This window comes from Akebia trifoliata, chromosome 10, assembly GCF_017979445.1.
Source record: "Akebia trifoliata isolate Shusen 1 chromosome 10, ASM1797944v1, whole genome shotgun sequence".
Classification (NCBI taxonomy): domain Eukaryota; kingdom Viridiplantae; phylum Streptophyta; class Magnoliopsida; order Ranunculales; family Lardizabalaceae; genus Akebia; species Akebia trifoliata.
Genome location: NC_141384.1, coordinates 31,189,784 through 31,475,085, shown reverse-complemented (window position 1 = coordinate 31,475,085; position 285,302 = coordinate 31,189,784). Strand labels below are relative to the sequence as shown.

The 285,302-nt window shown below is 35.2% G+C and overlaps 25 protein-coding genes, 4 long non-coding RNA genes and 2 pseudogenes across 43 annotated transcripts; 20 read left to right on the top strand and 11 right to left on the bottom strand.

The window, feature by feature from the left end:
• Positions 1–3,852: 3,852 nt before the first annotated feature.
• LOC147393905 (auxin-responsive protein SAUR32 pseudogene) lies at positions 3,853–4,693 on the bottom strand (annotated as a pseudogene).
• A 7,924-nt stretch (positions 4,694–12,617) lies between these two features.
• Positions 12,618–13,586, bottom strand: LOC147393904 (uncharacterized). Its single transcript, XM_086455147.1, has one exon. It carries the CDS (start codon positions 13,584–13,586, stop codon positions 12,618–12,620), a length of 969 nt encoding a protein of 322 aa, XP_086311273.1.
• Positions 13,587–15,591: 2,005 nt separating this feature from the next.
• LOC147393903 (EIN3-binding F-box protein 1-like) lies at positions 15,592–20,849 on the top strand. The gene is made up of 2 exons (XM_086456984.1): positions 15,592–15,833; positions 17,814–20,849. Exons 1-2 carry the CDS (start codon positions 15,821–15,823, stop codon positions 19,706–19,708), a joined length of 1,908 nt encoding a protein of 635 aa, XP_086313110.1. The 5' UTR covers positions 15,592–15,820; the 3' UTR covers positions 19,709–20,849.
• A 2,351-nt stretch (positions 20,850–23,200) lies between these two features.
• LOC147393902 (uncharacterized) lies at positions 23,201–25,390 on the bottom strand. The gene is made up of 2 exons (XR_015181931.1): positions 25,038–25,390; positions 23,201–24,642 (listed from the first exon to the last, which is right to left on the bottom strand). It is a non-coding gene; the product is annotated as an uncharacterized LOC147393902 (long non-coding RNA).
• Positions 25,391–39,852: 14,462 nt separating this feature from the next.
• LOC147393901 (cytochrome P450 78A9-like) lies at positions 39,853–41,819 on the top strand. The gene is made up of 2 exons (XM_086455057.1): positions 39,853–40,865; positions 40,956–41,819. Exons 1-2 carry the CDS (start codon positions 39,894–39,896, stop codon positions 41,571–41,573), a joined length of 1,590 nt encoding a protein of 529 aa, XP_086311183.1. The 5' UTR covers positions 39,853–39,893; the 3' UTR covers positions 41,574–41,819.
• Positions 41,820–45,599: 3,780 nt separating this feature from the next.
• LOC147393900 (Tetratricopeptide repeat (TPR)-like superfamily protein) lies at positions 45,600–55,074 on the top strand. Its single transcript, XM_086455058.1, has 14 exons — positions 45,600–46,032; positions 47,778–47,903; positions 49,475–49,544; positions 49,957–50,070; positions 50,505–50,588; positions 51,269–51,319; positions 51,558–51,587; positions 51,731–51,793; positions 51,925–51,990; positions 52,177–52,305; positions 52,802–52,837; positions 53,297–53,416; positions 54,308–54,496; positions 54,811–55,074. The coding sequence occupies exons 1-14, from the start codon at positions 45,704–45,706 to the stop codon at positions 54,919–54,921; spliced, it is 1,518 nt and encodes a 505-aa protein (XP_086311184.1). The 5' UTR covers positions 45,600–45,703; the 3' UTR covers positions 54,922–55,074.
• Positions 55,075–56,481: 1,407 nt separating this feature from the next.
• Positions 56,482–57,660, top strand: LOC147393899 (uncharacterized). Its single transcript, XM_086455059.1, has one exon. The coding sequence runs from the start codon at positions 56,884–56,886 to the stop codon at positions 57,544–57,546; it is 663 nt and encodes a 220-aa protein (XP_086311185.1). The 5' UTR covers positions 56,482–56,883; the 3' UTR covers positions 57,547–57,660.
• Positions 57,661–61,408: 3,748 nt separating this feature from the next.
• Positions 61,409–64,917, bottom strand: LOC147393898 (plant/protein). Its single transcript, XM_086456858.1, has 4 exons — positions 64,579–64,917; positions 64,188–64,457; positions 62,307–62,466; positions 61,409–61,782 (listed from the first exon to the last, which is right to left on the bottom strand). The coding sequence occupies exons 1-4, from the start codon at positions 64,798–64,800 to the stop codon at positions 61,604–61,606; spliced, it is 831 nt and encodes a 276-aa protein (XP_086312984.1). The 5' UTR covers positions 64,801–64,917; the 3' UTR covers positions 61,409–61,603.
• A 3,528-nt stretch (positions 64,918–68,445) lies between these two features.
• LOC147393897 (NADP-specific glutamate dehydrogenase) lies at positions 68,446–69,431 on the top strand. Its single transcript, XM_086456848.1, has one exon. It carries the CDS (start codon positions 68,524–68,526, stop codon positions 69,310–69,312), a length of 789 nt encoding a protein of 262 aa, XP_086312974.1. The 5' UTR covers positions 68,446–68,523; the 3' UTR covers positions 69,313–69,431.
• Positions 69,432–76,617: 7,186 nt separating this feature from the next.
• On the top strand, positions 76,618–94,319 carry LOC147393896 (uncharacterized). Of its 4 annotated transcripts, none has more exons than XM_086455167.1 (23): positions 76,618–77,043; positions 77,697–77,951; positions 78,067–78,191; positions 78,310–78,354; positions 81,168–81,249; positions 81,403–81,471; positions 81,716–81,886; positions 81,976–82,041; positions 84,272–84,340; positions 84,478–84,549; positions 84,700–84,761; positions 84,983–85,267; positions 86,415–86,542; positions 86,703–86,797; positions 86,868–86,906; positions 86,996–87,055; positions 89,839–89,940; positions 90,063–90,114; positions 90,209–90,264; positions 91,113–91,177; positions 91,317–91,368; positions 91,720–91,840; positions 93,875–94,319. In XM_086455167.1, the coding sequence occupies exons 1-22, from the start codon at positions 76,870–76,872 to the stop codon at positions 91,810–91,812; spliced, it is 2,217 nt and encodes a 738-aa protein (XP_086311293.1). In that variant the 5' UTR covers positions 76,618–76,869; the 3' UTR covers positions 91,813–91,840; positions 93,875–94,319. The 4 variants fall into 4 exon arrangements, 2 of the variants coding, with proteins under 2 accessions (XP_086311293.1, XP_086311292.1); XM_086455166.1 differs by lacking the exon at positions 93,875–94,319 and adding an exon at positions 92,017–92,348; XR_015181958.1 differs by having other exon boundaries at positions 76,623–77,043; positions 91,720–92,486.
• Positions 94,320–100,378: 6,059 nt separating this feature from the next.
• Positions 100,379–105,043, top strand: LOC147393895 (uncharacterized). The gene is made up of 5 exons (XM_086456368.1): positions 100,379–100,968; positions 101,844–102,147; positions 102,695–102,853; positions 103,543–103,817; positions 104,251–105,043. Exons 1-5 carry the CDS (start codon positions 100,816–100,818, stop codon positions 104,323–104,325), a joined length of 966 nt encoding a protein of 321 aa, XP_086312494.1. The 5' UTR covers positions 100,379–100,815; the 3' UTR covers positions 104,326–105,043.
• A 4,115-nt stretch (positions 105,044–109,158) lies between these two features.
• Positions 109,159–117,566, top strand: LOC147393894 (uncharacterized). The gene is made up of 6 exons (XM_086456366.1): positions 109,159–109,416; positions 110,153–110,456; positions 111,069–111,227; positions 116,386–116,681; positions 117,208–117,321; positions 117,384–117,566. The coding sequence occupies exons 1-6, from the start codon at positions 109,276–109,278 to the stop codon at positions 117,459–117,461; spliced, it is 1,092 nt and encodes a 363-aa protein (XP_086312492.1). The 5' UTR covers positions 109,159–109,275; the 3' UTR covers positions 117,462–117,566.
• On the bottom strand, positions 116,351–119,283 carry LOC147393893 (uncharacterized). The gene is made up of 3 exons (XR_015182214.1): positions 118,671–119,283; positions 118,483–118,578; positions 116,351–116,655 (listed from the first exon to the last, which is right to left on the bottom strand). It is a non-coding gene; the product is annotated as an uncharacterized LOC147393893 (long non-coding RNA).
• A 4,956-nt stretch (positions 119,284–124,239) lies between these two features.
• On the top strand, positions 124,240–128,298 carry LOC147393892 (uncharacterized). The gene is made up of 5 exons (XM_086456027.1): positions 124,240–124,507; positions 125,419–125,722; positions 126,295–126,453; positions 127,144–127,439; positions 127,948–128,298. The coding sequence occupies exons 1-5, from the start codon at positions 124,358–124,360 to the stop codon at positions 128,197–128,199; spliced, it is 1,161 nt and encodes a 386-aa protein (XP_086312153.1). The 5' UTR covers positions 124,240–124,357; the 3' UTR covers positions 128,200–128,298.
• Positions 128,299–135,606: 7,308 nt separating this feature from the next.
• LOC147393891 (uncharacterized) lies at positions 135,607–139,359 on the top strand. 2 transcript variants are annotated; one of them, XM_086455894.1, is made up of 8 exons: positions 135,607–135,838; positions 136,363–136,507; positions 136,606–136,774; positions 136,934–137,204; positions 137,771–138,036; positions 138,146–138,361; positions 138,545–138,653; positions 138,937–139,359. In XM_086455894.1, exons 1-8 carry the CDS (start codon positions 135,688–135,690, stop codon positions 138,996–138,998), a joined length of 1,389 nt encoding a protein of 462 aa, XP_086312020.1. In that variant the 5' UTR covers positions 135,607–135,687; the 3' UTR covers positions 138,999–139,359. The 2 variants fall into 2 exon arrangements, with proteins under 2 accessions (XP_086312020.1, XP_086312021.1); XM_086455895.1 differs by having other exon boundaries at positions 135,705–135,838; positions 136,406–136,507.
• Positions 139,360–139,575: 216 nt separating this feature from the next.
• Positions 139,576–141,484, top strand: LOC147393890 (uncharacterized). The gene is made up of 3 exons (XR_015182104.1): positions 139,576–139,855; positions 139,988–140,090; positions 141,054–141,484. It is a non-coding gene; the product is annotated as an uncharacterized LOC147393890 (long non-coding RNA).
• A 5,024-nt stretch (positions 141,485–146,508) lies between these two features.
• Positions 146,509–150,141, top strand: LOC147393889 (serine/arginine-rich splicing factor RS31-like). 4 transcript variants are annotated; one of them, XM_086455646.1, is made up of 6 exons: positions 146,509–146,632; positions 146,745–146,861; positions 148,871–148,983; positions 149,200–149,432; positions 149,526–149,786; positions 149,903–150,141. In XM_086455646.1, the coding sequence occupies exons 2-6, from the start codon at positions 146,756–146,758 to the stop codon at positions 149,922–149,924; spliced, it is 735 nt and encodes a 244-aa protein (XP_086311772.1). In that variant the 5' UTR covers positions 146,509–146,632; positions 146,745–146,755; the 3' UTR covers positions 149,925–150,141. The 4 variants fall into 4 exon arrangements, with proteins under 4 accessions (XP_086311772.1, XP_086311774.1, XP_086311770.1 ...); XM_086455648.1 differs by having other exon boundaries at positions 149,200–149,436; positions 149,530–149,786; XM_086455644.1 differs by having other exon boundaries at positions 149,197–149,432.
• Positions 150,142–151,852: 1,711 nt separating this feature from the next.
• LOC147393888 (aluminum-activated malate transporter 10-like) lies at positions 151,853–154,747 on the bottom strand. Its single transcript, XM_086455643.1, has 6 exons — positions 154,408–154,747; positions 154,067–154,207; positions 153,710–153,982; positions 152,806–152,924; positions 152,559–152,702; positions 151,853–152,346 (listed from the first exon to the last, which is right to left on the bottom strand). The coding sequence occupies exons 1-6, from the start codon at positions 154,745–154,747 to the stop codon at positions 151,855–151,857; spliced, it is 1,509 nt and encodes a 502-aa protein (XP_086311769.1). The 3' UTR covers positions 151,853–151,854.
• Positions 154,748–164,575: 9,828 nt separating this feature from the next.
• On the top strand, positions 164,576–168,626 carry LOC147393887 (BTB/POZ domain-containing protein At3g05675 pseudogene; annotated as a pseudogene). Of its 3 annotated transcripts, none has more exons than XR_015181968.1 (3): positions 164,576–164,880; positions 166,476–166,591; positions 167,144–168,626. The product of XR_015181968.1 is annotated as a BTB/POZ domain-containing protein At3g05675 pseudogene, transcript variant X2 (transcript). The 3 variants fall into 3 exon arrangements; XR_015181969.1 differs by lacking the exon at positions 166,476–166,591 and adding an exon at positions 165,519–165,612; XR_015181967.1 differs by lacking the exon at positions 166,476–166,591 and having other exon boundaries at positions 164,577–164,880.
• A 2,070-nt stretch (positions 168,627–170,696) lies between these two features.
• LOC147393886 (uncharacterized) lies at positions 170,697–174,526 on the top strand. The gene is made up of 3 exons (XM_086455233.1): positions 170,697–171,100; positions 172,456–172,604; positions 174,119–174,526. Exons 1-3 carry the CDS (start codon positions 170,915–170,917, stop codon positions 174,255–174,257), a joined length of 474 nt encoding a protein of 157 aa, XP_086311359.1. The 5' UTR covers positions 170,697–170,914; the 3' UTR covers positions 174,258–174,526.
• An 8,033-nt stretch (positions 174,527–182,559) lies between these two features.
• On the bottom strand, positions 182,560–184,761 carry LOC147393885 (dof zinc finger protein 1-like). The gene is made up of 2 exons (XM_086456488.1): positions 184,603–184,761; positions 182,560–184,019 (listed from the first exon to the last, which is right to left on the bottom strand). The coding sequence occupies exons 1-2, from the start codon at positions 184,630–184,632 to the stop codon at positions 183,192–183,194; spliced, it is 858 nt and encodes a 285-aa protein (XP_086312614.1). The 5' UTR covers positions 184,633–184,761; the 3' UTR covers positions 182,560–183,191.
• Positions 184,762–191,241: 6,480 nt separating this feature from the next.
• LOC147393884 (histone-lysine N-methyltransferase ATXR6-like) lies at positions 191,242–193,869 on the top strand. The gene is made up of 6 exons (XM_086456197.1): positions 191,242–191,562; positions 191,657–191,737; positions 191,840–192,060; positions 192,907–193,007; positions 193,098–193,310; positions 193,469–193,869. The coding sequence occupies exons 1-6, from the start codon at positions 191,295–191,297 to the stop codon at positions 193,626–193,628; spliced, it is 1,044 nt and encodes a 347-aa protein (XP_086312323.1). The 5' UTR covers positions 191,242–191,294; the 3' UTR covers positions 193,629–193,869.
• A 5,847-nt stretch (positions 193,870–199,716) lies between these two features.
• LOC147393883 (uncharacterized) lies at positions 199,717–205,004 on the top strand. Of its 3 annotated transcripts, none has more exons than XM_086455931.1 (8): positions 199,717–199,976; positions 200,334–201,572; positions 201,655–201,745; positions 201,917–202,074; positions 202,171–202,222; positions 203,286–203,365; positions 203,464–203,557; positions 203,784–205,004. In XM_086455931.1, the coding sequence occupies exons 2-8, from the start codon at positions 200,409–200,411 to the stop codon at positions 204,383–204,385; spliced, it is 2,241 nt and encodes a 746-aa protein (XP_086312057.1). In that variant the 5' UTR covers positions 199,717–199,976; positions 200,334–200,408; the 3' UTR covers positions 204,386–205,004. The 3 variants fall into 3 exon arrangements, with proteins under 3 accessions (XP_086312057.1, XP_086312056.1, XP_086312055.1); XM_086455930.1 differs by having other exon boundaries at positions 199,720–199,976; positions 200,341–201,572; positions 202,171–202,231; XM_086455929.1 differs by having other exon boundaries at positions 199,720–199,976; positions 202,171–202,231.
• A 4,101-nt stretch (positions 205,005–209,105) lies between these two features.
• LOC147393882 (short-chain dehydrogenase TIC 32, chloroplastic-like) lies at positions 209,106–211,216 on the bottom strand. The gene is made up of 8 exons (XM_086456002.1): positions 210,850–211,216; positions 210,529–210,760; positions 210,364–210,443; positions 210,119–210,275; positions 209,933–210,014; positions 209,747–209,834; positions 209,596–209,642; positions 209,106–209,489 (listed from the first exon to the last, which is right to left on the bottom strand). Exons 1-8 carry the CDS (start codon positions 210,971–210,973, stop codon positions 209,310–209,312), a joined length of 990 nt encoding a protein of 329 aa, XP_086312128.1. The 5' UTR covers positions 210,974–211,216; the 3' UTR covers positions 209,106–209,309.
• Positions 211,217–227,586: 16,370 nt separating this feature from the next.
• Positions 227,587–232,724, bottom strand: LOC147393881 (putative alkaline/neutral invertase F). The gene is made up of 4 exons (XM_086456950.1): positions 232,169–232,724; positions 229,360–229,797; positions 228,686–229,244; positions 227,587–228,175 (listed from the first exon to the last, which is right to left on the bottom strand). The coding sequence occupies exons 1-4, from the start codon at positions 232,652–232,654 to the stop codon at positions 227,877–227,879; spliced, it is 1,782 nt and encodes a 593-aa protein (XP_086313076.1). The 5' UTR covers positions 232,655–232,724; the 3' UTR covers positions 227,587–227,876.
• Positions 232,725–236,630: 3,906 nt separating this feature from the next.
• On the bottom strand, positions 236,631–241,181 carry LOC147393880 (luminal-binding protein 5-like). The gene is made up of 8 exons (XM_086456142.1): positions 240,974–241,181; positions 239,662–239,929; positions 239,358–239,572; positions 239,001–239,246; positions 237,945–238,424; positions 237,694–237,848; positions 237,511–237,593; positions 236,631–237,414 (listed from the first exon to the last, which is right to left on the bottom strand). The coding sequence occupies exons 1-8, from the start codon at positions 241,029–241,031 to the stop codon at positions 236,913–236,915; spliced, it is 2,007 nt and encodes a 668-aa protein (XP_086312268.1). The 5' UTR covers positions 241,032–241,181; the 3' UTR covers positions 236,631–236,912.
• A 1,464-nt stretch (positions 241,182–242,645) lies between these two features.
• LOC147393879 (krueppel-like factor) lies at positions 242,646–253,101 on the bottom strand. Of its 3 annotated transcripts, none has more exons than XM_086456143.1 (4): positions 252,888–253,092; positions 252,653–252,752; positions 244,439–244,715; positions 242,646–243,544 (listed from the first exon to the last, which is right to left on the bottom strand). In XM_086456143.1, the coding sequence occupies exons 3-4, from the start codon at positions 244,692–244,694 to the stop codon at positions 243,510–243,512; spliced, it is 291 nt and encodes a 96-aa protein (XP_086312269.1). In that variant the 5' UTR covers positions 244,695–244,715; positions 252,653–252,752; positions 252,888–253,092; the 3' UTR covers positions 242,646–243,509. The 3 variants fall into 3 exon arrangements, 2 of the variants coding, with proteins under 2 accessions (XP_086312269.1, XP_086312270.1); XM_086456144.1 differs by having other exon boundaries at positions 252,653–252,718; XR_015182175.1 differs by lacking the exons at positions 242,646–243,544; positions 244,439–244,715 and adding an exon at positions 244,722–247,829 and having other exon boundaries at positions 252,888–253,101.
• Positions 253,102–258,042: 4,941 nt separating this feature from the next.
• On the top strand, positions 258,043–262,489 carry LOC147393878 (importin subunit beta-1-like). The gene is made up of 3 exons (XM_086455846.1): positions 258,043–258,221; positions 259,000–261,426; positions 261,512–262,489. The coding sequence occupies exons 2-3, from the start codon at positions 259,007–259,009 to the stop codon at positions 261,708–261,710; spliced, it is 2,619 nt and encodes an 872-aa protein (XP_086311972.1). The 5' UTR covers positions 258,043–258,221; positions 259,000–259,006; the 3' UTR covers positions 261,711–262,489.
• A 138-nt stretch (positions 262,490–262,627) lies between these two features.
• On the top strand, positions 262,628–265,649 carry LOC147393877 (uncharacterized). Its single transcript, XR_015182091.1, has 3 exons — positions 262,628–264,832; positions 264,914–264,966; positions 265,390–265,649. It is a non-coding gene; the product is annotated as an uncharacterized LOC147393877 (long non-coding RNA).
• A 3,409-nt stretch (positions 265,650–269,058) lies between these two features.
• Positions 269,059–273,739, top strand: KLCR1 (Tetratricopeptide repeat (TPR)-like superfamily protein). Its single transcript, XM_086455847.1, has 3 exons — positions 269,059–270,078; positions 271,882–272,790; positions 273,259–273,739. Exons 1-3 carry the CDS (start codon positions 269,417–269,419, stop codon positions 273,491–273,493), a joined length of 1,806 nt encoding a protein of 601 aa, XP_086311973.1. The 5' UTR covers positions 269,059–269,416; the 3' UTR covers positions 273,494–273,739.
• A 2,077-nt stretch (positions 273,740–275,816) lies between these two features.
• Positions 275,817–281,025, top strand: LOC147393875 (RNA-binding KH domain-containing protein RCF3-like). Its single transcript, XM_086456098.1, has 8 exons — positions 275,817–276,775; positions 278,598–279,071; positions 279,338–279,586; positions 279,754–279,963; positions 280,167–280,234; positions 280,331–280,430; positions 280,528–280,654; positions 280,741–281,025. The coding sequence occupies exons 1-8, from the start codon at positions 276,122–276,124 to the stop codon at positions 280,758–280,760; spliced, it is 1,902 nt and encodes a 633-aa protein (XP_086312224.1). The 5' UTR covers positions 275,817–276,121; the 3' UTR covers positions 280,761–281,025.
• Positions 281,026–285,302: the final 4,277 nt, after the last annotated feature.

The window sequence follows — 285,302 nt, the reverse complement described above, 5'->3', positions numbered from 1 at the left end:
TCCAAATTACTTTCCTAAACCCAATCCAACATAAACCCAACCCAACCTAAGCCCAATTCACTACCCAAAGCCAATCTAATCCATCATCCACATCAAACCAATCATCAAGTCAACACCTAAAGATGACACATGTCATCATCCCCTTCCACCTCCCTCATCTAATCACCTATCTTCATCACATTTTTCTAAAAAAATCAACCAACTCCATCACTTCCCTCCAAAAATCAACTCAACCCATAACCCTACCCTAACCTAACCTATTCCCCATCCTCTATCATCATCAACCACCAACATCACAACCCATACCCTACATACCCTAACCTATTCCCCATTTCCTAACACCATCAACCACCCACATCACAACTCATATCTCCCACACCTCAATCCATCACTTTCCTTTAAAACACTCCCACAAAATCACCTCAACCCATACCTCCCACCATCACCTCCATACCCTTCTCTCTAATCAACCAACCACCATCACCAATCAACTAATCTCTTCATCTCTCAATTTACCACATGTCATCATCCCTTCAATTCTCCCAAAATCCAACCAATCAACCTTTTACACCACCCATCCCCCCAAATCAAACACCTTACCTCTTCAACCATCTCAACACTCATTCTCCAAACAACTCCCTTACACCCCCATTCCTCTCATCAATCATCACTCATCTCACCTAACCAAACACTCTACCCAAATGGATTTGGGTAAGATCCAAACCATTTGGGTTAAAACACAACCCATTTCCCTTATTACAAAATTACCCTCATTTCCATCTCAAATTTCACACTCTTTTTCTCTAAAACCCATGCCATTATCCACCATTCTCATCATTCACCCCATTATACCCTTAAGATACCCCAACCTCTATAAAAACCCCTCCATTCTCCCCTCACAACACGTAATGAAAAATTAATAAACACACCTCTAAAAAATCACAACTCACCTCAACTCTCTACTCCTACTCTACTCCCTAACCACTATCAACTCTTAACTCATCTCAACCTTCAATCCTCAACTTCAATCTTCTATATCCTCAAGCAAGTCAAGATCAACTCAAAAGGGGTACATCCTTGAAGATCAAGATTGGGACAAGGTGGGTTTGAACAAAAGGCACAGCCCCCAACTTCCCTCTTCTACTCTCCCTTTCTCTACACATGTACACACACCACTATGGTCTAAATCACAAAAGGGCTCCTTCTTCATAAGGGTGCCCTCAATGATTTGAACCGATATCGAAAGCCCCTCACACTCGAGGGCACATATCAAATTGTTTTTTGATTTCATTTTCTTCTTTATTTTAAAAAATCGAATCCGAGATTATCACATTACGTGGATGGAGTAGGGTGCCTAAAACCTACCTTACTCCATAAATGGACCCCCTTACCTTGAATCAAAGGTTGGACCACGTGCATTATCCTACGAGAGTCATCACATAAAAAATGATATAATTTTCAAAAAATGAGACATCGGGTGACCATTCACACCCTTTTACCAATTTGAATGGTGGCGACTTCAAAATACCCCAAAGTAGAGGGATGTTTCAAAAATGTTGAAAATCCCGTGTCCACAAAAAAATTACTTATTTTTTATTAGTGAATTCATTGATTATAAAAGTGAAGAATTCATTGGAAAAACATGTTTTGTGAATTAAAATGAACAATGTACCAGACTTAGAATTTTGTTATATTCAATGCACAAAATGGAGATTCATCCCTAATTGTATGGTGATTTACATATGAATTGAGATGTTGTTAGCAAAATTTGGTGTGGCAATAAAAATTTTCTTAAAATTTTATAAGCATTTCTACTTCTTTCCGACGAAAAAAAAATGGATGAAGGAAAACGGTCGCATTGTTTTATATCTTTAAAAAGATTCTACATGATTTTTATATGACTTGGGATATTGTTAGCAAAATTTGGTGTGGCGATAGAATATTTTTACTTTTTTACAATAATAATAATAAAAATAAAAAATGGAGGAAGGAAACGGTCACATTGTTTTATATCTTTAAAAAGATTCTACATGATTTTTATATGACTTGGGATATTGTTAGCAAAATTTGGTGTGGCGATAGAATATTTCTACTTTTTTACAATAATAATAATAATAATAAAAAATGGAGGAAGGAAACGGTCACATTGTTTTATATCTTTAAAAAGATTCTACATGATTTTTATATGTAGTTGACAATATCCTAATGATACTCTAGGGAATTTTCTAAGTCCAGTTTACTTGGAATAACTTGCAATATATTTTTATTTTTTTTGGAGTCTTGCTGGGAAGACATTTTTAGGAGTGAGAAATATGACATTTTGGCGTGATGGCAAATATAACCGTAAATGATTTTTTTTGAGATATGAGTAAAAAGCATCTATGATTAAAGTGCTCGCCATCTTATCAAAATGTCATTTTTATCACTTCAAAGATGCCACTCCAGCATTAGTATTTTTTTTTTTTTCTTTTATTTTAATTTAAAATTTTTTTTTTTTTTTTTAAAGGAAAGATGTTGTCATCCCACCTTCTTTGGAAGTAGGATTAATCCCCGTGCTTCCATACGAATAGATGAATCGAATAAAGTGATGGACTTTGGGAGTCTCCACCTCGCAACTGGAAAACACACTTAACTTTGGGAATTTTCTTGTCGGTAAGATACCAATTGGGTTAACAAAGGCCATACATTTATACCAAGGGTATACTTGGATTTGTCATAAGAGCCACTTCTTTGCCTTCAATGCCAGCGTGACCATATGACGACATCCGTGACGTGATGACAAGTGGGGTTTATAGTTGGCAAAATTATATGAAGGACCCTAGTGGAGGATTTATTCTTAAATAATCCTTAAGATTTGAACACCTAGCTTGATGGGACATTTTGTAAGTTTTTTAGTTTTTAACGAGTTCACCTCTTTTTATTTATGGCTGAATTTTATGCTTGGCTTTTTAGTTGGTGTCAATTTTACAATTTTACTTTCGAATTCACCACTATTTGCTATCAAGTTCTTCGCTTTTCATTTTTTTTTTCAAATTTGGCATTGATAAAATATACAATTTTTTTTAATTTTTAATTTTTAAATTTTTTTGACTAAAATACATGAAAAGATCGACTAAAAATTTGAGATAACGATTTGTTTAAATGATTTCAATTTAGAATAATCATTTTTAATTAATTTTTATTTAAAAATAAAAAAAATAAAAAAGACCTCTTAAAAATGAGTTCTTCTTCATTCTTACAACCTTTCGGACATAATGGAGTCTCCAAAATTTGATTGAAATGTTAAAAATCTAATTTTTATTTTATATAAACGATGAGTTGGAATGGTTAATATAATTAATTGTGAGAAATGTGGGAGATGAGGTTCAAGGACTGTTAAGAAAAAGGAAAAAATAAAATCACTAAATAAACTAATAAGACTTAGGAAGTATTTAAAAAATGTCCTTTCATCAAAGTTGTTTAAGTAATTTTTCCTTAATTGTTCGGTTTTGAGAGCTTGAGGCTCTCTCCATCAACGATCGTAAATTTTGAAAATTGTAGGACTTCTCTGGCTTGGATTATTGGTGTTAATTATCTCCGTCAAATAAGGGGTTGAGATGAGATGCATTTTTTTCGTTATTCAATTTTTATTTTTTGCAATCCCTACCATGAAAATGATCCCTGGGTTGAGGCAATTATATTTTCCAAAATTCTAGTGTCAATTGTAGTACCAACGGTTAGGATAGGAAGTTAGGAATATCTTCAACACTGATCCCTAGGATCCCACAATTCTCTTCTCACCACAATCTCAGCCATTTCAACTTGGACAAGTCGTTAAACGTGGCGTAATATAACTTGCTTCTCACATTAACAGAAATAACAAAATTATTAAATATTTCATTAACTTATCGTCATCGTCGTCGTCGTCATCATCATCATCGTCAAATAAAGGGAGAAATTAATCCCTAAATCTCCAAATATACATACAGAAATACTGGTAATAAATTAAAAATCAAATACACAAATACATCCATCATCTTCAAGCTCTAAAACAACCAACGTTATGGTGATGATGTTGGACGGATCTCTCCTTATCAATCAGACCCTGAACGTGACGGAATTCCTCCACGTGGCAAGGAATGGTGATAGTGCCCTTTTGATCGAATCCATACTCTTCCTCAGCTTCCTTCAACAACTGCATGAAGAGTGGGTGATTGAAATATATAACAGGGATCACGAACCTTTTCTGCTCTTCATAACCTTTACCGACCATGATTGCAAGATACCCTTTAGGGATATCTCTCATCTCCCTCTTCACATGATGATGATGATGATGATGATGAAGGTTAAGATGAAGATGGAGAGGAGATGAATCAAGAAGAATGCCCATCTCACAACACAAGACAAAGGGGCACCAGCTATTATTTTTCTCTTTCAGAACTGTTATAAGAAAACAAAACAGAAAGACCAAGGATCAGAGCCAGAGAAATAATCTAGCTTGAAAAGGGTACTTAGAGAATAATCTCTTAAGGGTTTATGAACGTTGGACATGATAGATGATTCAACACATGCGAACCCTTAATGATGAAGAGGTTTTGATGTGAGAGAGATGGATAGAAGGGAAGATGGGTTTTTATAAGATGTTGAAGTCTTGAACAGGGTGGGTGGGTTACTTGTTTTGTACACAAAGTAGGGTATCTACTGTGGAAACCGTCATAAATTTAGTCATAATAGCCATCTAGACGAAAGTTCGAGAGTTTAGACTATTAATTTCTTATATTTATGAGAGTCAGTTCAAATTTCGGTTCTTCAATTAAAGAGTCCTGATTTTCTATGGTATCCTTGTGGAGAATGTATATCCCGAAGAAAAAATCTATGATTTCATCGGCCAAGTATTGACCGAGTGAAACTTTCTAATTAGAAAATCTTTATTCTTAATTAAATTAGCTGTCTTGACAATTGACACCCGCGGCTTGGGAAAATGCCAGGAGCGGAGTTGTAACATGGAAAATAGATTCGGACGTAAGATAGGCTCTTCCTATCCTTCCTTATCCCACAAACGGCCTTTACGCTATTAGAAAATTTTGACCTCATCTCTCTGTTGGAAAATGCTGGAATTACACAACCGACCCATAAGACTGATGAAAATGACATGGCGGGCGACCATGTCACAGAAAAGCATCTCTGCTTTTGTTCATGCCACCACATCATTGTACAAGGGATCCCTTGTGTCACTCCAGAACAACTCTTTTGTTGTTTATTTAACATTCGCTTTTGCAAAACCTATTTCTCCACCTCAAGAAAATTCTCTAATATTGATATATTTTTTAATATACTTAGGGAGTACAACTTGGGCGAGTTGGATGATGAATCGAGACTTAACCCAAGTGGTAGAGCCCTTAACCCAAGCTCGCTCAACCTGATTATCAAACCTGACCTCATTAATCCAAACTTTAGCTTCTAAAATCAGGTTGAGGTCCAATTAATCTACATATATTAGGTGATTTTTGGCAGATTGTATGAGTGGGACAAGTTGGACTTGTCAAACAATCCCAATTTCATTTTGATCAATAAAAAAATTTTATGTGAAAAAAAAAAAAAAAAATTCAACGTTAGAAAAAAATAACCGCTAGTACATAAAATTGCATACAATCTCTAAATCAACCATTGAAAAAAGATTTAGACAAACCAAACAAAGTGAAAGCTCACATTAATAGTATCCAATTATTAAAAAGCCACGATAATAAAATGGAAACAAAATGCTAAATTTAACAGTAAAAAAAAATAATAATAATTCTCAATGATGTTTCACTTCAATCCTTAGATCCTAATGTCAATATTATTCTTAGAGAAAATAAAAATATAAGTAAAATAATTAGTTATCAAAAATATATGGAGGAAAAAATGATTAAAAAAATATTATAAATAAATAAAAATATATAACTTGTATTTAAGAAAAAAAAAAAATGTATAGATTAGCATATAACATCGAGTTCAGGTTGAGTTGGGTTGCCTGAATCCTCAACCTAGTTCAACCTGAATTAAGGTCAAGCTGAATATTCTAGTGTAAGCTAAACTCATTTTCTACATAATTCAACCCAAGCTCACCCATCAAATGGGTTGATCTCGACACAAGTTTCATTAGAGAGAAAAGAAAGGATGATTTATTTGATTAGAATCCCTAATTTGGATAAGATTCCTAATGGAAAGGAATTTTATTTGGTAATTACTATTTCAAAGAAAGGATGATTATTTTTAGCAATATTCTTAATTCTATAAAAAGTGGAGAAACCCATGTAAAGAGTTTTTTTTTTTTTTTTTTTTTTCAGTAGAGAAAAGAAATTGTAAATGGACAGAGAGAAAGAAAAATTGTAATTTGTAAGAATGTAGATCACAAAAATTTAAAAATTTTGAATTTTTTTTTTTGAAAGATAATTTTTCAATGTTGGATTTTAATTGAAATTTGAGAGTTTTGTTCACAGTCAACCTAAAATAAATTCTTTTTTGATTTTTCTTTCTTTGATTTAGACCATGAACTCTGGCTGTGGTGCTATTATGTGAACATGGCAATCCATATTGGCCAACAACCCTTAAAAAGAATTGACATCTTAAAGTTAGTCATGTTTACCTAATTCATTTTTGCCACGCAGATAATGGGATTACTTGTTTTTTTTTTAAACAGTAAATAAATAAATAAATGTTTTAGAGTAAATTAATATAATATAAGAAAACGTGAATCTAGATGGTTAACCCCATAAGAAACTTCATCGTGGGGACACGAAATTGGCCACCATTCTCCATGAGACCGTAATCGACATAACCGCTAACATAGGAATTGTTTGACTAATAAAGCCCAAACCCGTTCAAACGTTCCATCCAAAATTCAAGGAAATTAGACCCACCAGGGTTTGGGAAGAGATGCTAAGTGAAGGAAAGTGGGCATGACAACTGTATGAGCCCTTCAAAGTGGGTTTGCTTTTGAATAAAGTAAAAGTAAGGTCCTGCTTCGTTGCTTCCTTCATTTTGAAAGTTTCTTCTATGAGAAATTAATTGAAAATGATGTAAATGCCCCCATTTTCAACCTCTTGAGTAGAGTTCTTGATTTTTCTCCCAAAATTCAATTGTGATCAATCTATAAAAGTTAAAATATATATATATATATATATATATGGTCCCGTTCAGCAACAAACATTTGGCAAAACATTTTCAAAACATGGGTTAGAGGTCTTGGAATGAGCTGATTTTTGGTGAGGATGATCTCTACGGTGAGGAGATCATCCTCACCAAAAATCAGCCCATTCCAAAACTTCTAGACCCAGTTTACAAGTTGAAAAATCGTGGACCGTCCATTTTTGTAAACCGTTTTTGATGGGGTTAGAAGTTTTGGAATGGGCTGGTTTTTGTGAGGATGATCTCCTCACCGTTGAGATCATCCTCACCAAAAATCAGCCCATTCCAAAACCTCTAACCCATGTTTTGAAAAATGTTTTGCCAAAAGTTGTTGCTGAACATTTCCCTTTTATATATATATATATAATATATATATATATATAATATATATATATATATATATATATATATATAAAACTAGTCTTCAACCTCAAGATTTTCTCTCCATCAATCTTCTAAACCTCAAAAACAAAATAGGTTTTTGAGGAATGAAAATTAGAAAGTCTTTTGGCAAGAAGTTGAAGATAATGGATTAAAAATTAATGAAGCATAAATAAGGTAAAATATTTCACTTTAAAGGTTGAAAGGTGGGTTTTTATTTTGAAGAAAATGATTTTTTACCTAGAGATTGAAACTGAGGTAATTTTATGTAATTCTCATCGAAGACTAAGTAAAGGTTATCATCCGGTACAATTATATCAAGTACTCACTAAGGTATATCCTTAAGGTGATTTAGAGACACCCCTTCATGTCATAACGTTTTTTAACTGATGATGTCGTATCCTTTGTCCTCTTTATGTCGTGAAAGACTAATTAAAAGTAGCCTAAATAATGTCATCTTTAACCTCTAAACCAAAAGCCTTGATTTTTCTTTTCAAAAATGGTAATGTTAAGTCTCTAGGGTAAGTTTTTTTTTTTTTTGTCCCGTTCTCATCTTCAATCTTAAAACTCTAGCTTCATTGATTGTGAAACGGATGCAAAATGATGAAAGAAAAAAAGTCCACCTAGCCTTACTAAGTTAGTAAGGATTGCACTCTTACCAAGAGCCTTTGCGCTCATCTCTTGGCAACCAAAAACATGTACGATGCTTTGGGTTGTTGGGGATGAAATTCTATGACTATTGAAAAAATAAAAAATTATTTTCACAGTTGTATTTTATTTTTAAGTTTGGGAGTTATGTCGAAGTTCAGTAGTTGTACATTTTCAATACCTTAGATCTAGTTCAAAAGAAAAATTTTATTCTTTCTTATAAGATTTAAGTAATTCGATAAAGCTTAAAGGAATGTGTTGTTGGATTTCTCGTGGTAATCCACTTGAGCAAAACAATCCTTAGTAGCGCTCAAAATCTTACTATGATCTTAGAGTCGTGCTAATCTAGCTACCCCACGTGGCATGTTCAATTGACTCTCTTGATGTGACTAGTTCGGTATTCATAGATCTATATGCCTCAGGATACACATTTTTATGGGGAATTGCAAAGAAAAATGTTATTAAGGAAAGGGTTTCACAAAGAAACATGGACTTCTAAGCAGATATTGAAGATAGGGTCATTTAGGTCATATTATATTGGTATAAAAAATAAAATAAAAAAAAGTGAAAGAGATTTAAAAACAAAAGTGTATCCCACATAATAAGCAACGGATACATCAATGTAAAGTTCGTTCTTGGAATAAAATAACTATAAGTAGTAAAGCACAAGGTATCATCGCCCACTCAGCTCCCATTTTCGGTCATCTTTTAATAGTCAGAGACAGCCTACCACGCGCCCAAGAGCCAATGTTGATCTTTCAACTCCATTTTGAAATCAAAAAACCAGATCATTATTTTTGTCAACAAAAGTCGCTTAAATTGCGGAGAAGAGATGGTGACCTTAATTATTATATATCTATATGGGTCAGGTTTCATGTACACATATATCTACAACATGTTTTATTCTATATGACTAAAAATTTCGGATTGAACTAATTTTTAATGAGGATGATTTTTATGACGAGGAGATCATCCTCACCAAAAATCAGCTTAATCCGAAACTTTCAACCTCATCAAAAGTTATTTATAAAAAATGAACAGTCCACGATTCTCCAACTCATAAATACGAGATTAAAAGTTTTGGATTAAGCTGATTTTTGGTGAGGATGATCTCCTCATCATAGAGATCATCCTCACCAAAAATCAGTTCAATCTGGACAAAACACGTTGTAGATATATGAGTAGATATGTGTGTACACTGATCATGATAAAAAAGTTAATGTACACAAGAAGAAAGAAATGTTGATCCTACTGCACAGATGGCCCACTTAATAATAGTGGCAGGACCTGGGCTAGAGATCAACCACAAATTTGTGACTGGCACTGCATATCTGACTTCTAATTGTATGAAATGGATTATTTGTCTAGGGGTCGTGATAATACGCGGCTGATGTGGCAAGGGCATAGAATCATAGATTTTTTTCATCGGGATACACAGGAAAAAGATTTATGATTCTGTACTCTTGCCGTGTCAACTACATATCCAACCCCGTGGATTCATCATTGTTCTATAACTAATTCTTCTTCATCCTGACCTAATGTCAACTAAATAAAGTTGGCAACATGAATTATGATGCACTATTCCACTCTCTTGGGTGTGAAGCCTGCAACACCTTGTCATCAACTTTAAGCCATCAATTTTTTTTTTTTTTTTCAAAAGAAGAGCACTTAAAAGAGGTTTTTTTTTTTTTTTTTTCTTAAAAAAATAGATAATAGTATTCTTGGGTGACTCACTGTGTGAGTGGTAGATAGATGTATATTATATCATTTTTTTTTTTTTTGTGGTATAATAATAGAATAATGATTTTCCAATGGTTCCCTCTAACATAAGCTCCAATGCACCCCCTGACGTGTCATATGCTAGAACAATTGATATTTTTCTCAGGATACACAATTGCACATATTTATGGGGATGTGCAATTGTACATCCTGAGGAAAAAGATTTGTGGTTCTAGCCCATGTCACATATGGGGGCGTATGTCAAATGTGGCGTCAAAAAATCACGATTCATAATAATAATAAGGGGAAGGAGAGAAAGATGAAATGATATAAGGTTTTGTATGATTGAGCATTTTATCTTCAAAAATAATTTTCCACCTTTGAGTGACTTTTCTTATTGGGTAGGAAATGATCTCTCAGGTAAATGATTTTCTCGTCTTCTAATATTATTATCTCAGTGTTTCCTTTACCCCTTAAGTTTAAACTCAACTTCCTTGTTAACATTTTCTTGGATGCAATCAAACAATGGAATACATTTTTTCAAGAAATATATTTTCATTTGACCATTTTCAAAGGAATTCATATTCCTTAAGGAATTATCTACAATCATACAGAACCTAAAGAAACAAAATTTCCTCATTATTTACAAATTTTTCAATAAAGAAATCATCCTCAAATCAAGTCATTGGTTTATTTGCTTAAAATCTTTATTATTGTAATGAAAGAACAGTGAGTATTGTTGATACAAATCACATTGATTTCTCTTTAAATAACAAAAATGACCTTTAATTATATTAAATGGCAGAACACATTATAGAGCTGACTAGATTATTATTTGAAATTTCTAAAACATTATCCTCTTATAATAATGAATTAATTTTCAAATGAATTCCTTAAAGTTTTGTAGACACACCCTCCATGTTTTGGAGAATATTTTAGATACCACCCCCTATGTTTTCATATCGATCACATGTTCCCCTTGAACTCAGCCTTCTCTAATAGACTAATAGAAAATGACAAGGATGCCCTCATCTTCAACCTATAACATTAAAAATCTTGATTGTTTTACTAATAGATCCTTGATTTTTCATCTTCAAAATCAATTATCTTCCACCTTAAAATTCTGTCTGCTTTAATTTAAGAATGGAAAAAAAAAAATCCCATGGACTGAAAACCCATCCCAATGTTAGATCCAAGCCCAATCCTAGTCTAGACCCAGCCCGAATTAAGCCCAACACTACATGAAAACTGGAAATTTTGACAAGAAAATTAGATGGCCAAGGCTCACAAATTTTACAAACCGAATTTTGACAGACCAAGGCTGTTGAAACTTTTAATGTTCCTCGATTCGATGCCTTGGAGCCAACAAATTTCTCACATCCTCCATTAATTTGACGGTTTCAACTCGTTGAAAAAAATAATTCTACAATGAAAATTTCCACGTCTTGGTCAGTCAAATTTTATGAAATTCAAGGACCTTGGGTCGTCGAATATCGGCATTTTTCACATCGTGCAAGCCCAATCATTCATAGAGTGTAATTTGAACATATTTTGATCAATGACTTATCAAAAATTATAACTGATAAGTAGACAATCTGAATTTTAAGTTGCTCAACATACTATCACTTTGGCTTGAAGTTTTTATTTAAAGTCGTGCAACAATTGAATCAACTCTGCAACTTTACGAGATAACGATCCGACTTTTCAAAAATGCCGTGAAAGATTTTTAAAACTTTAATTTGAATACAGCTAATAATAGACAACCACATATCTTTTTTGAATATTACATGCTAAAGAATTCATTTAAACAAAAATGATTAACAGATTCCGCGAAGCAGCAGTGTGTGCTACAACATCAGATGCAAATGTTATCTGATTGTAGCGTGCTTCAGCTATATATAGCTCACCATATGGCATTATCACTTGCGATAGTTGATCTGACTACCATTGTTTGTGTTCCAAAGCTTAGCTATGGCTTTGTAGAAAGGAAAGCAAGTAATTCACAGGCAAATCTTTTCTATGGATCCATGAAAAGGACCCCCCAATAGGATGCAACTTGATTTCGTAAAGCTATGGCCATTGTTTTACTTTTAGTGTACAAGATGTTTCTAAATTCATAATCTCAACTATACAAATTTCCTATATTAGAAAAAGGGCCATAGTAGGATGAGCCTGAAGCCCACTTTTTATTATGGTCAGAGGTTGGGCGTAATCTTGGACCTTAGATAGAAGCCCAGCACAATTAATTTTAGGCCCTAAAGTCGAAACGCACGAATTCATTTATGGGAAAATACCTCATTATTCTAAAATAATAAATTCATATATTCATAAGTAATGCAACTGTAAGACATGATGATCAAGAAGTTTATAAGGCATATCGATTGCTAAAATTGAAAAAGAAAATGGGACAAAATATTAACACGATATACCATTCGATAACCTAACATACCAACAAATTAATCTCAAATTTTATAAACCAAACAAAAGGTTTCCGTTTTTTTTTCTCCCCATTTTTGAAGATTGAAATAGGAAATTGATTCAGTCATCGGCACAAAGATCTCATCCGAACGATCAAAATACCCTTTGGAGTTGGACCCATTCAAGATCGGAAATTTCTAACCTCAATAGCAAACAAAGGTTGAAATGGGTTCAACTCTAATAATTAAGTAGGAATCCTGAATTAAATAACATCCTCATATCTCAGCCATTGGTTTGATGTCCTAACAGTCACTCACTGCCACCGGTTTCCCTCCCAACACAACCGGTAACCGGTCTTCCCTCCTCCACTGGCAGCTCGTTCCTCCGACGGCCAATGCATCTGCAATTGGCCTAATTACCAGAATACCCTCCCCAACAATAGCGCATGATAGCACTGTGAGGAACACAACAAGACCGAGCCCATCGAAGGTTGCTTCATATGGTTCCCACATAGTCGATACAGCAAGAAACACAATTTGTGTGGGAAGAGATAATAGAATCACAGATGCAAGCACGTGGATTCGAACCCTCAACCCTTTATTAATTACAAGAGACACCACTTTCCAACAAGCCAACAAGAAACACAACACGTAAATAGTTGCAAATGTGCCAAAGATAATCGTACTGAACAAAGGATACGTGCAATACACCATGTCACCACCAGAGCCGAAACCCTTCAAGATCACAAAACTTCTAGAGAAGACCTCAGGCAAGTTGTTGCTTGTCGACGTAAAGAAAACGAAGAATACTTGTAACAAGATAATGGGGAGGCAAAAAAGGAATATAATTGCTATAGCTCTCCGGAACGTATCGTCTGGATTCTTTCTCTTTATGGAGAAGTTAACGAAGAAGAGAAGGATGACCAAGAAGCCAGGCTCGAAGAGTCCTTGGGACAAAACAACGTGAATCTTGCATAAGTTGGTTTGTTGGGTTAGAGTTAGAGATGAGAAATAAGGAAAGACGTGGCGTCGTATAAAAGGGAGACGGAGGAGATCGGTGAGAGCCCAGAGACAGATAAAGGAGACAAGAAGAATTCTAACGGACCAGAGAGAGTTGAAATCTTTTAGATGATGAGATTGTTGTGTCTTGAGACGAAAATATAGGATGAATGTGAGGCAAAAGAAGGAAAATAGGAGGATAGCAGAGATAAAGGAGAGGGTGATTAGATCCGAAAACGAGTCGAAAAGTAGGAGTAATGGTAGTGGGACCATCGCCCGTTTGATTCTTCTTCTGAGTATGAAATTGGTTCAATATCGTTGTTGTTGTTGTTGTTGATGATAATGGTGATGATGACGATGATGGGAGAGAGATGAAGATGATGTTATTCTTCATTAATTTTTTGCGTGAGAAGACGTGAAGAAGAAGATGTTTGGTGGTGCATTTGGTGCTTGGGAGGAGAAGGGGGGTATTGCCCCCTTTCCCAAAGGTCGAAACCAGGCTGGTACAGTGCTATCGATTGACGTAGTTAGCTGCGGAGAGAGAGGAGAGGGTGGTGATGTTATGAATAGGGTCCTCCAATTTCGGGATTCTATGGTTAGAAATTTACATCCATTGGTACAAACTAAGATAACCCACACAACTTTGCTTCCATCTTCAACCAGTGTTTTATAAACCGGACCGGGTCCAGTCCGGACGGATTATTCGATAGTGTCTTACCCTCTTTGTTTATAAATTGAATTCTATACTTCAATTAGTAATCCTACGATCTTTACAAAAAAAAATTATATGGTAACCGTGGGTTCACGAAGACCCGCTAAATCTATGGAATTAAGTCTTATATATGTTGAGAAATCGATCCAAACTTATAAAGAAGAAAATGCCAACACGCATAAAACAAATAGATTTTTAAGTGGCTCCCTCAAGATTAAGATGCATCCACAAATCAATAATAATCATTTTTGTATCTGGCATTGAATATCCTTAAGTACTTCTAAAGAGCCCTACAATCTGTCATGTTGTCCGTGGCACGCCCAAGAAAACAAAGAATGAGACAAACATCAATTATCTTTGATCATCTCTTACAATGCATCCACCGTTGAAGGATCCGTCTCACCAATTTTATCAACCAATGACATTTATTTTTTCTTATCAAAGCTACAGTAAACTTTTTTCCTATAGGAGTCCTAGTAGATTAACCCAAGAAATTAAACTAACTTCTCAAATTAATGCAAAGAATGTGAAAGCTTGGGAGGTGTTCCAATTCTTTTACCCATCTTGAAATTTTAACTTTAGTAGAGGGTAACTCAGCTTTGAAAAAGGAAAAGAATCCTATATTTAATCTTCCTTTATAAAATATATAAGTAAAATGAACATGCATTTCAAATGAATCATATGTTCAAATTACCTAAATACATTCATATGTTTTCCTTTTATTTTTATACTTTATATCTTACAATTTCTTAGATTATTAAGCTTGTTACATGCATATTTATTTATCTTGATTTTATTTTAGCTTTGTGTGTAGCATTTGCATTTTTAATTTTCTTTTCTTCGGAATATTTATTTTATTTAACTCTTAAGTATACTTTTATATTTAAAATTTATTTTTGTTTGACATAATTTGTATATTTTAATTTTCTTTTATATTAAAAATAGTAAAAATTGAAGAGTTTGAAGATGATTGGTTTTAAGAAGAAATTTTTTGAATTTTTTATTATAGGTCAAAGAAGAATGTATTAGTCTAAAACAAAAGACTGGGGTCAAGGAACATTTGTAGTTTTCCTCTTTCTAAGACTAAGACTCGTAATCAAATCATTTTAATTTTCTAATAACCGATCAAAACAAACATAAAAATGTAATAAATTCTTATCAGGCGGTTGAGTATATTTAGGTCACAATACTGTCGGCCATGCAAAATAGTACCAGGTGGCATGTCTGCGTGCGTTGGGGGCATGTTTAAAACGTACACTTAATTGTTAGAAACTTCGGTTAAGGGGAACGAATCTCTCGCTAAGTCCTCACAGAGGCAAGACTTTGGGTTTGGCTTACTTCACTTAGTCAAACGTGACACTTACCGCTAAAAATAGGGGGATGCATGTTTTCCTATATATGATACGTTGAACCATCAACATCTTCCATACAGACAGAAGATCCCAGTCATAATTACTATTAGAAAGAGAGGGACATTGCATAGGTGAATGAACTTGGAAGAGTAGACAACTCTGATTTTGAATTTACTCCCACTTTTTTATTTTTTTTTATTCATGGAGTTTCTTTTTCGTGTTTTCCGCTCTTTTCAGTTATGAGATGAGACACTTGTCCTAACTAAAACATGCATTGGGGCTTAGAGAGGAATCTATTGCATGGTTGCTTTTGAAAGAAGGGCCTTTTTTTTTTCTTCCTTTCTGTGCAGATTTATCTTCTGTATTTATTCATGTTGAGCAGCTGAGAATTTTGCTAACTTGGTCTTCTACTTCGTCTCATTGTTCTTGAGTTGGAGGAATCAATGTATCTTGAAGGTTTGCTTCTCTCATTCTTTTCTTTTTAGTTTTGATTTAGTTTGAGTTACTGATGGTTAGTCAAACTATTTCTTTAGAATTCTTTTGTTTTTATAAGTGAGTTCGTGATTTGTATTGTGTTGGTGATGAGGGACTTTTAATTCTATCTTCATTAATCTGAGAAACCCTAATGTAGAATTGATATTCCCATGTCCCTGGGTCTCAACTTCAGTCTTCCATATGATACTAATGTAAAATAACTGAAATGCTCTCTCCCCTTCAACCTTTTTCAAGAATCTTGATTTTTCTCCAAAAACCCATCCTTCAACCATCTAAGCTGAAGAACAAGATTGGCTTTTGGGGGAGGTTGAAGACAAGCTTGAATAGGTTTTTGTATAATAAAAAAAAAAATTGTCTTTGAATGTGTTTTTGGAAAAGAAAATCAAAGGTTTTGTCAAGAAGTTGAAAATGATGGTACTTTGACCATTTTTTGCATTACTTTCTTATGCAAGACTAAAGTCAAGGGTTATGTCATGATTTTGAACTTTTAAACCGCATGGAGGCATCTCTAATTTTCATGATCAAATCAAGAGGGTACTCTTTACGAAAATGCTAGTCTCACCGACAACCGTCGGTTGTGATGGTATGATTCCCAAGAAAAATGTCTTTCTCTAGGAAAAGAGATTTTTCCAAGGGTGTTTTGGAAACTGTATTTTTCTAGCCTGACCGAGTGAAATCTTATTAAGAGTGCTTTGCCACATGCCACCAAAAACGTCTTGATTTAAAGGTAAAACTCGTAACTAAAAAAAACAAACAGCTTGATTCAGGGTTTTCAAAAGTGTAATGATTTTCTAATTCCCCCACCCCATAATCGTAGACCATTTCCTAGGGATACATAAATCATAAATCTTTTGCTTGTGTATCCCTAGGCAAATGATCTACGATTTTGTGATGGGGGTGGGTGTCATATTATCCCACTCTTTTGGAAAAAACACAACCACCAAACTCCCAAATATAAAAGAAAAATGTTGAACTAACTTACTTCTCACTTGCTCAACACTGTGTTAACGAGGCAGTGTGTAGAGAACCATAGATTTTTAACCACGTCTAAGTGTGTTGAGTGCAGTGTCGAAGGAAGTCACTTTAACTTGTAAAACAACTCAATTTAAGGAACAATGACGAACTACCTTCGTTGGACACCGTGTTCAACACTGCATTGACGTGACAGTGCATAGAGAACCATTTATTTTTTTTAACATGTATCTCGAAGAAATAAATCTATGATTATTTGTACAGTATCACATCAATGCAATTTCCAATCAAGAACTAATGGTTTGCCTTCATTGGACATTGTGTTCAACACTGCGCTGACATGGAAGTGCACAGAGAACTGTTGATTATTTAACTTGCATTTCGAGGAAATAAATCTATGGTTATCTATGCACTATCATGTCGGTGTTGATTTGAATGTAGTGTCCAATGAAGGGAGTTTATAATGACTCTTTAAGAAAAATGATGGACCACCTTCGTTGGCCATTGTTTTTCACACTTCGCTGCATGATAGTGCGAAGAGAACCGTTGATTTTTTAACTTGTATCTTAGAAGAAATAAATCTATGGTTTTCTGTGGACTACAACTTCAATGCAAGGCCCAACAAAGGTAGTTTAATTACCACAACTTTTTAGGAAAAATGATGGATTGCCTTCGTTGGACCCTATGTTCACCACTGCACTGATGCGGCAGTGCATAGATAACTGTTAATTTTTTAACTTGCATCGCGAGGAAATAAATCTATGGTTATCTATGCACTGCTATGTCAGTGCAGTGTTGAACAGTGTCCAATGAATTGTATCACCGCTCTTCATTTTAGTTATTTTAAAACAATAATAAAAAGTGAACTAGTTTCATTCCTGTGACATCATAATACATGGTTTTGGATGCCACGTGAATGCAATTTAACAATTACATACAATTGAGCTAAATGAGTTGCTCTTATTCTAGGGTTTGCAAATGGAGAAGGAGAAGGAAGTGATGAAAAAACTCTATTCAATCAAAAAGAAATCTACAAACCTCACACGAAACGAGTTCACAACAACACTGGTTCACCTAGAAAGAAATCTAAACTTCTAAATCTCCCCCATAATGAAAATACGAACACCCCCCAAGATCTCATCAATAACCTACCTGACAACTGCATCGTCAAGATCTTCAGTTTTCTTCCATCCACTAGAGACCGATGCTCTTGTGCCGCTGTGTCAAAGAAGTGGCTCATCTTACAAACATACATGCAAAGTTCCGAATTCAACTACATTGAAATGCATAGCAGTCCCTTTGGCATGCGAGAGTCAAAAAATATTGAAATTTCAAGATGCTTAGAAGGAATGAAAGCAAATGATACAAGCCTAGCTGAAGTCACCGGCGGAATCTTCCCTGAAGGAGAATTAAGTGAGCTTAGTATTAGAGGAAGCTTCCCCAACAAAGGAATCACTGATTTTGGTCTTAGCATCACTGCCCAAGCCTCTCCAAGCTTGAAGTCTCTCGCACTCTGGGATTGTACTAGGATCACTGGTAAGGGAATTGAATTGATTGCAAAAGGTTGCAGTTCATTGGAGAAGCTTGATTTAATTAACTTGCCATTGCTCGACGACAGTGGCCTCATCACCATTGCTAAACATTGCCCTAATTTATCAAACTTAACTCTAGAATCATGCCCTCTTATTGGAGATTCATCATTCGTTTCTTTCACAAGATACTCTGTAAAACTTGAGAGGGTCTCTCTGGTGAAGTGTCCACTTGTGGGGGACATGGGAATTATTTCAATTATTTCGGGTTTACCCAAGTTGGAGAAGCTTAAGCTTGTCTCAATGAGTATAGGTGATTGTGTTCTTCACGCTATCGATTGTCATGGAAGAAATCTGAGTTACTTGTATCTGGAAGACGTTTTCGTCGTTATTCAATTAGGGTTTTCCTTATTACAAGTCCACAAGAAGCTGAAGCTACTTTCTTTGAAATCTTGCTCTGGTTTAAACAATATGAGCTTCAAGGGAATCGGAGAAGGGTTCATTGGATTGAAGCAGGTATCCATCCAAAACTGCAAGACGCTCACTGATAGGGATCTAAACGTGCTAACCAAATCAACTACTTTGCTCGAGAGTCTCAAACTAGAGGAATGTAGTAATGTTACATGGAATGGGTTGATCGAAGTTTTCATGAATTGCGGAGATAATTTAAAGGCGTTATCACTGGTGAGATGTCAAAATATAACAGACGACCCACCCTCTTGCAGACCAAGTACACCAATCATAAAATTTCCTTGTTTGCATTCTTTGACACTGAAGAAATGCTATGGAATTGGAGACTCTTTCTTGTCATGGATTGCCCATGCTTGTGCACAGGTTAAGCACCTCAGCCTTATAGGACAGAAATCTATCACAGATAGAGGTATTATAACACTTGAAGAAACAATCAGGACCGAGCCGACGAGCTTGATTAGTGTGGATTTAAGTGGGTGCACTCGAATTACAGATCTGGGTATATTTTCCATAACTAGCTCATTTGGAAAAAGGCTTCGAAAATTGATGTTAGATGGATGTGAGAAGGTAAGTGATCAAAGCTTGAAGATGATCGCAGAGCTTTGCCCGTGTTTGCTAGACTTGGATCTCTCCAAATGTGGGATTCGTGACCAGGGTGTGTTTACCTTGGCAACATGTCGGAGGCAACATTTAGAGGTGCTCTCTCTAGCTGGTTGTATGGAGATCACAGATCGTAGCTTGCAATATCTTGAGATGATGGGTGGAAGTTTGATTGGGTTGAATGTCAAGCATACTTATGGATTAACAAAGGAGGCCATCGATTCAGTGAGAGCAACTCTTTGGTGGTGTGATGTTTTGTATTAGTTTCCTTGCTTTTTGCAACTTCGTTTGCATGTTTTATTATCACATAGGCTTCCCCTTCATGAGGTTAAAAATTAATGCACTTTGGACTCTAATATAGGAACCTTATTGTTTTTTCTTCCCTCATAACGTATGAGACATGTAAATTCTTCCATAGTAACTGTTGCCAAGAGGCAGCAGACTTGGGCCTAATAACTTATAACTTCATGGGCTCTCGCAGTCTGTTTAGACTTGGACCTAGACAAACTTAAAGGCCAGTTTGGAGCTCGTAATGGCCTTAATTAATGAAGACTTTTAATTACTGAAGACATTTGGTTGAGAGCTCTCTCATTCAAGGTAGAGTGACATTCACTAATAATCTTTGGAATGTTTGTTATAACCAACATTTGGATATTGGTTAAAAGTCCTCAACATTTTTGTGGACTTTTCTAGCATCAACCTACGTACCATTGAGGCTCAACTTGACCATTAAGATTTGAGGAAAAAATAGATTTTCTAGAGATCAATTCCAATCTTTTAGGGATTAATACAATTTTTTTTTCCTAGGAATACACCTCTCTTGGGAATACCTAACATCCCAACGGTTATGTTGATGGAGCACCTGAGAACTGAATTATGATCCTAGAATGCGGAATTAAAAGTAAATGAGAATCGAAAATGAAAAAAGCCAAGAAAACTAACCTCCGGCCATTGATGCACAAACACTCCCTTTCACTGTTTCACTCTCTCTTTGGCACTTCCAAGCTCCATTCACCGTATTTAGATGGTGTATATATACTAATAGGAATCAGATCAGTGAACTTGGGGACCAAAAATGGAGCTATTTATGACTGAGGCTCTCCATCAAAGCTACAGTACACGTTGCTGTCGTGCCACATTCCGAGGTGGTCGTTGGTGACATTCCTCAGCCTTAGGAAACATGGAGACGAGTTATCAAGTCGTGGGCCACATTCTAGTCACTCCCGAGAGTATAGGAGATTGACCAAGTCGACGGTTGCTCAAGGCACGTGCACGTGCATGGCCAATATTGACAGCACCCACAGGGTAGCATCCATACACAATGAGCTTATCGCAGCATGTTCAGGTTGATTGCAGATTTACAAGCTCTCAATTGTATAAATTACAAAGCAAAGATAGATCAGAAATAATAGATTGGATTTGTGTAAGTTTCCAGGGCATGTGTGTATGTGTGTGTTTGTGGTTTTAACCAAGACACTCCACTGGAAGTTTGTTAAGGCTATCAATGAAGCTTTGGCAACACCACATCCATGATTTCCCTCAAAAGGGGGTAATAGAAATATGAATAATGATGAATGAACGCGCTCAAAAGGGGGTAATAGAAATATGAATAATGATGAATGAACGCGTTCTTGGTATGTGGCTGACGTGGCAAGGGCACAGAACCCCATCATAAATCTTTTTCCTGTGTATCCTGGTGAAAACGATTGATGGTTCTGTGCCCTTGCCACATCAGCCACGTACCCAAGACCGTGTGCATATAAATGACAGTATGAATAAAAAGATGTCATCCATGACAAAACTTGGGCGAAGCTTTGACTCAAATCTTCCATATCTAAACTTCATTATATAGTTGTGATCTCAAAATTCTTCTTTAACTTTCCTACCAAATGCTCAGTAAACAGTATGAAAGGAATGAACGACAAACAGTGAAAAAGTGCTATAAGAAGATCAATTAATGTACGAAATAAACAATCCTGCTCACTCGGCTAACTTGGCTAGGCCTGTCCGAAATATTCAGCGTTTGGGCCTTGATCTTGAGTCCATAAAGATAGGATCGGGCTCAAAAATTTATTACCCGTTAAATCTCGGCCATGTTAGGCCTATCAATATATTTATGGCGTAATACTATTGGCCTTTAAAAGTTATTGGGCATAGATTCATTTTAGTAGTTTATTGAATTATAAAATTCTATGAAAGGTTTTGCTAGTATAAAATTCTATGAAAAATTTAGGGGGATCTTCTTTGAAGATTTTATCTTCAATTGGGATGGGATTCGATGTATTTCTAGTGAGTAGCGTCATATCTGTAAGGTTTTGCTAGGTTGGTCACCTCGACTGGCCTAGTGTTGTTTTTAATGAAATGCTATTTATCAAAAAAAAAAAAAAAATTCTATGAAAAATAGGATTTATTTCAAAATAGCCCTTAAGTTTTGCACAGTAACTTAACAGTCCATTTAGTGAATTTTTTATTTCTTAATGGTCCCTCATTATTGTCGAGGTCATCATTTTTATTGTCGAGCTCATTACTTATTATTTATTCTCTAGCTCACCACTTGATCGACTTACATCTAAAAACGAAGTAAAAGAATTCTAGTCTTTTACATACATCAACAAAATGCTTGAAAAATCCCTTGAAAATAGTTTATCCTTCCTTCTCAAGTCCTTTATGTTGGAAAAGAGTCTCTGAAACTCAATTAGTATGTCGAAAGTCCTTCTCTTTTTTTTTCGGATGAAAAGGATGAGTTCAAATGGTTAGGGCACATTCGGCATTTCAATTGTTAGAAATGTGGGGAGTGAGGTTGAGGGACTGATTAGAAAGAAAATTTTTCCTAAATGAACTATCAAGAGAAGCCTTAAAACTTAGGGATTAATTAGAAAGAAATCCCTCTACCAAGTACTTTGAAGAAATTTTCCCAAAATTCTAACAACTTTTCAAAATTGGAACTGTTTCGCATACAACCATGGAAGAGGGTTAAAATCTACGTCCCACAATTCAGATATTACCACATAGAGCTTCGTTAAATGTATACAAAAAAAGATTCTTTGATATTCATGTGAAGGATCGGATTCAATAAGGTTTTATCCATATCCTAATTAAAAAGGGACTAATCAAACGGGAAGATTTAAACACCACTTCCACACCTCAAATCTTAACACAACTTGGAAAGAGATCTATATGAAAAGATTTGAGGTGAGGAAGTGGGGTTTAAACTATACAATGGACTGCCCTAGCTTTCTACCTTAATTTGTAAGATCAAAGATGAAAACATAAAGCTGATGACCACTTAAATAAGTTGATAATGTTTTAGGAGAGTTGATCCCATTACCTAGGTTAAAGTCACATCGAACCCACTTTCACCTTTGTTAACTACAAATCCCTTACTTTCCCACCACAAAAATAAAAAATCAAACTTTGTTTTGTAAGACAAATAACAAACCCAATTAATCCCTAACTACAATCTTTTTATCTATGCTTCAACAACTCAAATCAACTAACAAAAACTGAGTTGACCATGACCAATTGAATTTTCAACGGCCTATCATTTCAGTCATGATATTAATTCTTTTTTTTTTTTTCGTCAGTATGAAATTTAACTTCACCTATGGTATTTTCTAACCCTCAAATTACCAGTTCCAAACATGAATTAAAGAGAGAGTTTCTATTAGGTTGGTCACCAGTGAAAAATTCTATCACTCTAAAACATGAATTATTATTTGTTGACAACAAATTTCACAATCTACCTCTAAATACGTAAAAGAAAATCGTAAATAATTTTATTAATTTTGATAAAATGAAAGATATAAATCTCAGTATGATCCTCTAATTAACAATCAAGTACAATAAAAATGATGTGTGTAATTTTTCTTATCTCCAAACTTAACACTTAATCGACTAAAAAAAGATCTTTGGATTTGTGTACGATTGCTTGGACTGCTTAATCTTCCGTAGTGGCTTTTTTTTATTTTACTTCGTTGTTGATTATCCTCGAGCTCTGTCAAAAAGAATAGAACTCATCTTACATGTCAGCATCAAAGCTACAAATAGTCAAATAAAGTTCATTAATATAGAAATATTAGGTTTCGAACAAAAAAAATCAAATGGATAAGTGAGTTACCTGTACAATGCAACTCGTTAAGCGTGATAAACCCACTTACCTCTCAGCTCGAAATTTCATGTACTAATAAGGCCACAACCCCCAATAAAACTCTTGTCTCTTCTCAATCGTCATCTACACGTTATATCTCTTAGACACGTCAGCTACCTTTACAATGCAACTTGTTTACTTGTTGAGAGACCCAATTTTTTGTCTCACCTTAAAACTGTAAAAATCTCCAATAAGAACACAGATAAAGAATGGGTAGCATCTGAACTACAACTTCATATGATGTATGTGACCCTTTAAAGGACAGATAAAAAAAATTACTTAACTTTATCTTTCGAAGAAAATCATAAAATGTTCAGGAGAAACTTGTAGATGAAGAAATTTAGGGTTTCAGACTTGGTATAAAATGGTGCTAGTGGGCTGCGTCTGAAAAAAAAAAAAAACTTGTTCATGTATCTATAACTCTTGAAGGAAATATTCTTTCACCTTTTTTCAAGCAATAAAAACATTTTCAAGAGACACTTCTAAACAGCTAAAAGTATCTCGAAATGATATCTAAAGATAGATCACAATTCTATGTAAAAGGCATATCTTGAAAAGATAATAGAAAGATAGATCTTTGCTTAAAGAAACAAATCAGAATATGGATTCTCTACTGCAAAGTTATTATTCGAACTTAACTTCTTCTTTAAATTCTCAATGCAACTCTCTCCCTGTTCAGCCATGCAAGAATATAAACACCCCTAATATTCTTTCGAATCAACAAGTGGTCATAATTAGATATAAATGTATAATAAGGACGAAAATTGCAGAGCTCTACAACAACACCCACTACATCTAGTAGCAAGTGTAGAATAAAATAAGTAGAGAGGTTGAAGATTTACTAACCAATGGAAGGAAAAAAAGAAATCAGGAAAAAAAACCATTGATAAGTTCAATTGTCGATCAATCTTGGATCAATAATCAAAAGACATCTAAAATTTTACATGGAAAAAAAATAAAAATCAGGTTGGCAGTAGAAGAATAATTCGGAACCAGAGCTTGAAGAAGAATTGCATGGGTATCTTACTTTAGAGATCTCCACCATTAAACCCTAAAAAAGAAAGACAGAGAGAGAAAACATGAGAATTAAGCACGGATCTGAACATATCTCATCAGATCCTTGAAATTATCATGAAAATCGATAAACCCAATTATATAATACACACGAGTGTTAAAGCCTGACAGGAAGCTCACACACACCCCACGTTGAACGACAAAAATTAAAAAATAAAAATCAAAGAGCAATGATGAAAACATTTCTCCGTTCTCGTCAGAAAAGGAAGAACAAAAATACAGTCAAAATCCTTCATCATTACCACAATCTGCTCATACCTACCAACCATTATTTCTAAAAAACAAAAAATCCATATAGAAAATGCAAACAAAGTTCAGAACTTTTTTCTTTTCTTTTGTGAGAATTAAAAATAAAAATTAAAGAAAGCCCACCTTCAGATCTGCTCCCATGATCTAAGTAGGAAATAAGGGGAAGCTGTAATTGGGAGGAATGAAGCCTGGTCCGACAACACAAACTACAGATCAAGTGACCTAGATAGATAGATCAATGGCTGAAGAACTATAAAATTTGTGTCCTCGAGCCAGACAACATACCCCTCAACGGGGAAGCTTCCTCATCACAAAGTCCACTGCTTTTCCAACCCCCAAGAGTCTCGCCTTCGTTTAAAGAGAATGATTTGGTATTATAAGAAAGCAAAGCCCTACCCTTGAAGGAAGGAAGAGAGAGAGAAATAAAAAGCTACGAGAGCAAAAACGATGTTAAAAAGACAAAAGTGTGCAGTAGACCTTACCCTACAGCTGTTCCAGAAATGACCACAGCTCTCTCTCTCTCTCTCTTCTCACTTTCATCATCGAAATATAGACTACGATATTAAAATCCTAACATCGACCCTTGATTTAAATTGTGATCTCAACAAAAAAGTAGCACTAACAAAGCCTTAACTAAAACATTCGAGATTTGTTGAATGAATCTTTTTTTTTTTTTCAATCCAATTTGTTAAGAGCTAAGTCTTATGTTATTGAAAATATGTTGTAGATGCTTTGATTATTATGTCACTTTGAACTTGAATATTTGTCTTACCAGTTTTTAAAGAATTTTAAAGGATGCAAAGAAATAAGATATATCAAGATGCATCAAATCATTTCTATGAAGAAAATTTGTAATGTGAAAAATGTTTAAATTTGACAGTCTTGGACTATCAAATTTCATAAAATTCGACGGATCAAGAGGTTAAATTGATATTGAATTTTTCATTATCAAAAGAAAATTTCAACAAGTCAACATTATGAAATTAATGAAGGATGGGAGAAATTTGATAATTCTAAATCATCAATTTTGGAACATCAAGAATTTCAACGGTCCTAAACCAGTAAAATTAAATTTCTAAAATTCGTGGGCCTTATAGCCTACCAATTTTTTCTGTCAAATTTTTTAGTTTTCACGTAATAATTATAATAGATTTGATGAGTTCAAATTAGATTATGATCCCATTTGATTAGGATAAGATTTAGTTTTTATTAGAATCGTGCTAGAGTAACATTGACATGTACAGCGATTCTTACATTTTAATATGGTGGTGCACACATAACCATAGATACTTCTCGCTCATGATATACATTTTAATGTTACCTCAACAATATCTTTTTTATTATCCAAATGGGATCATAATCTAATTTGATCTTATCAAATTTATCATAATCTTCTTCGTAGAAATAATTTGATGCATCTTGGTATTCTTTTTTTCATTGCATTCTATCAAATACTTTAAATACTGATTAGAAAAATATTCAAGTTCAAAGTGACAAAATAATCATAAAATACACTCAAATTGGTAATTTAAAAAATCAAAAACATTGGACACCCACTCAACAACCAAGGTGAAAAAGTATCAAATGGGTACATTGGAAATTTTTTTAATCGGGGGTGTGTAAGGATCAAGGAGTCTGAACCACAATCGAATCACTGATCCTAAAAGTCAAGCGATACAATTTGGTATGTTATTTGTTCATCTCGTCACTCCACCCACACTGCACATTTGGGTGAAGATAATGTGTGGTACTTTGTCTGCGATGAATAGCCCTCGTTTGACACATCTTTTACACTGTCGTGGATTTCGAGACGAAGACCCCACACGTAGGTCAGAGTCTATTTAACGCCTCATTCACTCTTATCGCTCTCATTGGCCATTTATTGGGCTTTGATTTATGAGTCCAGATCGTATGCTACCAGAAGGAGGACTGAAACTTTCCTCACACATCTCCACTACACATCACGTAAGTCATAATCCAAGTAATTAGTGTTTAAATTTGTTTTTTTTTTTTTTAAACAACCTTGAATTACAATTTACGTGGCGTGTATTGGGTTGTGAGAGGACTTCAATCCTCAGCCTTGAGTGCATACGATCTGCATACTTGATTTATTTATTAAGCGTTTTAAATTTATGGTCCCACACTCACGTACAAATTACTTTTTTCACTAAATCCCTACAAATCATTTGCATCTGCCAATGATTTGTAATAAAAAATTTATTTTTACTTGATACGCATAGGTTGGAGTTAAATACTCTTGTAAATGATTTGTTCTACTTTTTTGTTTTGCAAATAATTTGTTGAAATTTCTTTAAATTTTGGTTATATATTTATCATTGACAATCTTTTTTCTTTTATTAGATTAACGTGCTAATCGACATAAAAGCCCATAAGATTTGTCAAAGTTCATTAAATAATTTCAGTTGTCCGCTCTAAAAAAAGAAGACAATGAAACTTTTCAATAATTATCATTGGTTATGGTCTTTCGATAGAGAACTATTAAGAATTTGGCATGAATGGTACGGGGGTTTAGTAGACAATTAGACCGTTCCAAATTCTAGAAAGTAAAGGAAAATCCCAATTGACTATACATTTTAATTTAAAAGATATTAATTTATATTTAATGGATATTCTACTAATCCAAACTTGAAGGACAATATTATGGTCATAAATTTCTATTCAATTGTGATGATATATAACAATTTATATACACAACGCTACATCCCACTCTCTTTATCCCCCCATATAAAGAGTGGTTGGAATTTAATCTTCTTATGAATCTTGAGGAAATTTTTTCACTTTATTGTTATTTTTTTTTATTTCATTTTGAAAAATACTTTTTCAACTTTTTTATATTTCTTATTTTATCATATTTTCTAAGAATATCCCTCTAACTTTCTTGTCTTTTCTCTAATACTCATTTTTAATAATACACTAATAATTTTATTATCTTTCATTTTTTACCCATCAACCTTAAAAAGGATGTTCATGCCATAGGCACTAACAAATTTTTGTAATATAATATGATATATAATAGTCACTTGAATAAAATATATCTCGATATTCTAAAAACATTAAAACAATTGATTATGAAAGAATCTCCCAATATGAAAATCATATTGCCTTTCTCAAAATCATGTTCTTCTAGTAGTCCAATTCTATTTGACACCAAATAGACATACTTACATTCATCCAATGGCACCATGAAATCAATCTAACTTACAATAATATACAAATTACATTTCAACCTAAAATTTTAAGAATGACGAAATGAATCATGCTCGACCATCCAAAGTCGAAATCTTGTGATTCATTTTATAGTGATACTTATTGTAAGAGTCATTTTGGAGTGACCTCAAGATTGTACCTCATAGATTCTTTTAGACTTGTATCTCAATAAAAAGCATATATGATTTTATCACACTTTCACGTTAGAATGTGCGATATCGATTGAATCTTAAGGTCAATTTAGAATTATTTTAATTTATAACAATGTTGTTTGTTTGTTTTATTAGTCATTTAAAAAAAATAATAAAACAAATATAATTGAAGAATTTGATAGTCGGTGCCCGTGAGATATGCTGTCACACTGCAACAACATCAGGCCCAAACCTTCTGTCTACTCGAACGCCACGTGGTCCAGTCAGAAACACCTTTACAGAGTTCTCGATACTTGTGACAAAGAGTAGAAAGTTCAACGCAATTTGTCGAAATTTTTAAATAAATAAGCTGTGTCGCAGTCATCTCATCCCAAGGAAATCTAACGATCTTGATCGTAGGAAAGAAAGTCGTTCTAAGGTTGACAAGGTCAAACGAAGACTTTCTCACCAATTCTATATCGTCTATGTAAAATATAACGAAAGTCGCTCCGATGTTAACAAGGTCAAAACAAAGGGAGATTTTTTATTTAATCAATTATTATTCAAACTCTTGGATATTTGAGATACTCCTATCCTTTTAACCCTATCACCCTTTGACGTCACCCTTTTCATGGAATACTAGGCAAATGACTTAAATGCCCCCGTCTTCAACCATCTAGATCCTACTCAAACCCTTATTATTCTTTTTCAAAATCAATCATTTTCAAGCTCTTTAATATTATTTATAAGTGATATTTATGAAAAAATGATAAACTTTTGACGAATTTACAATTCTAACTCACTATTCATTTTAATTACCAAAATGTGAATGATAACGAATTCAAAGGTTTTAAAAGAATTACTTCGCATGTTTAAAGTGACTAATTGGAAATAGTCACTTTCAACCTGTGAATTCGTTATCATTCATATTTTGGTAATTAAAATGGACCGTGAGCCAAAATTGTAAATTCTTCAAATTTAGTTCATGAAATGGTAAGTCACCATATTTATAAATTCTTTTAACAACTTCAACCTGATTTTCAATCTCATCCTAATATCAAGCCGAAAACCCTTGATTTTGCTTCTCAAATTGCATTGTATTCTATTTCTCCAAAAAACTTAAAATGTTCTAGTGGTTTGAACTTAAAAATTAAAAACAAGGGTCGTCTCGCAAAAAAGAGCTATATCATTAGTTCGAAAAGATGGGGATATCTTAAATATTCACAAAAACACGGAGCACATATCTAAATCATATAAATAACTAACCTTAAGGCTTTGTTTCGATTGAGAGAAATGGAGAGAAAAGAAAATAAATGAGTTTCTCTACATTTCTCCTATTTCGATTGTTAAGTGGGGGAGAGAAGAAAAAATAATTGGAGAGAAAAAGAGAGAAATGGAGAGAAACCCTTTTAAAACATTTTATAATGCCAACTCTGCCCCCTAGATCTCTTTTAAGATATTTTAAAATTTCAAAGTTGTCCAAAATTCTCTCTTGTCAATCTAAGCATGGTGGAGAGAAATTGAGTTTCTCTTCTCTCCATTTCTCTCAATCGAAACACAGCCTAAAGAAAAGGTATTGTAGTAGTTGAAAATGGCAAAAACTACAGAGAAAGAAAAAGGAAGCTTACGTAGGTCAACATTTTTTAACTAACAAACATCATGCTTTGTCTTTCATTTTCAATCACATTATTATTACCAAGGAAATGAACGTTTGATGCAGGTATTGCTCAATTAGTGATTCAATTGGGCTCGTCGATGCACTGATCCAGCCCATAGCTGCTTTGGAGCCCACGAAGGTATGGTTGGGTTAAAACTTTTTCAGCCCTTTTAATCCGAGACAAACTACGGCCTAACAGAGCTGCCCCGCTTGTCCATGCCTATGTATATAATAGATATATTATTTCGTAAGAAAATAAATAAATAAAATAATAAGTTTACTCTCATTCCTAACTATTTTCAAGATGATAGAATCTACATCCATAAAAATTTCAATAAATAGCTCTAAACTATTTCAAAGGCTGAATTTATGTTTTTATAAAGTTCGAAAATGAATCCAAAACCAATCTAAACCTACAAAAGTGAAATTTGGGCTTAGTCAACTTAGGCCTAATCGGGTCAAGTTCTGCACTAAGATACAGCCCACCCCTTCATCAGGGAATGTTTGGGGTTATCCAAGCCCACCCGAATCCACCCATTAAGAGTCCCATGCTTAAGCAATTGCAATTAATAATTTTTTATTTTTAATGAGATATTGGCTTTTATAATAAAAGAAAAATAAGAAATTATTAAAAAGTAGATAGGAAAGTAGGTAAAGTAATTGCATATATATTTACATTAGAAAATAAAACTTTTAAGAACATGGGGATTTGTTTTTGGTTATATAAATTATAATCTTACATTTAAATGAAGGGAGATGCTAACATCCAAGACTTCATGACAATCTCCAAAACTATAGATTCTAGAAAATTATCCAAAAAAATTATTTGATATTTTGTATTTTAATCAAAAAATATGGCTGATTAAAAGTAGTCATGTAACTATCACTATGAAGTGAAAATGTAGAATCAGTGAGAATGGCTTGAAAGTCATTGGGGCACCGCATGAAAACTGTTAATTGAACAGGCCAAGGCCCACGAGGTTTAGAAATCGAATTTCGACCCCCTAGGACCGTTGAAAATTTGTATGTTCCCCAGATCGAACGACTTAGAGCCATTGAATTTCTCCCATCCTCAATTAATTACAAACATTCCAGCCCGTCAAAATAAAAAAAGAAAGATTCAACAATGAAAAATTTTCGATGCCTTGGTCCATTGAATTTTACGAAATCTGTGGCCTTGGGCCGTCGAACAAGGGCTTTTTCATGTTGTGAGGTTGGTGTTAATGGGGTGACATTGTAGTTTGTAAAACTAGGCCATGTATATGGATTTGTTTGATTTGGGTCCTTTCATTTCTCTCTTCCCCGTATTTTCGAAATAAAAAATTGCACAACAATTGAAACAATAAAAGACAACCTTCCAATGAAATTAGATAAATGTGGAGTGACTTTTTAATGAATTTTAGATATCTTGATGTTGCCAAAAATTACATCCAAACTAGATGACGATGATAATTGGTATAGTCCTTGTCAAAGATTCTTTGATGCTTAAATGTTTTGACTTAAGTTGCAAGAATGATTGAGTCCTTCTAACCATCACGTTTTTCTTATATGTAGGATTCATTACCTAAAATCCCACTAGACAGTGCAGTTTCCTTCTGTTATTTTCCTCCTATGATCTCAAGGATCCTCGATTATCCAATTATTGAATCCTCGACAACCATACACTTTTGAACCATCATCCTATTCAACCTATAATGGATTCTTTCTATCCCTTTCTATTATGGGAGCCTCTTGCAGGAGGATGTGAATCATCAACCCCAGCTTATCGATAAATAAAGAAAACGAAGTTTGTAGTTAACTCAAGTGCAAAGCTATGTCGACTCTTCACAAGTAAACAAAATTGAAGCAAACGAGAAATTATTGTGAGAGAATACAAGCAAATTAAAGCATCTTTACCTTTCAAAAAAATAAAATTAAAGCATCTTTTAGACCCTTATAATTATAAAATGGGCCTTGACCTAAATTGTACAGCGGGAAGGGCAAGGATCTTATCAATGGGCTAAAGGCTCAATATCTCTTTTAAGCATTTGGGAAGAACATCAAACGTAATCTTGAGATAGGGAGGAAAAGTCACATATTTCCTGAGAATCAGTATGGATTTTCTAGGGATTGATTTCTTTAGGGGCTCTTTAGGAATCAATTGAGCCCGAAAACAATGCTGCCCTCTCTCAAAACATTCCTTCATTATCTAATTCGCAAAAACAGCTGTGTGTGTGTGTGTGAGAGAGAGAGAGATTGGATTTATTGTCTTAAGGAATGGTGGAGTTGCAACTTGGCCTAGTTGAAGCATATTGAAAACAAAGTAGAAGATTGCCCGTCGTCTTCTTGATGATAAATCTTGAATCTACTAGGTAAAATATGATATTCTTATCGAAAGAGTTAATTTTAATTGACAATCTAATTGCTGATTGAAATATGGTCTTCACAATGCATTTAATATTAGACCGTAACGATATGTTTGGATTGAGAGAAAAGAAAAGAAAAAAAGTGAGTTTCTTTCAATTTCTCTTGTTTGGATTGTTAAGTGATGAGAGAAAAGAAAAATCATGAGGAGAGATGGAGAGAAAAATGGGTCAATTTTTTCTCTCCAAACTGGAGTGTATTGGAGATAAGAGAAGTGTTCCTAACTAATAACAGCACTAAAAATTACATCTTTATACTTTTTTGTTTTTCCAAACTTAAGTTTTTCTACTGTTATACTTAGCCAAACAGGATGGAAAGAACTTGAATTTCTTCTCTCTTTGTTTTCTTTTCTTTAACTGAATTTCTTTTCTCTTCATAATTATATTATATATTCTGTTTAAATATTTGAAATATGCATTAAAAAAAATATTTTGTATGCAAAATCAATTTGTATCCTATCATTATGGGATCAGTCCCACATCAATCAGATCCTAACCCCGACCCGAACCGATCCATTGGAAGCCTAGGCACCACCTAAGTATTGATAATTATTAAATTATTAGCAACTTTTGCTTCATACTTTCACTTTTTTAGCATCATTCACGTGGAAGTTACTTACCCACTTGCCTAACACAAATGGAATTTACTTTCAGCCAAATAAGTTATAATTAATTAATTCTTTCTGGATTGAACACTTCTCTTTTCTAATTGACTTCTCAGTCAACAAGGAGACATTTCCACTTGATTAGAAGAAAATAATCAACTTGATTTATATTGATATATATATTGTGGGAAGGTAAACCTGAGTGGAAGACCCACTAAATATTATAGAATAATATCTCAAATTAGAATATAGTTATCAATCACTATCACTGAATCTTCATCGAAACAACAATAAGGTTCAAGTAAAAACCAGAAAAGAAAAAAAAAATGACTAGAGAAGGTAAAATCATCCAAATAGAAGGAAATAATTTAAAGGTTATAATTCAAAAGGAAAAAAAGGAAAAGAAAATAATACATTCAAGCAAAAAAGAGTTGAAGTAATAACATTCGATAATTTTTAAATTTAACATCTGTTGGAAGATTTGTAAACTGAACATTGATACGATAAACCACTCATTTTAAGGTCATTATGGATATTTTTAAAGTGGGGTTGAATTATCTATTGGTTGTTTCTGAAAATGTAGCATATATATATAAGCATCAATTATTGTAATTAGTCAATGTTAAGATATGGCTTCTGTGTAGAGTAGAATGTTAGAATCTTTACCGACTACAAAATCCATTCAACACTAATTTTTTTCTTCTTTCTTTTTTTTGCAACGGTGGTATCATCATTGGCAGCATATACATATGGGCGGCGTTCGGAAGCCCTAAAAGAGCCAAACATTGTGTCAAACATTTTTTCAATGTATGGGTTAAAAATTTCGGAATGGACTGATTTTTTTGTGAGGATGGTCTCTATGATGAGGAGATAATCCTCACCAAAAATCAGCACATTCTGAAACTTTTAACCTCATCAAAAGTGATTTACAAAAATTGGACAATCCACGATTCTTCAACTTGTAAATTAAGGTTAGAAATTTTGGAATGAACTAGTTTTTGGTGAGGATGATCTCTTCATCATAGAGATCATCCTCACAAAAAATCAGCCCATTCCAAAGTTTCCAACCCATGTTTTAAAAAATATTTGACACAATGTTTGGCTCTCTTTAGGGCCTCCCAACGCTCTCCTATCTATCTATATATATATTATTAAACTCGCTTCCACTTTTCTCTTTATTTTGTTTGCATCAGCTAGGTTCATTGTTCTTGATGGATTAAGACCAAAATTACTAGAATGAGTGATCTAACGATTTTGATCGATCACCATAATTTCACATAGTGGGATACCAGTTCATTCTTATATAAATAAGAATAGAAGACCTAGAGGTCCTCTTTTATCTGGATTCCTCTTCATCAAGGTTTTCTAATAAAACTCTTATGAAGATTCTGTATTTAATTCCAACATATTAGTTGGATTTCTCAAAATATTGTCATTCTTTAATTAGAATCCAATTACAATTAAAATATTTAAAAACCTGTAGGCCGTGTGGACCACACAAAAACAGTCTTTCCACTATTTCTCACAAATCAAGATGATCAAGATTATTGCAAAACTGCAACATGTACCATGCATGTACCATGATAAGTAAGACAAATAAAAAAGTCGACATTTTTTAATGGGTGATGCCCTGAATCTTCCTCATTTCAGACTTGTAAGATAAGGGCTTGCCCTTCGTTGTCCTTTTTTCATCAATATACTTCTTTGTTACTTAACAAAAAAATAAATAAAAAGTTGACATTTTTTAGGGAATTTTACCAAAACTTTTTCCACTAATAGTTAATTAACTTTTATGCTATTTCTATTCATGATATTTTTTCACATTATTCCACTTCAAATGGCCACTCTATTCCAAAATATAGTATATAATTGCTGGTGATCAAATTGAGATTGTAACAGTTGGTATTCGAACTGATCCACGAAAAAAAAGTTGCATTCAAGTTTCATGATTAATTAAAATGCTCGAGCATGATAATAACATTAAAAACATTTTTATCAATAATTTTCTTTTAATTTCAAGACACCGATGGAGACAATGGACCAAGTGTTTCATTGGGTATAATCTTTTCCTCGAAGGTCCGTACCCAAACCGATTTTAATATTAAAACTTTTCCATCCATATATGTTTCTTATCATGAGCTTTTCTTTCACCCAATAAATAAAAAAAGTTAATCAAGTTGCAACATGATCTAGAGTGAGGCCCAGTAATATAAATCTTGGAAAGCTTCCAAATCAAGATCTGATTCGATCTACTTCCCTTACAATCATTCACCATGACTTTGATTCCTAGTGTCCCTACTGTACATGATGGGGTACTGGTGTAATTGCATGCATGCATGAGTACCTCAACCAAAAAACTAAAACCATAAACAAAACAAATGTCTCTAAGGCCATTCTTTTTAGGTAATTTCCTGGTACTCCTATGGGTTTTGGCAAACTGATGACGTACCCCTTATCCATAGTCTTCCAAGGGAAACTACCACAAAAATGACCAAATGACCATGGACTTCACTTTGGTCATGCAAAGGCATTTTAAAAGGTAAGTGATCAACCGCTAGTGCTTCTTTAAGGTTTGCCACCCCCTTTTGATTTTATAGTAATTTAGTACTTTTTAAAAATAAATCTTTTGACAAAGTAAGCTCTCCCCCGTCTCTTTGGGGTTAAGATTAGTTTTTGTAATGGCATGTCATGCTCCCATGAAAATTTTTCGATGTACAATAGAATAAGTCAAGAGTTCATTCAATTTCAAACACACATCTTGAAGAAGCAAATCATTCTCGACAGTTTTATCGACGAATGAATCAATCAAAATAATAGTTCAATTGGACTTGACGTTCTAAAGGATTTGAAATTTTAATTTTTCATAAATATATAATTTAATTCGTCCTCCATTTCTTTGATGCATGAATGACAAATTTTTATATAATCACAGTAAATTAAGTATGTTAAGATTTGACAATGATATACGTGACGTGCCATACATACATATTGAGTAAGTTTGAGGAAATTTATAAATTAAATTGGAAAAAGACATAAATCTTTTAACCCAATCTGGAGAGGAATTTCATTTCCCACCAATCTATCTTGTCCCCTATGATGTCCCTTTCTTCTCAGGACCTCCTGTCACGCTTCGTGAGTTGCATCTAGCTGTCAACAAGAACCGATGTGAGATGGATAGCCAACTTGGAAGTACAGAAACAACCCTAAGACAACTTCTTCTCAAAGGATGACGGGTCTAAAAGACAACTTCTTCTCATTAAAAAAAGAAAAAAATAAAAAGAAGTCAAGAATCTTTTGACCTCTCCACTCTACCCAGCCCAGTCAGAAAATTAATTTCTTATCTAAATTATTTGACGGGCTCAAAAGATACGTGTTGAAAGATCTAATATTAACACCTGTATGTAGATAACACTAACAAATATGAAATATTAAGTAATAAAGTGAAGTTTCTTACAACTTCTAGTGTAAGATGACTCAAAGAGTGAGGCCGCAAATATATTTGTTTTGAAAAAGTTGATGGTTCAGATCAATGTGAGTTTTATGAAACAGTAATATGATCTAAATATGATAGATGGGAGTAGGTGAAGAGATTGTCTTTCTATAGGGTATTACTTATTTTGATGGAATTTATTGTTATATTTCACAATTGTTCAATTAAGTTAGAAGTTTGTTGAAGAATAGCTCATAACTTTATTAGGTCTGGTTCAAGTGTGTTTGTTTTTTTGACTGGTTCAAGATAGTTTGGGTTGGATTTGTAACACTTGTAAGTGATCCACTTATGTGGTACTTCTAAAAATAGGTTTGTTTTTATTTTGTTGTCTATGTCTAAGTCTTTTCTAGTGGAGAGAGGGTAGAAAAGAGAGTAAACAAGAGAGGAGATTCCTTGTATCGATTTGCCCTTTTTTTATAGTGATGTTGAGCTTTAACGTTTATTACCTCTATAGATGTAGTCTTCGAATAAATCACGTAAATTTCTTGTCTTGTGGATTATGATTTTACTTTTTTCTTTATATGATTTTAATTTTTCTTTACATTTGTTGTTTTTACTTGGATTTATCCTTCAATACCATTATCAATCAACATCTTGAAAGTGTGTGATAAAACATGGTTAGTGAAATATCTAAGAGACGTATAATAAAATTACTAAGTCTGCTTCACAAAGGTGTTCACATATACAATGAGGTCCATATTTTGAAGATTATTATTATGTTATGTTTCTTAAATTCCAAAACTTTTAATTAGCAAAAAGAAAAATTCTCAAATTTGTATTTGTAGGAATATGCCATTGAATCTCCATAGTTCACTATCCTCATTTACTTAATCCTTTGATCGTTAACTTAAAAATAAATAAATAATAGATTTTGTATTTCTTTGTGTGATTGCATCTTGTGTTTCTTTTTTCGATTCGTTTTCTTATTATGATTGCAACTGTTTTCTTAACACTTGATTTATTAAGGGGTCACTTTTATCATTAATATTTAAATGACAAGTTGCATTGGAATAGATCTTACCTTTGGGTTGTCGAGGAATGGATAAGATATTTGCCTATGAAATTTATGATTTGTGATAAAATGATCAAATCAAAATTCAAATAAATTTGATAGTTTCTTTCTTGCTATGGAAATACAAGAAAATAATTAGATAAAACTAAGATACACACACTAATGAGGAAACTTCATTCAACAATGAATTTTTTTGAAAAATAATACTTAAAACGAAGAAAAGCTACAAAATATTTCAACATTGCATGTAATAGTTTGTTTAATCTTTTTATACAAAAACAAAACTAAAGGAAAAAAAATCAAATATGTAAATAACAATTATAAATACATTTTTTATAGTTACAACCACAAACACATTTTCACAATAGGAGGAGAGGCAAATTTTTTTGGTACTCCTCCAAAACCCTAATTTTTTATTTTTTATGATATCCTAAAATATAAAAAAACCCAAAACTATTGGTGAGGAAAACACAAAATTTGTGTGGTTCGAGTAAGTCTACATCCATAGATGAGAAAATATCAATAATTGAAACCTTCAATGTCTAAAGCAAATCTTTATCTGTTTTGAACTTTTCTATCTATAGCATGTTCAATTTATGACATATTAGACTTGGACACACTTCTAAAAATGTTTTGAGTAAGTATATAATTATGGAGGCATCAAACTCTTGCAATCTCTTAAATTGAATAATTCAATGTCAATCAACTCTTATTGTCAAATAAGAAAAAAGTCACATTGATTTTGGTGGCCATCACCTACCATGTCATTGTTTAGTTCCAAATGTTAGTTTTCATCAGTGAACTGAATATCATGTATGGTTTTACCTAATGAAATTACAATTTGATTTCTCTTCTATGTTCTATTAGTTTAAAAAGTTGAGTGACAAATCAATTTAATTATGTAATGAATTATGCCAACTTAAAATATGTGGAGTTATACCTTTAAATAATCATTAAAAAAAATGGTTGTGTCATTAGGCATAATTATCATTTATATTTGAAATTTATTTATTTATTTATTTATTTATTTTGATGATGGGATTTGTACGAATTTACATTTGACTAGAGGAATTAGAAAAGTCAAAGCATATGGGTCCCTCTTTTGAGCACGTGCAACATCCGTACATTATAGACATTAAGTGATCCTGAATAAATACTACTCATACTGGATATCGAAAATTTATTACCCTCACATCTCAATCATCTTATTAAAACTAGTGTGGTGACTAAATAAAACATGTCACAAGTTTTCATGGGAGCATGTCACATGGTCTAAAATTATAATAAAAAGTGGGGATCATTGGATTCAATGTACCTATGAGGTTTAAATTATGAGATACGATCTAAATTAAGATTAGATTGTTGTAACGAAAAAGGAAAGTTAAAACCTAATAGAATAGAAAAGAAAAGAAAATTAAAATTGCTTGAACTATGATGGAAATAAGAATAAGATGTGTCACCATCAATGTTGTTGTAGTTGCAGAGATTTAACTTCCTTGCCACTTGCCAGAAGCTTTGTTTCGCGGGAAAGAAGATCTGTCAAAATCAGTACAAAGCATGCAAATAAAAGGATACGTGTCAGTCACCGAAGGATTGGCCACGTGAGATGTTACAATTGTCCATTGCACCAAACCTAAAACAGAGCTTCACTGTGCATGGGTTTCATGTGCACCTCCGACAGCATCACACCACTCAATCCCTACGTGTTCACATTATAACGGCAATTTACTGCTCCACACGATTTTTTTGGCGGTTATGCGCCTCTGGCGGCGCACCCAAAGCACGTAATAGTCGCCAATTGGCATTGCTTGTCGTCAGCCTTAATTGTACACTGACCTAAGGCCCAACCAATGGATTTTTTTCGAGATACGAGTTGTTAAATTCTCACAATTTATTCAATTGTCGGAACCATCGGATGATGGTCAGCCAGGACATACAGCATCACTGCCCTTTCTTCCGTTACTTAGTAAAGCTAGGCTGACTAACTTAATAAGATTTCAAATCTTACTAAGGATTATCACATTGGCAATCCGAGCCACAGTCCTCTAGATTTTATTCAAAAAATAGTTTTTTTTACTTGATCCAAGGTTTCAACTACCGGATTCATAAATTTAAAATTAAAATTCTAAAACATGTTTCTAAGTAAATTTTTTTCCTCTACTCCCGTGACATAGGATAAATTTTTTTTGTTTTGTTATTAAGTCCAAGAATTATTATTTCTTGAATCTAACTTTTTAATGAAATGTACAGCACTGTTGGTGTCGGATTGCCAATTTGGTGATCCATGTAGGCCCTACGACCCATAAGTAAGATTTGAAATCTTAAAAAGTTAGTCAAATTAGCCTGACTCTTTCCGTTATATGAGAACCCTATTTAACGGTCTCCCTCGACTCTATATATACCAAGCTTCGCTCCTTACGTTATTTAAACCAAAACAAGCATAATCCTCTTTGTATGGTCTTCAACATGGATACAAAGATAGATAGCTTTTGGGTTTTTGCTCTTGCTTCGAAATGCAGAGCTTTCTCCTCTGAAAATCTCCTCTCCTCTCTATTTCTTCTGGGTTTAATTTGGTTAGCTTTCGTTCTTCTCTGTTGGGCTTACCCAGGTGGCCCGGCTTGGGGGAAATACTGCTGGACAAATGGGTCCAATTCGAAACCAATACCGGGTCCTAGAGGGTTCCCTTTTCTGGGAAGCTTGAACTTGATGGTTAGTCTCGCACATCGTCGCCTCGCAGCCGAAGCGGAGCGATGCCAAGCTAAGCGTCTCATGGCATTAAGTCTGGGTGAAACACGTGTCATTATAACAAGCAACCCAGACGTAGCGAAAGAGATCTTAAACAGCTCTGTTTTCGCGGATCGTCCAATAAAGGAGTCTGCTTACAGTCTCTTGTTCCATAGAGCGATTGGGTTTGCTCCTTATGGAGTTTATTGGAAAACCCTTCGTAGAATTGCAGCCACTCATCTCTTCTGTCCCAAACAAATATACTGCGCGGAATCTCAGCGTTTCCAAATCGCTTCTCAGATGGTATCCATGTTCGAGTATTTTAAAGGAGAAATTCGTGTTCGCGAAACACTAAAACGAGCTTCGTTGATCAACATGATGTGTTCTGTATTTGGACGAAACTACGAACTGAATTCATCTGATAATGAAACAGAGGAACTAAGAGAGTTGGTTGAAGATGGGTACGAGCTTTTAGGAAAGCTCAACTGGTCCGACCACCTTCCTTGGTTGACTGGGTTCGACCCTCAGAAAATCCGGTTCAGGTGCTCCAAACTCGTTCCGAAAGTGAACCGGTTTGTGAACCGGATTATTGCAGAACACAAAGCTCAAAAGGGTGAGAAAACCCGGGATTTCGTTGATGTTCTGTTATCGCTTCAAGGTTCCGATAAGTTATCCGACACTGATATGGTTGCAGTACTTTGGGTAAGAACACAATATAACTTTTCTAAATTACTATTAAATAATGTGTTATTTCTTCGTTTTAATTTATTTAATTTTATTTTATGAATATAGGAGATGATATTTAGAGGAACGGATACGGTAGCGGTTTTGATCGAGTGGATACTAGCGAGGATAGTACTCCATCCAGATATCCAATCAAAGGTCCATCAAGAACTTGATCAGATCGTTGGAAGATCACGCCGGGTGGAGGAATCTGACATTTCAGCTATGGTGTATTTACCGGCAGTCGTGAAGGAAGTTCTCAGGTTACACCCACCAGGCCCACTTCTCTCGTGGGCTCGTTTGGCGATTACGGATACAATGGTTGATGGACAACACGTGCCTGCGAAGACCACAGCTATGGTAAACATGTGGGCTATCACGCGAGACCCACAAGTTTGGCCCGACCCACTTGCGTTCAAACCAGAGAGGTTTGTGGCTACAAAGGCTGATGCAGAGTTTTCAGTTTTTGGTTCGGACCTTAGGCTTGCGCCCTTTGGAGCGGGCAGGCGAAGCTGCCCAGGAAAGACCTTGGGATTGACCACGGTCAGCTTTTGGGTTGCATCACTATTACACGAATTCGAGTGGATAGCACCAGATCAAAACCCTGTTGACCTAACTGAGGTGTTAAAGCTCTCGTGCGAGATGGCGAATCCGCTCACAGTTATAGTGAGGAGCAAGCGTAGTTAAGTTCGTTGTCGTACCGTACAAAAAGATATTATAACTCTAGTGTGCAAGTGAGGTGTTCTGATTTCCATCCGCCGCCTTTGTCACCTTTCCCTTGGTAGCTAAGATCTTGTTGGATTTTGTTGTCTTTTTTTTGTTTTTTTCTGAGGAATATATAGTTTTTGTACTTTTATTTTAATACTACTTCTGTATTTATGAACCAGAGCTTTAAATGGAAATAGTAGTCGCTATGTCGTTTTTTATATATAACGATGTGATGATGGACGACCACTGATTTCCCAGTACTTCACTACAAAGCATCATAAACTACCCTTGTAGAGCCTCCATGATTCTTCTTTGCTTTAGTTTTTATTTTATTATATGATGGGATATTCAAACTTACGTCCCACTGTCCAGGGGAATCCGAAGAACAAGGCACATATGGGTCCCTCCCCGTTAGCATGTGCAAATGCCTACACATCACATGCAATAGGTTATTGAGGGTGCACCCTCACGGGTGATCCTAAGAAAATATTATTTATATTCAATATTAAATTTACAATTTACATACTCTCATCGTTTATTGGATCTAAAATTTTCATTGAACTACTCCTTCAAATTATGATTCTTCTTTTTTCAAAGAATGAAATTAGAATAATGAATTTTTTTTTCCCACTACTTAGTGGCCCTACAGATGAGAAATTTTGAACAATTATTTTAAACAAATGGGACTAGTTCATTTCTCACAAATGACCTCAATTTGCACAATCAAATTGACTTCACTAGACGGCACATACATTTAGTAACTAATACAAACTCAATATAAAAATAATGAAATTAAATTTGAAAAACGAAAGTTGTTTTTAGAGGACTTACCAAATTTAGAGAAAAAATTGAAAATTCTGAAAATTTTAGACTATTTATTTTATTACAATTTTTTTTCTTTTTTGAAATATCATATTATCAAACAATAGATATAACTCAACCGTTGTGAAATCTGATTTTGCAACGAATCATGATATTCTAATTATCTCACGTGACACACTCAATCGACTATTTTGACATGATAAGTTTGGGAATTGTAGATCTGTATGTCTCAGGATAGAAAACTGCACTTCTCCATAAAAATGTGTATCCTAAAGGAAGCATGTATCCCGAAACGTATAGATCTATGGTTTAAGAGTCGATTGAATGTGTCATGTGCAGTAGTCAGATCATCACTATTCTTTTGCAATAGGATCACTCTATCGAGGCATGAATTTGTCTCTTTCAACTTTCAAGACTTAAAAGGCCACATTGACTTCCTAGAACACTGCCCCCACTAACGTGGTGGTGTGCATAAAATCATAGATGCTTCTCCTTGATATATGATATTGTAAATTTGAGAAAAATGAATGGGTCCTCTACAAACACACAAACAGTATTGTAGAAAAGGTTGTGGATGTCAATGTAACACGGCTCTTTCAACTATTCAACAAAGAATAATGCTGAAATGACCTTAAGATTGTACCTCACATCACGGTACCATGGTTCCCGTACACTTTCACATCAGGATGTACTATATGAGGTACAATCTTGAGTCACTCCAACACGATTCTTTAACAAAACTCCTACCACGACACTATTATACGGGTAGGACTATGATATCTCATCATCTAGATAGATAATTAAGTTAGTTTTATTAATTAATTATGATTCACGAAAATTGGTTCGTGGCCTGTAAAATATATGGTGACATCTGTGAACATTCTAGTCACGTTCAATCGCTCTCACACAGGTCCAGTGGTACAAATTAAAAAGGTCTTTGAACACCTTTTTGTTATCAAGAACAGGGTTAATTAGACCAAGTTCACCAAATTAACCAGTTTGATTTGACAAGTTGGGTGGATAAGCTTGGCCATTTCTCGATTGATTTCGATTTTCAACCAATATATGTAGCAATTATTGCAACATGGGTTAAACAAGATCAGGTAGGTGTTGAACAAACTTATTAGACCAAGTAGGTCTTGACCATCTTACCCACTTACGTAATCGATGGACAGTTTTGTGGCCAATTGCCAATGATTTTATTGCTAATCTAATTGCTACAAAAGTGGTTTGAAATGCTATTTGTTTAATACAATTCTACTTTTAAAAGATCAATTTCTACTTAAAACACTTTCACAAGAATCGCTCCAAGGATAGTAAGATGTGAGATGATTATCCCGATATCTAAAAGAGCAAATCCTCTGCTGTAACTCACTCTTCATGTAGTTCTTGTTCTACTGTCTATACAATATCACATTGAGGAAGAACAACGGGTTAGTCCTCTTTCACTCATGGTTTAGATCAGATTCCGAAATTAAAATATATATAAAAAATAAATAAAAAAATTCCTGATCTAATCAAGTATTTTAAAATAAACGGTCACTGAACTTTCAAATTTAAACGATTGGATTTAACAGTGTTGATGGTGTGACACACCCTCAACCTTTGATAATAACTACAAGAAATCCAGGCTAAAGAAGATTTGTTCCCGATATTTGCACACCTCACCCAAAATAGTTGGACTTGCGTCTTGGATTAGGGTGTGATACATGCCAAATGCATGCTTAAGTTGACTAGAAAGATCTACGTAAAATTGATCTAGAAGAAGATTTAGTGAAAGAGGCATTGTGTTTCTTTAATCTTATTTGTGGTGTATGATGTGTAATTTCATCAATTGGGTATGTTATAAGTAAAATTTGGTATGAAACATAGCTAATTTTAATATGACTCCATCCAACAATTCCATTTACAATACCAAACCAAGAGTTGGGGCTTGGGATTTGAAAACCATGAGGTGGTTTGATCAGTCATGCTCGTCTTAATTATGTAGATAATTGGAGCGAGAAACAACGATATAAAAAATCAAAAAAATCAAAATGAGCAGATTGCAATATGTATAGGATGTATGTCCTTCAACAAAATTACTTCCATCCATGGGCATTCCTTTGAAAAATAGGATATAACAATCTCACTTTCTCTCGATAAATTTGTAATTCTCCCCCTTTTGAAATTCTAAAATATAGTTTGAATTTATAGTTCATACAAAAAATTGTCTCTAAGGAAAAAGTTACAAATTTTTGAGTAAATTCAACCCAAAAATTGCTAATGTTGGACCCCCCATTGAATTACTCCCGATTTACAGTCCGTTGTACCCCATATAATACTACTAACATAACACATGACACAAACATAATACCCAGAGAAATTTCATAAAAAGAAAATATAGCAAGGAAGAGCAATAGGAACTGATCGAATATATACAAGTCGTGTTCAGCAGCAAATGTTGGGAGCCAAAATTGACAATGTACCACATATTGCCATGATTTGTGATCCCTACAAAAGTGGAGAGTGGGTTTTGCGACGTTTCCCATTTTCAGTTGCTCTTGAGCTTCTAAGTATTTTAGGTTGGTTCCATTTTGATACCTGAAGGAATCAGAACTCTAACCGTTAAATTTTATCAATCCAAATCGAATTTGCAAATTAATGGAACCAAAACATGGGAACCTAATTTCTAATTAATCGTAAAAAAATATAAGAAAATAAACTTCAATTATAATCAAGCAACTTGATGTCTACATAAGAACTAAATGCGATTTGATTTGATCATTTTTTAAGGTCAAACAGTTTGTGGTTAAGATCGAGCCTTGGCTTTTACAACACAATCCGCAAAAGATCCCAGGAGGACAATTTATATATATGGGTATTTAGAAATACCCCCACTGTTAAATGGATGATATTAGGTTTACCCCCTTGCAGAATGTGAGATTAAAGTTTAGTTACAGTTAAGGGGGTAAATTTAATCTTGCATTTTGCAAGGAGGCAAACCTAATATCACTAATTTAACAATTCTAAAATGCCTTATATATATTTGATGCAAGGAGGTAAATCTAATATCACTAATTTAACAAGGGGTATTTCTAAAATGCCTTATATATATTTGATGTCATGTGCTATGCACGTGACATCGGAATCTCTGATTAACTCCCCGGTTATGTGGATTTTCATCTCCCTTGTTGTGCCCAACCTAACGTCACAGATCTCTCTCTCTCTCTCTCTCTCTCTGCCTCTGTCTCTCTCTCTCTCTCTCTCTCACACGCACACACACAGAGAAGCCCTAATTTTTGAAGATGTCCTCAGAAATCGAAGAACCTGAGCTACAGAACGAAGAAAAGTCGAAATTGGAGAACATAAGCGAATCAGAAGCAGTTACAGATGCAGATCCAAAGCTCGATGAAGCTAAAGAGACAGAGATCGGATCAAATGAGATGGACAAAGCTTCCATTGTTGAAGAAAAGGAGCGTTCTGAGCTGCTAAAGAACGAAGGAAGCCGAACCTTTACGATGAGGGAGTTGTTGAATGAATTGAAAGAAGAAGGTAACGAGGCTTCCGATGGACAGCTTCGGAGAAGCACGAATGATTCTGAGGCAGAAAGACGGGATACGGGCTCTCCGTACAGGTGGATTTTCGAATCTCTTTCAATTATGATAGAATTCGTAGCAGAAAGTTGTCGAATTTATACTCCTTTTTTAGAATTTTAGGGACAATTGTGAATTGTGATTGAGTTTCTATAACCAGATCAGTACTAGATAGTAGTAGTTCTCTAATATTTTGTTTAGATGGAGTAGATCTATGCGAATAAGTGTATTTATTAGTAATCTAATCAGCAACAACAATTATCTAATCTAAAATCATTCAATACTGTTTAAGTAATATCTAGAAGAATATGAAGAGTTTCAATGATCCTATGAAATTGGTTGTGCTCTTTAGTTTTTGATCTCGTGACATCTCCAACACCTATTTCCTTGTTTTTTGTGAAATTGTCTCGTCTTTGCTTGAACATTCTAGTAATATCTCACATCTGATCTTGAATTTGAATGTGTCGTCTACTTCTCTTTGGAGTTATTGTTGATTGAGACAATGAGCTCGAACACCAACACCAAACAATACCAACTATGGCTTTCACACTGAATAAAGAGAAGCAGAGAGAGAGAGAGAGAGAGAGAGAGAGCAACACTTTTTTTCTCAGTTTTCTACCAAAGGCTGAGAAAGTCTGGAAGAAAAACTCTAGCAAATGAACACTCCACAACAGAACTGTAATCAATTTCAAGAGCACCATGGCCTTTGAAGTGAATCTCTTCAGACAATTTTGAACTTATAAAAATTAAAAGCACATAATATAGTCTTAAAATGTATTAAGTTCATTGCTGATCTGATAATCACATTTTCTAGTTAAGCTCAACAAAACAATGACATCATGCTGATCTTACCGTCAAATTTCAGTGGGCCCACCCTGCTTCTTTTGGTTTGAATCAAACCTCATGGCTTATAGTTTTGAAAGAAATCAGGAATTCCTTGGTTCAAATGGAATATAACCAAGTCGTTTTAGCTTATAAAAGCCTATTAATTATGACTTATGAATTATCTGATGAGGACATGATTTATCCTATAGATTTGAACGCTGACCAACGCGTTCTCTCTTCTACAGAATTTTTTATATTACTTCACCACTAAGTTTATTCTGAACTCATATGCCCATTGTTTTCATCTGAATACTAGTGCATTTGTAGGTATTCTTTGTGATGTGAATCCATTCTGGTCTGGGGTGGTCCTTTTGTGCACTTATGCTGATTTATTAAGAAAGGAGATGCTTTGTTGGTGGTGATAAATAGTAAATACTAACTGCAGTTTTCATTTAGGATTTGATGCTTTTGTAATGTAAAATTGATTTATTTTTTATGACACATTTATACTAGTTTGGGAATATGCTCTATTTCTTTTATAAACATTTTTTACTAAATAGTAAGTACTAACTAAGTTTTCATTTAAGACTGATGCTTTTGTAATGTAAAATTGATATAATTTTTATGACACAATTTTTACTAGTTTGGGAATATGCTCTATTTCTTCTATAAACATTTTTGACTAAATAGTAAGTACTAACTAAGTTTTCATTTAAGACTGATGCTTTTGTAATGTAAAATTGATTTAATTTTTATGACACAATTTTTACTAGTTTGGGAATATGCTCTATTTCTTCTGTAAATTTTTTTTTTTTTAAATCATGTTTATTAAGTGCTTAGTTGCTTTAGGAGGTGTTTGCCACTCTACTCGTAGGGAGTTGACGTTCTTCTTCCTTTTCCTCTTTAGAACGATTAAATGTTATTTTTCCTGTTAAACTTATGCTTTCCAATATTGCTTCAGTCAAGACGGCATTCGGCAACAGTATATAGGCCAAAGCAATGTTGCCATGGACTTGATTAACAGTGTTACAGGTGTGGATGAGGAGGGTCGCTCCCGCCAACGGATTCTTACTTTCGCTGCTAAAAGGTATAGTCATGTGATTTTAGTTCAATTTTTTTCTTGTTGGAATGTAGAGCTTTTACTGGGAATCTAATCACTTTACTATTAATTTGTGTTATTATGTGCTAATGTAGTTCTTTTAATTGCTATCATCAAACGATGTTTTTTCTGTACGAACATTAGCAAGTGATAATGGTTGTTTCCGCTATTTCTTAGCATTTTTCCTTATACTATCAATTTCTCGCACCATTTACTTGGTTAGTATTCTTATAATTCTTTCGTTGCTTGGTTTGAGGGTTAATTCAATGTATCTATTGTTTTCTGTAGACATTACTTCCTTATGTTACTTAAACATTTCACAATCATCGAAGTCTTATCCCAAGGGTTTGGTGTCATCTAAATGAATTTTATTCCTCCATTCAATTTTATCTAGAGCCACGTTATTTTGTTTTCCAAATTTTTTGATATCCGCTTTCACTACCTAATCCATGTTCTTTTGGGTCCTCCTCTTACTCTTTTAGAACCTTTAATTTGCTCATTCCTTCCAATTGTTGTTGTAATTGACCTTCGTTGAACATGCCCAACCCATCTCAATCAGCTTTCTTTTAGATTATCTGCTATTGAAGCTTCTCCTACATTTTCTCAAATGTGTTCATTTTCAATTATATTGTTCTTAATCTTTTTACTCATCCTTCTCTGCTATGTGCAATCTATTAACATGATGCTTCTTAACCGCTTAACATGTAGCTCCATACCGCATCGTTGGTTTTAGTGTTGTCTTTTAAAATTCTTCTTTTAATTTGATTGGTATGTGCAAGTTACGTAGCAGTCTAGAAAGCATTTCCACTTTAACCATATGGTTTTATGGGAAACATCTTCCTCAATCTCTCTATCGTTATATGTATTACACTTGGGATAATGAAAATGGTCGCTTAGGGGCATTTTTTAGTCCATCAATTTTTATAGGACACCCTTTTCATGGGTGCCAATGCTAAAGTTGCACTCCACATATTTGGTCTTGGTTCTACTTAATCTAAAGCCCTTTGATCCCAACACCTCTCTCCATAATTGAAGGTAGCATTCCTAGCATCTAATAAGGTGGGTTGGCTTTGAAATATAAATTATTGTTACTTCCTAAGCTATGAACCAACTTTTGTGTTTGTAGCCATATCTTTTTTCCAGCATATGCCTATTAGAACTGTACCCATGTCATTGATAAGGTTCTTTGTTTGCTCCTTGTTTTAGGCGACTATAATTTTTTGTTTGAATAATGATTTTCTGAAGCCCCCTTTGACACACACCCCTTGACATGGCATGTGCTAGAACCATAGATTCTTTCTCTTAGGACACACAACTGTACATATTTATGGGGATGTACAGTTGTGTATCCCAAGGGAAAAAATCTATGGTTCTCGCTCATGCCACGTCAGGGGGTGTGTGTCAGAGGGGGCGTCAGAAAATCACGACTCTTTTGTTTTCACTGAGCCTGGAACTCCAAGTATTATCAATGTTTATGGTAGATAATGTTGGGGAAACTCATAGTTTGAAAATTGCATGTGTGTTTTAGAGTGTGTTGATACTTTGGTTCTTTAGTGTAGGTATGCTAGTGCAATAGAGAGGAATCCGGAAGATTATGATGCACTTTACAATTGGGCTCTGGTTCTTCAGGTTTGATTTGAATGGCTTGTTTTATTATTTGGTAGAACTTTTTTTAATGATTAACATGTTTTTATATTATGAGCTGGCAAAGTTAAGCAGAGGATGAAAAATCATTTGCTCTACTACTCACAAGGCACAAATGGCCGTGCTTTGTACATCTCTTTGCACCTAAAGTTTCATCTGCATGGTTTTGATATTTTTCTTCAGTCCAATTAATTATCTACATCATTTTATGTTTCTGATTTACTTTATGACAGACCTTACTCATTTGCTGCTTCAGCCAATAAATTTTGAATGAGTATAGGAACTAGTTCCCCCAAACCTTGATATGTTTAGTTCTTTATATTTTATTTACGGAACAATGTTAATATGTCGCTAAGATTTTACGCACTATTTCCATCTGACATTAATTCTGCAACAGGAAAGCGCAGATAACGTTGGTCCTGATTCTAGCTCACCATCAAAAGATGCTTTGCTTGAGGAGGCTTGTAAAAAGTATGACGAGGCCACTAGTATTTGTCCTACCCTTCATGATGTATGTATGCATGTCTCTTGCATGTGTTTTCCTTGTAATATGGCATGTCGAAAATTATGATTACTTCAATCCACATATTTGTCCACCTTTGCTTTATAGTGATTGAAATCTTAATTCAAGTGCACAAGTTTTGGCCCAGTTTATGAGACTTTTGCTTGCTTTCTGTCAATAATAGTTGTATTGCGGCAACAAACCCGCTAATATACAATGTAAAATCTTTCTTGTATTAATTTGCTCCATTGTGCCTTAACTGGAATTTTGATGCAGTTATATATATTTAATTGCATATTTTTTTCATGTGAATATGTACCTTTTCATTTTTATATGGCTGTGAATTATATCTACTATATTACATCTTTGCAAGATCATGATTGAATCATCAAATGAAACTATCTCATTTTAATTCATTGATAAAATATTGTCTTTATATACAGGCCTTCTATAATTGGGCAATTGCCATCTCGGACCGGGCAAAAATGCGTGGTCGTACTAAAGAGGCAGAAGAACTATGGAAACAGGTCTGGCTTTTATATTGGCCTTGTATTTTCTATTCCTGATGTTGTTAATACACTGATATTTCAATGATTTGGGTACTAACCATTAGTAACATTCCGACATGGGTCATTTGGTTTTCAGTAACAATGAAATGTTGCTATATAGGTCATGCTATGTACCTTTTTGTCTATATGTTAGAATTCAAAGTTATTTTCAGTATTCTTCTTGCGCAACTATTCGACACAAGTTCGCTTTAGTGCCTCTACATTGCCTGTGTGTTTCCTCTCTCTTATTTTATTTTTATTAATATGTTTTGCCTGTATGTTTCCATGTAAGTTCTTTTTTTTTTTTTTAAATACTTTTTTGTTTTGTTTCTTAAACTGCATCGTTGTTTATTGTGCATAATCAGTTTTCATGAGGGGTTTTGTTTTTGAGGACTTTTTTATTAAATATTGTTAACTCAAATCTTCAGATGATTATATACCTAAACAGCTGTTATGGATATAGCTTTAGTATGGTGTTGACTTCAGAGCTGCACTGCTTGATGTTATTTTTCTCATTGACCTGGGATGTCGTCAAATCTGTTTAAAGAATTTCAAATGGAACTCTTTCTTAAAATTGTACATAAATAATACAATTAGTTTATATCATAAGAACAATGGAAATCTTAAGTGTTCCTTTTTTATTTTTTGTTATTTTTCAGGCAACAAAGAACTATGCAAAAGCTGTCCAATTGAATTGGAACAGTCCCCAGGTATTTCTTAAGAAGTTATTATACTATTTTTTATGTTTATATGCAGCGTTGCATTCTTTTATTGCCATGTTCTCTTAATGTATCACTCTTTAACTCCTTAAGAAATTATGCATCCTGTCTGCATTTTGCTCCTTGAAGCTGTTGCCACTAAGTTCATATTATGTCGTCTTATATGTTTGTTGTTTTATGGTTACTTCCCATATCATATTTTCTTATTCCATCTCATTGGTGATCGCAGGCTCTTAACAACTGGGGACTTGCTCTGCAGGTATCTTCTATTACAAAGAATGTGTCAAACAAACTAACTTATTTTTAGTTCATTTTGATAGTACTCCTCAATGTTCTTTTGCATATATCTTGTGCGGATGCTGATCAACTTGACTCAATTGCATGTAACAATGTGCTATTTAGGAACTCAGTGCAATTGTTCCTGTACGGGAAAAGCAGACTATTGTGAGAACCGCGATTAGTAAGGTACAGAAACTATACGTACACCCATGACTAATAAAATATGTGGAGTAAGATAGTACCTCTTATGAGTAGGAATGTGCTGTTTTATATGTTCTATGTTCATCTGATCCCAGACATTTGTATTATTTTGGCAGTTCCGTGCAGCAATACAATTACAATTTGATTTTCATCGAGCAATATACAACCTTGGCACTGTTCTGGTGGGTTTCCTATTAATCTTACCTTTCCAAATTTAGTATTGCAATGTGAAATCCTTTTTTAAGTCAATTTTGTTTTCGTATGTACTTATTGGGTTACATGAAATAATGCATGTTTTTTGTCTTCCTGTATCATACAAGTCAAATGAAAACATAAACCTGATCATGTTTGATTTTATTATTTCACAGTATGGGCTGGCAGAGGACACATTAAGAACTGGGAGGCCAGTCAATGCAAAAGAAGTGTCCCCTAATGAGCTTTATAGTCAGTCTGCTATCTATATTGCAGCTGCTCATGCCTTAAAACCAAATTACTCTGTAAGTTCCATCATATTGTATATCTCATTTCTCTGTTCTTAACTGTGGGCTAATAGCTACATCTATCTCTATGGCCTTGGACATATTCCCTGAATAGGAACTCCACTTCAACTTTATTGACTACAGCTATGCCTTGGTATCATTTTGTTTAACTGGATTATGAACACCTTTTAGCTTGGTTTAAAATATCGATCTCCCTGTGCATCCCCCTCACACACTTTTTTTCGGACGAATGTTGGTAGAGTTCATAAAATAGTGAAAGGAAAAAAAAAAGGTTAGATAGCTGAAAATAGAAAATTTAAGAGAAAATGCTGGTAAACTGTCATGGGTTTATGCATCTAGACTATCTCAAACGAATGTGTTTCAGCAGATAAAGTTTGAATGAGTTTTGGAAGCATATTATGATGGAATTTGTGCTCTTAATTTTAGATATTCTATTGATTTGCTAAATGCTCATGTTGTTATGCTGAAATAGAGGAATGTTTCTGATATGCAGGTTTACCGTAGTGCTCTGAGACTTGTCCGTTCCATGGTTAGTACTGATTTCCTAATACTATTTTGACCATTTTTAGATCTTCCATCCTTAAAATATTCACTTCTTTATCTGAGATATGCAACTCTTGGTGCATTTATATCGATTTTGAGGAAACATTTCCTCACCCGTGTTGAGGGGAAGTAAATGCCAAAATCAAACTTCATTTACACCTGTGCTAGCTTGAATATATTCCTACTTGAATGAGGACATCACTAACCTTATTTATCTTCCTTCTACATGAGTACAGATTATTTCCTTTTGCAACTTATAAATTTTTTTCTAACTCCTTAGATAGCTTATAATTGAAACTTCTTACCCAATGAAAAGCTGGCCAAGTCTAACATAATATTAGAACAAAATAATTGTGTGTCTTTTTCAGTTATTATGTCAAGAATTGCCATGTTGAAGGTGGGGTATATCTATTTCTGACTGAAGTTATTTCTTGGCACTTGACAGTTGCCTTTGCCCTATCTTAAGGTGGGATATCTGACTGCAGCCCCTGCAGGGAACCCAGTTGCACCTCATAGTGATTGGAAACGATCTCAGTTTGTTTTAAATCATGAAGGACTCCTACAGGCAGGTTTTATCTTCTTTTGACTATGTAGTGAACTTCTCATTTTAGAAATAATAATATTACTAATAAAGATATAATAAATTTATGTTGATTGCAGTCATTTAAAAAAAAAAATTCACTCTCTTGCCTTTGAACCATTCATTTCAAATTTATCTATATAATTAACTGTTTTGTACCTAACTGGCCTTGCTCAAATAAAAAATTAGCTTGAAGAAATGCTAGCAAAATCAGGCCAGTTATCACACATGGAGGTACCTTGCTTCATTGGTTGCCACATCAACACTAGGGACTAATCGAAAGCCTCTGGCCTGGTTTCAATAGGTTATTCTATATCTAATATTTTCCTTAATGGTTGGATCTTTTCGAAGTCACTCGGTCATCTCGTGAAAAGTTTGATTTCATGAACCTTAAATATATGAAAGGTATTCATATGTGAGATAAGAGAATTTGAAAACCATTCATTGATGAAAATGCGTCTATTTTTGTTCCCAAATTTTGATGGAATGTACTCACAACTTGGCATTGTAATATATTTTGTGGGAAGTAACCATTAATCAAATTTAATGATATTAGAAGTTGGATACTATCATATAGTTGTATTTTCTTTTCTTTTAGAAACTAATCGTATTGACCTTTTATTGTTTCTTTCCTGAATACTTAAAATGAATGTTCATCTTCTAAGTCATTTTTTTTTTGTTAAGAGCAATAGGTGCTTTTCAAAGTAAAATGTAAATAGATTGTTTTTATTTCCTTCTCAATTTCTTCTAAATACTGTACGATCTCTTCTAAAATACTAGCAATGTAACCGACAAGCATAGAATTTTGCTTATGCTAGTTAGAAGTTAGTTGAAGCTTTGCTTCTAGTGCTGAACCGTCAAAATTCTGTTCTGTAGCTTAACAATGTTGAGCAAAAACAGTTGTCACAAAGCCCTTCTGGAAGCATGTTAGGTGCCACAAACATCAGTAAAACAACTGTTAAAGTTGATGTTCCGGATATTGTCTCTGTATCAGCATGCGCAGATCTTACGTTACCACCCGGTGCAGGTCTCTGTATCGATACAATTCATGGACCAATTTATTTGGTAAGCATCTACTTCCCCAAATTGGAAAGAAATTTATTTCTGTATACAAGAGAACTGATCCTTAATTGTCTCCTAAATTAAAATTATATACTAATCTTAGTTATGTAAGTACCAATTGCAGAAAGTCTCAATATTTCTGTAGTATGCTAACATTCTAGTTGTCTATTTACAATGTTGAAAATCCTTTAACCTATTCATAGAATTTCCTTTTATATACTTTAGTCTTGGCTTTTTATGATATTTCATTGATAAAGTATTTAGCTGCTTCAATCAACATCATATTATTCTTTGATTCAATTTTTTGATCGTCACAGGTTGCTGATACATGGGAGTCCTTGGATGGGTGGCTCGATGCCATTCGTCTGGTTTACACAATCTTTGCACGAGGAAAGAGTGATGTTCTTGCTGGCATCATAACTGGTTGATTCTATCATTTGTCAATCATTGATGACAGTTTCTATATGCGATTATTCTACCCTATATATATTAAGATTTTTGATTGTTCAAATAAGATTATCATAAAAAAATTTGATGATGACAATGGGTTCAAATTTTCAACCCATGGGCTCTTTACTCAATTGGCTACCTTGTGTTCTCCTGCACGAGCAGAGGATTGACATGCCTTGGCAAAGGATATGAAAGTCATATGGTGCTACTTGCATTGCATGGATTTACCTGTTAACATATGAAAGTGTCATATGTCAAATACCAATGGGGCATCCATATTTTGAAGTACATGTCATCACATTGTGTTCATAAGTAAAATGGTGTGGTAACAGACCGGATCTCACTCTTCTTTTTTTTTTTTTCCGTTTTTGGTCTTCTGGTCTCTTCCCTCACCTCCACCGGGTTGTCTGGTCAAACTGTTTTTTTTTTTTTAATAAATCTTGAATATTGGCTATCTTCATGTGAAGGAGGATTCAAATTGGCTATCTCGCTTAACTGCCTTCAAAGACAGTGAGTACTCGCCCAAGTCATCTTGGTTTTGGACAAGTTTGTATGGCATGTGGCAAGCCAAAAGGTTGTGCTTGATGAATGATTGATTCTAAACTGGTCTACCCTTTTTTTAGGTTCCCAACATATCTATGCTAAAGCATATCCTTAGAACTGGTTATTCGGGCATTTTAAGACTCAAGGCAGACTGTGTCGGAAAATTCCAGTGTTTTTTTTCTCTTTTCTTTTCTTTTAGAGTGAGCTGCATTGCTATGTGTCAAACAAACTGAGGTATGGGTCTAACCAACAGCCCACCAAGTTTAGAAAGAAAATGTCAAAAAGACAGCTATAAATATCTGAAATTGATTAAGATAGCTGGATATGGTTCTTCTATTACAATACGCATAAAATTGTAGATGAGGCATATAATGTTCCACCAACAGCCTCTACAGTCTCCCCTACAAGAAGACATAACCTATACCGTTATTTATATATACGAGGTCCTACTGACAGAGATACCTTCATTGAAACTGGGACCCTTTTTCAAGGTTGCCACAGATGAGCGCATCCAAGCTATTTTGATGGATTACCTACTCCAGTATTGGACAAAAGCATCAAATATTATATGGCTAAAATCAGCAGGACGTGTCAATTTCAAGGCATATGGGGTGGGGGATGGTTCATCACCTCCATACAAATAGGCTAAAAAGGGGAAAAAGGAAAAAAAAAAGCAATATACTCTCTTTGATATCGTAAGAGAGTTTCATGTAAAGCTATAGATCTTTCTAGATATTGTGTTATTACAAAAACTCAAAAGATATTTAATTAAATATAGAGTCCGAAAGGTGAAGAATAATTGTCACTGGTTGTCATGTTCAACTTGAATGTAAAAAAACACAACTGTAACTTTCTCTCTCTCTCTCTCCCGAAACGCTATAGTTAGGATAATATTTTATAAGTTTTTATTAACAAAACAAGAAACAAATGGTCTTCCCTTCCTAACAATGTTTTAAAAATCGAAACCAATAATTGGAACAACTATTTATTTGTATGGGTGTATGGTTCATTATTTTCCTCCTTAACTTAACAAACGGACTCGGGGGTTGCGTTGGGATTCCAAATTCTGAGTCCAGAAAAACAGGTGCGTATTGCGCACTGCGGATGTTATAGAATTTGAGCATCTTAGTTAATTACAAGACACCACTATCTCGATTTTTGCTAGAATCGTCGTCTATCCACCACCCATCTGCCCTCGTACGTCACACTCCACACCCGCTAAAAATTAGCTGGTGCTGACGAGGAGTTTTGGCTTGCAGACCGTTAAGGGACCACTTAGACTCACTCACTCATCTCGAGTTTTAGAGGGAGAAAGATCACCATCTCCATCGTCTCTCTCTCTCTCTCTCTCTCTGCAAGAAAAGCAAAATTTTCGACCAAAAACCCTAATTTCAGCTATGGAAAAAGAGTTGCAGTTTCTCCGCAAGAACAGCAAGTCTTCATCGACTGTCCGATTCCTTCTCCTCCTAAAACAACAAGATTCCGATTCTTCCAACTCGTTCGAATTGGAGGAGAGCGACGTGGTTTGGTCATCCGAATCTCCAAACACCGATTCCATCGATACGAACTCTCCCGCCTTTTCAACAGTACCGAATTCTCCAACCAATTATAGTCATCCTTTCCGTCCTGATAAATTCGGTCTCTCCGCTGCTCTGTCCAACGACAACCACCCTCTCGTCCAGAGAAAACCAGCTCTAGATCCATCTTTATCCGCCGCAAGTGCAGCTCGAACGATTCCCCCAATTACGATCCCACGGTCCTTGGGTTCGAACTCAGACGATTTCTCTGGCTCGTCTTCGGGAAAATTTCTCCAATCAGCTCCTGTAAATGTGCCAGTATGGCCTAAGGGAAAAGTTGCAAATGGATCAGCGAAATTGGGTTTCTACGATGAGGAAGATGATGAGGAGGATGAGGAGGAAATGCTTCCACCGCACGAGATCGTAGCGAGATCACATCTCACTACGTTTTCAGTGTTCGAAGGGGTTGGACGAACCCTCAAAGGGAGGGATCTGCGTAGCGTTCGAAACGCTATATGGCAGAAAACAGGTTTTCTGGATTAAACCCACCCCACTTTATTTAAATTTTTGCCGTGAGATTGTACTATAATTTTGGGAGCTTTCGGATTTTGTAGACTATATTTTAATAATTGGGAGTATAATCTTATTTTTAAATAATGGTGGTGGTCATCTTTAGCTTTTATGTCAAATAATTTGCCCAATTTTCTCATGTTGAAAATTCTTCGACCATTTTAGTTTTAAGTCACCCAAACTATACAGCTTTCTGAATTGTCCACTAATCTATACTAATTGTCCACTAATCTCTACTAGTTTATAGTTTCTTCAACTACATGTAAAGATGATTGGAGTATAGTATTGCTTCAAGGACTAGCTTTTCAATTTTAATTCAACTAAGCAGAAAAGCATTTACATTGGCCCAAAGTTCCCCACATTTGACTATAAAAAAATATTATAATAAAAAAAGATCCCATTGTTTCTTTCTGATTTGTGATCATCGTAAGATATGAAGTTAGCTTCAAGAATCCCATTCCTTACATTCCATCCTATCTAAACTCATGTCTTTTGTCGAAGCATTTCTCTTCAGATTCTCTTTCAGTGCCTCAATCCAACTCTTTTTGGTCTTTATCCCATCGTGTTTTAAAATCAACCTCACACTCCTTTTCAGCGGTGTTGTATCAATATTCATTGCAGACGGCCAACTGAATTTCCTTTGATTTTATTATTACTAGGATTGCTTCATTTTTTATTTGGTAGTCTTTATATTCACCAATCTCAATATTCCCATCTAATTTATGATTTGAACACGATTCTTGATTACCCTTGCGTAAATACTCTTATTGTAACCTTTTAAATATTTCTTTTACTTTTGATTTTTGTATGTATCATTGATCACGTATGGCATTTTGTTCATTCAATTTGACTTTTTTGGGCAACAAAAAAAGATCATGGTGTTGTATCTCATAAATTTCAATCTCACCTAATTCATGTCCTTTGTATGCATCTTTACAAAAGTTGCTCTTCACATGATACTTATTGAATTTCATCAATTAACTACCATCATCTGTAAATGACATACATCAAGGGATCCCGTCTACACATGAGCAGTTGACCCTCGACTCAACCAGTTGCACGTAGGACTTTCCGAGGGGGTGGTACGTGTGTGACCGTGGGATTAATCTCACCCAAAGGGTTGGGATGCCCTCAATAAGCCTTAAAAAAAAAAAAAAAAAAACAGAACAAAAACACTCAAAGGTGATCCTTGGAGTAAACCTATTATAATTGAAAGTCATTTGTCTCACCACCACTTGTTTTCACGAGCATGGTACCCTCATTCATGTCCTAGTGATGTAAACATACCCATTTGGGACTTATTTATTTCTCAACACCCACCAAATTAACTATGTAGGAACTTTGATTTATGCTTTCTCTAATTCAATGAAAATCTTATCGAGATCCATCTCTATATCTCTAATCTTCTCCGGCGATTATTCGAGTAAGAAGATTACTTTAATGAGTGGGGTGGCATCCTTTGTAAAATTAAATTTATTTTCTGATAATCTTTATTTTTGTACGGATCGCTGTTCATTCTTGCTTTTGTATATTCTCGAAGTGGGACCCATCAACTCAATGCAATGGCAAGTGGTGCAACCCTACATGTCTCCTTTGTTTTGAAATATATGCACCAATTGCGATGGTAAGACAAAGAGCTAGTTGTGCCACTTGGTATCATTGGTGGTCCCTTGGTGTGATAGATGTTGACTTGGCTGGAAGTCTGAAATGATACATTTAGGATGGGTATTCAGCACCACAATGTTGGACGAAACGTGGAAAGATCTCCTCATGGAGGTTAGCCAGCCATGGAGTTGGTGGGGTCCTTGGAACTACTGTTAGGATCGGTTCAAATTGCTTGCACTAGGAAAAGTCAGAAGTCTTTGTGCTGACATCTTGGTGTGCCTGGACCTTTGAATGTTTCTCATTAAGTCTTATTCAAAAAATAAATAAATAACAGACTTGAATTTACTTAAGTAGGTAAAAGAAATATGCAGTGAACAAGACAACTTTCTTAGAAAATAGCAAGTAGGGCTTGGAGAAAGTTAGCTAATAGGGGTGAGGGACTTTCTTAGAGAAAGTTTGAAAATTTTCGTACCAGGGCTTTGCTCAACACATCTTCCATCAGGTGTATTCTAAAGCACAACACTTCATAGATCTAGAAAAGAGTTTGTCTAGGGAACATTGTTTTTTTCTTTTTCTTTTTTTTGAGACCATGGGACCCTAAGATCTTCATTGAAAAAGGAAGTTTAACTTGAAGGGGCTCTCCACCGCATACCTTCACCAAAAGGTCATGTTCTGTTTTTAAACATTTGTGATTTCAAAACTGCTTAAATTTTAAATGATTTAAAACAAAAATGTGTGTGTAAGTATCAAGTGGTTTGACTGCATACGAGAGCGCTTTTGCTCCCCAGTGCCCAGGGTCAAAGTGAGTATTGAGGCCTTGAGATGTTCTGGATCAGAATAGAAAATTCTCTTTTTAGTTGGAAAAATTGAGTTTTTAATGGAAAATGGGAATAAGATTTGGATGTCATGATCGAAGGTGCCAACTCGGCAAATTGGTTTAAAGTCTATGAGTGGGAATACCACATACCTAAGATAATAAAAAAAAACCCCATCTCCACCACCCGACCAACCTATCAGGAAAAAGAAGAAATTAAGGGTATGTTTGATTGCATGGAAAGTGACTTTCCATGGAATTTGAAATCCATGGAAAAATAGTGTGATGGAAAATAGGTAGGGTTGGAAAATGAAATTCTATTGTTTGATCATACTTGGATAAAATCATGGGAAAATTATATGGGGGAAAAAAAAAAGGAGAGAAAGAGGAGGAGGAGGAGGAGAAAAAAGATGAGAGGAGTGGAAGAGGAAGAGGAAGAAGATGAGGAGGAGGAAGAGGGAGGGGGGTGGATGTCGTGGTGGTGGTGGTGACGACGATGGCGGCAGAGGTAAGTGTGGAAGAAGATGAGGGGAGAGCGTGGTGACGGAGGAGATGAGGGATGGAGCAGGAGAGAGAGAGAGAGAGAATGGCCGGAGATGGCAATGACGGTGACGGCAACGACGATGATGACAGTGACGAAGATGGTGACGACGACGAGGTTATTGTGATGGTGGTGGTGGTGGTGGTAGAGAAAAAAAAAAATATAAGTGTGGAAAAATTGGGGATGGAAAATTTGGGTGGATTGCACTTTTCCACCCATATGGGTAAAAAAGTGAAATCCATGTTTTGGTGAATTTTTTGGTTGGGGTGGAAAATGAATTTCCATTTTCATGTGCAATCAAACACTTGAAAATGTTATTTTCCATGAAAATTAATTTTCCACCCTATTTTCCATGTGCAATCAAACATACCCTAAAGAGAAACGGATGTCACACTACACTATCATAGCACCCAAGCCATTTTAATTGGGTGGATATCACAGGAAGAAGTTAAGGTGAAATTCGCTCATACTTATGGCTAAGAAGAATGAGAAACATGGTTGAAAAAAAAAGGGTAAGGTGAGAATGTGCGAATTAATGGAAATTTGTCTTCTGTTTCTGTTCGATTGACACCACTTCATAAAACCATGATAAACCAATGAACCCTTTTCATTAATGAATGTAGCATTCTTAATTAGAAGAAAAATAAGCTCTTCTCAATTTTGGAAGAAAAGATGAGATTAGCGATCTTTTTTTCGTTGAGGATTTCACCTCGTATGGTCCTTCAAATTTTATTGGGAATAATCCCTACAATTATAAGGTTAGAGAGTAACTTGAAAATTTAAAAAATAAATAAAAGTAAAGAAAAAAGAAATTAATCAGAAATTATTAACATAAGCAAAAGAAAAATTACTACCATGTTCCACACACAAAAAAAAATAATAATAATAATAATAAAATTAAAATTGAGAATCATCCACCAATTGCACAACGCAAATTCATCTTGCTGGACAAATTGTTAACTTTATTTCAACCAGTAATGTGAATCCCATATATGTTTGTGCTTGTCGGTGTTAGACTAAGAAAATGAGAGAGAGAGAGAGAGAGAGATGACACCGACTTTATATGACAATCAAGGAAATTTTGTGAACTCAAAAACTTTGAAGACAATATCGATCCCAGTGGGGATCTGCCAGACAAAGAGTAGGACGTTGAGTGTATTCAAGGCAATATGAAGATTCCTAGCAGTTTCACTCCCTTTCTGCATGGAAGGTACAAGAGCTGCTGCTGCTGCCCATAATACTGTAATTGCTGTTCCATAAAAACATTCCAATAATTTATATGAGAAGAGAGAATTTAAAACCTTGGCTTCTGGCTTCTAACAACTTGAATTTGAAAACTCATGCTGCAAATATACAATGATCTCCTCGGGTCTATTGTAACACAAGGAATGGAGAAAAAGATCTTTCTTTTTCTCTTGTTTAGTAGGTAAGCGGTTGAAGGAGAGTTTTGAACCAAAGTTTGTGGTACTAACACTCGCAAACTTTACCAACTTAATGGGCTGACAGCTTCGAAATGTTTGGTGGTGAAACCAGTAAGTCTGCGTTAATGAGATAAGTAACTTGGGTTAAGGTCAGTTTTGAATCTAGCTATGTTGTTTCAATACCCACAAGTTCTACCAAATTAGAAAGCTATCTCCTTCAAAAGCCAAAGAGATTCTAAACCTAACAAAAAATAAGTTAAAATTCACAGATGGTCATATGAATATATGGGATCGAATTAAAGACACCCAATCTATAAAACACCTCGACATACATTGTGAAGCTGCCCCTTACCTGCTCCTGCAAATAAATGGGGTCCTGGGAATAGCTTGCCAGTCCGAAACCATGTGTTGACTCCTCCACCAACTGCTTCGAATACTCCAAATCCCAACAGTATCGAACCAGCATTGAAATGTCGATCCCTGTATGACCCTTTCAGCAACTCCTTCCTTTCCTGTACTTTTAAAACTAATGGCTCAGATGCTATTCAAGTCAGCATACATATATATATATATATATATATATATCACATAGATCACCATCAATGGTGTCTCAACCTGCCAAGCTACTTTAATATAGTATTCAAGTTATTCAAAGTTTCCCTACTTTTAATACAGAGACCCATTCCTCTTCTAAGTCTTGCACAAAATAGATTTTTAGCCTCAGAAACTTGGGATCATCGTGATATTAGGATCCTAAGAGACCCACAATCAAATCTACCCGATAGGAAGATTGCAAATTTGCAGCAACATTGTAGGTAGCAAAATGGTCTATGAAATAGGATGTCTGTGAATTCACATAAATGGCTATGACGTTTACAGTAGCGATATGGGATTCACCATTCTAACATGTCCCACCAAAAAATAGGAAAAAATTCAACTGTTACAATCCCACAATTGTGTCCCATGTAGGGGGACATATTGAGGTGGTGGATCTCACATTTTCCCTTTTCTTGTACACAAACTCAGCAAAAATCCCAGAAAATTTGAAGCTAAAATCACGACTCCTTTTTTTTTGGAGATGAAGACAGTTTTTTGGATAACGCTAGCCTGAATCCTTGAGGCTCTCCATCAAACATATGGTTGAGGTGCTAGGAATTCCCAATAAAAATCCCTAGAAAAACTGTACTAATCCCTACAAGTCCAGTGCCGATATCTAGGAAATCCGTATTCTTTTCCTCTTATCGCAATTGTCTATTTGATTAAGAGCCTCAAACTAGAAAAGTCCAAGATTTTTATATCTTATACATTACAACATGTGGGAGCAATGAAAACTCGCAATCGAGTCTGAGTGCTTATACAGGCAAGCACATTGCTCTCGGTTTGGATTCAGGCTCTCAAGACTAAGGCCTTGCCATTGACCCCAATGCCAAGAGGGAGACTAATGGAGGGGACAAGTTCATCCCAAGAAATTACCAAGAGATTCTCCATAGGTGATGACATCATTATCTTGATGTGGGGTGGTTGAATTCCCAATCACAAGCACTGATGTGCTGACAAACAACAAATCTTGACATTGAATGGTTGACCCGGGTAATTAACTTTCCTATTGTTAAGAAAATAGGTGCAATCAAAACAAGAAAACGAATCGAAAAACAATCACAAGACAAGGTGCAATCACACAAAGAAACACAGATTTTACGTGGTTCCCTCAAGATTGAGGTTCGTCCACGGATCACACTAATTCCACTAAGAAGAGAAAACTCGCAATTACAGATTACACCATTTCACCAAAAACGAGAAATATAAATACCTCGGGAAACCTAACTAGGGTTTTACATAATATTAGTGAAATTACTCATCGGCTCAACCGGCGTGGCTTGAGTTACAGTACCTCCTTGTTGACTAGTACTATCAGGCTCTACAACACCCATGATAAGTGATCAGGCGTATTGACGAGCAGTCATGTCTCTCTTTGGCATTGGGTGGTTGTTCTCGGTATAATTTTGGCGCATTGGGGGTGGACATGTGTCAATGTTCCCGAATGTGATATCTACTGAAATGTTGTGATAAATTTAGGTATTTTGAACGTTATAAAGAGAACTAAGGTAAAGCAACACAAATTTCTCTTATACAAATGAGACAGGACCAATATTTTGTACCGAAACAGGAATCGGTGTAGAATTTCCCCAAAACAGAAATTGAACAAAATTAAAGAAAAAAACTCATGGTATACCTCAGTGAGCTGCTGAATCTTGGTCTCTATGGGTGACACCGATGTGGAGGCTTCCGCTGATGGAGCACCTTCTAGTGCAGGGACGGCAGTCTTCACTTGCTTCTTGAGCTCATTAACTTCATTCTGGATGGTCCGGATACGTCGCCATTGCCAACCCAGATAACCAGCCCACAATGTATAAAAGAAGAGACTACCCAGTACGATGGGATGGATGAGTGCAAAAGTCCTACCCTCCAACAACCCAAATTCCCCATCAACAGCAAGCGCATCCTGTTGAACTCAAATTACCCCCAAAAAATAAATAAAAGAATCAAACCAACAGAAGCAAAAAAAAAAGTGAAATTGTTGAGAGAATGAGATATATATATATATATATATAAATAATACTTGCCTGTAGGTCTAACAAGAAGGGCAATGTGAATACTGTGAGGGGAAGAGAATGTGATTTCAGTTGATGAATAGTTTGTTGGAATAGTTTTGGTGAAGTGTTGGAGTGTTGTTTGGGAAGATGATGAGTTCTGTTGGGTTTGGAGAGATTGGGAATTTCTGAAACAATTTTATGAGATTTATTTGGGAGAGCGTGGAGGTTGAAAAGGCCGAGTGTGTTTGCCATGTTCTCCTCTGCTGCTTTGGCAATTGGCAGACAGAGAGAGGAAGATATTTTTATCAGAGTCAAATGAAAAAGATAAGAGGAGCTGATATCTTAATGACAGGATTGGTCGGCACTCACCGCTTTTGCTTGCGTGGGTGTACCTTCTTTTTAATGCGTTTTGTTATCGTGTGCCCTAATAGCACATGTTAAAGTGCAATAAATACACCTTGGGCTTAAGCACATTTGATCACAAAAAAAAAAAAAAAAAAAAAATTAAGGGGCATTTTTAGTACAAAATCTAATTTTCAAAATGTATTTAGTACATTTAATGTGCCCTTAACAACACCCGATCGAGATGGGTAGATAATTATTCCATTTGTTTCTCCTAGGAAGCCTTTTTCAAATTTTTTCATTAATGATTTGCCATGACCGTCCTCTTCTCTAAGAAATTAAAAAGTACCACCGATTCTCAAATTACTAATGTGGAGCTGCACACATATCCATAGATGCTTTTCACTTGGATCTCGATGACAAGCATCTATGATTTGGTACATACATTCACATCCGCGATGTGAGAATTTATGAACACCAATCAATCTCTTGCTAAAAACTCTTTAAAAGCTTATCTTATTGGGTAAATTTTTTTTTACCGTAGTTCTCCATTTCAAGATAATTGTCTGTTTCAGCCATGAAGCTCCAAAAACAAGATATGAATTTTGAGAAAGTTGAAGATAATTGCCCTCTTTGAGTAAAAAAAATTTGGAAAGCTAATGTTGAAAAATATGAATTTGAATTGATCTGTACATATAAATTATTTTATCTTATTAATTGAAAACTATAAATAAAAGTTTATAAATTTAAATTCATTGAGAACAAATATTAGGAAGAATTAAGGAGGTAAAATGTACCCAAGATCAACCTGTTTGAAGTGCTTACAATAATAAAATATAATTGTTATGAAAAGGTAGTTATGGATAAAAGTTTAAAATTTTAAATTTGTAGAGAAGAAATCAATTAAGAGGTTTCTCCCCTACCCCTTGAAGGAGGGCTAGATATATAAAGATGAGGCCATGTTAAGGGACTAAATAAACCCCATGGGATTGGCCAAGTGGCAAGTCAAGCCTGATAAGCTCCTCCAGAAAGATAGGTCGAGTGTTCAAAATCCCAGAAGATAATGAATTCCTTGGTTCACCATTTAGATTCTGATTGACACCTGACTCAACCAATTGAATGTAAGAATTTTCGAGGGGATAATTCGTGTGACTGTGGGATTAGTCTCACCCGAAGGATGGGGAAACCCAACATAAGCACAAATAAATAAATAAAAGTAGTAAGGGATTAAATATATCAACTAGAATAATTTTATTTTTTATATTTTAAAAATTAAAACAAAAGAATTCACTAATCAAAAAAACAAAATCATAACAAAATATCAAGAATTTTCACAAAAGATTCAATATGATCAGGTTAAAGTTAGCGTTTAAAAAATCTGAAGAAAATGAATTTTAGAGGTTTTTGTCAAGAGGTGCACTCTGGTAATTTCTTGTCAAGCTACCAAGAAGAAGACAGTCATAAGAGGTAATTTTTTTTTTTTTGGTCAAGAAGAAGAATGTCTTGTTCACAACAAATCTCTACTCTTAAAGAAGTCAATTTGAAAATTGGGGGAGACACGTAACTGTCAAAATGTCTTAGAAAAGTTAAAATTTTCTTTTTCGCTCTCTTTGATTTCACAATCACACCCAACCCCATTCACCGTCCAAACCCACATACATAAAACTAAAACTAAAACCAATTTTAGGAATAAAAAAACGTAAACACAAGTTATATATTTTTCTTGTTAATCATTGTAATATACTACACAAAACGATATTAGTGGAAAAAATCTTAAAATTTTTTTTTTCCCAAAAATCATAATCATTTATCATCAAGCAAATTTCATTGTTTAATTAAGCATTGTGTAAAAATAAAAGTAGAAAGGGATTATAAGTGGAAAGTATAATAACGATAGAATTCATTAACTTGATTTCAAGAATTTGATCAATGTCATCATTCCTAAGTCAAGTACCAAATTCATATGTAAAGCACCAAAGAATTAGAACACATCTTAGGGTGATAATAGTAAAAGTTGGTGTGGCAATAGAAACTCTTTTTTTTTTTTGGATGTGTGTATGTGTGTAGGGAGGAGGTAATTTCAATGAATTATATTATTGTAAATCTAACTTAAACAGCAATCTCTTTAACATTACCACACTAGTTCTTTAAATAATAGAATCTATGAGAGATTGTCCTCGTTATACATCTAGAGGTGCAGGGATAAGGGAAATACCTATGACAAAAGAATAATGAATTTTTGACGCCCCTCACTGCCACACGTCTCTTAATGTGGTATAAGCTTGAACCATAGATTCATTTTCTTAGGATACACAATTGCACATATTTATGGGGATGTACATTTATGTATCTTAAGGAAAAAAAAAATCTATAATTTTAATTTATGCCACATTAGGAGGCATGTGTTAGAGGAGGCGTCAAAAAATCACTACTCATCTTAAAATCATGGGAAAAAATCATCTCAATTTATATATAAGATTAGAGTCGTGAAGAGTGCACCTAATATTAGTACAGGATTGGATACACAGTTGACATGATAAGAATACAGAATCATAGATCTTTTTCATCGAGATATATGAAAAATCACCTACAAGAATCAAGTGCATTTATCATTATTCATAAGATTAATGATGTGGCATGTGCATAGATAGATTCATAAATCTTTTTTCTTGTGTGTGAACTGAAGAAAAATCTATGGTTTAATGCACTGTCACATCAAAGCGTCAATTTATAGCAAGAGCCAAGACAAGTGCAGAATGGTCCACCAACGGTATTTGCCTTGACCAACATATGCACGCCTACGCCTACGCCTACGCCTACGCCTATGGTGGGTTTCCAAACATAACCATCTACTTAATGCTTCTTAGAAATTCAACTTCAGATCATTTACCCCCCCACATACACGTCAGTGATAAGGATCGTAGTAGTTTGGCTTTGAGAACAGCTGCACCTGCTTACTGATTGTTTGGATGTAAGTTTTCTCGTGTCCCTCCCACCTTAATTCAGCAATCGAAACCGTTTCTCATTTCAACCTAAATCGTGCATCCAAACACAACCAAAATCGTTTCTCATTTCCCGGAATAAATATCATTAACCAAAGTTGCCAGAAACGCCCAACTAGCAAGCAATGTGCAATGATATGACGCGTGGTTGGCATTTACCACCTTTCAACGTTGAACCAAAAGCCGCCTTCAGACAAGAAATTATTCCAATCCACTACATCGCAAGCTACCAAATTAATCTGTATCGTACTCTACACCACTACCACTTCGACAAATCGTTATATTTTAGTTTGGTTATAGTAGAAAAAACAAAAAAAACACGAGGTAGTATACACTAGGATAAATTTGAATGAGCATCACTGCATCAACAAATGAAGTTTCCTCACACGCGACACGCGACACGCGGCACGCGGCAGATCTACAATTTGTTTCGCCACATTCCAAAACTTTTTTGTCGTTCTGTTTTTTACACGTCAGCGGCAAAACTGTGTGCTCTCGACCATCGATTTCACACAAAACTGGTTACTCAAAGCCAACAGTTTCCCATGAACGTCTCTCCTTAAAGACTCTACAAAGTTCACAACTCTATAGGTAAAACTATCTAAGAACAAGAAACGAAGAAGCAAAAGAGATGTGTAGATCAACAGATAATCTCGGATTTTACCAGAACGAACGAGATCGATTGAAGATCAGTGCGTTTTATCTTCGATTACCGATGATCTCGAACTCTGATAAACCGATCCCTGAATCAATCACCCTTATGTATCCTCCTCGCATCAGTGGAAGCCCTTTAGAGATCAATGGTTCCAAGATTCGACCTGATTTAGTCGCATTTGTTACTCTTCATCGAGTTAGATCTGCGGAGAAGGAGAGTAGAAATATTGATCGAGTCAGAGAAGCGTTTTTCGCTAGTAGAGAAAGAGTTCGAGCTAGCGAGGGAGTACGATTCGAGGTGTATGTGAAGGAGGAAAAGGTCTTAAAGGGAATTTTCAGGAAAGATGAGGTGGAGGAGTGGAAATTAGAGTGTAAGTGTGCGTTGGAGAGTGAGTCCATCGGTTTTGGGATTTCAGAGGCGGAGGTTTGTATTGTTGTTGAGGGGCACGTGGGGATTAATGAGAAGGTAAAGATGGTGGTTAGGAGGAGGAAGTGTAGGGGATTTGAAGGACTTGACGAAATACCAGAGGAGAGAGAAGTAGATGTTGAATCGGACGATTGTGATTGTGATTGTTGTTGTTGTGGGGTAGGGGATGGTGGAGATTTAGAGGAGAAGATGGGAAGAGATATGGAGATGGAGATGGAAATGGAGGGAGTGAGATGGGCCGTTGACGTGGGGATTTGGGTGATGTGTTTGGGAGTTGGGTATTTGGTTTCAAAGGCTTCGTCCAAGAGTTTAAGAAAAAGAAGGATTTCGTTTTTATGAGGGATTTTTCTTAACTTTTTAATGTTTATTTGAATTTTGTAACACATAATTCAAAATTTCAATTTTGTATTTTTTTTTATATAGATTTTGATTCCAAAAGAATTCATTTCTTTCGTTTTTCTTCTAGAGTTTTTTATTTATTTTTTAATGATCCTCTCTAAACACTTCGAGGAGAAGTCCAATCTCTCTGTGCAAGAGCAAAAAATCTTTTTGTACAAGAGCAAAGACCTATCCAAATGTTTGCTAGTTCTTCGTAGGAGCAGAAGGAAGCTTTTAAAAGAATCGTGATAATATGATTATCCCACGTGGCAAACTCAATCGACTACCTTGACATGACTAGCTCAGAAACCGTTGATCTCTACTCCTCGATATACACAATTGCACTTTCCCATAAAAAAAATGTATCTCGAGAGAATCGTGTATACTAAAAAGCACAAATCAACAATTCTCGAGCTTGTCATGTCATGTAGCCGATTGAGTTTGCTACTTGGGGTAGTCAAATTATCACGACTCCCCTTTTTAAAAAGAGTCATGATAATCTAACTATCCCACATGGCAGACTCAAAACTATCTTGACGTGACAAGTTCAAGAATTATAGATTTGCGCTCCTCGAGATACATGGCTGCAATTCCCCATTTTTAAAAAAAAGTATATGTCGAGAAATGTTGTATCTCGAGGAGCATAAATCTATGGTTCTCGAACTTGTCACGTTAGGATAATCGATTGAGTTTGTCACATGGGGTAGTCAGATTATCACAATTCAAAGAATAATGTTACAGTGACCTCAAGATTGTACCTCACATCGAACATCCTATATGGGGAATCATTAATGCTTTTTATTGAGATATGAGTAGAAAAGCATGTATGACTCTTTTCAAGTCAAGAGATAGGCTTGAGGTACAAGAACTCCATCATGACTCTTTTAAAAATAAAAAATAAAAGAGTCATGATAATTTGACTCCCCCACATGTCATATTCAAAATACTGTGGTAGAATCATAGATTTTTACCTCATGGTACACATCTATGCATCCCCATAAATATGTGCAGTCATATATCCCGAGGCAAAAAGATCTATGGTTCTAACACACGTCATGTCGGTGAGTCAGAAAATCATTCCTCAAATAAAAATCACGAAATAGAAAAAGTTGAAAAGATCGAGTTGGATCATGAGTCACCTACTCAATTAGGTAAACAATGAAATGATATGAAAGATTCAAAAGTTAATTCTAAATTCAAATTTTTGACTAATCAATCGCAAGACGTAATGTATATTAAGAACATCCCAATTTACAAAAGTACCTATATTAAAAAATCTTCGACACTCACAACATCCTAAAATTGTTCAGTCAAAATCCTTGTAAGTACCCATATTAGGGAAGCCCTCAATACCCACATGGTCTTAAGATGGTTAATCTCGGATTTTGTGACATTTTGGATTAACTTTTCTTTGCTAACAAACTTCTTGTTATTGGACTCTAGACATAATTTTAAAATCTAAGTTCATAGTTTCAAATGTTCTCATGTAATACCTTAAGTTTTGGACTCTAGATTTATTTTTTCACTTTTCATGAACTGGTTTAATTCGGTGATGCGAACCGGTTCACACTAATTTCAACTTCAATAATAAAATATAAAATAAAAAAAAGGTATAAGACTTTTTTGGTGTCACCTCCCCATCCATGTACAATAATGTATGAGATTACGTCGTTTGTTAGGATTGTTTTCTTATATTTTTCTTTGTTCTGTTTTTGTGTTTTGGGATGGTCTTCCCTGTTCTTTATCTATTAAAAATAATTGACTTATAGATTCAAATTGTAACTTAAGTGAGATCATGTGCATAACTAATAATGTTAGAATGGATTATTTCTTTGATGTTGTAATTATTTTGAAAATATTTCATCATATTTTTTCCACGTAGTACTGTTTGGGGTCTATTCACCCTTAGGGTATGTTTGATTGCATGGAAAGTCACTTTCCATGGAATTTGAAATCCATGAAAAATTAGTTGTGGAAAATAGGTAGGGTTGGAAAATCAAATTCCATTGTTTGATTTCGCATGGATAAAATCATGGAAAAATATAAGAAAAAAGAAAAAGAGGAGAATGAGGAAGAAGATGATAGGAGGGGGAGAGGAAGAAGAAGATGACGAGGAAGAGGGAGGGGGGAGGATGTGGCGACGAAGGTGGCGGCGACGGTGGCGGCCATGACGACGGCGACGGTGGCGGCCACGACGGCGACGAGTACAGTGGTGGCGGCCATGACGGCGACGGCGGCGGTGGCGGCCACGACGGCAACGACGGTGGCGGCGGTGACGGTGGCGACGAAGGTAAGTGAGGAAGATGGGAGGGAGAACATGGTGGTAGTGGTGGCGGATGAGGTGAGGGATGGAGAAGAATGAGAAGAAGAAAGATAGTAGGTGGTCGGAGACGGAGCCGATGGCGACGGCGATGGTGATGACGACGATGACGAGGTTAGTATAATGGTGATGGTGATGGTGGTGGTGATGGTGGTGGTGGTGGTGGTGGTGATTGTGGTGGTGGTGGTGGTAGTGGTGGTGGTGGTGATTGTGGTGGTGGTGGTAGTGGTGGTGGTGGTGGTGGTAGGGAAGAATTGGTGATGGAAAATATGGGTGGATTTCATTTTCCCACCCATATGGGTGGGAAAGTGAAATCCATGATTTAGTGGACTTTTTGAATGGGGTGGAAAATGAATTCCATTTCCATGTGCAATCAAACACTTGAAAAATATCATTTTCCATGGAAATTGATTTTCCACCCTATTTTCCATGTGCAATCAAACATACCCTTAATGTCTTTTGTCGCACCCACACACACCAAATTGACACCCACGTAGTACAGTGTTTACTTCATGTTACATCTATAATTCAGTCTATAGATTTGATTTTTTTTTTACTCCATTGTAAATAGGAGTAAACACTTTTTTGTCCAAAATAGTATGCCGCATGATAAGTGAAGAGTTCGTTGCAACCGTGGGTCTTTCCTTAGGTCTTAATGGTATAGAATTATGTTTCTTGATTCCTAGATTTGTTCAATTTGAATTTGGGTTTGCAATTTATGATTTGCCAATTGAAAACGAATTTGGTTCATATGAGTAGATGGAGATGAGGTCTAACATCCTGAGCTCACAATAATGCAATATTGATCGTTTTGTGTTTGGAGCATTACAAAATGGTATTGAAGTCGATAACGACTCTTTGTATTTTATGTGGAAGTTGTCATGACTTTGTCGGTGCGTTACTAGTTGGACACGAAAAGGACTGCAAAGACCAACGAGTTGACATTCAAAACTTGGATTATAAAAACAAATTAAACCCTACATAATACAACGCGTTTAAAAACTATGTGAACTTCAACCTAAAATAGATAATATTGTATTGTTGTAGGCTTTAGGTATTACATGAGAACATTTGAAGGTTGAAGTGATAAATAGGATAAAAAATGATGAATGTATTTAATCATTTTATAAATAAAAACCGAGGTCAAAGGGGTATTCTGTAAATTTAAAAATTTAGGAAGATATCTTAATATATCAACGTGTGGAGGGGTGTGAAGAAACAAGGCAAAATAAAGTAATATGTTTGGTTCAGTTAGATTTCACATGCCCAGATTGAATTGTATTACAAACGGATTCGGATTGAAACAGTTCATGGTTTGATACCTCTTTAACGAATTGGGTAACCTTAATATGAAATGTCCTAATTTAGTAAGAATAATCCTAAAGTGACTTCGCAAGACATTATGTTCAACATTAGGTTGATGTGGAGCTGTGTTCAAAACTATAGATGCTTTTCCTCAAGATATGAGTGAAAACTTCTATGGCTCTGCTCACAACTCAACAACAAAAGCAACCAGCAACGTCACTCTAGCATGGCTTATTTGCTAATATCCTCATAAGTAATATGACCCAAAATTTTACATGTAATACAAATGTTTCGGTTAAAATTGGAAGAATTGGAGCTTACAACCATGTGGATTCCATTTTGCTGGTAATCTTGCAAGTTGGAGTAATTAAAAAAATTTAAATGGTCAAAGGGGCAAAATTTCTGATAGATGATATGTCAATCTAATTCAACACACTTAGTCTTTCTATGATAGAGAAAATAGGAAGCAATGTGAAGAAAAATTTTTGTTTCCACAATATAAGATTGTAAGATCGTGATGAGAAACATTGAAAACAGTAATTATTAATTACATAACAGTCAAATAACTCCACAAAAGTCAATAATCACTGATCGGTATTCAACTTCAACGAATTACTGCTCTGTGATTTATTGCTTCTTAGTCTTCATGAAAGAAGACTGTCTCCCAATGTAGTACATCGACGTAACGTCGACGATAATAATGAAACTTTGTATAATGCATGTAAATTAGGTAGGGTAATACAACAATGATTAATTAGTTTGTGCTTGTCATTGTTGAAGTAAAATTCATTTCTTGTTTTTTCATTTTAAACTGTGTGTCGTAATCGTAGTTGGTGTGTTATATAATTTTATGAATTAAAGTAAAAAAAATAAATAAAAAATCATGAGAGACACTCTTGAGTTGTAGCGTTTGTACAATCCCCAAGAGGTGGCTGGCACAGGCACAAACTATCATTTGCCTTCCTCGTTGAAAAATAATAGAAAGCTTCTATTAACACACAAGCTTTTATTTTTAACCCACCAATGGATTGGTGTGTTGTAAGTAAAAGTTAGTGTGCCAATAAAATCCCTCAGAAACATTTACAGCAGATTTCACTCTCGTGACTTCAACTTCCAACAACCTATGCAATTAAAAACTTGATGGACCGCAGTGGATACAAACCCTTTATAGAAATAGAACCCTAAAATATTATTTAAGCCTACTTTTTTGGATCTGCTGATTCTACGACCTTTTGGCCCAAAAATATTTTTCCACCTCAGCATCCTCCATGTGTTGTTGTTTAACTGAAAAATAAATAGAGAATCAAATAATCATTTAATTTTATTAAAAATTTTAGTGAGGTAAAAGTAAGTATAATTTCATTTTACTAAAATAAATAAATTTTATAGAGGAAAATGTTATCCTCAACCCACAGTTGAAGCTACATCAAGTTGATGTTTGGGACTCTGAAGCGGATTTAGAGTGGGGGCTGTGGAGGCACTTGCTCCCACAAGAATTTTCGAATTCTATGGGCTAGTGAACTATTGTGATAGATTTTAGTGACGGATAAAAAAATCTGCCACCCAAAACAGCTAGTCGGGGATGCACATAAGAAAAACAAAAAATGCTTGGAGAGATTGGCTAAGTTGATTGTCTAAGGCATCCACAGGAAGGACGTTGGGATGTGGTGTTGAATTGTGGCGCATGAGTAGGATGGAGACCATTTAATTGAGAATAAAAAGGTGCAACTCTTTAAGTTGATCGGTTGCTCATTGGGAAGGGGTGCAACCTTTTCACTTGAATATCGATTGTTGGTGTTCGCTTCAACGGGATGTTATTCTCCATCTATATTGTTAGATCTTGATAATCATTAATCAGATCAATCATATCCTTCGATTATAAAATTTAAGTGGCATGCCCCTGAAAGAATGTATTGAAGTCTAAAGAATAATGGACTTTGACTAGGTCAAGACACCTTGAAATTCCAAATTTCTAAGCATTTGAAGTGTGCTCTATTTTATTCAAATCCGGATCTTTGCGTATCCAGATTTTGTGCATTATGTCTATCCATTTTGTACATCTTCTATAATTGTGGAAGGTCACCATATTATTCAAATTTTAACCAGACTACATTATATGTTGCAATTGAGTTTACTACCAATATGTTATCCGATAAACATAAACATTACCTTAAAGATAGTGATATTCATCATGATTCAAAGCAATTATCGAAAGAATCATATTGATTACAATATATAATCATTACGTTTGAATATTTTTTAAAGTGATTTACAACCATTGAGTATTTTTTGACATATGGATATACGATCGAGTAATGCTGGGGTGACACTGGGATTTACTACGATTCTCACATTTTTTGACGTGGAGGTGCGCACATAACTGTAGATGCTTTTTTATCTGTATCTCGGAAAAACACATCTATGGCTGTCTTGTCAATTCAATGAGAATCACAATGAAAAAAAAAATCCCCCAAGAATTTTAATGGGTTTTCCATTTTTTGTAGAGGTACATCTGTGCTATACCTATAAAAAAAAAAAATCCTTTAATGAGTTAGTCCCAATATAATTTTGAAGGTACATAACTCTTCCTTCACTTTCTAGTAGTCCTCTCCCTAATGACTCCCACTTCTGTTTATTGTAGACCTCCTTTTATAATCGCCCACCTCCCTCGATCTTTTCCCCTTATTTTAGGGATATGGGAATATCCTATCCCCAAATATTAGGATTAGTTAAAGAGTCATGATTTGATTCCCCTCGATGTTGTATGTGTTAGAATCATAAATTTTTTTTTTTTTGGGATACAAAATTGTACATCCCCATAAATATGTGCAATTGTGTTTTCCAAGATAAAGAATCAATAACACATGCATACTTGACAATAACAAAGGGTACTGCAGTTATGAACAAATTATGACACGTGGAAACATTAAGGTTATTAGGTACATATTGGACATTTCTCTTTTATCATAGTTGGGACAGTAACCTCGTTAGGAGTCAAAGCTGATTAAGATGCTAGATCTTCGATCTGGTCCATTTTTATTTTTTTTCCTATTACGGAGTTTCAGCTCCTAATGCAAGAACCACTGTACTGTTTTGTGATCACCGACATGTGTCAAGATCATAGTACAATTGTACATCCAGTTTGATGTACAACTCGTACGGTATCTTATAAATGAAATATCAAGTGAAATTTCTCTTTTTAGTCTTTTTCTGATTACGGAAATTTTCTTTAGAAATTTTATTTCCACTGTGTGTTAGATCTACTAAGGAATCTACACTATGGTTCTCAAATCCAGTTACAGGAACGATTCCTAGTCAACTGTTTAATTTTCAAGAAAATAATTATTTATAAGAAAAAAATAATCAAAATCGATGTATTAGTGAGAGTTTACTTTTAGTTGCTGAAATAGACTTGCCAGGTGGCATCGCAATATGATATCAACATCCATTGATTCTGTGCTTCCTATCGTATGTTAGGAAATTTCTTCGATACTGTATAACTATCTATATACATATACCTTAGAAAGTTGTCTTTTTTGTTTTTTGTTTTTTTTAATGAACGAAATTCCAAAATTACCTGAAAAAATTATCGCCAACACACGACCGAAAAGAGAAAAATTTCTGAACAAAGCAATATGGGTTCGTGACAATTGGGCCCAGTCGTCCCTTATTGTACGGTTCCACGTGTCAATAATCCAATCACAGACCTCCGCTTTGCAACTTCAGTAATCGGCATCTCCCAAGTCAGGAAACCCCTTTTTTATTTCTCTGTCTCTCGCTCGTTCGCGCCGTTTCTAATGGTGGTCAACGGAAGGCTGTAGCAGAGTTATTTTTTGGGGGCGGTGTCGAGATTTTTGGTGGTTTTCCGATTGGTTTGAAGCGGTTTTCAGGGTATGGGAAGGATGGGAAACGGACGGAGAAGCTACTCTGCGAATGCGGCCGATTACAAGCTCCTTGAAGAGGTCGGCTATGGCGCCAGCGCTACTGTTTATAGGGCGATCTATCTTCCATCCAACGAAGTAATTGCTGTTAAGTGCTTAGATTTCGATCGATGCAACAGCAATCTGGTTTGTATTCTTGTTACTCTATTTTTATTGAATTTGTCGTCCCGATTTTCGTCTTTTTTACTGAAATCTGAGCTGGTTACTGTGAATTTAAGCGAGATTTGGTTTTGATCTTAGTTTTTTTTTTTAAAAAGTGATTTGGACCTTTGATTCAATTGTTCTAGTTTAATCATCGAGTTGGATTCGATAGTTTATATTTTAGGCTAGGGCTTGATTTTGGAAAATTAAAGTGGGGTTATTGGGAGTGGACCGCAAGAGGGAGGAGTCGAGTTTCTGAATTTGAATTCAAATAGGAACTAATGTTGATGGACTGAGTTTTCTACTACTTTTGCTTTATCTGGTTCTCTACATGTATTAAAGGAATTCTTCATGTACAAAAAAGACTTATCAGTAGAATTTCATTGTCAAGATGTAATTTTTTGTGGTTTGAAGTATCAACTATCAAGAGTCTTTACTGGGTGGTGTAATTTAGTGGCATAAAGAAGCATATTTAAAAAAAAAAAAAAAGTTGTTATTCAATTTAGGAAGGTTGAGAACTGCTTGGAATGTTTCAGTCTGTTATAATTCTAACGATCATTTTAAAGACAGGCTTTGGTGTACCGTGAAGAAATCCTCTCTTCAATGTCTAATGCATCTTCGGATTTTTCTTTTTGAAGGATGATATACGAAAGGAAGCCCAAACAATGAGTTTAATTGATCACCCAAATGTAATAAGGGCATATTGTTCATTTGTTGTTGAACGATGTCTCTGGGTGATAATGCCGTTCATGGCAGAGGGATCTTGCCTCCATCTCATGAAGATAGCGTATCAAGATGGATTTGAAGAGTCAGTAATTTGTTCAATCCTTAAAGAAACTCTTAAGGCTTTGGACTATCTCCATCGACACGGGCACATCCATCGTGATGTCAAGGTCAGTATGAAATTAAATCGCATCACTTCAAGTAGTGGATACTTGGATTTGTTCCATTTATAATCTATTTATAAAAATACAACACTAGTTTGATTAACATCATATGGTTTTGCAGGCTGGAAATATTCTTCTTGATAGCAATGGGGAGGTGAAGCTTGGTGACTTTGGTGTTTCGGCATGTATGTTTGACAAGGGTGATAGGCAACGTTCAAGGAATACTTTTGTAGGGACTCCATGCTGGTGAGACATCACCTTTTTCCTCAGCAGTGTTTTATTTTCTAATATGTGAAACTTTGTTTATTTCATAATCAAATATGATATACACCACTTGTATTCCATTTTTTTTTCTGCTCCAAAGGATGGCTCCAGAGGTGTTGCAGCCAGGAAGCGGATATGATTTCAAGTGAGTGTTGATCTATCTATAGAACCTAAAGCATGGCTAGGGAAAGAGTTGTGTCTTAGATTCTTACTTTCATTGAAAGCCACAGTTCACTATACAAAATTTCTCACTATTTGCTGTACTTAAGAATAATTATCAACCAAAAAATATCAGGGTAATTGTGAAATACCTTGGGTTTTGGTGGATATCCTCCCCCCCCCCCCCCCCCCTGTATGCATTTTCAAACTGTTGACATATGACCTTGGCTGTTGGTCTTCTGTAGTGACTAATGCAAGTTTCTGAAATGACCAAATATTCTTGTCTACAATGTCTTTCCCATAGCCCATTGTCTTCAACCTTGGGTAGATCCACCTTATTTCACCTACAAACCACACTTCACAACCTCTCAAAAACCTTATCTTCCCTTGCATTTTTTTTGTATTTTGCACAAGCACAAGCACAAGCACACGCACTCTCTCTCTCTCTTGCTAGTCCTTATTTTTCAAGCTCTTTGTTTCTTGGGTATCCATATTTTTGGCTCCGATTTACACACGAGATTGATTGGATAAGTATATTTTCTATTCCACATTCTGGTTTTCTGAGAAATTTCTTTGGTTGATTTTTGTTCGGTTTGTATGCTTACTTGATTTTTGGGAAGGGTTGAGTGTACATATCAAAAGCTAGTTGGAGTCAGGTGTGTCTTTCCTCGTGGAATCTTAGTTTTTGAGGAACCTCAATGATTGGAAAATTGAGTTGGCAACAAGATTACTAGCAAATATTAGTGAGACTCCCAGTTCTAATTCAATGTTGAAATGGCTGGTCTGGTCAGTTTGTTGTGTAGGGAATTTCTCTCTTAGATCTTTCTACTAAATCTTAGTAGATCCTATCGTCGTCCAATGTTTCTTCTAAATTTCCCCCTCGGGTGTTTTTAGGGCACAAGGTTCCTTCCAAAGTGTCTTTCTTTATGTGTTATATTTCCCTTGGCATGGTACTATCCAAAGATCACCTTTCTTTATGTTCCCTTGGGTGTTGTGACGCATAAGGTTCCTTTTAAAGTGTCTTTAAGTGGTATGTTTCCCCTGGCATGGTCCTATCCAAAGATTAGTAATAAGATTATACTTGTTGCTTTTTGTCAGATGTGTAAATCTCATGGGGATTCTGTTATCACTTGTTTCTACATTATTCTCTTGCTCTTGACATTTGAACTTTTTCCTATCTTCATTTGAAGTGTGTTGAACCTTCCCTTTCTCAGTTTCAGAATTATTGAGGGGATGGTCTACTCATGCTTTCTCTTTTAGGGTTCGTATGATATGGAATCTTCTTCCATTGGCATTATGTTGTGGCATTGTTGAAGGAGCACAATAGTTGTGCGTTTGAAGGCAAGAAGAAAAACATTCATAATATCATTCTAGACGTTAAGTCACTTCTTTATTGGTGGTCTAAAATCATGTAAGGAGTGCAAGAGCCTGTTCTTTGAAGATTTCGTGTTTAGACGGAACATTATTGTGGGAGAGGGAACAAATAGTTTTTTCTTTGCTGCTTACTCTGTTATTTGTGATTTTGTTTTTCTTTTGTTTTAGATTGGTCTCCTTGACCAATTTTTACTGTAGTTTCATTGGAGCGAAACACAACTCTTGTTTGTGCGAACTAACGTTCGGAGCGAAACACAACTTTCGCTTGTGCTAACTGACTTTTGGAGCATAACACAACTTTCGTTTATGTGATCTAATGTTCAGAGCGAAATGCAACTCTCATTTGTACGAATTAACTTTTGGAGTGTAACGCTACTTTCACACGAGCTTTCTAATCCAATTCATCCTTTTTCCGATTAAAAAAATTTGTGATCTTGTAAAGGAAATGTTCAAAAAGAAGAAATAAACAGAAAATCAGGATGGGTTTTTCAGAATATCAAAATGATTTAATCTGTTTTGAGATTTGATTTGTTGATTTGTGATGATTTAATCGGGTTTGAGAATTGGGTATGCTTGTTTTGTGATGGTTTAAACGGTTTTGAGGATGATGATGGGAATTTGGGGAGAAATCAGTGGGTTTTGGCAAGAGGTTGAAGATGGGCGTATTTCAGTCATTTTAAAATATTTTCGTTAGCATCTCAAGGAAGACTGAAGTCTATGGGGTATGTCATCAGTTTGAAAATCCAGAGGGGTATCTCAAATTACCCAAAAGATTATCATTGTGAAACTTAGTTTTGACTTTCTGCAATTGAGTAGCATACACAGAATTGAGCAGTGTTTGCTTCTATCATATTCTTTACTTGCACATTATTTTTCTATCAATTTTGGGCTGGCAAATAAAAGGATTTTTCTTCTATGTGTAAATACTTTATTAGATGTCATTTGCATCTAAAACACCGTAGGATGTGACAATAGTCATTATTGAAATTAATGAACCTTGTTGCCTCAATTTCTGTTTGTTTGTATCTCACATTTATTTCTTCTTCTTTTTTTCTCACTTGTTTTGCATTGGTTGGTCATGCTGCCTTGTTGGATAAAAGTCTCTATTTTCTTCGTTCATTCACTCTTCCATCCTTCAGTGATTACCTTACTCCATGTCTTGGTTCTTTCAAGAAAATAGTTGGAGATTTACCTTTTACTCAGTTTTTTACGATACAAAGGTTGTTCATTAACAATTCTGAGCTTGTCCTGAAGAGAAAGGAAAAAAAAAAAACTCCTGTTTGGTGATTTGTCTGAGTCCACCATATGTCTTGATAAGTAAAACAGGACAACATGTATCAGAATTATGAAGGATGTTCATAAAGAGTGCTTACATGTTGCATCAATGTTTTTTTGGGATAAGTAATAGCATCAATTTTTTTGCAGAGCTGATATCTGGTCATTTGGAATAACTGCACTGGAGTTGGCTCATGGTCACGCTCCCTTTTCAAAGTACCCTCCAATGAAGGTATACACTACTACTTTGAAGAAATGCACACAAAGTCGCACACAGAGAGCACGTAGTTGCTTTTACTTATCAAAAAAAGAAAAAGAAAAAGAAAACTTTCATGCTACTAATGTGTCAAAGCTTTTGACTTGTCACCACTCTCTCTGGAAGTAGGTTCTCCTGATGACTATCCAGAATGCCCCTCCTGGACTAGATTACGATCGAGATAAAAGGTTTTCCAAGGTATTACTTATCTTTTTGGCTAGTGAACTGTTTAGAGGGTCAACCATATATATGCCATTGACGTATAATTTCATCTCATTTTTTCCATTGCCTCATATACGATATATGGCATACATCAAGATATTCATCAGACCTTTATCTGGCCTGTAAATAGGCTTAGTGTTACCAAGTATATGTTACAACGTTAAATGGTATTATTATTGTTGAATATTGTTCTAATTGGAGCATTTCCAGTTGTAATCAGTCTTTTAAAGAAATGGTTGCCATGTGCTTGGTGAAAGATCAAACAAAGAGGCCAACAGCGGAAAAATTGTTAAAACACTCTTTTTTCAAACATGCAAAACCTCCAGAGCTTTCTGTGAAGAGCCTTCTGACTGACTTGCCACCTCTTTGGGAACGTGTAAAAGCCCTCCAGGTTGTCTACCTTACCTATGTTATATAGAGTTCTAACTTTGTTTTGCACTGATGTTCAGTTAAGAATTTAAATCACTTATTTTCTCGTAGCTCAAGGATGCTGCACAACTAGCTTTAAAGAAAATGCCCTCAGCAGAACAAGAAGCAATATCACAGGTTAGAAGTACTTCTCAAAATTACTTATGTGTTTGTTCTGAATTTGATTATAATATTCTCGGGGGATTTTTTTTCCCCACCAATATCCTTTGTTCCCAAAGTGCCGTTCCCATAATTGTTGCATTGAACTTTCTTGTGAAGATGGAAGTAGCAACAAAGCCACTAAGAATATCTGCCTCTAAGAAATAAGGATTTTACAGTCAATAACGGTTATGACAGGGATTATGAAATTGCTGAGTTTTAATTATTAACATTGCTTAATATTTATTACTGGATAATCTTTTCTTTCAGTCCCTACTTTAAGGTTTTCCATTTTTTTATTGTTATTTATCCAGAAGTCTTAGAATATTGGTGTTGTGCTATCTGGCACATTCAATGAAGATTTAGTAAATAATACTGCTATTCTTCTCTTTGACCAGGACGTGTTTCCTATATGGATGAATTATTTGGTAGATATATAATCTTTTTTATGAAATGGACCTATTTTACTTGTTCTGAAGAAGTTATTGAAGAAATCTCAATGGTCACTTGAACATAAAAACTGTGAATTGAACCAGTCAAAGACTTACAGTTCTGGGTACACAGCATCATTTAAAAACTCGGATCTGAATTATTATTCTTTTACTAGAACTTATTTATCTGAATTCCAGCTCTTGGAGATCGCTTTCAAACATTCTTTAAAAACGCGTTTTTATCATCGGATAAAAGTTTTTCAAGTTATATATTACAAATCCAAGCAAATTTTAATTTGATAAGGTCATAGATTCCAGTGCAAAAACCATTTGAAAATTTTGGAAATCCTACTCAAACTTGATTTAAGTTACCTAAAAAGGTCCAGAGACCTCCAAGCTTTTTGGACTTTGTGAATGTGGTATATTTGGAGGCCAGAAGTTGTGGTATGAAAATAGTAATGAAGAATTATCTGGTTGCAAAAGATTGGGTAATTACTGAATTGCCACGCGGAAAAATGAATCTTTTTTTTTTGGATAAGTGAATCTGCTAATCTTGTAAATTTATATGGGAGTCTTCCTGTTTCCTAATCCTTATTGATTACAATATGAACCCAATTTTAAGTTTTGAAGGTGTGGATGGTGCATCATGGGGTGAGGTGCCATGGCCCCACCAAGCAAACTTGCCACTCTGGTGTCCTAAGTTGTTCAGTCCCAGGGGACCTTGCCTCGATGCGTGAATGCAGTGCCTTTCCTCAAGTCTCAAGGCACCCTAATGTGTTTCATTCTGTCTTTTTCCTTCTTTTTTGGGGGTGGAGGCCACAAGACTGTCATGCACTATTAAGTGCCTTCCTGTTTAGCACCGTCCCCTACAAGCTTCTAACATGGACATACAGTGATGTCAGACGAAGCATCGGATTGATTTTGGAATTGTGCCGCCACACTGAGCTACCTATCAAACTGGAAAGGATGGCATTTTATCGCCACTATTAGTGTACAACGAATCTCTGTCAGTGTCTTGGCGAGTCCTTACAACCCCAAACAGTGGTATGGCTAGGTTAACAGAAGCTTGAAGACATCAATACAGTTTCAAGTCAAGTTAGCTTGGTCAATGGCATGGCCACATATAATGCAGGGTATTCCAGACATTTCAATCCCGCTACTAAAAATATGGGGTCCGAGAGGATGAATCATAATGAGAAAATATGCTTTACTCTCCACTATCTTCTCTGGATTACCCCCCTCACCTTCTCTCACAGCCTTCTCTTATTTCCTTTATGCAATGGAGATAGGAAGTTGGGGTCCCTTCACCTACCTACCAAAAGCATTCATCTTTTACTTGGTTGTCTACATCAGCAAAGTCCTTATCCTCATCTTACTAAATAATTTCCTTTACTTGTCTATTTTGATAGCTTCGCGTACTTGTCATGTTTACAACTTTAGCATGGCTTATGTATGATTTCAGTCCAATCATTTCTTTGTAGAATCGTTATGTTGGAACAGAGAAATGAGTGAGATATTAATATCCACATGGATATGGACTTTAGTGAGAATGACACGGATATCTAGTAATCCTATTGTAAAATCGATTGGTATCAAATCTTTTTTTGTGTGTGTGTGGATGGTGTTACTTTATTTTCTAAATATATTTTGGGTAATATCTACAATGCCATACCATGACTCTCTCGATTAAATAAATCATAGAGAGTTTTGTCATGTTTAGTGGTGACTGGTCTTGTAGTCTTTATTTATTTTGCATTTTGTTATGCTTCATCTCTCAGAATGAGTACAAACGAGGTGTTAGTGCATGGAACTTCGATGTTGAGGACTTGAAATCCCAGGCATCACTGGTATGTCAGACTTATTCTTTTCAAACGCCTAAAATTTCTTCATTTTTGAGTTGATCTTCATGAGGTATTCTAATTGTAAAATTCTGAACCAAGTGTCTTGGTTAGGAATGATTACTGATGTCATCGGTTTCACGTAGGTCCAAGATGACGATGATAGTCCAGGAATGAAGGAAGAAGAGGAAAGCATGAGATTATTTGTTTATGATAAGGTTAACCTAATCCTTTGTCCTCCTTACTCTTTAAACTGTTCTTATGCTCTCCCAGTATACCAGATCTAAGTGCAGGTCTCATTTCTTTATATGTTGATTAACTTTTACCATGCAGAAAAGCTTGTGAAACTCTTGGTTTAACTTTTGCAGGATGCATCTACTTCCAAATCTAGTACGGGGAAATTTATTTCTACAAATGACATTTATAGCAGGTATTACTTTTAAGGGCCTAATTCTATCAAAATTCCTAAATATCTATCTTGTCTGCTTAGTTTAACTTGTCTGATGGGCACTTCTCATTGTATATTTATTGTGCTTCAAGTTGTGTAACATGTCACAATGACATCTTCTGATACTGAATGTTATAGATGCACTTTGCTGTCATATTTACAACAAATTACATGCTATTTTCTAACATATACTTTGCTTACAGAGGAAGTACAAGTGGTGCTGAAATATCACAGGCTGAGTGCTTGAATGCAAAGGGGGAAGTTGCAGAAGCTGATGTGCTTGATTCTGGCAATGATGAGAAATTTGATGGGTTTGAGAAAGATGGATCAAGTAATCAGCCAGTAGTGTCGATATCAGACAACAAGGACATGGTGCAAGGCCATCCTAAAAGTCAAACAGGCAAAAGCCGCCAGACTCAGAGTGGACCACTCATGCCTAATATTGTGCTTACTCATTCATTATCGGAAAGAGGGCGCATCTCTGAAAGGTATGCCATGGTTCTTTATTTGTTAAATTTTCTCTTTTCCACCATGTTAGTACTGTTTGAAATGGGATTAGTAACAAATTAGAAAATTTTAATATTAACGTTCTCTATAGTTGAGATCCAACATTCACCTTTTGACCAACATGGTTGGGATTGAGAGAGATTAAAACGCTTCAGCATTGTTGTGAGAATCATATGGTCTTAAGAAATCTTTATGGGGAAGTATAAGGATCATTTCAGAGACTGATATTTCATGTAATTATGGATACCCATAATAATTTTACAAACGTTTACCAATTAAAAAGAAAATAATACAAGTGACTACAAGGTATGGTTGGGTTCGTCGTGAGCATGCTTATATTAATTGCATTATTGGGATATCGGGTAGAGTTGGATTTTGGTTGGACTTTTGGCGGAATGACCACCCGCTCTTTTAAGGAGCTTGTACACCTTTATCATTCTCTTTCAACGGGCATCTTAAATTTGGCCTATAGTATCCTACTGGTCCCTCATGGAATGTTGGAATTTGTAGGGACCTTGGAATTTGGGATTGTTGCCTTGCTCAATGCTCATCTAAGATCAAAGCCCTTGTTTTGACAGTTGTTTTTAGAAAGAGTTATACTTTCGGTGTCCTTCAAAAGAGGACTACAACCACTTCTCGCATTTGGGTTGTGTGCTAGTTGATATGTTCGGACAACCCCCAATTAAGGGTTTGATGATGATGCCTAGTTGCTTAGTTCTGATACAATGGAAATCAGGACAAACAAGATTAGTATTTAAATTTTAAATGCATGATACAAAATTTTAATAGGTTAAAAGTTTTCTATAATTTTTATGTTATAAAGTATCCTTTTATGTGTATGTATGTAATATAGTTTTTTACGTACCCTGTATTTAAACAAGACATGAGTCACATGTATATTGCCCAGTAAGAGGTTGATACCTGCTTAACTCTTTGCGAGCAAGATTTCATTTTGTAAGCTATGTTTTTGGTTCATCTGAATTTTTCTTTCTCTTTGTAAGTTTAATACTTTTAGCATGTTGTTGTTATATTTAAATGACTCTTCATGTTAGGCATCTTAGTTTTTGTATCTCTTATAAGGTTCAAAGTGAATCTCACCATGTTTGCTGAGATTATTATTGTTATTAGGTATGAGAATGCAGCAATTGAAAAGGGTAAGCGTGATGTACGAAGAGCACCAAGCTTTAGTGGACCATTGATGCTTCCCAATCGAGCTTCTGCAAACAGTTTATCAGCTCCCATAAGATCTTCTGGAGGTAATAGATTTTGTGGAATTTATTGAAGAACTATACATCTAACATGTTATTAAGCATTTGGCTACTGTTGTGATGAAGAACTTTCTAATACACCCTGCTTTGATAAAAACAGCTCATATGTTAAGGAAACCTCAAAATAGTCATCCTTTTCGTTTCTCAGGATTTAGAGATTCTTTGGAGGATAAGTCCAAGGCCAATGTGGTACAAATAAAAGGCCGGTTTTCAGTAACATCTGAAAATGTGGACCTTTCAAAGGTACACCTCGATTCGTTTGATGTCTTGCATTAAATTATACTATGGCCACTAATCAAAATATGTATTCCAGGAAATTCCATCATGTGCAGTTCCACGAAAATCTTCACAAGTTAGTACCAATCAGTGAAAGCTTTTTCGTGAATAACTGTAGTGACTTTTTTTATTTCTCTTTTTCGTATTTTCGTATTGTGGTTGCAGGGATCACCTCTAAGAAAATCTGCCAGTGTTGGTGATTGGGTTCTTGATTCTAAACTAGTGGTTTGTCTACTTGTCTCTCTAGTATATTCTGTTTAGTTTTTTAACAAAAAAAATTCTACATTATCTGACGTTAACCAAAAAAGAAAGACAAATAAGAAAATGTTCCTTTCAAATATAGGGTTCCCCCCCTCACTTTCTCCTAGTTGCTGTGCACTTAGAAAGGGGGAGCTTTGGATGTAAAAAAGGCTCATTTTCCTTATTATTTATTTTTTCTTGTCAGAAATTTAAAAAAGAGAGTATTTGATAGAAACTGTTAAAAAAATTGTGTGTTCCTCACTTCTTTCTTTTAAACATTTTTGTGTACTTGAGTATTTTTTTTTTTTTTTTCTCTTGAAAGAAAACATAAAATGTTTTTTTTTTGTCAGATACTGTTTTCTGTATTCTTTTGAGAAGTAGGTAAAATGGGTGTCTGGGGGAAAATACATGTTTTTCTATCCAAGGCATACTTAATCTTAAAAGGGTTATTAATTCCTTTTTTTCTTGTTAAAATCCCTATTTTTTCAAGCCAGCAGATATATTCTCTCAGAAAAAGAAAAAAGACACACACATATATATATATATATACACACACAACAGAATGTCTGAGCTATCTCCCTTGTTAATTTCGAAAATTGGTCACACTTCCTAGGTTAAGATTATGCTTCATTTTTTTTCCTAGGCAGGCAAAGATTATGCCATTCCTAGACCATTGGCTTGTTATCATGTCTCAAAAAATTGACGAAACTGCTCGTCTATGTGAGTTGAAGTTGTTGGAAGATACAAATACGAGGAAGCACTCCTGTCATTTCAAATTAAAAGTCCGTCAAAAACAAATTGTCGAGGATGCAAGACTAAATTCTGTAAATCCAGGCAGGAATATATAATTTATCTAGTTAACGAGGGAGATATATAAAAAAGAAAGGAAAGGGCATGCATATGTCAACATAAAAAAAAAATATTAATAAAAGTTGAATAGAGCCTAGAATGAAGATGGGGAAAAAAAGAAAGAAATGAAGATGAGACTTAAGAGGAGAGGAGTTGAGTGTAGACATTCTGACCATAGTCACCCCGTTGCAGTAGGGGTTTAAAATAGCAAGAGAAACTTTGGGGAAAAAATGGGAAAACGAAAATATATATAATTTTTTTTTTAAATTATTAAAAAAAAATAATAGATATATGTTTTCATTATATTTTTTAGCAAAAAATACACTATTGAACAGCGGATCAATGCCCCAACACAAAAATCAAACAGGTTTAATTGCTGATCAAACCTGTAGCACAAACTTGGATAATAATTTAAACTAGCCAATCCTCAGTTAAAAGAGAATGAGAAAACGGAAGAACAAAAATTAAATTTTCCAAAGATTTTAGTCCTGATTTCTTCTTGTGTTAAGGATAGCTACTTGAAACATGATACTAAAAGTGAATGCTAATGCTAATGCTTTGAAGTAAGATACTAACTGATTACTGGTGCTAAAATAACCATTATCTTCAACCTCCCTAAAAACACTACCTTGTTTTTGAGATTTTAAGAGTAAAATTTTTTACCCTAGAGGTTTTACGGAAAAATTAATGTTCAGTTGAATAAGTTGAAGGCAATGGGGTTTTATGGAACATTAAGAAGATGAAATGCCTCACCGGATTTAGGACCGCTCTTTACCGGATTTAAGATCTCTGCTTTCCGGGTTTCAAATCAAAGGTTTTGAATAGTAAAAAAAAAAAACACACACACACACACAGTTTATACTATTGGGTAGGGACTAAATAGCAAAAATTGTCAATTTTTCATTTGAGAGGATGAAATGACATTTTTAAAAAACATGTTTTTGCGTTGAAAATGTGTAAAAATTCACTTTTTTTTTAATAATAATTTTAATCATTAGAGGTTCAAAATGCATTTTAAACTAACTTTTTTTTTTTTCCTTCAAAAAACACGTTTTTTTGTGACTAGGCTCCTCACTTATATATTTGAAAGAACTTTTGTAAATAGCAATGACACATTTATAACTTCCCAAGTTACATAAAAGACCATTCCTCCAAATAACTTAACGCCCCCTCTCAAGCTGAGCATAGATATTTATCCTGCCAACACTAAGAACGTATTCCCATTTTTTCTTAATGACATCTTTAGTAAGAATGTTAGCTAGCTAATTCTCACTCATTACAAAAGGTAAACAAAGATCTTGATCAACTTGCTCACAAATGAAGTGTCTTTCAATTTTAATGTGCTCAATACAATCATGTTGAACTGGATTTTATGATATGATAATGGTCACCTTGTTAACCATTGAAGTTTTTCTTTTTCATTGCTTTTTAATCAGAACCTCTTTTCGATCCTCTGTAACTTTGTTACCAAGTTGAACAAAACCGAAGAAGGAAGATTAGAGGAAAAGAGAAAGAAGAAGAAAGAAGAGAAAATCCAGAGGAAATCAAAGGACCTTCTAAAAATAACAACCATGCCCTTATAACTCCCCAAATTAGATAAAAGAATGTGCAACCATATAATTCTATACATGCATGCATTCCAAGAAATATTTTCACATGTACCCACAACATGAATATTTGCCTCCATTATAATTGATTTTCTCTTCCAATTGTTTTTAGTTTGTTTTTTGTTTAACAAATACTCTTCCAAATTATCTTATATGTGATGTCCATTTTCATAGGTTTGTTATTTTCCCTGGAAAAGATGTACTATGCTTCATTTACGAATATATGATTTGTCTTTTTTTTTATTATATATTTTAGAATCTGAATCCCTTCCTATAATCTGAAGAGGTTCATATTTTTCACTGTTTTATCAGCCTGTAAGTCAGCCACCCAAGGAAATGAGCAACAATGCTGTACCTGCATCACTTCTCATGCCTCATCTTCAGAATCTTTTTCATCAGACGTCATTACAACAAGTAAAGATAAAAACTTGATTCTCTCAAAAGATTTTGTAATTTTTTTGGTGCCAATTGAAAAGTTATCTTAAGTAACTATAGCTTGTGAAACTGTTCTTAGACGTTGTTGGGTTAACTTCCAGGATCTTATTGTGAATTTGTTGAATAGCTTGCAACAAGCTGAGGTTGTGGATGGTGAGTGGAAGATTTCTTGCATCATATGTTCATTATAATAATTAGCAGAAAAGTTTTGTACAAGTTTGATTGACGTACGGCAATTGTGTTTCAGCTTTTCAAAGTGGAAAGTTGCCCCCACTACCTCGCAATTCTGAGAATGATTCAAATGTAAGTCTATCATTTATATTTTACATTTTTGGTTTATTCTGTCTGCAGTACTGAAATGTGGCCAGCCTTCTCATGTCTCATGTTTTCTGTGAAATATGATACCGGTTTGCATTTAATTTCCTATAACAAAATATTAAGTCAATAATTATTAGTGTGGAAAGGCATTATGAGAACTTCTGTTGTATCGCCAGAAGGTCAAGTTTAAAGTTGGGAAGGGCGACAAGGTGAGGTTTTGGAAGGATTGGTAGTGCAGGGACCAGGTGCTGAACCTTTTATTCCTGGACTTGTACAAGCTCTCATTAAGGAAAGGGGAAATGATTTCTTCTTTTATGCATTGAGAGGTGGAGGGGGTTGGTTGGAATTATGGCTTCAGACGTGCTTTCAACGATTGGGAATTGGAAAGTTTGGCGACATTTACAGAATGCGTAGAGGCAGTGCAGATTGATCTTAATACGGAGAACATATTAGTATCAGATCAGACAACAATAATTATGTTCTCTGTATTTTTTATTATCAGTTTCTGCTATTCATGCTGGTGTCATATAAAATTTAGATGCTCTTTCAAGTGTAGGACACAGTACCCTGAATAGAAAGTAGTCTTCCATTGGGTTTTCTCTGTCGGACCAAAGCTAAATAGAACTGTTGGCTGCCTCCTGATTTTCACTTCCTGTTTTCAATGGTTTTTACATGCATTGGTAAATGTGTTTCTTGTCAATTCTTTCTTGTAAAATTTGTTGTCTCTTAAAGAAGAGAGAAAAAATGTTATCTAAGTTCTTCTTGCCATGTCTTAATAGACTTTGTATTGGAGATGCTTTATTTACAAAAAGATGTGTCCATTGTTTTGACAGGTTGAAACAGCATCCTCTGAAAGAGAGCATTTATTGCTTCTCAAGATTTCAGAATTACAAACCAGGTGGGTCATTATAATGTAAAACAAATAGCTGCTTTGAACTTATCCTTGCAACTTTTTTTGGCCCCCAAATAAAGAAGTATGAAACATATTCAAATGTTTTTCACCTTCTCTTATCTTTTGTTCTCCCCCTTTCTTCCAGGATGGTTAATCTAACCGATGAGCTTACTGCTGAAAAGTTGAAACACATGCAGGTAAGTTACAGAGGATGGGCATATCTAGTTATACTTATCCTTTTGGGTTTTATTAAGTTAGCTAAATATCAGAGGCTTTTCTAAATGATATAATATTACATTTGAAATAATTTGAGTGGATGGTTACACCTATGGTTTGGTTTAGGAGATAACCTAGGTGGAACCCACGAGTGGTGTGAATCCTTCCACCACATTGATGTTGATGTGATTCGATTTAACATTTTGAAGATGGTAGGCCGTCCTTAGTGTATACCAAATGTGTCCTTTTGGTATTTTCCATTATCTGAACTGCATCATGAGTAACTTTTTAGTTTTGCTACTTGCACGAATTTATTTGGTTTCTATTTCCAGTTACAACAGCAACTAAATGCTGCACATGGTCTGGAAGACGACGATGGGAGAAGAGAAACCGGACAATTGAAAAATGATAGTCCGAATCTGTAAAAAAGATCCAAGCATCATATAGATTCAGGTTACTTTTTGTAACTCTCACAGGTAATGTATGTGCCCTATTCTTCTCTCATTCGTCTAGCTCGTTGCTATTGTTCCTCATCAGCACCTATAGAAAGAAGCAGAGGTGCACACCTCATTACCTTGGGATTGTGCTTATTTGCTATTTATTGAAGGAATTTATGTGAAATATTACAGCCTTCTCAGGTGAAAAAATAGCAGAAATCAATTCCTTGGGATGCATTGCCTTTCATTCATTTGAGCAGAAAAGAAATGACCTCTAACCCCTGAGAATTGAGTGTCATTTGTAATAATCATTTGGCGATTATTTTTTAATTGATCGTCTGTCATGGAATGCGGATGCTGTGGTGGTGATTAGGGTATTGTATTTTATATAGATTTTTCATGTTTGAGGTTAAGGCTATAATAGAAGACTTGACTTTTGACAGAATGGATGGGCAAACAGGATTTGTTTAGCCAATCCCGAATCTTTGGTATAAAGCTTTCTTTTTTGCTGTTATAATGTTTAACCACATTACTAGTGTTGCTAAAACAATACATTTTGAGCTGAAAATGCTAGGAGGATTATGGCTAGGTACTGTGATTCAGAGGTGGTGGTCTCTTGCTGAACCACAACTGGTTCTGCCTTGTTCTGGTCACAACCCAAGGTACCACTATCACCTACTTCGTTGACTATATTTCCTTGATGAGACGTGATAAGGCAACACGCTAAATAGTACGTGGCTGACATGGAAAGGGCACAAAAGTATAGATCTTTCTCTTCGGGAAACACAAGGAAAAAGATCTACGGTTCCCTGCACTTACCACGTCAGCCGCATACTATTTAGAGCTATATTATTAGTCTTTCTTGATTTATAAATTTTTATTTATAACTTCATTAATTAAGAGGCGTAGATTTCTTCATATTTTTTATTGTGTTACTGTTGGGTATATCTTGTTTTGTTTTCCTTGTAAGCTCAAGGGCGGAAAAAAGGGAACTTTATTGCCACACCACTCTGTTTTTGTTTTTATAAGATTCCAATTTTATGGTATCCCAAGAAATGATAAATCAGTATCTTTCTTTAGTCCTCTTCTAAGATTTTAAAAAATTCATATAGAGAAAAAAGAAAGGGAATCTTGGTGGGGTGTAAGTATTAATATTGTGCACATAATCAATAATGTGAAAGTCCAAAAATTGACAATCATCACCCTTGAGTTAACCAGTTGCACATAGAAATGCTCTATTCAATACTTTTATGTTTTTTTTCCATTTAATATTGCCATTCTGAACTGAAAGATGGCAGAACTGTGTAAATGTGGATTGTACCTCTCTCTCTCTTCATCTCTAGAGAATTGTCTTAGAGCATATTTGACTATTTCTAGAACTCTCTTTCTTGTTTTTATACAAGGAATCCGGATATCTCTGGTTTCTAGATATTGTCTATATGTGGTTAATTGGTCAATGTATTCTTGACTGGTTGGTACTTTTATTTATCAGGAAAATTATTTCTTTTATGTCTTTGGTCATATCGGCGTAGGAAAAGCTGGGTCTTGATACTTTGGTTGTTTATTTAGGGCCTGTATCTGTCCTCTGTATTGTCACATTGCTTGGAGCATGGCAAAGATGCCTTGGCTGAATTCAATATTGCTCATTGTTTTGGGCTGCATTCCAAACTGTGTCTGCTGCTGCTAGTTCTCCTTTTGAGAAATGGTCTCGGATACCGTTAGTGATAGGGAATCGTTCCCTAGTGTTGTGCTGTCTGAGGTATACCTGTCCAAAGATCCGGTATTTGTCTTTAGTATACTCGTTAAGGCTTGGTGGATAGAGTATATGGTTGATGTCTTTAAGTTGAAATACATCTGGTCTTGCTTGCCCAGTCTTTTACTTTCTTTGTCTTCAAGAAGTCATCTAGATCCTTCTTCTGCAGTTGTCTTTTCTTTCTGCTTACTATCTTTGGAAGTTCAGCTTCTGTCTTAGTGACTGAAGAAGATTGTTTGAGGTCTTTGATGAGTTGTCTTAGCTTGTCTGCTTCTTCTTTGGATATTGATCTTGCAGAATTTCTTTGAGGTGGCTTGGAACGAATGCATGTTCATAGACGCTGATGAATATGACTTAGATATAATACATCCATCAAAAGTCAATACATTCTTAGAAGAAGAAGATGAAAGTATATATTCGGCAGAAGAAACTTCTAGTCAATCTGAAGAAGAAGAGACAACTGAGTCCGAAGATATTATAGAATCTGATTACTCCATAGAAGTCAACATGTTCCAAATAGGAGAATCAAGTAAGAGAAAATAAATTGAAGTATTTGAAAATTTAGAAGAAGAGATCGAGATTGACCTCCATAACTTCGAAGACCAAACATCGAATCTGTCTTAATAACAAATTCACTGGGTCTTAGAAACATCTCATATTTCTTTAGAGCTTGTATGATTGCATATAACTCTTTTTCGTGAATATGGTAAATTCATGATTGCTTGGCCAAAAGTTCCTGACTTATAGCAATAAAGTCTTCGTTTTCTTTCTTTGTCGAATTTATTAATGGCTAAATAAGCGGTTCCCCATTGTTTTTCTAATGCATCGGTTTATACAACAAATTCATCACTATTCGTGAATAGTATCTAACAAAATACTATTAATGAACAGTGTCGGTGGCTTTTGGTGCATAGTGCTTTCTTTTGACAGTTGTCCCTATTTGAGAACATGTTCGAATTAAATTAGTTTGTAATATGTTTGGAGTCCGAATTTTATATAACAACACTCCCCTCACTTGTTTGAGACAGAGAATTTCCTTAGAAAATTCTCATATATTTCCATCTCTTAAGTTTATAGTTTTTTATTCTTTTAAGGAAACCAGAGCCTCTCAAACTCAGAGATTGAAGTAGACAATGTATGACAGGCTAAACCTAGGGAATAGCCCTGAGGTAATGCTTTAATAATGTGTTTGTGTAATTCTCATGTATATATAAATGCAATATTTTAATGTTGATTTTGATTCATAATGTTTCTTTGTCTACAAAATCGAAAGAGTAAATGATCTATCTCTTAGAGAATTAGTTAAGATTATTATGATCCATGACTTTATTCGGTCAAAATTTGTAAACACAGGTACTTGCTATCACATGGGGGCAAAGTTGATTTTCTTTCGACTATTTAATAGTTTGACATAGCCTCATGACTTTACAGTTTAGAGTTTACAAGTATCATAAATCATGATGACTTTCAGTTAATAGTCATAACATATATAGAGAAAGAATGTTGGACATGTGGCAAATGACACTTCGCTCCTTAATGCCCTGATAAAAGAAAAAAAATACTAACATGATTGAATGCATGTTAATATACGTTGATAAATATGACTTAGATATAATATATCCATCAGAAGTCAATACTTTCTTAAAAGAAGAAGAGGAAAGTGTATATTTGACGGAAGAAACTTCTAGTCAATTTGAAGAAGAAAAGACAACTGATACCAAATTGGATGGTTGGATAAAGCACCGGTTTGCTTTTGGGTTCGAATTTGAAGAAGAGACAACTGATACCAAATTGGATGGTTGGATAAAGCACCGGTTTGCTTTTGGGATTCGAACCCTTTACCTCATAAGTTTGTGCTTAGAGACGCACCAGCTGCATGAATGGGCAGCATCGGGCAAGGATCCGTTATGGTACCTACCAAAGTCTGCATGTAGTGTTTGGGGCGGAGAGTCACTCTTACCTATTTATAGGTTATAGAGTTCCACCGAAATAAAGACTTTATTTCTCTTATGCTCTGATACCAAATTTTGGTTAGTTCCAAAAATAAGTTCACGAGATAAAATGTCTGGAATGATGTTTGTCTTTTTCGAAATATGTTTGACTGTGAATTTAAAATCGACTAAATAGGTTTGTCAAGTTATACGTCTCATTTGAGTGGTATTCTTGATGTTTTTATTGAAAGTTTTAACAAATATTGAATCCGTCTCATGATTTATGATACTTGTAGACTCTAAACTGTAAAGTCAGGAGGCTATGTTAAACTATTAAATAGTCAGAAGAAAATTAGTTTTGTCCTATGTGATAGTGAGTGCCTATGTTTACAAATTTTGACCGAATAAGGTCATGGATCATAATAATCTTAGCTAATCTTCTAAGAGAGAAATCATTTACTCTTTTGATTTTGTAGACAGAGAAACATTATGAACCAAAATTAACATTATAATATCGCATCTATATATACATAAGAATTACACAAACATATTATTAAGGCATCATCTTAGGGTTATTTTCTGGGTTTAACCTGTTATACCTTGTCTACTTTAGTCTTTGAACTTGGGAGGTTCTAGTCTCTTTACAAGATTAAAAAATTAAAAACTTAAGAGAGAGAGAGATGTGAGAATTTTAATTCGAATCCTTATATAGAGTCCAGACTCCAAACACATTACAAATTAATTTAATTCGAGCATGTCCTTGAATAGGGACGAGTGTCAAAAGAAGGTAAGACAAGACGAGTCAATTAATCTCAATAAAGATTGATAACAAAATCCAACATCTAGACCCTTTAGGATTCCAAGTTGGATTTAGCTCAGCCACTTGATTAATTATAGCCAACCTTTGAAGCAAAGAAATAGTTGCCCTAATTGACACATGTGCCATAATGTGACTCTGTGGAGAAGACTTAGTAAGTCCTAGTTTAATCTCACTCGCTGTAGATGAATTAACTGGAGGCATAGCTAAGGCGGGACGTTGCCAGAGTCAACTAGTTATCAAAACTCTGTTCCTCGAAACAGATCATTGCCCAATTCTATTTGAACAAAAGTTCTGGATTATAGAGCCATTTGCATGGAAGCATGATGTTATCTTAGGAATGGATTTTATATCTAAATACTTTCCTATCAGGTTAGACCTAATAAGCATAGGCTTAAGTATAAAAAGGGACTTAAGACCTTAGAATACCATTAGACCTTCCTTACAAGATTACTAAGAATCCCCTTCCGTTCTTCTTTGTCCTTTTCTGTCTCTAGTAACAGACAGTATCTGTGATATAAGATAATTTGGAGTATTGTTCTGTCATGAAACAGTCATGAATATGACTCTGTCCTGTATTAATGCCTTGGCATCTATTACATTACATTGGACAAGTTAGCTGGCCCATTTTAATTCAAATTTCCATTTTGGTCTTTTGGAAGAAAAAAAGACAAACAATTAGGACTGGTTACTCATGGAGACAAGAAGTGCTCTTTTTCTTTGTTCTTTCTTGTATTTTTTTTCATGTTTCTCCTAGGGGTGGCAAATGGTCGCGTCAAATTGTTGGTATTCTGAAAATATACCTGACCCATTCTCATGTCAAGATGGGTAAGAAAAAAAATATTTCCATATCCTAAAATTCTGAATTTTAATAAAGGGGTACTGCAAGGAAATTTCTATATGGTAATTAAAGAAGAATTTAAATTTTACATATAATAGGCATCCAACAAGGGGAACAACTTTGAAGCCATCCTCTCCATTGGATTACACATGGCATTTCTAATGGGGTATTTCAAATTTTAGGGGAAATGTAGGGGGGTGAAATAAATACAAAACACCACTTATCTTGTAATGAGGTATGTTCCTTCAAATTTGATGCTAAAAAGAAAAGGTTATGGTGACTCAAATAAAGTGCAAACAGGGCAGTATTCAGTGTGGGCACACGAACGTGGCTGTCGTTATTGATTGATTAGTAGTTTAATTACGCACTTTCTCACTTTTGGAAAGAGTGCGAGTCATATGTACCGTACACTTGTGTCAAGTTTCCATGGGCTTTGATGCTATAAAACGAAAAACATTTCTTAATGCACTCTGTGGGAGGGACTTTTTTCTCAATGCACCCAACTTTTGGGTGGCAACTTAATGAACAAGTTATTATATTTTTTTTTAATGCACGCGGTGTTTGATACGCTGATGACGTGGTAAGGGTCCAGAATCATAGATCTTTTTCATTGGGATACACAGGAAAATGATGTAGGGTTCTGTGCTCATGTCAGCCACGTACCCAAATGCTTACCAACATCGCGTGCATTCATCATTATTCTATTTTTTTATATCTTAACACCCATTCAACTTTATAAAAAATTTAAAATATCAAAAATATCCTTCTCACATCGTTTAATATACCTTAGTTTTGCAAAGGTGATTAGGATCTATTTTGGTGATTTATTATGGGGAATGATGGATGTAGAATCATGGTTTAAAATTTTACTACGTTCCAAAATAATATTTATGAAACGTTTTTTATTATAAATCTTCAGAGACGAAATAAGTACTGAATCATAATTGGAAGTTTCGTTTGATTTTTCTTGAAAATGGTGGGAGATCCAAAAGAAATACAGATAGAGATGGTGAAGAGAGAAAATAGAGAGAAGTGTTTGAATTGTCGGAGTCGCACAAATTCAATTTAGATCCTTCCATTCATCTTCTCTATTTGTTTTCTAGTTTCCTTTTCGTATTTGAGATTTGAGAAATTTGTGCTCTCAAAGGGAGAATATGATCTTTCAAAGATTGACTTAAAGGGAGATACCCATATGTTTTTAAAAAATGATATGCCCCATCTAAAAGAATTTATGTTTATATTAATGTATTGGAATGTCTCGTTTGTCTCAGAATTTTTCGATAATGTTTTGGTCTCGTTTCAATTTTTTTTAAAATAGAAACAATATACACAGAAGTTTGAAGATTCAAGTTTCAATTTATTTCGGTGATTTGTAACAACAAAAAACAAACGAAGATTGTCATATTCATAATTGTGAACATTTAATTGTCACATTTGATTCAAGTCTTCGTTTCATGATTATGATATATGTATTTTAGATATTTTGAGAAGATATATTTAGTGTTGACTTTGAAATATCAAAATCATCGAGGTCAATGATTCAATTGCTAGAGTCAATGTTTAAATCGTTGATCTTGACAATTTTAATATTTTGTTTCTCCGAATTGGAAACTTGATAGAACTTTTCAAAATATTCAAAATACATATTTTCTATCACAATGAGATATGTGGAGTAGAAGTGGTTCCATACCAAAATCCCTTTAGATTTAAACTTAATACAATAAAGGTCATTTTGAAAAGAAGAAAAAACAACAATAAAATTAAAAGCATCATCCTTATTACTATCAATCTTTTAAAACCCTTTAATTAATATTTTAAATTACAAAAAAGCCCATTTGATATATGTGTGTTTGCACATGCCACCATCTAATTTATAATTGTTGTACTACAGTGACTTCAGCGAGGGACACATAGGAGACACCTTTACGTGGTGGCTTGCACATGTTAATAGATTCATTTTACTCCTATCTTGGAGAAAATGCATTTACATGCATGCACACTCCACCATGTCAAGATGTCCCCCACTGAGATCACTGCAGCATTAATCTTTATAATAATAACAAAACAAACATAGAGATCAAACATTAAATTTTAGGATATTTCGTGAAGTTCTATCCATTGGCAAATCAATTTGATGCTCTACAAATTAGTAGCGTCGAACTACTTTGCAAATAAACAAAATATTCATGAAATACTTCAAATGCATATAAAATATAACCAAACAAACACTTGAATAAAAAAACACCATTACATTTTCTAATGAACATTGGTAGTCATGGTAGTTTTCATTTTTAATTTAGAGTAAGGTTCCGTTGACCCATGCATGATTGGGATTTATACATAGCATGAAGAGACTAATCTTGAAGATATCTTCTACTATTGGATTTTATTTATTTATTATTATATTTTATTTTATTAAGAACACCCTTTTTATGCAATCTAAAGAAGATTCTTCAACTTTATTAACTTTATCTTTGATTTCATTTTGCTTTTCACCACCTGAAGTAGAACCTTTGTATGAACCCAACTCTTTACACTTCCAACAATTATTCTTTACATGCCCTGTCTTACTATAAAACCAATACATATTTTTATCATTTGACTCTTTTGACTTTGATCGAAACTTCGACTTGTTCCTTGTATGGTTCTTTGATGAATTATCTCGCTCGTTCGATCTACCTCTTGCTACAAGCACTTTCGTTTTTGAATCAATTGAACTACTCAAAGACGTCTTCTTTTCTCATTCATTGACAATAATAGCATAAAAAATCGAGTCAAAATCAAGAGAATCTTCTTTGCTACAACTCAATGTAATCACAAGATTATTATAAAATTTTAACAACGTGCAAAGACATATAACCATCTTATCCCTATCCTTCATCTTCACTCCAATGGTTTCAAGTTGATAAATGAGATTGTTAAATTTATTTAAATGCTCTGAGACCTTTGTGTTTTCTTTTATTATTAAAGAGTGCAATTTTCTTTTCAAGAAAATCTAATTGGTAAGAGACTTCATATGGTATAAACTTTCTAATTTCTCTTATAAATCTTTTGTTATCTTTTCCCCAACAATGCTAAATAATACCTCATTCGCTTTAAGTACAAACGAATGGTAATCCTTTGTCTTCAAGTCAAATTCTCCCCAATCATCATCAATCATCCACGTTAGGGTTAGGGTGTGTAACGTGAGATTCAATCTTGAGCTCACTTCAGCTTTATTCTTAAAATTAACATTGATTTACACAATGCTGATGCTGAGGTGTACAATCGATAAGTCTATTTTAATGTCACTCCAAAATATGGATGGACCTCCTAAATTTGAAACTAAAAAATAATTCATTTGAAGTTGGTATAGTTTTATGATGTGTACATCTTGTGAAATCCGATTATATTTTTGGTCACGCAAGTTACTTGGGAAAGTGTTTCTTTTATTTAAAAAGTAATAATTTTGTGGAGAGTGAATGTGAAAAGTAGAAAAAAGTAATGTTGGGACCGGTGGGTAACTTTTAAGCAGAATGAATATGTGGAAGACTTGAAGAGTCGAAGGTAGACAACAAACTGTCTCTCTTTCTGCAAATCCTAAATAATTTGTAGAGAATCGATCGAATTAGTGAGGTAGGTGTGAAGAAAGACAAAGAGTGGGTTGGAGATGTTGCCGCAAGTGATATTCGCCACGACTGTAGCTGCTACGTATCTTTGGTATCGAGGACGCCAAGATGATCGCCAAGATTATCTCCAACAAAGGACGAAAGAAATTGCCAACCGATTTAATCGCCCTCCCTTCTCTGCCAATTTCTACGAGGTCTCTCTCTCTCTCGACATTATCTTTATGGTTTCTGTTCTCTCTCTCTCTCTCTCTCTGATCAAATTTAATAGAGATAAACTCCGTTTATTCTTGTTTGTTATGTTGAGGTGGAAATAGAAGTATTTTTTGGGGCGCGTTCTATTTGCACCAGCATTTGTGATCTATGAGAGCCAAATTAAAATAAATAAATAGTGAAATGACCAAATTGACCCTGTCAGATAAACTATCCACACCCACCTAAAAAATCGGATGACTTGGTGACACGGGATTTTTTGTTTCGTTGGATGGAAATTTCTTGGGCTTTCTTCAAGAAAGATTGATTGGTTCAGTTTTTACAATGTTAACAATATCCTTCATTTGGATCTATGTTTGAATTGAGAGAGGAAAAAAAAAGTTAGTCTCTCTCTCTCTCTCTCTCTCCATTTCTGTTCTTTGGATTGTTAAGTGAGGAGAGAGAAGAAAAATAGTGGATCAGTTGGTTTTTCCTCTCCAAATCAGAGATTAGTGGAGAGAAGAAATGCTCCTGACTAATAAGAACACTAAAAATTACAACTCTACCTCTTTTTTTCTCTCCAAACTAAAAGTTTTTCTATTGTTAAACCAAACATGATATAAAGCGCTACTCTCATCTTATATTTTTATTTCTCACACTGAGTTTTAAAAAAAAAAAAAAAATTGTAATTCGTGCTCAATTGTTTCATGCGAGTTATAATTTATTTTCTCTAAAAAATGGCATGGTATATTAATTTCTACATTGAGATATGATCAGCTTAGCCCTTCTTGTTAAAATGTTTCAGAATTGATGCATGTTAATGAAAAATCTGCGAGGTGTTGTGTTAATTAACCTCGTTTCTTTTGACATAATTTTACAGTTTCTAATTGTCCAAGATGTTATAAATCCTGACCGAATTGATGTAGAGTTTCAAAATATTGGAGGTTTGGAAAATGTCAAGCTATCATTATTTGAATTGGTGATTCTTCCATTGTGGAGACCTGAATTGTTTGCACCTGGCTGGAAACTTCTCAGTCCCCAGAAAGGGGTATTGTTGTATGGACCACCTGGAACTGGAAAGACAATGCTTGCCAAGGCTATTGCAAAGGAGTCTAGAGTTGTATTTATTAATGTCAAGTTATCTAATTTGATGAGCAAATGGTTTGGTGATGCACAAAAACTTGGTATGTTTGGGTTATATTAAAGAGTAATGATTTTCTGACTCCCCCCCATGTGGCATACTCAAAATACTCTCCTGATGTGGCATATGGGGACGTGCATCCTGAGGCATAAAATCTATGCTTCTGGCACATGCCAGATCAGGAGAGTATTTAGAAATCAAAATTCACATTCTCAAAATGCCATTTTGATATTTTTCAAATTTGAATTTCATAGACTTAATCGTTGTAGTTTTTATTAATTATAACAAAAAACTTGGCTTTGGACTGAGTGGAATGGCTGAACATGATTACTTTAGACGACCATGAATCTTTGGGTTAAGGCTTTGTTATTGTTGTTGAGTCTTTATTAATGATAGTGTCTAGAAAATATAGTTTGTCTGTCTGATTTTTTTGAATCGAATTAAAGTTTATTATGATGTCGCTTTTTAGTATATTATATCTACTTAATTGTTAATTTTTTTTTCTTCATTTAAGTGTAGCTTTCTTTTTTGTATTTTGCCATATTACATAATATCAACATCTTACCTTTTATTTCTATTTGTACCTCCAGTGGCTGCTATATTCAGTCTGGCTTATAAGCTCCAGCCTGCTATTATATTCATTGACGAAGTTGATAGTTTTTTGAGGCAGCTATCTTCGACAGATCATGAAGTCTTGACTGGCATGAAAACCGAGTTCATGGCTTTGTGGGATGGCCTTACCACAGATAGTGAGTTTTTTTTACTCTTAAATTGTTCCTACCTTTCTTTTTACTGTTACGCACACTAATGATTCCTTCTAAAAGATGAGTACCTTTCATTTTTGTAATAAATTTTATTTAGGGATCTGGTTCTTTCAGCTAAGGAATTTAATATCGTTCAAAATTAATTATATTCTAAAGACATTTAGTCTGTATGTGTGTGGATGCCATATATGTTGAGAAAACCAGGACAATTGAACCAAGAAAATAATTGAGACAAAACGCAAATCACACAAATAGACACAGATTTTACGTGGTTCCCTCAAAATTGAGGTTCGTCCACAGAATACATCAATTCCACTATGAAGAGAAAAACTTGCAGTTACAGATTACACTCTTCCACAATAAACAAGAAATATAAATACCCCAGGAAACCTAACTAGGGTTTTACATAATATTAGTGAAATTACAAAAATACCCTTGTTTCAGCTTGACTGACGTGAACACGTGGCTTGATTTACAGTACCTCCTTGTTGACCAATACTATCAGGCTCCACAAACCACAACAATTTACACCTTTTGATGTCCAGTTTCAACTTTGATTTTATATAATTAAAAAGGCTATCAAACAAATGCTTGTATATTGAATTCCAAAATCTGTTTTTTTTATTATTTCTAACTTATAAAAAAAAGGTACTTATCATGGAGAGTTACTGTAGAAAATGCTCGGGTGACGGTACTTGTAGCAACCAACCGGCCAGCAGACCTTGATGAGGCAATACTTAGGCGTTTTTCTCAAACCTTTGAGATTGGGTTACCAAACTGTAGCAAAAGAGTCAAGATACTGAAGCTAATTTTGAAGGATGAGAATGTAGAGGACAACATCAACTTTGTTGAAATTGCCAGCTTGTGCCAAGGATACTCTGGTTCAGATCTTTTTGAGCTCTGCAGGAAAGCATCATTAGATACTGAAAAAAATGGCGACACATCTCTTGTAAGTATGCCTCATAATAATTAGTTTGGCTTAAATGTTGGTATATCATATGTGCAAGATTAACAATAATTATTTGTTCATCTAGTTTCTATGTTTTGCAATCTATTCTAAATTTACATGAATCCAGACTATAATTTATATTAGGAGTCTATAATCATAGTGTAATGATTTTCTGATGCACACCTTTCTACGCCCCCATCACAGAACCAAAGATCATTTGCCTCGGGATATGCATTACCACAAATCTTTTTCTTGTGTATCCCGAGGGGGCATGTGTCAGAGGAGGAGGAGGAGGAGGAGGAGGAGGAGGAGGGGGGGGGGGGGGAGGAATGAATTGTTTCCTATTGGATTGTTCCCAATGAAATAAAAATAAAAATAGGGAGACATATTTATTAGACAAATTTCTTTTGTCACTCTTGGTTGTTTGTTGCAGATATCAAGACCACTATCGCAGTCAGATTTTGAGAGTACTTGGCATTCCAAGAAATACCAGTGCTGTGCCAAGTGAGTACAGTATGTTAAGCTCGGGATCAGTGGGAGCAAGTTCAAGGAATGAGGAAGATCAGCTCCAGATTGCGATCTCTAAGATTCCAAGCTCATACTATTCAACCTTAGACCGTATTATCAGGACACTTCAATTTCTTCTTGTTTTGTTCTTTTTTTACATTTCCAGTCGTTCATTCCAAATTAATATTTGTCAAGGACTTTAGACATCGATATAGTTTTAATTAGGATTTGTAATCTTGAGTGTTTTGAGGCATACTCTTATATCACCCTTCCATGCATTTGAGTCCAGTCTCTACAGGATCACTGTGAACTTTAAGCCATTTGTAATTTGTTTTTGTGCAATGATTTTTTAACGCCCCGCCCTACTTTGACACACACCCCATCGCAGTACCACTCATCATTTACCTCGGGATATGCATAATCATAAATCTTTCTCTTGCGTGTCCTGAGTCAAATGATTCACGGTTCTGTGATAGGGGCGTAGATCTTTAAAGAGTTGATTTTTACTTTTTAAGTCAAAAATTGTGGTCCGTTTTTTTTTTTAATTTTAATATATGTAACATAATCATTACTCCATACTTATATTAATCAAAATAAGGGCCTTTTAGTGTAAACTTTAATATAGGTAAGTAGTTAGTCATTCTCGCCCATGTAGGAAGAAACAAGAGTAAACTTCATGTCTTCTATTATTAGACTACTTTAAAAAGACACAGAAACCATAAAAAAACATACAACCATTACAAACCTGTACCCACTTATATTTGCAGGATTTTTTTTTTAAAATTTAAACTTCTGTTCTTTATAAATTCAATTATTTACTAGTTTCCAAGGGTCTTTTTGTACGCAAGGCTATTTAATTTTTTTTGTTTCTTGAGCCAAAAACTGAAAAATTACAAAGACAAATAAAACTATTTATATTGTTGTCAAAATTTCGAAGTTGGACAAAAAGATACTCACATAAAGAAATGTTGAACTTTCCATCTTTCCTTGAGAGCAACAGCAAGAGGTCCTGAGGTCAAGTCCCTCATTTTTCTTTGCATATCAACCAATTACCTGTCAAATTAGTAGAAACACTCTTAAATATTAAAACATTGGAACTGTCATTAGTGTCATTTGAAAACAAAATATATTTGTTTCAAGAACTAAAGTACTACCACATCTTGGATCAGCCCAGCTTCGAGAGAGCATTAGTGTCTTTTTGCTAATCTAGTCTGCCGGCCAAGTACGCTCCTTCAACTAAGTTGTTTTCATGACAATATTGAAGTTTACACTACTTAACTATATTAAAGTTTACACTGAAAGGCCCTTATTTTGATTAATATAAGTTTGGAGTAATGATTAAGTTACCTATATTTAAAAAAAAAATTCGATCCTTTAAGGGTCGAATATTTGATTTAAAAAAAAAAAAAAAAATCAATCATTAAATATTATTTTGTTCATTTTGATAATTTTTCAAAAATTATTATCTTTTTAAGAAATATTATTTTGTATAGGTTTTTTTGTTGTTGATAATTTCCCCTATAAAATTCTGTCTTCACTGGTGTGTAAGTTTCCAGCCATTCCAAGGATTGAAGTTCAAATCCTCGGTTAGATTGCATCTGGATCGGGTCACAATAGGCAGTTAATCTATCCGGAAACCTAGTTAAAGATTGATCTTGATGATCCCAATGATATTTACAATAAGTTCTAATGGCATAATTACAAGCACACCTACAAAGAGGCCAACCGCTGCTGATCACCTAACTTTACTTATGCTGTCTTCTGATCTAATTCAATGATCTCCCCCTCTGTCTAGGGATTTGAGTCAAATTATTGAGAGGGACGCTTATAAGAAACATTTCTTGAGAATGTAATATTCTTTTTGTTAATTTAATATAGCTGGTCGGGAGTGTGCAAAACCCCCAGCTTACCTTCTGGAAAAAAAAATAGTGGGAGATCCAAAAGAAATACAGATAGAGATAGTAAAGAGAGAGAAAATAGAGAGAAGTGTTTGGATTGCCGGAATCACACAAATTCAATTTAGATCCTTCCATGCTTCTTCTCTCTTTGGTTTCTAGTTTCCTTTTCGTATTTGAGATTTTGAGAAATCAGTGCTCTCAAAGGGAGAATATGCCCTTGACCTCAATCTTCTCTTAAAGATTGAATTAAAGGGAGATACCCATATGTTTTTAAAGAATGACATGCCCCTTGACCTAGTTCTCATCTAAAAGATTATATGTTTATATTAATGTATTGGAATGTCTCGTTTGTCTCAGAAATTTTCAATAATATATGTTTCGGTCTCGTTTCGATTTTTTAAAATATAGAAACAAGATTTTAAAGCATGTGCAGAACAGTATACACAGAATTTTGAAGATTCAAGTTTCAATTTATTTCGATGATTTGTAACAACAAAAAACAAAAGAAGATCGTCATATTCATAAATGTGAAGATTTAATTGTAACATTTGATTCAAATCTTTGTTTCATGATTATAATATATCTATTTTAGATATTTTGAGAAGATATATTTAGTGCTGAGTTTGAAAAATCAAAATCATCGAGGTCAATGATTCAATAGCTAGAGTCAATGTTTAAATCGTTGATCTTGACAATTTTGATCTTTTATTTCTCCGAATTGGAAACTTGATAGAACTTTTCAAAATATCCAAAATACATATTTTCTATCACAATGAGATAACGTGGAGTAGAAGTGGTTCCACACCAAATTCCCCCACACCTTTATATTTAAATTTTAACACAATAAAGGTCATTTTGGGAAGAAGAAAAAACAACAACAAAATTGCAAGTGCCATCCTTTTTATTATTAATCTTTAAAAACCCTTTAAGTAATATTCTAAATTACAAAAAAGCCCATTTGATACATGTGTGTTTGCACATGCCACCATTTAATTTATAATAGTTGTGCTAGGGTGACCTCAGCAGGGGGCACCTTTATGTGGTGGCGTACGTATGTCCGTAGATACGTTTTACTCCTATCTCAGAGAAAATGCAATTACGGGCATGCGCTTGCCACCATGTCAAGCTGTCCTCCGTGTGTCCCCTTCTGAGAGGTCACTCCAATATTAATTTTTATAATAATAGCAAAACGGACATTGAGATCAAACATTATATTTTAGGGGTTTTCTATCCATTGGCAAATCAATTTGATGCTTTACAAATTAGTAGCATCAAACTACTTTGCAAATAAACAAATATTCATGAAATACTTCAAATGCATATAAAATTTAACCAAACAAACACTTGAATAAAAAACACCATTACATTTTCCAATGAACATTGGTAGTCATGGTAGTTTTCATTTTTAATTTAGGGTAAGGTTCCGTTGACCCATGAATGATTGGGATTCATGCATAGCATGAAGAGACTTATCTTGAAGATATTTTCAACTATTGGATTTTATTTATTTATTTTTATTATTATTTTATTAAGAACATCTCTTTTATGCAATCTAAAGTAGACTCTTCAACTTTATTAGTTTCATCTTTGGTTTCATTTTGCTTTTCACGTCCTGTACTAGAACCTTTGTATGAACCCAACTCTTTACTCTTCCAACAATTATTATTTACATGCCCTGGCTTGCCACAAAACCAACACATATTTTTATCATTTGACTCTTTTGACTTTGATTGAAATTTCGATTTGTTCCTTGTACAATTCTTTGATGGATTATCTCGCTCGTTCAATCTACATCTTGCTACAAGCACTTTCGTTTTCGAATCAATTAAATTACTCAAAGACACCTTCTTTCATATTTCATCGACAATAATAGCACAAAAAATAGAGTTCAAATTAAGAGAATCTTCTTTACTACAAATCGATGTAATCATAAGGTTGTTATAAGATTTTGACAATGTTTAAAGAAATATAACTGTCTTATCCTCATCCTCCATCTTTACTTTGATGCTTTTAAGTTGACAAATGAAATTGTTAAATTTATTTAAATATTTCGAAACCTTTGTGTCTTTTTTCATTATTAAAGCGTGCAATTTTCTTTTCAAAAAAATCTAATTGATAAGGGATTTCATTTGGTACAAACTTTTTAATTTCTCTTATAAATCTTTTATTGTCTTTTTCCCAACAATGCTCAATAATATTTCATTCGCTATACACAAACAAATGGTAGTTCTTGCATTAATAAATCATGGATCTTAAATTTTAAATTTAAAATCACTTTTTCTCAAAAAATCTTATCACGAACACCATAAGCTTTGATAACATCTATGATTTGTATACACTTTCATGTTAGGGTGTGCGACGTGAGATTCAATCTTGAGCTCACTTCAGCATTATTCTTAAAATTAACATCGATTTTACACAATGTTGATGCTGAAGTGTACAATCGAGAAGTATATTTTAATGTCACTCCAAAATATGGATGGAACTCCTAAGTTTGAAACGAAAAAATAATTTATTTGAAGTTGGTATAGTTTTATGCTGTGTACATCTACATCTTGTGAAATCCGATTCTATTTTGAAGTGCCAGAGATGCGGTCACGCAAATTTCCTTGGTTAGTAAGGAAAGCGTTCATTTTAAGTTATTCTATTTTAAAAGTAATAATTTTGTGGAGAGAGAATATGAAAAAGTTGGAAAAAAAAAAAAGTAAGGAAAATGCTGAAATGACAAAAAGCATTTACCGCGATTCTCACAAGTCTGACATGGGATGTGCACATGATCATAGATGTGTTTCCTCGCGATACGAGTAAAAACCATCTACGGTTATGTATACATGTCCACGTCAGAATTGTGAGAATCACCGTAAATATTGTGTCTCGCCAGCACGACTGAAAAGGTAATGTTGGGGTGGGTAACTTTTAAATATGTGGAAGACTTGAAGAGTTGAAGGTAGACTATTGACTCTCACTCTCTCTGCAAATCCTAAAGAATTTGTAGAGAATCGATCGAAAGACTGAGGTAGGTGCGAAGAAAGACAAAGAGGGTGGTGTTGGAGATGTTGCCGCAACTGATATTCGCTACGACTGTGGCTGCTGCGTATCTTTGGTATCAACAACGCCAACGTGATCGCCTACAAAAGATGATGGAAATTGCGAAGCGATTTGATCGCCGTCCCTTCTCTACCAATTCCTACGAGGTCTCTCTCTCTCTCTCTCGACATTATCTTTGGGAGTTCTACTTGCACCACCAGCATTTGTGATCTATGAGAGCCAAATTAAAATAAATAAAATAAATAAATAGTGAATGACCAAATTGACCCTGTCATAAAAAACTATCCACAATCCACACCCACGTAAAAAAATCGGATGACTTTGGTCCTTGGACTTGGTAGTTGTAACTTGGTGACGGGGATTTTTTTGTTTCGTAGGATTGGACAGGAAACCTCTTGCCTCTTGGACTATCTTCAAGAAAGATTGATTGGTTCAGTTTTTACAATGTTAACAATATCCTTCATTTGGATCTAGTTTTGAAGTGAGAGAGGAAAAAAAAAAAAAAGTCTCTCTCTCTCTCTCTCCATTTCTGTTCTTTGGATTGTTAAGTGAGGAGAGAAAAGAAAAATAATGAATCAGTTAGTTTTTCCTCTCCAAATCAGAGATTAATGGAGTGAAAAGATATAAAGCGCTACTCTCATCTTGTATTTTTATTACTCACACAGAGTTTGAAAAAAAAAAAAAATTGTGATTCGTGCTCAATTGTTTCATGCGAGTTATGGTTTCTTTTCTCTAAAAAATGGCATGATATATTAATTTCTACATTGAGATATGACCAGCTTAGCCTTTCTTGTTAAAATGTTTCAGAATTGATGCATGTTAATGAAAAATGTGCGAGGTGTTGTGTTAATTAACTTTGTTTCTTTTGACATAATTTTACAGGATAAAATTGCCCAAGATGTTATAAATCCGGACCATATTGATGTAGAGTTTAAAAATATCGGAGGTTTGGAACAAATCAAGCAATCATTAATTGAATTGGTGATTCTTCCATTGCGGAGACCTGAATTGTTTGCACGTGGCGGGAAACTTCTCAGTCCCCAGAAAGGGGTATTGTTGTTTGGACCACCTGGAACTGGAAAGACAATGCTTGCTAAGGCTATTGCAAAGGAGTCTGGAGCTGTATTTATTAATGTCAAGTTATCTAATTTGATGAGCAAATGGTTTGGTGATGCACAAAAACTTGGTATGTTTGGCTTATATTAAAGAGTAATGATTTTTTAACTCCCCCCATGTGGCATACTCAAAATACTCTCCGGTTGTGGCATGTGCCATAACCATAGATCTTTTTTTTTCCTTGGGATACACAACTGCACATATTTATGGGGATGTGCATCCCGAGGCATAAAATCTATGGTTCTGGCACATACCACGACAGGAGAGTATTTTGAAATCAAAATTCACGTGTTCAAAATGTCCTTTTGATATTTTTCAAATTTGGATTTCATAGACTTAATAGTTGTAGTTTTCATTAACTATAACAGAAAATTTGACTTTGGACAAATTGGAATGGAGGAACATGATTAATTTAGACGACCATGAATCTTTGGGTTAAGACTTTGTTGTTGTTGAGTCTTTATTAATGATAGTGTCTAGAAAATATAGTTTCTCTGTTTGATTTTTTTTTAATCTAATTAAATTTTCTTATTAAAGCTTTTATTATGATGTCGCTTATTACTATATTATATCTACTTAATTGTTTTTTTCTTTTTCTTCATTTAAGGGTATTTTTCTTTTTGTATTCTGCCATATTACATATTATCAACACCTTACCTTTTATTTCTATTTGTACCTTCAGTGGCTGCTATATTCAGTCTGGCTTATAAGCTCCAGCCTACTATTATATTCATTGACGAAGTTGATAGTTTTTTGAGGCAGCGATCTTCTACAGATAATGAAGCCATGACTGTCATGAAAACCGAGTTCATGGCTTTGTGGGATGGCTTTACCACAGATAGTGAGTTTTTTTACTCTTAAATTGTTCCTTCCTTTTTTTTTTACTGTTACACATACTAATGATTCCTTCTAAAAGATGAGTACCTTTCATTTTTGTAGTAAAGGGAACTGGTGCTTTCAGTTGAAGAACTTAATATCATTCAAAATTAATTATATTCTAAAGACATCGAGTCTGTGTGTGTGGATGCCATATATGTTGAGAAAACAGGGACAATTGAACCAAGAAAAGAATTGAAACAAAGCACAAATCACATAAAGAAACACACATATTTTACGTGGTTCCCTCAAAATTGAGGTACGTCCATGAATCACACCGATTCCACTATTAAAAGAAAAACTCTAAATTACAGATTACACCCTTTCACAATAAACGGGAAACATAAATACCACAGGAAACCTAAGTAGAGTTCTACATAATATTAGTGAAATTACGAAAATACCCTTATTTCAGCTTGACTAGCGTGAACGTGTGGCTTGATTTACAGTACCTCCTTGGTAACCCAGTACTATCAGGCTCCACAGAACGCAACGATATACACCTTTTGATGTCCTGTTTCAGCTTTGATTTTATATAATTAAAAAGGCTATCAAACAAATGCTTGTGTACTGTGACCTCGGGTAGGACATGAGGTGGCTAACAGTATGAGGTGGGGGGGCATAAGCGATGTTGGAAAGGGTGGTTTTCTCCAGCTCCTCCAATCTGTCGAAGGGGAAAAACCACGAGGGGATCACTGTGACAATGGGGAGAGTATAGAAGGAGTGGAACATGTAAGGCTTGGTGCAGAAAATGATACTCAGGTGGAAACGTGTTCAGAGTCTCTACTATTGGCAAGGGAAGATACGGAGAATAATTCGAAGAGTTGGGACAGAGGAAAAACGAAACATCAGGTGGTGGAAGCTTTAGCTGATTGGATCATTAATAATTTGAATGAGATCAGTTGGTCTGCTGGTTTGAACACAGAAGGAAAAATAGAAGGGTCCAGTCTTTTGTTAGAATTAGCACTCAAGAAGAGGAATGGGATTGAAGATTGTTTTGATTCAGTGATTAGAGAGGAAGACCCATTAGAGGAAGAACAAATCATTATCAGAGATGAGGTGGAATTCATTCTACGGGCAGAGATGGATCAGGAAGAGATGAGTCAACAAGGACATCTACGTAGAGGGAAAGGTTTGGAGGTGGTGGATGAAAACAGGGTGAAGAAACTAAGGGTAAGGTTAGCTAAAGAGGTCCAGGAGTTGCAAAAATCAGGGGCTACAGTTAAGGCCGACACATCTCTAGTTTTACGAAGTGGGAGAAAACTCAATGGGATAAATGTCGATTAGAATTATATCTTGGAATGTGCGAGGGCTTAATGATAGGAATAAAAGGGCTTCGGTTAAAGCAATCCTACAATCGTTTAAACCTCACATTGTAACCTTACAAGAAACGAAGTTGAATCAAGTGAACAAGGTGATTCTACGAGACATATGGGGTGGCCGGAACATGGGGTGGAAGTATCTAGCAGCTAATGGGACAGCAGGGGGAGTTTGGGTGTTATGGGATAAGGAGATGATCGTGGTTGAAGATTCGTTAGTGGGTGCCTTTTCTGTGTCAATATTATGCAAGTGTGTTGGGAAGGAAGTCAATTGGGTGTTTTCGGGTGTGTATGGCCCTACTAAAGAGTGGGAACGCAAGCAATTCTGGGAGGAATTGGATGATGTGAGAACGTATTGGAACCGTCCGTGGTGCTTGGGGGGAGACTTTAATGTCATAAGATTCACTTGTGAGAGACAAGGGGGATCGAGGATTACTACTAAGATGAGGAGATTTGGGGAATTTGTGAACCGAAACAAGTTAGTGGATATTCCCCTGCAGGGCAGAAGCTTCACTTGGTCTAACCGTCAGGATGTACCAACTCTTAACAGGTTAGACAGGTTTCTTGTTTCAGATGATTGGACTTTGTTGTTCTGTCAGCTTTCTCAGACGGCTATCCCAAATCCTGTGTCAGACCACTGCCCTATTCAACTAGAGGCAGGGCCATTTGGGAGGGGACCTATTCCGTTTCGTTTTGAAACTATGTGGTTGAAACACCCTAATTTTAAGGAGATGGTAGCAGATTGGTGGAGGAGTTTTGTTGTTACAGGAAAAGCAGGGGAGGTGTTTAGAAAAAAGTTGAAGGCCCTAAAGGCGGTGCTAAAAGAATGGAATAAGGAGTCTTTTGGCAAGGTGGACGTGCAGAAAAAAGAAGTTTTAGGGAGAATTGAGGAGATAGACCGAATTGAAGAGTTGAACCCGATTTCTATAGAAGACAGGACAATGAGAATGAATCTTCGTGAGAAATATCAAAGGTTGGCACTGATGGAAGAGATTAGTTGGAAACAGAAATCTAGAGTGAGATGGCTTAAGGAAGGGGACGGCAACACGAAGTTCTTTCACGGCATGGCCAATGCGCGAAATAGGAGCAATCGCATTACAAGAATATTTGTAAATGGGGAATGTTTGGAGGGAGAAGTGGCGGTCGCCAAAGGAATCGTAGACTTCTACTCGAAGTTGTACACCGACGAATCTTGTATCAGACCAAAACCCGATCTGTTGCAATTCAATAGAGTCTCTGAAGTTCAACGGGTTTGGATGGAAAGGCCGGTTGATGAGGATGAGATTTGGGGTGTTATCTCAAGCATGAAAAGTGATAAAGCTCCCGGTCCAGATGGTTTTCCTGTGGAATTCTACACATCTTGTTGGGAGATCATCAAAGGTGATTTCATTGCGGTAATTGAGGAATTCTTTAGAAATGGAGTATTAGACCTCGGCTCTAACTGCACTTTTATCGCTCTGATGCCTAAAGTAATGGGGACCGAAGATATCAAAGATCTGAGACCAATCAGTTTGGTGAACACTAGTTACAAAATTATCACGAGCATCCTTGCGAAAAGATTAAAAGGTGTTATCCAAGGGTTAATAGGGGGTAACCAAAGTGCGTTCATTAAAGGGAGGCAGATTTTAGATGGGGTTTTAATAGCAAATGAGTGTATTGACTCTAGATTGAAGTCTGGTAAAGCAGGGGTGGTTTGTAAGGTAGATCTTGAGAAGGCTTATGATCACGTCAGTTGGCAGTTCTTGGAATACATGTTGGGGAGAATGGGTTTTGGTAAAAAATGGATATCCTGGGTCATGACATGCGTGTCTTCCCCCTCCTTCTCGATTTTGGTGAATGGATCACCCCACGGCTTTTTCAGGAGTACTAGAGGCCTTTGACAAGGGGATCCTCTATCCCCATTCTTGTTTATTATTGTGGCAGAAACACTTGGAAAGATGATGGAAAGAGGGGTATCGAATGGCTTTTTTGCGGGATTCTCAGTAGGTTCTAATGTTACTGTTTCACATCTCCAATTTGCGGACGATACACTAATTTTCTTAGATGACTCTATAGAGCAGACAAGGAGACTGAGTGGAATGTTATGTTGTTTCGAAGCGGTGTCAGGTATACCAGTAAATATGAAGAAAAGCAAGATTTTTCCGGTGGGCATGGTTAGATGTCTTACTCTTCTCGCGGCCTCGATGGGTTGGAAAGTGGGTAGTTTACCGTCCACTTATTTGGGGTTGCCGCTAGGGGCCCAATATAGAAGGGTGGAGATCTGGGATCCGATAGTAGAAAGGGTTGAGAGGAAACTAGCAGCGTGGCAAGCTAATTATCTCTCCAAGGGGGGCAAATTGACGCTGATAAAAAGTGTCCTATCTAGTATCCCAGTCTACTTTCTTTCTTTACTCTCAATGCCCCGAAGTGTGGAACTAAGACTAGATAAGCTTTTTCGCAATTTTCTTTGGCATGATAGAGTTGGGAGTAGGAAACATCATCTAGTTAGTTGGAGACAGGTTTGCTTGGACAAGAAGTATGGTGGCCTCGGAATTAGAAGACTCGGGATAATGAATTTGGCATTGAAGGGAAAATGGCTTTGGAAGTTTGGGACTGACGGTGATAGTCTGTGGAGACAAGTTGTAAAAGGAAAGTATGGCACTAAACGGACAGGGTGGGAAAGCGGGTCAATTAGACATCCCCATGGTTGTGGGATGTGGAAAGGTATCATGAAGAGCATGTCGATATTCAATCCGAGAATTAAATTCAAAGTGGGTCAAGGTAACCGGGTAAGATTTTGGGAAGATATTTGGTGTGGAAACCGATCACTTATGGAGGTATTTCCGAACTTGTATTCCTTATCCTCAAAAAAAGGGAGTCCAATCACATCAGTCCGACGATCCATAGAAGGAGAATGTGCATGGGACCTTGGGCTTCGGAGAGGTCTCGACAATTTGGAACTTGAAGATGTTGTTAGATTAGTAGATGGAGCTTCACGCTTAGAATTTCGTTCGGGAAGGGAAGATGAGAGAGTGTGGATGGCAAGTAAGGATGGGAAGTTTTCGGTGCGCTCGTTTTATCACTCCTTATGCGATAATGGAGATATTTCCTTTCCTCACGTGTCGATTTGGGGTCCTAGAGTACCAAGTAAAGTTGCTTTCTTTACTTGGACGGCGTCCTTAGGAAGAATTCAAACGGTGGATTTTCTGATGCGTCGTGGTTTGTGCGGGGCGAGTTGCTGTGTGCTATGTATGGACAATGGAGAATCTTCGGATCATCTTCTTCTTCATTGTAAGTTTGCGCATGGCATATGGACACACTTTTTGAACTTGTATGGAGTTATATCCTGTCTACCACAAACATTAAAAGAACTCTTCAGTTGTTGGTCTTCAATTGGCTATTCGTTTGGTGGTACAAAGAGATTGTTGTGGAGTATTACACCATTTGCAATCTGTTGGGGAGTGTGGCTTGAGAGAAATAGGCGTATATTCGAGGGGAAGCAGAAAGATTGTAGAGATACAATTATATCCATTGTGGGTCTTATCTTTTTCTGGTCCAAAGTATTCAAAGAGTTTAGGGGAGTTTTCTTCGAGGATTTTGTTTTTAATTGGGATGGGATTTGTTGTATTCCTTATGAGTAGTCCTCCGATGTAAAGTCTTGCTAGGTCGGTCATCTCGACTGGCCTAGTTTTGTTTATGAATGAATTGCTACTTATCAAAAAAAAAAAAATTCCAAAATCTGTTTTTTATTATTATTATTATTATTATTATTATTATTATTATTATTATAAAAAAAAAGGTACTTATCTTGGAGAGTTACTGTAGAGAATGCTCGGGTGATGGTACTTGCAGCAACCAACCGGCCAGCAGACCTTGACGAGGCAATACTTAGGCGTTTTCCACAAGCCTTTGAGATTGGGTTACCAAACTGCAGCGAAAGAGTCAAGATACTGAAGCTGATTTTGAAGGATGAGAATGTAGAAGACAACGTCGACTTTGTTGAAATTGCCAGCTTGTGCCAAGGATACTCTGGTTCAGATCTTTTCGAGCTCTGCAAGAAAGCATCATACTTCCCTATCAGGGACCTATTAGATGCTGAAAAAAAGGGCGACACATCTCTTGTAAGTATGCCTCATAATAATTAGTGTGGCTTAAATGTTGTTATATCTTATGTGCAAGATTGACAATAATTATTTGTTCATCCGGTGTCTATGTTTTGTAATCTATTCTTAATTTACGTGAATCCAGACAGTAATTTATATTACGAGTCTATAATCAAAGTGTAATGATTTTCTGACACACGCCTCTGTACGCTCCCATCACAAAACCGAAGATCATTTGCCTCGGGATACATATTACGACAAATCTTTTTCTTGTGTATCCCCAGAGAGCATGTGTCAGAAGGAGAGAGAGAGGAGAGGGGGGGGGGGGGGGGCGTCGTATTATCACGCCTCATAATCAAATAACCCACCTTGCTTCCCGTGTCTATAATCAAATTTCCTTAGTTTCATGGAACAAAGTAGCTATCATTTTGGGGGGGAAATGAATTATTTCTTATTAGATTGTTCCCAATGAAATAAAAATATAAATAGGGGAAACATTTATTGGAAAATTTTCTTTTGTTACACTCTTGCTTGTTTGTTCTAGATATCAAGACCACTATCGCAGTCAGATTTTGAGAGAGTACTTGGCACTTCAAGAAAGACCAGTGTTGTGGCAAGTGAGTACAGTATGTTAAGCTCAGGATCAGTGGGAGCAAGTTCAAGGATTGAGGAGGGGATCAGGTCCAGATTGCGATCTCTGGTATTCGGAGCTCATACTGTCCAACCTTAGACCATATTATCAGGACACTTCAATTACTTCTTGTTTTGTTCTTTTTTTACATTTCCAGTCGTTCTTAAAATGTTTCCAAATTAGTATTTGTCAAGGACTTAAGACATGGATATGTTTTAATTAGGATTCTTGTAATCTTGAGTGTTTTGAGGCATACTCTTATATCACCCTTCTATGCATTTGAGTCCAGTCTCTACAGGATCACTGTGAACTTTAAGCCATTTGTAATTTGTTTTTGTGTTATGATTATTTAACGCCCTACTTTGGCACACACCCCATCACAGTACCATGCGTCATTTACCTCGGGATACACATAATCATAAATCTTTCTCTTGCGTGTCCAGAGGCAAATGATTTACAGTTCTGTGATGGGGGCATCGGGGTGTGTGTGTGTGTGTCAGAGGGGGGCGTTATACTATCATGACTCTTGGTTTTTATATGATATATAAAATTGGGGAAATTATAAAAAAAATCTATATAAAATAATAATTTTTAAAAAGGTAATAATTATTGAAAAATTATCAAAATGAACTAAAAGCGGTTTTTAAAGAGTTGATTTTTTTCAAAGTAAAAAATTGTGGTCCGTCTTTTTTTTTTTTTTTTAAGTCAAAAATTACGGTCATTGATTTAAAAAAAAAAATCAAAATTTCAATCCTTAAAGGGTCGATTTCTTTTTTTAAATATAGGTAACTTAATCATTACTCCATACTTATATTAATCAAAATAAGGGTCTTTTAGTGTAAACTTTAATATTGGTAAGTAGTTAGTCAATCTCGGTCATATAGGAAGAAATAAGAGTAAACTTCATGTCTTCCATTATTAGACTACTTTAAAAAGACAGAGAGACCATATAAACACATACAACCAGTACAAAGCTGTACCCACTTATATTTACAGGATTTTCTTTTTTAAATTTAAACCTTCTGTTCTTTATAAATTCAATTATTTAGTAGTTTCCATGGGTCTTTTTGTACGCGAGGTTATTTAATTTTTTTTTGTTTCTTGAGCCAAAAACCGAAACATTAAAAAGACAAATAAAACTATTTATATTGTTGTCAAAATTTCGAAGTTGGACAGAAAGATACTCACATAAATAAATGTTGAGCTGTCCATCTTTCCTTGAGAGCAACAGCAAGAGTTCCTGAGGTCAAGTCCCTCATTTTTCTTTGCATATCAACCAATTACCTGTCAAATTAGTAGAAACACTCTTAAATATTAAAACATTGGAAGTGTCATTTGAAAAAAAAATATATTTGTTTCAAGAGCTAAAGTACTACCACATCTTGGATCAGCCCAGCTTCGAGAGAGCATTAGTATCATTTGAAGACTTAAAGGAACTCCATTAACCATTCATTCCATGTAAATACCCGGAGTGGTACTTGTTTTTTGCTAATCAAGTCTGCCAGCCAAGTATGCTCCTTCAACTAAGTTGTTTTCATTACAATATTAAAGTTTACACTACTTACCTATATTAAAGTTTACACTAAAAGGCCCTTATTTTGATTAATATGAGTTTGGAGTAATGATTAAGTTACCTATATTAAAATATATAAAAAATTGGATCTTTTAAGGGTCGAATTTTTTATTTTAAAAAGAAAAAGAAAATTGATCATTAGAAGGTTGATTTTGGTTAATTTTGATAATTTTTCAAAAATTATTATCTTTTTAAGAAATATTATTTTATATAGGTTTTTTTTTTTTTTTTTTTTTTTTTTTAAATTTCCCCTATAAAATTCTGTCTTTACTGATGTGTAAGTTTGCGGCCATTCCAGGGATTGAAGATCAAATCCTCGGTTAGATTAGATTTGGATCGGATTACAGTAGGTAGTTAATCTATCCATCAACCCAGTTGAAGATTGATCTTGATGATCCTAATGGCATAATTATGAGCACACCTACAAAGAGGCCAATCGAGCTGCTAATCACCTAGCTTCGTTTATGCTGTCTTCTAATCTAATTCAAAGGTCTCCCCCTCGATCTAGGGATTTGAGTCAAATTATTGAGAGAGACGCTTCTGAGCAACTTTTCTTGAGAGTGTAATGTTCTTTTTGTTAATTTAATATAGCTGGTCGGGGGTCTGTCTAACCCCCAGCTTACCTTCTAAAAAATTAATGGGAGATCCAAAAGAAATACAGATAGAAATGGTGAAGAGAGAGAAAATAGAGAGAAGTGTTTGGATTGTCGGAGTCACACAAATTCAATTTAGATCCTTCCATTCTTCTTTTCTCTTTGGTTTCTAGTTTCCTTTTCGTATTTGAGATTTGAGAAATCTGTATTTTAGATATTTTGAGAAGATATATTTAGTGTTGACTTTGAAAAATCAAAATCATTGAGGTCAATGATTCAATAGCTACAGTCAATGTTTAAATCGTTGATGTTGACAATTTTGATCTTTCATTTCTCCGAATTGGAAACTTGATAGAACTTTTCAAAATATCCAAAATACATATTTTCTATCACAATGAGATAATGTGGAGTAGAAGTGGTTCCACACCAAATTCCCCCGCACCTTTAGATTTAAACTTAACACAATAAAGGTCATTTTGGGAAGAAGAAAAAACAACAACAAAATTGCAAGTGGCATACGTTTTACTATTAATCTTTAAAAACCCTTTACTTAATATTTTAAATTACAAAAAAACTTGTTTGATACACGTGTGTTTGCACATGCCACCATCTAATTTAGAATAGTCATGCTACAGTGACCTCAGCGGGGGATACTTATGTGGTGGCTTGCACATGTCCGTAGATACATTTTATTCCTATCTTGAAGAAAATGCATTTATGGGCATGCGCATGCCACCATATCAAGATGTCCCCCATGAATCTCTCACTGAGATCACTCCAGCATTAATCTTTATAATAATAGCGAAACGGACATTGAGATCAAACATTATATTTTAGGGCTTTTCCATCCATTGGCAAATCAAGTTGATGCTTTACAAATTGGTAGCGTCAAACTACTTTACAAATAAACAAATATTCATGAAATACTTTAAATGCATATAAAATTTAACCAAACAAACACTTGAATAAAAAACACCATTACATTTTCTAATGAACATTGGTCGCCATGGTAGTTTTCATTTTTAATTTAGAGTAAGGTTCCGTTGACCCATGAATGATTGGGATTTATACATATCATGAAGAGACTTATCTTGAAGATATTTTCAATTATTGGATTTTATTTATTTATTTATTTTTATTATTTTTATTATATTTTATTTTATTAATAACACCTCTTTTATGCAATTCTAAATAGATTCTTCAACTTTATTAGCTTCATCTTTGACTTCATTTTGCTTTTCACCACCTGAATTAAAATCTTTGTATGAACCCGACTCTTTACTTTTCCAACAATTATTCTTTACATGCCCAAGCTTGTCATAAAACTAACACATATTTTTATCATTTGGCTCTTTTGACTTTGATTAAAACTTCAACTTGTTCATTATATGGTTCTTTGATGAATTATCTCGCTCGTTCGATCTACATCTTGTTACAAGTACTTTCGTTTTCGAATCAATTGAACTACCCAAAGACGCTAATTCATCGACAAGAATAGCACAAAAAATGTAGTCCAAATCAAGAGAATCGTCTTTGTTATAACTTAATGTAATCACAAGGTTATTATAAGATTTCAACAACATGCAAAGAAATATAACAGTCTTATCCTCATCCTCCATCTTCACTATGATGCTTTCAAGTTGACAAATGAGATTGTTAAATTTATTTAAATGCTCTGAGACTTTTTAAAAAAATATAATTTGGTAAGGGACTTCATTTGGTACAATCTTTCTAATTTCTCTCATAACTTTTTTGTTGTCTTTTCCCTAATAATGCTGAACAATACTTCATTCGCTAAGCACAAGTGAATGGTAACCCTTGCCTTCAAGTAAAGTTGTCTCCAATCATCATCGATCATCGATTCCGACTTCTTGTCTTTTACATTCAAAGTATTTTGTTGCCTTTATTGCACTAACAAATCATGCATCTTAATTTTCAATTTCAAAATCACTTTTCTCAAAAAAACTTATCACAAACACCTTAAGCTTTGATAAAATCTATGATTCCTATACACTTTCAGGTTAGGGTGTGCAACGAGAGGTTCAATCTTGAGCTCACTTCAGCATTATTCTTACAATTAACATCGATGTACACATTGCTGATGCTGAGGTGTACAATCTAGAAGTCTATTTTAATGTCACTCCAAAATATGGATGGAACTCCTAAATTTGAAACTAAAAAGTAATTGATTTATAGTTTTGTATAGTTTTATGATGTGTACACCTTGTGAAATCCGATTATATTTTGCGGTTCCTTAGGAGGCGATTGATTGCGCTTCTAAACGCAACTTTAACGGCGTTTGCGTCAAAAAGCTATGATTTACAATTATTTGAGTGTTTGATACCGCTTCTAAACGCAGCGTTTTGAATTTGAAAACGCAATTTTGTGAAAAAAAAAGCGATGAAACGAGAAGCGCATGAGAGCATCTTCGCGCAACTGCGTTTTAAAATGATCGAGTGAAATGACGAAATTATCCTTCGTCATATATCCTATTTCCACGCACAGTCCGCGATAAAAAACTTCTACTGTCTTCGTTTTTATCACTCACTCTCTCTCATCGATTTCAACAGTATCAGTGACCCACCTCGACATCGACGACGACCATCATTTCGATCGAAACCCATCGACGACGGTGAAGTGCTAATCGTTAAATCAAAACCCATTGACGACGACTGTAAACAGGAAGCTTTTGAAACCCATCGACGCCATTTCTCGTTGAATCTAACTCCGATCAAGACAGCGACGTCGATCGACGCCATTGAAGACCTCGTTTGCTATCGACACCATTGACGACAACGATTTGAAGTCCAATCCAACGCAATCTCTCTGTTTGCTCTTTTTTCCATTGACGTCATTGACGACTGTGAGCATTCTCTTTCTCTCCCTCCCTCTCTCATCAATTTCAATTATCATGACTAATTTTTGACTAAATTTCATAGTGAATGTTGGATTTACAGCATAAATGTTTTTGTTAGGGTTATTTATAATTGCTAATTTCTTGGTAGATTTCTGTTAGGATTATTTCAAATTTCTCTTTGATTTTTTTGGAATATTATTGTCTCTTTTATATTCAATAAATATATTTATTTTTTGTGATAAATTTTGAAGGAGTTTCAGGCATTCTTGTTATGTAATTTATGGACATTTTCTTTATTTTTTAGTTTCTTCTGGATCAGATTAGTGATACCAATTGATTTTACTGATTTCTAGTCCAGAACATCTAATTAGGGTTTATTGATTGGATGGTTTAGTTTATAGTTAGTAATTTAGGGCAAAGATTTGTAATTGGGTTCATTATTCGGAATTTATGATTGTAATCTGTTTAAAAATTGGGGGAAAAAAAGGAGTGAAAAAAAGCATCTCTTTCTTGTAATTAGATAGTACCAAATGTTGTCTAGATAATGCCTTACTCTTAAATGCAAGGGGCTGTTCATTTTGGATCAAAATAGCCTCTATTAATTTGCTAGATGCAATGTTTGCAATCTTTTGTGGATCAACAACAACTCCATCCTGTGATATGAGATGGCCTAAGTATTCTATCTTGGTTTGACTGCATATGCATTTAGAAAGCTTCACTTATAACTCGTGGTCATGATGTACTTCTAATGTAGCTTGAACATCACAAGCACGAGTTTAATATAGCCCCTTTGGGCTGGTTTAGTTGACCACCATTTTCTCGTTTTAATAAAACTTTCACTTATAAAAAAGAAAAGATGTACCCTTTGAATCAAAATCAGAGGCGGTTGTTGATTTTTATATTTATTTTTTATATAGATTTTAGGAGATTTCTTTGTCTTTAAATGAGTTTTCATTGATAATGGGGAAGAATACTCTAATTTTTTTTCCTTTCTTCCTTTGTAGGCATCTCACCTCTTAGGTTTTCTTGTTTCTTAATAATTTTTTAAAATACTTTAAACAATTATCCTTTTCAACATCTTTTATAGATAAATAAGGCATGTGCGAGTCTGTTTTGCTTGGCTAACCTTGTGCCATATTATAAATTTCTATTTTTCTTCATCTTCATCTTTATCTACTTGAGTGGGTTTGCTACTTTTAATGGAAAAATGTTCGATATATATGTTAAGGCTTATCTTGTATATCAAAAGGAGATGCTGTCAAAATTTTTATAGAATTTTATCATATTTATCTATATTTAGTGTAATTATATATTTATAGGGGTATTTTAGTAATTTTTGATGCATTCTGTGTAAATTATGTTGGATTGTGTATTATACAGGTATTTTGTTTATCAGGAAAATTTTATATGTCTATTTTTAAGAGGAGATGTTGCCGAAATTTCTATAGAATTATAAATTTCTCTATAATTTTTTATAGAGTTATAAACATTTTAAAATTAAAATAATTATTTTTTTAATTTTTTATATAATTTTATTATATTTATATATATTTAGTGTAATTATATATGTATAGGGGTATTCTGGTAATTTTTATGCATTCTGGTTGCATTATCAACCTTAAGGGCATTCTGATCATTTTACCCTACTACAGCAGATTTTAGAAGCTGTATCAAACAGTCCACAATCAGATTCTAGTCAACAGTACAGCAGTTTTAAAAAGTTCTATCAAACAAGTTTTTCAACTTTTCAAATTTTTACAGCAAATTCAGACAACAGATTTTGACAGCAATTTTAAGGAGTTGAATCAATCAGCACCTTGAAGAGTTTCTTTTATGTTATTTTATTTTATTTTAAAAAGTAATAACTTTGTGAGAGAGAATATGAAAAAGTTAAAAAGGTAAAGTTGGGTTGGGTAACTTTTAAGGAGAAAATGTGGAAGACTTGCAGAGTTGAAGGTAGACTACTCACTCTCTGTCTGCAAATCCTAAAGAATTTGTAGAGAATCGATCGAAAGACAAAGAGGGGGTAAGGGGTTGGAGATGTTGCCGCATCTGATATTCGCCACGACTGTAGGTACTGGTTTGCTTGCGTATCTTCGTTATCGAGAACGCCAACATGAGCGCCTACAAAAGATGATGGAAATTGCGAAGCGATTTGATCGCCGTCCCTTCTCTACCAATTCCTACGAGGTCTCTCTCTCTCTCTCTCGACATTATCTTTATGGTATTTGTTCTGTCTCTCTCTCTTGAGACCCAATTTAATAAAGATAAATTCCGTTTATTCTTGTTTGTTTCTCTATGTTGCGGTGGAAATGGAAGTATTTTTTGGGAGTTCTGCTTGCACCAATAGCATTTGTGAAATAAATAAAATGAATAGTGAAATGACCAAATTGACCCTGTCAGATAAACTATCCACAGCCACCTAAAAAATCGGATGACTTTGATCTTTGGACTTGGTAGTTGTAAATTGGTGAAGGGGATTTTTTTTTGTTTCGTTGGATGGAAACCTCTTGCCTCTTGGGTTAGTTTCAAGAAAGATTGATTGGTTCAGTTTTTACAATGTTAACACTATCCTTGATTTGGATCTATGCTTGAATTGAGAGAGGAAAAAATAATATAAAAAAAGTTAAGTCTCTCTCTGTCTCTCCATTTCTGTTCTTTGGATTGTTAAGTGAGGAGAGAAAAGAAAAATAATGGATCAGTTAGTTTTTCTTCTCCAAATCAGAGATTAATGGAGAGAAAAGAAATGCTCCTGACTGATAAGAACACTAAAATTTACAACTCTACCCCTTTTTTTTCTCTCCAAACTAAAAGTTTTTCTATTGTTAAACCAAACACTATATAAAGCGCTACTCTCATTTTATATTTTTATTTCTCACACAGAGTTTGAAAAAAAAAAAAAAATTGTGATTCGTGCTCAATTGTTTCATGCGAGTTATGATTTATTTTCTCTAAAAAATGGCATGGTATATTAATTTCTACATTGAGACATGATCAGCTTAGCCTTTCTTGTTAAAATGTTTCAGAATTGATGTATGTTAATGAAAAATCTGAGAGGTGTTGTGTTAATTAACTTTGTTTCTTTTGACATAATTTGACAGGATAAAATTGCCCAAGATGTTATAAATCCTGATCATATTGATGTAGAGTTTGAAAATATCGGAGGTTTGGAAAAAGTCAAGCAATCATTAACTGAATTGGTAATTCTTCCATTGCGGAGACCTGAATTGTTTGCACGTGGCGGGAAACTTCTCAGTCCCCAGAAAGGGGTATTGTTGTATGGACCACCTGGAACTGGAAAGACAATGCTTGCTAAGGCTATTGCAAAGGAGTCTGGAGCTGTATTTATTAATGTCAAGTTATCTAATTTGATGAGCAAATGGTTTGGTGATGCACAAAAACTTGGTATGTTTGGGTTGTATTAAAGAGTAATGATTTTCTGACTCCCCCCATGTGGCATACTCAAAATACTCTCCTGATGTGACATGTGCCATAATCATATATCTTTTTTTTCCTTGGGATACACAACTGCACATATTTATGGGGATGTGAATCCCGAGGCATAAAATCTATGGTTCTGGCACATGCCACGTCAGGAGAGTATTTTGATATCAAAATTCATGTGCTCAAAATGCCATTTTGATATTTTCAAATTTGGATTTCATAGACTAAATAGTTGTAGTTTTCATTAACTATAACAGAAAATTTGACTATGGATAAAGTGGAATGGAGGAACATGATTAATTTAGACGATCATGAATCTTTGGGTTAAGACTTTGTTGTTGTTGAGTCTTTATTAATGATAGTGTCTAGAAAATATAGTTTCTCTGTTTGATTTTTTTTAAATCTAATTAAATTTTCTTATTAAAGCTTATTATGATGTAGCTTATTAGTATATTATATCTACTTAATTGTTTGTATTCTGCCATATTACATAATATCAACTTCTTACGTTTTATTTCTATTTGTACCTCCAGTGGCTGCTATATTCAGTCTGGCTTATAAGCTCCAGCCTGCTATTATATTCATTGACGAAGTTGATAGTTTTTTGAGGCAGCGATCTTCTACAGATCATGAAGCCATGACTGGCATGAAAACTGAGTTCATGGCTTTGTGGGATGGCTTTACCACAGATAGTGAGTTTTTTTTTACTCTTAAATTGTTCCTACCTTTTTTTTACTGTTACACATACCAATGATTCCTTCTAAAAGATGAATACCTTTCATTTTTGTAGTAAAGGGTACTGGTGCTTTCAGCTAAGGATCTTAATATCGTTCAAAATTAATTATATTCTAAAGACATCGAGTCTGTGTGTGTGTGTGTGTGTGGATGCCATATATGTTGAGAAAACAGGGACAATTGAACCAAGCAAATAATCGAAACAATACACAAATCACATAAAGAAACACACATATTTTACGTGGTTCCCTCAAAATTGAGGTACGTCCATGAATCACACCGATTCCACTATGAAGAAAAAAACTCTCAATTACATATTACACCCTTTCACAATAAACGAGAAATATAAATACCACAGGAAACCTAAGTAGGGTTTTACATAATATTAGTGAAATTACGAAAATACCTTATTTCAGCTTGATCGACGTGAACGCGTGGCTTGATTTACAGTACCTCCTTGGTGACCCAGTACTATCAGGCTCCACAGACCACAACAATATACACCTTTTGATGTCCAGTTTCAGCTTTGATTTTATATAATTAAAAAAAGTATCAAACAAATGCTTGTGTACTGAATTCCAAAATCTGTTTATTATTATTATTATTATTATAAAAAAAAAGGTACTTATCTTGGAGAGTTACTGTAGAGAATGCTCGGGTGATGGTACTTGCAGCAACCAACCGGCCAGCAGACCTTGACGAGGCAATACTTAGGCGTTTTCCTCAAGCCTTTGAGATTGGGTTACCAAACTGCAGCGAAAGAGTCAAGATACTGAAGCTGATTTTGAAGGATGAGCATGTAGAAGACAATGTCGACTTTGTTGAAATTGCCAGCTTGTGCCAAGGATACTCTGGTTCAGATCTTTTCGAGCTCTGCAGGAAAGCATCATACTTCCCTATCAGGGACATATTAGATGCTGAAAAAAAGGGCGACACATCTCCTGTAAGTATGCCTCATAATAATTAGTATGGCTTAAATGTTGTTATATCATATGTGCAAGATTGACAATAATTATTTGTTCATCCAGTTTCTATGTTTTGGAATCTATTCTAAATTTACATGAATCCAGACAATAATTTATATTAGGAGTCTATAATCAAAGTGTAATGATTTTCTGACGCACGCCTCTGTACGCCCCCATCACAAAACCGAAGATCATTTGCCTCAGGATACATATTACCACAAATCTTTTTCTTGTGTATCCCGAGGGGGCATGTGTCAGAGGGAGAGAGAGGGGAGGGGAGGGGAGGGGGGGTGGGGCGTCATATTATCACGCCTCATAATCAAATTACTCACCTTGCTTCCCATGTCTATAATCAAATTTCCTTAGTTTCATGGAACAAATTAGCTATCATTTAGGGGGGGGGAAATGAATTGTTCCCAATGAAATAAAAATAGGGAGACATTTATTGGAAAATTTTCTTTTGCTACTCTTGCTTGTTTGTTGTAGATATCAAGACCACTATCGCAGTCAGATTTCGAGAAAGTACTTGGCATATCAAGAAAGACAAGTGTTGTGGCAAGTGAGTACAATATGTTAAGCTCAGGATCAACGGGAGCAAGTTCAAGGAATGAGGAGGATCGGGTCCAGATTGCGATCTCTGAGATTCGAAGCTCATACTATCCAACCTTAGACCATATTATCAGGGCACTTCAATTACTTCTTGTCTTGTTCTTTTTTTACATTTCCAGTCGTTCTTAAAATGATTCGAAATTAATATTTGTCAAGGACTTAAGACATGGATATGTTTTAATTAGGATTCTTGTAATCTTGAGTGTTTTGAGGCATACTCTTGTATCACCCTTCCATGCATTTGAGTCCAGTCTCTACAGGATCACTGTGAACTTTAAGCCATTTGTAATTTGTTTTTGTGTAATGATTTTTTAACGCCCTCCTTTTAACACACACCCCATCACAGTACCATGCATCTTTTACCTTAGGTTACACATAGTCATAAATCTTTTCTTGTGTGTCCCAAGGCAAATGTTTTATGGTTTGGTGATGGGGTCGTAAGGGGGTGTGTGTGTCAGAGTAGGGGTGTCATATTATCACGACTCTTAGTTTTTATATGATACATAAAATTCTGTCTTCACTGGTATGTAAGTTTGCAGCCATTCCAAGGATTGAAGATCAAATCCTCGGTTAGATTGGATTCGGATCAGGTCACAGTAGGCACTTAGGTGCTGTTTGTTAAACTGAAAAAAATAAGTGCTGAATAGCATTAAGCGCTGAAACTTATAAGCGCTAAATTTAAGTGCTGAAAAAGTTGTTTGTTTAAATGCTGAATCATGTTTGTTACACATTGCTGAAACTGATAAATTGTCTTTGTTACCCTTACAATTATATTATACATTGTTTACATGTTTCAAATGCTTATTTATTATCAAACACAATAAAATATATTATTTCTTATAAAATTAAAATACAATTTATTTTTAAATAATAAATAATACTCAAATAATATTCAATTTATAAATAATAATTTCTATTTATAAAAACCCACAAATTTCAAATTAAAAATAATAATGTCATACAAACCACCAAAAATTGAAATCAACTTTAAAAGAACTTAATTTTGGATGAATAATTTTCGATGGAAATGAAGGATGTGTAATTATAAAAGCACCCTATGAATTAATAAGGACAACCCACATTATAGCCATTTTTTGTTTTGTTTTATATGGGTTAAAATTTTTGGAATGAGTAAATTTTTTGTGAGGATGGTCTATATGGTCTAGAGATCATCCTCACCAAAAATCAGTCTATTTTGAAACTTCTAACTCGTTAAAAATAGTTTTTTTTTTTAAAGGGACAATTTACGATTCTTGAATTTATTTTGATAGGGTTAGAAGTTTCAAGATATGCTGATTTTTTGTGAAGATGATCTCCTCATTGTAGAGATCATCCTCACCAAAAATCAACTCATTCCAAAAAATTTAACCCATATAAGACAAAATAATTTAGTTATGGTGTGGGTTTATTAATTTGTGAGGTGTTTATATTCTTACCATGGGATATAAGAGGTAATATCCTTTTAAGAATAAGGGCATATTTGTCCATGTTCAAAAAAACAAATGGCATACTTGTCCGTGTTGAAAAAAGCGCAGTGCTTACCGCTTCAGCACTTTTTTTCAGCATCAAAATAATGCTGAATTTTTTTCACTTATTTTCAGCAATAAGCACGAGTAAACAAACGTGCTATTTTGACAAAAGTGCTGAATTTAATTTTTTTTCAGCAATAAACACTGAAATATAGCGCAAACAAACACCACCTTAATCTATCCCTAAACCCAGTTGAAGATTGATCTTGATGATCCCGATATCTACAATAAGGGAATCCCTTAAGTTTATCATCAATAGTAACAAACTAGGAATATAATATCTTCACAACTACTCGTTGCTACGATTCACCAAATCAAAAGTGGTCAACTATTGGACTAATGGTTACATGCCCGTTGGCCTCAGTCTTTCTTAAGAGACTAATAATAAATTTAAAAAAAAAAAAACCCTCTTCTTAAACTTCTAACTAAAGATTAAAGAACTCTCGTCTTTTTTACGTCTTTCTTTTAACACATTCGAAACCACGCCAACTTTTAGCACACATCTTGGGTGCTCTTAGTAAGAGTTGGTGTGGCAATAGAAGCTCTCATTCATTTCTTTTGGAAACTATTTGGGTGGGGGTGGGGGTGGGGGTGGGGGTGGAAAACACAAGATATGTCAAATGTTTACAGTAGGGCGCCTTAAGTATTTGCGTGTATAACACGTGTCACTATTGTTCATCTTATCCACGATCAGGATCATTCCAGCATATCGCACGTGACTCTCTCTCTCTCTCTGTCTATCTCTGTGTAAAAGAGAGACCAATCTCATTCGTCAAAATTGACTTCTTCCTTCTAACAATGGCGCTCTCCACCTGCAACAACTCTCTTATCTCCACTCTCAGAAAGCCTTCTTCCTCACCTCTTTCCTTCAATCACTTCAAAACCCTAATAAGCCACCCATTAAAACTCTTTTCTTCATCAACCACACTAACCCATCTCTCCAAATCTCCATTAACCCACAAAACCCTAAATCCTAGATCAAATCCCATCACCCAATCTAAATCCACCTCAACAACATCTGATCTCTCTACCCCCCTCGACAATCTCACCATACCCAAAACCCTAAAATCCCGTCTCGTCGATGGAGAAACCCTCTACGGTCTATTTCTCCTAAGTTTCTCTCCAACTCTTGCAGAGATCGCTGGCCACGCCGGTTATGATTTCGTCCTAGTAGATATGGAGCATGGCCACGGTGGGATCTCCGATGCCCTCCCATGTCTCCACGCCCTCGCCGCTACCGGAACTCCGGCCATTCTCCGACTGCCGGAATCTTCAGCGACATGGGCAAAAAAGGCCTTGGATCTGGGCCCACAAGGGATCATGTTTCCGATGATCGAGAATCAAAAATCGGCCAAAAAAGCCGTTTCTTACTGTCGATTTCCGCCGGCTGGGGTACGTGGTTCGGCTCACACGCTTGTGAGGGCATCGAAGTACGGTATCAACGATGGGTATCTTAGCAACTATGAAGATGAATTGCTGATAATGTGTCAGATTGAATCGGAAGAAGGGGTGAAGAAGATCGAAGAGATCGCAGCCGTAGAAGGGGTGGACTGTATTCAAATGGGACCATTAGATTTGAGTGCGAGTTTAGGGTATTTGTGGGACCCAGGGAACAAGAAAGTGAGGGAAGTGTTGCATGAGGCAGAGAAGGGGGTTCTGGGGAAGAAGAAAGGTGGGGCATATTTGTGTGGGTTCGCCATGCCGCACGATAGCCCGGAGCAGCTTAAGATGCGTGGGTATCACATGGTGTCTGGAGCAGTGGATCTTGGTTTGTTTAGGAGCGCTGCTGTAGAGGATGTGAAGAGATTTAAGATGAAGGGCTCTGATGAGAAGGATGAGGACCACAAAGGAGAAGATGTGAAGTATTGGAGCGAGTGAGAGGAAATTTAGTTTCTTTCTTCATTGTAAATGGAGTGTTTTTTTTTTTTTTTAAAATTAAGATTAGTAGTTGGAGAATCAGAGCTTTTATTAGCAGTTCATTTTCTTTTTTTATTTTCAACTCTTTCGATTTCAATTTGCAAATAAACTCTACTTGGGCCGTCTTTTTCGGAATTTGTATGATTTTAAATTTTATTGAGTATTATTTATGAAGTAATTCTATTAACACACCTACTTTTACTTATAACACATTAATCTACGTCTTAACAAATTCGCTCACTTTGGAGAGAACAGAACCTTATTATTAAGAGAAGAGAATAGAAAGTAGCTTTTTCTCATCCCTATTTGGACTTTGGATTAGATAAGAGAGAATAAAAGTAATTTGTTCTCTTTCTCTCAAAATCTCTCTGATTTGGAGAGAAAACAAAATTGAGCATTTATCTATCTTATTTTCTTGGGTGAATTGCTACTTCGTGAGCTGAAAATGAGTTATTTACTATATCCACTACCGTTCATTTTAATTACGAGTTATTTACTATATCCACTACCGTTCATTTTAATTACGAAAACATGAATGGTCCTGTTTTCGTTAAGAAAAAAATCAGAACAGTAATGAATGTGGTGGTAGGTTTAAAGTGATTGTTAAGAAAAAAATCAGAACAGTAATGAATGTGGTGGTAGGTTTAAAGTGATTATTTTCAATTTGTCACTTTAAAAACTTCTGAATTCATTATCGCTCAAGTTTTGGTAATTAATATGAACAATTAGTCAGAATTTCACAAGTTGAGCACTTTTTTATACATATTTTCAATCTATTTGTCTTCATCAATATTTTCTCTCTCCTTACTTAACTTTTCAAATTCAAACAAGAGAAATGGAGAAAAACGGTGGTTCATTTTTTCTCTCCTCTCAATCTAACTTAAAGTGAGAATTTCAAAAAGAATAGCGTGTTATAAGTAAAAGTTGGCATTCCAATGAGTATCTGCATTAATGAGATTTTGTCAATGCCATATAAGTGATTTTGTTCATATAATGAGATTTTGTTGTACCATAATCAATTATGGGTTTCGTGTGAGATATATTTAGTAACACATCAAAGGATGACACATGGCACATTAGGGTGAAGGAGAGTTAGAGGAATCTGATCCACTCTCAATTTCGATTATGGGTAAGTTAGATTACATCTCATCACAAGGACAAAACATTGGAAGACGGATAAAATACAAACAAAATCTTAACTTAATACATTTTTAATTAAGATTTACTTACTAAAAGCAAGTGAGAATTGAATGGTAAGAGGATCAAAAGGGATCCCAGAGTTTGAATCTTATAAATATATGGGTAGTGCACAGTAAAAAGGTACATTCCCCTCTCCTCAAAATTTTGATATTATTTTACATAATAATTTTTCTTGACTTGGACGTTGTAGATGTTGTGTTGCAAGCCTATCTAAGATTTCGAAAGATTCAAATTTTAAACATTCAATAGGAATTTCGAGGTAGTGCAAATTTTGGCATTTACAGATTTGTTCGTATTTTTATGCACTGGTGATATCACAATCGTTGTTTAATATAGTTTGATGCAAATGATCAATTCCTTTGGAAAGAATAGTTATATATAGATCATGGTTTCTCTCTTCTGTGGTATGGTAGTATAGAAGCTCGCAATCTTCTTCAATCTCTATTTTAGGATCACCCCACCCCACTTCAATTTCTATTTTACTATTTTAGAAGAGGTGTTGGAGCCATGGTTTTAAAACTCGTTTTGATGTCTCGACTCGTTTATGAATGAGATCAAGTCATCTCGAATGAGTTTTTCGATACAATTGAGTCACCTTGTTTGACAATGAGACAAATGAACCAAGTTTTAAATCTCGTCCTCTCGTTAGTATGTTTGACCTGTCCATCCATCCAGTTGGTGGATGATATTGTCGTCTCAGTCTCGGACGAGAGTTAAAACCATGATTGGAACCTGATTCTGGGAATCTGCTTAGAGTTTGACACATTGATTATAGCTTCATTATTAGTAATCCCATTTTTGTGTTTTCTTCATCCAAAATAAATTCACATTTAAGAATTTAAGTCTTGGTGTACTACATAAGAATACGATTTTGTTGTTGAGCATTTATAAAATATAGGAAAAATATAATTATTATTTAAATAGAAATATTTATTCTTAAACGTGTCATTATTTTGACTTGTTTCAAGATGAGTTGATTCGTTTGAAATATCTCATTCTCAGTGGATGTGAGTTGAGTTTGGAAATCAGATTTCCTAACTCAACCACATTTTCACTTTTGCACTTTGAGAGCATAAACTTCTCCGGGAAGAAAAGATAAGAGATTTTCGTGTTAGTCAAATTTGAGAGTACCTTTACTGAATACTCCTTGACATTTTTAGTTAGAATAATGATTTCTTGACACCCCCTTTAACATATGTCCTCATCAAAAAATCGTAGATCATTTATCTCAAGATATGCAGAATCATAAATCTTTTTCTTATGTATCGTGATACAAATAATCTGTAGTTCTATGAAGGGAGTGTATGTCAAAATGGTTGGCGGGGGGGGGGGGGGGGGGGGGTGTTAGATTATCATGACTCTTTTGGTTAAAGCGCGATAGTAATCCAATCACTATTTTTGTTGAAATACAATAAGTCTGACTTTGAAGGAACCTCTCTTGGTTACAAGACATGTGGCATTTTGTATTTATCTTATAACCTTACATTTTTGTGTGATTATTAGATTATCATGACTCTTTTGGTTAAAGCGCAATAGTGATCCAATCACTATTTTTGTTGAAATACAATGAGTCTTAACTTTGAAGGAGCCTTACATTTTTGTCAATATTTAGAAGAGTCGTGCCGGGGTGACACAATGATGTGGTGGCACGCATAAAATCTTAGATGCTTTTCTGTGAGGTACGAGTAAAAAACATCTATGATTATGTACATGGCACCGCATCATTTATGTCATTCCATCATTTTCTTATTTAAAATAATTCCTTAGAAATGACACGTGTAAATTAATCCATAAGAGAAGGTTCGTTGGAAATTTTGAAACGGGATGAGGATGGCGCTTCAAAGTAGATAGGGATTAGCCTAGATAATTAGTGAAAGACAAAAGAGTTGACTTGGATGACTCAAATAAAAATTATTAAATTTGTACATAATTTTATATTAAATAAAAATATTTCTTTATTCTCTACAAAATATAAAATATAACCGAAAAACTAGATCGACCTTCAGAGTTCAGACCCGATTTGGTGCTTTTTCGAGTTAACTTGGCCAAATAAATTGATTCCATCGAGTTGTTGAGTTGACTATGAGATGAGTTATAATCTAAAAGGAGTCTCTTTTCTTCACTATGGGCTTAATAGACCGACACCAATTCAATTCAAGCCTACTTTTTCAACAATAGTGAACCTGTGGTTAGATGAGACAGAGAAAGGAAAACGTTGATGGGCCAAGAAACAGAAGTAATGCGCCGCCACGTTGCGTGAAAGAAATGGGCGAGTCGGGTTCCAATCCAGCATCTGGAAGTATTGAAAAGTTACTCGTCACAAAACACAACAGGTAGACCCCAGATCTTGGCACGTGTGATGTAAAAAAAACAAAAAACGATATGTGAAACGCAGCATTTTTTTCTCAATCACGTAACGTAGAGTTTTTTTCTCAATCACATAAATGTGGAGCTGGAGCCCCCAACAAAATAGCCATTCATGTTGAAATACAATGAGTCCGACTTTAAAGAAACCCTCTTGATTAAAAAGCATCTATGATCATGTGTACGCCACCACATCACTGTGTCATCCCAATAAGACTCTTCTAAGTATTAACAAAAATGTAAGATTATAAAATAAATACAAAATACCACATGTCTTGTAATTAGAGAATTCCTTTAAAGTCGGACTCATTGTATTTCAACATAAATGGCCATTTTGTTGGGGCTCCAACTCCACATTTATGTGATTGAGCTAAAACACTCCACATTTATGTGATTAAGAAAAAAAACGCTATTTCACATACCGTGTTTTTTTTTTTTTTTTCGTGACATCAGACGTGCCAGGGGCTGGGGTCTCGTTTTTTTTCTCAATCACAAAAATGGGGAGCTTTTTTTTCTCAATCACAAAAATGTGGAGCTGGAGCCCCCAGCAAAATTGCCATTTAACACGAGCAGTCTCTCACTCTCTCTCTCCATTAGATTTGCAGAAATGGAGATGTTCTACTTCCTTGTTTTCGGGGCTCTTTCAGTGGTGGTTGCAGCTCTGGAGCTCAGCAAGACCAACAAAGATGGCATCAATACTACTTCGGCTTTTAATTCATTCAAGAACAACTACGTCCTCGTGTATTCTCTCATGATGGGTAAGCTAGATTTCACGTTTTCATCTTAAATTCTCATCTGGGTTCTCATATTTATATTGTTTTCTTCTGTGGGTTGGATCTATTTTTTTCCTGTAAATTTATGGTTATTAGCCGACAATGGATCAATGCTTGGGGTTTTCTTTGGATCCGTGGTTTGCATCTTCTCTTATTGGAGTAATTTCTTTGTTTGAGGAGGCCTATTTATATGTTGTTAAGATGTGGGATTTGGATTTGGGTGTCTTTTTTCTGCTTTGTTGTCTTGTACGGTTATTGAGCTGTTAATTATGCTTCATATGTGTGTGGATGACCCTTTACATTAGATTGTAATTGAATTTTCTTATATCTCTGATGTGGGTTCATGGTGAAATAACTCAAGCTTCCTCTTTGTAAAATCAATTTGAATTGGGAACGTTTCTACCCAAAATAGCAGAAGTCAACCAATCTTGTAAATCTTGATAAACAAACACTCAGACTGATGCAGTGGGCTTTTTTTTGGACTTCCTAACTATTATTTGTGGCAATAGCTGGGGATTGGTTGCAGGGTCCTTATGTCTACTTCCTGTACAGCCAATATGGTTTCGGAAAGGGAGAGATAGGACAACTTTTTATCGCTGGATTTGGATCTTCTATGTTGTTTGGGACAATAGTTGGATCTCTGGCTGACAAACAGTGAGATCTCCTTCACAACTTTATTTATCAATCATTTCCTTAATGATAGACCTTCTGTTACTTAATCCTAATTCGGTATAATTCTGCACCAAATTCAGGGGTCGGAAAAGGGCGTGTGTGACTTACTGCATTACGTACATCTTGAGTTGCATGACCAAGCATTCTCCACAATACAAAGTTTTAATGGTCGGCCGTATTTTGGGTGGAATCGCCACTTCTCTCCTTTTTTCCTCCTTCGAATCGTGGCTTGTTGCAGAACATAATAAGGTGAAGAATTCAGAACTCTGCCTTAAATTACATAGTATACATTCATCCATCCTTTAATTTTTAAAGAATTTAATGGATTTTTAATTGGTCGACAATCATTAGGTTCTACTTGAAGTATTTTTCATATTTATAACTTTTCAATTTGTTTCATCTGTGCAGAGAGGTTTTGAGCAACAATGGCTTTCCCTGACATTCTCCAAGGCAATTTTTTTTGGCAATGGTCTCGTTGCCATTGTCGCTGGGTTATTTGGGAATGTGCTAGCCGATACTCTGGAACTCGGTCCTGTGGCACCATTTGATGCCGCTGCGAGTTTCCTTGCAATTGGGATGGCCATCATTTTATCATCATGGAATGAAAACTATGGAGACCAGTCGGAGAGCAAGGACTTGCTAACCCAGTTCAAGGGTGCTGCAGTAGCCATTGGTTCCGGTGATTCTCTAACTAGTTTTTAGCTTTTACACTTTGATCCTTGTTCTTCTTTGATGAAATCCTAGTGTATCCATAGATAGAGTAGACTCCAAAGGATGCTCAACTAATTGCATAATAGTTCTAGTGGAAAAAGCAAGAGGATCGGACTTTACTTTTGGTGTCTCCCATCTAGAGGATCTACTTTGCCAAAAAAAATCTGGTTGGATGGTCACATTCCTGAAAAAAATGGTGAATAAGGTTCATGGTCCGAAGTGCCAATTTAGCTAAGTTGGTAAGATGTTTGGACTGTTGTTACCACATCTTAGGTCCAAACCCTCGTGAATCCAACTTCACTTGCTAACCACTAATCATTTACTTATCAAAAAATATCTAAAAAAATCATGCTTTATATGATTAAGATCATCAATTGAGGTTATTTTTCCCTAGGATATTTTATAGGTCCTATCATGCTTCTGTATTGTTTATACTTATGGTCTATCAAGTGGAGTACCTTGGATATTTTTTTCTTCTTTTTTTCCCCTTTTTCTTGGAAGCCCTTTTAATAGTATCTGGCTGGTGGGAGTCAGATGAGAAAATTGCATTGCTGGGTGCAATACAATCCTTGTTTGAAGGTTCAATGTACACCTTCGTGTTCCTTTGGACCCCTGCGTTGAGCCCAAATGACGAGAATATACCCCACGGGTTCATTTTTGCGACATTCATGCTGTCTTCAATGTTGGGAAGCTCAATCGCGTCACGGCTACTTGCACGTGCAACCCTCAAAGTTGAGAGCTACATGCAGCTTGTGTTTGCAATATCTGCCCTGACTTTCCTCCTTCCCATTATCTCCAGTGTACGTCATTGTTCTCAGTTGATTTTGTCAAGAACCTATATTTACTGGTCCAATCTTATTAATGAAATTACGGTGCGCACATCTAACTTTGACTGCTAACTTTGAACAGTTCACAGTACCACCCCCTAAGGTGAAAGGTGGGAGCATCTCATTTGGAGGGTGTATCCAACTCATTGGATTCTGTATCTTTGAGGCTTGTGTTGGGCTATTCTGGCCATCAATCATGAAGATGAGGTCTCAATACATCCCAGAGGAGTCTAGAAGCACCATTATGAATTTCTTCCGCATTCCTCTGAACATTTTCGTGTGCATCGTGCTGTATAATGTAAGTAATTCACTAGGAAAAAAACTTCCCCCCCCCCCCCCCCCCAACACACACCACACACACCCCCCCAAAAAAAAAAGCGTTTGGATGGCCAATTTTTTAAAAGAAAATTGTTGTCAGACAGCACCAACTCCCTCCCTCAGAACCATATTAACAACAAATTGTTTGCTTGTTGTTTTGAAGGTTAATGCATTCCCTATCACCGTCATGTTTGGCATGTGCTCCATTTTCCTTTTCATTTCATCTATCTTGCAGAGGCGGCTCATGGTGGTCGCAGAGAGCCACAAGTCAAGTAAGTTCTGTAGTAGTTTTTTCTTTTCTTCTCTCTAATAGGTATTTAGACCTCAGTGTTGGACAATAACTTAAAAGGCATTGGACTTGGGCTCGGTCTGATTTGAGTCAACTTAGTCGACACAAATTGTGATACAACACCTTATGTATAAAACGATACAACAATTTTGGGAAAAAAGAAAAAAGAACAAAAAAAAACTTTTCGATCTATGCATTTCGATCTTTGCTTGTTCTTGTTACATATTATGTTTCCTCTCATCAAGAATGTTTGTTTTTCTGCACAGAAGCACAAGATCGGACATCGATGAAGGATAGGGTATCAAAGGCGGAACCATTGAATAACTAATTGATTTCCAGAAGGTGCCACCATGGAAAATGATTACTACAAATTTTCACCGTACGTGATATCAAAGGTGGCTTGCAGTTCTGCCTTATCCTATTAGTTAAGGGGGAGGTCTCATTGGAATGGGGACAGATTTTAACTGTGTAATCAGTTGTTTAAGGTCATGATGTGAAAAAAAAAAAAAACAGAAGAAATGGTGCTCTGCCCAATTGAGAAAGAGAAGGAGCCTACTTCAGCATTTTGTAATTTTTTTTTTCGTTTTTTGGGTGGGTTTGCAGAAAACTGAGGCGCTGTGCTATTAGCACAGGTGTGGGTTTATGTATCCTCGCGTGTTAATTGTTAAAAGTTAAATGTTCTCCTGTAATTGTGTATATATATATATATGGGTAGCGTTCAATGGCAAACTTTTTAGCAAACTTTTTGGCAAAACATTTTTCAAAACATGAGTTAGAGGTTTTGGAATGGGCTAATTTTTGGTGAGGATGATCTCTACGGTGAGGAGATCATCCTCACCAAAAATCAGCCCATTCCAAAACTTTAACCCATGTTTACAAGCTGAAAAATCGTGGACCGTCCATTTTTTGTAAACTGTTTTTGATGGGATTAGAAGTTTTGGAATGGGCTGATTTTTGGTGATGATGATCTCCTCACCGTGCAGATCATCCTCACCAAAAAGCAGCGCATTCCAAAACCTCTGACTCATGTTTTGAAAAATGTTTTGCCAAAAAGTTAGCCATTGAATGCCCCCCTATATATATAGGGAGCGGTTCGGCGGCCCTAAAGTGTGCCCAGGTTTGTGCCAAGGTTTTTGGGCCATCAGATATTACGAGATGGGACGGTCAAGATTGAATAAACCAACTGTAAAGTGTAAACTTACTTTTGTGTACAGAAATTTTCAAATTTATAAGTAAACCCAAGCCCCTCTATAGTTTTACCTTTAGCTCCCCACCACATTTCATTCTCTCTCTCTCTCTCTCTCCAAACTCTATCAGGCGAAGATCCCTCTCAAACAAAGGCAATGTCTTCGACGAAGGCGTCTCTCTTGAACTATTGATTGGCAGCAGTGGCAGAAATACCATATCTTTCTCTCTACAGGTATTTCTCTCTCTCTCTCTCTCTCTAAATCTTAACCCTAACTCTCCCTCTCTCTAAACCCTAGCTTTCTTTTGCTAAGACCATGGTAAAATAAGTTTTCTTAACAAAAGAGGCAGCACAAAGGATGTCTCGAGCTTTTATGTGGTAGGTAGGAAATTTTAAGAACTTTTTTCGTTCCTTATTTGTATTTCATTCCTTATTTGTATGAGAAGTACTGTCTTGAGCTTTCATGTGGTATTTTTTTTTTGGTTTAATGTGATTATTGCATACAATTGCTTTTGCTCTTTGATGGGTGGTTGATCAAAAAGCATGGCATTGTTAAATGGTTCCCTTGAAACATAAGTATTGGCAAAGGCATGAATCGGTTATAACATCTTTTTTGATTAATTTTACTTGGGCTATTTATTATTGATCCTCCACTCTTCTGGATGGGATTCTCAAATAAGTCCTTTATGGCTTTGACTAAAGATAATTCCTTTTCATTGGTTTATGTTTTATTTAAAGAGACATTGAAAATGATAGTGCCTTTAGACTGTTAAGGATAAATCTAAAAAGTTATTGAACATGTATCCAATCTAATAAGCATTAGATTGGAATTGGATTTGATCCAAATCGTATTGAATTGATTTGAGATCAAATTATTGTTTGGGTTGATTAGAATATGAAAAAAGAGGTCCCACAAGGACTTGATGCAATAAGTTCTAGATCTGCTCCTATACCATGCTTACCAAGCCATAGGTTGCTACAACCTTCTTTGCTCAAGCTTCATTTAAATTAGCAATCAAATACAAGTGGGTGCAAGCATATTGCAGAGATGAAATAGAATAGGACCCCACACACATAAAATAATTTTTTCAAAAAAAACCATAGAGAATCTCTAAACTCTTGTTATTTAAGATTAATTTTTGTTGTTTTATTACTGATTTATTTATTTAATTGGGGTTTTTTTTTATATAACTATAGGATCCAAAAGAGGGGCATTGGTGGATGCAACTTGGAAATGATTATATGGTAGGGTATTGGCCTGCCTTCCTCTTCTCATACTTAGATGATAGTGCTTCTACGATTGAGTGGGGAGGAGAGATGGAAACTTACAACCAGATGGAGAGCACGCCTCAACTCAAATGGGTCCAATAATCCAAGGATTCCTAAAGAAATTGGTACCTTCACTGAGCAATCCAACTGCCATGATGTTTAAAATGGCAATGATGGAGATTGGGGCATTTTCTTCTTAACATCCTTTTAAGGATTAAAATAGTCTATTTTTAGAAGTGTCGATGCTTTATTTTTGATGTACTCTCTAAATAAAAAGTTTGAGAGAAGGTCAAGTTTCTTAAGTCAATTGAAACAGGTCTTTGTTAGCACCCTTTTATATGTATTTATTTGTTTGCTCCTATTTTTGAAGTGGTTTGGTCAGCTATCAATGGGTGAATGAGGGTTTTATATTGGGTATTTAAGCAGACCTTTCATACAAAAGTAATAATGATGTATTCTAAACAAAGAGAACCTTATATTTTTTCTTTATTGTTTCCTAAAGAATGATTATTACTCATGACCAATGAAGCTCATTAATAAAATAGTTATATATGGTTACTTGATCCATTCTATAATCTCACATTGACACTTAAGAGTTTATTTTCTCTCTAGTGAGACACTTGTAATAGTCCATGAGCAAGAAAAATGAAAGCCCTTTCTAGTACTTGGGTTGCAGACAACAATACAAAAGCATGGTATACCTTTTGGATTACCTATTGGGTGTTGGTTAGGATAAATAGATCATAGATTGCATGTGTTTCTAGCTTCTGATTACCAAATAATATAGGGGACAAGACTTTTGCAGATGTGAGTGGATGATGATACGTTTAAATGTATGATCTGTTTTATGAAACAAGAGTGATATCCACCAATGTTTCGCTGTAAATCTAGGTTGATTTATTCCATTTCTATTATCTGTAAGATTATTTGTTTTCAAAGGGTGGTCTTTATATGGAAAAAAAGGTTCAAAAAAATGGTTTTAGGCACAGATAAAAAAAAAATAGTAGCTATCAGGTTGATGGTAATTACTCTCTAAACGTTGAACGAAACTCATTGACCAGAATACATGATTTAATTCCTTTATTTCATCTATCTTGCTTCTTGGATATTCCATGTGCATGTCATAAAGTACCCAGTACCCAATCAAGCTCTTATTCCAAGTTCTAGAAGTCATGTATTAATTCCCTTATTTCATCCATCTTTCTTCCTATATTCATCTCCTTAAACAAAGAGACCCATTTATGAAGAAATCAAAATGATGTTTCCATCAGTAATCAGAACATTCATGGAATATTATGTGCTTATTGAGTACACATCAGCTCAGAAGCTATAGAAATAGTGACATTTGTGATTATAAGAGGGTATATATGATCCAATCAAAATTGAGCAAACACTACTTAAAAATATAAATCCATGTTTGTTCGAAGTAATGGTTGTGGAGCCCCTTTCATTCGATGTCGCCCACCACGACCACTACGACCACTGGTTTCTTGAGTTTCTTAGCTCTAACCGCCAACACTAGGAAGTGCAGTTATTCTCTTCCTCACCATGATGTCAAGTTGTCAACTGCCCAGATGCAGGAAAAAAAAAAAAAGCAATAAAAAACATAAGGAAAGTATACAATGCAAGAAAATTGAAGGAAAAAAGCCAGATCCAATTCTTTCAACTAAATCCAAACATCAAATGTGCAACAAATTAGCTGCCATTGAATATCCTTTTCACATTTATCATTGGTTCAATCCTGGGATGGATAAGTATTGAAATTAATGGTGCTCCTTCTCATTTTAGAGGGGCCTCATCTTGGATTGATGAGTTCCAGCACCTACATTTATATCACACAATCTTTTTTTTTTTTTAAATTTTAATCTGATTACAAAGGAATTATAACCATTTAAAACAACATAAAAAAAACATTGTAATTCTCCAATGGTATAATGAAATTAAAAAACAAACAAAAGAAAATACTTTTTAAAAAATCTTAAAGTTGAGACAGAAAATTTGGGGTTTAGAGAAAGAGAAAGAGAGGAGTATGTTTATGCCACCGATAAACAGTGCGAGAGATAGATCGAAAGAGAGGGGCTTGAGACATCCTTTGTGCTGCCTCTTTTGCTAAGAAAACTTATTTTACCATGGTCTTAGCAAAAGAAAGCTAGGGTTTAGAGAGAGGGAGAGTTAGGGTTAGGGTTTAGAGAGAGGGAGAGAAAGAGATACGTATAGAGAGAAAGATATGGTATTTCTGCCACTGCTGCCAATCAATATTTCAAGAGAGACGTTTGAGAGGGATCTTTGCCTGGTATGGTTGTTCGAGAGTTTGGAGAGAGAGAGAGAATGAAATGTGAGGTATGAAATGTGTTGGGGAGCTAAAAGTAAAACTATAGAGGGGCTTGGGTTTAATTTCTAAGGGTTACTTATAAATTTGAAAATTTCTGTACGCAAAAGTAAGTTTACACTTTACAGTTGGTTTATTCAATCTTAACCGTCCCATCTCGCAATATATGATGGCTCAAAAACCTTGGCACAAAGCTAGGCACACTTTAGGGTCGCCAAACCGTTCCCTATATATATATATATATATATATATATATATATGTGGGTTAGGATCCATAAACAACATTCTAGGTAATCTTCTAAACAATGTTTTGTCCTATATGACAAAACAATTTCGGAATGGGATGATTTTTGTGAGGATGATCACTATGGTGAGTAGATCATCCTCACAAAAAATCAGTTGATTATAAAACTTCTAACCCTGTGGAAAGTGGTTACAAATTAATGGTTAAAATAAAACAATCCACGATTCTTGGGATTTGGGGTTCAGGAGAAATTTTAATGATTGGGAGCTAACCGAGGTTACATCTTTCCTCGATCTCTTGCATACGCTTCATCGCAACGAAAGTGAACAGGATAGGTGGGAATGGATTAGAGCGAAGGATTCGAGATTCTCTGTTAGATCCTTCCATAAATGGCTCACTCCTAGTGCTGAGCGTACCATCTCGGCTTCCATCATTTGGCTTAGGTCAGTGCCTTCTAAAATCTCTTTCTTTGTCTGGTTGGCTTCCCTTGGTAGGATTCTTACGATGGATAACTTGATTGCTCGGGGTTGGATCACTCCTAATTGTTGTCCCCTTTGCTTGATGGAAGGGGAATCTGTTGATCACATTTTACTTCATTGCCCTTTTTCCTATAATTTATGGTCATGTTTCCTTGGTTTATTCCGTATGACTTGGGTTTTCCCTCATAAGTTTTCATCGTTGTTGAAAGAGTGGACCAGTAATGTCTTTCACACCAGAAAACGTTACCTGTGGGCTATGCTACCTTCGGCTATTGCTTGGGGGATTTGGAATGAACGGAATAACATGGTGTTTAATGGCAAGATTAGAAGCTCTCATACAAGTTTTTTAGAGATTTTGGGCTTCTTATACCTTTGGTCCAAACAAAATATAGAGTTCGTGGGAACTTCGTTTGATGATTTTGTTTTTAGATGGAACTCTTTATGTAATCATTGATGTTGTTTGCTCTTCTTCTTTGTTGCTTTCTATGAGGCTTTCTCGGCCTCCTTGTATGCTGTTTTTTCTTTCTCCTTGAAATATATTATACTTTTCAAAAAAAAAACAATCCACGATTCTTTAACTTGTAAATTAGGATTAGTAATTTCAGAATGGGCTGATTTTTTGTGAGGATGATTTCATCACCATAAAGATCATTTTCAAAAAAATCAATCCATTCCAAAACTTTTTTCCCATATAAGATAAAACACGTTGTCTAGAATGTTGTCTACGAATCTTGACCCCATATATATATATCGGGAAGGTTAATGTCCAATGTTTCATGAGAGACGTTAGCATTATCCAACACACTTTTTTCAATAATACATTTTCTCATTTTATCTTTTAGTGAAAAGACAAAGGTGTATTGATCTTTTACACAATAAATGCTATGAGCATTTAAGTATTTTGAATTATATATATATATATATATATATATATAATAAATGCTTTGACAATTAATGATTACATAATAAATGCATTTATTGCATAAAAGACTGACTTGTCCTTGTCTTTTTTACTAAAAGACAAAATTGAGAGGGATATTATTGGAAAAAATAATATTGGATAATACTAGCGTCCCCATGAGATTTTGGACATTAGCATTCCCCTATATATATGTACATACACATAGAAACTTTGGGAAACACTAAAAAGACCAAGATATTTTTTCAATATATAGGCTAGATGTTTCAAAATGACCTATTTTTTATGAGGATGATCTCTATGGTGAGGAGATCATCCTCACAAAAAATCAACTCATTTTGAAACTTTTAATCCCATAAAAAGTGGTTTACAAATAATTGATCGACCATGATTTTTTTTTTCTTCTTAAACTGGGGTTAGAAGTTTAGAATAGACTGATTTTTTGTGAGAATATAATCTCTTCACTATAGAAATCATCCTCACAAAAAAATCAGCCATTCCGAAACTTCTAACTCATATAGATTATCTTTACAAAAAAAATCGGTCAATTCGAAAACTTCTAACCTATATATTAAAAAAATTGTTTCGCACTTTTTAGGGCTTCTAAATGCTCTCCATTTAATTAAAATACTAAAATGCATTTAGTATTTAATAGTAAAATGCATGTAAATACATTACAAATATGATTTTTTTTTGTAATATTACATTGTTTAATAAAAATGTGATAAAAAATATATATTTTTTAATTTTTATAACTAACTAACCTCATCCTAGTTGCAATTTTCTTGATTTTAAACCAAAATAACCTTATTTATATAAGCTTTAAATGTGAAGGTAAGGGCATTTGATAATTACAATGGTAGATAATTGATTTTAGTGTTGATAATTATTTATGACATTTTGGTATTCTACAATTACATGAGTCAACATCACTTAATCCCTCACTTTCAATTCATTGTTTTCGGTCCTACCTCAAACCCTTTGTAGAAAATTTTTTATTTTTAAAATTTCATCATCTTTACTTCAAAAATCTTATCTAATCATTAAGATTTGACCTTTTAAAGGATAAAATAGAATCTTAAAAGGTTGACAAGGACAGAATATATAAATATAAAATTTCCTGAAGATTGAAGTAAATAGAGGGCTAAGTTTGGATTTGAAGGGTAGGATAAAAATTATTTTCATTTTATTTATAGATGATTATCTCAAATATAGACCAAAACATAGGGGGGTATGTCCAAATTTTTACTAATTTTTAGTTGCAGAACATTCAAGAATTTTAGTCGTTGAAGATGAGGGTATTTAGGTCAATGTTCTATTAATCTCGAAGAGGAAGCTGAGGTCAAGGGCGTATCACATCAGTTTCAAAACAGTGGAGGTTTCTCAAATATTCACCAAAACGTGGAGAGGACCTAAAAAGGGCAAAAGAAATGGTGTATTAGTTATTCCTCTTTATATTTTGATCGCAAGCGCGTGTCCTTTCGCTCGCTTCTGTAGTTCGCTTTTAGGGTTTCGACATTGTTTCACGCGCAAAAGGTTATCTTTCGATCTAAAGCTGTTAATGTTTGTTACTAATTTATTCTACAATTTTTGATGATTTTGATTGTATTAATTGTTTTCATCTTCCCTTTTGTTTTGATGATGCTAGGGTTTCTGAGGATGAGGCCAGTTTTCTGCGGTAGTTTCGATTACGAGACTCGTCAATCTGACTTGGAGCGTCTGTTCTCCAAATACGGGAGGGTGGATCGGGTCGATATGAAATCTGGTAAATCTACTTTTGTTTGATCTTCTTCTTATTAAGATTTGATCGATTTGAAATCTGTGAGTTGAACTTTTAGTTGATTGTGAAAATCTTATCTTTTCAATCTGTTGTATGTATTGTGCTAATGTTGAGATCAGTAGCTAGATACCCTTTTGTTTTATTAATTTGATAATATTGTTCCTGTCTATGTTTGGGTAATATGTTTGATCTTTGTCGTTATTTGAACCTAAGAGTAAAATTGTCTATCGATATGAAGAAATGCAAATGGTGTCCAAAATATTACTTTCTTTGGTTGAGATATAATAGTGCAGAGCTTCTCAAGAAAGCTGATTTATAAGTCATGAATACTAAAACCAATGGGTTTCTATTCCACTGTATATCTTGTTGTGTAGAAAATTTAGATACCAATTTTAAAGCTCCAATTTGCTCTTGGTTTCTAATTCTATCATGATTCCTCAATTTCTTAGTTGGTACCTGCTATCTTCTAAAATAACCGTCATTTTATTGTGTTTTTCAAGACCCAATTCGATGCTCCAAAAATACCTAGGCATTAGTGGAGTGGAAAGTTTAAGTTTTAACCCAAGGATCCTAACATACCCCCACACTTCAAGGCTGACGCCCTAGTTTGCCCACTTCATGGCAAGCTCCCAATACCCTTGGCCTTCTTTCCAAGTACCAGGTACCCCTTTTTATTTTTCCACAAGTTGCCCCTTCCCAAACTAATCATGGTAGCTTACTATGGCGGAGCCCCGCCACCCCCACCTTTTTTTTCAAGACCCATTTCATATCCTGTACTGTAGAAGTCCCCTCCCTCTTCCTTAATCGCCTCTCCATAACCCTGGACATGGGGTTGTCTTTGATACAAAATGTTAATACCTAAGCTAATGCTTCAAAAATACCTAGGTGTTAATGTAGTGGAAAGTTTAAGCCTTAACCCAAGGATCCTAACAGCTTGGCTCATTTGATTGATTCATAGAATTGGATAAGCATCGGCTATTTATAGAATTGGCTATTTAGTTATCCTGCTTGCCATCTGATTTGCAAGCTGTATAGATGCTTCAATCTCAGTTGGTTCCTAGGTGGGGTTTTTATGGCCTAGTCGCCTGGGCATCCGCCTTTAACAACGCTTCACTCTTAAAATGTCTTTTCTTTCTTTCTCTTTGTTTGGGTCAAAGAAATTCAGTGGTTGCTCTTGGAACCTGGTAATCTGGTCACACCTCAGGGTCTTCTTTAAGTTTGGATTATCACTCTCACTGCATTTGATTTCTGATTCAGTTAATTTTTTTTACTGAAATCAGGCTGGGTATGGCTGCATACACCCTGTGCCTCTTTCACGTTGGACATTGAAAATTGACAACAGCAATGTTACCATTTTTTTTATTGAAAGAATTCCATATTTAAATGTTTGTTTTGACGCAGGAACTTTTACAAAAGGAAATCGAGCTCCTATCTGGGCTCGTAAACTCCTGTGCAAAAAATTGCATGGCAAAGAAAACCTTCCTGCTTGCCTGCCTGCTTGCTCATCAGCTCCTTCTACTTACAAATGACATCATCCTGCATTTCCTTCACTCACACCCACACTGCCCAAATTTTCCATTTACAAGAATGGTCACACAGAGGCATCACTCATATCAGTTATGCCATGCCTTCTCATACTCTTGATAGACGGACCAATCATTTCAGTCACATGCCACTACTACTACTACTACTACTACTGAACACTTGCTGTGCGAATGGTGATGCTTGGCTCATCAGTGACTTCTCAGTTCTGACTCTTTGGATTTAACTTTTTTGCCAATTATCATGATTTAGTTCATCATGCAAGGCTACACCATTATTGTTGACATCCTTATGTGCATCAGGCCTTCCTCTATTTGCAGGTGTTGTATTCTTATGCTCTTACCAGGGAAAAAAGATATCCTAACCGGATGTCATATTGAGAACTATCTCAATGGACATATAATATGAGCCCTTACTTTATCCCTACTCTGAGTCTTGTTATGTTGTTGCAGGGTTTGCTTTTGTGTATTTTGATGATGAGCGTGATGCTGAAGATGCAATTCGAGGTCTTGACAATACGCCATTTGGTTACAATAAACGCCGGCTCTCTGTGGAATGGGCTAGGGTAATTTTTTTTGTTTCACTTATTTCTTGAATAGCTAATTCATGTACATGGTATTTAACACCGAATGGTTTTCAGTTATAAAAAAAAAAAGGTAGTGGTTTTTGTGTGGGTCTTTAACTATGGGCCGGTACAACTTCAGCAAAACACTTGAGCCCAATATCCTGTAATTATTTGTTTTATAAGAGTATTTGTTTTATTTTCTTGCTCTGCCAGCAGGGCGAGCGTGGTTCCAGGCACCGTGAAGGTTCTAGGTCAATGGCAAACCAGAGGCCCACAAAAACATTATTTGTAATAAACTTTGATCCAATCCACACAAGAACTCGAGACATTGAAAGGCATTTTGAACCATATGGAAAGGTTCAACATGTGAGAATTAGAAGGAACTTTGCATTTGTGCAGTTCGACAAGCAGGAGGAAGCTACAAAAGCTCTTGAACACACCAACATGAGGCAAGTGGTTTCTATATCTGTTTCAATTTTCTCAGTTAGTATGCTTTGAGGTTATTATCTTATTGAATCTTTCACACTTTCCCAAATTTGCAGCAAGATCTTAGGCAGAGTGGTGTCTGTTGAGTATGCTTTGAGGGATGATGGAGAACGTGGTGACAGTCCCAGAAGAGGTGGTGACAGCCCCAGAAGAGGTTATGGGGGGCGCGGCAATAGCCCATATGGGCGTTCTAGAAGCCCAGTGCACCGCCGGAGCCGACCTAGTCCAGATTATGGCCGGGCTCGCAGTCCGGTCTATGATAAATACAATGGTCCCTCATACAGGGAGCAAAGCCCCGATTACGGTAGATATCGAAGGTAACTAGGACTGAAATTTACTTATTTAACACGTTATGGTGGTTTCCTTTATATTTGGGATATGAGTAGGAGTACTTCATTGTTTACTGAACTCCTTTTTAACTTCTGTGATATAGTGGCTCGCCCGTTCGGAGGTAAAGGACTAACTTGAGGACAATAGAAAGAAGAAAGGGGTATGTACGTGTGGATGAGATGGTATGCCCTAAACTCGAACAGAGTTTTCTGTGGAGTTTATTCATCTGCAAGGGTATTTAGGTGTTTGAGATCTTAATTTATTTTTAAGTGTGACTTTTGAGACAGAACTCATTTATTTACTGAACTATGCTAAAACGAGATCAAGAAATACTATTAGTTATGACTTTCACAAAGTGTTAATACCTAATCGTCGCCAACTATTTTTCTTTGGTTTGCATGGCATGGAGATGGTGGTGGCTGGGCTTTCTTTGCCGTACGAGATCTACTGTCAATTTTTGGTTTTGGCTTAGCTACCATCACTAATTGGGTATTCTTTCAGCACCTAATATCATACATAGTTTTCGGGTATTGGGAATGGGACTTAGCTTGTGCGGATAAAGCAAGACTAAGGGATTCCAGATACTCTGAAAATCACTTTTTCGATCACCCCCAAGAATATGCTTGACAAATGCGGCTAGAAATGGTGAGAAACTCGAAGGACACATTTACGCAAGATTGTCTGTGTTTTATGAATTAGGGAATTATCATGTCCTATTTGGTAGATCTAAGTTGAAGCACTACATTCAAGTGGATGTGAGAAAGATTTGGGGATCTATGTTATGTATTCAATCTTTAAAATTTAACCCGATATTTTACTGTAGCTAACGTGAACAAAATGTGTAGTTTGCTATGACCATTTTTCAAATTGAGATACCTTTACAATTATACAAACCCTCTTACCATGCAACAGATTTCCCGTGATTTGAGGCATGTTAAAACACTATTCAAAATTTTCCATCAAATTGGCATCCTCTTCAAATTTGAAGATGAAGGTCCCCCCTCAAATCCACTTTGAACTCCAACCAACCGTCTCTTTAAATCACTATAATATGTATCAAGGAAGGGGGAAAAAAGGCTGAAAATAACATTTATGAAAAAGGGGACAAAATAGGTATTTAGAAAAATGTGAACACTGATTTAGAGTCCCATCAAAAATTTCTCTCCCTCCATATTTTTAGGCATGGATAGTGATATAGAGAGGGTAATTTAAAAATTCTCTCCCTTCCATATTTGAAGGCATGGATAATGATGTCGAGGGTAAATTAAAAAATGAAACTGCTTAGAACGGTTGGAGTTAGGTTCGAAGTCTTAGTCTCTATATTTAGAGTTTTGAAGACTGGTTAAATATACATGTCAAACTAGAATTGAATGCTTGTTCCTCGAGTTTGTGGGACTCCCTACATTTGGACAGAACCACATAAAATTAGCCACGTATTGTTTCACTAGGTCTAATAGTGTATTAAACAAAAGAACAAACAAGTTTAGGAAAGAAACGCTTGCACGCTCATCAAGATTCTTAGAATGTTTTACAACGTATCCAATTGTCCTCAACATGTTTCTTTCCTCTTGTTCCTTCCTCTTTTGTTAATAATAATGATGGCAAGGCGTGCATATGGATTATTCTGCTTTCTTTCTTACAAATCTAGACTATCAATTGTTATAGTTTGACATCATCTATCAATCATATTTTGAACTACAACAACACAATATTGAAAATGTATTTGGGATCCATTTTATCACCCCCACACATGTCCAAGTAAGGCTTAAGTGTACTATTTTTCTCTTTAATCAACTTGCCCTTGTTATTGAAAAATCACTTAGAAAGTGATGAAAAAAGACATGTTTGTACATGATATAACCATAAGAAAGAAATAATTTTTTTTGTGTAGTTAGAGCTAGCTTAGTTTTAGAGAGAAAGCAGAGAGACTTGGCTATATACTCACAACATATTTTGATTCTTCTACATTGTTTCTTTTTCGTTTTAGTCAAGCAAATTCTCTTGTTGGTGAGAAAAGTGAACCTCAGCCAACTAACCAAGTTAATGATGTAGAACTCAGACCTGTTGAAGGGCCTTCATGGTTTCTTCTTCTTGATGATCTGAACTGAGTTTGTTTGTTGTGGTGGGCTGGCTTTGTTTGGGCTTGCTGTCATCTGCTGGCTTGAAATCTGCCAATCCAGCTAATTCTTCTACAACATCGACAATCCCTTCAATCCTCGCTGTTATTTCAATCAACAATGAAGCTACTGAGACAAGTGGTAGAACATCCATAAGGGGTACGATAGTTGTCGTTGACATCAGATTTTTTTTCTCCTTTACGGGAACTTCGACTACTGGTAATTGTGGTGGTCTGAGTTGGGTGGGAAGATACTTCAAGGCATTTTGGAGATCTTGTACTGCACTATTCATCTCTCCAACTGAAAAATCTATGGTGGAAGATTTTCTCATAGTCTTGGTGATAATGGCCAGCTCTTTCAACACAGTTGAAGAATGAGAGCTCAAACTCATACAAACATTACTGAGATGCTTCTTTATGAATTCAGGTGTCTGTAAATCAGTTACAATATAAACTGTTTTGAGACAATGCATAATAAAAATTATTTAAAGCATATTTCTTCTTGAATTTTAGCACATAAGATAAGATTAACCCTGTTATCTAATTTCGCAATTTGATCAACGATTTGTTGCACAAATGAGTTGGAAGTTTAGATGTTTAAGAATCAAATTATTATTCTTTTTCCTGATCTACACATGTTTACCTGATTTTCGGAATTGATGCAACCGTTGAGAGCCTCTATGCAATAAGCACAGTGGCGCATCGAGGCTCCAACCTTAAGGTATTGTGTCCACGGATGTTGGAAGCTGAAACGGCCGTGGTTGGGTTCCCATCTTGCAAAATTGGCCTGAAAATAAAAATGATGCATACCCAGTTCAAGTCAAAGTAATTACATTAAAGAATAAAAAGAAAGCTCTTGTTAATTCATCTTCATAAAATTGACTGTTTACCAAAGACTCTTCCAAGGCTTTTGAATTTAGCACGCATTTATATCCTTGCAATTTTTTACGAGAATCTTGTTCGTTGTCGATTATACTCACTTCTTCCTCGAAGAATTCAACTACACATCCTGATTGTCAGGAGAGAAAAGAAAAACTAATTAAATCAGATATTTTGATTACACTCTATTACTGTTGTTTTCCCTCATAGTGTTTTTTAGTATGAGTTTATGTAATATATTTTCCTAAGATAACAAAAGATTTAACAAGCATGGTTTTAAATCTCTCTTTCACATCTCGTCTCATCTCGTTCATGAAATAGACCGAGTTGTCTTAGATTTGTCAATTTATCTCAAACAAGATAAACCATTTTACTCGGTTTAGAATTATTTATTCTTATATATTTATATAAAAATAAAATAATTATAATTTTTTTTATATAAAAATAAAGTTGATTAGAAGATGTTTAGTCATGAAATCATATTTTAGTTATATAACACATATTTAATTTTTTTTTTTTAAAGAATTATTTTAATTAAAATATACAAAATCCCAGTTGACTCAGACGATATTTTCAAAATCTCGCCCAAGTCATCCCTTTTATCTTGTGAGAAGTCATACAGTTGAGACACCTTGTATATCAATCTTGTTGATGGACGATACCGAGACAACTCACCCAAGTCATCTCGGTCTCTCTGATGAGATTTGAAACCATGTTAACAAAAGTGAGAAGGAAGAGCCAAAAAAAACATTGATTAAGGTAGTGAGAATGGATATGATCATGCTTGCAACAATAGAAGACATGGCTTTAGACATAACTGAATTGTTTAGCTGACCACAAATTTTTGGGATAATTGTTCGATGAAATGTATCTATGTAAGTACGCGCGTGTCATGTAAATTAGGCATGCACATACCATCAAGGGAATTGGCAAGCTTTTCCAAGTTACGAGCGATGAGATGATGAAGATCCTGGCCAGCCCAAATCGGGCAGATGAGAATGCTAATGAGAATGCACATAGAAGTTCCAATCACAATGGTTGATAATCGATGGTGAGCCAACTCAAACAAGTTATCTACACGATAACCCGACACTGAAACAAAGCTGAAGGTTAGGATAAAGATCATTGCACCATAATCGAATCGTGCTTTCACTGATGGAATAAATCTAGAAAAGGTTGCGGCCGCAGCTGTGTACAAGAAAACCAAAGCAGCACATCAGCATTGAAAGATATAAATTGCACATAAGAGCTTCGAACAAAAATTTTACATACCAAAAAAGAATACCGAGCTTCTGAGAATTACGGGCTCAATTTTTTCTCCAGATTGAATTGCAACCCAATGAATACCAATGCCAAGAGCTCCAGCGAGGAAAGTTCCCGTTGCTCTGTTTAGGCTTTTACAAAGAGTGGCACCTACAACAACATGAATAAAAATAAGTCGTTGGTAAGGTAATTTAGACTTCGAATCAGGGGTAAGTTTGGTATTAAAGATGTTAAGGAAGTTAAAAATTATGACTAATAGTTTTGTAAACTTCTATTACCACACCATTTTTATTTAGGACACATCAATCTTGGAATGAAATGGCATACCCTATGTAATTTTGTATACTTACCCACATTGTGTTCAAAAACTACCACAACTGTCAGAACTGCCCACATAGCATTCCCTCCAACGCTTTCATACAAAGGTCTCATGTAGTAAAAGAGTGATACCACAGTAAGAGCCATCCCAACCTTGAGACAATGAATAACCTTTCTAGGATCATCAACTCCTATACCCCATGCCTTGTTCAAAAACTTCCACACTTTCCTCACAAACCCTAAAACCAAACTTTCTAACCCTAGCCAAATTCTTCGGATTATTCCCGATTCTGGCACCAATATCTCCGATGACCCATCGGCCGCTCTTACTCTCCATTCGAGCCCACCGGACACTTCTTTCACATTAACCATCTCTCAAATCAATCACTAAAGAAAATAATCGAATATCGAATGGTTGAAATGAAATCAAAGAGTTTGTCTAAGTGAGATGGTTATGTTTTTAGGTATGGGTAGGTGCCTACCAGACAAACCAATCTGAGGATGCTATGAAAGGTAGCTGTTAGAGGCCCCAATTCCATGTAATAGAAAGGTTAATCACTTAACCTTGTATTGTTCAATGTTTGATCACCATGGAAGCTTATATAAGGGTGCATTTGCCATCTTGGATGGCTTAAAAAAGTTAATTCAAAGTTATAGGCAGTGTAGAGACATCTTTTTAATTTGTGAGTGGGTAAGGTAGTAAGCTAAGGGCTTTAAATTATCTATTTTAATTCTTTCTGTTCTTTCTCTTGTTTAAACTATATTTATGAATCCTAAAAGTCGCTGCTTTTAGGGAGCACTTACCAAAGAAAGTTTGGCACCTTAGCTTCATATTGATATATCTATTATATCAAAATCTTGATCTCCAATCTTAGAAATCGAAAAAAATAATGATATTGTGATCCAATTAGGTGCTCTTGACAAGAATTTCAAGTCAAGTAGTTTCAATCCTAATTCTATTGGACAAAATTTGATATGGGATAGGTCACGAAGATACTCATAAGTGTCGAGATAAAAAAGAAATGATGCTGAAAGCCCAAAAATAATAGAATAACGATTTTCTGACCCAATCAGGTTTTCTTGACAAGAATTTCAAGTCAAGTAGTTTCAATCCTAATTCTATTGGACAAAATTTGATATGGGATAGGTCATCGAAGATATTCACAAGTGTCGAGATAAAAAGAAATGACGCTGAAAGACCAAATCGTTATTCTTATGCTTTCAAGAAGACTATTAAATTACAAAAACAATAAAATAAAATAAAAATAAACATTGAAGACATATTAAGATTTAAAATAAAGATTTGCTGGCACCCCCTCTGACATGTGCCCCTTGGAGTACCAAAGATCTTTTTCCTCGAGATACACAATTGCACATGTTTATGGGGATGTGTAATTGTGTTTCCCAAGGAAAAAAGATCTGTGATTCTAGCCCATGCCTAGTCAGGGAGCTTAAGGGGGGTATGTTAGAAGGGGTGTTAGAAAATATTCAACAATGCCTATGCTTGCAAAAGAGACGAAAGAGTGATTCACTATGATTGAGAAAGATTACAGCTTGGATTTCTCCCAATATAACTCTCAAACCCAAAAACTATAAAGTAGTCTTGTTGATCAAATATCAATGTCATAGCTAAAAGTTTGGATCATAATTAATATTTTGCTTTGTAAAATCTAATCTTTGTCACATTTTATTTCACTATTTTAAAATTTTATTTTAAGGTGGAGATAATGTGAACCTAAATTCAAAACGTCATCGCATTACAGTTATTTGTTTTATATACACAGCTTGATAAGTGTGACATACTCTCTCACCTTTCACGGATAAGAAAAGTTGGTAGTTGCAAACACAAACTTTACAATAACATTAAACAATTTATAATTAGAAGTTTGAACTGACATTATTACATAGAAAAATGCTGGAATGACACAAATGGAGACATAAAAGTGACAAAAAAAAATGATGTGGTGGCGCGTGCATATCCGTAGATGCTTTTTACTTGTATCTCGCAGAAAAGCATCTACAGTAATGTGCACGACACCACATCATTTTGTCACCTATGTGTCACCCCAGCACGACTCTATTACATATTGTCCTCTCTACACTGTAGATCCCTTTACTTGAATGGAGGCCCTCACAAGAGAAAGTATTATAAATTAGTACCTTTATCGGAGTATTATTTTGGAAATCATCCCAATTTGATAACTAAGTGGATAGGTGTTCAATAACGTTGACATGACCTCAAGATTGTAGCTCATATTGCACTTCCTCCATGAAAAGCATCTATAGTTCCTACGCACTTTCATGTTAGGAAAGTGCAACATGTGGTACGATCTTGACGTCACTCCAGCACGACTCTACTTCAATTCAAGGTTTTATTATGACCTCCTTAATGAAATGCCTACATTATGTAAATTTTAGATATCTTGCATTTTATGATTTAGTTTTTCTTGAAGATTTTTATTCTTGCTACCTTTCTAGTTATAATTCCAATTAGAAAAAAATATTCAAGTTGAAGATTCTAAAATAGATGAGAAGAGGGCCCAAAAGAATCTAAATGAAAATAGTGAAAATAAATATGAACCCAAATCTTTGGGATAGGGCTTTGGTGTTATTGTATATGCAAACTCATGATTCCTTGAATGAAATAATGACTGTTACCATCATGGGATTGGCATACTAGTAAAATTAACGACAAAGGTTTACTCCCTCTAGCCGTGTGTCCTAAATTGGGTGGCCTATTATTAACTTATCATGTTGCATGTTGAGAAACTTCTGTGAAATCAGGTGTGTGACGGTAGGAACTAATCCCATCCCAAAATGTGTGTGAACACATTGCTTTATATAAAAAATAAAAAACTGCTATCTCATTATATCATGTAAAGTGACATCATCAATAGATGAGATAAGAGCACACTTTTGGTACGGATCAAGGATTTGAAATGCAATTAAGAACCGCTCTGACATCTTATTGGATCGGTTCTGGATCAACCATGACCCAATCTGAGATTTTTATTTATTTATTATAGTAACATATATTAAATATTAAATTTCATCAAAGTGACTATGTGACACAACACATAAAATTTTAATGCAATAGAGGGAAGACCTAATTTTAGAGCATTCTTAGGTGGGGTTACCTTAAGTGGAAAGACCATAATGGTTTAGCATCCTTAATTAAACATTACTTCTTGTGAAAATGACAACCATTAATAAATGGTCTCGAGTGCCCTCTTGTGCCTTCAAAAGCTAACGACATGTTGCTTATCACATTGTTAAAGAGTACATTTCAGACCATGTCTTGTATTTTTATTTTATTTTTCCCTCTCCAAAGTAAATTAGGCCATGAAAGACACCCTTGAAGCTTTGGTTGTATTTGATTGGTTCATGTTCATGATGATATCACATATCAGTAGGTGCACTGATTTGAGTAACCAACTCAGCTATCATAAGGACTGACTTGTGTTCCACAGGACACCTTTTTGACAGCACTATCCACCAAATGTCTCTTTACTTATGATTTAATATATATGTATATAAATTAAACTGCCTTCACACATTGCACAATGCAGATTTTAAATTTTGATCCTCTTTTGGATCTTAATAATGGGAAATCTTAATAATTGGATTTGAAGGAAAACGAATGAGTTTGATATGCGTAGTTTTCTATATTATTTTTTTTTACTGAAAGCTTCATATGATACATGCTAAAGTATTGTTACGTGGCATTTTTAACGTGACATGATATGTTGTGTATGGGGGGGAGAGTATATTCATGATTGTAACATGTTACCTCGACTAAAGCGGATCCTCTGTAGCACCTTATAGCACAGATCCAATAGATGAGAGAGAGTTTTCTTGGTAAAAAAGAAATTAACTTCTCAACCTCTTGTGATCATGATTTAGATCTGATTAAAAAATTAAAAAAAACAATTTTTTTCCTCTAGATCAATGCCTTTGAAAATGAACAACTACTGAACAACCAATATTTTAAGTGTGGGATCTAAGTGTATGGCTGAGTTGGCGCTCTTTCAACCGTTGGATATGTGCTATAGGAACCGTGTGCTACATAGGATCCGCTTCCTGCCTCAACATATATGATTGAAAGTTAGATTCTTGTCCTTTTCTTTGAAGTCAGAACTAAGCACCAAACAAACGGATAACAAGACACACTATCCATTAACCAATGAGTACAGATCATATGCACCCAGGTTTGAGGATTGAAACCCTCCTCCCGCACCTCAACACATGCCATGTAAGTCACAATCCAAAGAAATTTTAAAAAAGAGAGATCTTAGTCATTAAGTCCTTAGATTATTATGTGGCATGTGTTGAGGTGTGGGAGGAGGGTTCAATCCTCCACCTTGGGTGCTTACGATCCAGATTCTTAACCAATACTGTATATGGTGGGACAATACAACTGCAGGTAACTCTTGATAGCTACAAAATAATATCACTAATCATGTATCAATTGTATAATAAACTTATACACATGTGGAGCGCTAAAATCACATGATAACTATCATGGAGAGTTGACTTTAAAATATATAAAATGGAATAAAAAAGGGTGAGCAAATGAGTCGTGATAGTCTGATGCTTTTTTTTTCCAGGCGTCCACCTATGCTCCCATCACATAATTGTAGATCATTTGCCTCGGAATACACAAGAAAAAAAATTTATGATTCTGTAATTGCTACGTTAGGGAGAGTATTGGGGAATGTCGAAAAAAAGGGACGTCGAATTATCACTAGTCTAAGCAAATAGAGAATCTAATTTTATTTATTTATTTATTTTAGTAACTTAGAAGTGTTTTTCCAAGTGCATTCCTCCCTCTCTCCCTCTACAAATGTATGATAGGCATGTGATGCAAGAAATCTTTTTTTTATTGTATTTATTTTAAGATTATTATATTTCACACTTCAAGACAATCGAATGGCCTCGAACCAATAAGGTATAATTGTATTGTAGCTTGAACAGGAAAGAACAATTTTTGTGTGTGTGTGTGTGTTTACATTTAGCTGTGAAGGTAGGATTTTGATCTGAAAGCTATGGTATTATTACACAGATTTTACCACCTCTACAAGATGGCTCTTTTAAATACATTTTAGGTGAAAATAGCATTAGAGATTTAGTATGTTTCCTCTTAAAAAGTAATTTTATTTTGGTTGAATTTTTTCAAAATGAATAATCTTATTTTATTTGAATTTTTTTCAAATGACAAAATTTTCAATTCCTATGCTGCCCCCATATCTTGTCAATGAAATCCACACTAAAACTAAAATTATTCATATTTTTCTAAGAAATCCCTCTATAATCTATTAAAAAAATTTAAACAATGTTATTACTAAAATAACATGAGCGTGACACATGCATTCCTCACAATTTTTATAATTTACAAGGATATAAATTTATTTTATAAACATTTCATTTTTTTTTTTTTTTTCTATTCAAATCTGATCTGACAGGTCCATGTAAGCTAACATTGAAAATGAGCTTTGTTAAATAATCTTGAGCATCTAAAAACTAAAGTTTCTTGACAATCTTATCGGTGAAACTGTTTCCTTACTAACATAGTAAGATTTTAAGTCTTACTAAAGGTCGTTTTGCCCAAATGAATAACCACTTCAGAAATCCAACACCACAGTCCTCTAAGTTTGTTCGAAAAACTCAGATCCAAAAAAAATATATATATCAATTTTTTTTCTTCTTCTTTTAAACTAGGTTCAACGTTTTAAAAATGGACGGTTAACGAACTTCCACATAATACCCAAACTTAAGAATGAACTTCAAAGGTGAAAAATAACTTCTTCTTTTTTTCTTCAAAAATAATAGAATTTTGTCCTCTACAACCCTAAAGCATCGGATTATGTTTTTGGGTGCCAAGAAGGTGAGCCCAAGGACCCTTAGTAAGGTTAGGGGGACTCATTTTCTTATTATTTTCAGATCATAACGTGAATAATGATATGTAATTCTCATTACCTGATGATATTTGATCTAGGAAATATTTTAGATGGAATCTCGAAATTTAATTAAAAAATAATAATAATTTTGCCCTGGGGGTGTGTTTGGAAGTGGGAGTTAATCGGAGTTGGAATTGGAATCAGTGGAGTTAGTTATAACTCCTCAAATAAACTCTAATATTTGGTTTGTCTAGGAATTCAACCTAGGAATTGTAAAAAAAAAAAACTTCAACCCTTGAATTTTGATAAGATAGATTATGACTTAGGTGCTGTTTGTTAAACTGAAAAAAACAAGTGCTGAATAGCATTAAACGCTGAAACTAATAAGCGCTGAATTTAAGTGCTAAAAAAGTTGTTTGTTTAGATGCTGAATCATGTTTGTTACACATTGCTGAAACTGATAAATTGTCTTTGTTACCCTTACAATCATATTATACATTATTTGCATGTTTTAAATGCTTATTTATTATCAAACACAATAAAATATATTATTTCTTATAAAATTAAAATACAATTTATTTTTAAATAATAAATAATACTCAAATCTTCAATTTATAAATAATAATTTCTATTTATAAAAGCCCACAAATTTCAAATTAAAAATAATAATGTCATACAAGTCACCAAAATTTGAAATCAACTTTAAAAAGAACTTAATTTTTTATGAATAATTTTCGATGGAAATGAAGGATGTGTAATTATAAAAGCACCTATGAATTAATAAGGGCAACCCACACTATAGCCATTTTTTGTTTTGTTTTATATGGATTAAAATTTTTGGAATGACCAAATTTTTAGTGAGGATAATTTATATGGTCTAGAGATCATCCTCACCAAAAATCAATTTATTTTGAAACTTCTAACTCGTTAAAAATAGTTTTCAAAAAAAAAAAAAAAGGACAATTTACGATTCTTGAACTTGTTTTGATAGGGTTAAAAGTTTCAAGATGTGCTGATTTTTTGTGAGAATGATCTCCTCATTGTAGAGATCATCCTCACCAAAAATCAACTCATTCCAAAAATTTTAACCCATATAAGACAAAATAATTTAGCTATGGTGTGGGTTTATTAATTTGTGGGGTGTCTATATACTTATCCATGGGATATAAGAGGTAATATCCTTTTAAGAATAAGGGCATAGTTGTCCATGCTCAAAAAAACAAGGGCATACTTGTCCGTGTTGAAAAAGCGAAGTGCTTACCGCTTCAGCACTTTTTTTCAGCATCAAAATAGTGCTAAATTTTTTTCACTTATTTTCAACAATAAGCACGAGTAAACAAACGCGCTATTTTGACAAAAGTGCTGAATTTAATTTTTTTCAGCAATAAGCACTGAAAAATAGCGCAAACAAACACCACCTTAGTCGAGTGAATTTGGTTTTATGTTTTTTTTTATATATATAAATAATTAACATTAATTATTAATTTAAATATTTATTATATTAAATAAATATGATTAAATATTTTCTTCTCACTTTATTTCATTATAAATTATAATTATTTAAATATAAAATTCATTTTATAAGTAATGAAAGTGAGTTAAACGATTAATATTCAAGATGATCGAGCAAGTCAATTCGGTTTTTGAGATGAAACGGCATATTAAGATTTAGAGTAAGTTTTGTCTTACTAACTTAGCAAGATTTCTAATCTTATTAAAGGTTGTAAAGATCACTTTATAACACCTAAAAGCATGATCTGATGCCACATGGATGTAGAGGATGAAATTCTATAAATTTTGAAGAAAACAAAACTTATAAAAAATTATTTTCCACAGTTAAATTTTAATTTTAAATTTAGGAGTTTAGCAACCGTCCTTTTTCAAAGCAATAAATCATTCAAATCAAGGCGGAGATAGGGATGAATCCGTATCTAACACAAATCCGAATCGAGTTAAGGGGCATCAACTCATATTCGACCCATACTTTTCTTTGGATCTACTCTAAACCCGATAAATTCAAATCACTTGAATTTTGGATAAAATCAAACCCATTTTATGCCCTATTCTAATCACCTTATTTTATTAAAAAATAATAATTGTTTAAGTAGGAATCCAGATCATAAATAATGTAAAGTAAGTTGAATGATTTACATTAAAACTATCAATGGTCAGGTTTTGGTCCAATCCTGTTTGACCTGCTATGGATTGGGTTTAGGTTTAGTTGTAAAGTCCATTTAACTATCGGGCCAGGCTAAGCCCGTTTAATAATAGGGCCGGGTTTCGGTTTTTAATGTACTCCCGTTGGTTGGCCCAGCCCGCTATACTATATTAGATACAATATACAATAGTCTTATTATGAATTAATTATGGGATTCTTACCTTGTAGTGTTTTTGAAAATGGGTTTGACCCAAACTGCAAATAGGCTGAATGTTGGTGGAAGTGGATCGGGCTTTGATTAAGATTTTATTTATTAAGCCCAACCCAGCCCGATATTAAATGGGTTGGGTTAGGGCCTAATTTTTTAGCATAAAAAGCCCAACTCAAACTTGGTCCATTGACAACCTTTATTTATATACTAGATGACTCATGTGAATCAACTCAATTTTTAGGATTAAAGATTTTTGTTTGGAGTTGTAAATCCCATCCACGCAGGTGGGAGTTTTAACTCCTTTAAAATTGGGAGGGAGTTGAGGACCTTCTTGGAGTTGCAACTCCATGGAATTGGTGAACCAAACAACCAATTAAAATTCTAAGGTGAGAGTTGTAACTCCAACTCCCATTTCCAAACATGCCCTAGGTGTTTTTGGCTAGAGTTTGAAGTTAAGGGTCATTTCATTAGTCTCTATTTAGAGATTAAGGTTAAATGTCCTCAATTTGAAAAACATAGGAGTATCTCAAATATTCACTAAAATAAAGAGGGTTATCTATAAATTACCCTAATATTAAGGGGTACACCATACACCTAAAGAAAAAGAATGACGAAATTTGATTCAGATAACGCAAAGATGTACTTAATGAAGGCGTTGTGGGTGAAAAGTTTGAATTTTGATGAGTCACAATCATCAATGCCTGTGGGATAGTTAGTCTCTTCACTAAAGAACCATAGACTCTACATATAGGTCACACTCGCCCTTCGCTCTGGTTGAGAGACGCTTGAGCCGAGTTCTCCTCCTTCTGAGTCCATACTCTTCGCAACATTCTCAAGTTCCTTCAATCCGTGGCCAAGTCTAACTCAACGATTCACCTCTTCCGTCACAGCCAATCCATCTCAGAACTCCAAGGTCATTGATATGATTTATTGGCAATTTACAATGGTTCTAGTTGAAATTAATTGAGAATTATTGTTTAATTGAAATCCAAAAAAAAGCTGGCAATTGAATTTTATGCTCTGAAATAGTGGTTCTTGCTCTAAACCTTAATTGTCAAATTGTTAAGTTTTTTCATAAACGTCTTTTAGTACTTATGAGATCTCTAAAAACAAGAAACTATTTGGATGTATGTAATCTGTACTCTTAATCCAATTGAAAACCCATCTCTTATTTTGCAGTTTTCATTTTATTTTTTTTATTTTTCCTTCTTCACCACTCACTAAGTTTAATTATATAATGAGTTTAGTAACTCAAACGAGGACGTGTTTTGAACCCAAGTTAGATCATCAACATATAAGACACGGCTCACAGAATAATCAATCTAAAGATGTGGAGTGATTAGTAATCGAGAATAAATAAATTATTGAGTGTATTATAGTCCATAGTTGTCTTAATCAGATCAACTTAATAATTCTAAACCTAGATATATAAGCTTTTTCCTCTATCACGAACCATTCTTTTTCCAGCTGTCCAAGTTTCATCTAATATATAGATTGAAAGATCAAGATGCTCATCAACCAATCATCTAATACAGGCCCCACTTGATGAGAGATGCCTCCCTTTGATTTATTTATTTATTTAATTATGGAAGTTGATAGTCCTTAATGTTCATTATATATCCATCACTAACGTTGGGGGCCGCAATGCAAGTTGGTCTGATATTATCGAAAAAGGACACAAGTTGCTCTGATATGCACTTTTTACAACCAATCATCCAAGGCCTGCTGACTCAAATTATAATCGGATTAAATAATTTTAGAAAATAATATAAATACGTCCTGTATACTTCCTGAAGATAAGTTGCAATCATACTCCGAATCTTCATTTCTTGCCACGTAATCCATAACACACATCTACATAAAAAAATAGTCGGATTGGTGATTTATTTTTTAATTTCATTTTAGGTCTGTGGTAGTGTGGTTACCCTCCCAGGTTCATTATTGGCGCAGAAGGAGACAGAGAGTGTAAGTTTACAATCCAACTCGCAGGAGTACAGTACGCTATAAGTCTGACAAATCGGCCGTCATTGGGAATCTTAATATAATAAAGTAAAGTAAAATAGACGGTTGGATTACCCTCACAAACTTATCTTCCCTCTCATGGCTTCTTCTCTTCGATCTCTGTTTGGTGGTTCTCTGTATACGGCTTAGGAAAAGTATCTAGGGTTTCTCCTCTGCAGAGCCTTTTAAGCGTCTCTGCATATAAATCTTCAGAGCTTCTCCATCGATTTCCTTTCAGGTCAGAAGCCTTTGAATTTCACTGATCGATCTAGTTCTCTGGTTCCTTAATTTTCTTTGAATTTTACGGAATCAATCAGGAATCCGAAGTTTTGTTTGTTTGTTTTTAAATTTTTTTTTCGTTTTCATGTTAAAGTCTTGATTTTGATGTTTAGAAAGCTTAATTAAAAACTCTTAAATGAAACATAATGGGAATTAATCTACCTGAGAAGTCAGTGAAATAGGAATTAAAATGGAAACACATTTAGTGTTTTTTAGAATGTTTGGGTGTCAAAAGTTTTAATTTTGATAACTAATTAACACTGGCGGGTTACATTTACTGAATTTAGTCACTAAGAACACAGGGAAAAATTTTATAGGGCCTATTGTTTGAAAAAAAAAATCTCGACTTCAATTAATTTTGATAACTAATTAATACTGGCGGGTTACATTTACTGAATTTAGTCAATAAGAACATAGGGAAAAAATTTATAGGGCCTATTGTTTGAAAAAAAAAAAAATCTCGACTTGAATTAATTTTGATAACTAATTAACACTGGAGGGTTACATTTACTGAATTTAGTCAATAAGAACATAGGGAAAAAATTTATAGGGCCTATTGTTTGAAAAAAAAAATCTCAACTTGAATTAGTTTGATAGGTGAACGAGTGCTCCTGCTCAAGTTGGATTCTGTTGCGTAGATGTCAATTATTTCGTACCTACTTGCATAATTGTCAATTCCTCGACAAGTTTGGTGAGCTCTCTTGAAAAATTGATCTTGAATCCAATTTGAATTTGATAAATGTATTGCTTGGGAAATATTCGTGAGGGTCAATTTGTATATGCTTAATAGTTAATACTTGTCTCCAAATTGTACTTCTTTTTGTGTTGTGTGGAAGTGTAACAAGAGCAAAAATAAAATAAAAAATAATCACTCAAAGAGCATTGGATTTACATGGTTTGGCAAATAGGCTAGGGAGATCAATCCACTAGAAACAATAAAGATTTCAAGCTCTCAAACCTCTGCAACTCTCTCATCTGCAAGGAACCTCATAGAGCAATCAAAAGCGCAAAAAACATTATTAAAAAATAAAAAAAACCTTGCCCAAAAATACATATATATACCCAGGAAGTTTCTCCTTGAGGAGCTGCCCCAAACCCCCGAATGGGCCTTTCGGGTAGCCTGACTGGTACTTTCGGGCCAATCCCTTATGCTCAGAAAAGGACCGTTTACTTTTGATTTGCCTCTTGAAGCCCAATCCCAACAAGAATACTAGACTTATCGCAATAGTTTGGAAATAAACTTTTCATCTCGGAAAGAGAATCCTCTGAAGGATTACCTCGATGGACCATGGATATTAGGTATTAGACCTTACATTCATATGTATTCAACTCAATATCCTAATCATTATTTCTACCAAATGCAATTCCATTCATAGTATAGAAGGATAGCTGTTTCTTCTTTCTTGTTTCCATGATTAAAGTATTATCTGCCAAACTTGATCTAATTTAACAAGTTTGGGAGAAAATCCTTGAGTTATATTATTGTTCAATATTGAATACTCTGGTGGGAAAACTTATTTGTTTTTTCTTACTACGTTTGGGCTTTGGGCACAGATCTTTGTTCATCATCAAAGCCTTTTCCCAAAAATCTGGGTCAAGATTCGTGCTAGGATATTGTGCCCCTTTTATATAAAAAACACATCTACATGAAGAGAATATCCAAAAAAAAAGTAAGTTTGATTATGGTACTGGGCCTTTAGTTCACAGAGGTCTGACAGACCCCTTTTTTCCTTGGTTCTATTTGTTGATCTTAGGATATGTTGACGCATTTCTTTTAACACCATCTAATGTGGCCCATATGCACAACTCAAGGGCTGATTTCTGGTGAGGAGGATCTCTTCACGAGAGGACAGTCTGCTATGACATTTCTATGTTTATCAAAAGGATATTCCCAGTCAAAAGATTCTGGACTTACTTGAACTCCTCATGTGATCAGGTTATAAGTTTCAAAAAGGGTTGGATTTTGTGAATGGTGAGCTGATCATCCTCACCAATAGTCAGCCTCTGAGTTTGACTTATCTCCATGTAGCACCTTGAGAATTTCAACCTATCCCAACAGATATTTATAATTATTTGTTGCAAAAGATTATGTATATCCAGTGTTTCACATATATTTAATGTTATTTCAAATTGCTTTTTTTAATTTTTATAAATAAGATTCCATTGAACTTCTCTTTCTTGAACTTATCTTGATTCATTTCATTCTGCTACACATCAATCAGGAAAACTTTGCTTTTTGTCATATAAAGCATGAATCTTCTTGTATTTATTTTAACATATGGACAAAGCCGGGGTAGCCAAGACCTATGAACTTGGTGATCAGACCACTAGTGATATCATTCTTCGTTTGAGAAACAGAGAGGGAAGACCTGAGTGGTTCTACTGCCACTCCTCTATTCTTATAAAGAAGAGCAAATTCTTTGCAGACCAGCTCTCTCGTCCCGATTCTACCAACTGCATTGAGGTTCACTGCTCAGAATCTGATTACGATTACCATGTTAAGCTTTTGAGGTTGCTGTACGTATCTACGGACTTACTTGTGGACTCATGGGACTCTGTGAGAACTGCTCTGGGGGTTCTCCATACATCAGTTTCCTTGCATTGTGAAGAGATCACCCAGAGCTGCATCCAATACTTGGAGGCCGTGCCTTGGGAGGACAAGGAAGAAGAAGAGATCCTGAAAGCAGTCTCTGGGTTGGGTGCATTAGCCATGCCCATATTAGCCCGGATCCAACCCGTCGATCCAAATGCCACGAAGGATGTTTTCCTCTCAGCTATTCGCTTTGCTACATCCGCTATTGGATCATCTCCTCCTTTCACTGATGAACTTAAAACATCTGCTCAAGAACAAGTAGAATACATGCTAGTTGAAGACGAAGACATGCCATTGGTTGTAGCCAACGACGAAGTAAAATCTGAAGTCAAGTTATGTCTTTCCAATGCGTTCTCTTTATTTATGAAGGAGCTAGCCCCCCTTCTGTCAGAATCTGACCCATTGTTTAAGACAGAGGAGAATAAAGTCCTGCAGAGTTTATCTGATTTGGAATGGATGTGTAGCATACTCCCCAAGATGGATTTAATGAAGGATTTTGTTTCCAATTGGGTTGAGATTTCAGATTATGTCTTGGGAGTAATTCAAGACAAGAAATTTGATTCCATCATGTGGGATGTGAAAGTGAAGCTGATAGAAGTGGCTGCAAAGGTCTTGGAGGCCGTTGGCTATGGGAATGTCATTCTTCCATCACCGGCCCGGGTGCAGTTACTGAAGATATGGCTTCCATATATAAGGAAGATGAAGCCTCTATTGGATGCCAAGGGTAGTGAGGAGATGGGTTTTCCATACAAGATGGATGATGACCTATGCCAAGGCATCGAAGGAGCGATCATCTCATTGGTGCTGGCACTGCCATCAAATGACCAAGCTGACATTATGGCCGACTGGATGCAGACTGAGCAGGTGAGGTATCCTGACTTAAGTGAGGCTTTTGAGGTTTGGTGTTACAGAGCGAAGTCTGCAAAGAGAAGATTATTGGTTGGGTTTGACGAGGTTGGCAATGCCACTATCAGCCTCTAATAATTCTTCTGATAAAATGTGACCAAATGTGATGGGTAGTGTTTTCCATCTGAAAATAATTGGGATAAAGCAATGTTATTTATGGATAATGATTTCATTGCTTAATGATGACAGAAGTGAACTTTTTTTCATCTCTCTCTAACCCCCTCCTCCCCCCCCTCATATCCTCAACTTCATTAAGTGGCATGTCATGGTGAGAGTCATAGACCCGCATCTGTAGTTGATGTTATTTTGAAACTACTATATATATATACATCCAATCTGATTAAGGCACCTTTTGGATGGACAATAACCGGGACTCCAAGGTATGGGTTGGATGATTGTGTTTAGTAGCTTGTTTGTTTCTTAATGGTAATTAGACTCATTGTGTTAATTGTCTGCAGCAAAGAATATTTCTTTTCAGATGATGAGGAACTGAGGATCCTCTGATCTGATTGGTGTTTTTGGTTGCATAAAGCTGGTTCTGTATTTGATTGTTCAAGCAAAAACATGTGATTGTTCTTCGAGTAACTTCTGGTATTCATTCCAATAACTTTGCAGAGTTTAGTTCCCTTTTAGTTGGTCTAATGCTTCTTGCAATCTCAGCAAGAAACATCATTATAAAGTCTTGACTCTGCATTATTGGGAACTCGATCACATATTAAAACAAGTGCTGGATAGGTTTTGGTAATCTAGCATGGAGAGCGGTCCATGCTGATGGAGAAGCTGATTAAGTTGCAGATTTTCTAGCCAAAGAGTGCTTATTGTTCCAAGCTTAATCTTACCCTTTTATGTTCTTTTTATCTTTCCCTCATCCTACTACCAAGTTTGCCTTTTGGGGAGATCCTTATCTCTTGTAAATTTGGGGATTTTTTTTTTCTCTTGTAAGACTGTTCCCATGTTCCCATATTAATACATTCCACTTGCTTGCTTAGCCAAAAAAAGTTAAAAAAGAAATGTGATCATGATTCATGAACCAGGTATGGAGTCACAGATGGGGTAGCTCATACATTCAAGGCAACCAAATGAACAACTTTGGGAGGGAAGAAGGATGTGATGAGGAAGAGTGAGAGATCTTAAATTAAGCTCAAAGGTAGGTTCTGCTATTATGTAAGAATGTCTGGATGAGAAATCTAACTTGGATTCCGATCAGCTATGTTAGGAAATTCATTGGGTCCGCTGTGGATGTTGGTGCTCTTGCTCTGTAGTTCTGCAACGTTGAGTTGAATTGGTGTTCAGCCATTCCTTCAAGCTATAGCTTGCTTGGCCCTCACAAGCAGCTCTAGTCTAAACAATCATCACGTCCAACACAAGATACACCCAATGTGGCAATTGGTCCGGTGAAGCATATATCCCTATCCATATCTGATTCTAAATAATTTGGATATACATATCTGATTTTGTTAAGGATATTTAATGCGGATATCCAAGTCAGATGTATATAACTTATTGCCAGTAGAATGGAAAAACCCTAATTTTGGGTTGAGAAATATTTTCCCTGCTCAATAAAGATTTTTAGCCTTACAAAGGGTTGTTTTGCTCAAATGATTTATCACATTGGCAATCCAACACCACACCCCTTCAGATTTCATGGAAAAACTCAAAGAAAGGTGAATGGACCGAACTTCCATGTAACTCCCAAATTTAAAATTAAAATTCAAAGGTAAAATTTTTTTTTTTTTTCCACCCTGAAAATCTGATCATGGTTTTGTATGCCACAAATTGAACCCAAGGACCCTTAGTGAGGGTGAAATCCTTACTAACTTAGTAAGGTTAGTTGGACTCTTTGTCTACTCTAGTCAAGAGTCAAGACCAACTTATACGGACTAATACAAGACGTGAACAAAGTGGAATTGGGGGCCATAAGGCCCACTTGACCTTTGTGCACCCATAAACATGGTTTTAAATTTCGTTCGGGATCGAGACGACTCTGATGAGTTCAACGATATGAGTAGACAAGTCATCTCAAAGGCATATTTATTCTGACTCGAAGGCAGTGGTCAAAATCTAATTCGAGACTACTCAAGTAAATCGGATGTCTCGGCCGAGACGACTCGGTCTCGTTCCTACCCATAATTAACTAGAAAAATAAAGTAAAGACGCTCTTAATAAAATAACCACAACTTTACTCTACAATTAGAAGGGTCCCACGTAAACCACACCAACTTAATGATGGCTTTCATAAATAAACCAAAACGAATATCAACGCCCAATCGAAAGGCTAAAAACAACAAGGACCTGATTGGCATTGGCTCCTCTACACTTATTCTCTTCGTGTTCTGGTTTTTCATTTGTTGAGGGTTCGAAGTTCGAGCTCTCTCCTTCTCCTTTACAAAAAAGGAAATATAATATAAAAAGAAGAGATCTGTTTAGTGGTTGATGGATTGAGAGGTTCTTCACTTCTTCTGAATCTGATCAGAAAGAAAGAAAGAAAAAAAAAATGGGGAAGATCTATGGAGAGAGAGTGGCCCCACCAGATCAGAACAAGAACACGGAGTGGTTTATGTACCCAGGTGTATGGACCACATACATCTTCATCCTCTTCTTCTCATGGCTCTTGATCTTGTCTCTCTTCGGTTGCACCCCTGGCATGGCCTGGACCATTCTCAATCTCTCCCATTTCGTCGTAAGCATCATCATCACCTCTTTTTTTTTTAATTTAATTCTGTATTTAAATTTTGATTTAGATTATGAATCTGTGCTTCTTTTGGTTAGGTTTTTTTTTTTGATTGATTGATTCTTAGAAAGAATAATAAAACCTAGGTATAGATAGTTTGGGCAAAATTCCATTTAATTGTTAACAAACCCATGAATCTGACATCTTGTGAACCTCTTGTAGATGTCCCCTTTCGACTTTCATGAAATAATTTGAAAGTTGAGAACCCATGTATTATTATTATTATTGATCAGATGTTAGGGTACTAACTTTATTTTGCTGATCTCTACTCTAGAGGTTGATTTATATAAAATTAAACATCAATTTATCTCTATGTATACTAAAAAAAAAAAAAAACTTAAAAAACATCTAAGTGCATTTTATCAATCACCACACTACTAAAAAGTAAGAAAAGATACATAAAAATGAGCAAGCAAGTGCTACTATGTGATCCAGTTTTGGTGCCTTACCATGTTTGACTATTTCCATATTACTGTAAATAAATCAATCAAAGGAGAATATAGAACAATAAACAGGGATTTAAGCGGTTCCCTCAAAATTGAGGTACATCCACACCGATTCCACTTTGAAGAGAAAACTCTCTATAACTGATTATATGTGAATAAATAGAATTATATAATCCTGAAAAACTTTACTAGGGTTTTACATATCATCAGTGAAAGTACGAAAATACCCTTTGGTAATTCCTTGTGGACATGTATCATCACACTCCACTAACCATAACAACTACCTGAAGAGAAAAGTAGCAAATTTATCCTATGCAATTGTTTTTTATTTATTGAAATGTGATGCAAACTTTTGATAGATGGGATTTTTAATCAAGCATTTAATTGTGTCACTGCATTTTAATTTTATTTATTTATTTATTTATTGATAAAGGAGAAAAATAGAAAACAAAAGGGCAGGTCGAGGTGACCGACCAAGAAAAGAAAACAGCAAAACAGAAGGACAAAAGACTTAAGGTTCTGCAATATTGCAAACACTATCCCACTGAACTAGGAAATCTTCAAAGATAACCCCTTTGAACTCCTTGAAAACCTTGCACCAGGAGAACAGAAACCCAAGGTCCTACATTTAATTTTGGTTATCCAAAATGTATCCTTTTCTGCTTGAGTACTTGTGGTGGTGGTGGTGTTGAACTCATGGTTGGAGTGCTAACTATTGTATATGCATCTATTTATTTGTCACTTTAGATTCTAAACTTATGCTTGCACTCTATGTTGCCACGTTATCTTTTTCACTCTTAGTTTAGGTCATCTAATACCTTTATTTAACTTGATTGAGGACTATGGCTCTTCCTTCAGGTTACATATCATTTCTTTCATTGGAAGAAGGGAACTCCATTTGCTGAAGACCAGGGTATCTATAATGGGTTGACTTGGTGGGAGCAGATTGAAAATGGCAAGCAGCTCACTTGCAATAGAAAGTTTATGACTGTTGTTCCTGTGGTGTTGTGAGTATACTTCTAACATATATATATCTTGGATCGTCTGAATTTGACTCCTTTTTGGAGTTGGGGATATTACAGTAATTTTCAGGGAAACACACAGATGAGTTGTTTTCCCCTTTTTTGTTCACATGGATGGGTCCAAGGTTTCTTAGTTGTGTATAACTTGGTATGCATGCTCAATATTTCTATTTTTTTTTAAACTTTTGTCGTTGTTAAGTGTGTAAATTTTGTGGTGCAAAATTCTGTTATGGGTTGGTTTCATTTATATATTGTTTGGGCAGTTTTAGGTGGCATTCGTTCAAGTCTTTGAAATTCAACATTAATTTATCAACTTATGGTCACAGGGAGGATTTTTTTCTCTGATCTAATATGTGTCTTTAAGGGCTCAAACAATTCCAAAATATAAAGGTCATAATTAATCTTTTAAAAATAATTACTTTATTGATTTACTGAAGGAACATTTTAGAAGGTTGCAACTTGGTATTTGGTGTTCGAGAGTGATAATACCCATAACTGGGTTTTTTTTCTCACATTTTTTTTTCTGATCTATTTTTAAAGCTCATCAAAGGATGTTGAATTTCAAGGTTTTGCCTGATCTCAAATCATAAAAAGGATTTCTGACCATGATATACTATTCTGAGGTGATAGGGATATGTGCCTGTCAAATGAAACTGTTCTTGCTTCCTTAAACCATGAAAATAATTGGATTATAATTTAGGTTGCTGAGCTAATCTTACTAGTGATGAGCTTGTGTTCGTATAGCTTGAAAAACACAAAGATAAACAATCTATTTTCACAAGCCCATAGTTTAACTCAGAGTTGTAAATGAAGGGAACATGGACATTAGATAAAGTAATTTTACATAATGTGTACCTTGTATTTAATGAGGGGAGATATTTTTCATTGTTCATATGTTTATACTGGTGGAAAATAAAAGTTTTAAGGGAATTTCGGATGCTTATGACAATCATGGTCATAGCTTTTTTGCTAATCATGGTCATTGCTTTTTTTGCTAAACATGAATTTTCTTTACTTTTTCTAACTACCAATCGAGCTAGAAGAGCAATTTGGTCATAGCATTTTTACCTACGGCAATTCATCTTGACAAGTGAATTTCATTTTTTTTATTTATTTGTAACTGAATCATGCCAAATGTTGTATACTTTTGTTATTTAAAAAAAAAGGTTGTATGCTTTTGTTGATATATTTTGTACTAAATTACAAGAATGATACTTATATCATGTACTGATATCTTATTAAAAAATAAAATAAAATAAAGATTATGTATGGATATTCTAGTGTTGGGTGTTCTGCGATATGAGTTTAGTATATATACCGATTATACATTTCTATTCTAAAGCGTGAAAAATGAGGAAGTATAGAACACTGGGGGATGCTTATCATGGATAATTCCTTCATTTTTTTTTTTTGGGTGATATAAACCGATTGAGATGTCGTGAAACCTCAGTGTCGTTTGAACTTATAAGCTTTTTCCCAATGTTATGTTTCTTTGTCAGATATTTGATAGCTTCGCACACGACTGATTACCAACATCCAATGCTCTTTCTCAACACTCTGGCTGTTTTTGTGCTGGTGGTTGCCAAGTTCCCAAACATGCACAAGGTTCGGATCTTTGGAATCAATGCAGACCAGTGAGAACTGGCCCTATATAAGAAACATTGAATTTGGTTCTACTTCTGTAAAAGCAGCTTTTGATCCTTTTTCATTTCTTTTACTCAAATGGTTATATACCTTGTACACAAGTCAGTACTGAAAAAGGTACTCACTGTTTTGGATTAACTAGTTTTTTACCTGGACTTAGTTTTTACAAATCTTTGTTGGATTTGAAAAATAAGTGTATGGTATCTCCATTTGTACGTATAGTATTCTCATATATTTGATAGGATTTTGTGCTGTTCTTTTCACATGTTTCTCCCAACTTTAGAATGTGCTTTTTTTCTCCAAATAACCACACATTGACGTACTCGTGGACCCACTACACATTATCTTTCCAAAGGAATCCATTTTACAAAGTGGCACTAAAACTGAAGTTAGTGAACATGGGCACCCACTCCACACCTCCCAGCAACAATATTATTTTGGATCTAGTCGATTTTGGGACAACCGTATCAGTTGAGGTTTAATCAAATCTGCCTACTCAGTGATGGAATTTAATTGGTTGATTTGATTGGGTTGGGTCACCAACTGTGTAATTTTGCATCTTTAGATACTTAGAAAACTCTAAAGCTTTGAGGCCAGAGAATTAAAATAAGGATCCAAAGTCTGACCAAATGAAGATTGGGTTCTGATCTTAGTAGGGTAGCCATTATCATGGCCAACAACAGCTAAATCAATCTATTTCGATTAATTTGTGCCACTCTTGCGGTCTTAACATCTACTATTCATTTCAACTAAGATAGCTGGTTTATGGTTGGTTTTATGTACTACTTAATTTGCCATCCACCACAATTTTGGCCTACTTGAGATATTAATAATGTAATTTGGTCACCTAATTAACTAAATTGTTGTTCATAGTGGTAATTATCATGAATTTGAGACATGGGAATTCATTCTTGAATCTTGATCTTGACATTGTGGGCTTGAAATGGCTGATAAATTTACATCCTTCCCTATAATGTCTAGCTTTTAAAGGAAGTTGATACCCGACAGAATTTGCTACTTTACAACAAAGTTAGATGCATATATTGACATGGAACAAGATATATGTCAATGCTTCGATGACAAGATAATAAAAATATACATTAAAAGAAGAATTTATTTATGCCATGTAATGATCTTTATCTGCCGAATTAACTCTGAAGACCTCAAATTGATTTGAAACATCTGGGGTTTGTTAATGCGCGGGGGGGGGGGGGGGGGGGGGGGGGGGGGGGGGGTTCGGGGGACATCCTTTTCATCAATTCAATTCTATCTAAAACCTCAAATGAAATGATTGCTTATATGGCAAAATAACATATTTAGAGGCATAATGCACGGTCCCAATAAGGATTAGTTTTGAACCATCCGACGGTATCGGTACTGACCAGATGGGCATGCATTTTTTTTTTTTTTTTTGCGTATTACGTTATAAAGGCGTGCCAACTTAGCTAAGTTCATCCTGGGTTCAAAACCCGTAGTATCCACCTTCTCACAAACCACTAATAATGACATAACGGCTTTGGAGAGTGAAAATATGCAAATTCATTGTGTATTTCCTTTAAAAACATAAAATATCTTTGGGTATGTTTGATTGCACATGGAAAATATGGTGGAAAATCAATTTCCATAGAAAATGACATTTTTCAAGTGTTTGATTGCACATAGAAATGGAAATTCATTTTCCACCCCATTCAAAAAATCCACTAAATCATGGATTTCACTTTCCCACCCATATGGGTGGGAAAATGAAATCCACCCATATTTTCCATCTTGAATTCTTTCCTACCACCACCACTACCACCATTACACTAACCTCGTCGTCGTCGTCATCGCCGTCGTCACCATCGTCGTCGTCATCGTCATCGCCGTCGTCATCATCGCCGTCGACTCTGTCTCCGACCACCTTCTTTCTCTCTCTTCTTCTTTTCCTTCTTCTCCATGCCTCACCTCCTCCGCCACCATCACCACCACGTTCTCCTCCCATCTTCTTCACTTGCCGCCATCTTCACTACCGCCACCATCGCCGTCCCCGTAGCCACCGTCGCCACATCCTCCCCCCTCCCTATTCCTCGTCATCTTCTTCTTCCTCTTCCCCTCCTCTCATTTTCTTCCTCCTTCTCCTCTTCTTCTTTTTTCTCATATTTTTCCATGATTTTATCCAAGTGAAATTAAACAATGGAATTTGATTTTCCAATACTACCTATTTTTCACAACTAATTTTCCATGGATTTCAAATTCCATGGAAAGTGACTTTCCATGTAATCAAATATACCCTTAGTTAATTTAGGGTGTGTCTGGAAAATGAGAGTTGGAGTTTCAGAGGTTTAAGTCTCAGAAGTTAAACTCTTGAAAGTTGATGGTGAAAGTTAATTATAACTTTAGTTCTTGGTTGCCCAAAAGAGTTGTAATTTTTTTTATGTGGTTGATTGACTACAAATGAGAGAGAGAAAAATTCCTGAATTCTAATTAAAGAATTAGAAAATTATGGAAAACCTATTCTTTGCTTTCACCCTTTCAACTTTCTAAGATTCACATTTGATAAAACAAAATTGAAATCCCATCAATGATGCTGAAGAAACCATATTCCTCTGACATTTCATCAAAATTGTTTCATTCAAACATATCCTACTTTGCACTTTTTAGGATGATCTGCATATAGGTTTGTCTAAGATTTCAGATGGTTTTACATGCTTGTAAGACAAAGTTTGCATGAGTTTAACCCCAAAGATTGAAACGTTCCAAAAAAATGGTTAATCTTAGGGATTGAAGAGTTTGAAGATGACGAATCTTTAGCAAGAGGTTGAAGACGAGGGCATTAATGGAGAGTTAGAGAAGAGGAAGAAAATACCATGTGTGAAAAATGAAGATTTACGCACACAAGGGTATTTTACCTGATTTTTAGGCAGTCTGGACTCTCAAACTGTGAACACGTGTTTTTCAAACACATCGATTTGTATGAATGTGTGGAAAAATTGGTGGGAAATGTTATATGTACGTGTATGATTGCACATTTCAAGAAAAAAAAATGTTTCTTTGAAATAAAGATTTTTCTATGTTGATAGAAAAAAGAGTTGTGCTGGGATGACACAATATGTATTGCCATTCTCACAATTCTAACATGGAGATGCATATATAATCGTAGATGATTTTTACTCGTATCACGAGGAAATACATCTATGGTTATGTGTACATCCCACATTAGACTTATGAGAATCGCAGTAAATACTTTTTGTCATTTCAGTATTTTCCTAAAAAAAATATTATTCAACACAATTTCCTAGAATATGACTTTTCTTGTTAGGACATAAAATCCTAATGTTACTCTCTCACAATTGCTCCACCCCCAAAATTAAAATGACTTTATAAGAGTTAATGCAATTCTCTCATTCAATTATGTCTTAAATTTCATCTCGAGTCAATGTTTTGATTTAGAGAAAAATTGAGATTGTCTTGACCAAAATATTTAGGTCCCGTTTGATACAATTGTCAGAATCTGCTGTTAGAAACAACTGTAAAAAGTTGGAATATTGAAAAACTTGTTTGATGGAATTTTGTAAAAGTGTTGTGTTGTTTACCAAAATCTAATAATTATTATTTGATACAATTTCCAGATTTTGTTGTATTAGGATAAAATAATCAGAATACCCTTAATGTTGATAATGCACCCAGAGTGCATAAAAAATTACCCTAATACCATTATAAATATATAATTACATTAAATATATATAAATTTATATTAAAAAACATTATAAAAAAAATTATTTTAATTTTTAAAAGTTTATAATTCTATAAAAAAAAATTATAATTGTATAGAAATTTCGACAACATCTTCTCTTAAACATGGACGTATGAAATTTTCCTAATAAACAAAATACCTACATAATTAATGTTAATAATGCACCCAAAATGCATAAAAATGATCAAAATACCCTTATAAATATATAATTACACTAAATATAATAATTTTATATTAAAAAATTATAAAAATAATTATTTTAATTTTAAAAAATTTATAATTCTATAGAAATTTTGACATCTCCTCTTAAAAATAGACATATGAAATTTTTCTGATAAACAAAATACATGCATAATACATAATCCAACATTCACATTACATCGTATATACATAACATCTCATTTGTATTTTGACATCATTTAAACATAATAACCATACATAATATAATAAGTAAAATTGAAATAAATAAAAATATAAAAAATATATATCCAACAAATGGATACAAGATAATTTTTCATTCTTTTTATTTGCCTCAAAGAATATTACAACCTACATCAAACTATTGGGTATTCAATTAGATTATCGAATACCCGATATATTCAATTCGATTCAAGCTACATTATGATATTAATTTTATTTTTCCCAATATGAATTTGAAATCCAACAGATGTTATAAACTACATCGAATGTTATCGGATATTCGATTAGATTATCAAATACCCGATAATATTCGATTCGATTTATTAATTTTTTTTTATAAATTTATAAATTAGATTATCACTCGATAATATTCGATTTATAAAAATAAAATTATAAAATTATAAATTAGATTAGTGAATACACGATAACATTCAATTCGATTTATTATAAAAAAAAATTATAAATTAGATTATCGAATACCCGATAATATTCGATTCGATTTATAAATTTTTCTTTATAAAATTATAAATTAGATTATCGAATACACGATAACATTCGATTCAATTTATAATTTTTTTATTATAAAATTATAAATTAGATTAGTGAATACACGATAACATTCGATTCAATTTCTATATATATATATATATATATATTTATAAATTAGATTATCGAATACACGATAACATTCAATTCGATTTATTATAAAAAAAAATTATAATTGTATAGAAATTTCGACAACATCTCTCTTAAACATGGACGTATGAAATTTTCCTAATAAACAAAATACCTACATAATTAATGTTAATAATGCACCCAAAATGCATAAAAATGATCAAAATACCCTTATAAATATATAATTACACTAAATATAATAATTTTATATTAAAAAATTATAACAATAATTATTTTAATTTTAAAAAATTTATAATTCTATAGAAATTTTGACATCTCCTCTTAAAAATAGACATATGAAATTTTTCTGATAAACAAAATACATGCATAATACATAATCCAACATTCACATTACATCGTATATACATAACATCTCATTTGTATTTTGACATCATTTAAACATAATAACCATACATAATATAATAAGTAAAATTGAAATAAATAAAAATATAAAAAATATATATCCAACAAATGGATACAAGATAATTTTTCATTCTTTTTATTTGCCTCAAAGAATATTACAACCTACATCAAACTATTGGGTATTCAATTAGATTATCGAATACCCGATAATATTCAATTCGATTCAAGCTACATTATGATATTAATTTTATTTTTCCCAATATGAATTTGAAATCCAACAGATGTTATAAACTACATCGAATGTTATCGGATATTCGATTAGATTATCAAATACCCGATAATATTCGATTCGATTTATTAATTTTTTTTTATAAATTTATAAATTAGATTATCACTCGATAATATTCGATTTATAAAAATAAAATTATAAAATTATAAATTAGATTATCGAATACCCGATAATATTTGATTTATAAAAAAATAATTTATAAATTAGATTGTCGAATACCCAATAACGTTCGATTCGATTTATAAATTTTTCTTTATAAAATTATAAATTAGATTATCGAATACACGATAACATTCGATTCAATTTATAATTTTTTTATTATAAAATTATAAATTAGATTAGTGAATACACGATAACATTCGATTCAATTTCTATATATATATATATATATATATATTTATAAATTAGATTATCGAATACACGATAACATTCAATTCGATTTATTATAAAAAAAAATTATAAATTTATAAATTACATTATCGAATACCAGATAACATTTGATTATCAGTCAACTAGAACCCTTGATTTTGAAGATGAAAAGAAATATATTTGAAATTTATAACAAACCTCAACCACAACCCTTGATTTTGAAGATGAAAATCAATGGTTTCTTTGACTTAGGTTGAGGAGAGAGAGAGGATACCTGAAAAATCGTCGAAGGTGTGTTGTGTGAGGCTCTATTGAGAGAGAAAAATTGGTGTCTAGATTGATTGCCGTTGGACGTGCTGTGTGAGTTCGAGCAAAAGAGAGCTGTGCGTGTTCGAGCTTCTATCGATAACGAAGAGAAGAAGAGTAGATGAGAGAGAGAGAGAGTGTGTGTGTGTGTGTGTGTGTGTGTGTATGTGTATGTGTGTGTGTGTGTGTGTGTGTGAGAGAGAGAGAGAGAGAAAGCTGTATGCGAGAGAGAGGGTTCTGTCAACAGAGAAGAGAAGATCGAGGGGTATTTACGTCTTTTCACCTAAATCGTTTTTCGGTGTTTGTTTCTCTAAAAAAAAAAAACAACAGGTTCACAGAACTTTTCATATTTGCATTTAAAAATGCAATTTTTTAAGACAGTTTCTCTAATCAAATAGTGATTTACAATGAAAACGCAGATTTACAATGCAAACACTATTAAAAATACGTTTAAAAGTGGTATAAAAAAGCCGCTCAATGTTTCACTTTATTTCGAAATATTTTTAGATAATCTGAAATATTTAACATATTTTATTTTAGTCTCAATCAAAATCAACTTATACCGAAACATACACCAAGACTGTAGGGCTCTTTAGTGCGGTGGGACATTCATTTAAACGAGTCCATCTTTGAAGCAGACCTCCAGCTTCCTTCAAATTTCGAAGGAACCCTCTTCATTATAAAACACTGGCATTTTCTATTTATTTCACATCTTTACATTTCTGTCAAAATTTTAAATACCTCCTTTGAAATATCACGTGGAATCCAATGGAGAGGGTTTCTTCAAAATTTTGAAACGGTTGCCTCCTTGAAAGTTTTTTCCCATTTTTAAAACACTCCGACCATTCTTTCCTTGACCAATTCAAAGGTAGCTGAGAAGATTCAACGAAAAAGCTATGAAAGAAGAGAAAAAGATAAAGTTTAAAATTTGCAAGAAAAAGGAAAGCATGAGGTGTGGCGGTGCATCTCCATTGTTTCATATATAAACACTAAGTGGCAAACAGTAAAGACCAAGGAACAAAAATATAAATAAATGGAGGGTTCATATAGATAGATGGATTTGGTGAGTGGGAGATATTATTCTTGAGCACGCTTACCAAGGGGAATGTCTGTACTGTAGGCCCCATAATGTTTTGGGTTTTTCAGATTTTTTAATCAATTTTAACTATAAAAAGAGAGAGAACACAGCTTGAAAGTAATGATCATATGTGGAAATGGGGCAATGTGAGAGTCATTGAGACTCGATGGATTTAGAATCATTAGGTGAGCTTTTGGTTGAGGCAGGTGAGGTGGTCATCAACACAACTTGATCTTGTTGATGAATTATTCCTTAGGAAGCGTTTGGGAGAGAAAGAAAAGATTTATTTATTTTTTGGCACTTAAAAGCAGTTTTAGGGTTCAAATTAGGTTTTGGTAAGACTTGAGGAAGTACATGAACAAATGCGAAAAACAGTCAAGTCAAGTTGAGGTTATATTTTCAACTTGAACAATACGAGAGTGATTGCGCAGGACACTACATTCAACACTAAGTTGATGTGGAGGTGTGTTCAAAATCATAGAATGCTTTTTCTTGAGTCAGCACAATGTTGAACACAGTATCGTAGGAAGTCACTTTAGCATTTTTCTTTCAACTTTGGGAGGAGCCGACAGAACTACAAAATTATGGGATTCTTTGATGATAACGTCCTACTTTTTTTTTTTGGGGTTAATGACTTCATATATTCTATAATATTAAACTAATGATCAAAGAGAATAAAACTTCAAATATAATTACCAAAAATGTCTAAAGAAGCTATTTCCCCAAAAAACACTTATGTTCGATCAAATGGGGCCTTAGTTTGATCAAACCCAAATCAAATTGTGCAACCTTGATTGCATTCCGAACGGGGCCTTAGTTCTATCAAAACCAAAAATGGGAGGAAAGAGAAGCTCTCTTTTAACTTTCATATTATAATATATAATGGCTGCATTATATATATCCCTCCTAGAAATGGGTCGTACCTAGGTGTTCTTGTTCTACTCCTCCAGCTCCTACTCACATGGCTGGAAGAATCTCAGATGAAAGTGATCAGACCTGACTTTCCAGATCTGCAAGAATTATTTTAAAAAGAAAAAATAAATCTGGGAAGAAATCAAAGCCATCAATCCAACTCACTTGAAGTTCAGTAAATAATAATACATATTAACCTACTCAATCCCTTGTTGAATAAAAATAAACAAGTCTCTTTTTTCTCTATAAGACTCCTTACAAATTGACATCCACATTTCACAAGCTCTTGCTACCTACAACTTGAACATTGTTTTTTTTTTTTTTTTTTTTCAAGTCTTTGTGTGCCATCTTGTTTCACCTTTTCAGTGATAGAAGAAATATATCAATAAAGACCTTGGTGCAAGCTCCTAAAGAAGTAGTAGTAGTAGTAGCAGTAGCATTAGTTTTGCTTCTCTTCCTTCATAGCTGCCCTGCAAAAATATGGGCTTTCTTGATCTCTTCTTCTATCCCTAAACAATATTCCATGACACCCATTTTGAAGCCAACCTAAAATAAGCTTCATCATGTTCACAATGATCAATATATCCCAAAAAAGAAAAAAAAAATCACAATGATCAAAGAGGAAAGTGAAGACAAGAAGAAAACAAAGATAAAGAGAGAGAGAAAACGAGGAAACCCATGTATGCTATCTGTTAGTCTTGAACAGCTCCAAACAAGTCACCGACCATGTAAAAAAATTAAAGAGATAAAACACCAACTTCATGTAATCCTTGTTGTTGTTCTTTACCATGATCCACCACCTAACATTCCACTCCAATACCCATTTGAATTCCCTTGTCCTCTATTCTGCTCAAATTCATGAGTTGTGCTTGAAACCTGTCTTAGATCCTCAAAAGGAAACAAAAGCCTCCCACCACTCTCTTCAACCCCTTGGAGACTCCCATACCCACTCCCTCCATTCCCATCTATACCAAAATTAAGGGTTGGTTTGAAATCCTGCAAAGCAAACCCAGATGAGTAGGTCGAATCCGGTATCGGCATCGGCATGAAAGAATTCAGACCCCTTGAGGTAATCCCAGTCCTCAGCAGCTCCAAAGCTGAGAGAGAAGATGAAGAAGGATTGTGATTATTGTTGTTGTTGTTCTCTATATTGGGTAATTCACCAAATTCAGACATGTTATGGTAATTTTCATGAGAGGTAGGGAAGGCTAGGTTAAGGTCTTGGCCTTCATGGATCTTAGGGTTTTGAGATGAAGACTGTGAATAATTACTTGGTGGGTTCAGATCAGATAATTTCTTTGATGAAACTGAAGCTGAAGCTGAAGTTGATGATGATGACGAAGTTGAAGATCTCTTGTTCTTTCTTGATCCCCCTCCAACAGGAACATTTCTGAGGGATCCTCCTTCAGTCCAATACCTTCTACAAGTCTTACAGAAGTATCTTGGTTGAGTGAGGCTGTAGTTGTTGTAGTAACAGAATTTTGTGTTGGTTGAATTGCACCTTGGACAGTTTATGACTTGTTCCTTCTGAGGTCTTGCTTTTCTCTCTAACATAGGTCTTGAACATGTATTAGAAATCATTCCCTCCATTGATTTCACCACTCCAATCTCCTAAAACCCAAACAACAAAAAAACCAAAAAGATAAAAACATATACACACATAGAGAATCCTCAAAGCTTTAAGATCAGAACATAAAGATCATCATCTATCACTCAAAACTCAACAGACCAACAAAAGAAAAGGAGTTTAAGCAAACAAACAGATAAACCAAACAAGTTAGCTGCTTTATACTTTCTAGATTACACCAAGAAAGAAAACAATAATAATAATAACAAATAATAGCTTTTTTCATCCCTTTATCACATAAGCAAAAAAGAAAAAGAAAGAAAAAGCGTAGTACTTTCAATTAGAACAAATGAAAAACTGAGTGATAACAACATGAAATCAAACAAGATATGGGATTTGCACTAGCTATGAAATGAATTAACTACAATATCTCCTTGAAAAGAACCCTTTGAACATAATTCTTTATGAATCTCATCATATGATCAAGATCCATTTTAATTAAACATATATAAATCTAAAACAACTTCTTCTAAATCATCTTAAAAAATAGAAGGAAAAAAAAAAAAAAAAAAACTAAAAAATTATATAGAGATAAGGGAAAAAAGAAGAAGAAGCAGATCTCACTACCTGTGGCCAGTGATGAGCAGTACTATCCATGGAAGAAAAAAAGATGAAGAATGATAGTTCTTGACCTCCTTGTTGAAAGAGGGTCTTAAAGCAAGAAGGAATGTTAGAAATAGTTTGTGTGGTGGTATTATGTGTTGGCCTACTATATGTGGGTAGATAGAGAGAGGTGGGTTGTTTTTGCTGTTTTGCCTTTCTTAATATTATTATTTGATGTATACTTTATAATTCTTTATATTAATTTTATTATTTTAATATTTTTATTATTCTTTGGGCCTCGTGGGTACTTTCGTGGATTTCTCTTTTCTGATCTAAGAACAAGTCAGGATCCTTCTTCTTCTCTTCTCTTCTCATTCAAAATTTTTTTTTTTTTTAAGGATTTTATTTTTGTTTATTTGGTTTGAAATTGAGACCTTTAAACTTTGAGAATATGGGTTTTTATGGAAGAAATAATTCGAAATCTTGTCCAAGGAACAATCGAATATATGGTGAGAAGATTAGAATGGAGAGGAATGCGTGTGGGCCCTATTTTGAGTGCTGAGTTGGCAAATAGTCCAAAAGAGAAAAGAAAGGGAGAAGAAGCCAAGAGCCGACAAAGCAACATTGATGGGACCCACTTAGTGCGTGATGATGGAATAGAAATATTTTAGGGTTTGTGAGATTATTGGTCCAATTCATTCAGAGCGTCAAATCTCAGTGGGAATGCAGAGGGTGTACTAAGAGAATATAAACACATGTATAGTATAGAGTGTGTGTGTGTGTATTATACTCAAACCCTGAAAGCAAATCTTCACCCTTTTAGAGAGAAATAGTAATACTTGGATGGTCAAGTGTATGTACTATCACCGTACAAAAGTCCATGCATTGGACGGTTATAAGAATTTTATCACTTTTGAACCATTTCTCATGATCCAACATATATTGGATTCTCTTTATAAAAGAAAAAACAAAAAACAAACGCAATCACCGCCACCACCACCACCACCACGACACCAACCATAACAACAAAGTCTTCTCATGAATTAAGGTTTGATGTTGATTAAATGAATCTTGTTCTTCCATTTCACTTTGTTTAAAGTTGATATTGAAAATGAGTTCGTATCTTCCTTTTATTTGTTAGGACCTTTCAACTTGAATTAATTGAAGACAGATAAAAAGAAATGGAAAAAAAATTGTGATAACAACGAAAATAGTTAAGGATTAACTTCCGACAACATTAACGTTTAGTTGCTTTTAATGTATTGGTTGGGTACATATTAAATCATGTCAAAACCAACACATCATCTCAAATTTAAACCTCGAACGTGATGATCAAGAGAAACAATTACTAGTTAGATGCCCAAAACAATGGGTAGTGTAATGAAAGTTGCTACATATAAGGGGATACAATATTGGATGTTAGCGAAAAGGGGGCAACCTAGGGAAAGAGTTATCTACAACCGAAAAGAAAGATTTCACAATGAAAACTAGCAAAAGGTGATTGTCATGGATGTCAATTGCAAAACAAGGTGGTGCCTTAAAACCACAAGAGATGATTTTTTTAATAAAAAAAAATCCATCATCTTCTATTTCTGTTTCAACTCCAAAGAGATATGGACTTAAATTTCCATACTAATAACAGGTATTTTTGGTGTAGTGGTTGGGTTTACTGCATTTGGTGTCATGGCCACATTATGTCTTAAGTTCAAACCTCGAAAGGAGTAGCTTGTTGAAAAGGTTACCAAGGGGTCCAAAATGAAGGGAGAGGGGTACAGTGAAGGCCGTTACAAAGTTGGTATAAAGACCTTACTAAAAGGGACAACATGGGGAAATGATTACCTGGGGCAATTAACAACTCTTGAAGAGAAGAGAGAGATTACATGGTGAAGGCCACAACAAAGTGAGAGAGATATGGGCTTAACTTTTTGTGCCACTAACATCCAAGTGTTTTAGGTATATTAGTTGAACTTGTATCAAACTCTTTAACCTTTATGGTAAATTCCCTTTAATCTACTTAATCCTAATTATCTTCAATCTATTGTATTCAACCCTCTCGTCAATCTTTTGTAAAAATTGATGTTTTTTTACCTATAATTCCATCATTTTTTAATCTCTCAATAATCATATCTTACCTTGAGATTTGAAGATTGAAATAAATATAATCTTAAGGTTGAAGATTTGACTGGTTTTATTTTAAAACAAATCAAAGGACTTTGGCTAGAGATTGAAAATAAGGGTATTCCAACCATTTTAATTACTATATTATATCAATGAAGAGTAAGTTCAATGGGGGAGGATGCACACGGTTGGGTACGCGGCTAATGTGGCAAGGGCATAGAACCGCACATCTTTTTTTCTGTGTATCCCAATGAAAAAGATCTATGATTTTGTGACCTTGCCAAGTCAGCTGCGTACCAAAATCGTGTGCATTCATGACTCTTTTGAAAATGTAGGGACTATTTCAAATATTTATGAAAATGTGGATGAGAATCTCTTAATAACCCCCAAAACAATTTTTTATTTTTAAATCCTGATCATGTGCACCAGGGTGGAGGCTCCCACACCTCAATAGGTGCCACCTCAGCCACATTTCAAGGAATTAAAGCTTAAAATATTTTTTTGCAAAATTTCTTTTAAATGGGGCTAACGTGGCATGCATTGAGGTTTGGGAGGAAGGTTTCATTCCCCCACCCCAGGTGCATGGGATCTAGATTTTGTTTTTGTTTTTTTTTTTTTTTACTCGAATCTTGAATTCGGGGGGCACCAAGGGTCAGATTTGTGAATACAAATCACGAGATTAGAGGCAAATTAGGAACCGTGGATGAGAGTGCTTAGTTGGGCCCAAAATGAGGAGATCCTGGCCTACATGTCGATTCCACACTTTAGAAAGGGAATATTTAGGAGTCCGAGGCAAGAATGCCAGAGTCCTAAAGGAAGTCGCGAGTGGCCCACTAAGACTCCCCCACTCCTTGCGCGTGCATTTCGTCTGACTTCACTCTTGATGACGTCATTTTCTTGCTTTCCAACGTGTACAAGTGGAAGTGGAAATGTGTAGTATCGGGTCGGGTCGGGTCGGGTTAGGTTGGGTTACAACTTACAAACAAAACTGATAACCACCCTTAGACTATTCTGCAGCCTTGGAACAATGAATAATTGATTTATGGCAACCTTCCATTTATCTATCCAAATCAAAATTTGAGTCAAAAGTGAAATTTTTTCCAAATGATTGGATGTTTAAATATTAGGCTCGTGATTTTCTGTCCCAAAAAATTTCACACAATGTGTATGCGGCTAACATGGCAAGGGCACAAAATCGTGGATCTTTTTCTACGAGATGCACAAGGAAAATAATCAATGGTTCTGTACCCACATCAGTCGAGTACCGATCAAGTGTAAATTTTCGATTTTCAAATCAGAAAATCGTCTGCATAAATAATAATATTTGTCCTCCTTCCTTCCTCTTTGATGGGACGATCACACATAAATACGAAGAATGTGGGATGATGGTAGCTACAGCCTGAATTTTAGGTTGAGTTATTACATCATTTAGTAGAAAAATTAATACACATTTCATTCATGCATGTAAATCGGATTCGGAATAATAAAAAAATGAGTCGTGCTGGAGTAACATTGTGAGGGGGGGGGGGGGGGGGACATTACTGACATGGATGTATGTCAGAACCATAAATGCTTATCATCGAGATATGAGTGAGAAGCATCTATGGCCATCTGCACACCAACGTTTCCCCACAATGTCAATTTCAATGTCACTTCAACATTTTCCTAAAAAAGGGAGATATTTTATTACTTATAGAAAAGCAAGGTTTGTGGTGTCCGTGAAGGTGAGTTTTGAACCCAAGTTGTGTCATCAACAATTAGACTTTAACCAACTTAGCAAGTTGGGCCTAAGATGAGACTATTATTTGTCGACAAGGTTCATCATCTAAACCCATGATTATATTGCTTTTGTATGGTTGTACATGTACAAAGTCTCACATTACTATGTAACTTCTTCGTTTTTTTTCTATCCCCTTCTCATGTATTGTCATGTGAAGGTATTATCTAATAATCCTGTCTTACCTGGTTCGTTGGTTCACTCAATTTGAATTCAAGTTCGTGGTTCACCACTCTTAAACGAGCCCAATTCATAAAGGTAGTTCGGTAGCGATATTTTAGTCATTTATGTTACTCATAGAAGAAGACTTAGGTCAAGCGGGCACATCATCAGTTTAAAATCAAAGGAGTATCTTTAATATTGATCAAATCTTGGGATTTTAAAAATAAGATTTATCTCTAATATTGACCAAACCACGGGGCATCTCAAAAATCTACCAAAATAAAGGGGTTCGTTAGGTTCATTGTTGTTTTCTATTCACGACCCCACTACGAATCCAACCTCTAATTGGTTTTGTTTGGTTTGTTTTGTACCAATTAACAGTTCACTCCGATATAACAAAGGTCTAATCTTAATTTGTACTATAGTTTTCCCCTATTTATTGCATTTATTATTTTTAAATTAAATATATATATATATATATTAAAATAGAAAATTTATGACTACATGGGAAGATGCTAAAGTGGAAAAATCTAAAGGCATCTTTGACTTAACCCATCAACTCACATGGTGTAAATAAAACATCATTCATCAAAAGAATTCTTGAGGACACATGTGACAGTTTCATGTTCATTTAACAGCTTTATTTACAAACACAAAATTTGGATTCCCCCAATTAACATCTGAAGAGCTCAAACATGTACATGACTTCTTTCTTCTTCTTTAAAAAATATGCATTTGGTGCAACTCAACATAAGCTAATTTTAACTTATCTTCAACTGGAAAGTCTGCACTACTTCAATATTGACCTATAACACTAGAATGTTTGAATATTTATTTATTTGTTCTTCTGAGTGGGTGGGGAGAAGAGGTGAAGATGGGTTTTGAAACCATTACATGAACAACCCAGATTTTTTTTTTTTTTAGCAAGTTGACACCTTAAGAAGTGTTTGGGTGTATTTTATGGGGGATAACCATATAATCTGAATTCTGCGAACAATGTCTATATTGTAATAGATCACACTAAAAGGGGATCATAGAAATCTGATTGTTCAAGAGAAAACCATTAACCATTTTTATCATAAAGACTCATCAATCGATGGGACTTGTTAAATGGTGGTTCCAGGGTGGCTGCATTCCATGAATCATGAATGAAGTTATTTTGTTTGTGGTCTAGTGTATAACTCATACTATAAGATTTTTCCCAATTGCACAGAGTAGTTTTTGACTAGTAATAAGATGCAACAATATCGGAATTGACCACACCTCGGTATAGTACAAGAATTCTAAATTTGTGTAGGGCTAAGCATATGGTTAGGGAGAGCGAAATTTAGGATCTACCGTCATGTGTCAAAAGGAAATGTACTATAACATTTCTGTGCCATCAAAAGGTAGAAATAAAAAAGATTCTTTAATAAAATGTTTCAAAAGATGTAACTTTTAACTTTATATTTCACCCCATAAACATTGTGTAAGTAAATGAATTGCCGCGTAAATTTAATAGGTTTACATGTCAAAGAAAATCTCAAAACATCCATTGTTAAAATAGAGAAAGAAACTTGGTGTCTCAACTTCTGAACTCTACATTCAAATGGGATAAACCATGTTTTCAAATGCATTGAGGTTTACTCTCAAGTCATGGGGCTGTAAGAGGATGACTTATGATAATGCCTTACTCAAACAGACATTGAAAAAGCTCATGCTTTCTTATACCTTTTGACTAAGGTGCACGCTTTACAGGGATGTGTTGTATTTTATTTATCTTTTAGTTTTGCAATATCATTACAGAATACTACTGATAATCGTCGAAAAATAAGGCAGAGGTCCTTGAGTTTAAGCACACAAAGTTAGGGTAAGGTTTTAAAAAAATGTCAATCTATTAAATTTGGGTCATGCCAGTACATTACAATGTTCAGTCTAACCCACCAGCTATTATACTTGTATGAGTTGTGATAATTTGGCTACCCCATGTGGAATACTCAATCGTCTCTCTTGACGTGTGACAAGTTCGGGAACTGTAGATTTATATGCCTTAGGATACGCGGTTCCCTTGGGATACACTTTTTTTTTATGGAAAAGTGCAGTTGTGTATCCCAAGGTTTACAGATCTACGATTCTTGAACTTGACACGTCAGGGGAGTTGATTGAGTATGTCATGTGGGGTAGTCAGATTATCACGATTCTTTTTGTATACATGTATATTATATATATTTAGATTTATGATTTTGAAATAAAAATAATAAATTTACTTTCATCTCTAATTCTTTTCAACTATGATGGAGATTGGATCCCTATTTCGATTAAAAATCATCGGGAAGTGCATGAAAATTAACTTGAACCCATTAGTCTCGAGTCTTGGGCTTTTCTGACTTAGACTTGAAGAGGGTTTAGGACTGATATAGGCTTCGCTTGCCCCTTTAGGGCCTGGCCTATTGGTAGCCCAAGACGGTTGGGCAATCTAAATCCTTAAAACAAAAAAGACCTCTCACGCATATTCTTACCATCGGGCGTACACGTGGCACTCGTGTGCGAACAGAAAGTTTGGCGCCAAATTCCTTCCCCGCGAAACCAAATTAACGCGCGAAAATCTTAACGTTTCACTCTACTGTTAAAGTTAACAGGAAGCCCAAACCCCCTGCCTCATCTCTCTCTCTCTCTAGTCATGGCTCCTGCAACAACCCTCAAAAGGAGAAGAACCCAAGCCCCTAGCCCTCTCTCTCCTCTGCCTTCCACCGATTTACATGAAGACCAGGGAGATTACAGCGATGCCTACTGTGAAGAATGCAGATCAGGCCATGCGCCCGATGAGCTTCTCCTCTGCGACAAATGCGACCGAGGGTTCCACCTCTTTTGTATCAGACCAATCCTTGTTTCCGTGCCGAAAGGCTCGTGGTTCTGTTCCTCTTGTTCCAACCACAAGAAGCTCAAAAGTATGTTCAATTCTGTTCTTAGGTTTCCACTTCGTTGACTTATTTTTCTATCCAATTTAGTTAATGGGTTAATGGATTTTATTCTAATTCGTAGGATTTCCTCTAATTCAAACCAAAATCGTCGATTTCTTCCGGATTCAAAGGACTTCAGAGTCTACCCAGAAGCCATCCAAGGGTAATTCATCCAATTAGCATTTCGTTTGTTTGATTTGAAATGATTTCTCCTTTTTTTTTTCTTGGTTTGATTTTTTTTTGGATTGTTTTCTTATATTTTCAGATACTCGGAAGAGGCGAAAGAGCTTAGTAATGTCAAAGAAGAAGAGGAGGTTGTTACCTTTCAATCCAAGCGAAGATCCTAAGAGGAGATTGGAGCAGATGGCGTCTTTGGCAACAGCATTGACGGCAACAGGGACGGAGTTCAGCAATGATCTTACTTACATGCCCGGCATGGCTCGGAGATCAGCAAATCGTGCAGTTCTTGAGCAAGGAGGAATGCAGGTAAAATAAAAAAGATTGCTTTTCTCAGCTCAAATTACTAACTTTTTTTACCAATTTAGGCCCCTTAACTATGGTTTATCGAATTACTTAAATGACCCATTGTAGCAAAACATATGGAAATTTTGGTAACGTTAATAATCTGTTTATATAAGTGTTCTGTATTGGCTACAGCAACATAGAATTCGGTCTCATTGTACCTTAATAAATATAGATAAGAGCATCGTTGATGGCATTTCTATTTCAAAAGATAAGGGTGATTAGTCGAATAGTTTTAAAACCCAAAATTGAAACTTTCCTTCTGATATAGTCTTCTATATTGGTACAACAACAAGGCATTGTCTCAAAGATTTGGGGTCAGCTAAACGAATCATGTTCCTCCATGCCACTCTATCCAAAGCCAAGTCTTCATTATTTAGAGAGTTTATATTTGCTTCACCGTCTCCGTCAACCTTCTTTTGGTTCTTAATCTTGATCTTTTAGGACCTTCAACATTATTATTACTTCTAATTGGGGTTGTAATCACCTTCCTTGAATATGCCCAAACCATCTCCACTGACATTTTGTTAGTTTATCGCCTATTGGAATGACTCCTATATTTTCACAAATGTGTTTGTCTCTAATTTTATATATCTAAGGCTTTCCACTTATGCATCTCAACATCATCATCTCCGCATTTACTTAATTTATTAACATGATGCTTCTTGACCGCCCAACATTCAGCTTCATTAAGCATAGTTGGCCTTATTACCGCCTTATAAAATTTTCCTTTATTTTGATTCATATGCATTTGTCACATAGTACTCCAGAAACGCATCTTCACTTTAACTAGAGATAGCTACATTTCAGGTTTTATCAAGAGAAGACACCGAAACCTTAACCTTCTGCAAGAACATGATGGAAAGAGGAGAATGGCCTCCCTTAATGGTTGTTTTTGATTCTCAAGAAGGGTAAGCCCAATTTTTTAACATTGTTTCCTCTTTTTTTTTTTTTTTTTAAATCTTTGAAAGGGGATCTTAATATTTATTTGATCAAAACAGGTTCACTGTAGAGGCAGATAGATTAATAAAGGACTGGACCATAATAACAGAATATACTGGTGATGTTGACTACCTGAAGAATCGTGAACATGATGATGGTGATAGCATGATGACTCTGATATCAGCTTCTGATCCTTCACAAAGCCTTGTTATCTGTCCTGATAAACGAGGAAACATTGCTCGATTCATTAATGGCATCAACAATCATACACCGTACGCTCTCTTTCTCTTTGCAATAACAGAATTGCTATTCTTCCTTGTATTTGTATATAATTTAGTACTACTTCCCACAATTTGATCAATTATTGGTTAAAAATGTCCTACTTGATTGATTTTTGGCTGAATTATGTCTATGATTTTACTTGAAGCAGGGAAGGGAAGAAGAAACAGAACCTGAAATGTGTGAGATTTGATGTCAATGGTGAGTCCCGGGTTTTGTTGATAGCAAATAGAGATATATCAAAGGGAGAGAGGTTGTATTACGATTACAATGGGCATGAGCATGAATACCCAACTCAACACTTTGTCTAGTCTTCTTCATCCTATTCTCCTCATCCAAGGACATTTGAGAACAAACTTAGAAACTTGGATTTTGTTGCTTGTACTTTATGGTAGGCAAGCTAGGTGGTTTGAACCCAAGGACTTCACCAACTTAACCTCTTCACAATATATTAACAGTTGTTACTTTCCTTTTGGAATTTTTATTTTAGGTGATAATTTCATCCCCAATCTGAAGGAGTTGAGGTTGATTCCAAGTGCAAATGTTTGAGAATTTAAATGGAAAAAAAAAAATTGTAAGGGTAACATTCATTTGTGTTGATTCTCAATTTTTCTACTTCAAAGGTAACCTTTTTAACTCTGCTCTAATGTGTTTTTTTCTGTAGAAGCTAGGCAAAATTTGTATTCTGTGATCCATTATTCTTCTTGAAGTTCAATCATAGACAGCCCCAATGAGAAACATAATAGATGAAATGTGTTAGTGATCCAAAAGTGGCTCACTGAGGTTCGCACTTGAAGGACCATAACCATCAGATCGTGATCCAAAATTCCTAGGTTTTGGGAAGGATCCATGTTGTCTTGGGCCTCAAAATAACGACCCCTGTTTATATATTAAAGGTACTTCATGGTATGGCCCGGCCCATATCCTGTCTTGGTTATGAAACATGTAGCTCTCTTTTTGGGCCCAGTGACTCCATGATTGAGTAGCCTACTTGGGCAACACCATGGATCTAGGTGCTGTCAATGGCCGGGTCACAAGTAGCTTGATTTCATTCAAGCTTCAAATACTTAGCCTAACCTGGCCTGTCTAATGGTTGGATTGGGCCAAATAAATTTTCTCATATGCTCACTAGACGGGCCTATCTCCCTAGCCCGAACCGAACCTAAATATGAATAAGGCCTAATAATCTGACCCATTGACCACTAACTTGGGTCAAACATCAGGTTCAAATCGGACTCAATTGGACGGCTAGGCCAAAACTATTGTCAATGGGCTGAAAAAATGTTCTAAGGACCGTAGACTTAACTGAATACAAGTAACCTTCTTTCTCTTCATGGGCCTATTAACAGATCCGTTGTTGATGGCGCTTGTGGTGGATTTTGTTGTGTAGGATCCACATCCACTGTTTGTCCCACAGTTGTTGATTATCATTCTTATAATTTGTCAACTTGTGATCACCACATCTAACACACTTTGACCACAACATCAAAATGGTAAAACATTAATAGTCAGATTGGATTGCTGGGTTGACCTGACAAGTTCCATCACTATGTCATTTGTTTGGTTTGGAATTGGGACTGAGAAAGTAAGAATCACTATTAGAGAGTTTTGCTCCAAATTGAGTAATATTTCATTACTTCAATTCCAAAAAAGTATACCACCTTTTATTTTTATAATCAAATAAGTTATCCAACGGTTCAAATGTGACCGTTGGTTTGAATGGTTAGATTATGATAGCGAATTCTAATTTTGGATTGTCAAATTAGATTGAAAACTGATTTCTTAAATAAAAAATCACTTTTCACTTAAATTATTTCTAGAAATTGATTTTAAAATTGATAATTAGAATGCCATTTTTCCAATCCTTTTTTTAAAAAGTTATGGTATGTAATATTTTTATATAAATGCAAAAAGTAGCTTTAACGCGAAGAACACAAGAAATGGACCTTGCCTCTTTTTATATTTTAGTTGATTTCTATTTTTAATTAAGGAGAGAATCACATTTATAATCTAAACCAAATGTAACATAAGAGTCAAAATTAAGGATAAAAATCAAAATCTACACTCCATACCAAACACGTCCATATAATTAAAACTCCAACACAGTCTTATATTTAAATAGTTGCTATGTAATTAGTGATTTAAGGTACTAAACATGTGGACACAAAAGCCCATACGTTAGCTGATTAGAAAAAAAAAAAAAAAAGGAATAACAAAGGCCAGGGTTAGGGTAAAGTACACATTTATCAAAATATGTGCTTGGGCCCACCATCTCAAAGCCCAAGGAACAATATACATCCAACAAAATGGGTAGGGTTGTCTGTTGTTTAAGGAAAACAAACGTTCATGCATTGCACACCATAGAATTGGTGAACATTAGGGAATTATACCCATTCTTAAGGCTACAATCTTGGCCAAAAAGGGGATCGATTTGTTGCTTAAAGAAGTATATAAGCCAAAACAATTTATTACTACTATCGAGGTAGAGTATGGGCGTCGTTCATATCTCAATATTTACCTCGACAACCACGACTTCATTGCGTTCATTTAAGTGAATATTGAAAACAAATTTAAGATAAAAGACAACATGAAATTTAATGGGATTCGTCATTTGAATTATCAACTATGTCTCCAAATGTGGGAGTCAATTTCACAATAGAGATTGTCGTTACAAGTTACCATTGTTTTCTGATTTTTGATTTAGAACTTCTGAATTCATCCAACATTCTTCATTATTGGTTCAAATTTTTTGGATTTCGATTTTAAAGTTTATAATTTGAAATAAAACAAACGAAATTTTTTATTTCTGAAGTCTGAATGTTAAAAGTGGATCACATCCATTTAGACTTCAAAAGTGTTACCAAACACACACTAAGAAATTATCTAAACCAATTTGTTGGTGAGAAGTCAATACATTTGTGGGAGAAGTTTCATAGGTTTAAGTGGGTTGTTAACTTACCTATGGTCCTCTCAAACTTAGCCCATATTTAATGCCACGTGTATCAGATAAATCAATCAATGATAAATCTATAACTTTCGTTTCTAATATTGGATAGGTTGGGTGAAGTTTAATTATCTTATCATTAGGGATGTGAAAGTAAATATGGAATTAAACTAAATGGAAGGAAGGTTCCTGTTTTCCCATTGACTTTTATACGAGATGTAAGGTACCCTTTTTAACAGCTGTAACTAGGAAATCCGTGATGGAACCAATATACCAAACTGATGATATTCATTAATTTATTTCTATGGTCTCGTAGCCCTTTTATTCATCACTTACGTGTGATGCACGTGTCATTAAAATAAAGTTAGTGTTTTGCTCATTAATAATAGAAGAAAAATAAATTGCGTGAGGTTCACGATCGACCAAAATCTATGGAATGATTAAGTATAATTCTTTGTTGATCAGTACTATCAAGTTTCACAAGTCATAATATTTTCTCTCATCAATTAAAATCAAGTTAAACTTAAATTTTAATCCTGAGAGGTTGGCTCAATGGCAATTTCGAATCGATAAACAATTAGTGTTTGTAGGTCGTGAATTCAATACACAATATGAGCATTAATTCCTTAAGGGCCATTCACGAGGGCACACTGTCACTTATTTGATTCATGTGATATTCGGGTATTGCACATACCTGAGAACTAGTCTTTGGACAAGACCATGGTCTATGGATTAAGCAAAACTTTGATACGGATCTAGTCCGTTGACCATAGGGATACCCGATTATTTTAAAAATAAAAAAAAAGTTAAACTTATATTTCAATACAAGAGAGTAGAAAAGGAAATAAAAAGGGAGAGATACTCATCAAAATTCCTAAAACACCCATTACGCATAGCCACCCTTTCTCTAGTGATCTTGAAATTGGATAAATTGAAATAAAGAATGAAAGTGCAAGTGGTTGTTCCAAGCTTTTCCCACGACTCTAATTCTCATGTCTAAATTCATCCATTAAAATCTTAGAAATAAAAAAAATAAAAATAAAAAACCACTCTTTTACCAATGGTAGTAAACATATCTTGAATTTCCTTTAATTGCTCAATTACAAAATCATCATTGACATCAACGACCAAGAAACTTGATGTTTGACTTACTTGAAGAAAGTGAGGGAGAGAAATAGTAAGAAAGCGAGAGGAAATAAATCATTAAAGGGGGAGAGAGAAAATGAAATAGAGCAAAGACAGAGAGAAGGATCTAGGTGTGATAATAAAAGGTTGGAGGGAAAAAAAAATTATTGTGTTATAAACAAAATTCTTTAAGTACCAGAAGTTATCGATTTTTATTTAGAGTCGTGGTAGAGTAATAATGAATTTGACATCGTTTCACACATTAGTGTGCACAGACCCACCCATAGATGCTTCTCACTTGTATCTCAATGAATAGATGAAAAGCATCAATGATTCTATACACATATCCATGTCAACAGTGTGTGAAACAATATCAATTTTAATGTTACTTCAGCATTTTCCTTCTCCTTAATACCGTCCAAAGATTATATGAGCATGTAATTAAATGAGGAAATTTTATTTCAATATTCAAATGCTATAAATAATTTGAGTATCAATGTAGCATTTTAGGGTGAATTAAACGACAGGTCGACGGATTCAAAGAAACAGCTCCGTAGGATCCAAACCATTGAATGTGATTCCGGAATCTTGACTTGTGGCTTTCGAGGAACTATCCAATGATGTGGATCTCTACCACGAAATTGTAGGCAGGCCACTTCATTATTAAAGTGCAATTCAACTATGGCCGTCTTACTTTGAAACTTATGGATGGTCAGAAATTTAGAATGAGTCAAACTCAAAGTGTTGACCCACCAAACATTCCCATGTACCCGAACCACACAAACAGTCCCAACATTTAACTGAAAGTAACTATAAAACATTCCTTTAATAATCCTACTTTTATTATTACCAAACTACCCTATTTCTTTAGTGGCCTCAAGCAAGTTTAGAACTTTGTTAAAAACTACTTTAGATTAAAAAATAACAAAGAAAGTTACTTTTAGGGGGTAAGGAAGAAGAAGGCAAATTTCACAGAAAAACAAAAACAAAAAAAAAAGTTGAATTTGAGGAATAAGGTGTGTCGAAGGATAGTGTTATGATAAAAGTACTTTTTTTCTTTGGATATTTTGATAATTATTATATTTTTTTATGTTTTTTATCATTAATATTATATAGCAAAGGGTAAATCAACAAGTGCTAGATGTAGTGGACAAAGACATTCTTCCAAAAAAGGAGAGATCTTGAGTTGAAGTTTTTTCATTGTCTACCAACAAGGATTTATCCTTACTAACTTAGTATGTGTGATTTGTGGGATAGTACATATACCAGGGGATTTGGGTGAGACATGCTGCTTTAAAAAGTCAATTGTCTCAACATTGCTAGTAGGGCCCTACAAGTCTGAAACCCCTATTATCAATATACATAGGGTCGCATTTGCGGGATATTTACAAATGATAATTATTTTTACATCTCTCAAATGTCATCCATTTTAAAAGATCTAGCGGCATTTGGTGATGTTATAGAAAATATTTGAAAAATGGATGGCATTCGGGTGGTTGTGTAAAATTAGTAAGTTTTTAGATGTCATTTGAATACATCCCATATGTATATATAGGTCTTGTTCAGTAAACAATGTTAAGGAGATAAAATTTGTCCTATATGACTTAAAATTTCTAAATTTGACTGATTATATTGTGAGAATGATCTCTTTGGTGAGGAAATTATCCTCACAAAAATTCTGTCTAATCTGAAACATCTAACCCTAGCAAAAATGATTTACAAATTAATAGTAAAAAATCAATATTCACAATTTTAAACCACTTTTGAAGGGGTTAGAAGGTATAAATTAGGTTAATTTTTTATTTTTTATTTATTTTTTTATTTAAGGATGATCTCCTCATCATCCCCACAAAAAATCAGTCAAATCTGAAATTTTTAAGTCATATAAGACAAATATTATTTATCGAACACTACTTATATATATGTGTGAGTGTGGAGGGTACTTTAGTTATTAACTTAAAGAAAGAGCATTCTTATAATTTTATACTTTAATATCTACAACGTATCGATGTAAAATAGTTGGTCAAAACAACGAGTCATTTTTGTTCATTTTCAACTTTTGTCGTTGACAAAGAAGCAGCACTTATTGGGTCTATTAAGAAACACAAATTTGAACTCCAAAAATTATTAAATATAAAAGCGGATTTCAAAAATATTTCCAAACAGTACCATAAATTTGTTTTGACAAGGGCTCGAATAAGATCCACTAGCCCAACTTATCTTGACTATAACTTATTTAGGTGCAAATAAATCTTAGAAGATGCGTGTGCAAAGGAGTTTTGTTTTGGGGGGTAAAACCGTAAATAAATGTAAAGAGAACCTTCAAGTATGCGAGTCTGCGTAGGTGCCCTAGTTTGGAGTTTGGAGTTTGGATGGATGACACGCGCACAACAACAAACTTCTCCTCTGTCCTCTCGAAGTCTCGTTTCTTGGGTCATCGATCACGAGTATCTTTTCCCTCTCTTTTTTAATTTAATTTAATAATATATTTTTTCTTTGTTTCTTAAAGAGAGAGGAAGTTGCAGAGCTGTAAATCCCCATGGATAATTGGCTGCTTCTTGGTTTTGACGGAGTTTTCATTAATACCCAAGTGAGTAGACCCTTTCCCCAAACGACCCATTTGTTTATTCTTCTATTTTTTCCTATTTTTCAATTAGGGTTTAATTTATTTCTACAAATATCCTTCTTTGATCTGTATTTCGTGTTATAGTCTTAGTTCTTAGTATGTTTTTTGATCTATATGGAGTTTAGTGTTAAAGATCGATTATTTATTACAAAAGGTAGAGTTTTTTTTTTTACCTCTTTTATTTATAAGAGAGACCATCTTCAAATGGGGATTGGGATCTGTGTTTGGTGTTGTTTGTTTGTTTATTTGTGTTTTTATGTTTGTTGATCTTCTGATATTAGTTTCTGAAATTTACCTTTTTTTTAAAACTCTTCTGTAAAGAGTTCAGGAAGATTGCCCAGGGTTTGATAATACATGTTCTTCAAGTGGTGTTTTCATGGTTGAACTGAAAGAAGAATGATGGAGATTTGCAGCAGCGAAGAAGAAGAAGAAGAATTGGATCGATTCTTCGATACCCAGGAAGACTTCACATCCATATCTGATTCAGACACTGATTGCCCGACCAATTTCAATTTTGGTTCTACTCCATGGTTTGTTGATCCAGCCTCGGACGTTTGGATTAAGAACCCTGATAGCGTTCACAAGCGCCGCCACCAGTTTTTTAAATGGATAGGTATTGGTCTTGATCGAACCAATAGGGAAAACTCCGATGATCTATTGTCTGTGGCTGAATTTTTGGTGGATACCGATAGAATTACGGAAGAAAGTGGAGCAGTGCTTGGGAACTCTGATTCTGAAGATGGGTTTTCGTGTGGTGACACTTGTGATTCATCTACAGGTGGGGTTTCGGAGGAGAATTGTATATGTAGAATCAAGAATTTAGATAACGGAACCGAGTTTATTGTGGATGAATTGGGGCAGGATGGTATGCTTAGTAGACTCCGTGAAGTGGGTTCAGACCGATTGGTGACCATCGAAGAGATGCAGAGAACTCTTGGGTTTTCTCCTTTGGTTCAGCAATTCATGAGAGAATCTGATGGAGAGGCCAGTAATTCTGTAGAGACAACAAAGAGAGTGAAGATTGGGTGGTTAAGGAGATTAGGCGCCATGGCTGGCTTTGTGGATAGGCAAGGGGGAGTTGGTAACTTGAAGCACAACGATTTCAGTCTAATTGCAGGATCTAGGGTTCAGAGAGTTAGGGTTCGCCCAATTAAGAAGCGGTCCAAGGAATTCTCTGCCCTTTATACAGGACAAGAGATCATGGCCCATAAAGGTTCCATCTTGACAATGAAGTTCAGTCCTGATGGGCAGTATCTTGCGAGTGCTGGGGAAGATGGGATTGTGCGTGTATGGCAGATTATGGAGAGCGAGAGATCAAATGAGGTTGACATTCTGAATAGGGATTCTTCCTGTGCGTACTTCATGGTGAATGATTTATGTGAATTAGTTCCCCTCTTTTTAGATAAGGAAAAAATAGGTAAATTCAGGAACCCAAGGAAAACATCAGATTCAGCTTGCGTTATTTTCCCCCCAACAGTCTTCCGAATATCGGAGAAACCACTTCATGAGTTCCATGGGCACAAAGGCAAGATCTTGGATCTTTCATGGTCAAAGAATAAGGTTAGTAGTTATCTTGGAACCACAAAGTTCTGTTATGAAAGGATTCAATCAGTATTTCTTACTTTCATTGTACTTTGTGCAGTATCTGCTGTCATCTTCTGTTGATAAAACAGTTCGATTGTGGCGAGTAGGATGCAACCAATGCCTCAAAGCATTTTCCCATAACAATTATGGTACTGCCTTGGCTTCTTATGGGTGCTATATACTTAAATATTTTTGGTTACTGAGACATGGGTGTCTGTTGTTTAGTCAATTAGGAATTTGGGATGTAATAATGATCTCGTTTTCTGCTCATTTGTGATTATCCCTTGTTGATTTGTTTGTTCCTTGAAACATGTGAGCAGTGACATGTGTTCAGTTCAACCCTGTTGACGATAATTACTTCATCAGCGGCTCAATAGATGGAAAAATTCGCATATGGGCAATTTCTGATTGTCGAGTTGTTGATTGGACTGATATAAGAGAAATAGTCACGGCCGTGTGTTATCGCCCCAATGGCCAGGTTCAGTGATTTCTTATCGTATTTTTGAAATGAGAAAGTTGCCTTAGACATCTTTAGAGTTTTTGAGTAAAAAATGTTTGTGCTTGATTTGTGCAGGGTGTGATTGTTGGCTCCCTGACCGGAAATTGCCGCTTCTATGATGCATCAGGTATGCCAGGTAATTCTTTACGCTTAGCACCAACCATCATTTGGATAAATTATCGACGTTGGATATAATTTAACTATTTCCAGGCTTACGATTAATGATTTTTGAGCTTCAAATACATTCTTGTTTATATGGTTGCCTAAGGTTGCTTTCCATCAAGGCTTGGCAAATATATGAAGTTTTCAAACTGGAAAGACTTTAGATGATATTTTTTTATTATTTAATACAAATATATTTAGTGGCATAGTTACATGGATTCTTGTCAATGAACAAAAATGTGTTAAGTTTAGTGGTGAGATTTATCTTAATAATGCTTTGAAAGGATATGTGGACTCTCCCAGTCATTGAGGTGATATAGATCTATCCCAGTCTCTGGAGAATCAGATCACTTCATTACTGATAATCTCAGTTTGATGAACTTTTGGTGGAAGTGGCTATAGATTTGACCAACAACCTGTGAAAGTTGATGGCACTTCAATTTCTTAAGTTTTTTGTTTGATAGTTCTTTTCTGTTTGTCTTTGTTAATACCCATTCTTTGACATCTTCCATGAGCGGGAACATTCGAAGTTATGCCAAGCTTAGATTGGTCAAATTATTGTACTGGAGATGTTTTAAATCATTATGGGATGACCGGATAAGTTTGGGAGATGTTCTGTTCTTCAGATTGTCAATTTTTTTTACCTATTATGAAACCTTTCCTATGGTTCCTAATCATTCCAATGTTACCCAATTAGCTGGATGTTTTTATGACTTTTTTTTAATACTTGATCATGTAATAGATACTCTATTCCGTGTCTGCTGAATATATTCTCATTCTGCTGGTTGGGAAAATGAAAGTAAGAAATCCAAATATCTGGAGAATTTGACTAGATCAGCTTCCCTTATAACCATCTTGGCTGATTCTTTTTTTTTTTCTCTTTTCTTGTGATCATTAATAATGAAGCATGGTAATACTAGAAATATCACTTGGATTGGCACTGAAGAAGAATTGATATTTATCTTTCTCAAGTAAAGAAGATTGCCTGGTTACATATCTGACTGTTTATTTTGTTTTGGGTGGATCAGATAATCATCTGCAACTAGATGCTCAAATATCCTTACATGGTAAAAAGAAGTTTCCTGGCAAGAGAATAACTGGCTTTCAGGTAGTGACTCTTCTTCCTTCATTGTTTATCTCTCATCTTTTATATTTTTAGTAGTTATCATTGTAATTTCCATATCTTTTATGTTTTTGTGTCTCCAGTTTTCCCCAAGCGATCCTAGCAAACTTATGGTCACTTCTGCTGATTCACAAGTTCGAATTCTTGATGGAGCTGATGTGATTTGCAAATACAGGGGTGAGCAATCATTCCTTCTTTTAGTCTTGAACATCATAAACAAATCTTTTTAATTACTTATGTGAACATGGTTCTGATAATGGGGAATTATTAATCGCTCAATCAATGGTTTTTAGGGTTGCAAGATCTTTATATGAAAGCTCATGAGCTATTGGATGCTTTCTCTTCTACAAATCCATGTTTTAGTTTGAGCTTTCTCTCTTACATCAATCTTTTCTATCTTCAGGCTTTCGGAACACAGGAAGCCAGATTTCGGCATCTTTCACTTCGGATGGGAAGCATATTGTTTCTGCGAGTGAGGATTCTAATGTTTATGTCTGGAACCACAGTAGCAAGGATGGGCCTGTGTCAAAGAACATTAGGTCTTGCGAGCGCTTCTTCTCCAGTAACGTATCAGTTGCAATACCTTGGTGTAGCACGAGATCTAGAGACTCTGTTGTCTCCAATACATCGGGAACTCATTCACCGCATCAAGTTTCTACGAACCCACGACAAAGTAGCTCCGAAAATGGATGGAAGCATTTCCACTTTAATGAGAATTCAAATAACACTATACCTTCATCTAAGTCTGAATGTTTCTCTTTGGGCAATGGATTCTTCTCAGAGGCTTTGCCAAAGGGATCCGCAACTTGGCCAGTGGAGAAGCTTCCTACTTCAAGCTCACTGGCTCCATTGTCTATGATGCGTAAATCTCAGTACAGGTTTCTGAAATCTTCTTGGCACTACACGTGCATGTCTCCTCATGCATGGGGTCAGGTGATTGTAACCGCAGGCTTGGATGGACGGATACAATCGTTCCACAATTACGGATTACCGGTTCGTCCTTGAAATGCACAACGTTCAGGGTGTACTATAATAGGAATAGATCACAATAGAAGGCAACAGTTGTGTTGTAGAGTAAATCAATGGATTTTCAACAGGTGATTGGGGGTTTATTTATTTGGATTAAAGATATCCAGCTTACGTATACGATTCTTTTATTTGCTTACAAGAGAAGTTTGTGGCTGCCTGCCCAAGAAGGAATTATTGGGGATAGTTTGAAGGTCATTGGAAAATACATAAATGTATATAGTACAAATTTCTGCAGGACCTTCAGAACTTTTTCTTAAATGGATGAAGAGAACTGGTGGTTAAGAGTTAATCCATGAAAATTTATTGGGAAAGCTTCATCTTTCATGATGTTGGTTGGTCTGAATGATTGACTTGTTTGTTTTTTGCACGAGTCCTCTACCGTCGGTGGGTTGGGTCATTTTCAGGTGTCTCTTCTTTGCTTGGTGTGGAGCTCTCTGTTTCGGACGAAGCGGATCATTCAACTGTTGGTAGTCCCTAATTCATCCCATTAAGTTTCCAATTTTGTAATTTTTTTTTCTTTGGATCGTCTCAGGGTGCCACTTAAAGAAATTAAATGATTTTAGTATATATAATTGAAATTTACTCTTGGGTACAAGTGTTTGATTTTGGTATATATATTTGTTTATTTATTTATTTATTTTAGGTTTATATGACGACAACACTTGACTTTTGAATTTAGAAGATGTTAAGCCTACAAGTCCTTATTTAGAAGTACAGTCTCATTTGCAAACCAAGCTCAAGCTTAGATTGAAGAAAAGCCTAAACAAGTCTACGAACTCTTGATTAAGCACTTAATCCAAAGAGGAAAAGCATCCCACTTGCCATCTTTTTTTTTTCTCAATAAAGGGATTCATTAATTGGACTTAATCCTCGCCCTTGTCGCAAATGTTTGATATTAATGCTATATTAGAGAACATAAATGAAATTTGTTTGACCATCTAATATCAAAACAAAATTTTCTCATTATGTTAACCATCATAGGGTATCTATTTTGAGTTGACATAGAAGATCTTGAAAAGAGTCGCAAAATCATGTATCCCACCCAAAGCTTTAAGAGTCCGTCCGACTAACCTTACTAAGTTAGTGGGAAAAAAAACCTTCTAAACCTCATTCACCATCAAAAAGACCTTGAGATGTGTAAAACGAATCCTCAAGATTTTTTGGATTTCTCAAACTTTAATGAGCATAATCATCATCATCAAAGTGTTAGACCAATAATTATTACAATTTTATGTTTCTCTAAGTCCAAGTCTATCTAAAAGTCGTGTTTCTCACTTATTTAAATGGCTTGTTGTTTGCTTTCGGTACTTCAATAAGTATCCTTTTTGACTTTCTTCTTCTTCATCTTTTTAGAATCTTAAACAAGTTCCTTTTCATTGATGTTGGCATTGGTCTTCCTTGAATACGATGTAGCTATCTCAATCAACCTCTACTTTTTATTTACTTCCATTGGGGTTTCTAACTTTACAAAAGTTAGATCGTAAGAATTATTTACATAAAGTTGTTTCATAATCGTCTCAATGAGAAAATAAAGAGTCTTGATAATATGAGTTGCCAGGTGCCAAACTCAAATGACTCCATGAAATAGACAAATTCAGGAACCATAGATCTGTATGTCTCGGCCACCATTATAGCATAAAATAGTCTATGATAATGTGATAAAAGCACGTAAGTAATATGAGTGATTTTTTACTCACAGCCCAACAACCATTTGACTTGTGGAGCAAATGAGATAAGCAACAAAGATAAATTTTCTCCCCTGCCCTCTCGTCCTCTGCCTACAAATTTTAATTTTAAGATTGGAAATCTTAAGAAGGGTTGTTGGGCCCATATGAATTGTCACACTGGCATCTAATTCGACAGCCTTTTAGATTTTATGAAAAAAACTCATTAAAAAAAAATTAAAAAATGTTTTTCATTTTTTGAGCTTGATCTAAGGTATTAAAAATGAACGGCTACCGAGTACCCAAATTTAAAATTAATATTCAACGGTGAAAAATTCATAAAATTTTGTTATTTACAACCTCGTGGTATTAGATCATGTTTCTGAATGTCACTAGGTGATCCACTTAGGAAATTTCCTTTTTACACACTGGGCAAAGGAGAAATTTTCTCTCTTATTGCTTATGTCATTTGTGCCTCATGTCAAACGACTGTTGGACTATGAGCAAAAGAATCACTCAAGTAATACCATTACAAAGTGGAGAACCTCAAGCATTAGTTATTTAACATATTTTACCAAAACTTCTAAAGGTAGACTATAGTGTTCGAGTCTTCTCAAGATCAATGATGGACAATCCTCCTGAAAGACGAAGTTGGGTTCTTGAGATTATTACTAAATTGATCTTTAAGAAAATAGGGAATTTAGACATACCAATCTGAGTTTTGGTTAATGTTTGAGATAGTCTTGCATTCCAAACTGATAACATACCCGGTTGATTGTGGTCTTCAATGCTACAAACAAACAAACAAACATTACTAAAATACTCTTTATCTTTTTATTTTTATGGGTAAGCTGTGGACTCGAACCAACAACCTCTAGGTTGCTTTGCAATGTTTCCAATCAAGTGAGCTATGGGTCTAAGCCCAAAACCTTGATTGGTAAGCCTGTTATTAATAACTTCAATAACTTGGTATTGATCTAATTTGAACCCAGGTCTCTGATATCATCACCCAAATAATTTACCAACTAAGCTAGCTGACTCATGCTAATATATTGATCTTATCTTAAACCTATCTATTTTGCGAATGCATAATAAGAACAAGACTAAGATTGTAAACAATTACACAAAGAACACAAGGACTTGCATGTTTTGGAAAATTACATATGTCCATGGAGGAGAGGAAGTTAGATCAATCCATTATCAATGATAAAGATCAATTATGAGCCCTTACGGTATGGAAAATACCCCCTTTACTTCTGAATTAGCATCTTGAAACCCGATCCCAACTTTAGAATACTAGACTTCTTACAACACTATCGACAAAACCCATAATTCTTTGGAGGAAGAGAGTTAAATCAAGGGCTTAGTAAGAGGTTGATGATCAAGGTATTCTATTAATTTTATATTAGTCTCACATAGACGATGTTGGTTAAGGGATTATGTTTTGTGTACAGATTATATGTGAGACAAAAAAGTCAAGATTTTCGAACTCCGCTCCAAATAATTTACCAACTAAGCTAGTTGACACATGTTAAAATATTAATCTTGTCTTAAACCTATCTATTTTGCGAATGCATAATAAGAACAAGACTAAGATCGTAAACAATAACACAAAGAACACAAGGACTTGCATGTTTTGGAAAATTACATACATCCATGGAGGAGAGGAAGTTAGATCAATCTATTATCAATAATAAAGATCAATTATGAGCCCTTACGGTATGGAAAATACCCCCTTTACTTCTGAATTAGCCTCTTGAAACCCGATCCCAACTTTAGAATACTAGACATCTTACAACCCTATCGACAAAACCCATAATTCTTTGGAGGAAGAGAGTTAAATCAAGGGCTTAGTAAGAGGTTGATAATCAAGGTATTCTATTAATTTTATATTAGTCTCACATAAACGACGTTGGTTAAGGGATTATGTTTTGTGTACACATTATACGTGAGACAAAAAAGTTAGGATTTTCAAACTCCCCCCCCCCCCCCCCTCTCTTTGACATACATTACTCACCCATACTCCCCAGTTGTGACATGTGCTAGGACCATAGATTTGTTCCTTGGGATGAGGGGGAGGGGGAGTTTGAAAATCATTATTCGAGACAAAACTCAAATACAAGCACTAAATGAATGATATTCACCAAAATTCCTGAATGGGGATTGTGGAGGATATTTTTCGGAAAAAGCGACACATAGTAATCTCAATGAAATATAGTCGAACGTCCGAATTATAGGCTAATATAACTGAACTAGTCGAACGTCTGAAATAACAGAGGGATAAGAAATGTCAAACTTTCCTATAACCAAGTTTCGAGGGAGTTATGAACCCCACAAAATAAGAAGCATAATTGTATCTGCGAAAATCAAGGCAAATCTTTACACAGGTGCAACCGTTCATACAGAAATCAAGGAGAAGATCTAAGGGACAAAACCCTTATAAAAATATGAGTACAAGGCACTAAAGGGTATGTAATTTCCCTCTAAATTTTTTCTATTCTACTTCATATACTAAAAAAATCCTAACTTTGGCATTGGAATGGTGTTGTTGCAGGTCCACCCAAAAGCATAAGAAGGTTGATTAGGGAGAATCACGATGTAATACAAGTTTCTACATTTACAAAGGTGATAGAGCATGGTTGGAGAATCAAAATAGAAAAGTAGATTGTTGAACTCACTTCGTGGTCGTTACGTGTTACGGACCAAATATTTTACGTGACACAGTTAGACAAATGGAATTGCTCTTGAATTTCCTCCAAACGCATGCGCCCCATGGCTCATGTTGGTATAGGTCCCGTGCTAAATTAAACATCGAAAGTCCAAAGATACTCCTCACATGCTTACACATGATCCTCTCTGATTAAAACACCGTAACAAGAGACCACCTATTTAATTAATCAAACTCCCTCTATTTTAATTTATAAATATATTATCTATTAAGAAAACATCCCCCAACTTTATAACTATATATATAGGTAAAATGACAGTGAAAGCCCCTGTAGACCATCGTCCTAAAATCTAGAGTTGTGGGCTGACAATAACACTAAGTTTTATACCAAGTATTTTTACTACGTATATTATACGTTTTTTTTTTATACATTTCTTCTTACAGAAGAAATGAAATATATGGTACATATTAATTTCTGAATCATTTTTTTCGCGGGAGCTCTCTTCTTCATCGGCTCTCTCCACAAGAGAAACTTTGAGAACTAATATTTCTATCTTTCTATGTTCGATCAAAAACTGTCTTTGAATCCCTCAGCAATCATGGTTTCAGAAGCGGACCACAACCGTGCAGCTTCGTTCGCATTCGATCCGATTTTTGAAGTCGAAGCTTCGTTACAGTCAGCGAAGTACTTCCCTGAAACGCCCAAGAGTCTTGGATGTGTTGCAACGTAGCAAGTTGTTGCTGCAGCCTGAAGAACAGATATACTCATCAGATTTACGATGAGAGAGAGAGAGAGAGAATCTGATTTTCGAATCGATTGATCAAAGATCATTGATGGCGGTGAAGAATACTACCTGTGGAATCGTTTTCAAGAGCTTCGAAGCCAAGAAGAAAACGAGATCTGCGTAATTAACAACAAAACTTTCAAGATTTGAATCTCAAAATCGATTAAAATCGCAATGATATATAGTTACGTTGATTTGATTTGATGCGATTCGATCTCACCTGTAAAGAGGCCTTCTCGATCTCTGGTGAGCCTGGTTCTCACAATCCCTGGATGAACGCAATTGACTGTCACATTGGCCTCCATTTTCTGTAAAATACCAAAAACTAGCAAAATTAGATTACTTAATAAATGAAGAAAGATCAAAATTTTCTCTTTTTTGATTCTTAAAATAAAAAATAAATAACCTTTAATCTCTCTGCAAGTTCTTTGGTGTGCAAAACGTTAGCGAGCTTCGAGAGAGCGTAAACACGTGTCCCATCGTAGGGACTGAAGATCGAGACAAATTTAATGAGATAAAGTCAAAAAAACATTTAATATTATCTAATTAATGAGAGAAAAACTATAATTCTCAATTTCTCCTTAATCCTCACCTTCTCCGTTTCGTTATCTGTTCAAGATAACGGATTCCGTCACCAGAAAACCAGCTATGAATGCTAGAGGACACATTTACTATACGGCCTTGAACGCCTGTAACGTCTGAAGTCTCAATCATCTTCTTCAGTAACAGTTTCGTTAGCAGAAAATGACCTACAACGAATTAAGTTTTTATTTTTAAACAAATTAAATAAAATGTAAAAAAAAAAAAAAAAACTGTTTTTTTTCCTAAGAAATTCACCTAAATAATTAGTGGCGAAAGTCATCTCGATTCCATCTTCGGAAACAGCATGATCGTACGAGAATTTTCCTGCGTTGTTTCTGAAACCGAGAAAAGAATCTCAATCAAACCAGATAAAAAACTACTTTTTTTTTTTTTTTCTCAAAAACCAGATTTTTGGCTTACATGAGAAGATTAAGAGGGAGATTTAGAGATTCGAACTCAGAAACGAAACTTCGAACGGAAGAGAGAGAACTGAGATCAAGAGCCATAACAAAGATCTCTGAATGAGGGAACTCATTTACGATACGCGCCATAGCTTCCTCGGCAGCTTTGAGGCTTCGAGCTGGGAGAACTAGCTTCACTCCACGCTTGGCTAACACACGAGCCGTCTCGGCTCCAATCCCTGACGTGGCACCTGGTAAACCACAAGATGAAGATCGCGTCAGTTGTTTAGATGATAATGTCTTCGAGGAATAATCAGGTTGGTTTTAAGTTTTAATTTACCTGTAATGATGGCGGTGATTGTGCCAAGATCAGGACAGGCTTCGGTAACTTGATCCGCAGTTGACTTGGAAGAGAAGCCACTGGCTCCTACGGAGCCGATAAGATATTTAAGGGATTCAAGCATATTTATCTCTGTTGTTTGCTTTTCTTCTGCTACTTCTTTGTAGTTGCTCAGCAGTTTCAGTATTTTGTAGGCTTTAAAGAGCGCAGAGGAAAGCAAACACGGATCTTAAGTACACTGAGTAAAAGAGATGAGGTAAGTGTCAGGTTTGCAGGTTGACTGTCTGCCTCCTCTTCAGGATTTAATTAGAGACCACACGTACTGTGTGAGAGAGAGAAAAAGATAGATATGAGAGAGAGAGAGAGATGGGGGTTGAGTGGCGATATGGGATTGGGGGTTATGGTTTTATAAGGGAGAGGAGAGAGAATATTAGATGTTTTTCTCCATGAAGATTAACGGTGGTTAGGTTTTTTTTGGATGGCTAATGTGTTCTTCAAGATCTATTGCTCCATAGTCCTGCGTGTCTTGTACAAAATTCTTCAATGTTTAAGTTAGTTAAAATGTATTTCTTTTGATAATATTTTTTAGTATTGAGAGGGAATACTTTAGGTTTTTTGTATAGTGCTTTTAGAATTTCAAATCGTACCCACCGGGGAAGGAAGATTGAAATCTTCTTCCCACACGCTAATACACACCACGTAAGCCATTATGTAAGGAATTACGGCTTATGTAATGTGTGGGAGGAGGGCTTCAATCCCTGGGTGCACATGATCCTCATTCTTATAGGAGTCCGACTTTGAACTAAGTAGGCCGTTTCAAAATTTTAAAGGAACCCTCCTCGAAACAAGACACATTGCATTTTGAATTTATTCCAATTTCTGCCAATATTTGAAATACATCCTTAGAAGTTCCACATGTAATCCAATGGAGAAAGTTCCTTCAAAATTTTAAAACGGTATACTTGCTTTGAAATTTTCCCCTTATTTTCTAGAAGTTAAGGAGGAAAGCTTAACTTGATTCAGTTACCTGATTCGTCCATATCTATATATGGTAGTTTCTTTATTAGCATAGTTAGTAAAGTCTTTGGGTGATGATGCAAGGGACATAGATTCAAATCCCGCTAGCATTAAGTTATTGAATTAATTAAAAATAGGCTTATCGGTTAAATTTTTTTTCTTTATTAAAGATTTACATCGCAAGGGATTCTTTTTCTCTAATTGATTTGCCAAAATTTTGATAACGCAGGATGATTACTAGCATATCTATGTATCATTGATTTTTTGGGCTTATCTTGAAATAGAAACACACCAGGATGGAATTCCGACCGAACAAGATCTAACACCTCTTATTGGTTACCTGATGTATGCATTTTAAGCATTATTCTCGAAATAGTAGCTTGGATCCCTCGGACATGACTACCCTAACTCATCGTGGGATGACACCACATGTCGTCATCTCGTGGCATGCATATTCTAACTCCCATAATTTTCATAACTAAACTAACTATGTATAATTAGGAAAAAAAACCACGCTCAACCCAGGCAAGGTTGAAGCATTCCATCAAACAAATGGTTGAGATGTTAGCAATTTCCAAGAAAAGTCCATCCTGAGAAAAGAATAGAATTAATCCAAAGATAAAAAATGGATTTACTTTTATCTCAGCTGGAAAATGTGGATTATTGATGTACAAGATAAGGGATTATGGATTAATTGGAGAAGAAAAAAGGCAAAGGTATGCCTTCTCTGATATGAATCCTCATTTGCAATTGACAAACACAGGTACATGGGATAAAAGTAAAATTTCCAACCCAACCTTTCCATTGTGGAGTAGAAGGATCTTAAGACATGTTATTTGTAGATGCTAAAATCCTATCCAAGGCCTTAGAATTGGTTGGATTTCCTCAAGATCTATTGTTTATTGAACAATGAATCCTCTCCCAAGCTCCTGGGTGTTCTAGCATCACAAAACCTTCGAAACCCAAGTCAACACTAAAAAATCTTGAGGGGTTTCTACGGTTCCTTCAACGCCTTAATCAATACCAAAAATTCATGAGGGGTTTTTAAGGTTAGATAATGCCTACATTTTTCTATATGTGTTAATACTAGGGGTTCAACTTTGTCAGGTTCAAGTAGAGATTTGGACCAAACCAATAGCTTTAGGGTGGTTTGTTTTGATTTTGAATGAGTCACGGTTCAATTATGGGTTAAGAAAGTAGAGAACCGAGCAATTTGATTTGGTTCTTGAATAAATTTTGTATAAAACAAAACCAAACTAAGAACAAAATCCTTATGTATGATAAAAAAAAATATGTATCTATCCTTATTATAAATTATTTTATAAGTTAAGATATAGATTAATGAATTTTTTATGAATAAATTAATGATTTATTGTATGAAATTTATGTTTAGCGTAGGTTTGTTTTTTCATTAAAAATATGTTACCTACAATTTCTAGAATATTGGCAACCCCATAGAACTGAACCGAACCAAACAAACCTTAGTTCAGTTTGGGTTGACTTGGTTCCAATGGCATTTTGGTTTGGTTCCGGTTCTTGTTTAATGAAACCGACCTATGTTTGTTCGATTCCAATTTGGCCTCAAACCGAACCAAGTTGCATCCCTATGTAATTCACCTATTTATATATAATAGGGAGAATCCAAATTTGATTTTGTTTCTTGATTTATCCTTATCCATATTAGCAACTTCCAGATTTGAGGTTATCCAACCTAGAATTTTCTTTCTTAATTTCTCTCCCTTGAATCCTACATGGATTATAAACAAATCCACATGATAAATAGTTCCCCTAATTTTTCAATATTCGACTTAATGCATTGCTTTGGAGTGACTCCGATTCCCTTAGCCATAACTATAGTGAGAGATCCTGACTCTTGATTATTCGAGTATATCTCCCTTGGACACTTCCTTGCTTCGCTCGGATCATACTGACTAAATCTTGATCCCAAGATGACACGAGGCATAATCTTAGGTCTTCATGGTTTTTCCCTCCACATTATTCATAACAAATGTCAATATTGTAAGCCAAGTTGTTTAGCTCCATGTTACCTAGTGTGACGGTACCCTCAATTCAAATTCGAATTCACAATTTAAAATTTAAAATTCTAGAACAAATCCGATTAATAAAAGTGGTTTTATAGAGTGCATTTAGGTTATTTATATTAATCTCAATGTGAGGGCATCCAATTAATATTGATGAAAACAATGGTATATTGGAGGGTTTGTTATGTTCCACAAATCTAGTATGAAATGAATTGCTTGGTACTGATTTGTGGTTCAGTGTATTGGAAGAGAATCCGATAACACTGGTTTGGCCTAATGGACAAACACGATTCAAAGGGAGGGATGAGAATGTATCATAGCATGTCATCTATAAATATTGATGAATCGATAATCCAATCCCTATATTGTTGGATTTATAGAAAGTCCAATGCAATCTCCATCCCCTCTCAACTGCTATTTGGTGATTCAAATCCAAAATATGTGTTTCCAACGTATTGTCCATCCCACTCTCTATTTTTGAGAATGGGATTTTCAAAATCCATTTTGGATAGTAATTTTTGACTCTTTATCCCCCAACTGTTATTTTGGAGAATTATTTTGAATTTGATGGGTCTCAAATGTCCTATTCATCTTCATTTTGGGTTGAATTATAAAATATTAAAATATTTATGGATAACAATTTTGAATAGCATGATTGAAATACATATCCCTTAAATATCCAAAATGATTATCCATAAATATAGGACTATCCATTATGTATAATCATTTGGATATTTCCCTTGGAGTTGCTCTAAGGTTAGTTCGAAGGACCATTGGAGTAGAATTTATTTAGGAAAAATTACTTGGAGGACCTTGATAGAGGGATACCTTTATAAATAGCCCTTGAATTTTGAGCGATGGTTTAATAGTCTATTTAGTGAATTTTTTATTTCTTAATGATCCCTCATTATCGTTGAGGTTATTACTAGTTATTTATTGTTGAGCTCACCAATTTTTTTTTAATGTTAAGCTCACTGCTTTTTATTTATTGTCAAGATCACCACTTTTTATTTTCAAGTTCGACATTTGTTATAGTTGAACTCAAAATTTTTAAAAAAATTATCGAACTCAATAATGAAAAAAATGTAGAGCTTGATGTTGTAAAACCCACCCTTTTTCATTTTTTGACTAAACTACGTAGAAATATCGACTAAAAACTTGACATAATGACTCGACTAGATGATTTCAAATTAAAAAAAATCATCATTGATCAATTTTCATCCAAAAATGAAGAAAAATTTTTGAAACAAAAAACTAGTTATTTTACATGCCTTCAACATGTTTGAAAATAGATTCTTTCTTTTCAAATCTTTTATGTCGGAATAGAGTCTCTAAAACTTGATTGGAATATCGGAAATCTTTTTTTATTTTTATTTATTGAGAAAAATGGTGAGTTCGAATAGTTATGACACATTCGATGTTTCAATCATGAGGAGTGCGGTTCTAAGATTGATTAGAAAGAAAAATTAAACTAAATGGATTATGGCCAATGTTAAATATGCCCCGCAACTTAGCTTAGGCATCCATTTTCACCGTGGCTACCCCACTATCTCACTTTCATCACTTCTTCAGTCATGAAAACAAAAATGGGCGCCCCAACTAAGTTGTTAGGCGCCTTTTAAAACTACCAATAGACTAATTAGAAAGAAATCCCTCCTCCACCAGGTCCTCCAAGTAATATTTAACATTATTGGCGGAGGAGAGAAATTATATTTAGAGAATCACGAGCACGCTTTACAAGTTAAATTAATTGGCATTAATATGATCATCCTTGTGGTCTTTGGGGAAGAAAATAAGCGATTAAGTAAAAGTCGACACAACTTTCAAGAATCCCACGTGAGGGCTATAATTTACAAATCGGTCAATTCCACGGCCTCGCATTTTGCCACTTCCCAAGGTTAAACTTACTCATCAATCATCCCCTCACATCCAATTGTATTTCTTTTATTTTATTCTTTTTTCCTTGAATTAGATTAGATTCCCATGTTCCTGTCATGGAAAATAATTTTATTAACATCGCATATTAAAATGCCACGTATCAAGGCCCACTGCTAATTTGGTTTTATTTGTAAGGTCATAACCTGATTGGCGCCATTGGCCGTCCCCAGTTGTTGCAAAGTAGATAAATGTTTTGCTTACTGTTGCGTGATGCGTGCAACCTCACGAGGGTAGTTTTGTAATTTTTGGGATGACGGTATTGTATTACAAGTGGGCTAATGTGATTTGGTGGGTTCTAGATGCTATGACCTCTCCGATGAGCAAAAACATTTCTTGCAAGGTAGATTATTTGAGTGAGATCGTCAAAATGACAATTACAGTCCTAAATTATGAGTATTTTTATTCATTTTTTAAGTCAAATAATGTTCTAAGGTATATTGATGTAGAAATAACACTTTGACCTCTTATAATTTGTATAATTCCATGTTGACCCACTAACATTTTGACAATTGCACTTACCACCCTTTTCACTAAGGGTGCAACGATTCAAATTGAGAATCAAATTAAGCCGAGAGCTTTAGATTGGTTTGATTCGATTTATAACAAACTTCAATTCGATTTCGGATTAATAAAGTAGAAAACCGACCAATTTGATTCAATTCTTGGTTCATGCCTTATATCAAATCGAATCAAGTTGCACACCTACCTTTTACTAACGTGTTAAAATTTAAATGTTATTTTTACTATTTTATCATCTTATTTTATTTTTTATTAAAAAATAATAAAATTTAAAATGATAATTAAAAATACTCTCATCTAAGCATTCACGCTCTTAAGTATTAAAACAATATCAATAATCTCTAATTAATAGGTCTTTATTTGAGACTTTTTTTATAAAGGCTATTTTTTTTTCTACAAGAAGTTCACAAAAGAGTCGTGATTTTTCGACTCCCCCTTTGACATATTATTCTTCTAATGTGTTATGTGCATAAAATCACAAATATTTTTTCTCAAAATTTGCATTTATACATATTTTTGAAGATGCGCAATTGTATATTCTAAGGTTCTATGCACATGCCACATCAAGAGAGTAGGGGGAGTCTTTTATCATTATTCAATTGGAGATTATTTACAAAGACTTTTTCATAATTTGACTAAAACACCACTTCAACATGCATTTTAGATTTTTTTTTTACCAAAATTTTCAAAGTTTGAATCTTTATTAAAAATTTATTTGAAATTATTATTACTTTATAATTTTCCCTTTCTTTAGAACTCCCACACGAAAATGAAAAGCTATCACCCTACCTTTTGAACCCTTCTTTGTCCTTTCTCTTCTTCCTCTCATCTGTCTCTCTCTCTCATCTTTATTTCTTTAATTATCTTTTGCTTGGGATCTACATTACAAAGTCTTTTACCAGTTTTTTTTTTCAAATTACTTTTGACATTAACTTCAAGGTGTGACGTGTACTTGTAATTTTGACTGTAACTCTTGGATTATTGTAGACCATTGGGTTTGAGTAGAGATTATTTTAATATCCCACATCGTTGTACAATAGGGTGTCCAACAAATAGCTGAGTTGAGGAGGGATATTTTCTAGAGCAACTAATCTCTAGGGTATCTATATCCCCCATCTGAGTACTTGTGTGTACTTCGTGTCCAACTTCATTGGACCTATAGAAGTCTTTCAAACTAATTAACAAAGATCATTTCTCTTATATGTTTCAAGTGCACAAATCCTCTTCCCTTGAAGTAGAACACAAGCATTGGAGAGTATTATCCATTGTCAAAGTAGATTAAAAAGTCAACCCACAATCTTAAAATATGAAAATTAACAAGCATTCATGCATACTTCTATAAATTAATATAACTTTATCGGCCTTTTGTTAAGGTTTAAGAAGCTTGATGGTACTTATAAGTAAGTATTGTTCACTATTTAACACATTACTTCACAACGTGAAAAAAGTCCATATTGGACCATTGAATTTCATAAAATACGACAGATTAAGATGTCAAAAATTTCATTGTAGAGTGTTTTTATTTTTTATTTTTTATTTTTATATATAAAGAATTGAAACCGTCAAATTAATGGAGGATGGGAGAAATTTGACTATTCAAAGTCATCAAATCAAGAAACATAAAAAATTTCAATAGTCCTAAGCCGTCGAAATTTCATTTGTAAAAATTCATGAGCCTTAATCTGTCGAATTTTCCAATTTTCCCTTACTGTTTGTAATATATGTAATTATGAATTTTCTCTTTATAATGGAATCGATATGATTTTTGGATATACCTCAATCTTAAGGGAATCATGTAAAAAAATTTATCCTTTTTGTGTGTTTTATTTTGTTCTTATCTTCTTTTTTTATTATTTTTTAATCCATTTCTCTATACTTTTAGTTATGGATGCAAATTAAGATATCATCTCATATAAAAAAATTTCGTTGAAACGTGATCTTTAACACAATTGCACTTTCACTCAAATGCACTATGCTCAATGGAATAAAATTTGGAAAAAAGATGCTAAGCACATTAGAATCTAGGTTTTAGTCCAATATTTAAACATATTAAGAAAGAGAACAGCAAAATTATAAGATTTCCTTGGATATACCTCTAGGCCAAAAGTCGCTTTCCACTTGATTTGTCTCTCATAAAGATAACAATAGATACTCCCCACCTAATCTTCCTTACTTAAACCTTGATTTCTATATCATTTGGGTTTATTTATACTTCTCTATCATCTTGGTTCTTACCCAACTCCATTTGACTATTAAGAAGAAGATTTTGGAAGAGAGTGAGAGAGAGAGAGAGAGAGGGAATCCCATGAGACAAATAATGTAAGTGGGGTCACCCCCACACTTACTCATTTTCCAATATATATACCCACTTTTAAAATCCAAAGCATACCTGAATGTTTCATTGAATACTACCATTCTTCAATGATTGCCACACTTTTATGTGGGAGCTTCGAATCTGATTGTGGGCCTCCTCCTTAAAATTAGGGTTAGGGTTTTCAATCTCTAACATTAATTTTTATTTTTGGGTAGATGATGAAACTAATCATCCTCCACTCTTGTTATTAAAATAATTCCTCTTTGGGTTGTAGTGATGTATTTCTCATGGCCTAAGGTTTGTCAACTTCTCACTCATTCTCTCTCTTGTTAACAGTTTCTTTTTTGTTTTATCTTTCTTTATGCTTTTGGTTCTATGGGCTGTTGAGCTATTGGTTTGGAAGTGTGGAGTTTGGGTTTATCATTTTATTCTCTTTCAATGAAACAGCAAATGGATCACTAACCCCATTTGAGTCGAGTTATTATTATTATTATAATTAAATTTTTTTAAATAGGTAATCAGAATTTAATAGAGAAGAAAAGAGAATGTACAAAAGGGAGGACGGATGAGAAATCCAACCCGAAAAAAGGAAAACAAAGCCAGACCTATTGAAGTTACTCTTCTAAAATACAAATCCAATCCCATCTTACAAGAAGATCTTCAAAAAATACTCTTCTGAACACCTTAAAAAGCTTATCCCAGTAAAGCAAAAGAGCTAACACTGAGATCACCGTACTATTTACACCCATTTCTATCTCATTGTAGATCCTTTTATTCTGTTCCTTGCAAACAGCCCAACATAGCATGATGAGAGTAATGCTCCACAAAATCCTCTTTGCCTTACAAAAAGACAATTTCCAATGCGCCCAACACTCAAATAAGATTTTAATTGAGCAAGGAAGGCAACCGTAGACTTCAAACAACGAAAGAAAATGATCCCAAATTTGTTGGGTAAATTAGTAATGAAGAAGGATTCCCCATTCACTTTGCATAAGACACAAAAATTGGGTGCAACCATTCCTCTCTTGATGATCTGGTCTCTAACATAAGAAGACGCGCCAAAGCAGCAAGTTAGATAAAAATAGAGATCTTAGAAGGAACTTTAGGTCCGCAAATAGTTGTGATTGGAAAAGCCTCCTCATTGGAATGAACTTTCATTGAATATAAGCAACGCACTGAAAATTCCCCATCCTTATACATAATGGACAAATAATTATTACGCTACTCTTCATCTCATCAACACACGTAATCAACGGTTACATTCTTTGAAGGCAATTGATCAAGAAGAATACACAATTGACTAAGGTTTTAGTTTTCATCAAATTAACATCGGTCTTTTATCGCTATAAGTTCAAGGAAGGTTAATAGAGTACTAAATTGTTATGCGTTTTTATGAAGAGTATAGTGATATACCAAATATTTTTTTAGGATTAGATTGGTAATTAAAGATTAAGATTAGATCAATTAAACGGTTAAGATTTTTATTTTCTTTTCTATATAAACACTAAGGATTTTGTAAATTAATGAATCTTATTATCAGTAGAATCATTTATTTATCAGTCATGCCAATCTCTTAAACAAAGAGTGGTTCTTATTTGGAGTTGGGTTCAGGCCCACATCCCCCATTATGTAGACACCCACTAATGATCTTGTGGATCTTTTCTGATGTCATGTACCACATGAATTGAGTAAGATTGGCTTGTGGGGTCCTCAGTCTTTTTTGTGATTTATTTTGCTTTTTTATTGTTGAATCGCATACACTTAAAAGAATCTTACACAACTACTCCTAATGATGCATTATTTTCTAATCATCTTTCCTAATAAATGCTTAATCTCATTAAATCAAGGTCCCAATCAAGATTATTAACCAAATAATGTCGGTGTTAGAGGAACCCACTCTAAATTTTGTGGGCATCGCAAGATGTATTGTAAACAAAGATTCCCTCACCTCCAAATTTGGGATCACCCATCATCTCAATAATATTATCTTTGGAGGATCACTCCAAAAGGATAACCCAAATAGAATCATAATGGAGGATCACCCAGGGGTGATAGAAAGGAAAATGAATAATTTGCAATGCAGATGATTCATGTTGTAATTGTGGGTTGATTAAAACATTAGAAGGCGAATCAAGAGTCTATACAAGAGTCAGCAAAGATAGGCTGTTAATTGGTACCACTAATAACATGAGCTAGGAGAAATAAATTTGTTAGTTCCCATCTATTTTTTAATATCTAATATTTTCCTTTTCTTAAATGTTTGGTGGTTCAATTTTTTGAGGTATTAACATGTACACCTTGAAAAAAAAATAGCAAAGATAATAAATCACATAAAAACACAATGATTTACGTGGTTCAACAATGTGCCTACGTCCACCGAACAAAATAAGAATAATCACTATTTTCTCATCAATTTTACACTCTTAGAAATTTCTATTTATATAATCGAGAATTATTAAAATGTGTAAAACTCCCCGAAAATAATATTTTCTTAAGAAAATATTGCACGATTGTCCTTTTTGTACTTTTAAAAAAATTCAGACCGGAAACTCCACCCCCTTCACCCCTGCAGCTTTGCGTAGCGCAATAGAATACAAGACATTTACACAACACTCCTACTGTTAGTCTTATACATTTTGGAACATTTATTCTAAGAGAAATTATAATAAAAAAAAACCTAATAAATTTTTTTTTTTTTAAATTAACAACTTTTTAGAAATTATCGAAAAGAATCTAAATCAATGCTTTAAGGGCCGAAAGTTTTTAGCCGATTTTTATTTTATTTTAAAATTCAAAATTTTGGCTCTTTAAGGGCTGAATTTTTTTAATTAAATTCAAAAAAAAAAGTCAACAATCTTGACTGCCACTTTTTTTTTATTATTTTATACATTTAGGAACGATTTTCGATTGTTCTTAATTCTCCAAAATATTTTTGATAATTTCTAAAAAGTTGTTATTCATATTCAAAATATTTTTTATTAAGTTTTATTTATTTATTTATTATTATTATTTATTTTATAATTTCCCCTTTGCTTTACTATTGGCTTAAAATTACTGAAAGACCCTTGTGAGCGGTATTATTATTACAAGTTGTAACAGGAAGTTGATTTCGATACCAAGTAGCACGTGCGATTCACGTTATGAGTGGAATTACCTTTGTATGAAATATCAACAGTTAGAATTCTATAAATGAAATGATGGTGATTTTTTTAACTTTTTTGTAGGGAAAATTACTTATTTGGTGGTAACAACCTTCTTGGTAAAACTTTATTCCTAAATTAAAACACACAAAATACCTTCATGGTCAAATGTAAAAAAAGTAAAAAAAATAATTTGTGCTTCTTAACTTTTATTACATTTGATCTCTAATGATTCTCTATTTCGAAAATTTCATTAATTATAAGTTTTTTCCTCACAGATCTCACGGGATTTAGAATCTATCATTCACATTTGCCCACCTGTATTGAAAGCATTCCCAATATACAAAATTATCACCATTAGATTTCACATGTCATGCAATGAAGGGAATCCTGTGAGATTATGAGCGAAAAATTATCCCTTATTTTTTAGGGTTTCAATTTTCTTACTTTGAACAATCAAACATAATTTGTGATTTAGAGGATGACACTTGCTTTAAACATGATTTTGTCTCAAGAGATTGATGGTAGCCCTAAATTGAGGAGGTAGGTTATTCTCTTATGCTTCTTTGAACAAAAATATTCTGTAGTATTAAGAACAACCAAAAACTGTTCCTAAATGTGCCAAGAAAAAAAAATGTGATTGCAAGAATTGTTAATTTTTATATATAAAAAATATATATATATATTAGTAAAAAAAATAAGTTAAAAATTTTCGACCTTTAAAGGGTCAATTTAGGTTTCTTTTAGTAATTTCTAAAAAATTATTACTTCTTTGTAAAATATATTTTTTATATAATTTTCCCTTTATTCTATAATTGTCGTTTTATAGTTTTGGTGATATCAAGTTAATTGAATGGTTCAATACTTTGTAATCAAATACCTCATCTCCCATTAGAGGCTGAGGCTAGACTCTAGAGGAGTCATCACAACAAGCAATGGGTATCTAATTAAGATGTGTAGCAGACATTGGGTTGAAAAATCATTTTAGACGGGTGGAAGGATCATAGCTCAACGGGTAATAGTTATTCTAGGAATAGAAGGTTGACATTTCATAGAGATCACCTTTTGAAATTTTAATAACTATCTAAGCCATCAAAAACTTATCCTTAGAAACTGAAATTTTTTTAATCACATAAATCTGGGCGTATTGAATGGCATTTTTAATTTACGAAAGTATCATTGTTCATTACAAACTACCCTTGTATGCTTAACACGGCAAGCATTGAGGAATCTGTGAGCACCGAGGAGTCTAGGTAAGACCGATCCTAAACTTTCGGGTTCGGGTTTGGTCCGAGTTTAACATCCAACGGTTAGAACAAAATTGAGACGAAACCGATTTTTCGAGTATTCTTTGATTTTTGTCCGGATGGATAGAACTTAAATTTAAATATTTTAATTTGCAATATTTTTAAACAAAAGTGGATTCAAAGATGTAGCAAAAATATCATGTCTCACCAACTCGTCAAATTAGCATTTGTGTTAAAAGTAATAAAAATAAACATACTATGATAACTTGATTTTCGAGCCCTATTTTAGTTTCGATTCGATTCTGGTTCGGTTCATTTGAGTTTTGGTTTCGATTTAATTTTCAGGTAATGAGCAATTTGTACATCCCTACCCGTGTTGTAGGCACGTGCGCGGGATCATATCCTTTGAGTCACTTAAACCTTTGAAGTTTTAATAAAAATATTAAAAACCTGCGTTGGTTTATACTGGGCTTGTATCGTTAATAAGATTGTCTATTGGGCCTGTTTAGCCCGACCTTTCCTGTCCAGTAAACGAGTTCTATGTGGCCCGATTTTGAATAATGCACACAAATTGCTTAAAATACAGAACTTCTATTGGCACTCCAAATTTTAGTTATTACACCCAAATAAAAATAAAGAATAACTGCCATGTGTCGTATATTTTGGGCCTCTAACCTCGTCAGTATCTGGCACATCTCTATACGGACCTGTACATCAACATTTGCTAACCTCTATGGACCTAAAAATCAAAATTAAGATTGACCATTCACTTTTGAATGATCATTTAAATGCAACCAATTTTTTTTTTTCATTACTTCCTATATTTTTTTTTTCTTCCTTTTGCCAATGGATTATGTTATTAGAAATGAATACAAATTTTCAGCTTATTAGCTTGACATCATTCATTGTGTGATAAGTATTTAATCGTCACAACTTAATTATTTGATTTCTTGTACTTCTTCTCATTTAAATGGGCCGTAAAAACTAGTTAGTCATAGCGTAAAAAAAAAAAAGATAAATTTGTAAGATATTTATTCGAGAAATTACTTTATGAAATTGATTGTGATCAAGAAGGAACATGTTAATAGATTTAGCATAGTAGAAATGAAGATAATGAGATTAATTATTTGAATTCTAGTACTTCTCCGAGAAAGTACTTTATAGATTGTGATGAAGAAGAAATATATGTTAATGAATTTAACATAGTAGAAATGATGATATTGAGAGTGACTAGTGTAAAGCCAAACCCTAAAAATAAAAATGTGTCTGTGACTATGCAAGTAAGAGTATTCCTAGGAAGTGATAAACTTAAAAGAAAACTGAAGAACGAAGTTGAAATTCTAAATTTTTTTATGATTACATTGTAACTTTTAATTTGCTACTATAATTTATGCATTTTGGGTATTCCAAAGAGATTTACGAAGATTCAAACTCAAAAAATGAAAAAAAAAAAATATGATTCACAACTTTTTAATTACTATTAAGATCGGCAGTTTTTTTAATATTGTCAAACTTGACAATAACTAAATGTATACAATAAAAAGTGGTGAAGTCAACCGTAAGCGGTGAAGTCAACCGTAAGCAGTGAATTCGACTATAAGTTAAAAAGTGGTGAACTAAACACTAAGTGGTGAATTCGACACTAAAACACTTGTCTTTCTATGGGTCATAGTTCTTCAAACCAATTTGAAGCTCAATTGTCTCCTTAAACTTGCAGTTCTTATCCTTGGAATCTCACATTACCTGCCCAATGACTTCCCTTAAGACATCTCGGGGACTGATCACCATGAAAACTCATTGTCCAAATTTAGTTTGAGACGGACCTCTTCGGTACTTATTCTCCTCATCAAAGAGAATATTTTCAGTTAATATGTTGTTTACAATCCTTTATGGGTGAATGGGAAATCGACTCCAAACAATTCTTACTCGTCATGGTTTGAATTTGTATGGTTTATGGAATTCTTGATTTTGTTAGTAAAACTCTTTAGTCTCACATCAGATAGGTTGAAAGAAAATATCAAGTTCTTATATAGAACTTTTCATATTACTTAAGTGAATATGAGAGAGATTTGGGTAAGCTCACGCATGAGCAATCGGCCATGGGCTCAAAAAGGATTTAAAACCCATGTTCCGAAAATCCTTAGTATGTGTGCATGCACACGATGCATGGACAAGTGGGGTACGAAATGATATTACAGATGATCTTGGAAAAAGGAATAGATGCACTACATAATAAGTATATGTCCTTCTATATAGGATTTAAATAGTTAACCCATGGAAATTACTAATATGTACATATTTTCCTAAAAATAATGAACCATATGTCAACTTTTTAATATTTATGAAAATAGTCATATATCGAAAATTGTGAATGTATTTCTTAAGTATATGGACAACTTGATAATGATCGATTGATGCAATTTAGTTGAATGTAGGTTCACAAGGATAAATAAGTAAATAGCAATTGTGATTATACAATATACATAACTGTTTTGATAGAAATAAAAAAACCTACAAAATTAGATATATGAACATTTTCTCAAACCTTAAAAAATAGGATATTCGATAATTTTCCAAAACATTATGCATGTGACCACAAATGCATTTAAAATGAAAGTAGTCACACTTATTGGAATTTTAAATGAGAGAAGATAACCAGGCCCTTTTGAATGCACGCGAGGTTATTAATCTTAAATACTAGTGACATTACATGCTAATTCAGCCATGAATAGAGGGAAAAAGGAAAAATTGAAGTTTGAGAAGTTAATAATTCAACCATGAGATATTAGAGAAAACTAAAAATCAATTAAAAAAAGAAAGCAAAGAAATCTCATCTGAATTATGCAACCATTCATTGTTTGACTCTCTTATTTAACACAAAAATATATTAAATTAAATTATATGTTTAAAAAATATATTTAATTAGTACAAAAGAGTCGAATGCAGATTAAAGATGATTATGATCATCAGATTTTTCCCAATTTTTTCATCATCTACTCCTTCCTATTTTTCTTGATTAACAAAATATATAACAATTAGATCAACAATATAAAATTTTATTAAAATAATTTACTCATCATCGTCCTCAATTTCACTGATTATGAATCTCTCTTATAGAGATTGATACAACTAAGGAAGGAAAGAGAAACGTGTTCGATTGGATGTTTTTCTAGCTGTCTATGTTTCAGAACAAATGAGTTTTTTTATTTAGGATTTAAATATGTAACGAAAATTGTTAATAGGTACATATTTTTCTGAAAATACTGAACTATATATCAACTTTTGAATATTTATGAAAATAATCATACATCCAAATTCGTAATTGGTACAAGGCTATTGGTTGGATTACAATGTCTTTCTGAGTTCTTTCAAAGACTCAAAGAGCTGATAGTAGTAAATCATCATCATCCCCAATTTCAATGATTATGAATCTCTCTAAATGAGAACTTTGTTAGCTGTTGATACTTTGTTAGTTGTTGATATCTCAGGATAGAGAAGAGGATGAAGAAGATGGGATCAAAAGTCAAGATCACAAGTACACTTTCGAAAAAGACATGGTTATGTATTACAACTCCTATATATATATAGGTGGCGTTCGGAGGCCCTACGGAGAGCGAAACATTGTGCAAAACATTTTTTCATTGTATGTGTTAGAAGTTTCATAATGGGCTGATTTTTTGTGAGGATGATCTCTAATCAAAAGTGGTTTACAAAAATATGACAGTCCACGATTCTTCAACTTGTAAATTAGGGTTAGAAGTTTTAGAATGACCTGATTTTTTATGAGGATGATATCTTCATCATAGAAATAAAAAAATAAAAAAATGTGTTTGTGATGATAAAAGTAAGAGAAGTCCGAGGAATTGATAAACTTAAAGAATAATGATTGAGATTATTAAATCACATGCAACGAAGAAGGCCAATTACCACCAAAACTTTACACTACCTAAAACTAAAATTCCTCATTTGATTTGGCTGTAAGGACATTAAGATAAAGAGTCATGCTGGAGTGACCTCAAGATTGTACCTCACATCGCACATCTTGAAGTGATAGTGCGTAGGAACCATAGATGCTTTTTTGACTTGTATCTTGATGAAAAAGCACCTATGATTCCTACACACTTCCATTTCAAGATGTGCAAAATGAAGTACAATCTCGAGGTCACTTCAGCACTATTCTAAGATAAACGACTTGGAAAAAAGAAGGAAAATGCTAGAATGACACAAACGGAGACACAAGGTTGACACAAATGATGTGATGGCGCGCACATAACCGTAGATGCTTTTTACTTGTATCTTGTGGAAAAGCATATACGGTAATGTGCATGACACCCCATCATTGTGCCACCCCTGTGTCTCCCTTTGTGTCACCCCAGCACGACTCAAGAAAGAATGGAAGAGAATCATAATTGATATTGGTTTGAAACAAGGCTTTTTCTTCCTATAGTATACCTTGACCACACAGTAAAACAGGGGAGCCATTTATCCCAGAGTGAAGTAATGTTGAATGAAAATTAAGAAACAAGAATTATAGAAAACCCATTTATTAATGAGTAAAGAAACTCCTAAAAGCATGTATACAAGTTCACCTGTCAATCATCATAAGTACTTTCTCTGAATCGAAATATATCAAATGGTCAATATTGCCTAAACAAAATTTTCAGTTTAGTAACATATGATTTGTATCGATAGATTCTATATTGCTATGCTTGTAATACTACCTACGTCAGCTATACTCTTTATATTATCTACTTTTTGTCTTTCAAAGATTTGGATAGATTTCTCATGCAGTGTCACCATCTTACCAACCTCAACAAGTCCATGAAGCTGAACGTGTAAGCCGTGGCTTTGCAACCTTCTTGTCCTCTTCGAGCGAGATCATGATGAGATTCGAAGGGTTCTCAATCATCATCTTCGCAACTAGGTAGCCCGCAATGCTCCATGTCTGGTACTTCCTCGCTTGCTTCCCAATGTACCGCCCAGCCTTCCCATCATAATACTCAGGCCAGCCATCCTTGGAGAGGCGCTGTTCCACTAATTCTATAGCTCTCTTGGCAATTTGAGGTCTACCACTCTTGATACATGCCGCTGTAAATAACCATAGCAGAACTACAATCCGAAACAACATGAACCAAAGGTGGTTAGTCCATTAGCAAGACACATTAACAGCAGCTCTTCCTTTTCTAGATTAATTCCTACCACAGGTGGAACTAATGTCCTAGGTGGGAAGAAGTTCTCTATAAAAACTAATCAATAGGAAACTTGAAATTCTATTTTGGCATTAGAGGACGCTTGAAAGTTTTTAAAATTTTGTGATCTATAACCTGTGGCATCCAATCATGTTTTTGAATCCTACATGGAGATGCGGCCGCCTAACTTTCCTTATTGACTCAGTAAGGAAAGGTTTTTTTTTGAAACACTTGTTCTACTATCGAAAGTATGCCCTAATCAATCAATTGAAACAACCCAACGAAAATGTCCGATTCCCCATGCACACTGATTGGGTTAGTCCCATAATGTGACCTTTTAAGGTTGGATATCAAACTTTGCAAACTTTTCTCAGCACATATAGATATGGTGCAATAGTGCAGCAACATAAAGAATAGTTTACACACTCACCTGGCCAAGACCCGCCATTATGGTAGCTCCAGCGAGTGTTCTTTGGATCGCACCCTGTAATTGTCCTCCACTGATGTCCTTCCAAAGCTGGGTAGACTATCTTCAAAGGCATATCACCGATCAAGTCCTCCCATCGCTCCTCAAACAACTCCATAATGGCTGTTTCCTGCAGCGGTGTAGCTAAGGAACTCAAGATTGCAATGCAGTTCCCAATCAAGAACCATCGGAAATCCATTCGAGCTGGGCTCACATTACCAATGAAGTACCCGCCTCGAAGAGGCATGAAATCGAAAACCCAATCAGGAATAGAATCTGGGATGACATTGAACTTATTCACAGCAGTGTGAGAGTACTCCTCAGTGCGATATCGGTAGATATTGTTGAGTTGGGTGAAATCGAGCCAGAAGTAGGTGCGAATGTGGAAGCTCAAAGCTGTGACCCGCTGATCGATCCGCTCCATCAGTTCTTTGCCACCACATTCTGGCTTCAGCATTTGTTGTGCACACCTCAATGCAAAGAAAAATAGTGCCTGGATCTCTATGGGATACCCATAGATGCCCTGCTCAAAGAAGTGCCACTATTGTTGGTAATCTAGAAATATCATCCAATCACAAACATAAGAAATTTGAGACAACAATATTCCAAACGAGAAAACAAAAATGAAGAAAACTCACCATCCTCCTATCGATCATACTACAACCATCTGCGCAAAGTAAAGTGGGGAAGGTATCAAAGCCATCTGAGAGGCATAAGTTAAGAATCAACTTCATACCCCTCTGCATCTCTGGCATCTCAGACAGGGTGTGATCACCTGTGCACTTGGTATACGACCTTAGAAGTATTATCCACCAGAATCCTGAGTCAACAGGAGCAACCCTTCCGATAGCACTACCACCAAAGTCAGCTATTAGGGTTTCCTTTCCTCGGTGTGAGTCGAAGAGGACCTTGAAACTGGCTGGCATGACACCTTCACCAAGTGTGAAGTTGTCGATCCTTTTTTCCCAACCTTGGAGATGAAGAGTCTTTAGTAGGAAGTTTTTTACAATTTCAGGTTCTGGGACATTTTTCATAAGGTAGGCTAAACCGCTAGGCACAAAATCTCTCACGAAGACCTGCCATTGCAAGTTAAAAAAAAATTTAATTTGTAAATGTATGGATGATGAATGAAACAAGAAACAATTCTAAAGAATCGGACCTGCATCTTACATGTAGAAAAAAAACGTATGAGTAAACTATTTTTTTTTTTTAATTATTGTCTAACTCTAATGAACCACTGACAAGGAAGAGATTTCCTAGGGGATCTCACATCTTATTGATGCTTTTGGGCTTCATCACATGAAGCATGATGAGGCCGAGATGACTCACCTAAATCATCTCAATATCTTTCAAGAGCAAGATGAGATATTCAATGTGATTCATCTAATTGCATCATATCTCATATGACAATCGAGATACACCATGCAATATTTAAAATTCTTGGTCAAATTAGTAAAATTTAACCAAGTCAATCAATTTTTTGAATAAATATATTTTAAAAAATAATTATAAACTGAGTAAAAGGATTTTAAATCTCATCTGAGACAAACAAGATGAATTAAATAGATATCAATGGAGAGAAACACAAGATGCAATACTGAGTTATAAACCATGACCCGGAGGAAAAATTGATCATAATTGATTATCTCAATCATAAAAAATGCGAGACAAGATTTCAGGTATGGGAGTAGGATTTTAATCTTAGGTGTAGATACCAACTCCTTTCACATGCTAATACACCTATAAAGAAGACACAAAAATTTACTGATCTTTCTGGGATCCTATCAGGATGGACACACAATGTCCACCAAACGGTTGAGATGGGAAAAGAATCACCAAAAATTCCAAGATAAATACAAATGAAATCATCCTTTCTATTTTTCAGAAATTTTGCTTGAGTAGGTAAAATTTTATTCTTCCATTGGATGAGGCAACAAATTCTCGAACCTTACCTTTCAATTTAATGTCAACCTCATCAATTAAACAAGGAAAGATACCCTTAATGGGCCATTTAAATCAATAGGTTCCTTAGCGACTACACCATCATGGTCACTGAGATGGTGTCCATCATATATGTTTTCCTATTTAATACAATGACCTTAGTTGGGATTGGGAGATCAAGAAAATACCAGAATTGGTTTAGTGTGAAAGCGAAGTTTGGTTGACAGTTGTTCTTAAAAAACTGTTTGTGTCAACTAAAGAATTTGAACATACTTAAACATTTCAGTGGGGGAGTAATGCTGAGGTGACATTGGGATTTACTGCGATCCTCACATTTCTGAGGTGGAGGTGCACACATAACCGTAGATACTTTTACTCGTATCTCGAGGAAACAAAGCAGTAAGAATCACAGTGAAAAACAAAATCCCCCCAGGATTTTCCTTAAGGTAGGGCTTGTAGCATTAATTAGACCACTACAAGCAAAAGATGAAAATTAATATATTAAAAAAAAAAACAAGATTAAAAAATTATTTGAAATATCATCCACTAAAACATAGTAACAAAACAGATAAAGTGGTTTTGTGATTCGATTTAATGTTTTATGCATGCTTATGAATCATTTTCATGGGAATATCTTCTCATCTCAACTATCTGTTTCATACCTTGACTCCAACGTGGATTGAACAAATAACTTTTCGTTTTGTATAAGAAAATTATAATCTGAACTTTAAAAAAGAAAAATGATTATCTAAGTATTTCTATTTTTATATGACTGAGATGGAAGCAAAATTGAGATTTCCTATGGATCAGTTTCTTCGATAAACCTCAGCCGTTCATTGGACACTAAAAATTTTCAAATAAAATCACGGTCCATTATGGATCGAGAGAAATGGAGAGATGAGAAGAGAAAATAAATGAGTTTCTCTCTATTTCTCTTATTTGATTTGTCAAGAGGAGGAGATAAGAGAAACGAAAACGAAAAAAAGGTGAATTTTCTTTCTTAAACAATAAGAAATCCTTTTAAAATATTTTATAATTTTAACTCTCCCCTATATCTCTTTTAAGACATTTTTAAATTCCAAAGCTATCCCAATTTCTCTCCTGTCAATCCAAACATGATGGAGAGAAAAGTTTATTTTCTGTTTTCTTCTCTTCTCTTCTGTTATCTCCACTTCTCTCAGTCCAAAGTCCAAACATAGTGGGAGTCGGAGTCGATTAAATAAAGCGAAACGCAAAGCAGACCGGAAACTAATAAAGCCAGCTTCGATCTTCACATTTATCTTCTTTTTAAAAAAAATTTAACTCTGATCTCTATTAGTTTTACTAAAATTCCTAGAGGATTCGATTCTAACCTGAATCGGATAACAAATCGCAGAAAAATTATTGTTGATTCCTAAAAACATTCAAGATCAAGACTGATAATGGTGATCCATGGTTAAAACAAACAGAACACATTCAGAATGCCAAACGACATGATGTTGGATTTAAGAGAGAGAGAGAGTTCACCTGGTTATAGTTCAGAGCTTCCACGCTTGGATCCAGAGCGGCGAGTGTTCCAACTGGCTTTTCTTTGAAGAACACGACCGATTTCTTCAGATTTTCCCAAGCTTCTTCCACCATAGAACTGTTATCTAAGTTCGTCCAGTAACCTGTAGACAAAGCCGTCTCAAAACAATCCAGATTCCCCTGTACGCTTGGAGATGGTTTCAACACCGATGCCTTGAGACTCAAATCTTCTGAAATCGCTTCAGATGTCTGCATTCGCACAGATTTCTTTTCCATTTCTTCATCCGTTACTTTCTTCGAATCCAAAGATTGCTCAGATTTTGGAGATTCCACATTTTCCAATCCAGAGATCGAAGTATTGTTTTCTAATTCAAGTGAGAATATGAGATCCTCATTTGAAGTGACGATGCATTCGTCTTTCTCTGCCATATTCTCATAAACTTGAGATTTCGAGTCGGAAGAGGGAGACAAACTCGCGCGAACCATTTTGTTTAGGATTTGGACTTTAGAGACAGAGAGAGAGAGAGAGAGAGAGAGAGAAGAAAGAGAGCGAAATGGACCAATACATTCAAGGCAATTTATAGCTCGCACTCGCATGGTGGAATGCGGAGCGATGATGAAGTGACTTGAGAAAATTCTCTTTGCTTGTGGGACCCACATCTACAAGTTCTAGAAGCTAGGGATTTTTTTTTCCTTCTACCTCAAACACAAACGGTTGAGATCAAATCACTAATCTCGATGAAATCTGTATACGTTGTAGCTTGTTTGTAAGCGTTGGGAGTAAATATCATTTATAGCCCCACCACTACGGGATCAGTTTTGCATTTTATGGTTTTGGTTTTGGTTGTTGTAGCCTAAAAGCAGAGCGTATCAGTGGCAGCCTGAACGTGGGACATATCAGAGAATATTATAGTGGTTATTAATAAGGTACATTCTAAAGCTAATGTGCGCCAGACAGGTGGGCATACTTACTTACTCGGTCGTGATAACCTGACTCTCCACGTGGTATACTCAAAATACTCTCCTGACGTGGCATGTGCTAGAACCATAGAATTTTTGCCTTGGGATACAAACTCAAATAAATCTGGTATTCTTACCTTTTTGATATGGATTTCGTACAAAAATTTGAGTAAGATCAAAACTTCATACCTGATTATTAGGATCGATTATCAATCATAAAGACATAAGATCAAAGAAAAAATAATCACACACAGATAGATTGTGATCAAGAAGCAACATGTTAATAGATTTACCATCGTAGAAATGAAGATGATGAGATTAATTATTTGATTTCTAGTACTTCATCTAATTTAAATGAGAGTGAAATATGGATAGTCATAACGACAAAAACCATAAGTTTGTCGCATGTTTTTCAAGAAATTACTTTATGAAATAGATTGTGATGGAGAAACAATGTATGTTAATGTGTTTAACATAGTAAAAATGATGATATTAGAGTGACAAGTGTAAAGCCAACTCCTAAAAATAAAAATAAAATTGTGTTTGTGATGATCCAAGTAAGAGTAGTCCTAGGAAGTGATAAACTTAAAAGAAAAATGAATAACGAATTTGAAATTCTAATAATTTTTATTATTACATCATAATTTTTTATTTGTAAATATAATTTATCTATTTTGAGTATTTCGAGGAGACATATCCAATATCAAACTCAAACAATGAAGAAAAAAATTATGATACAAGGTTGAATTCACCATATTTTAATTATTGTCGAGATCAATGAATTTTTTCTTATGAAAATATTGTCAAACTTGATAATAATTAAATATACACGATAAAAAGTGGTGAAGTAGACCCTAAGTGGTGAATTCGACTCTAAGTTAAAAAGTAGTGAGTTCAACATTAAGTAATTTAATGTTGACTTAGATAATTAAAAGTGGTGAACTCGACACTGAAATGCATGTCTTCCTATAGGTCATTGTTCTTCAAAACAATTTGAAGCTCAATTGTCCCTATGAACTTGCGGTTCTTATCCTTGGAATCTCACATTGGCTGCCTAATGGCTTCCCTTAAGGACATCTTGGAGATTGACCACTAGGAAAACTCACAGTCAAAATTTCAACCTGGGTTTTTTTTATTTTGGAGATATGTATTATGGGTCTATCTTCATCCCTGGCTTGACATATTTGGGACCATAGTCTTAAATATAGTCAACTTGAAAGGTGAACACTCATCTGAAATAGCTTTCTAAGCCAACTCGAAAATCTAAGTCAAATTAGAAATAAAGTCGAGATATGTGATTATATTTAGAGTCCCGTTCAGCACCCTAAGCTTTACCCTACATTTTAACAAACGTGTTTTGTCTTACATGGGTTAGAAGTTTTGGAATGGGCTGATTTTTGGTGAGGATGATCTCTATGGTGAGGAGGAGATCATCCTCACCAAAAATCAGCCCATTCCAAAACTTCTAACCGCTTAAAAAATGGTTTACAAAAAATGGACGATACATGATTTTTTAATTTGTAAACATGGGGTTAAAAATTTCGGAATGGGCTGATTTTTGGTGAAGTTGATCTCCTCACCATAGAGATCATCCTCACCAAAAATCAGCTCATTCCAAAACTTCTAACCCATGTAGGACAAAACACGTTTGTTAAAGTGTAGGGTAAAACTTAGGGTGCTGAACATTTCCCTTATATTTAATACCTATTGTAAATGTTATTAAAAAATCTACAAATTTTTTAGTTCAAGTAAGTCACTATGAGCCATGATGTGTAAGTGGGGCCCACACTTTGTTTGAGACAGGTCCACTTGGTTACTTATTCTCCTAATCAAAAAGAATATTTATTTGTTAGTAAATTGTTTAAAACCCTTTATAGGAGAATGAAAAATTATCTCTAAACAACCCAACTAGTCATGATTTATTTTTGTGTTATTTGTAGAACTCTTAAATTTTATTAATGAAACTCTTAAGTTTCACATCGGATAGGTAGAAAGAAAATGTATAGTTCTTATATAGAATTTCTCATATCACTTAAGTGAATATGAGAGAGAGCCTTGGATAAACCCACGCATGCGCAAGGGCCCATAGGTTTAAGAAGAACTTAAAACCCGTGGCCCAAAAATCCTTAGTGCCTATGTGTGCGTAGGGGGTGCAAATCTTAATGATTGCTAATAGCTACAAATTTTTAATATTTATAAAAATAATCATAGATCTAAAATTGTAATTGTATTTCTTAAGGATAAATAAGTAAATAGCAACTATGTTTATACAATATACATAATTGTTTTGATAGAAATAAAAAATTATAAAATTAGATATATGGATATTTTCATAAATCAAAAAAAAAAAACAAAAAAAAGTTCCCTCCATGTGATCACAAATGCATTTAAATGAGAGAAGTAGTCACACTTATTAGAAATTAAAATTATCTTCATGATCACTAGACCCTTATAAATGCAAACGAGGTTATAAATCTTAAATACTACATAACCAATTCAACCGTGAATAAAGGGAAAGAGGAAAAATTGAAGTCTAGAAAGTCAAATTCAACAAAGAGATATTTGAGAAAACCAATTAAGAAAATAAGGGAAAGTTAAATTCAACAATGAGATATTTGAGAAAACCAATTAAGAAAAGAAGGTAAAGAAATCTCATCAAACTCTCTTATTCAGCCCAAATATTTCTTAGTCAAATTCTCAATAACTTCAGTTGGAATCTTTTATTTTTGTGACAAATTATTGGATTATTTGGAACTAAAGGAAAAAAAGAAATTAAAATTAAATTAAAGTAGACAAAAAAATACTTAATTTTTCTTTGACTCACCCAATCCAAAACCTTTCAATTCTCAAATGAGAATAGAAGGAATCATACTTTCAAACAATATCTTAATTGAATTATATGTAATGATCAATTATTTCTACAACTTTACGTAGCAACAATCTAACCTATTTCATAGATATTTGGGCAGGAATTGAAAAAAAAAAAACAATACCAGTATTACTGTTTATTAGTATTAATGTTGAATAGAAATCTAAATGAGATGTGGCCAAGCGGTAAGGCTTTGGGTTTTGGTCCAACGACTCGGAGGTTCGAATCCTTCCATCCCAGAGCAGTCCGATTCTATATAGAATAAAGAGTGTTAGAGATTGTTCTCTCTAACACTCTTCTATTTAAGAGTGTAATGTTGAATACAATGTAATCGTAGTTTATAATTGCTAATGATTCTTTTCTGAATTAGATCGGATTTAAAAAAATAAGAACACACATGAACTATTTTGATTACACTTGACAGTGAATATATAAATTTAATAAATCTTTATAATTTGATTTTATATCACATTGTCTTTACTCATTCATCTCCGGTATTGTTTCCACAGAATAAATTTTCATTTATCAAATAATTAATATTCCCTCTTATTCTCACTACTTTAATAACTGCAATATTTGGAGCAAAAGAAATGGATTTCATCACAATGCTTTCATAAGAGACAAACTCCTCAATAACACAATTAATTTGAAAAGATTGATATGTTATAAGTTTAACTCAATATGACTACAGATACCAAAATAAAATTTCATAAAACAGTATAGCCAAATATGGCTCTCTTCAAGTAATCAAAAACAAGAGAAGAGAAACAAAATCAAACAAATAATGGTCCCTTCTCCTTAAAGTCTTCCTTTTGTTTCTCCCTCTCTCTCTCTAATACCTCCATCCACTAGAAAAATTACAAGAAAATTTCTTCTCAGACTTTTTCAGTCATCAAAAGAAATTGGATTAGTATTCTAGAGTTCATCGTGCGAGTCATCATCGTCTCCGTCCTCAGATCCAGCACCCGGGGCCCCACCAGATCTCTGATAGACAGCGGTGATGATCGGATTACACACAGCCTCTACTTCCTTGAGCTTCTCATCATACTCATCCTTCTCAGCACTCTGGTTCTCATCAAGCCATTCAAGGGCCTCTTTAACAGCTGTGTCGATCTTCTCCTTCTCCTCCGACTCCAGCTTGTCTGCAAGTTTGTCCTTGTCATTGATCTGGTTCTTCATGTTGTATATGTATGTCTCCAAGCTGTTACGGGCATCGATCTTCTCCTTCACCTTCTTGTCTTCCTCTGCAAACTCCTCTGCCTCACGAACCATACGTTCAATCTCTTCCTGACTTAAACGACCCTTGTCATTAGTAATGGTGATCTTTTCTGACCGACCAGTGCCTTTGTCTTCGGCCTTCACGTTCAAGATTCCATTGGCGTCAACCTCAAATGTTACTTCAATCTGAGGGGTTCCCCTGTTCAAACAAATGGGTGGAATTTGAATATAATATTAGATGTGTGAATGTAGAGGATATCATTTTTGGTAAAATAGCCCTCTAACCCATACAAACCTTGGAGCTGGGGCAATTCCAGAAAGATCAAATTTACCGAGCTCCCTACAATCCTTTGTCAGACTCCTTTCACCTTCGAAAACCTACAAGAAACAAAAATAAGTTTATATTAGAAAAGGGGGCTCTCTTTTCTATATTTTGGTTTCTAATGGGTGCCGTTTATTCGTTGAAGAAGAATGGTACCTGAATGGAAACAGTGGTCTGCTGATCCTGGTAAGTTGTGAAAACTTGGGATTTTTTAGTTGGGATAACGGTGTTTCTTGGAATCAACTTGGTCATCACACCACCAACAGTTTCAATACCAAGAGTAAGTGGGGCGACATCCAACAAAAGGATATCTGCATCAAATTAATCAACATAGTCGTTACTCAAACAGAACAAAAATACAATGCTAATCTATGTGAGAAATGTGGGAAGAAGAAATATTAATATACCTTTGGTATCATCACCACCATCTCCACTCAAGATGCTTCCTTGAACAGCAGCACCATAGGCAACAGCCTCATCTGGGTTAACTCCCTTGTTTGGTTCCTTCCCGTCAAAGAAATCCTTGAGGAGTTGTTGAACCTTAGGAATCCTGGTGCTTCCACCTACAAGAACAATCTCATCAATCTGGTTCTTTTCCAAACCAGCATCCTGCATGGCCTTCTTCACGGGCCCCATGGTCTTTCTGAATAGGTCATTGTTTAATTCTTCGAATCTGGCTCTGGTAAGTGGTTCAGAGAAATCCAAGCCCTCATAGAGAGATTCGATTTCCACACGAACTTGATGTTGGTTACTCAAAGCTCTCTTGGCACGCTCACACTCCCTTCTCAACTTTCCAAGAGCCCTATAGTCCTTGCTGATGTCCTTCCCGTGCTTCTTCTTGATCAATTTGATGAAGTACTCCATGATTCTCTGATCGAAATCCTCGCCTAAAGGAAAATAAAACCTTAAGCATTTAATCAAAATTGACCCACAAAGATGAAGACGGGTGCATTTAGTGGCAATTAACAAGGTCCTCACAGCCCTAGCAATGAAAATTGGTTTATTTTAGACGGTCAAGCAAGCCAATTGTATCAGCTCGTGTGTCATACAAATTGCTGGATGGATTGTTAACCAACCAACTACTCCAAAAGACCGATCCTTTGGGGAAGGGAAGAACTATGAATCTTATATACTCAAATATGGATTGTTAACCAACCACTCCCCCTCACCCATAAGGGTGGAAAGATTCAAACCCGTACGTGATACAAACCTAGCAGACTAATACCGTGTTAACCAACCAACTACTCCAAATGACTGGTCTTTTGGAGAGGAGGAAAACTATGAATATAAGAGGGTCATGGGGCTTAACAGGGGTATGACAAATCTGAGAGTGAAGGAAACTATACACTCACCATACACAACTCTATCACCTTGAAATGGGAAAAAAACGATTCATATTGTCCATATCAAATAGTTGGAACAAAGAACTACAAGTATCGATAAGTAAATAGCAAGGATCTTACCTCCCAAATGAGTATCTCCATTTGTGGCAAGAACTTCAAAAACCCCATTGTCAATTGTCAAAATACTGACATCGAATGTTCCACCACCAAGGTCAAAAACAAGGATGTTCTTCTCCCCACTGTCCTTCTTGTCCAAACCGTAGGCAATGGCTGCCGCAGTTGGTTCATTGATTATTCTTGCAACATTCAGTCCAGCGATGACACCAGCATCCTTTGTGGCCTGCCTCTGGGCATCATTGAAATAAGCTGCAGAATGCATAAGAAGATAAATGAGAAATTTTCAAGATCCAGAACAAAATTCCCATGTTATTTTAAAGCAGAAATTAAAGTCCATAATTAAACTAGAGCTTCTTTTACCAGGGACAGTAACAACAGCATCCTTGATTTTCTTGCCAAGGAATGCTTCGGCTGTCTCCTTCATCTTAGTTAGAATCATAGCACTTATCTCCTCAGGACTGAAGACCTTAGTCTCCCCATCCTTGAGGTTAACTTGTATATAAGGCTTCCCATCCTTGTTCACTATCTTGTATGGAAAAAGTTTCATGTCCTTTTGAACCTCTTTATCATCAAACCTGTAAAAAGATTGGTTAGTTCCTCGATAATTATAATCACATAGAATTATAATATTATAATACCAATAAAAAGGATAAACATATATTACTTTCTTCCGATAAGCCTTTTGACATCAAAGATGGTCCTCTCTGCATTGGCAGCTGCCTGATTCTTTGCAGCCTCACCAATCAGTCTCTCGCCTTCAGTGAACGCAACCCATGATGGGGTAATTCGGTTCCCTTGGTCATTTGCTATAATTTCAACATGACCATTCTTGTAAACACCAACACAGGAATAAGTTGTACCAAGATCAATACCAATTACAGTTCCCAACTTAGAGGCTTCCTCTTTCGCAATAGTAAATGCAAACAGGCATCCTGTCAATGAATTGTTCTCAATGTTAATAAATATTTTTCTACAAAGTTTGGAACATTTCCAAAATTTATCCTAGCAAATAGAAGGTCAACCAACAGTATTCATCCATAATTCAGTAAGAGATGAGAGATAAAAAAATAAAAATAAAAACAGTTTTGCACAATTTACACCAGTCTATCAGGCCAAAATCTTCTACGGAAAAACAGTTTTTACAGGATCTTTGGAATGTGATCCATCAAAGATAGATTTTTTTTTTTTTTTGAAAAGTATAATATATTGATTAGAAAAGAAATACAAGAAACAAAGAGGCCGAGGAAGCCTCAAAAAAGAACACCAAAACAAGGAAAAACAACATTAGTAATTACAAAAAGAGTGCCATCAAAGATAGATTACATCGAATATGTGACACAGAATTAAGAAAAAGCCCTCTTCAGGCAAAACAACAGTACCAGCAGAATATGATATTATATTATGCAGGTTTAACTTTTTCTCTGAGAAGCACATCAGTTTCAATGCTTAAAGATCTGATTCTCATCAGTATAGAAGCACAGCTATTTTACAATTTTTCAGGGAACTATATCTAATTGATATAAACTCAAAATTTGAAAAAACAAAAGAACTCATTCATGATAGAAGGGTTGATTTTCAGGCAATCCTATGTTAAGATCTAAAAATTAATAACAAAAAACCAGTATATGTCATCAGATCGTCAAAGTTGTTTAATCTACAGTAGTGACTATTCTACTCCTACTATTTACGGAAAAATTTCAACATAAACAGAGAAATCACTTCAGATCTACCCCTATAATCCGAGAAAACAAGCAATTTTGTAGGTCTGAATAATGCATAAAAAAAAAATCCATAATCTGCTAAAAAAATCGAAGACAAACAAGACTACAACTCCTTGAAACAAAATCAGCACTAAAATATGAAAAATCATCAAAGCAACTAAGAAATCAAACAAATCTATCCCATTTTACAATGAAAAAAGCGATCGGATCAGGGAATAACATAGATCAGATCGAAGAAAATAAAAACAAGCTTACCGCAGAAAACGATTGCTAATAGGATCAAAGAACCTCGTTTTCTCAACGAGCCATCCATGGCGTTATGATCTGTTTGAAAGACCAGAGATGAGAAGATAGCGAAGAGATCTCAGTAAGTATTCTTCCCTTCGACCTTCAAAAAAGATAAAAAAGCTTTTGACTTGTGATGTGAAGAGTAGAGCGCTCGATCTCAATCAAATCTGAGATTTACAAGAGGGATTTAGTTTATATAGATTTAGAACAACAAAAGAACGTGTCATCAATGATGACGTGGACCAATTAAATTTCGAGAATGGAAATCTGAACCAATGAGAAGAGCTCTTGTGTTGGGAGAATACTGACCGTCAAATCGAAGATCTTCGATCGGATTTGGAAATATGACGTGTCCGAAAAAAACAAGGAATCTCTCTTACTTAGAAGAAAATTCGCTGTCCAACTAATTAGAAAATTCCACGTCACGTTAATTTCGTCATTGACTTACAAGAGTTTGACCCACCAATTGATGGAGTTCCAGTTCGTTGCGACTTCCTCGCACGTCCGTAGAAGTTATTAGATTATAGGGATGAATTTTGCTGCTTTATTGATACAATTGTTTGATGCACGACTAATTGCCTTATGACTCATTCAATTGAATGATTTCAATAGATTTGATAACTTGTATGATCATTTCTAAGTCAATCATTTTTTTAGGTTTTTTTTTGGGGGGAGGGGGATAACCAGGTCTCTCTGTTGACGGTGGATCAAACTCGTATCTCGACTTTGTCCAATCCAAAGACCATGCATGATTTTGTTCAAGGACTAGTCCCAGGACACATGCAATACTAGCACAGCACACACACCAAGTAAGTGAGGGTGTACCCTCATAGGCGGCCCCTGAGAAATTAATGTTAATATTGGGTATCGAAATACTAATATCTAATGTCGATCATTAAGTAAATTATAGATAATGCAAAATGAATCAGGTCGCATGTGTGTCGTTTGGATTAACAATGAGTGAGGTCTCAATGTTCGGTTGAGTTAGAGGATAAAAAGGATTTATTGAAAGGTCAAGAGACTATTGTGACTTGTATGATTATTAAATCGATGCCTTCCATCTAAATGATTGATTGGTATTTTAGTTATTTACCATTTTTTGAACCTATAAAAGAAAGTCAGGAAATTATTAAAAGAGAGTTAAATATTTTAATATTTATAATAATAAAAAATTATTATCTTTTAAAAATGATCAAAAACGAATTAAATCAATGGACAATCTAATATTTTAGTAACTCATTGGATCGTCCAGCATTTTAATGTGTTAAAATACATTGCTTTATTAAAAATGCCCTTTTTAAGGATTAAAATGTTTGACTATCTAGTGAGTTACTAAAGTGTTAAATTGTTCGAACAACTTAACTCATTTTTGATAATTTTTAAAAAAAATAGAATATTTCTTTGTAAATATTAAAATATTGAACCCTCTTTTAATAATTTTCCTAAAATAATTTCATGACACAAAGGGCGACTTGTGACTTTGGAACTACGATCTCTTCTTCTGTACATGAGTCTTCTCAAGGAATGGATCCTCCGTAGCCCCTTTTTTCAGGGGTGCTTTTGAACAGTTAGGAGAGCGCCACGACAACCAGAAATCACAAATACATGATTGAAAAGCATTTTGAAACTTAAGGTTCAGTGACCATCCATTTTAAACTAATGGATCATGTAGAAAAAAAGAGTTTTTTTCAACAAAAAAAAATAAAAATCTAAATCTGATCCAGACATTTGATACGATAGGACTGGTGTTTTTTTTCTCTCAATGTTGTACTCCCTCCACCATAGAAAGAGAGCTTCAGGGCGCTAAGGGAAAATGTGACTACAAAGGATCTACTCTCTCTCTCTCTCTCATGGATCACTTCTCCATTTCCTTCGGCTTCCCCTCCAACTAATACAACCACTCCCAAATGGTTATCTTCTCAATTCAGGCTGCGTGTCGAATCCATCTCACCTGATTTCCTCTATGCACAAACATTCAAAATTTTCTCCACATTTCACACCCAAAAAACAAACTATTTGCAGAAACATAGTTGAATACTTGGGTTTTATTCTCAAGATTGCTGGTCCTAGTTCTGTAACTAGTTCATTTCTCAACATGATACAAGGCTGTTGATGATGGAGATGAGAAGTTAATTAGATGTTCGAGCGCCCACATGTTCATCTCTTGACGTGATTCACGGCACAAACATGAGCCAGGATCATGAGTTTATCCCTATAAAAACATTTATCTGGTATCTTGCATGCGAGCAGATGTTCCAATAATACAAATCAAATCAATAAAGAAGAAATTATGCCACAGATTGGATAATTCCATCTTGAAGACAGTAAATTAAAAGCTAGAAGGATTGGAAGAATAATAGATGAACATAATATGTTTGGAGCCTTAATTTAAGGCTACCACAAAAGCCCACCAATCAAAACCACTTGGGTTATTTCTTAAGTTTTGGTTACCTAATGAAAGATGAAAAGGGCCCCCAAAACCTATGAAAATGTCATTCAAGGTTTATTTATCAAGCTCCCAAATGATACCTCCATCCTCTGCAATGCCAGGAAAGATATGTTAGCTTCAAAACATAGATACAGAAAACAAAAAATGTAACAGATCCAATGTAATATAATTAACGAATAATGTTGTATGCCAATAGAAGGTGGATAAAGTCCCAGATGAGTTCACCATTCAAACTCAACCCAACGAGATGTCCTATACCACGGCCACCTGATCAGATGATTGATAACTATAGATTGTAACTTGTATGACACTATAACTAGTTTGTTGGTTCACTCGGTTTGAATTTGGGTTTGCGGTTAGTGGTTCGCAACTCTTGAACGAACCTGATTAGTAGAGAATATATGTAAGTCATTTATGTTAATCTCATAGAAGAAGACTCAGGTCAAGGGGGGCATATCATTAGTATGAAAACAAGGGGGTTTCTTGAATATTGACCAAATCTTGAGAATTCCAAGACCGTGGGGGCATCTCTAAAATTCACCAAAACAATGGGTATCGTCAGATTTGCTGTTTTTTTATGAACCGAACCTCAAAGTTGTTCGATTTGTACCGTTTGTGGTTCGGCACTAAATCAGCGAACCCGGTAACACAGTACTATACTATAGATTGTAAGACACGTTGTTGAGAATGCTCTAGGTATCATTATCACTAGATTGGATAGTACGATTATCCAATCACTTTGCATTCTCTGTGTTGGAGATTTCCTCGGTAAGACCGGCAGGTTGACACATATTAGGAATCTAATGTGCACTACATGATAGCCATTACCGGGTAATAGTTAGAGTCTGCTGGGCATCAGAATAGATCATCTTAGTACTCATGAAATCCTCTTTTCCTTTTTAGTTTTTGTTTCCTCTCATTTTTGGGTGGGTAAGATGCCAAGTTGGAAACAAACCCACTAGGCAGTAATATAACATACTCACCTGCGATTTTCTTGTTTATCCAGACTTCAACCAGCATCCCAGCACCAACTCCAGCAGCACAAATGGCCCCATAGATGGCGATTGCAGAGGGTAAGGATCTTCGAGGGAGGAAATAGTAGTCAGGGACTTGTCTTATCTTTTTTGGAAGTCGCTTCTTTGTGACTGGTCCATGGTTGACCTCATTATTCACATCACCACCTACAGTTTTCCAGTCAACCCCTTTCAACAAGTCTTTAGTAGGCTCCTCACTTTCCATGATTTAAAACTAATTTGCCTTCTGCAAAAGTTACACGCAAATTTATATTGGGGGATGCATAAAAGTACATCAAGGATTTGGATGAATGGTCCCCCATGTCTATATTATATAAAACAAGGATAAGCTCCTATACCCAATATCAGAGTAGCCTTGCAAGCAAACACAAACGTAAACTCAGAAAGTACAAGAGGATAGATTTACATATTAAAGATAAAGATTATGATGATAAACGAACAGTGGAAACAGTCTCACTACATGGTACTGTACAGCCCACCATAGTTACTGAATTCTACTATAGGGCTGTTTGGATACATGGCTAGGTATCCCCAATCAGACCAAACTCACTAAGCTGCAAGTCTCGTACATGCTTTGCAATATGTCTCAATCTCAACCTAAATGCCTTTTTGAGATATTCTTCTTTCCAGGTAGCGCCAATTGACATAAATGAGGGTTTTCCCCAACTCAGTTGAGGGTTGATACCTGCCTAGGCAACTCAACTAAGCTAGCTTAGCTTATTATGATAGACTTCACCAACTAAGCTAACTGGGATCTGCTGCACTATGATAGACATATTACGCCCATATTAACCAAGCTCAGATTTGGCAATTATTTGGTGGGTGGTCCAGTTTGGTTTAAATTCAGATAAATTCAGGAAAGATTCGGGAAAAAAATCAGGAATCATAAAAACGATGTTTTAAGCAATAAAATAGGTGCATTATGGAGGTAGGGCTGATTGAAAGAGATGGAGGTTAGGGCTGATTCAGTTGGTTAGAAAAGAATAAAAAGGAAAATTTTGATTCAACGATTAGCTGACTTGACCGATTAATCAGTGAATTAATTGGGCAACTCCTTAGTTGTTTGGCAAATATTTTGACAGTGATCAGGGTTAAGTTGTATGAAGCGTTACTTGATCATTTAAATATCAAAGCATACAATCTGGTCAACTACTCTGAGCCATTCACTCCAAGGAGAATATTTGTCAAAGAAAACTGATACAAGACGATGCAAACTTAACCTAAGATGATGATTCTGAAATCAAGAGTGATTACGAACACTCCAATGATGGCCTCATTAAAAACTCTGAAGAACCTCAACTCAGAAATGGGGATAGTGATACAAAAAATTTCACCACTTCGTTATAAAAAGAAGAGAAAAATAGAATGATTAAACAGAGTTTAGGTGGAAATTGGTGAGGAATAATTAACCTTATTAACAACCCCACTAATTTTAATATCATATGAAGATATTTGGAAAAGGTAACCACTGATGAGGATAACACTTTCCTTGCAGAGGATCCAAAATGGAAAACAGGTATGTATTCTGGGAAATTTTTTCTGAAAATGGTATCTTTCATATGGTGGCCAATTTCTTTCATAATCGTTATTTGTCGAAACAATTGAATCCTATTCATTTCTTATTAATCCCAAAGTTTTAAAAAAAATCCAGAAAACGCTACTCAGTATAGGTCCATTAGCCTCTATAATGCAATTTATAAAGCAATATCTAAATCCTACCTAATTGACTTAAACCCATTCTCTCAAAATTCATTACACATTTCAATGCTTTCACCCAAGATATAAAAATAGTTGTAATGTGATTGTGGTTCATGAATTTCTTCATTGTATTAAGAAGAAAAAGGAAATCATTGTTTAATGGCAATACAAAATAATATTTCAAAGGCATACTCTAAAATGGAAAGGGTTTTTCTGGACCTAACCCTCAAAGCTTTAGGTTTTGATTAATAAAAAAAGGTGCCATTTGACTGAATAATGTGTAAAAACTCCCCAATTTTTCTGTTTTAATTGATGGTGCCCCTGTGGTTACTGGAAACCTAACAGGGGATTAAGATTGAGACAAATGTGTTGCCTAGACTTATGATGGAGAAGGAACTTAATGGGGCTTTATGTGTGTGTGTATTTTGATAAACAAAGAAGTTTCTGAGAAGGGGAATGGCCAAACAAGGATGAATACAAGCACAAAGAAGAAAAAAAGCGAAAACGGCCAGCCAAGACACCACTCAATTGCACACCCAGTCCATCTGCCAATGAAATAATCAAAGAAGACCCCTTTTACTTCTTAAAAGACCTAGTTCCAAAGGAAAAGAAGTCCCAAGATGGAAATGATGATCTCAAAACTCTGCCTCTCCCTATTTTCAAACACTTGCGCATTCTTTTCCTTTCAGATCCCCCCCTTACAAACAGCAAAAAGGATGATACTCCAATGTTTCCTCTTGAAAGCAAGTAAGCCTCAAAAGTAAGACCCGAAACAACGTCTGACAGACAAACAGCTCAGAGTGCCAAAGGAGGCTCAACTTTGAGTGCCTTTCAAAAGAAAAAAAAAAGGCTCAACATTGAGTGGCCAACCAATCTGACTCTGGATATGGCCCCAAGCTCAGACTGTCAAAGGAGGCTCACTTTGAATGGTCTGACAGACATGAAACAACGTCTCTGGAGACAAACAGCTCATCCACACCACCAAGTCCAAACCAACTATACAACGGAGAAGAACTAAGATGTAGGTACGCATTCTTCTCTATCTCAAACTTAATTATTTTGTACTATTTACTGAATTTGGCATTATAATGGAATGGCATGGGGAGAGTAACGTTTAGTTTTTTTGTGACACTCAGATTTTGATAGAGGCCATTAAGAGAAAAAAAAATTTGATGAACAACACGACATCAGATGTAATGAGGGTATTAGTATTAGTTTCCTGAGTATTTTGTTTCCTTTAGTAATCTTTATTTTGCAAAAAATTAGAAAAAACGGAAACATTGAAACAGCTTGAACTCAAAGAATAGATATATAGTCAAACTATTTACTGAAATTAAAAATCGAAACTCGCCAAATATAACTGAAGCATAAGCAATATATATCTAAGACAGAACTAAACAATTATTCAGTTAGACATTTCCACGAATATGTAAAGGGTGAGTTTCATCAATCAACTTTACTATATATGCACTCGCAGAGCGAGAGAGGGTACCTATATCAAAATCAGGTAGCCTGCCTGGATCATGCAGCACCGGCTGTTGTGGTTGTAAATTGTGAAGGAAAACCCCCAAAATAGAGACAACATAACATTGAAATTATTGATTCTCCCACACCATATTTTACTTCTCCAGCCCATAATGTCCTACATTTTATATATATATCATATCACATAGTATCCCCCCACACCCTTCCTTTTACACATTTCATTGTTGAGACTTTAGACAAATGTTATTAAGTTCGTCGGATATAGAATTAATTGATTAAACTAAAGAAGGAAGTCGATGCAAAATTAAAAATATGGAGAGTGGTGCGGGACTTATGGTTTTAAAACTCGTTTTGATGTCTCGTCTCGGACGAGTTTTCCGATATGTTTGAGATGTCTCATTCAACAATGAGAAAAATGAATGTGGGTTTTTATAACCTGTGGAGGAAAGTGGTCAAGGCTAAATATGGTGAGAAGAGATTTGGTTGGTATAGTGAAGAGGTTACAGGAGTTTACGGGTGTAGTGTGTGGAGGGGTATTATGAAGGGTGTGGATAAGTTTGAAAAGGAAATTAGATTTAGAGTTGGGACGGGGGACAAGGTTAGATTCTGGGAAGATTTATGGTGCGGAAATTCATCTCTGTCTACTCAATTTCCTTCCTTGTACGCTTGCTCTTTGAAAAAAAATAACTCCATAAGGCAATGCCTGACTCGGGACTGGAGCACGGATTCTTGGGATCTGGGATTTAGGAGGAACTTCAATGATTGGAAATTGACGGAGGTTACATCTCTTCTAAATCTCCTTAACTCTATCCAAGTCAGAGAAAACGAGCAGGACAGAAGGGAGTGGATCAAGGCAAAGGATAAGAAGTTCTCTTTTAAGTCCTACTACTATTGCTTGTTACCAAGGGGGGATACTTCGTTTGCTCCATCTGTCGTTTGGTCCAATCTTGTTCCTTCTAAGGTGTCTTTTTTTATTTGGCTTGCTTCTTTGGGTAGAATTCTCACGGTGGATAATCTGATCTATCGAGGGTGGATTACTCCAAACTTTTGCTTTCTTTGTTCTAGGGATGGGGAGTCAGTCAATCACATTCTGATTCATTGTTCGTTTTCCAGAGTTATATGGATGTTTTTCTTATCTCGGTTCCAGATGGATTGGGTTTTTCCTCTATCTTTCTTTGAGCTTCTGGAGGGGTGGAGATTCAATATATTTTTCTCTAGAAAGAGACTTCTTTGGGCTATCCTTCCGTTTGCTATTACTTGGGGCCTTTGGAGAAAGCGCAACAACAGAATTTTCCAAGGCAAGGAGAGCTCGTCTCATTCAGTGATCTTAGAGATTTTGGGATTACTCTTTCTTTGGTCCAAGTTGAAGAAAGATTTCGAGGGAGTTAGCTTCGAAGATTTTGTTTTTAATTGGGAAATCATGTGTGGCGCTTAGCCCCCCGTTGTTTTTGTGTTTTTTTGCTTTCTTTTTTCTTCGCTTTGTTGTTTCTCCTTTCTTGTTGTTTGGGGGCTACCTCAGCCTCCTTATCTTCTTTTAATTAATACAAGTTATATTTATCAAAAAAAAAAAATCTCGTTGTTGAGTGATATCGAGACGACGTGGGCGATACGTCTTGATCTCAGACAAGTTTTGAAACCACTAGGACTTCAAGGACTTTAGATTAAGTAGAAACAACTATTTTCGCATGGGAAAATTATTAAAAGAGGGTTAACTATTTTAATATTTATAAAATAAAATAAAATTTATTTTTTTTAATTTTAATAAAAAACGAATTAAGTTGCTGGACAATCCAGCATTTTAATAACTCGCTAAACCATCCAGTGTTTTAACTTGTTAAAATACATTGCTTTACCAAAATGCCCTTCAAATTATTAAGATGTTGGTATGTCCAGTGTTTTAATAGCTTACTTCAACACCACAGCAATTTAGCCTCCATTTAAAACGTTAGATTGTCCAACAAGTTACTAAATAGCTGGAGATTAATCTATAACTCTCTTTTAATAATTTTCCATTTTCGCTATGTTAAATCTATTACACAAAAGAGTAGGGAGATCATGGAAGAAATTATAGTTAGATGGTCAAAGTGAAGAGGGACTTAGTATGCTATGTGACTAACGCATGCCAATTATATTTTTATAAAGTTGAATGTTACACATCAAAGAAGGATAATTACATCCTTGTGGCCCGTGTGGATACAGGAGCCAGAAGTAATTAGAACATAAGTACTCCTAGAAGTACTTTTTGAAGTATTGTCTGGAGTAGATGGATAATTGTTATGTGTTTGGATGCAAGTTCTGAGAAATACTGCTAGAAAAATGGCTTAGGGGTCTTAGACTAGCCAATAGAGCACTTTTAGGAAAATGGCTTTGGAGGTTCGGTGAAGAAAGGGATAGTTTGTGGAGGAGGGTCATAATGGCTAAGTACGGGGAGAAGAGGCTAGGTTGGTATAGTGGTGAGGCGAAAGGTTCATACGGGTGTAGCGTTTGGAAGGGGATTCTTAAAGTGAGTGAGGATTTCGAGAGAGGGATTAGATTTAAAGTGGGCATGGGAGACAAAATCAGATTCTGGGAGGATAGGTGGTGCGGCACATCGTCTCTGGCAGCTCAATTTCCGTCCTTGTACGCTTGTTCTTTGAAAAAGAACCGCTCGATCCAGCAGTGTGTGATTCGCAACGATTCTAACTCTACCTGGGACCTGGGTTTTAGGAGGAACTTCAATGATTGGGAGCTAACTGAGGTAACATCTTTCCTTGATCTCTTGCATTCGTTTCAACTCAACGAGAGCGAACAGGACAGGTGGGAATGGACGAGGGCTAAGGATTTGAGATTCTCTGTCAGATCATTTCATAGGTCACTCATCCCTTTAGATGAGCGAGCATCCTCGAGGTCCCTCATTTGGTCCAAATCAATTCCTTCTAAAATCTGCTTTTTTGTTTGGTTAGCATCCCTCGGGAGGATTCTTACTTTGGATAACTTGATTGCTCGGGGTTGGATCACTCCAAACTGTTGTCCACTTTGTCTAGGGGATGGGGAATCTGTTGATCATATATTAATTCATTGCTCTTATTCTTATAATATTTGGTCATTTTTCCTTGATCTTTTTCGAATCAATTGGGTCTTTCCTCGTAAGTTATCCTCGCTGTTAGAAGAGTGGGATAGTAATGTCTTTTCATCCAAAAAAAGATTCCTTTGGGTGATGCTTCCATCGGCTATTGCTTGGGGGGTTTGGACCGAAAGAAATAACAGGGTGTTCAATAGTAAGAGTAGAAGCTCTCACGGTGGTTTTTTGGAGATCTTGGGCCTATTGTACCATTGGTCAAAACAAAACATAGACTTTGTTGGGATTACTTTTGAAGACTTTGTTTTTAGATGGAACACTTTTTTGTGATTTTTGATTTTTTTCCTTGTTTGGTTTCTTTTAGAGGCCATCTCGGCCTCCTTGATTGTTGTTTCTCTCCTTTTTATTAATATATTACAATTATCAAAAAAAAAAAAGAGTTTTGTGTTTGAGAACTATACTGGATTCTTTTAAAATGACCAGAATGCCCTTATATGTAACAATTACTGTTTTTAACATTATAACTCAACAACTTATGCTCCAAAAAAGTAACAGTTACTATTTTTATTCAATAAAAACATTATAACATCATTTTAAACTCAAAATATACTTCTTATTTTTTTTATTAAAAAAATCGACAAAACCTCCCCTAAATATTGGACATATGAAAAATAAAACATGTATAAAAACATGACAGCTATATTTTGAGAGGCAAAAATAAATAAATAACATAACTTCGTAGAAGCAAAAATAGAGTCATACCGAAGCATTATTAATATCACTAATGGGGAAAAAACATCTTATCCTCTAAAGAGAGTCCAACAAGAAGACTTAATCATGTGTTAGGAGTAACTATGAAAGCATAGTATACAGATCGATTCATCCAACTTATTACCCCAAAGACAATATTTATTGATCAAGCGGTATGATTGTTAATGCCACCAGTCAAGTATACCCTAATAGTCACTATAGATATTATGTCTATGACACATATATCAAAATGCAACAAAGCATCTATACAAACGTACAAATGTACCCAGTGCATGGGTTTAGGAATCAAGAAAAAATAGTGATTTTGACACAATGAATTAACAATAAAATTATTTCACATATAGAAAGTAAATATTGTCTCAATTCAAAAACATGTGTTTTGGACATATAAAAAAAAACAATCATAGTGTTAAGTACTTCTATTTTCATTTGAAGATTTAGATACTGGAATGGGAACAAAAGAGTGATTTTGACACAATGAATTAACAAGAAAATAACCAACACAATCTATTTTGAAAATTAAAGAAAAATACGAAAGTTAAACCTTTCTAATGGTATATTTAGGTCTAATGGTGTATTTAAGCAAACACAATCTATTTGGCATTTCTAATAATATTTCCCCATGCTCAACAGTATCAACTATGGCTTATGGTTGAATCCAAAAGTGTTTCATGGCAAGGGATTCAAATTAATCAAAAAAACTATCTCATTCATTCTACCATGGGTATCCACTATCCAAGAAGTCAGATTTTGAGTTTTAAAACATCAACTTCAAGATGGAACTAATCTTTGTTTTTTTCTAGTTGGACCAAAAAGAATTGAACCATTTTGAAGGTCCAAATCCTAGTTCTAAGGTCTAATATTCTGGGCTCCACCATCATCAAACAAGGTTTTAAAAGCTCATACCCTAGATGATCTTGCTTGACCATGTTTTTTAGATTTCCAAAAGTCCCTAAGCATACATTTATACTCATGCAAATGAAAAATACCATTTAATAAGATTTTATCTTTTTATTTAATTGAGGTGGAAATGACCTTAGAAAATGAACTAAACTAACTAAAATTGAAGATATTCAATTTTCCCTTTTTGTTAGAGATGTTCAGACCATTATCAATCAAAACGATCAAAATAAGGTTTCGATAAAACTTACTGAGAGGAATTCGTGTTCAATCTTGGAAGGTGCGAGATTTCGATCTGTGTTGAAGATGTTTAGAACCTTGATAATGGTGAAAAAATGATCAGATTTCAATCTGTGAGATAGAGGTAAACGGTCGATTCCATCAGCAGAGGGGAGTTCGTGTTGGAAAAATACGAAAAGAAATGAGAGAGCGATTGCGATGAAGATGGAGAAGGATTTCAGAAATGGGGGTTTCAAAAAAACTTACCAATTTGTTGACTTTGATTTCGATCGGTGTTGGAGATGTTGTCGAGCTTTTGCAGATGAGATTGAGAATAGTTCGTGCTAGAGATGGAGAAGAGAAGGGAAAATTAGAAAAGACTTCACGCTGTGTTTGGACTTTGGATTGTTTACTTGTTTAGTGGGTGAGTGAAGAGAAAAGAATTGGAGAGAAGAGGAGAGAAAAAAAATAATAAAATTCTCTCCAAAAGTCGAGAGAAACCCTTTTAAAATATTTTATAATATCAACTATGCCCCTAGATCTCTTTTAAGATATTTTAAAATTTTCACGTTCTCTCTTGTCAATCCAAATATGATAAAGAGAAATTGAAATTCTCTTATCTTCTCTTCTTTTATGTTCTCTTAATGAGTTTATCTTCTCCCCACTTCTTTCAATTCAAATACAATTTTAGAGTTCGAACAAAATGTAAAAGGGTAAGGGAGTAATTGTGAATATTTTTTAGAGGCATAGTTTAACTCAAATATAAAAAATGATGTGAATTTAGTGCTTCCCGCAAAAATAAATTTGAGAAGTATCGGTTGAGGTACTTCTCTCAAAAGTATCATTTGAACTCCCAACAAGAATTGTTTATCCAAGTACTTCTTAATCCAAACATAAGCATAAGTGCTTCTAGCCATGGTTTTTAAATTCGGTGTTTTGTCTCGTCTCGTCCAAGTCCGATATCAAGTCATCTCGGACGAGTTTTCTGATACATTTGAGACGTCTCGTGAGTCAAATAAAAAAAATGAACTTGAGTCATAAATCTCAATCAAAAAATGACTTTGTGAGTTGGTCTCATTCAACTCCGATACCGAGTTAACTCGGGCGATACATCTCGGTTCCAGACGAGTTTAAAAACCATGCTTCTAGCTCCTTGTAAAAGCCAAAAGCACTTGAAAAAGTCAATGCAAACAGGCCCTATAATTCACACAAAATATTAAATGGCTTTTGGGAGCATTTTTTGAGAGCTCATTGTCACGAAGGTTGTTAATGCCTCATGAAATATTGGATTATATATATATATATATATATATATATATTTTGCTAACCGACTGTCCGGGCCAGCTTGTGCGCACCATAACTAATCTTGGGGAGGACTACCACAGCAACCCACCGCCATGGTCCCCCAGTTTAATCATGAGTAAAACCCAAGAGGGGATTTGAACCCATGACGTGTGCCTAACCCACACTTCACATGCAAGCCCTTACCACTTAGGCAACCCATGGGTGGGTGGATTATATATATATTAGTTATTTATCGATTAACAATTTCGATCCCTTAATTGACCCGTAAGTTTAATGTACTTTTCCCTTTTATATTTTTGTTTCAAATGGGTGAATGGGGAATGTTAGGATCCACTTTTGAGTGGCTTTTGAGTCATTTATCTTCCAACCCATGGCATTGCATACACTACCATCAAGTGCGAACATGAGATCGAAGTTAATGATCAATCAATATATCATCTTTGTGATTTAGATATCCAAATCCAACATGGATTTGTTGTACATTTTTGGCTTTTATTCTCTAATGCAAAGTATTAGTCCCACCTAAATCAAGAGAGGTCTTATAATTGTGAATTGTGAGTCTATATATAGGTTTTGGTCTAATGATCCATTCTTTTTGGAAAAAAAAAATATTGAATTATTTTATTTTAATTATAATTATTTCTTAGCATTGATCTTTCTCATGTTAATTGTAAGTAAATTTTATTTTGAAATGAGACAATGAAGGGAGGTGATCGTTGAAAACTTTTTGAATAAGTATAACCCTTTGATACACCACGAGTTTTGAACGATGATTGTGTCACCTGGCACAATCGGGTAAGGAGTCCATTGGATCCCCAAGTCTATAAAAAGGGAATCCTTCCCTTTCTCTTTTACACAAAAATTTTTTAACTCATTATTATTTAGGCAATTTTTTGCATCCTTTTAACCTTCATTCAAGGGTGATCTTCACTATCAGTTCGATTAAATCCAAGAGGCGAGCGTGTTGCCTTCTTTTGGATAGAAGTCCATAAAATCTTGAGGATAAACGTTTGTGAGCCTCTCAACAGTTGACTATCAACTATTAAATCTGCCTTAGGACTACAAGTACCTCGGTCTACATCGTTACTAATTTGTAAGTTTTTTTTTTATTTTTTTCTTTTATTTGTCTAATTTATTTATAGATTTAACGTTTTGGATTGGGATCTAAACAAGCATTGTGTAACATCCTATCTAGTTAAAATGTATTGGTTATTTAGTTCTCCAAACCCACTTCTACTCAAAGAAAATAAATTCTAATTCTATACATAATTTGCTCTTCAATCCATCCAATATTCTTATAGAGTCGTGATTTTATAACTCGAAAATTTTCACTCAGTCTGTACTTAGCTGACATGGCATGGGTGTTGAACTGTATATCTTTTTCACTACGGTTTTGTATTTTTGCCATGTCAATCGAGTACAAACCAAGTGAAAATTTTCGAATCAGAAGATCATTAGCCATTCTCATATCCTAATAATTCTTCATCATTGTTTAATCCTTATTTTAAGGATTTGACATCAATTAAATAAATTCTACTCTCCATCCCACTCTACTCAAATCACATTTTATGTTATAAAGAGTGTTCATATCTATTTTCACTATCTCAATCTATGTTCTTTTAAATTTTCCGACTTTATAATAAACAATATAAAAATAATAAAAATCTTCTCTCAAATGTAAAATAAAAGAGATAATGGAAAAGTTGGATTTAATTTGTCAAATAAATGCAAAGATAGACACATATCTATAAAATGATCCTATGGTAATGATCATCTCATTCCAAGATAGAAACAAAAGGAAGACCTTATTGTGAGGTAGTCCCACACATCAATGATTCCTTATGCTGAATCATCTCTTAATATAATAATCAACCATGTTTAGCAAAAGATAGTTAACCATGTGAGCATCACCCAACTCAACCAACATTGTTTAAACATGGGCCCACCATTGCTCAATGTGACCATTAATTGTTATCTTTTACTAGATTCTCTTAAGAAGACTGTCTCCATAATTTAAACAAAATTACAAAATAGGGTAAGAAAATTTTAACTATTTAAAAAAGAATATTAGTTGTACTAATTGGTTGTGGTGGGTCGTCCCAACTCATGAGAAACCCTAAAAAGAAAGAGAATGGAAACAGCCACCTTTTCAATAATAACAGTAGGAATGAGAGAAGAAGGAGATAGATAAGGGCAATGTACCAATAATAAACAAACAAACAAAAATAAATATAACTAAAGGGAGTATATGTGATAGTGCTGGTAGTATTATACTTTTTATGCTATGGGTTTCTCTACCATAGATTCTCATCCTTCCAATATTTATCTAACTTGGGGGGAATTTCCCTCTTATACCCTAAGATATCAAATCTAGATGTTTATATGGGTGGGATACTTGCAAATTCCATTTGACACTGAAATAATTTTTGATTTTGCAAAGTTTAGATTGATGTTGAAAGTACGCCCTCTCTGACATACGCCCCCATCACAAAATCATAGATCATTTGCCTCAGGATACACATAACCATAAAAAAAAATTATTGTGTATCCTGAGGCAAATGATCTACGATTAAGACCTTGATTTTGAACCCGCAAAGGTAAGGTCAAGTTAACAAAATTTCAACCTGTTAAATTTGGTTTGGGATCAGATTTGGGTTAAGACCCTCTATTATATTGTATGTGTGTATATCATATGAATTTATGATTTTATAGAAAAAAATAATTAAAACACATCATAAAATAACAAATTTACTCTTATCTAGTAATTTTTCAATTGCGATGGAATTATACTACTTATTTTGATGAAAAATAACATGAAACAATTTTTCAAAGGTGCATGAATTTATTAATTTTATAAAATCCAAAATCAATCCGAACCCAACCCTAATCCGTTAAGGTTGATACTGGGCTTAGTTGACTTAAGCTTGACGGAGGTTCATAATTGATTTAGGTACGACATATCTCTTTTTGGTTTGAGTTAAAGCAGCTCTAACGCACTCGGACTCGAGTTCTACATCCTCTCCCATCTGACATTTTAGATAGTCAAGAGTTTTCTGAAGGCACTCAAATGCACTTTAGCTCTAGCCCTTTAGTTTGATTTTTTTTTTTTTTTTTTTTAAAGAGAGAAAGAAAGGGAGAGACAAAAGAAAAGGGTGAAATTATCTCTCTACATGTTGGTGATAAAAAATAATGGTAATAGTGAGCCATTTTACTGTAATTGATTTTTTTTATAGACTTAAAAATATTAAAATATTTATAGGGAGTCATTTTGGCTAGTAAGGTTGGAGAGCAACCCCTTGAATAGGCAAAAATAACTCTCTATAATAAAATGCCCACCAATTATGCCAACCAGTATCACTATTTCTGTTGGAGTTGCTCTTAGGATTCATCCAATCCTCACTCAACCCCCCCATTGACCTATTGGGAACTACGAGTACTTTACGATCCTCAAAGAACAAGATGACACATGTTCGATTGGGGATTGTATGCATCTCTATACTCTTACACCATAAAACAATTGAGTATTTTAGAAAACCCCTCTGTATTAGTAATATTAGGTTTACTCCCTTGCAAAATGCAAGATTAGGCTTGCTCCCTTTGATCGTTAGTCAATGTTATGTTTTCTTGATGATTTAATTGTCAAATTTTAATTTTTTTCTTTCAAAATGCTCTTTAAATACTTGAATCACTAAATCAAAATTTGAAAAATACCAAAGTTTCGCAAAGGATAAAACCTAATCTTGTATTTTGCAAAGGGTAAAACACCCCCCTAATCTTATATTTTGAAAAGGGTAAATCTAATATCATCAATTTTAGATGGGGGTGTTTCTAAAATATCATAAATTTTTTGATGATCCTAATGATCCAACCCAATGTACTCTTTTTGAATTTTCAAAACTACAAGATTATATTATAGAAAAACTGAAAAAGGGTCTGACTATTGACGGTTAAGATCATCTGATCAAAGCCAATATCTGGGGAAGTGCTCATAGGCGAGAAGTCACACTACTATCATGACATGATCTAGACCGTCCAAATCTCTTGCGCGAATATAAAATATAAACTTTATTCAGCAATAATAATGATGATAAATATTAAAATAATTAGTATACTATACAAAAAAAATAAAAATCACAAATACAGCTCTATATGCGCGTCTTCTGAGTTCTCTGTCTGTCACTTCTCTGTCTTCTTCTCTCTCTCTCCTAGGGTTCTACACATTCGTCGCCGCGTCTGCTACTCTTGTTGATTGTCTCTCGGGATCTCTCCTTCTGTAGTTCCCTTCACGAAATCCATGTAAGTAGTACCTGATCCTTCTTATTTAATTAGGGTTTCGATTACTTGTTTCGCAAGGTTTCTCGATCTAGGGTTTGCAATGGATTTTATTTTACTTTTTTGGTGTGAATTTTGGTTCGTGTTTGTGAGTCAGGTTTTAAATTTGGGTTTTTTTTTGTTGTTGGTGTTGTAATGGATGGTTAATTGATGGGGTTTATTAATTACATTAGGATTTTGATCTTGATATTGAAAGGAAGTTGATTTTTTGTTCGATCTAGGGTTAGTTTTAGGAATTACTTTTGGTTTGAGCTTTAAATTGATCGAAAGATGAGGTTTTTAATGTAAAGATCAAATTTTTAGTAGAATGACTTTGGTCCCTTGGATCTTGCACTGATTCTAATTGTCGCATTGATATTAATGTGATGTGTTTTGATCTCTGTTTGGTCTGGCTAATCTACTTGAAAAACCACTGATTTTTCTCTTTGGCTTTGTCTGAGATACTGATGGGCTAGTAGATTTTAGGGTTTCCTTTTGCTACAATGGTCGATTTTAGTATCTGCCATTGTTCTTCGGCCGTCCAGGTCTATGATCCCTAATGATTGGTAATGGGTTGTCTTTGATTTAGTGCTTATTTGTGTATAAATAACTCGGATTAATGGATTGATTATTGGCCGAGTGACCATGTTAAGAAATCTATTATTTTTCTCCCTTTCAACTGTTTAAGTACGAAGAATAATTTGCAATTCAGCCTTTTTCACTGTTAAGCCCATGTAGTTGATTAGATCTGTGTTGCTTTCAGATACAAGATGGCAATGGAAGTAACCCAATTGCTTTTGAACGCACAAGCCGTAGATGGTACTGTTAGAAAGCAGGCAGAAGAAAGCCTGAAACAATATCAGGAACAAAACCTTCCTAGTTTCCTTCTCTCTCTCTCTGGAGAATTAGTGAATGATGATAAGCCTCTTGAGAGTCGTAAATTAGCGGGTTTGATACTCAAGAATGCCTTGGATGCGAAAGAACAACATAGGAAGTTTGAGCTTGTGCAGAGATGGTTGTCGTTGGACTCAGCTGCAAAGGCCCAGATCAAAACCTGCTTGTTACAAACTCTGTCTTCTCTTGTTCTTGATGCTCGGTCAACCGCGTCTCAAGTTATCGCGAAGATTGCGGGTATTGAGTTGCCACATAACCAATGGCCTGAGTTGATAGGATCGCTCTTGTCGAACATTCAACAGCTTCCGGCTCATGTGAAGCAGGCTACTCTTGAAACTCTCGGTTATTTGTGTGAAGAAGTCACTTCAGATGTTGTAGATCAAGATCAAGTAAATAAAATTCTTACGGCAATAGTTCAGGGTATGAACTCTTCAGAGGGAAACAATGATGTTAGGCTTGCCGCTACCCGATCATTGTATAATGCTTTAAGCTTTGCTCAAGCAAATTTCACTAATGACATGGAGCGAGACTATATCATGAGAGTTGTTTGCGAGGCAACTCTGTCCCCCGAGGTAAAGATACGACAGGCAGCCTTCGAGTGCTTGGTCTCCATTTCCTCGACCTATTATGAGAAGCTAGCTCCCTATATCCAAGACATTTTTAATATTACAGCAAAGGCCGTGAGGGAAGATGAGGAGCCCGTCGCCCTTCAAGCCATTGAGTTTTGGAGCTCCATCTGTGATGAGGAGATAGATATTTTAGAAGAATATGGAGGGGATTTCAGCGGCGACTCTGATATTCCTTGCTTTTATTTCATAAAGCAGGCGCTTCCTGTTCTCGTTCCTATGCTATTGGAGACACTTCTTAAGCAAGAGGAGGATCAGGATCAAGATGAAGGGGCTTGGAACCTTGCAATGGCTGGAGGAACGTGTTTGGGTTTGGTTGCAAGGACTGTAGGAGACGACATTGTCCCACTCGCCATGCCATTCATCGAAGAGAATATAACGAAACCAGATTGGAGGCAAAGGGAGGGAGCTACTTACGCCTTTGGTTCCATCTTGGAGGGTCCTTCCCCAGATAAGCTCATATCCATTGTTAATGTTGCTCTAAACTTCATGCTTAGTGCCTTGATGAAAGACCCAAATAACCATGTGAAGGACACTACTGCGTGGACCCTTGGAAGAATATTTGAATTCCTTCATGGATCAACTCTGGAAACGCCCATAATTACCCATGAAAACTGCCAACAGATTATCACTGTTCTACTCCAGAGCATGAAGGATGCTCCCAATGTTGCCGAGAAGGCCTGCGGTGCTCTCTATTTTCTTGCCCAAGGTTACGAGGATGTGGGTTCATCATCACCCCCTTTGACACCTTTCTTTCAGGACATTGTTCAAGCTCTTCTTACTGTGACACACAGAGAAGATGCTGGAGAATCCCGACTCCGGACTGCTGCGTACGAGGCTTTGAATGAAGTTGTGAGGTGTTCAACTGATGAAATGGCACCTATGGTCATGCAACTAGTTCCCGTCATTATGATGGAGCTCCACCAAACGCTTGAGGCACAGAAGCTCTCAACTGATGAGAGGGAAAAGCAGGCTGAATTGCAAGGTCTTCTCTGCGGTTGCTTGCAGGTCATCATACAGAAGTTGGGTGCGTCCGAGCCAACAAAATATGTCTTTTTGCAGTGTGCAGACCAGATGATGGGACTCTTCTTAAGGGTCTTTGCTTGCAGAAATGCCACTGTACATGAAGAGGCCATGCTTGCTATTGGAGCTCTAGCCTATGCGACAGGCCCAGATTTCGCAAAGTACATGCAGGAATTCTATAAGTATCTTGAAATGGGCCTTCAGAATTTTGAGGAGTATCAGGTTTGTGCCATAACAGTCGGTGTGGTTGGGGATGTATGCAGAGCATTGGAGGAGAAGGTACTACCGTACTGTGATGGTATAATGACACAACTCCTCAAGGACTTGTCAAGCAACCAATTGCATCGATCTGTGAAGCCACCCATTTTCTCGTGCTTTGGTGACATTGCCCTCGCAATAGGTGAGAACTTTGAGAAGTACTTGATGTATGCTATGCCCATGCTGCAGAGTGCAGCAGAGCTATCTGCCCATATATCAGGTGCTGATGACGAAATAATGGAGTACACCAATCTTCTGAGAAATGGAATATTGGAGGCGTATTCAGGGATCTTCCAAGGCTTTAAGAATTCTCCAAAGACTCAGCTACTAATGCCGTATGCACCTCACATTCTCCAGTTCTTGGATAGCTTGTATATGGAAAAGGATATGTAAGTCATACTGTAATTCATACCTTCTGCTTTCATATTGATTCTTGAATGTGTATTTGATTCTTTTCTGTTTATTTTTAATCAGGGACGATGTGGTGAGTAAGACTGCAATTGGGGTCCTGGGAGATCTAGCGGACACACTGGGTAGTAATGCTGGTCCCTTGATTCAGCAATCTGTGTCAAGCAAAGACTTTTTAAATGAATGCTTGTCATCGGATGACCATTTGATTAAGGAATCTGCTGAATGGGCCAAGTTGGCCATCAGTCGAGCTGTTTCTGGTTGAGGTTGCTGCCATGTCCTTTTTTAGAGTCCCTGCATGCATTCGAGTCTGTTAAGTTGGGGTCTGGGATTGCATACATGTGTCAAGTTGTTGCCATTTTGGCACGACAGGAGTCAGGTCGTTGGGTTGTCACTAACTCTTGAGTCAGCACCGTGGAGTCACAGTTTCTTTTAATTTTTTTTTGTCTCGCGAAGGAAGTGGCTAGTGATGGCTCACATTCTTCTCTGCTAACTTGGCAGAAGGGCTGAAGGCCTCCCTCCCATATAGAATAGAAGAAAAATAAAAGGTGTGGGAGGGAGGGGGAACTGTTTGCTGGTAAACAGACATAGCTTTGACCACCTTGTCACCGTGACAAGGTCTCCGTTGGGTTCTTCATGTCTTATCAGGATACTCCATCCCATTGGGTGCCTAGTTCTTTCAAATGGGCTAGCTATCAAGTCAATCGTCTTAGGTGTCTGGTATGGATGACACCTAGGTGTTGGATTAGGTGTTGTGGCTTTCGAAGACAACCTTCAATGGTAGAATCCTCATCTCTTAAAGACCACCCCAAATGGGCGACCAATTTTTATTTTTATTTTTTTTAATTATATATTGGATTTTGCATTGTTTTAAGTCAGTCTTTCAGTCTGTCACAGTGTTTCTGTCGCATATAGCTTCTTCGGTTCTGTATACTCAGCTCCTTATGTGGGACTCAGAATAACCCACATAATTTTGTATCCTGCATCCTCATTGTTATTATGGGCGATTATTGAGTCAATGTTCAATGCCATGCATTCACCAAATCATGTTTTGCCTCCCTTATTTCCTTGGTATTTCTGTTTTTTTATTTTTTATTTTTGTGTGTCTGTGTGGTTATTTTGGTCGATTATCTGCTTTGCAATGAGTTATAATTGTGATTATCACCACCTGGATGTGTGTGTGTGTGTGTGTGTGTGTGAGAGAGAGAGAGAGAGAGAGAGAGAGAGAGAGAGAGAGCATTCGTGCTCCTTGATTTCTACCACAACTTGTGGGACATGGTATGGATATCATATCGAATCATCCAAGCATGCATTGAATCATGCTCGACATTATAATGATTGTCTTTTAAGATCATTTGTCTCCAACATTACAAACTATACAGAAAATTTACTTAAAATAATAAGTTTAAATTTATGATCTAGATCTATCAGCTTCCAAGTCAACTTTTCACAACTACAGGATCGATGTGATCCATCACATTTTTCATTTTTTGTGATGGTAATGGGGTATGCATTATTGACATGTTATCATATAAAAAATCTGGAAATTTATAATTGATTTATTTTGGTGATAATGTTCATATTATTGAGCATGATTGACTGTGCGGTTGGATCACTCATAAATTAAAGCCCTGTAAGAGGGATCGGCTTGAAGCCAGTTTTGTGCTATATAGTCACAGGTTGGGCCCATCTTGGAGCCTAACTTGAGGCCCAACCTGACTTAATTTAGGACCGACAAAGCCTGGCCTGGTCCCACTTAACACTCTTTGGGCAACATTGACATCTAGAAAAATTTTAATTAAACCTTATCATCTTCTACGTTTTTTATGCAACGAGAGCTTGTCACCACATTTAGGTTATTTTCAAAGACAATCACATATTTAACGATGTGCCATTGATATGGTAGACCAACAATGGGTTTTGAGTTTTGACAATCCAATTATTGATCCTACTCAAAATCAACCGGTGACAATGTACAACTTCATCATCCGATAATGTTTCGAGAGAAAGTCTCAGGTAAGTGATCCTTATTGTTGTCATTTGGTTGAATGTGAGCCATGTATCTGCAAATCATTTCCGATGTGTGAAGGACATTGTAATTTTTATAGTTTATTTTAACTCGCAATAATTTTTATTGTGTTCATACCTCCTAGAATTGGTACCATCAATAGAGGAGCTGTAGATGAATCAATATTACAAGTTTTTAGAGCTGAATCCATAGTAATCAAGTTGGGATTTGACAATTATCTGGCAGGTAGGAGTTAGTTCGAGACTTGATTCGGATTAATCTAGAAAAATATTTTTTAAAGAAAAATGGGAAAATTTCTCGGACTACTATACCAAGAATGTTTTCTAGTTTCTTTCCAAAAACCCCATCAACTTCATCTTTAGATTTTAAGGTTAAAGTAGATAGAATCAGGCACACACGTTTTAAAGAGATTATTAAGTAAAAGTTAGGTGGTCTAACTATAGAGAATATGGTGTAGCTTTGTTGATGTGATAGCCACCATTCCATTTTGATTTGAGCATTTCACCCACTTTAACACAAAATGATAAAGATTCAAAACTATATTGATCACGAAACAGACTAAAAGTACTAGAAAGTGAGGAGGAAATAAAATAATAAAATAAACATGAAAAATGAATAGAGAGTGTCGTGCCACATAGGTTTTCAACTGTTCAGCAGATATCTTATGCCAGGATCGATTGGTTTGGCTTGAATTCTTATATTCCATTTTGTTATTTATTTAAATTTTGAAGGAAAAAAAGAGGACAAGGGAAGCATTGCTCAAGTGTATTTCTTATTAAAATAATCAGATATTTGTCCATGGTGCATTTTAGTGGGCTGGACCATTTAATTTAAGTAGAGACCCTAGAATGGGTTGAAAGTAGATTTTTTTATTTTTTGGCATATCGTGGATCTCCCTATAGTCACACATATCACTCCCTCAGAAAGTCTTACTGGACTCTCAAGGGTGTCCCCGAAGAATTCATAGCTTCGTTGGATTTCGAACACTCGACCTATCCTTCCCAAGGAGCTTATCAAGGCTCAGCTTGCCACTAGCCTTGGGGTTGGGTTGAAAGTAAAATTTGAAAAGATAACAAAAACCCATAAATCAAGTTGGGAATTTTAGAATTTGAGTCATGCTAGGGATTGATTGCTTTACACATGCATTCAATTTTACATTTTTTTTAAAATTTTTTTGATGTAACAGAAGTTAGTGCACCACATGCCAAGACACCCCGCACTATGTAAGGATAAAAGGACACCTTATTCCTCACATTCTTAGCACCCAAAGATCACAGCAGCAGCATCAGCCATGCTTCCACCAATCAAGATCTTCCTTCTTCTCCTCTTGTTATTTCTATTCTATCATTCATCTTTAGGTAAGTTCTCTATACATCTAAACTTTGTTGCCAAAATATATTTAGCTTAAGTAACACAAAAACTATCTTCTTGTCTTGCAGGAAAAATTGATAGCTTCGAGGATCGTGTGAAGATCTCATACTCAATTCGTGAGGTAACGTAGTTAATTTGCATTGAGAAAAGGAGGCACTTGGTTTTGTTGCAGATGAATTGCTACTCTTATGTGACACAAATCCAATCAATACATTAGAAATACCGACGTGTTATTTATGTGGAAAGTTAATAAACTTCTTTGATGTTGTTATAAACCACCACACTCCGTAGTCAACAATGTCTACTTAGTGATGACTTTCATTTTGGTACCCTTCTTTTAAGGCCTTCATGTAATCTTGTTCTCAAGTCTCATTTTTTTTTTTTTTTTTCTGGTTTGAATCCAAGGTGTGATGTTTGCTTTGATATCAGATGAGATAGTATTTAGGGATTGATCACAAGAAGAAGAATCAATTTTTTTTACCCTTTTCTTCTTTATTGATGTATTTTAATGACTTAGTTGCTTACAACATGGTGTGTTTTGAAGGCAATTATGAAGATGAAAATGAGAAAGCTTATGGTGGTTGATGCAGTAGTGGATTATGACTATGGAGGACCCAACCCTCAGCACGACCGTAGGAAAGGGAAGCCTCCAATCGGTGGTGGTGGCAAGTGTTAGAGAACCAGATGCAACATAGTGTATTGTATCTCATCTCAAAAGGAAGGGAATGTTGGAGAATAATATATGTAGTAATATCAATTACGATATTCTACATTAGGGAGTTTTAATAAATTAGAATATTTATGTTACGCTAATTTCCTTATCTTAGTTGATATAATCCCTATAAATATCCTATCAAGATTCATGTAATATTCATCTAAGAATTCTCAACAAACTCAAATTTCTACATAAAAAACCCTTGACCTACTCATCTTTTTTGCCTTCTCTCTTGTCTTTGGCCCCTTATGTTTTCTGATATATTTTTTTATCATATATAAAAGAGCTTTTTAAGTCATCTTTTACAAGTTCATTTGATATATTTTTGTATTATAAGTTCCATGATTTATGTAAAACAGTAAAACACGTTTTTGATGAGAATAAATTAAACTCTTTTGACTTCTTTAGGGAGTATGTCAGAGTGGGGGACTCAGAAAATCACGACCGTGTTTTAAAAATTCTTGGGTGGTGTGATATTTTTAAAAAGATTACTGATTTTCTAATGGCCCCCTCTGACCTATGCCCCCATCACCTTACTTTAAATCATTTATCTCGAGATACGTAGAATTATAATCTTTTTCTTATTTTTTCCTAAGTAAATGATCTACTATTATGTGATGGAGGCGTATATAAGAGAGAGAGCATCAGATTATCACGACTCTTTTAAAAATGCTTCACGGGCAAAGACAATAATCAATGTTGGCCCATTTGAAATCTTATTTGTCTTGTTTTACAATTTTTAGATATTTTTCATCTCCCCAAATTTCTTTCTTCCAATTATCCCCATTTTGATTCTCTATCCCTTGTGGTGAGAATAGAAATTTTCCATGGGACATCAATGAAAAGCTACCTCTACACCTATAACTTGCACATGTTCACCTATAACTAAAATCTGCCACGTGTCTTAAAAAATAAAATTGAGGGCATAAGCACTTAGTATTCCACCCATTTCTCACAGTTTTCTCTTGCATTTAACTGACAATTTTACTTTATTAAGGACACGTGGCAATTTGGTATTATCTTAGAAGCTTTACATCCTCATAGGCGTTTTCATTTGATTTTTTTTATGGGGGTAATTTGAGACATACCCCTCATTGTTTTCTAGAACATTTTTGTTCTTAACATGATGAGATATTTCCTTGACCATGGTCTTTTTTTAGAGACTAACTAAAAAATAATCTAAATGTCCTTATTTTCAATTTCTAGCAAAAACAAATCTAGATTTTTCACTCACTACCCTTGATTTTCCTTACCAAACAAAAATCCATTTGTCTTCAGTTTCCCAAAAAGTCCTTTCTTAGTCTTGAGGTTCAAATTTTGAAGAATCTTTGGAGCTGAAGATGAGGGTAAATTTTTTCATACAAGAGGTGAGGAAGACTGAATTTTAGGAAGAAAAAAAGAAGAAGAAGTTTTCTTATGTGAGCTTGAATATGAGGGCATTTATGTCATTTTGTATTAATTTCTTAGAGAAGATAGTGAGGTGATCAAAGGATATGTCATCAATCTGAAAATACAGGGAAGGTGAGGGGTCTCAAATATTTACCAATAGTTGACATTAGAGCATCTTTTCTTTTTGAGTTGTGATAATCTAACTCTCCTGACATGGGTTGTGTTAGAACCATAGATTTTCTTTCATTGGGATACCACAACTGCACAGATTTATAAGGATGTGCGGTTGTGTAACCCGATGCATAAAGTTTATGCTTCTCTCACACCCCATGAGTATGCCCCGTGCGAGAGTCATATTATCATCACTCATTTTTTTTCTTCTTTTATTGATATTTATCATTTGATTTGTTGATCTCGAGGAAGAAAAGAATGTGGGCCCACACATATTATTAACATCAATCAATATAGCTTACTTTTGCATGTTTGGTGAGATACCTAATTTGTAAGCCACGTTGAATGAATATTGCGTTTGGTGGGATGAAATATATTTAAGAGCATTTGCACATGGAGGTAAACTTTCTCTATGACATAAAAATCTAATCTAAATAATGCAAAATATCCACTTTTTATTAAGCTTTAGAAGAGAAAAGGCTGAGAGGAAACTTTTTCTCTATTCTTAATGTTTACGATTCAAAAAGAGACAGAGAGCAAAATGACATATTTTATCTAGAATTGAGTTTTTGGCAATAGGCATCTTCCCAAATAGTCATTGGGTGGGTCTAGAATTGCTCCAATAACAATGGGACCAGATCCGGATTGGAATCCATATGTCTTATTGAGCCTGTATCCGATCCAATGGTGTTTTAGATCGAAACGTGATCCAATCTGATAAACACACGATATAAGATGCATTGCTTGCTAATAGAGAAAACTATTGGTATCCATTTATCGATTAATTGTGTATACATGTGTATAAATCAACATTCATTCTATAATGACATGTCTCCTCAAGTTACAAGATGGGAAATTAGAATCATTGGCAAATATTTGGGAGTTTCGTCAACATGTACCCTTAGGACACATGTTAAACTGCATTAAATACACCTTGGAAATAAGCCTTTGAGGTCATTTTTGATAAAACAAAATCTTTTGAGGGCATTTTTTTTATAGAAAATTCGATTTTCAAAATATTTATTACACTTTAACGTGTGCCCTAAGACCACGTATTCAGAGTCAAGCAATAACTCTTTAGGAGTCAGACGGGCAATTCAGCAGATCTACCAATAATTCATTAATTTCAAAGATCACAAACCACTCCCAACAGTTTTCATCAATTATGTAAAAGTTACAACAGCGGATCTACAATGACATCTTGCAACATTTTCCACAATATTGTTTGAGCAAAGAACCATCAATTTTTTCTTGAGTGTAGAACACTTATATCTCAAGAAAAAAAATCTATGATTTTGTGCACACCACAATGCCGATGCAATGTAAGGGACAATGTTGTAGGAAGTCAATAGTATATTTCAATATGGGAAACAATGGATGTAACATGAGGCTAAAGCCATGGGATAATTGAAATGAGATGTTACGGTCTTAAATATGTTAAGACTAATGATAAAATGATGCGCTCACACATATGCATTTGAGGTGACAGGTACACAGAACCGTAGTTCTTTTTAGTTGTGTATCTCAAAGAAAAAGATTCATAGTTCTATGCACTTGCCTTGTCAATCACATACGTGTTAGCGTGTTATTTTATTACGACCCATGTTAAAGGTGGCAAAATGATTTTACAAGGACAGAGAAAAATGTTCTTATTGCATATTTAGTGATTTGGGCGTCAGAGTGTCTTTACAGGTGCATCACTTATGTTTTCGATTTGAAAAAAATGAAAGGGTTTTAGAGCTAAAGGATGAAGATGAGGGCATTTAAGTCAGTTGCTATTAGTATTTGAGAGAAGACTGAGGTTAAGGGTATGCCATTAGTTTGAAAACATAGGGGGATCTAAAAAAATGTTCATTAAAAGTTAAAGGAGTATATCAAAATTACCTGAAGAGTAAAACGATTGGTAGAAAATGGAAATGAGCCAATGAGGGAAGACTAGAGTCCAGTAAAGAAGCTGAGCTGAAGCTGATGTGATGATAATGTTTTTTTTTGATTTATCTTTCTTTTATTTTCTTGGTTTTTTTAAATAATTAAATAAGATCTCAGGCTGGCTTTCTGTCTGTCGATCATGAGACCTGAGAATAAGTCTTCTCCAAGCAACCATTACGATGGTGGCCAGTACTAATCCCCGATCTCTATCTCTCTCTCTCTTCCACATTTAATGGCGTTTCAGTAACTCTCCCTCTAACCTCTCTTTCTTTCTTTCTCGATCTATTTATCTATCTATTAAGATTTGAATTCTCGTATCTTCTTCTCTGTAAAAAAAAAATCCAATTTTGTTCTTCGTTTCGTCACGATGCCGGGTTTGGTTTCAGTAAAAACCCCTCCTCAAACTCCACCACTTCAAATTCTTGTTCCAGACAACGATGACCAGATCCAAAACCATGAAGAAGAATCAGAATCTCGAATCCCTAAGACCAGATCCCCAATTCCGAAGCGAACCCCATCTCCATCTACTTCACGAACTAAGCCCTCTCCAGATCGAAGCTCAGGAAAGAAGAAAACACCAGAGAAGCCCAAAATCGATGAATCAGCACTCGACAACCCAGATCTCGGTCCGTTTCTCCTGAAACTCGCCCGCGACACGATCGCCAACGGTGATAGTCCGAACAAGGCGTTAGATTTCGCGATCCGAGCTTCGAAATCGTTCGAACGATGCGCAGAAGAGGGTGAGCCGAGTTTGGAGTTAGCGATGAGTTTGCACGTAGTTGCAGCGATTTACTGTAGTTTGGGTAGGTTTGAGGAGGCGATCCCTGCACTTGAGCGAGCAATTACGATTCCTGATATTTCGAGAGGATCAGATCACGCACTCGCGGCGTTTTCGGGTTATATGCAGCTTGGAGACACGCATTCGATGCTGGGGCAACTTGATCGGTCTATAGCTTGTTACGATGCAGGGTTAAAGATCCAAATTGAGGCTTTGGGAGAGACTGATCCAAGAGTTGCAGAGACTTGCAGGTACAGTATCGGTCACCCCTCCTTTAATTTTGATATGGCGCACGTTAGCATTCCCATGGAGTGGGTTGTTAACGTGCACGGAATTCATCTTTCGTTCCGTTCGAAGGTTCGCTTTTTTTTTTTTGTTTAAGCGCATGTTAGAGGACGTTATATCGTGCGCCTTGTGAGGTGTACTATAGGGTCACTCAGGGCTTTGTACTGGAGTTTCAGGAGCTTTTCTCCTCATAATTCCACTCGCATGGGCCAACGACGTTTTGGCGCACGTTAGTGAAACCTCCCCTTCAAATTTAACATGCGCGGTGTATAATTGGTTCTGAGGACACGCGATCCGAGGCATATTTTGGCAGGAAGTGGACGCTGGCACGTGTTTTGTCAGCGTGATTCCTGCCTCTTTGGGTTATCTTTTGTCTATAGTGCCAGAGATACGGAAGTAAAGAAGTCCCAAAGATTACATTTAGAGAGCTGCTATTGCCAAACCAACTTTTACTAATGTCACACCAATTCCTGTATAAATCACCAAAGAATGACACACAGTTGGCGTGGCATTAGTAAAAGTTGGTGTGGCAATAGTAACCCTCTTACTGACCAAAAACACTATAATTTTTATTACTATTATTGCGCCTCGTCAAATTTGTGTACCCCACCCTCACACACACAAAAAAAAAAGAAAGATTAAAATGGCTATAGAATGGATTGGGGAAGATATGAAAGATTGATGTGTAGGATTTTCATCAAAAATGGCTTTCCATACTAGAACACCCATGTATACCAAATTTTCTGAAAAGTTATTCTGGTTACCCTTTTTTTTTTTGAAAAGTATTGTGGTTACCCATTTAAAGCTCCTATAAATTCAATTTGTCTACTATCAAGAGGTGGTTTAACATTTGGACCCTCTAGACTTAGGTCCATTGTCATCTCATCATCGTTGTTGTCCGATGTTAACTAAATCCAGTTTAGCCCTTCAATTCTTTTAGGAGTTATTATATCTTGTGTTTAAACCCGTTTCTTTGAATATTTTCTTGAGAACTTAGATATATAGCCTTTTTCTATTTGAATTGATACATGTACATACTCCTGAACAAAGTTAAAAATCTCGTTTGGATGTAATGTTTTGGTCCATAGAACAACTGAAATGGTATAACATTACGAATTTCAGTCTTGGCTGAAACATTCCCAAATGGTATGAAACTTTGAACCATGCTACGAAATGTATTCTGTTATTTGTTCAGAATCTAAGATCTTACTGCCTATCTAGACTGCCATTTTGCACCAAAAAAGAAAATTTTATTGGCGCTGACGTATCTTACATTCTTCTAATGTAATTGTATTATTAGTTTAAAGCTTAAAGTTTTATTATTTATTTGTCGCTGATTTTGCACTAAAAGGGGAATTTTGTAAACCTTTTAAAGCACAAATACCATTTTTTGCTATGGTGATTATAGCAATCCTTGGAATTCATGGTTTTATTCCGAATCACCCCCACAAAGTTGCTCCCATTCCTATAAAATAGGAACGGTGCCTATGTGGCAGGCTGTAGTTGGAGTTTAAAACACCTCGGGTTCCTAACCAAGTCATGCATGCAGCCCAATGTGTTTATTGTCCAACCAAAGCATTCCATGTAGACACTGTTCCTATCTATAGGAACGTGACAACGTGGTGGATCGCGACTCCAAAGTAAATGCACTTCTATTTCTCATTGACTAGACTTTCTGCTGTTTCCAAGACAAGAATTCTCTGCTTCATTTTTTGTAGATCCTTTTCCATGGATTCTTACCAATGCAGCCAATTTAAAAAAAATGGCAGGTACTTGGCTGAGGCCCATGTTCAAGCAATGCAATTTGATGAAGCTGAAGTTCTCTGTAAGAAGACCCTTGAAATACACCGTGAACACAGTGCACCTGCATCCCTTGAAGAAGCTGCTGACCGCCGGCTAATGGCCCTCATCTATGAAGCGAAGGGGGATTACGAATCTGCCCTTGAGCATCTCGTTCTTGCCAGCATGGCCATGATTGCTAATGGCCATGATAATGAGGTCGCTGCTATAGACGTTAGTATCGGTGACATTTACCTATCTCTCTGCCGCTTCGATGAAGCTGTTTTCTCCTACCAGAAGGCCCTCACAGTCTTCAAATCCACTAGGGGTGACAACCACCCTTCGGTTGCATCAGTCTTTGTCCGCCTCGCTGGCCTCTATTACAAGACAGGCAAGCTACGAGAGTCCAAATCTTACTGTGAGAGTTCATTGAGGATATATGCAAAACCTGTGCCTGGGACCACGGCAGAGGAGATTGCGAGTGGAATGATGGAAATCTCGGCCATCTACGAATCTGTGAATGAGCCCGAGGAAGCATTGAAGCTCTTACAAAAGGCAATGAAATTGTTGGAAGACACACCGGGGCAGCGAAGCACGATTGCAGGGATAGAAGCACAGATGGGTGTGATGTTTTACATGGTTGGACGATATGGAGAGGCTCGGAGCTCTTTTGAGAGTGCTGTAGCAAAGCTTAGAGCCAGTGGAGAGAGGAAATCAGCATTCTTTGGGGTTGTACTGAATCAGATGGGATTGGCTTGTGTACAAGTGTACAAGATTGATGAGGCTGTTGAGTTATTTGAAGAAGCAAGGGGGATACTAGAACAGGAGTGTGGTACATGTCATCCAGATACCCTTGGTGTATATAGCAATCTCGCAGCAACTTATGATGCCATGGGCAGGTAGGCCTTCTTTCAAACTGAGCTCTTCTTCATGTCTTTCTTTTTAACAACTACCAATCATTCATATGTTGTGTAAATTAATTGTCCACAAAATGCAGTAGTGTTTTGTGTTTCAATATTCTCTAAATCCATTGTCAACTTGCAAAAATCGGGACTATCATGTTCTTTTGCTTTTTTGTTTCCGGTTTAGCTTCCCTTCATGTCTATATAATCTGGGGAAATTTGTTTTTAGTTGAACCTCAATCTAGGAATCTCTGATGGTTTGGGAGCTAATTCTTTTGTGTCAAAAAAGATTGCGTCATTTCTGATAGAATCTCTCATCTATCATTGTGAGCACATTAAGGTCTTGAAACCACTGCAAATGATAATCCCTCACAACATTTGACCCAACATGTTAAATGTCGAGTCCCAAAAATATATATGCGTAGAAAGCTCTGCTATTAAACATTTTTCCTGGCTGGTTTACAGGGTAGCAGATGCAATAGAAATCTTGGAGTACATTCTCAAGGTGAGGGAAGAAAAGCTTGGGACAGCAAATCCCGATGTTGACGATGAGAAGAAAAGGCTAACTGAACTCCTGAAAGAAGCAGGAAGGACTCGTAACAGAAAAGCAAAATCACTTGAGAATCTAATAGATTCAACCTCTCAGAGGGGGAAGAAAGAGGGAGGGAAGAGATGGTCTGGATTGGGTTTCAAGACTTGACAACACTTCTCTCTACCCATTCTCTGTAACATAGAAGAAGAATGTAATGTGTAAAGGCTCGGGTTGTGAATTCTGTGGGGCTTTCTGTTTTCTTGAGCTTCCAATCCCATTTGTTCTGTTTATCTTGATGGTTTACTTGAAATTTGTGATGTGATACTGAAGTTGTTCATGCGGGAAAGAAAAAGTTCAAATATGTTCAAAGTGAACAAATATATATATATATATATATTTATGTTTTTTTTTTCTTGTGCTACTTGTCAGGCATTTTTTATAGATATATTTTTTTCTAGGGAAAATAAAACAATCATATATTTGTTTGATGCTCATCGATTCAGTTGAAAACCATCCAGCCAATTAGATTGAATTTTTTCGACTAATTTGATTGCTTATCTGCATCCCATCAACTGAAAGGTTTTATATTTCTTTGGAACCAAAATTACTTTAATATAGCTCTATTTTGACACAGAAACTCCTCAATAAATCAGGTAAAGTGAAATTTTGAGGAAGAAAACATCAATGAATGGAAAGCAGGAAGGAACCATTACAAAACAAGGCTGGATCCCACATGGCGCCGGATCAACAAAGCCAGATAGAAAAAATGATTCTATGTTTATTTAAATCTGATCTAAATCACAAGTCCAATAGAACCGAGTTATCTTTCTTAAATATAATTTTCGATGGACTGCATAGCAAGAGCCACACAAAATCTGGGCAACAACATATCTCGACTCCAGAATATTTCATAGATGAAGAGTACAATTTTAAAGACCTGTTAAGATCACATATTCTCATTGATCCACATGTATTAAATAGTATCTCAAACTAATTCACATTGAATTGAATGCCTTCAATACACGTGGAGTGGACCACCGCTGAACACGTAAAACCGCATTGATGAATTTGGGAAGAGAATCATTCAAGGAGAGCGGTTGGATCCACTAACCCAATACGATGGAAAATGCCACGTGGACAACTCTTTTGACCAATTTAGGGCCTACCTACTCCCACATCCGTGTCCATTGATTTTTGTGTAATTTAAATTGGGCATCATGAACTGCATTCTGTAAAGACAGTCAAATCTGATGACTGAAAGTCATGAATGAAGTTAACGACACGGTAGACAGGAATAATCATTTCCAATAGCGTTATGAATATGCCACGTGGCATCTTGATTAACGAGACTAAATCTAAGGTGGTGTTTGTTTGCGCTATTTTTCAGTGCTTATTGCTGAAAAAAATTAAATTCAGCACTTTTGTCAAAATAGCGCGTTTGTTTACTCGTGCTTATTGCTGAAAATAAGTGAAAAAAATTCAGCACTATTTTGATGCTGAAAAAAAGTGCTAAAGCGGTAAGCACTTCGTTTTTTCAACACGGACAAGTATGCCCTTTGTTTTTTTGAGCATGGACAACTATGCCCTTATTCTTAAAAGGATATTACCTCTTATATCCCATGGATAAGTATATAGACACCCCACAAATTAATAAACCCACACCATAGCTAAATTATTTTGTCTTATATGGGTTAAAATTTTTGGAATGAGTTGATTTTTGGTGAGGATGATCTCTACAATGAGGAGATCATTCTCACAAAAAATCAACACATCTTGAAACTTTTAACCCTATCAAAACAAGTTCAAGAATCGTAAATTGTCCATTTTTTTTTTTTGAAAACTATTTTTAACGAGTTAGAAGTTTCAAAATAAACTGATTTTTGGTGAGGATGATCTCTAGACCATATAAATTATCCTCACTAAAAATTTGGTCATTCCAAAAATTTTAATCCATATAAAACAAAACAACAAATGGCTATAGTGTGGGTTGCCCTTATTAATTCATAGGGTGCTTTTATAATTACACATCCTTCATTTCCATCGAAAATTATTCGTAAAAAATTAAGTTCTTTTTAAAGTTGATTTCAAATTTTGGTGACTTGTATGATATTATTATTTTTAATTTGAAATTTGTGGGCTTTTATAAATAGAAATTATTATTTATAAATTGAAGATTTGAGTATTATTTATTATTTAAAAATAAATTGTATTTTAATTTATAAGAAATAATATATTTTATTGTGTTTGATAATAAATAAGCATTTAAAACATGCAAACAATGTATAATATGATTGTAAGGGTAACAAAGACAATTTATCAGTTTCAGCAATGCGTAACAAACATGATTCAGCATCTAAACAAACAACTTTTTTAGCACTTAAATTCAGCGCTTATAAGTTTCAGCGCTTAATGCTATTCAGCACTTATTTTTTCAGTTTAACAAACAGCACCTAAGTAAAGTTTATAAAGACAATAGTACAATAAGAAATAGCCATTTAAACTCTCTAACTATGCAGCTCTGCAATCGAAAGATTCTACCTTTCTGGATTTCGACAAATTCTTTCGAGGAATAAGATATCAAAACCTGATCCGCCATCAAAAACCCCTAAATCAACAATTTATCTCTCGTAGCAATCATCAACTAAGAACGTAAAATTGAAACCCTAGAAAAAATCGAGTTCCTCTCTCATATTCAGCTCTCAATCACAGACTATTAGAAAATTTTCGAACCTGTAGTGCTGATTTATCATTCTAATTGATCCTTACGTTTGAAATTTGAAAAATTCTAGAGTGAGAATGGAGAGATCTAGATCTAAGAGGAACCATTACTACGATCAAGATTACGAATCACAAACCCTAGCGAGGACCAAACCAAGATACCACCATTACAACAACAATAACAGTCAACACCGCCGTGGTGGCGTTGGTGGACGTTTATCAAAACCTCAGGACAACTCTGTTACTGTATCTACCAGTTATCGAATCCTCTGCCACGACATTAAAGCCGGTGGTGTAATCGGTAAATCTGGCAACATTATTAAGGCAATTCGACAAGATTCCGGTGCCTGGATCAATGTTCATCAATTGATTCCGGGTGATGAGGAACGGGTAATTGAGATAAGCGATGTTCAGCGCCGTGATCCTGATGGGCGAGTTCTGTCTTATTCCCCAGCGCAGGAGGCGCTGTTCATGATCCATGACCGGATACTTGAGAGTGATGTTGGATTTGGATTTGATGAAGGTGATGATGATGAAGATTACGGTCCTCGTGGTAGTGGGATCCGTGTTGCAACGAGGCTTGTTGTGGCAAAAGCCAATGTGGGGTCTTTGTTGGGGAAGGGAGGAAAGATTATTGAGCAAATGAGAATGGAGACCAAGACTCATATTAGAATCCTTCCAAGAGATCATAATCTACCTCAATGTGTATCGATGTCGGAGGAGATTGTTCAGGTAATACAGTCTTCCTTGGAAACATCTGATTTAGTTCCTTCACTTAGTTTATTAATTTAATTCGATTTTAGAATTCGTTTTATTTGCTTGTGAAAGGGTTTGATTTGATGGTGTAAACTTGGAGAAGAATTAATTAGATTAGTTTAAAGGTGACTTCTTGAAAATGTACTTGGGAGTTGAAAGAGTATGACCAAGTGCAGAGGAGTGCTTCAGATTGTGAACCCATAAATGTTGATTGAAGGTATCAATATTGGATAATTGTGTCCACAAAATTTTGAACTTTCAAGTTGTTGATAATACAGAAAGACACCTTTTTTCAGAATGTAGAACTTGAGATATTCAGTGCTTTGAGTTGGCCCATCTCTTCATATCAATTATAACCAAAAAAGAAGTTGAACTGATGTTATACGAGATGTGGATGATACCAATGTGATTGGTATCGGTTTGGTATGGAGGGTGAGTGATCTTTTGGGGTGGGTTTTTGCCTTTATACCCACCCTACAAAAAGAGAGGTGATTGGTACAGGAAATGTAGACAATGTTGATGTGATTTCTTTTGGTGTCGAATGTTAGGTGAGCAAACTCATGGTATCCTAACCTTGACTTCTGTTGGTGCCAACTCCTCCAAGTCAATTTAGAACCATTTAGTAAAAGGCTTCTCTTGATGGAAGGTAAGATCATGCCAACAAGAATATTCCTGGCTTTCTGATTTCATGTTGCTCTTTGAAAGTCCCTATCATGGTTTATAGGTTTTTAAAGTTTAAAAATAAAAATGTTTGACATGACTTTCTTTGAATTGGGGATAACAATATATATATATATTTTAAAGTAAGTAAATAACTTTTATCAGGTAATACATTGAAATTAGTATATCAACCAATAGTTAAGGGTGCAAGGTGCACTTAAGGTTCTTGGGCTTCACTTCTCTTGGAATTGAGTCTATTTCTCCTAATAGGATCATGAAGTTGTTAGCCACTTTTCCTAATTTTTTATTAAGCAGGACTTGTGAAGATACATTGAGAAGTACTTTCTTTTTTCCCTCAAATGGTATGAATTTTATGAGGAACTCAATTATACCTTTTTTTTTCTCGGAAATAAGAAAAAAACACCATTATCAAAGACATAAAAATTGAAGGTTGTATCTTCCATTTTGGTGGTTTTTGAGGTATGATAGTGATGGATTTTGATAGTTGATATAGGATACAAAGCACATTGAAGAACCTTTGCAGGTTGAAAAAGATCCCGATGTGCCAATTGGTGAGGCAAATTAACATTTTGCAAATAGGAGTTCCATTCCTTTGTCTGCTATCTTCCATTTTTTCCTCAATAAATTCTGTTTGCACTTATCAAAAAATAAAATAGATATAGAGCGAAAAAGAAATCATATGAGCCAGGGGATCAAATCTGGTTATTGTATTGATACGATATGTTTGTGTCCAACATCACGTTTCCTTGTGCAAGTTAGTTTATCCAGTGCATTGAATTCAAGGGCTTTAGGTGACTGTCCATAGTGCAGGGGCAGAGGTGCAAGATGTCTTTCTTGTCAGTTTTTTTTTTTTTTTAATTAGGTAAGCTGGACTTGAACCCATGACCTCAAATTTGCTTTGAATGTGTCAAACCAACTGAACTATGGGTCTAAGCTCAGTCTCTCTTGTCGGTTATTTGGATGTTTCCTTAATGTCCTCTACCTGCTCCTGATTGAGGGGGATCCATTTAATCACGTCTAGTTATTCCATCATCATCATCATATGCCTTATCACACTAACATATATTGACCATTTCATGTGAAATTCTGTCATGTGACAACAATACCATTCATACAGGTTGTAGGCCATATGGATGCTGTAAAGAAAGCTATAGCAATTATTTCATCACGCTTGAGAGAGAGCCAGCTTCGTGACTGCAGTCATTTCCAAGGGCGATTGCATTCACCAGAGCAGTTTTTTCCTCGTGATGATTTTGCTCCTCACATGAGCAATATGCAACGGCGTTCGAATGGCCCCGCTTTGGGTCCGCGATCTTCTGCTGGCTGGACCAGTAGAAACAATGCCTATGTTTCACAGCCATCTGACTATGCATTCAAATCTGGGTTCACTTCCATGGCCAACCACGTACAGCCATTTTCTGCTGAGGATCTTGTGTTTCAAATACTTTGTCCAAATGATAAGGTTGACAGAGTTATGGGAGAGACACATGGGATTATAAAACTGCTTCGAGGTGATATTGGTGTGAATGTCAGGGTTATGGACCCTGCACCAGGATCAGATGAACAGATAATTATTGTCTCTTCCAATAAGGTACCTTTTAGGAATTCAACTTGAATTCTTTTATTTTTTTTCTAACTGGGGCTGTAATAGGCCTTCGTTGAACATGCCCAAACCATTTAAGTTGACTTTGTCTTAGTTTATCACCCTTTAGAGCTACTCCTACATTTTCTCGAATATGTTCATTTCTAATTCTGCTAAAAAAGGTTAGTTCTATGAAACATGTAAACAGCCTTTGTGATCGTCCATTGGCTATGGTTGAAGTAATAATGAACTTTCTCGTTTTTGGTGTATGCTAGGGTCCTGACGATGACCTATTTCCAGCTCAAGAAGCTTTGTTGCATATCCAGAGTCAGATTGTAGATCTTGGTCCAGACAAAGATAATATCATAATGACAAGGTTACTTGTTCCATCCAGTGAAATTGGATGTTTAGATGTGCAGGATGGATCTTTATCTGAGATGAGGAGGTTAACTGGTGCAAATATACAGATCTTACCAAGAGAAGATTTTCCCTTAGATACATTAGGGGCCAATGAGCTTGTACAGGTTTGTGATAATTCATGTTGGAAAAAGAATTCGTACCACTTCCTTTCCTATCTGTAGAAGAACTTGTTGCTCAGCAATTATACTGTAACAAAAAGAACTTATCGCCCTCCCCCCCCCCCCCCCCCGGGTTCAAATATTTAACTACTGATGATAACTGATATTTACAGATTGTTGGGGAGATAAGTACAGCCCGAGAAGCCCTTGTCGAGTTAACATCGAGGCTACGTAATTACATGTATCGTGAAATTGAAGCTGGTTCACCCAATAGAGATCCAACTCATGAAGATTGCAAAGGAAGTGATTCTGCTGCTGCAGGCTATGCGAATATGCAGACTGAAATAACTGCACAGCCACCAAAGGTGGTAGTTATGGATAGGGTAAGCGACATTTTGTGCTGGATAATATTTATCATGTAAAAGTTTAAAAATGAGAAAGAACGAAGAGAGAGAAGACAACAATCTTAATTTCAAACATCATTTTCTGGCTTCTCTTCAACGGCTGAATCAGTTTCGGTTGTGTTATTGTTATACAATGTTTTATGTAGCCTTACGGGTTTTTAAGATAAATTTCCTGACCTTAGGAGGCTGGAGCATCTCGCTGTGGATCTATGGACCGGAGGGAAAGTAATGATCATGAAGGGTTGAACCGGTAGTGAATTTTATGCGTTGCTTTACAACTTTATCTATATTGAACCCTTTATTTATAACATATGTGCCAACTCTCCTTTTTCACCATTGGTATCAGATTGTCCATCACTAGAAGTACACTTGAAGTTGTCATACCCGAACACGCAATTCCTAAGCTTATCGTGGGATCAGGAAACATACTTGCTCGGATAAGTGAGGTAATTAACTACCAGTAGTCTTTATCATTTGTTGATTTTGTCAGCTAGTCCACAAATTTTATGTATTTTCTGTTGGCTGTTGTTTCAATGAGAACAGTTGTCTGGAGCGAATGTCAACCTCGTCAAAGATAGATCTGAGCTAACAAAAAAGATCATTCAAATATCCGGTACACCAGAGCAGGCTGAAAGAGCCCAAAGTCTGCTTCAAGGGTTTATTTTGAGCAGTAAGTCTTCAAGTTCCTTGTTTATTCAATTATAGGTTCACCTATCTCGTTAACCAGATTGACAATATCTGTTTTGGTTTTCTCAGTACAAGAAGACGCTCCATAAAGCTGATGTGAGATAGGGCATGCTTAAAGGATGGGAAGTATTGAAGTACGCTTTCAGTTGTCAGGAATTTCAAGATGCAATTACCAGAAGAGTTACTTGTATAGAAAAAGGTATGCATGCCTTGTCATGTTTATCTGCAATCCCAATAATCTGTTGTTCATTGTAACCCTAGTTTACAAGCCATTCTCTCAAGTCTTTGTGGAACCCATTTGCACCCTTGTTGCATTTGTGTCCGTAAATTGATGATTTGACTGGTTCACGATTATATTGCATCTGAGGAATAGCTGGCAGTCTGCTTAACCTTACACAGCAAAGTGAAAAATTATGTCTCATACAAAGGGAGGGATATACCCAACCCAAGGAAATGCGGAAAAATAGTAACAGAAATCTCGCACTTGTGAAATACGGCTAAGAAACTTAAGGAACAGCTTGAAACTTTTCTGACACAAATGTTGGTCATGGGCACCTTGAATTGAACTTCTGTCCTAAGAAAGACATGAACACCAGTTATGGTATCTTGTGCTGCAATGCTCTTAGTTCCCTGTTGAGCAACATTATGTTGTTGCTGCGGAATGGGCTCTCTGTGAGGTCTATAAATGATACAGCAGAACTCATCGCTTACTTGTTTCTGGGTGGATGAGGTATGAATTCAAAGAAGCCGTGGAGGGAGTTTGTTTGCACATTACAGAGAGTGGAGATGGTAGTTTGTTTCCAAGACATCAAAACTGGAAAACCGAATATGAACATCATCTGCTGGGGTGCCTTGGGTCTCTGTAGTATATTTGCTACAAGTTGATGATGCCTCAGCTTTTCGTTTTTATTCAAATGCCACTGCACTGCACTAGGGTTGCAACTACAGCGTACTACATGATAAGTGGATGCCAAATAATTCTACCTATTAAAGAAAATCTCATGATTTTGCCATCAACCTTGCAATCTAAAAGATACGCATGTTAAATCCAAAATGCCATGATATAGAAAAAAGAATTGAAGCTCATACAGATTTTTGTGAATTTGGACTTGTGTGTGTTAGTGATGAATAAGACAATGAAGACTTGGCACATAACTTAAATCTTGCAATAAGAATTTAATTGTATTTGATATTGGAATCGGATCTGATTAGGAAAGATGGAGTTTTTAACTTATTTCGTGCCCCATTGCAGAAAATTTTGAATGGTAAAATTGTGATATTGGACTTTGGATTCAGAAAATTGGATTTTGTACCAAAAATACCCTTAAAAGATCAATTATTACCAAAATACCATCAAAAGCTTGTTCCCAAGGTGTATTTATTGCACTTTAATGTGTTCCCTAAGCGCACATGTTAACAAAACCCTTGTTATCGTTATTAGGTATCAACATTGAAAATTAATTAAAAGAATAATGCTGAAGTGATCTCATATCGCACTTCTTGACGTGAAAGTGTATGAGAACCATAGATGCTTTTCATTGAGATAGGAGTGAAAAAGTATCTATGGTTCCTATCCACTTTCACATCGAGAAATGTGATATGAGGTTCCAGCTTGAGGTCACTCCAGCCCGACTTTAAATAAAATTTATGTGGTAAAATAATGGGAAGTCAAATTCAAAATCAGATACCAAAAAACATGCAAAAATTGAGGTGAATAATGCCACAAATGCATGGTTTTCTCCCTTTCGATTCAATCTCAATTTCACTACAAGATCGGTAAATGTATACACCGCCATACATGGTTCATTATCCGACTGATGACGACGAAGGACTACGGATTACCCAGTTTCTCTCTGGAAGTTTAATTTACTTTTGTTTGAATTTTCAAAATGTCCAATTTGTAAGTTAGTTCGTGACAAAAATAGCATTGTTTGTTGTAGATGCAAGAATTGGCTCTACACTTTTCTTCTCTTCTAGCTCGGGTGGACCTGCAAATCAGCCCACTCCGACGATCAAGTTAGACAAATTGATCAGTGTAATTTAGTTTTAGAAAGAAGAAGAAATCCAACCCCTTTTTCCCAAAGTCTCCCTCCTTTTATAGGTGTTTAAACTTGATCGTTTTCTGTGTCTGAAATGACCCAAGGCGGTTAGGTTGCTAAGGGTAGCTGGCTCACTCTCTGACATGTCAGCTGCAGGAGTTGTTGCAACTGCCCTGCCACTTCTGGGATGATTAGAGCGGATTTGACATGGTGTGAGTTGTTAATGCTGTCAATCAACTGACGCATATGTTAGATCCGTATTACCGACCTATAATGCCATTATCCATACTACCTAATTGATCGGTGACTCAGGTCCGAGCTAAACATCCATTTGCACCTGAGGAGTTCAATCTACTGGGCCTACATATCAGGCCATCCGAGCCTTTGATCTATACTTCCGAGCTTAATTTCCTGCCACGTGTCCTTATTTCATAATTTCCCCCACAATACCTCCTCTCGAGGGCTCGGGCGGATTGCTCGGGCGCTCGAGAATATTAATAAGAAATTGGTGAGTTGACACGTGGCGGCCTCCCATTGGATCTCAGCAAGGATTAATGATTTCTTTATGGCGAACCGTTATTTAGCCTCTTCATTTCTCGAGGACGGCGGTCGGTTGGGCTGGTCTCGTAGAGTGTGTCCTGTCTGTTGGTTTAAACGGCGCAATTATTATATAGAGTACACGTGGCGTTCCGAAAATGGCTTGATTCGCGTGATGAGGGGTGAACGGTCTTATCGGATCTCTCATCATTTAATGCCCCATCATAACTTATCTGAGAAACCCTGTCCGTTGATCTTGAGTGCACATCTCGAGGCCCCTCTGGTCTATAAATACCCCACTCTTTTCCTATTTTCATTTTCACCTTCACTCTCCTTGCTGTTACGCTGCCCATTTGTCCCCTCGCGTGCTCCCTACTTTCGTTAGTGCCTCCGCCGCGCCCTCGCTGTGCCATTCAGTCGCCTGCCGCCCAGTGACCGAAAGTTCTTGGTTTCTCCGAAGAATAAGGTAACGAAATCGAGGCCCCTCCCCTCTCCTCTGCTTCTTTTCTTCAAAAATGGCCAAGGGGAAATCTCATTCCCCTGTTCGCCCTCCATTAGGCACTGTCCGGGATGTTTTCAGCATCCCCAGCGGTGTGGGTCTATCCTATGTGGATGAGACCCTTACCCAGCGTGAGTGTTCCTCAGGTACCACTGTGGTACACTGGGGACAACTGAAGGTTGGCCTCCGAGTTCCTCTTAGCAGGCTAACTCGAGAGGTGCTAAACTTCTATAGGAGGGCTCCCGGCCAAATAAGCGGGAACTTCTTCCGTCTAATTCAGGCCTTCGAGCTGATGAATGATAGACTGGAAGAAGGCCTGCAGCTCGGCCTTTCGGATATTAGGGCACAATTTGTCCTTAAAAAATGTCCGAACAGGCCGGGTTTCTTTTATCTTTCCAAGAGGAGGGGGAAGCCGTCCTTGGTTGAGCTTCCTGACTCGGACAAGGACTGGTTTTTATTCCCAATCCAACTCTCCGGTCAGTGGGAAGGCGTTCCCGGGGACGAGCTTCCCCCATTGTCGTATCAATCCTTCAACCCCCATGGTGAGTGGTTCTTAGTTCTTTTCTTCTTGTTTTTTCCAATTTCATTCCCTGTAGACTGATTTCATACTGTCTGATTCTGCGCAGATCCGACTAAAGATAAGTTCCCCGGGGACTCGGTGGTGATCACCCATCTTTTCTCCAACCCCGACCTATACGACCACGCTACAGCCTTCCTACCCTACCCCCCGCCATCCGTCGGTCCGACATGGCTCTCCAATCCAAGCGTCCCCCACCAATCCTCGGCTCGGACTCCGAGTAGGAAGTTGCAGAGGTTCCCCCCACCCTGCAGACTGGAGCTACCGGGGTGGGGCGCGCTGTTCCGGAGGAGGAAGAAGAGGAAGACCATCAACCTCTTCTCAAGAGGCTAAGGAGGGGGCCCCGCTCCCCAGCCCCGGTGCTCCAGCTCCCCTCACCTCCGGCTTCCGAGGGGACTAGTCGTCCAGCCGAGCCATCCCAGGCGTCCTCGGCTGGATCTGCGCAACGGGAAAATCTGCCCCCTCATTCCCCCTGGGTGGTGCAACCCACGGTCAGGGGGAGGCCGGTGTTGGATAGGGACTCTGCCTTATCTGACCCGGCGGTAGCCAGGGCGATCTTCGATGCGTCCGTGCTCCCGCGCGACGTGGAGAAAGTTCGCCGGAGTTTTAACGCTGATTCGGCAAAATTTTCACGCGATGCATTCTGAGCTTTGGCCGTGGTAAGCCCTTTACTTTTTCTTTCTTTTGATTTGCTACACCATTTCCCTTCTTGCATCCTTCTAACGCTCTTCCTCATTTTTTATCAGGCCCAACACGCCATGGCCAAGCTTGTGGAATCTCGCGACACTTCCGTGGATAACCTTCGGGCCGCGGAAGGTCGTATTCTTCAGCTTCAGGCTGAGAGGGATGCGGCTGCGGCCAATTCCCAGAAACTCCAATCAAGCTTGGATAGCGCACTATCCGAGCTGGAGCAAAATAAGGACAAGCTGGCTCTTGCGGAGGGGAAAATTTCTTCTTTGGAAGAACTGGTGAAGGCCAA

Coding starts and splice junctions, on each gene's coding strand:
- LOC147393904 (XM_086455147.1), bottom strand. CDS start 13,586: ATGGTCCCACTACCATTACTCCTACTTTTCGACTCGTTTTCGGATCTA.
- LOC147393901 (XM_086455057.1), top strand. CDS start 39,894: ATGGTCTTCAACATGGATACAAAGATAGATAGCTTTTGGGTTTTTGCT. Junction 40,866..40,955: donor ATATGGTTGCAGTACTTTGG/GTAAGAACACAA, acceptor TTATGAATATAG/GAGATGATATTTAGAGGAAC.
- LOC147393900 (XM_086455058.1), top strand. CDS start 45,704: ATGTCCTCAGAAATCGAAGAACCTGAGCTACAGAACGAAGAAAAGTCG. Junction 47,904..49,474: donor CTTACTTTCGCTGCTAAAAG/GTATAGTCATGT, acceptor TCTTTAGTGTAG/GTATGCTAGTGCAATAGAGA. Junction 51,794..51,924: donor TGAGAACCGCGATTAGTAAG/GTACAGAAACTA, acceptor TTATTTTGGCAG/TTCCGTGCAGCAATACAATT.
- LOC147393899 (XM_086455059.1), top strand. CDS start 56,884: ATGGAAAAAGAGTTGCAGTTTCTCCGCAAGAACAGCAAGTCTTCATCG.
- LOC147393898 (XM_086456858.1), bottom strand. CDS start 64,800: ATGGCAAACACACTCGGCCTTTTCAACCTCCACGCTCTCCCAAATAAA. Junction 62,467..64,187: donor AGATTCAGCAGCTCACTGAG/GTATACCATGAG, acceptor TTAAAAGTACAG/GAAAGGAAGGAGTTGCTGAA. Junction 61,783..62,306: donor CCATTTATTTGCAGGAGCAG/GTAAGGGGCAGC, acceptor TTTATGGAACAG/CAATTACAGTATTATGGGCA.
- LOC147393897 (XM_086456848.1), top strand. CDS start 68,524: ATGTGTAGATCAACAGATAATCTCGGATTTTACCAGAACGAACGAGAT.
- LOC147393896 (XM_086455167.1), top strand. CDS start 76,870: ATGGGAAGGATGGGAAACGGACGGAGAAGCTACTCTGCGAATGCGGCC. Junction 85,268..86,414: donor AGAGGGCGCATCTCTGAAAG/GTATGCCATGGT, acceptor TATTGTTATTAG/GTATGAGAATGCAGCAATTG. Junction 87,056..89,838: donor TTCTTGATTCTAAACTAGTG/GTTTGTCTACTT, acceptor CTGTTTTATCAG/CCTGTAAGTCAGCCACCCAA.
- LOC147393895 (XM_086456368.1), top strand. CDS start 100,816: ATGTTGCCGCAAGTGATATTCGCCACGACTGTAGCTGCTACGTATCTT. Junction 102,854..103,542: donor GGATGGCCTTACCACAGATA/GTGAGTTTTTTT, acceptor GAGTTACTGTAG/AAAATGCTCGGGTGACGGTA. Junction 103,818..104,250: donor AAAATGGCGACACATCTCTT/GTAAGTATGCCT, acceptor TGTTTGTTGCAG/ATATCAAGACCACTATCGCA.
- LOC147393894 (XM_086456366.1), top strand. CDS start 109,276: ATGTTGCCGCAACTGATATTCGCTACGACTGTGGCTGCTGCGTATCTT. Junction 109,417..110,152: donor TCTCTACCAATTCCTACGAG/GTCTCTCTCTCT, acceptor ATAATTTTACAG/GATAAAATTGCCCAAGATGT. Junction 117,322..117,383: donor CAGGATCAGTGGGAGCAAGT/TCAAGGATTGAG, acceptor AGCTCATACTGT/CCAACCTTAGACCATATTAT.
- LOC147393892 (XM_086456027.1), top strand. CDS start 124,358: ATGTTGCCGCATCTGATATTCGCCACGACTGTAGGTACTGGTTTGCTT. Junction 124,508..125,418: donor TCTCTACCAATTCCTACGAG/GTCTCTCTCTCT, acceptor ATAATTTGACAG/GATAAAATTGCCCAAGATGT. Junction 126,454..127,143: donor GGATGGCTTTACCACAGATA/GTGAGTTTTTTT, acceptor GAGTTACTGTAG/AGAATGCTCGGGTGATGGTA.
- LOC147393891 (XM_086455894.1), top strand. CDS start 135,688: ATGGAGATGTTCTACTTCCTTGTTTTCGGGGCTCTTTCAGTGGTGGTT. Junction 135,839..136,362: donor CGTGTATTCTCTCATGATGG/GTAAGCTAGATT, acceptor TTGTGGCAATAG/CTGGGGATTGGTTGCAGGGT. Junction 138,654..138,936: donor CGCAGAGAGCCACAAGTCAA/GTAAGTTCTGTA, acceptor TTTTCTGCACAG/AAGCACAAGATCGGACATCG.
- LOC147393889 (XM_086455644.1), top strand. CDS start 146,756: ATGAGGCCAGTTTTCTGCGGTAGTTTCGATTACGAGACTCGTCAATCT. Junction 146,862..148,870: donor TCGGGTCGATATGAAATCTG/GTAAATCTACTT, acceptor ATGTTGTTGCAG/GGTTTGCTTTTGTGTATTTT. Junction 149,433..149,525: donor CTTGAACACACCAACATGAG/GCAAGTGGTTTC, acceptor CCAAATTTGCAG/CAAGATCTTAGGCAGAGTGG.
- LOC147393888 (XM_086455643.1), bottom strand. CDS start 154,747: ATGGTTAATGTGAAAGAAGTGTCCGGTGGGCTCGAATGGAGAGTAAGA. Junction 154,208..154,407: donor AGTTTTTGAACACAATGTGG/GTAAGTATACAA, acceptor ATGTTGTTGTAG/GTGCCACTCTTTGTAAAAGC. Junction 153,983..154,066: donor AAGCTCGGTATTCTTTTTTG/GTATGTAAAATT, acceptor TCTTGTACACAG/CTGCGGCCGCAACCTTTTCT.
- LOC147393886 (XM_086455233.1), top strand. CDS start 170,915: ATGGGGAAGATCTATGGAGAGAGAGTGGCCCCACCAGATCAGAACAAG. Junction 171,101..172,455: donor TCAATCTCTCCCATTTCGTC/GTAAGCATCATC, acceptor CTCTTCCTTCAG/GTTACATATCATTTCTTTCA. Junction 172,605..174,118: donor ACTGTTGTTCCTGTGGTGTT/GTGAGTATACTT, acceptor TTTCTTTGTCAG/ATATTTGATAGCTTCGCACA.
- LOC147393885 (XM_086456488.1), bottom strand. CDS start 184,632: ATGGATAGTACTGCTCATCACTGGCCACAG. Junction 184,020..184,602: donor CTGCTCATCACTGGCCACAG/GTAGTGAGATCT, acceptor TTTGGGTTTTAG/GAGATTGGAGTGGTGAAATC.
- LOC147393884 (XM_086456197.1), top strand. CDS start 191,295: ATGGCTCCTGCAACAACCCTCAAAAGGAGAAGAACCCAAGCCCCTAGC. Junction 191,563..191,656: donor CAACCACAAGAAGCTCAAAA/GTATGTTCAATT, acceptor TCTAATTCGTAG/GATTTCCTCTAATTCAAACC. Junction 191,738..191,839: donor TACCCAGAAGCCATCCAAGG/GTAATTCATCCA, acceptor TTATATTTTCAG/ATACTCGGAAGAGGCGAAAG.
- LOC147393883 (XM_086455930.1), top strand. CDS start 200,409: ATGATGGAGATTTGCAGCAGCGAAGAAGAAGAAGAAGAATTGGATCGA. Junction 201,746..201,916: donor ATTTTCCCATAACAATTATG/GTACTGCCTTGG, acceptor ACATGTGAGCAG/TGACATGTGTTCAGTTCAAC. Junction 202,075..202,170: donor GTTATCGCCCCAATGGCCAG/GTTCAGTGATTT, acceptor TGATTTGTGCAG/GGTGTGATTGTTGGCTCCCT.
- LOC147393882 (XM_086456002.1), bottom strand. CDS start 210,973: ATGCTTGAATCCCTTAAATATCTTATCGGCTCCGTAGGAGCCAGTGGC. Junction 210,276..210,363: donor TTTCGCCACTAATTATTTAG/GTGAATTTCTTA, acceptor AATTCGTTGTAG/GTCATTTTCTGCTAACGAAA. Junction 209,643..209,746: donor TCGAGAAGGCCTCTTTACAG/GTGAGATCGAAT, acceptor TTAATTACGCAG/ATCTCGTTTTCTTCTTGGCT.
- LOC147393881 (XM_086456950.1), bottom strand. CDS start 232,654: ATGGTTCGCGCGAGTTTGTCTCCCTCTTCCGACTCGAAATCTCAAGTT. Junction 229,245..229,359: donor GTATGATCGATAGGAGGATG/GTGAGTTTTCTT, acceptor TTCTTTGAGCAG/GGCATCTATGGGTATCCCAT. Junction 228,176..228,685: donor TAATGGCGGGTCTTGGCCAG/GTGAGTGTGTAA, acceptor TTCGGATTGTAG/TTCTGCTATGGTTATTTACA.
- LOC147393880 (XM_086456142.1), bottom strand. CDS start 241,031: ATGGATGGCTCGTTGAGAAAACGAGGTTCTTTGATCCTATTAGCAATC. Junction 239,930..240,973: donor ATTAGCAATCGTTTTCTGCG/GTAAGCTTGTTT, acceptor ATTCATTGACAG/GATGCCTGTTTGCATTTACT. Junction 237,415..237,510: donor GGAATTGCCCCAGCTCCAAG/GTTTGTATGGGT, acceptor TTGTTTGAACAG/GGGAACCCCTCAGATTGAAG.
- LOC147393879 (XM_086456143.1), bottom strand. CDS start 244,694: ATGGAAAGTGAGGAGCCTACTAAAGACTTGTTGAAAGGGGTTGACTGG. Junction 243,545..244,438: donor GATAAACAAGAAAATCGCAG/GTGAGTATGTTA, acceptor CTGGCATTGCAG/AGGATGGAGGTATCATTTGG.
- LOC147393878 (XM_086455846.1), top strand. CDS start 259,007: ATGGCAATGGAAGTAACCCAATTGCTTTTGAACGCACAAGCCGTAGAT. Junction 261,427..261,511: donor TTGTATATGGAAAAGGATAT/GTAAGTCATACT, acceptor ATTTTTAATCAG/GGACGATGTGGTGAGTAAGA.
- KLCR1 (XM_086455847.1), top strand. CDS start 269,417: ATGCCGGGTTTGGTTTCAGTAAAAACCCCTCCTCAAACTCCACCACTT. Junction 270,079..271,881: donor AGAGTTGCAGAGACTTGCAG/GTACAGTATCGG, acceptor AAAAAATGGCAG/GTACTTGGCTGAGGCCCATG. Junction 272,791..273,258: donor ACTTATGATGCCATGGGCAG/GTAGGCCTTCTT, acceptor GCTGGTTTACAG/GGTAGCAGATGCAATAGAAA.
- LOC147393875 (XM_086456098.1), top strand. CDS start 276,122: ATGGAGAGATCTAGATCTAAGAGGAACCATTACTACGATCAAGATTAC. Junction 279,072..279,337: donor TTATTGTCTCTTCCAATAAG/GTACCTTTTAGG, acceptor GGTGTATGCTAG/GGTCCTGACGATGACCTATT. Junction 280,235..280,330: donor GATCATGAAGGGTTGAACCG/GTAGTGAATTTT, acceptor CATTGGTATCAG/ATTGTCCATCACTAGAAGTA.